Genomic DNA, 288,358 nt, shown 5'->3' with positions numbered 1-288,358 from the left:
TCTTGGCTGTAAACTTTTCTCTTAGGATTGCTTTCACTGTACATTACATGTTCTGGTATATTGTACTGACATTATCCTTTCATTATAGGAACTTTCTAATTTCTTCTTTGCTCTGTGACCCATTAATTATTTAAGAGTATATTGTTTAATCTCCATATGTTTGCATGATTTCTGTGGTTTCTTTTGCCATTGATTTCTAGTTTTATTGCACTTTGTGATCTGACAATATGCATGGAATGATTTAGATTCTTTTGTTTTAGTTAAGCATGCTTTATGAGCTAGTATGTTATCTATTTCAGAGAAAGTTCCATGTGCTACCAAGAAGAACATATATTTTGTTATTGTTGGGTAGGTATATATTAAGTCCATTTGCTTTAAGATGCAGTTCATTTTTTATATAGATGATCTGTTTGTGAGAGTAGGTACTGAGATCTCCTGCTATAATTGCACTGATATTTATCAGATTTTTTTTTTTTTGTCTTTTTCCTTTTTATCGGTACCGCGGATCGAACTCACGACCGCCTGCTTGCAAGGCAGGCGCTTATGCCGCTGAGCTAAACCCTCAGCCCCTGTATTTATCAGATCTTTTATGTCCATTAATATTTGTTTTATGAAGTTGGGTGCTCTGGTAACTGTAGCATATATATTCATAATTGTAATTTCTTCCTTTGAAATCATTCCCTCAACTAATACGTAGAAATTTTTCTTTGCCTCTTCTAATCAGTTTTGTTTTGAAGACCACTTTGTATGAAAATAAAAGACTACTTCTGCTTGCTTATTCATGTAATATGGTTTCCCATCCTCTGACTTTATAGGTTTCACTCTTATCTTGGCTTTTGAATCAGTACCTCTTCACTATCCTTTTCAATGCCTTCAAACAGATTTTTGAAAATATTTTATGTTTAACTTTTCTAGTTAGCCTCAGTAGAAAGACTGGCCCAAGATACCTAGCATATAATTATTGACAGTGGAAATTTCCTGATTTTTTTCAGATATGGTCTTGCTATGTTCCACATGGGCCTTAAACCCCTGTGTTCCAGGCTCGCTGGACTTGAACTTGTGATCCTCCTTCTTGCATTATCCCAGAGTACAGAAATTACATACATCTGCCACAACTCTTGGCTCCAAAATCATTTTTTGATGATTATTGTTTTGAGATTGTTCTCTTTCTAAATTTCTATGTACATTAAAGTGCTTTTTATTTTATGAAGTGACAAAAATGCATGAAAGTTTTGTTTCTATGTTTCTTTTGTTAATGTCTTATTGATCAAAAATACTACCATTTCTAGTCTTCAAAGTTCTTTTGAAATGTGAATGAGCTATAAAATTTATAGGTCCACAAAACCCTGCATTATTATAATAAAAGTGTATTATTATTCCCATTTTACAGATTATGAGACTTGTTTCTATAAAATAACTTCCTTGTGATTATACAAAAGTAAGGGCTGATTTCAATTTCAAACCCAGGCTTTATCTTTGGAAACTGAAGGTTAAATTTTTTATTTTTAATTCTTTAAAATTTCTACTTACTCATTTTTAGCACTGGGGATTGGATCTCATGCTTCATACATGCTAGCTAAGCATTGTATCATTAGAGTACCATTGTACCCTAATCCTTTTTATCTTATTTTGAGGCAAGACCTCACTCATTTTTCCCAAAAAGTTAGATCTAACTAGAGATTTTTTTAAAATGCCAGCCCAATCAGCTGATCCTTGATTACTTGCCTTTTCAGATTAGCCACTAAGCAAGAGAACAATGGATATAATCTTCTTATGACAGTGGCTATCACCATGGTAATGCTTACTTATTAACCACATCTGAAGTTTGTCTTCTGCTTAGATCTTATCTTGGGGAAAACAGCAAGTTGCTTAGCCTAGTCTTAAAATTTCAATCCTCTGCCTTAACCTCTGGAGTAGTTGGAATTATAGCCCTGTGCCATTTGTAATAGCCAAATCTTGGAAACAACCCAAATGCCCATCAACTGAGGAATGGATAAAACAGACATAGTATTTTTATACAATGTAATACTACTCAGCTATAAAGAAGGATAAACTAGAGGTTTTTATAGGTAAATGGATGCAATGAGACCATATTCTCAAGGGAAATAAATCAGATTTGCATGTGTAAACATCGTATTGTCTCCCTACTATAAGAAACTGAAAGAGTAAATAAGATCCAAAAATTACAATGGAGTTAGTGAAAGGGAAAGAAACTGCTCAAAGGGGAAGAACACTGTGATGGGGAAAAGAAGGAGAGGAAAAGGAAAAAAAAAAAAAAAATATATATATATATATATATATATATAAACACAAAATTAATCATATTGCTAACTTAGTTCTTGGAAAGGAACAGTTAGTGCTCATAATGTTTCATTGATTTTGCATGCCTTTATCTGGTAATTTGAGCAACTATTTCAAAGATAATTATATGCAGTATAACAACCATGTTAAATTCCTTTCATCTTGTTTTGAAATTTTATATTTCTATTGCTTTGTTATTGTTGCTGCTGCTGCTGTTGTTTTTATTTTGTTGTTGTTGTTGTTTGTTTTTATTTTTTTGTTTTTATCTCTCTAAAATAAATTTTAAAAAAATAAATAAACAACTCTGTGCCACCATACCAGTGATTATCTTTAATTATGGACAAATATATACCACAAACTTTACCTTTTCAGCTATTTTTAGGTATTTAGTTGTGTGGGCAACCATAACTTCTATCCCTCTCCAGAACTCTTTCTTCTTCTCCCCAAAAAACTCTGGGCCTGTATACCACCAATTCCCCATTCTCAGCTCTCTCCAGCTTATTGCAAATATTATTCAACTGTCTATCTCTGTGAATTTGACAACTCTAAGTGTTTCATATAGATGAAATTCTGTAATATTTGTCTCTTTGTGATCAGCTTGTTTCACCTATCATACTGGCTTTAAATGGATCCATTTCATAACACGTGTCAGTATTTCTTTCCTTTGGTTAATAATATCTCATTATATGTATAGTCTTTTGTTCTCCTCTAATCTACAATGGTCACCTGACTTCTTTAGTTCCTATTTACTTGCAAATTTTACTATACTTATTCAACCTTTCGTTTATCCATGCTTTCACCAGATGTTTGTGAATCTGAGGGGTTTATAAGCAGTTTATAGCTCTTACAACTCAAACAAGCTTTTTGCTCTCTCACAAGATATTAAACTGGTGGAAAAAACAAATGATTGACCAGCAAATGTATGAATTAGAAGATGGAAGAAGAAGAAGAAAAGGAGAACATCATGTAACTGTCTGCCTGAAGACAAAAGGTTCTGGGGTGAATGTACCTAAAAATCATTTTATCAAGGTACTGGTGGATAAATACCACCAGCAGTCCTGGATGAAGACAGGGAGTTGGCAGAGATGTACTTTGCCCTGTACTTGGTTGGGATAACTTACACATGGTCCTGCTGTGTCAGGATTCCTCAGCACTGAGCTCCAGTTGTAGCTCATAACTTAATACAACTTTTGTTTTCCAGGTCTTTCTTTTGTACTCCTATAAAAGTATTTCTGAAAATTCCTCTCAAAATAAACCATTTTCTCTAAAAATCTTTACCTCAAAAACTTTACTTCAAGTCAAGAAAGAGAAATACACTTTTAAAGAATCACTCAGGAATTTCTGGCTTCTAATAATGACAGAATCACTATATTGGTCAAACCTTCTTCTTAGTAATTATAAACGCTGGATAAAATTAAGTAGCAGTTCCAAATCACTAGAGATTAACCAAAGCTAGCATCAATTTGTAAAGGTAGGTTCTTAAAGAAGGAAGCTGGAATGAAAATGTACTTATATATAGATATTTATTTGAGGACATCCCTCCCCGTACGGTGCAGAACAGAAGAAGCAAAAATATAAGAAATCGTTTTATCAGGCTAAGGACTTGGAACTCAGTGATGTCATGATAGCTGAAAAATGAAGGGAAGAGTTTCAAAAACAGTGGATCACAGGAAAACCTCAAATCCTCTATATAAAGTCTCCTCAAATCCTTGACTGACCCCTGAGCCATGTGTACATGAGGAAGAATACAAGGAGCCAAGAGCAATAAACAGAAGATTGAAAAACTAAGGAGCTATCCATACAAGGGATCAGGAGTTTGGAGTTCAAGACCCAAAAGGCAACCTAAAGTTGATAAATCCTGCAAACTTCCCACTGAAACCCAGCATGGCCATATGTCAGGAAAAACTTCAATCCTTAGGAGTAAGGATCACATCGCCGAGCTAAAGACCTAGAACCAAAGGCAAATCTGAATGTGTCTGCTCTGGAAGAGCACAAGCCAAGCCTTCATCAGACTGAGATCTGCCTGCCAAAACCGAGCTCTATACTCTCCCCAGAAAGAAAGCAGAACCCAGGCTCTCCACATTATACCACTGCCAAGAAAAGTCATTTGATGTTTGAAAGAGCAGAAAAACATGATTAAGATATGAAGAGAGAAAAGCCATCCAGAGAAACATATTCAGGAGAAACACATCCAGGGGTAACTCACTTGGAATTTAAAAACGACTATAATATGTATGTTACAGAATTTATAGGGAAAGATGAGTATAATGAGTGAACAAATAGGTAATTTCACAAAAGACAGGTTCTCCTAAAAGATTGAAAAAGGACTTGCAGAACTGGAAAATAATATTTGAAATAAAAAGTTCATTGGTCATTCCTAACAGATTTGGCAACATAGCGAGAAAAGATCCATGAACTTGTTAATAGGTTAATGAAAATTATGCAAACAGAATAACAAAGAAAAGAATAGAGCCATAATGACCCATGGGAAAGTATCAGCTGGCTTAGCTTCCAGCAACACTAGGCTGGGCTCTGTAGGTTTTGGGCCTGCCTAGGCCATGCCCAGTGACCTTTCAATCCAGGAAACTCAGCTGCTGGCTGGGGTGAGTCCTGCGCACCATCCCAAGCCCCAGGAGACTTTCAGATCATCGTTCCCCGTGGTCAAGGACCCACCCTGCTTCCAGCCATACTAGACTAGCCTTGGGAGGTTTTGAAGCCTGAGTGGATCATGCCCTGTGACCTTTTTCAATCAGTGCAGTTGAGAGTATCTGAGGTGAGTTCCAGGGCATTGGTCCTTGCCCAAGGAGAGCTTTAGACCATCATGCACAGTGGTTAGGTGCCGCCCAGCTTCCTGAAACACTGGAGGTGGCACAGGAGGGCCTGAGGACCTGACTGTACCACACTCTGCAACCTCCATTCAGTCCCAGGAGCCCAGGGCAAAAGAGACGATTTCCAACACACCCAGGGGAAGCCTTGCAACAACACTTGGAACACCGAAATATAGGAAAATGACAAATTGAAAGACCGAAATGCAATCTCAAACTTCCAGCCCAAGAAAGCCTAGGAGCAATGTACATAGAAGAAAATATATGTCACACACCGGAAATACCTGAAATAATAGCAACTGAAATAAAGAAGTAACTCCAGGAAGCTATCAAGGAATTCAAACTAGAAATAATCCCCCAGGTAAAAGAAGAAATGATAAAAGTAAGGAAAGAGATGCTGAACACTTCTAAAGAAGACATAGTTAAAAAATTTGAGGAACAAAACAAAAAGATAGAATCCCTGGATGAACAATATAAGAAACAAACAGAATACATGAAGCAGATGCAAAGAGATATATAGGAAGTCAAAAATTCCTTTGAAAGTTGTCAAAACTGCCTCAGCAAAAGTGAAGATAGAATTTCAGACCTCAAAGACAAGATTGCAGCTAGTGAACAGGAAAGGAAAGATCTTTTAAAAATAACAAGAAATCAGGAAATAATTGAACAGCTGCAAGATGATGTAAAGAAAAATAACATACCATTTATAGGGATGAATGAAAAAGAAGGGGACAACACAAATGTATCAACAAGCTATTTACAGAAGTAATAGCTGAAAATTTCTCAAACATGAGAATGGAAACTGACATTAGGATTAGTGAAGCATATACAAATCCAAATAGCCATAACGAAAATAAAGCTACACCCAGACATTAAATAATCACCATCCCAGAAATCCAACATAAGAATAGAATATTAAAAGCTGTTAGAAACAAAAGACAGATCACCTGTACAGGAAAACCTCTCAGAATTACAGCAGATTTTTCAACACAAACAATGAAGTCAAGAGGAGCATGGAGAGAAGTATCTCAGATCCGAAAGGAAAATGATTTCCAACCTACACTGATGTACCCTGCAAAACTGTCCTTCAAAATGGATGGAGAAATAAGATACTTCCATGACAAAGAACAGCTGAAGAACTTCATGATCACCAAGCCAATCCTGCAAAGAATAGTGAAAGACAGTTTAGATACACTTAGGAAAAAACCACCAAGGAAAGCGGACAATTAACCAGAACGGGAAGATAAAGATGTAGCAGCAGAAAGATAATATGTCAACAATAAACCAACATATATAACAGTTATAATCATTAATGTAAATGGTCTCAATTCACTAGTTAAAAGAAACAGACTGGAAGAATAGATCAAGAAACAACATCCAACCATATGCTCTCTACAAGAAACCCGTCTAACCCAAAAGGAAACTCAAAGACTGAAAGTCAAAGGATGGAACACAATACGTCATGCTGAAAAAAAAAAAAAAAGCGGAATAGCTATTCTGTTTGCAGACAATGTGAACTTCAAACCAAGAATGATCCTAAGAGATAAAGAAGGTCACTATACACTGGTTAGGGGAAAACTTCAAGAGGAAGAGATAACTATCTTAAATATATATGCACCAAGTTCCAGAGCATCCAGTTATACAAAGCAAGTATTAATAGAAATGAAAAATCAAATAAGCAATAGCACAATTTATAACAGATCTTAACCCACTATTGACACCAAGGAAGAGATCAACCAGACAGAAAATCAGCAAAGAAATAACAGAACCGAATCACACCTGTGAACAAATGGACTTGGTAGACATATACAGAGTGTCCCACCCAACAACATCAGAATATACATTCTTCTCAGCAGCACATGGGACATTCCCTAAGACAGGCCACATACTAGCCCACAGAATATATTTAAATAAATGCAAAAGAATTGAAATTATCCCATGCATGTTATCAGATCATAGCACCATGAAACTAGAAATTAACGATAAAAGAAACTGCAAAAACCCCCAGAACACATGGAAATTGAATAGTACACTCTTGAACAAGCAATGGGTCACAGGAGAAATTAAAGAAGACATTAAACAACACCGACAAGCAAACAAAAATACAAATACAACTTACTGGAATCTGTGGAAAGCAATGAAAGCTTCCCTTAGAGGAAAATTTATTGCACTGAGTTCCCATATCAGGAAAACAGAACAAATACAAATATACAACCTGATGCTACACCTAAAACATCTAGAAAAAGAAGAGCAGGTCAACCCCAAAGCCAAAAGAAGGGAGGAAATTATAAAGATCAGAGCAGAAATTAATGCAATAGAGACTAAGAAAACAATCCAAAGAATCAATGAATCAAAGAGTTGGTTCTTTGAAAGAATAAATAGAATTGATAAGCCCCTAGCCAACTTTATTTTAAAAAAGAAATAAAAAGCTCAAATTCATGCAATAAGGAATGAAAAAGGCAAAATCACTACAGACTCTGTGAATATACAGAAGATCATTAATACCTATTGCAAAAACCTCTACTCTCATAGGTTCAATAACACAGAAGAAATGGACAGATTCTTAGAAACATATGAAGTACCAAAGCTGGGTCAAGAAGATGTAAAACTGTTGAATAACCCAATTTCTATTAACAAAATTGAAAATGTAGTTAAGTCTTAACCTACAAAGAAGAGCCCACGCCCAGATGGATTCACTGCGGAATTCTACAAGAAATACAAAGAAGACCTAATGCCAACACTCCTCAAACTATTCAATGAAATTGAAAGGGAAGCAATCCTTCCTAAGTCATTCCTGGAAGCAAATATTACTCTAGTACCAAAACCTGAGAAAGACCCAACTAAAAAAAGAAACAGGCCAATTTCCCTAATGAACACAGATGCAAAAATCCTCGATAAAATATTGGCAAATAGGATGCAGCAAATCATCAAGAAGGTTATATACCACGACCAAGTGGGATTCATCCCAGGGATATAGAGATGGTTCAACATACATAAATCAATAAATGTAATCCACCATAAATCCAAAATTAAGAATCACATGATCATTTCTATAGATGCAGAAATGGCTTTTGATAAGGACCAACACTGATTCATGTTAAGAACCTTACAGAAAATTGGAATAGATGGTCTTTACCTCAATATGATAAAGGCCATCTATGACAGACCAACAGCCAGCATCATATTGAGTGGCCAAAAACTGAAGGCCTTTACTTTGAAATCAGGCACAAGAGAAGGATGTCCCTTATCACTGCTCCTATTCAATATAGTACTGGAAATACTAGCCAGAGAAATTAGACAGGAGAGAAAAATAAAAGGGGTAAAGATAGGAAAAACGAAGTAAAATTATCATTATTTGCAGATGACATGATACTCTACATAGAAGACTTCCAAAACTCCATTGAAAGATTCCTAGATATAATAAATAAATTCAGCAATGTAGCTGGATACAAAATCAATACTCAAAAATCAATAGCAATTCTATACAATAACAACAAAATCACTGAGAGAGAAATAAGAGAAGCCACACCCTTCACAACAGCATCCAAAAAAATGAAGTATTTAGGAATTAATCTCACAAAAGAAGTAAAAGACCTATACAGGGAAAATTATAATACCCTGAAAAAGAAATTGAAGAAGATCTCAGAAAATGGAAACACAGCCCTTGTTCATGGATAGGAAAAATAAATATTATGAAAATGGCCATTCTCCCAAAACTGTTATATGGATTCAATGTAATCCCAATGAAAATACCATCAACATACCTCATAGATGTAGGGAAATCAATCCTAAAATTCATCTGGAACCAGAAGAGACCTAGAATAGCAAAGGCAATTCTAAGCAGCAAAGGCAAGGCAGGAGGCATCACAATCCCTGACTCAAAGTTATACTACAAAGCAACTGTAGTAAAATCAACATGGTACTGGAACCAAAACAGAGCTGAAGATCAGTGGAATAGATTAGAAGATAAAACCACAACTACAAACACACTCAACCAACTTCCAAACAGGTTCACTGGAAGAACGACAGTCTCTTTAATAAATGGTGCTCGAAAAAAATGGCTCTCCATATGCTGAAAACTAAAACTAGACCCATGCCTATCACCATATACTAAACTAAAATCTAAATGGATCAAAGATCTGAATATTAAAACAGAAACACTAATCTGTTGGAAGACAAATTAGGTAAAAATCTTGAAGATGTAGGAGTAGGTAGAGAATTCATGAACAGGAATCAAACTGCATGGGAAACACTTCCCAGAATCAATAACTGGGATCACATCTTATTAAAATGTTTCTGTATGTTAAAAGAAGTCTCCAGCATAGTGAAAAGAAAACCCACAAACTGGGAAAAAATCTTAGTGATCCGTCCCTCAGACAAAGGACGTCTGTCTAAAACTATAAAGAATTTTAAAAAATCAGATCCCCCGAATTCAAAGACCCAATCCAAAAATGAGCATCTGAGATGAATACACAGTTCTCAGATGAAGAAATACAAATGGCAAATAAATACATGAAAAAATGTTCACCATCGTTAATCATTAAAGAAATGCAAATTAAAATGACACTGAGATTCTATCTCACTCCTGAAAGAATGGCCAGGATCAAGAAAACCAACAACAACAAATGCTGGAGAGGCTGTGGGGAAAAAGGAACTCTCCTGCACTGTTGGTGGGAGTGTAGACTGGTGCAACCACTGTGCAGGTCAGTCTGGAGATTTCTCAAGAAGCTGGGATTGGAAGTCCCATTTGACCCAGCTATTCCACTTCTAGGCATATTCCCAGAAGAACTGAAAACATCATACCACAGTGATACATGTGCACCCATGTTTATAGCAGCACAATTTGTAATCGCCAGATCTTGGAAACAACCTAAGCGTGCAACAACTGAGGGATGGATAAAACAGTTGTGGTTTGTTTTTTGGTTTTGTTTTGTTTTTTGTCTTTTTGAGGCAGGGTTGCTATGCAGTTCAGGCTGGCCTTGAGCTCACTTTGTAGCCCAGGCTGGTCTCGAACTCGCAACGATCCCCTTGCCTCAGCCTCCCAAGTGCTGGGATTACAGGTGTGAGCAACCACACCTGGCTCCAGTTGTGGTATTTTTATACAATGGAGTACTACTCAGTTATAAAGAATGATCACATCGAGATTTTTATAAATAAATGGATGCAACTTGAGACCATACAAGCAAAATAAATCAAACTCACATGTGTAAATACCATATAGTCTCCTAGTATAAGAAATGGTAAGTGTACATAAAAGTTTATGGTAATCATGATTCCACCTTACCTTGTTTTGTAGCCTTACAATGTTTCCATTCATTAGTTGGAATGGTTTTATCCTGGGATATTTGATTTTATTATCTGTGAACAGCTATTTTGAAGGAAACATGACATTATGATAGCCAATGCTGATTTAATATCATCTTACTCTGAAGTCCTAATATGCTCATATTCTTCTGTTTCCTTTGGTTCTATCCTGTTATATCTTATTGGATTTTATTATGTGTGATAGTGTAAACAAATTTTCTATGAGAAATGAGATAATATAGTAGCCATTGTTCGTTCTCTGCTATTTGGTTCTGAAAGCCCTGTAATGCTGTCATTCTCTTGAATGGTTTTATACTGTTTTGTTATGTTTGATACTATTGTTATGAAGCTATGCTCAACTATTTCAAAGAAAGAGACATTATGGTAGTTACTGTTAATTGTGGGTTGTCATGTGGTGAAGTGCTGTGTTGCTTGCATTGTTCTGATCTGATCTGTTTTGTTATGTCCTCTCTTATCTTAATCTCTTTAAAATAAAAAAATTTTTAAAACATATCAGCTGGCCTAACCCACAGGTAATTGGAGCCCCAAAAATTGAGATAAGAAAGGACTGAATAAGAAAAAAATCTGAAAAAATATTAGTCAAATTCATTCTTATCTGATTAATTTACAGACCCAAGACACAAAGGAACCCCAGGAGAATAAAATTAAGGAAAACTGCACTGAGAAACATCACAGTAAAGCTGCTAAAAACCAAAGTGATGTTTTTGCAAAGTAATATTTGAAAAATGGGGGAAAAAACATGTCAGAGAGAGACTTCTACATGAATGACAGACAGCATCATGAAAATAACAGATTTCAGAGGTTGAAACAGGATACTCTTTTTAAAGTGCTGGGGAAAGTAAATAAGGGGGAAAACCTGTTAATCTAAAATTCTTTACCTAGAAAAAAATTCCCTTTAGAAATTAACATAAATCGGGATTTAGCTCAGTGGCATAAGAGTCTGACCAGCAAGCGCAAGGTCGTGAGTCTGATCTCCAGCACAAAACAACAAAAAAACATCAAGACATTTTCAGATAAAAGGAAATAGAAAATTCATAACAACAGAATTTCATTGTAAAAAATGCTACCAGAATTATTACTGAAGAAGCGAAATTATATAAAATAGAAATATAGATCTACAAGACAGGATGAAAGGCACTGGGAAAGTGGACAAATACAAAAGACTCTTTTCTTTCAGTTCTTTCTTTTTTTTTTTTTTTTTTTTGTCTTTTCCTATTTTATCAGTGCTGGGGAACTGCCTGCTTGCAAGGCAGGCGCTTATGCGCTGAGCTAAGTCCCAGCCCCTTCTGTCAGTTCTTAAACCCATGTATAGACAACTGATTCTTTAAACAAAAACAATAACTTACTGTATGTTTTACAACGTATGTAGAAAAACAGATGAATGCAGTTGTACAAAGAATGGGAAGTGGAAACAAATCAAATTCTATGACAAGTTTCTTGTATTACATGCCAACTGGTAGAATTTATTAATCTGAGATAGACATTTTAGGGTGGAGCTGCATCATACATGCCTCGGAACAATCCATGACACAAAAAGACACTGCAAAGGTAAGAAAGGGATGGAACATTAAATTACTTTTTTTAGTTTAACTCCAATGATGACAGAAAATTAGTAACAGAGAAAGAACAGAGGCAAAAAATGGAAATAGCAAGATGATAGATTTGAACAAAAGCATATCAATAATTCTATTAACTGTAAGTGTATAAATATTTCAAGTAAAGGTCACAGATTGTCAGATTCAGTAGGGTACTATTTACAGAAAATATGCATTAATTAAAGTCACAGAATGGTTGAAACAAGGATGAGAAAGATGCATTGTGCAAATCTAAGCAAGCTAGTATCATATAAAGAATACTTCAGGATTAAAAAAACTACCAAGGTAAAGAGGATAATTTTATAATAGCTAATGGAGAAAATTAAAAATCTAAACTTTACATAGATCTAGTAATGGAGCTTCAAAATACACAAGAAAACCTGCAAAGTTAAAGGGAGAAATAGATAAATCCAACATTGGGTTTAGAACAATAGCTCTCTTCTCTGTAGTCAACAGAACGAGAAGGCATGCTATCAATGTGAGAGACTTAAACAGCATCATTAAATAACTTAGCCTAGCTGACATTTATGGGGCACTGAACACTTGCAGTATGCACATTCTTTTTAAGGGTACACAAAACATTCACCAACACAGACCAAATATTAGTACTCTAAGTTAAATTGAATATTGGCGATTCCCTATTCTTAAAAAGTCTCCTGAAAGCCTACTCCATCGTTTCTCTCTATCACTCTGCAAATCCCAGGCTCTCTCTTTTGCATCCATCGATCTGTTCCTTGAAATTGATTACCATATTTGGGCGTCATGTTTGTTCAACTCTCACTTTACTAACTTGTGTTCTCAGGATCCAGTTCCCTGCCTAGAGAGGCTTACTGAGGTATCTTCCTAAGCAAAGAAAATTTCTTCCTGAAGAGAATTTTGTCCCTTACACTTATATTTTTTCACTCAACTTTCAGCTGAATTGGAATTTATGGGCAAATTGTTACTCCACAGCAAGCATCCTGATCAAATCTGTCTATTCCAAGGACTTCAAATTACATGAAGTCTTCTTACTCTACCTGTCCACCTATGGGTATCCACCATGGCAGCACCAGGGAGAAACATTTAATAGACTCACCAGCGAACCTTCAACTCACAGTTTGCTTTCTCATGTTGCTGCCTTGAAAGCTCCTGCCTTATTCCAGGCAGGAGTGAGTTTCCCAGAGGCTGTCATCCATACTGGGATGATACGCTTCTCCAGAGGAGAGAAGTGGCTGATTCCCAGGAATCAGCAGTAGCAGACAGGCTTGGCTAGTACAACAGACAGAGTGGCTCCTCACAGGCAGCATGGGAAACAGAGAGGCCAAGCCACAAATCGGAACAGCCTCTACAGACACTGGGCACACATGAACCCACGGCCAGGCCTCCACAGCCACACCATTTGTGGAAGCCTCCTCAGATTGCACAGCTCATGCGGGAAGCACAACACTAGGAACACCCCTGACAGACAGGAGGCAGCACAAGAACCATGACCCCCCATCGCAGGGAGCTCAGATTGGCCAAGGAACAGCATTTCCTGAGCGGACAATATGCCAATCTTACAGTCGAGAGACTTCAATACATCTTTCTCCCTTAAGAAAGCCAAAATTTTAAAATAAAACCTAAGAACAATGAATTTCTATATTACTTCCAGAAATGTTTACTGTTTCACATATCTATATTCCATTTCTCACAATAATCCTGCACATGGGTCACTATCCTCATTTGATAGATAAGGAAATTGAAAGCTGAAGAAATTATGAAACTTGACCAAAGAACACAGCTGAGTCACAGAGGAGAAAAGGTTAAAAACAAATATCATTTATTGAAACATCCACCTCACACTGTACCACATTGTTTTTCCAAGGATTCCCTTAGAAGCAACATAAATAACCTCATTCTGTAATCTTGAAAGAGACTTCTCTAGTTTCTTGTGGGACATCCTCATCTCACAGATACTCTTGCCTAGGTCCCGTCTCATCCAACTCTCCGCTGTCTCTTGGCCAGGTGGTTGTTGTATCTAACTTTGTCCTTCCGAATCCCTATTTGTCCAGCCCAATACTTCCCTCTGAAAACATGTCATCTATTTTTCTAGGCTCAAACTTCAGATTCCCCGCTAAGATCTTCTTTTTCACTAGTTTTCTGGTCAGAATAATATGCCTAGATGCAGCGTGATTTGCCAGAGCTATGAAAAGCAACAGTTAAAACGCCCAGCACAAAATTCAGCTTTTTCTACCTCTGGAACACAAAGAAAATGAACTTAAAAAGGCCACTCATTGGAAGCCCAGTATTGCTGGAATTAGGTATGATTCTTTAGAGCACTTGTAGGTTCATGATAAAATTGAAAAGGAGACACAGAAATCTCCCATTTACCCTGCTCACATGTGCATGGCCGCTCCCACAAGAGTAGCGCCTGTGTTGTGATTGAAGAGCTGACACTGACAAGTCACTGTCACTGGAGGTTCATAGTTTACAACAGAATTCTAGAGGTAACTTTTGTGTTTATGCGCTAAGGACTGAATCAGGCCTTGTGCATGCTGACTACACAATCTGCCTCTCAGCTACACTCCAACCCCTGAGGCGCCATTCTGAGAAGTAAGTCTTATTATATCCTTCTCTTGCTCAAAAACTGTTTGCCTCCATTTCTGTGGACACAGATCCTCAGAATCATACCATCTTCTCCATACTCATCTCCGTGTTCCTGTCACACTGAATCTCCCATACCTCTTCCAGGTAAACGTGATGCTTAGGCACTTCTTTCTCTCTCAAGAAAATCTTCTTGCTCTGCTTGGAGAACTCAAGGCCTGCTCCACATTTGCTTGGCACCTCCAGGGCTTTTCACAAAGATCTTCATAACAACGGTTTACTTCAGTGGGATCCAACAGATACTTTCTGGGCAGCAGGGTGCTGCCCAAAGAGCGAGGCTTCGGGCCTTGCCCCTCTTCCAAAAAAGCTCTCAGTCCAAGGGAAGCACCAACCCTAATGCCATCATCAAAACACATATATCTGAAGAGTAAAATGACAAAGAAGAGAAAAGTCGTCCCATCTGGGGACACTAGCGAAGCCCAGATAGAGGTAATAATGTGAGCATTATCTAGAAAAGCATGAACTTTTTGACAGTGGCAGTAAGGAAGAAATTGGTACAATACTCTACAAGCATGTTCTGGTGTAGTCAATAATGTAAAACTTACAGGCATTTCTTGAAGAGAAATGAGACTGGAATATCTTATCTACTATTATCCATTACAGACCTCAAGCCAGGTATACACTAGTTCATTGCATCAAATGTTTACCTACTATTTAAAATATGAGATGGGCCACAATACTCCTTTCCCAAAAGAAGTCATCACAATCTTCTCTCTTGTGACCACATATCACAATTGACATTTGGGCCAAAAGCATTGCAAGTGAATTCTACAGATCAGCACATAGCATTGCAGCAGACATAGAGTACAGAATTCAGTAAGCTACCTAGGGGGGTTGTTGGTGGGTACTTTACAAGCAGCACAGTTCAATTTGATAAAATAATTTGATCTATTAATAGAAGAACGTACCTGTTCCTCCTCCAAAACAATGAAAGAGAATATGCACATGGTAGGCAGTTTCCATTAGATCATATAGCAAGGCGAAAGGAAACCACTTTGGAAGTTATGCCTTGTCTCCAGCTGACTTTTGCTTGGGCTTTGCTTTTCTCATAACTCTGCAGCAACTGGGGGTTCATTACTGAGCCCAGAAAATAACTTGGAGCCAAAACCACAGAGTATGTCCTGACAGAGATGTTAAGGGCCCGTACTTAAACAAGTTGACTAAAATGATTCCTCAACGGAAGTGTGCCAAGGTTTCACTTTCCACCAAGACTAATTGGATGATAATTTTCTAGTATAAAGGGTGAACTGAGGACCTTTCTGAAGAGTATAATTTTTACTTTGATCACTTCATATAGTCATTTTGTGATGGTTAATAATAAAGCTGATAGAAAAAATAGTTCCAATTTACCACTGTCCGTAAAGCATTCCAGACAACACCACTGTGGATCAGTCACCACGCAGCTCATCAAAGGAGCAGCCGCACTCCGCCTCTGCTTCCTTCATCCTGCCCCCAGCAGCTCTGCTCTTTCCACTGAGGCCACAGGCTCAAAAGTCACCAACAGCCTGTACTAACAAAGCAACTGGCGTTTTCAGCGTTTGTTCTCTCCGGCCTCCCCATGGAAATTATGTGCCAGGCCCCCCCTTCTTCCTACGACTCTACACACTGGCGCCTTGGCTTCATGGTGCTGTGCTAGGCTGGTCTGCTCTGTCCACTCTGGTTCTACTTCTCCATCCTTCATCCTCCGCCAGACACACATAGAAAAGTTACTCAAAGTTAAGACTGACTTCCTTCAGTATCTCCTTTAGGCTTCATCTATGCTGAATGCTTTAAGTATCATCTTTACACGGAGGACCTTGAGAATTTCCAGGGTATTAAAGATGCAAAGGAATTTTCTATTTCTCATTATAGCACAAGTCTAGGACTTCTAGTCTGATGTTGGCAATCAGACCGATATGGGCAGCCTTGCTTGGTCCTGGTTGTGAGAGGGCTCCCGATGCTTTATCACTTAGGATTATTAGTACAGGTTTATAGTGGCTGTCCTAGGTGGTGAGGTTAGCATCTAATCCTACTTTACTCACTATGCATTGTATGTCTCTGTGTGTACATGTGTGCAAATGTGTAAAGTACACGTAACACAAATGGTGCCATTTTCCTCTATCCCCAGGCCCTGAAACCATTCATCTATCTTACATCTGCATTTTCATATTTTGGAAGTGGAATCATACAGTGTGCTTTCTTTTGTGTCTTGTTTCTTTCATTTAGTATAAAATGATTGAGATTCATCTATTTTGCAGTATGGATAATCACTATTCCTTTTATGATGAATAATATCCTACTATATAGATATAATGCATTTTGTTTATCATTTGTTGGTTGATGGATTCTTTTGTTTGCTTCTATCTCTTAGCTACTATCTTAGTGTTACTATGAAGATAAACATACAAGTTTTTCTCTAAATACCTTTTTCATTTCTTCCAGGTACATACCAGAAGTATAATTGCTAGATAATATAGTAATCCTACATATAACTTATTGGAACTACCAAACTATTTTATATACCATCTGTACCATTTTATATTGCCACTAACAATGTACAAGAGTTTTAATTTTTACATACTTGCCAAAACTTATCTTCGTTTGCTTACTTTGCAGTATTTTGTAGTTCAATTTTGGGAATTGAATCCAGGGCATCATGCCTGCTAGATAAGTACTGTAACATAGAGCTACAACCCCAGCCCTTTTTATTTTTCTCTAAGTTGCCCAGGATGGGCTCAAACTTGTGATCCTCCTGTCTCAGCTGCGTGAGTAACCAACATTTGCACCAGCACACCGCATTTGTGTTTCTCTTATTTTTAATCATAGCTATCCTAGTGGATGTGAGGTGATACACTGTGCTATTTTCTTAATGATGTTGAGCATCATTTTATGGTCATTTGTATATCTTTTTTGGATAAATGTCTATTCAGTCATTTGTCCATTCTTGTTTTGCTTTTGTTATTCTGTTATGAATGTCATTTATATATTCTGGATACTAGACTCTTATTAGATTTTAAAAATCTGCAAATGTTTCCTCCCTTGATGAGCTGTCTTTCACTCTCTTGTTAGTGTCTTTGGAGGTGCTTTTTAAAAAAATATTCATTTACTTCACTTTATTTTTTTTCTTTTGTTGTTTATGCTTTTGGTGTCATACTGAAAAATCCTTACTAAATCCAAGGCTATGAAATGTACTCCTAAATTTTATTTCAAGAGATTTATGGCTTAACTTATATATGGAATTTTGGATTAATTTGTGTAAGGATCCAACTTTATTCTTTTGCCAATAGATATCTTACCCTGGAATCATCTATTCAAGAGACTATTTTTTTTCTCCATTGAATGATCTTAGCACCTTTATAAAAATTAGATCCATATAAAACGTTAGGTTTGTTTCAGGATCTTATAATGGGTCAAATATCTGTGGCCCTCCAAAATTGGATGTTAAAGCCCCAATCCCTGGTATAATAGTATTTAGAGAGATAATTGAGTTACAGCAGTCCTGAGGGTCAGGCCCCCATAATGGAATTTGTGGACTTATGAGAAAAGGAAGAGCTCCCATCCCCACAGAACTGTGTGTTCATCTCAGATGCCCATTTTTGGAGAGGGTGTTTGAAAAAGAAAATCCACAGAATGGGAAAGAATTTTAGCCAACAACTCTTCAGACAAAAGACTTATATCCAGAACATAAAAAGAATTGAAAAACGTCAAGCCCCCAATTCAAAGACCCTTTCCAAAAATGGTCATCTGAGATGAACACACAATTCTCAGATGAAGATATACAAATGGCAAATAAATACATGAAGAAATGTTCACCATCACTGTCATTCGAGAAGTGCAACTTAAAACAGCTTTGAGATTTCATCTCACTCCGGAAAGAATAGCTGCCATCAAGAAATCAACTGATAACAAATGTTGGCGAGACTGGGGGCGGGGGGACATTTCTCCACTGTTGGTGGGAGTGTAGACTGGTGCAGTGACTATGGAAATCAGTATGGAAAATTCTCAGAAGACTAGGATTGGAAGGTCCATTCAATCCAGCTATTCCCCTCCTGGGTATTTTCCTAGAAAAACTGAAAATGTCATGTCACAGCAATATATGTGCACCTATGTTTATAGCAGCACAATTTGTAATAGCTAAACCTTGGAAACAACCAAAATGCCCATCAACTGCAGAATGGATGAAAAGATGTGGTATTTTTATAAAATGGAATATTACTTGGCTATAAAAGGATGATTTTGAGGCTTTTATAAGTAAATGGAGGCAACTTGAGACTATCCTCATAAGTGAAATAAATCAGACTCATATTTGTAAATATCACATTGTCTTTCTAGTGTAAAAAATGAAGGAGTAATAAGATCCAAAATGTTAATAGATATTGTAAAAGTGAAAGGGAAGGAAAGTGCTCTAAAGGGTATAACTGTATGTGTGTTTTTAAGTGAGTAAGATAGATAACCGTACTACTAAGATTTTGTTGGTGTATTGAACAGAATAGTTTGAGAAATAAACAAGTAGGACACGTATTTCTGGTTGAAATTTGTGGGTGAACAGTGGTGGCCCTCACATAGATATAAAACACAGAAGAAGTAGATTTGGGGGAAATAGTCTTTTGAGGATATATTGAGTTTGGATGTCTTGAGACAGGACAACACACTGAGAAAGCAAATGCAGAGGAGTGTAGAATATGGGCCCAAGGCTGGGCGAAATCATGTCTACAAACGCGATTAAAGATGGAGGGGAAAAGGAGTAGGTGGCACAAGACTGGCTGTGTAGCCAGTGCCCATTATCCTCTTTTTCCTAATGAAGCACTGGTTTTGATGGGAGAACTAAGGTTTTAAAAAAAGAAACCACAGAAGCAGCCATGGCTCAAGCGAGCGGTGGGCGACCCAGGGAGAGAACCAGGCAGCCAGTGTCTCTCAAGATCTGCACCATGTTGGAACTTAGAGAGCTGGGCAACAAAGCAACCCGCTCGCCTCCCTGGTAGGCAGCCGTGAGCCTGCCGGAGGTTCTGAGAATCAAACATCCCTTTCCACCCCGACCCCTACCTCTACCCCACTCCCATTAGCAAATGGGAGCCAGAGATCTGAGCATCTCTTCTTGGGAGGATGACCTATGCAATGTAGCAAATATGGGGGGTTTCCTTCTACCATCTCTTTGAAGGTATATGTTATTATCACTGTTTTGCTCTGCTTTGACTAATTGCATTGCTCTATTCAATACTCTGCTTGATAGGTTTTACGATGTTCTGTGTTTGGTTTGATTTTGCTATACCTGATTGAAAGAACAACTACTGTGAAGATGAGATATACTATCATACCTATTACTGTTATCCGGTATCCTGCTGTGACTTCTGTACCAATTTCACTGCATTGTTTTCACTGTCTTAATCTGTCTTGTTCTGTTGTATTTTACTATCTTCAAAATAATTTTAAGCAACACAGAAAAAAAAAAAGAAACCACAAACTTTTCTTATTCTTTTTCTGCAGCTCTGGGTGGGTAGTCATTCGATACAGCTCTGGCTAGATAGACAAAAGCAGCAGATCCTGGGCGGGGCTTCCAGGAAAGCAGTTGTTCTAAGAACCGATGTGGAGGGTCTAAGGCCCTCTCCTAGAAAGGCACAACAGAATTGAAATGAAACTGGTTTGTATAGTGACTCACTTTGGGGTGATGAAGATTGCTTTGCTGGCCAACACATCTGAAAGGGATTTGGGAGAAAGATTATATTTTCTACTAGCGTTTTTGGGTAGGAATCTAATACACTAGATTTTTAAACACACCATTGGAATCCAGAGTTCTGAAAAAAAAAAAAAGCCACTCACTTTCCAGGTCCACCTTTGTCAGTGCCATCAACTCTGAGGAGACCCTCTTTGTCTTACTGGAAGATACGGACCAACATGGGTAAGATTGTAGAGCAGGGTATTACAGACCCAGACAGACCAAGGTTGAGGTCTCAGCTCCAAAACCCTTGTATGTTATTTTAATCTCTCAGCTGCAGCTTCCCCAGAGTAAAAATGGTGGTGATGCTGATTCTCATCTTGTTGGATTGTTGAGAGATAAAGAATGAAGTGAAATAATGCTTATAAAATGGATGACACAGTACTCAAATATTAACTGTTATTACTATTATCCATTTATCAGTCTAGCAGACTAAAATCACGATTGCATTTTTAAAGCAATGAGGCATATTTGGTAGGTTCTTATGCATGTTACCTGAATGGACAGCAGTCTTTGTTAATACCCAAGGAAATGATTGTGGTGCTGATAACTATGGAGTCTCAGGATGAGGGAGCTAGAATCTTTAGGTGAAACTATCTACCTAGAATGCAGATGGGCTGTGGTCTGGCCTCCCTGGGAGACAAATACACATATCCATGACCCTCAGGCAGGGAAGTAATTTTTAGCAGAAGGTGGACATTTAAAAGAAAATAAGAACTTGTAGAGTTCTAAAAGGAAGTAGGCCTCTTTTAGGATTCCAAAACCTGGACAACCAAAGAAGAAGCATAGTATGATCTGAAGCCTACATTTCAGGATTTTTGCCCTTGGGAAGATCGCTTTCAGCAGAGGCCAGGTATTTTTGCAGCATCTTGACTGAGAGTGACATTAAGTAATCAGCTAGGGTGAGCATGATGAGGACCCATAAGAAAAGGAAATGCCTGAGCACAGGGTTTTCCCTGGTGTTGCAGAGGATGTCAGTGCTCTGCCGAGATCTGCTCAGATCTTGACCCCATTTTCCAGGCCACAGGCTACTGATAGCTTGTCATTCCCAACACAACCTGAACCTTTTAGTGGAAGGCTCACTTACAATTCCTTTCTCTGAGTACCCAGCAAAGCCAGAAGTTCCTGGGCATTTGTGTCTCCATGGAGACAATCCAATGATAGCTGCCCCTAAGCAGAACAGGCTGAGTTGTGACCTACATGTCTTGGACCTCCCTAGAGCACCAAGCCAAAATGAGCCTCCCTGGGACTGCACCTGTAATGAGTTCCTTCCCGCTTGACTCATCCATTCCCTGTTCTGGTTTTTCTTCGGAATCCTTGTGAATAAATCACTCCATAAGGATATTCCATATCTCAGAGTTTATATTTGAAAACTCTGCACCTCCCAGCTATGGTGCCTGTCATGTCTCTCACAGGTCCACAATAAATAATTGGAGAGTGAGAGACCAGGGCATTTTGGCATAAGCTGAGTCACACTTGTCCATACAGAAAAACCCAGGTCTGGCCAAGACAATTATGGCTAGAAGAAAGTGGTTCGTGCTAGAAAAGTCATTGTCACCTATGGGCAGATCAAGCCGACACTTTGTCTCATGGGTAAAATTTCCTCTTCCTTTCTTTTTGTGAAGCCCTCCAGAAAACACAATGGGCTGGTTATAAAATCTATTTAACTAAGACCTGAGGAAGTTCAAAGTCAGGTCAAAAAACAGAGGAAAGGAGGTGAGGAAACATGCCCAGAGAGCAGGTCAGGAGGAGGGGGTCACCGCGCACCACCCAGACACCAAAACAAGTGGCACTCAGACCATTTGGGACCATTGGCAAATGTCCTTTTCCTTCTCAGTCTTTTCTTTATATTTCTGCCAGGGTGATTTTTCTAGAATGGAGTCAGTAAAGGTATCACAGAGGAGGTTGCATTTTGCTAGGTCATTATAATAAGTAAAATAATGGCCTCTCAAAGATGTCCATGTTCTAATCTCTGGAACCTGTGAATGTTACCTTATAGGACACAAAGGCTTTGCAGATGTGATTAAATGAAGGGTATTAAAATGGAAACTTATTCTCTATGGTCCAGGTGGCTCGGTGCAATCACAAAGGTACCTTTCAGAGATAAGATGTGAATAAAGAGAGAGTAAACATGATAAAAAAAAAAAAAACACACAGGATTCAGGATGATGTGGCCATGAGCCAAGCAAAGCAGGCAGCTTCTAGAAGCTGGAAAGGACAGGAACCTCCAGAAGAAATGCAGCTCCACTAACACCCTGATTCAAGCCTACTCATTTAGATGCCTGACATCTGGATTATAAGATAATAAATTTGTGTTGTTTACTTTGTGATCATGTGTTAGAGAGGTAGTAGGAAATTAACAGTCATGAAGGATGAAGAGTTGTCCAAAGAAAAACAGGGCAGCAGGACCCTGTTGAGGACAAACATGAAGGCCCTGGTAGGTGTCGCAGAGCTGGCATGTTGGAGAAACAGCAGACTTCACGTGCCAGGAAACTTGATGGTAGACATTGTTGCTTACCTATCCAGCATCAGTTCCCGCTACCTCACTCCCTTCTTTATAGCACCTCAGTTTTTCTCAGGCCCCTCTTCTTACCCCATGAAACCATGTGCCCGGGAGAAGCTGACATAGTCCACACTGCAGGGTGGAAGAGGACACACTGACCGCCGGCAGATAATGCAGAAGTGCAGAGGAGCCCAGTGCGAGAGGGTGGAGGGAAGTGTGCAGGGGAGAAGCTCTGAGGAACATTTTCTCCTCTTCATCAGGACACTGTCCGGTCTGACCGGATTGCCTGTAAGCACTGCAGCTAGCTCACTACCCAGCTTGGGAAGAAAGCAGACTCCAAGGAGAGCGGGACACGGAGGGAGGAAGAACCAGCTCTTGGTGCCTAGCAGCGAGTCTTTGAAACAAGCAGCCTGCAGTATTGCCTGTGAGAACTGTGAGAGAACACAGTTTCCTGGTATCTGAATCACAGTTTTTATTTGCAGTCAAAAGCAGCTTAACGGATGTAGTTCTTTAAAAAGGTTGCAACCAGAGTAGAAAGACTCGGAAGGCTGCTATGGGGAAGAAATGCAGCCCCACAAGGAGATGGACCCTAATGTGAGTTTGGGCCAAATGACTATTAGTGCTCAGAAGACCGAGGCAGTCTGGACTGAGGATGGAGGACAGAGGGTTTCCAGCAGTCCACGTCCAAACAAGGGGCTTACCAAGGGGTGGGGTGGGGGGCAGAGAGGACCAGAGTTAAGTCCTTGGAGCGTGAGTGAAGGTAGAGGATGCAAAGGTAAAGATAATTATAAAATTTTTACAAATATATATTTATTACTGAAATCCCCCAAAATAAGTACTTTAAATGTTTCTGAATGTCTGTACTACGTATATTAAATGAAAAGCTCAAGTCTCTTCACTCTCCTCCACTTTCTGCTGGGTCACAGCCTGTATTTAGAGTGCGGCAAAAGAAATCGTGCTTGAGGTCAACACAGATGCTGGGGTAAGATTAATGCCTAGAAACCCTGCAGGCACGTAGTGTTCCACAGGGAAGGAGCCAGTGTGTTCTTGTTCTTCTTCTGTCTCTCAAACTTGCACGAAAGGGGCCCCAGGCGAAACATCAACTTTTTGTTGTTCCGTCAAGGAACAGCCCAGGAAGCATACTTGGCAGTGACATTAGCACTTCTCCAGTAGCCACAGCAACATCACTTTTCAATGAACAAAACATTATTTCGGATTTTTGCCCCAGGTCAGAGATTCCTTTTTCAAGTACACATGTCATCATAGGCTGAGTCAACACAAGGACAAGAAGGCCCGAGCTCACATATTCCAAATGGCACCTGACTTCTGGCTCCTCTTGGGAAGAAAACACCACAAGCTCTTGAGAAATGATGAATCGTCCGAGAGCTGTGAAGTGTGGAGTGATCAGCCACACCAGGCCTGGCAGGATGAGGAGTATCTGGACAAAGCACATGTTTAGCTTCGTAAAAGATGTATGATGGAAGATTTCTGCTTGAGAAGCAGCTGAGGGCTTGCCTGCCCTCCAGTCTGACTCCCATTCAGGTCCTGTATTTATATATGTTAATATATTGCAGTGTGAGATTTTCAGGTTATATTTCACACATGACATTTTTAATCTGCCTCAAAAATGTAAACATCGCAAGGGTGTTCTGCAGACACACTGCCTGGAGCAACTGTCAGATGGAAAATTCAGTGGAAAGTTTAGCCTGTCTCCAGTTTAACTAAATTGAGGAATGCTGCAAAAACAGGTGTTGTCTGACACAAGTAATAATTATCTTTCACCTTGATGGATGTTAGTTTAATCTGTTCCTTACACGGTAGCTTGGTCTCAGCTGACTGAATTTAGTGCCCCCAAAGCAGATGAGAGGGTGAGTGTGGCTGGTATGTGACACTATTGACAAGACAAGGCTTCGGGGCAGTTTAGATTGATTTTTGTAGGGAGGTTTAATAATTTCTCCTGTTTCTCAATAAGTATTTAAATTTAGATGGATATCATAGTACTCTTTTAAGGTACTAACATTTTCATTAATGGATTTTAAAAGTTTCGTTGACAGCATGATTCAATTCAATGACTTTAAGAGAAAAGAGGAAATGAATTACTAGAATATTTTCATAAGACATGAATACACCCTCCATATTAATGCTCCAGGATAAATTACTCAGCTAGAGGAACTGCAGTGTTAGCAGGGGAAGCAGAAGAAACATTTCCAAGTGCTAATCATAAGCAGCCTCTTCAAAATCTTGCAAAGCAGGGAGCTTATATCTTGAGGAGTTACTCCTGCATCTTGGAGTTCCCAAAGAGGCTTGTCTGTGCTAAGGACAGGGCAACAATGTCAATGTAAGATATTTTCTTTTTAATTTTCTGGAAACTTGAAAAAAAAAAAAAACAATGGCAGATCATTCAAAGAGATGCTGATTTGGACAGTCATTTGGACATAGTCTTGTCAGAGGGAAAATGGCCTATCATCTCCAAATGATGGGAATAGCTGTGTACAGTGATGCTCAGAACAAAACATGTAAACTTGACCGTATTCAATTCTTCAAATATTTAGGTTTCAAACAAGAAAATCAGCAGAGTATAGCAGGAAAGCCCATGACTCTGGATTGCTTGGATCTTGGTGCCATCACCTACCAGCCCTGTTCTTGTCTTGAGCAAGAAATTTACCTTTTCTAAGCCTCAGTTTCCTCATGTGCAAAATGGGCATGATTAGATAATCCATTTCACAAGACTGCATTTTAGGTTTAGTACACATTATACCACCCCAAGTAGACAAAATGATAAATGAGAGATATGGATGTATGTGTTTATTCTTTCAAGAAACATAACAGCACAAACAGAGAATCTAAGTCAGGTGAACTACTATAGGATGTGAATGGGATGATGACCAAATGTAATGTGTACGTAAAGAATCCTGGGAAATGTTATGGCGTATTCCAGCAAACCATGAAAACCCAGCGGGATTCAGTAGGAAAGGGTATTCAGCAGGGCCGGGTAGACGCCCTGCCGCACAGTAGACTCCAAGTGAGATCAGGGTGGAGGCAGCCAAGCAGGGTCTGTCCTACCACACACGCTTATGTCAAATGCAAGCCACAGGGAGTACTCGGGGCCTCTAGGACATTCTTCCACCTCCACTGCCCCAGGGCTGGCTGTTGTAACAAATCAGGACACTCATCAGTGTCATGTGGGCGTATGAGTCACGCATGGGTTCTGTATAAAACAACGGCTTCTCTGGGCCCCATCTCAGAACCACAGGCCTAAGGGACCAACACGTTGGCGTGAGAGCTGATACAGAGAGCAGATTCCGTGTCTCCTGTTTTCCCTTCAGTGGGCACAGCGGTCACGTTGATAGCCCAAGCCCGAACTGTCCAGTCTTTTCCCTGGATTTCACCTCCATCTCTTCTCACCAGGTGTTGTGTCTCCAAGAATGCTTTCAAACAGCAGTGCTAACATTTAATGGGTGCATACCATGCCCGGGGATTGTTCCAGGTGTGCAGCCATCTAGGACAGTACCACCCTCATCACTGTAGAGGTAGAGATTCACATCCGTAGTTTGTTCAGCCTGTCCCTAAACCATGCAGCTCAGTAGCCTCTTGCTCAGGGCTACACCGCCTCACTGCCCAGCAGCTGCAGAGGGTGGGGAACCTGATTGAGATGTAATACATGTATGGACCAATTTCCTAAAATGGATGTACCTACTGTGTACTATAAATGTACACTAATAAAAATTAATATAAAAAATCACCCACTCCAAGTTGCACAAGCAGCCTGCACAGCAAGTGAGACAGCCAGCCACTCTAACATCTGTCTGACAGACATGGAGTTTAACACCATGGTTTGTTAATGAGCTTCAGACCTTGTCTGTAAGTTATGGAGCATGAATCCCAGTGAAAGAACTAAATCTTACTTTTGTTTTTTTCCTGGAACATGCTTTCGAAGCCATCCTCCCCACATGAGTGGTGATGTGTGCACTTCTTGCCTGTTCTGCCCTCTCCCACGTCCATGGTTTCTAGTGATCCCCACCCTGCCCCACAAGCAACCTTCTCAGGCATACTTCCTTCCAAAGACACTTGGCACCACGGGGCAACCTAGAAGATTTATACTCCCGCGGCTCTCCTTGTCCTGTATGGAACAGTGAAGAGCTCCTAACTACTCTTCATGGTTTTGCTACTTAATAAGTCCAAGTTATTGTTATTATTTCAGTCCTATTTGCCTCTTTCCTTTCCTCTCCCACCCCTAGCTGGGCAGCTCCTCTTTGCCTGTTCCATTTCCAGGTTCATTCCTAAAACATTGAATCTTCTGTCTCCCAGAAGTTCCAAGCTGGAAAGCCAATAGCTAGCAGAGCTTCAATAAGGCCCAGGGCAGTGCAACTGCACAGCTCACAAATGAGAAAGAGACAGCCCAGGAAAGATGGTTCTGCCTTCCTTTGATGGAGCCAGGAGAAGTCCCTCTATGGGAAGGCAGCAGTCAGCAGAGCTGGAACAGAGAGAAGCTGCATTTCAGGAACTCTGAACCATGGCCAGTAGCCGGTTTACAGACCCAAAATCCAGATGTGAAAGTACAAAGGGCCTTGCTCATATCAGCTCAGCCAAACCCACAAACCAGAGGGATCTTCGTCTGTAGCTGGAGAAGAAAGATAGTTTTGGAGAATCAAAGGCACAGGCAGGAATGACCCAATCATATCCTTGGTGCAGTGCTGTCCTAAATCAAACAGTAGGGCTGTATCCCATCGCGTTGTGGCCGTAGTGCACTGTCTGAGACCTATAAATGCTTCTCCAGATACTGCCCTGCCCAACTTTCCAGCAATGATGACAGAAGAAGACTTGAAGGTCTATCCCTGCATTCCTTTATTTCCTCTCCAGTTTCTTTCCTCCTCCCACCTTCATCAATATCTGAACTTTTTCCATCACCCTTCTCCTTCTGTTTGAGTCTTGGTCCATTTGGAGGAACAGAGTAGATATCGAGGTCCTCCAGAGCCCTGGGTAACACCCCATCTCTCTCCCGTAAGCACCTAAAGACAGACAAAAGCTTATCTGGCCAATGGTGTTCACAGCTGTGATACCTTGTTCTTCTCCTCAGAGTATTTCTACACTGAGGAGAGTGGTGAGGGAAAGAGAAGGAGATGGGGGGAAGAAAAGCTAAACTTTCCATTCGCGCATCATTCTGAGTGTATAACTGTTACGCACCTCAGTCCTCCCAGAGATGTTCAGCATACAATAAACACTTGATAGCATTTGAATTGAATTAAAATTAGCACAGTAAATTTATATCTTTAAAGCTCCCAAAGTCTAAGAGTGTCGACAAAGCAAGCACTGAGTGCCCAGGTACACATTCACACCATATACAGCACGAACACATTATGACAGTCTAGGGTAATGACCCAGAGATGAATGAAGCCCACTTTTCTAGAAAATAACAAAGCACATCAGTAATCTGAATGCTCAGTGAGCTTCTCCTTTATGATCTGTTCCAACTCACAGTGAAACCTAGCTTCCTAAAGGTTTAACCCCAGAGCCAAAGTACCCAGAGTTCAGATATGGATAGCTGTCCTCCCAGGAAGGCCCTTCTGGAATGATTATAATCCAGAAATGAAACTATGGTTCCTGATTTGTTACAACAGCCACACATGCTCAAACCCAAAGAGTCTAGCATTTGGAAAAAAGAGAGAGGAACACACTCATTCCAATGAAGCTAGGCTAGAGGAACCAAGCTAGTTTAAAGGTTTTTGTGTGTTCATCAAACATACATCTACGAACACACAAATACACATAGACACACATATACACTTCTTAATGGAAATGAGTGAATGAATTCCTGAATATGGAAGTTTACTTGAGTACTATAAAAAAATGCACAAATAAGAACTGAAAATAGACTAGATATTATTGCCATGAAGATTTGGCAACTCAACATCTAGTTGACTTTCAGTAACAACAGGACTGAAAATATAAAGATGAAAAGTAACATTATCCATGCCCTTGAAAGACTTGCGATCCAGTCAGCTACAACTTCCAATTCTCTGAATTCCATTTTCAGAGAAAATGAGCTTCAGACTTTGTCTGTAAGTTATGGAGCATGAATCCCAGTGAAAGAACTAAATCTTTCTTTTGCTTTTTTCCTGGAACATGCTTTCGAAGCCATCCTCCCCACATCTTTTAACTAATGATACCCACGTCTTCAATGATACAGAGCCCTACAGTAAGAAATTAGATATCTCAGTAAATCTTCATGACTGATAAATGAGTCATAAAAAGTTAATGTAAGAATTAAAAGATAGGGCTGGGGACTTAGGTCGGTGGTGTAAGTGCCTGCCTGGCAAGTGCAAGGTCTTGAGTTTGGGGGGGGGGGGGAGATGGTAGTAATAATCTATTGGACAATTACTGGGTGCCACTGCAGCCATTCTGCTATGGGTTCTTTCATACATTACTCCTTAATTGCATGTCTTAGTTACTTTTCCTCATTGCTGACACAAAAATACCTGACAGCCAAAATTAAAGGAGAAAGGGCTTATTTGGTTCACAGTTTTACTGTAGAGGTTTCAGTCCATAGTTGGTTGGCACCAAGCCAGGGTGGCATGGCAGAGGGACATCACAGAGAAAAATAGTTCATGGCAAGCAACAAGCAGCTCCATCGACAGCCCTCTTTCTGTCTCTTATATTTTATTTATATTTATCCAGGCTACCCATCCTTAGAGTGGGTAGCACTCACACCCTTAATCTGTACTGTGGATCAATCCCAGCATCACATCCTTGATGCCAACATCACACACCCTAGATTCAGCCACTCTGAAAAACTTTTTGAACCCATGAGGCATTAGGGGAACCTCTAGATGGAAGCCATAACCTTGCACCAAAAACAACCAAGTAAAGTAGGCAATACTATTCCCCAGCTTTACAGACATGGGGATGGAAGGCAAGAAAGGCTAAAACACTGGCCAACATCATGCAATTAGTAAATAATACAGCTGAGATTTGAACCACGACCCATCTGATATCAGAGCAGTACAGTCTTAACTACTAAGCTATATGACTTCCAGGGTGACATTGCAGTTACTGGGGACATTTCCCAGCTGCGTCATACTTGATGCTGGTATGTAGTCCCAAGAATGGAATGAGAGAAGTGCACTTTGGAGGAACTATTAGAATGTCAGAAAGGATTGTAATGCCAATCAGCTTTTTAGAAGGAAAAAGCTGAGAAGGCCTCCTAGACAACATGGGAACCAAAGAAAGAGATCGGAAAGTGAACAGTGGAAGACTTTAGCTGAGGAGGGAATAACGGCAGGAGGAAAGGGACGCATGTGGCTGGGTCAGAGAAAGTGAGAAATTGGGTCAGAAAGGGAAGTTGGGGCAAACTGAGCTAGGGATTGCTCTTGCAACCCGGATAGAACATTTGAAGGTTGATGAGGAAAAAGTGTCATAAAGGAATCTGCAAAAGCAACTTCACGGAATCGGTGGCTGGGCCACTGGCAGGGTGAATGGGAGAGACTAATGCTAACTCCAAAGGAAGAGCAGGTCCTGCGTTTAAAATCAGGGGTGGGGAGAGAAGGCAGAGCAGCCCCACAGATTGTCTCGTGCCATCTGAGCTGCTGGCACTGAGAATGGCACAAGTGGGAAGAAGGAGAGGAGAGAGGCAAGGAAGGGTGGTGAAGCCAGCAGGCCAAGGGGAGGAAGACGGCTGATGTCAGCTCTGGCTGTCTTGCACAGCAAAAGCGTCACCAACAGAACAGAAATGAAAAGGGAAACCAAGTTTGTTGGCGTTGCAGCTTTGTGTGCATGTTGGGAGAGAGTGATAGAAGCAGAGGTGAATTTTATGTTTGGACACATTAAAAGAGAAAAACCCCATCTACACTAAAGCCTAGAAGATATATCAAGGTTAGAATGTAAATTTCAGAGCACCTGCTTCAAGAGAACCAAGAGGAAACCTAAATCCTTTATTCTGTGACTTTTTTTCAAAGTTGGGTGTACTTCAAGGGTGTAGGTGATTAGAATATACTCACTGTAGGTGATTAGAATATACTCACCTTGATGAATTTTTCACCTAGCACCTTTTATAAATCTCTCTTTAGTTTCTTCCATACATCTTTGTGAGTAAAGAGTTATTTTCCTATTTTTCAAGGCTAAGACAGGTTGATGAGATCTGGCAAGGTTACATAACTTATACACAGAAAACTAGAATTAGAAATCAAATGAAATTCCAAAATCCAGAGTTGATTTCTGTGGTAATGTCAGTGGCACTAGTTCAAAGGTCAAGGTTAGAATAGTACTTTAAATCATTAGCCACCAAGCACAGATCCTCTATGAGAACCTAGAATACGGTTGCCAGCCATCCAACTTGTGATGCTAGGTCTCTACCTGTCTTAAAATTCTTCTGTCATAGATATTTGGTCCTGGTAAGATGCTCATGGCCCAACTCAGTCCCTCAGATCTGATTACAGTGATGTGAAAAGAAATAATTATTTTTGACAAGTAACAGGATATTTTAAAATCCTAAGCAAGTTTAATAAGAAAGTTATTCAAAAGACAACTGCATTAGAAAAACCTATTTATGAAACCATACATTGGTAATTGCCCTTGGGACATCATCCAAGAGGATTCTCAGAGCAGCAGAGCAACCCTGAAGCCATTCTCTGACATATGTATAAAGAATTCTCCTTTTGTATACATGCACTCAGCAGGTAAGAGCTGAAATAATTTATGCTAATTAAATGTCACAGTGAGTTCTATAATATGCTCTCCTCAAAGACAATCATTCTGCAAAACAGAGCTGACAATAATTGGACCCTTCCATAGTCTGGCACTTATTTTTGCCCCTGTGAAGGGACTGTCTCCTAGACCTGCAGACAGCTCATCCCCAGACACAGGGTCATTACCAGTCTCTAATAACTGCTTCTCTTGCCAGGAAGATGGTCAAGCCAGGGCAAGCCCATGGCCTATAGCATCGGTGTCCGGTTCTCTCTCCTTAGTGAGAAACTTGCTTTCCTTTAGGGTGCAGCATAGCATGCAAAGGTTGGACCCCGCACTGGTCCTTTTAGAATGCCACCCTACATGCCTGGGCACAGTAGGTTTCCACTGCTGGATAATCTCCCACCCAGCCCACCCACACTTCCCATACCCCACTGCATCCAAATCCAGCCCCTACACACTCTTCCCAACCAGCCATCTCCCCACCACATCAGCTACTCCCTTTATCACAGACTATTTCAAATTGATCTGTCCAGGAATCCTGCTTCTATGGTGAGAACTGGAAGAGAGTGTGGGTCCTAACGTTGAAGTCATGAAAAATTACTTTTAACAGTTTTTAATGAGGGCAAGTTTTCTTTGGGAGCAGAATTGGATGCACTTTTTCATCAAACAATGAGCTATGGCACTTTCCTAAGGTACTAAGACGTTTGCTTTGTTTATTGTTATTTATTTATGTATTTATTTATTTGGCTACTATACTCAAAGCTGGCTTAGGTCTTTAAAAACCAGGTTCCCCACCGCCAAGATATTATAAGATTTCTACAATTTTAGACCTAACTGAAGTCGTCTATGAATTGGTCTGGCCTCCCAGCAGCTAGAGGATCAACATGACAGCAGCCTCCAATTGAGAATGAGAGCTAAAGAGAAAATTTGGCAGTCTTGAAAAAAGAAGCAGTGTGGGCTCAGAGGAATGACTGGTCAGCGTTTGTAGTGTAGCCGAGCTGTAGAAATGGCTGTCTTATGAAAATGGATCTGCACCATCTTTTGGCACTCTGAATTAAGCATGATTTTTTTTTATTACTTAAGACACCATGAAATCCCTTTTTTTCCTTTTTTTTTTTTCATGTGGGCTCTTTAAAAGCAAGCACAAGGATTCTTGAGTGTTTAACACTCACTAGTGGTCGCTCTCATTTTCCACAAGAGGAAACAGGCTCAGAACAAGTCTAACAGCTGGTACTTGGCAATGTTAGACTCAAATCTATGCCAGTGACCACTTCTCACTGATTCACTTCCCTTCTCAGGAAATGATCAGAAGCATGAAGGCTTGGGGCTGAGAATAGTGGCACACACTTGTAATCTCAGCACTGGGGAGGCTGAGGCGGGAAAACTTCTGTGAGTTTGAGGCCAGCCTAAGCTACATAGTGAGTTCAAGGCCAGTCTGAAGTACATAGCAAGACTCTGTCTCCAAAAATAAACAACAAAATTAAAGGTTTAGACATGCAATACAATCAATCTTAGTCCATATCCCAGAGCTCCAGAATGGCTTTCTCCTACCCTCAAGCCACAAACCCTCCCTCCCACCTACGTGGAAATTACACAGCACATGGTGGGGGGAAGGGGAACCTACATTCCTCATTTCCAAATATCTAGCACTAGATACTAGAGCATCCCAAGGACTAGCATAGAGAAGTGTTTAATAGATGCTGAGTGGATGAAAGTCTAAATGAATTTACAAATAACTTTTTAAACTAGTTTCTGCATTTATACCTTGGGAAAGTCCTGGGCACTGCCAACCAGCCTTGTGATTCTGAATGACTTGCTCCTTCTGGCCATCAAACCACTTACCTGCAATGAAAAAGGCAGTCTCAGGGAGCTTTCTGGCCCTTTCTGTCCAAGAATCACAAAAGTGTATAACGGTGGTTTGTCACATCTTATTAACAGGAGCACCGCCAGTGTCTGCTAGACAGTGCGGCCGCACCCTGGCTCAGGCAGAGGGAACATGATCAGTGTGTGTTGAGCGATGCCTCAACAGGAGTCACATTTCCTAGAAGTGGGTTTCATGCATTGAATTCTATATTTCTCCTGTTTCCTAGGATCAGAATTTAAGTGTGCTTGTGCTAGAAAGAAATGATAGCTACAAGACAAGGTTAAAACACATCTAGAACTTCAGCAGTGGTGGCCTCCATATTCTGAAACACCACAGCTCAAAGAGTTTAAAATGCTAGATAAAGTACAGAGAGTCTTCTTTAAAATAAATGGGCAAGCTTCCAAAACAAAAGAAATGTACAGTAGGTCCCTCGTATCTTCCAAGGTCTGCCTAAGACTGTGACTGGTATCCAGCCCCACAATATTTGCATTTTCATCCCCACTAAGCACCCCACACACACCCGAGCCGGAACCTCTGGATGTTCGAGGCATCATAACAAAAGTAGCATGCATTTCTTTTTCTCTCACAATCTAATGGATGGATTCATTCCTCTCATAGACTTCAGCAAGTTCACCATATAATTTTTTTCTTTCCTTTTAAAGAACTTTCACCATTTCACATAAAGGCAGCATTTTACAACTTCTCTGCGGCGGACGCACCTGCCAGTATCATTGCTCTTGTGCTTTGTGGACATTATTGAGTTAAATGAGGGTTATTCCAACACAAGCACTGTGGAGCTGTCCCAGCGCATCTGAAGACTGAGAGAGCTTCTACATGACGGATGTGCAGGCGGCACACACGGGGCAGATTCCATATCATATCACTTTGCCATCCATGTCGCTCTACATACAGAGTTGGTTAGGTTTGCAGTACCCCTGGATTTTCTTCTCTCCTGTTTTCTAGTGGGAGGGTTGTAGTTTTGTGTTTTGCTTTGTTTTGGCGTGTGTGTGTATGTGGTACTGGGATTAAACCCAAGGTCTTCACAGAGCTATATATCCCCAGCCATTTTTTTTGTTTTGTCTTTTTCCTTTTTATCGGTACCGGGGATCAAACTCACGACTGTCTGCTTGCAAGGCAGGTGCTTGTGCCGCTGAGCTAAATCCCCAGCCCTCCTAGCCCTTTTTTACGACAGGTCCTTGTTAAGTTGCAAAGTTTCCCGGAGTGGACTCAAACTTGCTATCCTCCTGCCCCAAACCCCGGAGTGCTGGGACGGTAGGACTGCACCTGGCTGCCTTCGATTTTCTAATTTTTCACCTTTCACATGCAACCTTAAGAGCTTACATACTTGGTAAAATGATTAGAAAGTGATGAATGTTGAGTATTTATAACCATTAATATATAATTTATTGTTTAATTATAAGTGCATGCAATTTAATGTTTAATAATAGCTATAGCAACCAGATGGCAAAATTCTTGAAACTTTAACAGTCTACTCTCCCAAACCAGTTTCATCACAACATTGTTACTCAAGACCTCATTTTTCTCCTCTACAAAGGAGAAAATAACAAAGGATTTATGTAGACAATAAACTTTTAAGGGTATATGTACATCATTTATAAAATCAATAAACTATAAGTGCAGTAAGTTTTGAACAATAAATTAATACTAATCATACTGTTCGCTGGACACTTACATGAATGGGAATACACATGCGAACACAGTAGTAGTCTCACCACGTTCAGTTCCTGACCTTGTGAGCTCGGTCCCCCGTTACTCCCTCGATTGTCTTCCTTTTGCACACTCACTGGTTGACTTTTGCTCACTCGTTCTGTAAAATATCCAGCCTGATGGGAGCCGATGCCCAGCCTGGCTGGCCTCACTTACTCACATGTCTGCTCCTTGTAAAAAAGGATGAAACTGTGCCCAAGTGTCAGAAAGTCAACACAAGACATGGGAGACATTGTAAACACAAAACAGTGTTGCATAAGGCTTCTTGTTTGCATGAGACAGACTTAAATTAAAAATTGTTATTTATTTGAATTTTTGTTTTCAACGCTTGGGATCAAGCTTACAATACTGTGTATATGCTAAGCACACACTCCACAACAGAGCTGTAACTTCACTCCTGAAATTTAGATATAACTGGGTATCCTAAAATACATCCAACAACAGCTCCACTGGTGATCCTTCTAGCTAGCATACTTCTCATCCAAAACTCATTCAATGCCAGCTTCACTCACAGGAAGGTGCTTTATCACTGTAATTTTTGTCAGCCAACATAGAAAAGCCTTCTCTAGGATATTTGCTAGGCTTACTGCTAGCCTCTGGTGAGGGGCTCCCTAAAATGCAGCCTGAGCAGCTGGTTCAGTGGGAGCCGGGGGTCGATATGAAGCCCATGAAGCTCCTGGCTGCAAACATTCAAGGCGCCCAAATGACACCCCTCGCCTACTGAACAGTCCTGCCCTGAGGTATCCAGGGCTGGGATTGTACCAGCATTTCCAATGGACTCCTCCGCACTGTCCTGAGCCATTTTATGAAGCAATCACCTTGTACTTCCAAATCCCTTTGAAATCCTCAAGCCTACAAAATAACCTGTCTTCAACTAAATAAAGTTACAAATACATCCTTCAAATGAGTCCAAGTCATCAAAAGGAAAGGGTCCTTCCCAGTCACTTCTCTAGGCCTACAGAGGGTGCAGTGCTGCAGGAAATCACCAGAGCACTGCGCTGCGTGTGTGTGAACCTTCCCCTCCTCATTCGGGCCATCTACATGGAGATGCATTTGACATGCCCATGAAAGGAGAGACTGGTGCTGCGGGTGAGGAAATTGCCTGTGATTAGGGGAAATGTGAAAGGCTGGGAGGGCCTCTTCAGAGCGCCTCACACGTGGTAACAGCTGTTGTGAAAATGACCCCAATTTTGCTTCTTCTTGCTGGGAAAGAAACAAGCGTTTAACATTCCGGCCTTTTGAAGGAATGTCTTTGGTGCTGGCTTTGGAGGTAGGGAATGTCTAACTTTCAGAAAAACCTATAGATTTCAGTAGATATGACATGGTGGGCCCCAGAAACTAGAAACCACATCAGTAATTTGGTGATTTGGAGTTTATTTAACAACGATGTTATTGTATAGTGGAAAAACTGGACACAGTCTGAATATCCATAATAGAAGACATTTGTGCTTAAATAAACGTACTCATGGATAGAATCCTCTGTTGCCATTAAATATGACACCAAAGATTACTTAATGATGTGATTTGTTATATACCTATGTGAAAAGTTTAAAAATGTGTAATAATTTACTAAAATGTGAACACAGTAATCTCTGAATGAGAATGCAAATTATTTTCTTATTTTTGTTCATAGTCATATACTTTTCTAAAAAATAAGCATAGGTTGCCATATAAAAGAAAAAGTTATTCTACACATATTTAAAATTCTTTAAATACCCCAGAACCATGAGAACCTAGAAATGTGCTTTTTTAGCCAAGGTGAAAACCAAAGAACCAAAATCTACTTAAAACAAAACCAGAGCAAAGAAACTCAGAGGGACTTCAAACTACTCTCTACATAATAAAAACGTTATTACTAGTTTTTAGTTGTGAAAATCTTTATAAACCCTCCGTGGCGGCAGGGAGGGCACACATGTGCTTTATAGAGCACAGCAGCACTGCAGTGCAGAGTTTAGAGCTCAGCACTCTTCCTCCCCCTGAGCCCGGCATCAGGCTTAGGTATTTTACATGGACTGCTTCATTTAAACCTTAACAACCCCTGTGTATTAGGAGTGTTGTCAGGTTTATCTATCAAAAGCAAGGTCTTTTTTCCTCCCTATTTTAATTACCAGGAAAGAAAAAGTTTAAAAGACAAGAAAAATCTGGGCACTTTTTTCAGTCATTATGCACAGAACTAATGCTGGCAAGCAGCAAAACAAATTTTTGAATTGAAAAAAAATGGAACTGGTTGTTTGTCAGAGAATCAGCTGGCCAACTAACTAACCAGATTGGTTTTTGTAATGTTAGAATGGGCTGTTTGACTTAAATTTCTCCCTTCTGCATCCTATGCACTCACCCTTTCCATGGAGCATAATAAATAACTTCTGCAAAAGGGTGGGAAGGTAGGCTAACAGCCAGGTGTCTCTCCACATGCCAAGCAACATCTTGATGTTTGTTTAGTTTGTTCCTTCTCCCTGGACCCATAGTCTGACTTGTTGAATTAAGTCAAGCCTAAATGGATATCTTATTCTTGAAAACAAAGGCAACATAGAAATAGATTGGCCATGACTGCAAGGGTTTGTGGGTCATCTTCCTCCAGCACCTAGGCAGAAGCAATGCAGTCTTGATCTCTAAATCTAAAGTTATTTGCTGCCAAGACTATGAAGTGTGCCACCTGTCAGAATTTCAACCGGTGAAACGATCCCAGCCCAGGTCTCACTAGTAATGTGGCAGGAAAGAACTTAAACCAGAGAGGTATGAGGAAGCTGGCACCTTCCCACATAGGTCTTGGGCAGAGGGTGTGTTTCAGGGCTGAGCTTAAAGGGAATAGAAAAACTCAAGGCTTCATTCTGGGCCAGGATATGTGTTTAACAGCTCTTTAATTCAAAGAGCTGTTATCTTTCCTTGACCTTATTTCCTGTCATTGGTGAGAATCAAGCTGCTTGGGTTCCCGGGACCTAATAGCCATGTAGTATAATCCTTGCTGAGAACAACTGCTGTGTGTATCTTCTTTTGTGGCAGCCCACAATTTGAAAAAGAGTGATTAACAGCCTGCTGTTTGACCTAAGGGACCCAGGAGCCCACCTTTCTTGGGCCTCATGCACTGTTCTTCCTTCCTGGGTTTTCTCTAGGTTTCACGCAGCACAGGTGGCAATGTGCTGCCAAACCAGGTGTCTGAGGCTAAAGATGCTCACTAAAATATTTGGTTCGTTTCTCTTTTGGATGTGGAAATTAGCCCTGCGAAATACTGAGCCCTGGGGATGGCAGGACTTGGTTTTCTTTTCTTGCGCTGTTTTACACTCTTTATGTGATTTCTTCTCCCTGGTGGTTTAACTCCCTAGACATGCTATATCACCCCCGCAGTTTACTTACCAATATTTTCCAACAGAGATGTTGCTGCACGCATAGACCCCTGCACAGGGACTGAATGAAGGGCGGGGCTGCAAACACCTGCGCCGGCTGGGCTCTGAGGAGCAAAACTTAAGCAGGTCTGCAGGTGGGGGCAGAGTGAATCATGATGCCAGTCACAGCTACAGTGATTCTCCTACCCACAGCAACTAAAGACCAGAGCGGAACAAAGGTTGGTGTGAAGGCAAGATAGACACTGTGTTCTATAGGAATGCTGGTAATAGGATTTTTGATAAAATCACATTTATTGAGAATTGACTGTGTTCCAGCTCTGCACTTACAAAATAAATGTCATTTTATTCTCACAATAATCTCCTGAAGGAGGTTCTATGGTTACTCCCTTTTATAGATTAAAAAACAAACTCAGAAATATGAAGTAATTTGTGCCAAGTCATACAGCTCATAAGGGACAGAGCTGGGACCCAACCAGAATGAGTCCAGGATCACACTCTTCACCCACCGACGTACACACACTACTTGGGGTTCATAAGTCTGTGCACCCCCAACAGATAATGCAAGTTATGTAAGCAAGTCACAGGTGGAAAGTTGTTCTAGATGCTCACTACTATGACCCTACAAATGAGTCCTCACTTGTTCAAATTTCACCAGAGTTTCTGCTTCTCAGGAGCATCTTCTCTACTCAATCTATCACCTCTTGATAGAGACAAAGCTACTTTAGAGACAAGTTTCTGGTACCTTGTCATGACACTGTTCTTTCACTCATTAGCTGAGAATCTTGGCAAAGTCATTTAGTTCTCTGAGAGATCCTATTAGGGTGACCATAGGTTCAGAATCATTTCTCATCTGTGGTTCCATTGCAAGCTGTAATGATATCTTGTTTCACTCTCTTAAATTTTCCAGTCCTGATTAAGTTACATGGTCATTCTAAGCTGTGTGCATCTTTAAAAATATTTCACTTTCTTTTGCCATTAACACCTCGATGTTCCTTGAAGTTTTCTGCCCCATATAGTTTAAGCAGCCCAAGATTACTACCCAATGTTCAGACTTGCCCTGGCCATGGAGACACGGTTAGAGATGAGCATGTGGCCCACATCCCTGGGCAAGTGAGCAAGCAGTCATTTTGGAGGGACTCTCTAGATAGAGGCCTCTCTGTCCAGTGGGATGCCGGCCAGCTTAGTGCTGAGGATGGCCATCTTGGTCATGACATAAGGAACATCTACTGGAGAAGATGCCAGCAGAGCAGAGAGTCAGAAGGACCTGCACCACAGCGACGTAAGAACTCCTGGCCTGAAGCCAGACACAGAAGCGATTTCCCACTCAGATGCGCCCGCTGGGTACTATCTCTTAGAACTAAAATAGTGCACTAAAAAGAGAGATTAGATTGGAGCATTTCCACCTAAGACATTTCATGCTTCCACTGATAAATGAACACACACATACACCAAATGACACACCTAAGCTCCAAGCCCACAGAAGGAACTGAGGCCTTACTCACCCAGGACTCTCAAGGCTGGACCGTGCTTAGCAGAGCATCAAGCACTACCTGATCCAGTGATATTCTGACTGTTTCATGTGGGCCAAGATCCAAGGATGTGCTTCAGCCAATGCCACAGGGATTAAAAAGGGCAGGCATCCCAGACAGGGACTGAGAATCAGGCTGGCCATCACCTGGGGGGCTTCCCTGTTTCTGGCTTTATATATTAAGGTTCAGCAGTAGAATGCCCAGAGGAGAAAGCAAGGATTCTGGCTATCTAAAAACATCAAAAAGACACTCATTTGCTCAACTTCTATCATTTTAAAGATGAAGATGTCAAAGTACAGCAAATGTAAGGGACACTCTCTTCCCTGGGGTCACACATAGTAAATGCGAGAGGTAAGACCCAAACCCTGTCCAGCTGTTTTTGATATCACCATGGCTTCTTTGATATAATAATATAAAAAAAGCCAATTTTTACTTCAGTGTTATTAAGACAAAACAGGATTATATTTGTATCATAAGCAATAAACATCTATAGCAGCATAAAATAAATGAAATTTCACATTTGTTTACTTGTCCGACGTTCACACGCCTGCTAAGCTATAAAACCCATGTAGCAGGTGCTTGGTAGATGGGAACATGCTACATCAAACATGGCACAAGCTCAACAAACATGTGTTTGAAAAATAAAAATAACCAATTCACAGAGGAAGATGTTAAACAACATCAAAGGCATGAAATTATTAAAGTCCATTTGCAGAAAACAGGAGATACAAGTTTCTTCAACAGATCTCATAGAGAAAAACAATAAAGAAGGAATCTACAGATGGGGTTGCTGAGGTTGTCTGGACCAAGCGTAACTTGGGGGTCTGAGTTAAATAAATCAATTGTCAACTGCTACCTATTACCTGAAACAATAAGGAAAATTCCATAGTGTGTGGATGATTACAGCTTTAGGGTTAATCATGATATTGTGGTCATGCTAAAAATGAAAGGGCACCCACTTTTTAGAAACATACACTGAAAATCTATGAAATAATGTGACCAGCAATTTTGCACCAATAACCTAGGAGTGGGAGGAGAGCTGGAGTACAGGTGAAAACACATCAGCCTCAAATTCGTCATCACTGAACTTAGGAGAGCACAGATGGGCTTTGTTATAGGACCATTTTGTATGTGTTTGAGCATTTTCATAATAAGAATATAGGAAAAAGGGAGAAGGAAGGAGAAGAGATAGAAAGAGAACCCTGGGCTTTGGAGTCGAACGTGGATTCAGAGCTTTCCCCGTCCAGTCACCAGAGAGAAGACCCAAGTCACTACAGAGCTTCCGCTTTCTTACCTTGGATGGCACACGTCTCCTACGAAGGTTATGAGAATCAAACGGAATCATGTCAAGAGCATCTGGTATATAATAAATGGTAACTGTCATTCTTATGACCGAATGTTAACCATGTCACCCTCATATTCAAATAAAATTTATGCTACAAAAATTAGACATGGAGCCGAATGTGATAGTGCATGCCCATACTTACAGCACTTGGGAGGCTGAAGCAGGAAGATCACTGAGAGTTCAGGCCAGTCTGAGACTGTTTTATATATATATATATATATATATATATATATATATATATATCTTTTGAGATAAATAAATATATATGTATATATATATACATATATATAAAGCAACTAAAATTCTGAAGGGCTCACTATATACTTATGATTGGGATGCATTACATGTAATAACTCATTTAATTTTCACATTCTAAGTCAAATCTCTCTCTCTCTTTTGCGGGGGCAGAAGGTGCCAGGGACTGAACTCCCAACCTCGCATTTGCCAAGCAGGTACTTCTATTGGTGAGCTAAACCCCCAGCTCAAGTCAAATCTGTTTAAACAAAATCTTAAACCGTAAAGCCAGGTCTGCTTGTAACCCCAGCAATCTAGAGGCTGAGATGGGAGGATTGTGAGCTCAGTTCCAGCCTGGGCAACTTAATAAGACCCTGTCTCAAAGTTTAAAAAATAAATAAAAATAAAAAATGGACTGAGGATGTAGCTCACTGCAAAGGGCCTATGCTCAATCCCCACCCCCCAAAAAATTGTAGTAAATACTGACATACTAAACAATGACAAAATGATACACTAATATCTCTTTTAAAAGGCAATTAAATAAAAATAAGTTTATCATATCTAATATCTAACAGAATTTGAAAACTAATAGTAAACATGCTCTGAGTCTTAAGTGATAAATGGGTTAGTTTCCGTGGCTTTCAGTGCAACTTTTCTGCCAACATTATATGATTGTACAATAGTAACTCTTTCATTTCACATTTTATTTTCAGTACAACTATAAAACAGTCATTCTCACAAAAATATTAAAGGAATTCATTCATTTTTGGATGGCTTTCTTAGTATCATCTTTAAATGATTTTTTCTTGAAGAATTTTGTCAATTTTTTCATCTTCAATTGTTAAGTGGACTAATTCAGCTATATGTACATTTGTTAACTAATAGCTTTATTTGAAACCAACATCACTCTTCAGCATCCTTCATGAAATGTTCTATCTTTGCAAGATTTCTCCCATATCCTATTAGCTTTGATAGACGCAGAAGTTAGGTTGAGTGGGAAGGGTTAGAAGTGTTCAAAGGTGTACGGATTTTAAAATTTTTAGTCAGAGAGTTTGCACGTGGAAATATGCAAACTGCCAGCTGTTGGTGCCAGAGAAGCGGAAACTGAGAGACCAGACACCACCACACACAAGCAGGGCCCGAGGGGAATCAGTAAAACGCAGAAAGTTGGCGGAGGTGCCTAAAGACACAGCACTGAGAGCTGAGCAAGGGCTGGCAGGCCGCTGTTAGGGGCACAGGAAGGCTGGTTCTGGGTGTTAAGAAAACCACAAACAAGGTTCAGCTTTTACTACTGAAGGAAACAGGTGTACCTCAGGGAGCCACAGCAGAAAGAAGGAACTGGATCCGCGTCGTCGAGCCTGCTGCCTCCCTCCAGCTCCCCTTCATGGGCACAGTCCCAGCCCCAGCATCACAAAGCAAACAGCAAAGAGTGGGCTTGAAGCTGAGAGACACTTTTGGGCTCTCTGCCTGGTCTCGTCACCTTCAGTCTGTTTGGTGGTAGCTTCTCCAGCTACAGCATTGAGGTGTATGAAGCCTAGACTGGGCTCAGTAAAAAAACAAAACAACAAAAAAAAAGCCCTATGATAAATTGGTGATCTGGCCATGGGTCCAAAAGAGAGAAATGGTGACAAGCAAATTAGTCACCACCACAAGCATGAGAACATGGGATGCTTTCCAACTTCTTAGGGCATGGACTGCTGTACGAAGAGCTGAGACAGTGTCCACAGAATGCCTCCCTCTCGCCACCCTCTCCAGCTCTTACTTCTCTAATGTCAGTAACTGGAGAGATCACACCACGGGCACTGTGGGGAGCACCTGCAGCTCAGCTGCCCCGAGGCTGTGCTTGAGGCCAGGAGTTCAAGTTCAGCCTAGGCAGTACAGCAGGACCTCATCTCAAGCTAAATACGAAAAGACAAAATTAGGTGGTTATGTCCAGAATACAAAAGGGAATTTTAGACAGTTAATTCAGTGATCTCCAGGAAATATACACTGAACCAAGGAGAATGAGGCATAAAAGATTGTATGTCCTCTGGCTACTGCCTACCCTCAGCCTAGGAGATTCTTCTGAGACCATGAAGGATGAGAGCGTGCAACAGGGTGACCGCAGACTGCAGCACAGACCTGGCACTCCCAGGACACGAGCCTAGAGAACAGTACGCAATTGGTGTACTTCAGAGTCGTGTAGCCATGGGTTCAAATCCCAGGTAAGCCACTGTCCACTGGCTGCTGTCTAGAATTAATTACTGTCCTCAAATTAGACAAAAAAGATAAATTAGTAAGTCCTTTACATTTCAACTTTGTTTTTACTTTGCTACTAAGACATAATAATTCTAGTCTTACCCAAAGGGGTTCAGGAGAATTTCAGTGTGCTGGAGTCAGTGTGTCCAGCGGCAGCAGCATTCTGAGCACCTTGTCGCCAATTCTGCATTTGTTTATCTCACACTGAGTCAGCCCTGGTGAAAGCAGTCAGCAAGCACTGTAAACGGGGGCCTCTGTTTTGTTGCTTTTGGGGGCCCAGATAACAGCACATCACTGAACCCCTTCTCCTCTCAGGGGTTGAATTAAGATGGAGAGGAAGAGGAAAGAGGGGTTGATTTAGTAATGGAAAAGTGTCTAGGCCAGTGTGGCAGCTCAGCTGGGTAACCCCACGCTATTCAAGAAACTTAAGCTGTAGGAGTGCAAGTTAGAGGCTAGTCTGGGCAACTTAATGAAACCCTCTCTCTCAAAACAAAAAATAAATTCAGTATGGTGGTTCATGCCTATAATCCCCGCTACTCCAGAGGGTGAGACATAAAGATTACACACTGGAAGCCAGCCTGGTCAACTTTATACAATTTTTGTACACTTTATGCAATTTTCAGTCTTTGCCTCCCTTATGTGGGCATGCACTAACATTTTACAGTTTGGTTGGGTATAATTTATATTACAGAGTTGCATCAGAACTACAGATACTGTGCAGAGGCTGATAGGGCTACATGGTAAAGTTCCCCCCCGGGCAAGTCAGGGGACCCTCCCACAGTGCCACCTTGGCAGCACGAACTCCCTGAGGCCGTCCTGGTGCCCTTTCACTGTAGCTGTACTGTCCTCCTCTCCTGCCTCAACACAGGGGTAATTTTTTTCCTAGTGTGAATGAAATCCTCTCTCCTCAAATACTATTATTATGCGTTTTATGTTTTTAAAAACGAAACTCCAGGAAATTATCTCGAATCTACCTCAAGTTCAGGAGCACAGGGCAATTGTGTTTGAAGGGAAGAAAGGGGGGAAAAACTAATATGGCAAAAACCAAATTCAAGCCACAAGCACATTCCAGCATTCTGAGCCTTTGGGTCTTTCTCCCGCAATACAGTGAGCTAGCAGCCTTCTCGCATTTCTCCTATTGAGGTCTAAAGGACAAATAATGACAGTGGTGGCCTGAACAGTACCTAACTCACTGCACAGGTCCTCAGTAGAGGATGGCTTCCTTCGCGGCTTCTGAGGTTCTGCCCACTAAGACAGACTCACGGAGACAAAAAGCCTGAAGTGGCATCAGCCTTCCTTCCCTTGCACAGTGGCAGAAGCTGCAGGCCATTGGTCTGGGTCACCTCTGAGCTTTATGAAGCAGATACTGTTTACGATCAAAATTCCCATATATTCAGTTAACATTCAGGGTCCTCCTGGGTGAAGCAGGAAGCCCACTGGACATTTAATAAGTGGGTAACGCCAGCAGCGCCCCTTGGCAGCACGGAAGCCTGGCAAGCCGCTGTCTGCTGGATGCTCCCCTCAGTGCCTTTCCAAACCTCCTTCTTGCCTATTATTCCAACTCCAGGGTTCAGACTTGTCAGTTTCATCCATAACCACAACCGCCACACCCACCCTCCTCCATCCTTTAAGGATCCCAATCCCATTCTTCTCTGTTTTGGACACAGAACTGTGTTTGGCAACGCTTTTTGAATATTCTCAGCTGAACTTTCTACAGACGTCCCACACGCATCATGTCCCACTAAACTCTTTATGCTGCTTTTTCTCGTGGCATTGACCGTGCTCCGCATCCTCTATCCAATGAATGTCACTCCCACCTTAGCCAGCCAGGCCTCTCTTCACTCACATTCTGCACATTCAGTTGATTGTGAGGTCCTATAGCTCAGGACATGAACAAAATGTAGACAAATTTCTGCCAAAGCGTAACACACACGGTCTGCATCCAGTTGCCAATGGAGTCCTTATCTCCAGCTGAAACCTCCCAAACCTGGTCTTCAGAGCCTGCATTTTCATCAGCATCGTGGTTTTCTGAGTTCTGACCAGGAATTCCCATTAAGCTCAGTTTAGGCATTCTAGGGCTTCTCTAGCTTCCATCTTCAAATAATCCCACACTCCTCCCACAAACCGTGGTTGGGTATAGTCTCAGCAATGGCCCCTCTCCTGGTACCAAAAATTTATCCTACTTTCTTAAACAAAGTACCCAAACCGACAACTTAAAGGAAATCTATTTTGGCTCGTATTTTCAGAAAATTCAGTCCTTAGTTTGCAGACTGAAACACAAATAAAACATAGTAGGAAGACTCATTTCAGAGAAAAGCCAATCATGTCATGACAGCAAGGAGGCAAAGAATAAAGGAAAAAGCCAGGAAGATGTACCCACCCAGGTCACGCCCCAGTGACCAGCCTCCAGGTAGACCTTACCTCTCGACAGCACATTTAGCCCATTCAGTACGGCACCCTGATGATCCAATCCCCTTCCAAACACATAACGTTTTGGGGCTACTTTAGATATCAGCTGTAACAGGCATATAGCAATAACTATAAGAATACAAATCATCTGACACCGAACAAGATATAATTCAAAATGTCTGACATCCAATAAAAATGACCAGGCATATAAGAAGCCAGAAAATATGATCAAAAATGAAGATTAAACTTACTGGTCCAAACCAACCTTGAACTAATAGAAATGCCAGAATTTTCAGAGACAGACAATAATATAGTCAGTGTAATCTATAACACATGTCTTCAAAAAATTAAATAAAAACAGAGAATCTCTGTATGTATATGTGGATGTCAGAGGAGGGAATAAAACAAACTTCAGATACAAACTAAAAATGTGACATCAAAAATACTGCAGATAGGATCAATATACTAGACAGAAGAAAATAGTGAATTTGAATTTCAAATACCAACAAAAGTGATATAAAAGGAAACAGAAAAATAATTTCAAAATGAAATAACCAAATGAGTCATGAAATTATTTCAAGAAGTTTCCAAAAAAGAGAGAGGGAAGAGAAAAAATACTTGAAGAAATAATGGATAAAATGTGTACAGATTTGATTTAAAAATATAAACCCACAAACTAAGATGATCAACAAATTTTAGGAAAGCTGGAAAAAACTACTTCATGATAAAATGGAACCAAATTATTGACAGCCAGTGATATAGAGAAAATCTTTAAAACACCCAGAAGAAAAAAATTAACTACAGAAAAACAGAAGAACAATATATTTCTTATCAGAAGCAATACCCAAAAAGCATAGTGAAGTAATATCTTTAGTATATCAAAAAATATATATATGTATATATATATATATAAATTTTTTAGCTAGCATAGCTATTTTTAGGAAAGAAGGTAAAAGCAAAACTTTAGCATATATAAAAGCTGAAAGAATTAATTACACTCCTACATGAAATGTTGAAGAGAGGCTATCAGGCAGGAGGCAAATGTTACCGGATAGGATATGCATCTGTTTTCTAAAATAGAATATATGTCCAGCTATGAAACAAGCCTCAATAAATTTGTAAGGATAAAAAGCTAAACAAAATATGTTTTCTGACCTCAGTGGGATTAACTTATAAATTAGTAACAGGAAGATATCTGAAAATTCCCTTAAGTGTTTAAAACTGTATAATGCATTTCTACATAGCCCGTGTTCAAAGCAGAACTCAAAAGAGAAATTGGCAAACATTTTTGAAGTGAAAGAAAACGAAAATACAGCATAACAAATGTTGTGGGACGCAGCGAAAGCCCTGTTAGAGAAAATTCATAGCAGTAAAATGCCTATTTAGAAAAATGGAAAAGCCCTAAGTTTATTACCTCAGTTTCCTCCTCAGGAACATAGGAAGAAAAATATATAAAAGCCAAAGAAAAAGAAGAAAATGAACAACAAAGAGCAGATCAGAAATCAAGCTATACAAAACAAAACAAAAACAGCAGAGAAAATAAATGAAAGCAGAAATGATTTTTTTAAGGATAGGAAATGGCTCATTGGCAGAACGCCTACCTAGCATCTGTAAGGTCTTGATTCAATCCCCAGCTTTTAAAAAAAAATGCTTGAAGAATCAATAAAATTGGTAAACCTCCAGGTTTTCCTTAGGAGAGAAGAAACAAATCACCATTATCATAGATGACATTCTTACAAATTGATAATAAGCAATTGTGAAATTTTCTTTCTTTCTTTCTTTTTTTTTTTTTTTTTTTTTTTTTTGTCTTTTTTTGAGACAGGGTCTCGCTATGCAGTTGAGGCTGGCCTTGAGCTCACTTTGTAGCCCAGGCAGGTCTCGAACTCACAACGATCCTCCCACCTCAGCCTCCCCAGTGCTGGGATTACAGGCGTGAGCCACCACGCCCGGCTCAAAAATTTTCTTATCAATAAATTTGAAAACTTAGACCAAGTGGACAGATTATTTGAAGGCAAAAACTACCAAAGCTCCTTTAAGAAGAAATACAACCTGAATAAGCCTATTTCTATTACAGGAATTTGTGAATATAAACCTTCCCCCCACCAAAATTTCCAGGCCAGACGGTTTCACATGTGAACTCTACCAAATATCAAAGAAAGAAAGTAAACCACTGCAGATGTAGCTCAGTGGTAGAACATGTGGCTAGTGTGCAACAGGCTCTGAGTTCAACCTATAGCGGCACCAAATAAATACACCAGAATGGTGCCACACACCTGCAATCCCAGTATCGGGGAGGCTGAGGCAGGAGAACCACAAATATAAGCCCCAGCTAGGCAAGTTAGTGATGTAGTGAGACTCTGTTTCAAAATTTGAAAATTTAAAAACTGGCTGGAGATGTAGCTCAGGGTAAAGGCTCTAAGTTCAGTCCTCAGTGCTGATAATATTACTAAGTAATAGTAAGAGTGAAAATACCACTTCACACACTTTCCAGAAGTAAAACGGGAAGAATGCGGCCAACTGATTCTCTAACGCCAGCAGAGTCGTGGTGCCAAGACCACACGAGCACTTTACAAGCATAAAACCACAAATAAATACTCCCAAAGAACATACACACAAAAAACTTTAGCAAAATGTTATCAAATAAAATATAAAAATATATTTTTAAAAGCAAGACGAAGGGGCTGGGGATATAGCTCAGTGGCACAGGCACCTGCCTGACAAGTGCAAGGTTGTGGGCTCGATTCTCAGTACCAAAATTAAAAAATAAAAATATAAAAAAGCAAGACCAAGTAAGCTTTATCCCACAAGTGCAAGGAGAGTTTGACAGTAATCAATATAATTCCCCATATTGACAGGCTAGAAAAGATAAATTGCATGAACATCTTTTTCTTATGTGAACATCTTGATGGAGTCAGAAAAGACATCTGATAAAATCTGACATCTATTCTTGATTTTACTAGTATTAGCCAGGCGTCATGCACATGCCTCTAAACTTGGTTACTCCAAAGGCTGTAACAAAAGAATCTTAAGTTTGAAGCCAACCTTGACAACTTAGTGAAATCCTGCCTCAAAATAAAACTTTAAAAAGCAGAATATTGCCAGGAATGTTGGTACATGCCTGTAATCCCAGCACTTGGGAGGATGAGTCAAGAGGGTTGCCACAATTTCGAGGCCAGCCTAGACTCCGTGGTGACTCCAAGCCAGCCAGAACTACATAAGGAGACCCTGTCTCAAAAAAACAAATAAGTAAAATCAAAAGCAGAGTGTGTAGCTCAGTGGGAAAACACCATGGGTGGAACCCTCAGTACTGCTAGTAATAATTTTTAAAATTAAAAATAAAGAGAAGCATTCTGTTTGATAAACAGCATTTATGTTAAACTTTCAGCACGTGTGTAGTACAGTAACATTGCCTGGGTTTTTAGCAATACATACATGCATATACATATATGGTTACATACGCATATACGTATGTGCAGTTGGACACATCTTGATTCCCTTTCTTCTTCCTCCATCTCCCCTCCCTCCACCTCGTGATTCTCCCTTCCTCTTTGAGAAAGATCTGCCTCCCAACCTCCTGCTAGCTTTTTTTCTGCTCTTTATTTATACTTTGAGTTTCTCATTTAAGAGAAGTCATGTGATATTTCGGCTTGTGTGCCTGATTTACTTCACTGTACAGTGTGGTAAATCACTTTAAAGCTCATCTATTTCCCCACAGGTGACTCCTTTAGTTTTCTGATGGCATCGCTGTGTGTAAACACCACGTTTTCTTTATCCAGTTACCTGCTGGTGGACACAGAAGCCACTGCCAAGATACAGCTATTATAAATTGTGCAAGACAACGTGATTATCAAGGAAAGAGTCAACACTCCCCCTCAACACACAAACTGGGCAAAGATGCTCTCTGTCCCCAGTTTTATTCAATAGAGGCTTAATAAGCTGAGAAAAAATAAAATGCATAATGATTGAAAAGAAAAAAGCAAAGTATCTTTATCCATAGAATAAAGTGTATTTACCCGACAAGCTGTAGGTCAGAATATAACATTCAGTACATCAAAAGGAGACTCTGTTTTCATACACTAGCAATGAACAATCAGAAACTAAAATTAGAATGATATCTTGCATAAAAATATGAAATACTTAGGGATTCATCTGATAAAAGATGCGAGACCAGTATGCAAGGACCGTGAAGCCTTCTAGGAGAAGCGACGCTGGGGGGGGGGGGGGTAAATGTCCTTCCCAGGGCTCTGGCTCTGCGGTGGTCAGGTGGCTCCTCACAGTTAATACAGTCTCAACCACAGTCACAGTGAGCCGTGTTAGAAGCTGAAAGGGGGTTCTAAAAGTCACGTGGAAACACAAAGAACCTAAAATAACCAAAGCAACTTTGAAAGAAATGTTTAAAAATTGGAGAAAATGACACTACTTAATGGCCAGACTTATAAAAATTATACTTATCTATAGTGTGGTATTTGTGTAAAAATAGCCAAACAGATCAGAAAAACAAAATAAGAAGGAGTCCAGAATTAGATCCACCCATATTTGGACAACGAATTTTTGACAAAGGTACAAAGGTAATTCAGTGGAGGAAGGACAGTCTTTTTCAAAGTGTTGCTGGAACAATTGTATATCCATCCGCGGAAAAACAATCTAATCCATGCTTCAAACCTTAATCAAACACAAAACTTCTAGGAGAAAACATTTGCTTTAGGCAAAGGTTTCAGGCCTGCAGATGTGGCTCTGAGGTAGATCATATGCTTAGCACGTTCACATTCCTAATTCCCAGTCCTCCTGTCCAGAGCAAAGGTTCCATAGAGAAGACACCAAAAGGACAGTCCACTAAAGAAAAAGCCGTAAGCTGAATGTCAGCCAAATTAAAAGTCAAACACAAAGGTAAGCCATGTAATGAAGTAAAATATTTTCAAGTCCTTTAAGTGATTTGTATCCCGGATATATAAAGGATTTTCAAAACTCAATAAACAAGAAAATGATTTCTCTCTCCTCCCAAAATGTGAAAATGATTTAAATATGCATCTTGCTAAAAATATATTCAAAAAACAAATAATATTTAATATCATTTTCTGCTGGAGAAAAGCATATTAAAACCACAATGAAATAATCTTGCACATGTATCAGAATATCTAAAATCAAAGAGTGACCATAGAGTAAAACTCTTGTGCACCACTGGCAGGAGTGTCGAGTATCGCACTTCCTCAGGAAGCAATTTGAAAGGTCTTTTTTAATAAGTCAAACTGAAAGGATTTTGCCCTAGATAGGCCACTGCAGCCCTGGGAGGCGGGGCCACGGTCCATCTACCTTGAGGTCATTTTCCCGCTCCTGGCAACTTACCTGTGGCATGAAAAGCTGCCATGAGCATCAGTCATGCCACCTTTGGGCACCACCCCAGACCAAAGCTATATGTATCCCCCACACCACGTGTCCCCGAGAAAGCCAGACCCTGGTGGTCATGGTGTTTCTCTCCGTGTTCTTAGAATAAAGGCCATTTTTGCTTTACATTCTCTCTTTAAAATCGTGCCGAAAATCCTATCACAAACATATGCCTGCTGTGTGACCTGTCCACTCCCCTCCTCAGTATTTACCCATGAGAAATGAAACATAGCTCCTCACAGACACTTGTACATAAATATTCATAACACTGTTATTTCTAATGGCCAAGACCTAGAAGTTAAACGTCCATCATAGATGAAGAGGCACACACATTTCAGTACTGTGTGTCCATGTTATCGAGTATTTACTACTCAGAAAGAATTATTATATATGCAATAACATAAGTAAATTTCAAGATCCACATAGTGAGTAAAAGACACTAATGATTACATGCTAATCTCAAAAATATAAGCCAGTCTATGATGACACAGTAAATCAACGGTCTCCTGTGGATAAAAAGGACAGGAAGACACCGAAGAGAGGAATTACAGCGGATAATGAGGAAAGCTTTGTGAGCAATAGATTCGTTCACTATCTTGCTTGTGGTGATCGTCTCACGGATTATACAAATATCAAAATTTATAAAATTGTATACTTTGGCAACCTGCCTTTTACTGTAGGTGAATTGTTCTTCATCATGGCAGAAAAAATAACAAACAGACACCCAGGAGGCCCCCTAAGCTGCCTGGCCGACTCCCTGCCTCGGTGCCCCCCGCTGCCTGCGGCTGCACACAAGGCCTGCCCGCACCAGCCCCGCAGCCGGCAGGAGGACAGTCTCCCCCGCGCTCGTCCTCTCCCAGCGTGGGGGCTTGTCAGTCGCCCCCACGCAGAAGCTGGAGAGTGTGCAGGGAGGCGCCCCTCTCCTGCTCCTGCTCCTGCTGCTGCTGCTGCCGCCGCCTCTGGCTGCAGCCCTGCTGTCCTTCCTGAGACCCTGAAACACTTGGTCCCACTTAACCTTTGTGTTCGCACGCAGGAGTCTGTCACACGTGCTAATGAGCAGCCGCGACCAGGCAGACCCAGGCCCGGGCTGGAGGGGCTCACCTGCCTCCTGGACTCTCCCGATGGGCCTGGTTCCTGGCCTGGGCTCCGGGGGACCCCTCGCTGGGGCTGGGGCTGGGGCTGGGGCCGGGAAGGAGGCCTTGCGGACAGCAGGGTGGCAGGACCCAGACTCAGGCACCTCCAGGTCCAGTCCGAGGAATAGCAGAGAAGCAAGTCTTAAAATTCCCGAAGGACTCGGCAATCCAAGACCATTTTCCGTGCCCCTTTATTCTCTTTAGTCTGGATGACTCCTTTTGTCCTTTTTACTGAAACAGCTCATACACGTAGAGAATTCTGGAAAGAAGAACGAAACAAAAACCTCACTAAACCACAAGCAATCCTGTCACTCAGAGATAAGTACTTTCATTTTGTTTTCATTTCTTCCTTATCTTTTTCTATGTGCATGTTTTCAGAACAAATGGGGGGTCATCATAATGCAATATTTATTTAATTAATGATTGCTCTAGAAATCGTCTGCTATAGGAATTTTAACATTCACAGCAGCTCTGAGTGACAGTGCAATTATTATGTCCATTTTACAGATGGGGAAATTGAGGCTTAAGTAAGTACTGTACCTTGAGACTGTCTAAATAATGCAGCATCTAAATAATGAGTGTGGGATTCCAACTCAGGAAATCTGATTCCAGAACAATTCTCATTCTTACTTTCTTAAAACTGACTAAATAGCCTATAAATATTTTTTCCGTTCTATATTCAGGATCATTTTTATTTATTTTGCTCTTTATTTTGTAAAAAATTTTCTTACCAGAATAAAAGAGAACATATGTTTTTGACTCCTTTGTCAATGATCAAGTAGCTTTATGTACCTGGGGTTGTTTCTTCCTCTTCTGTTCTGTCCCATTGATTCACAAGCCTGTTTTAATGCCAGTACCAAACTATTTTAATTAACAATAGTTAATACATGATGCACTTTTGTCTTCAACATAGTTTGTCAGAGTATAAAACATCAACAAAGAAAACTGTCTTACACAGAAGAAGCAAATAGGGATGGCACAAACATTTATTTTCAATGAACTGAGAAAAACTAGTAGTATAAATGAAACAAATTAGGCATTGAAAGAGTTGCTGGCCCAGACCGGAGAGGAAAAGCCACAGCCAAGTTAGGGGGCTCCTGCCTCCCCCGCCCCTATAGATTTACCTGTAACCCTATACCCCCATCCCTGTAACCCTGGCGCCGAACGTGTGCCAGTGAAATACCTGTGCATCCCTAATGCCCCTTGGGGTCCACCCCAGACAGAGGTTACTTATGGGCCTCACTCCACGAGGAAGAGGAGGAGGAGGAGGAGGAGGAGGAGGAGAGGGGAGGGGGAGGAGAAGGGGGAGGGGGAGGGGGAGGAGGAGAAGAGGAAGGGGGAGGGGGAGGAGGAGAAGGGGGAGGGGGAGGGGAGGGGGGGAGGAGAAAGAGAAAGAGAAAGAGGAAGAGAAAGAGAAAGGGAGAGTGTGTTCCAGAGAGAGACCATCAGCCCTGGGGTGGAGATGCTGTGCCCCGGGGCAGGGGCGGGGGGGGGGGGGGGGGTGTCTCTCCTCACATTCCCAAAATAAAGCCACCGCCGCCCACTCCTTTCACGGCCATCCACTGCACTCCTTCCACGGACCTCTTTCCCTCCCTTCCCCTCCTCTTCCTCTCCCTCTTCTCAGACCTGCCTGGCAAGTGCAAGGTCCTGAGTTCAATTCCTGGTACCAAAAAATAAAAAATAAATGAAACAAATTAATATATGTACTAAAATGTTTTTGAGAGAGCAGAATTTGGGGAATTATTTGAATTTCTCCATACTTCCTGTTATCTACCTAGTTTTTTCTTTTTTGAATATTTTGAGTTTCTCATATAAGAGAAACCATGCAATAATCTTGTGTGTCTGACTTACTTAACATTACGTTCTCAAGTTTCATCCATTTACCTATGAATGCCTCAAGTTTATCTTCCTTTATGGCAGAGCAGTATCTCTGTGTATAAATATCACATTTTTATCCCTTCGTCTGTTGATGGACATAAACACAGTTTCCAGGAACTTGCTGATATAAATGGTGCTGCTGTACACACGGGGATGCATTATATCCCTGTAATAAGATGATTTTAACTTTTTTGGGACGATACCTCAGTGTATGCTAGACACCTAAGTGAAATAAAAATGAATAGAATAGTCAGTCAAAAGGGACAGGACCTTGAGAGACTGTCAGTGCAAAAGATGCAAGCATACCAAAAACTGTGGCTGGAGGAATATTCATTGAAAGCCAGGCTTCAAGGTAACAACGCAGTGACCAGGCTTGTAAGCCTCCCTGAGGGATAAACAATCAATTGAGATTCTACTATGATCGGTGTCACTTGGTAAAGTTCAGACAGACATCAGTCAACCAGCCAGCGAGGTGACCAGAACATCCAGGCCTGTCCCTTCCCCAAAGGCCTTCATTCTTTCCATGTACCTTTGCTGTGTGACTCGCTTCCCTATTGGCTCAATGTTGGCTAAGCAACTATATTTTTATTCCTATAAAACTAGGAATGAGGGGCTGGGGGTTTAGCTCAACGGCATAAGCACCTGCCTTGCACGTGTGCGGTTGTGAGTTCGATCCCTGGTACCGATAAAAAAGGAAAAAGACAAAAAAAAAAAAAAAAAACTAGGAATGATTGTAGTTTGACACATGTTTACCCACATTGTGACTTTGCTGTACAAATTAGCCTAACAAAGGGCCCCAGTGGTAACCCACTTTTAGGATCCTTTCTGTCTCTTAGTGCAGTCTCCCAATAAAGCTTCCCTGTTCTTAATCTCCATTGTCCTTTTGAAGTCATTCTTTGACTTCAGGGGATGCAAACTTGGCACATCTAGCAGGTTGGGAGTTATATTTCTCCTATAACAGAAAGGGAATAGATGAAATTTATATATTTAGTATTTTGAGGAATCTCCACACTGATTGTCATGGAGGTTGAACTTCTTTACATTCCATCAGCAAAAGAAGAGTTCCTTTTTCCCCACATCCTCACCAGCATTTATTATGATAACCATTCTTCTTGGGGTCAGATGGTATCTCAGTGTAGTTTTACTTTACATTTCTCTAAGGGCCAGTAATGTTTAACAATATTTCGTGCATTTAATGGATATCTGTACTTCTGAGACGTATCCATTCATTTCTGTCGCCCACTTTTTGAGGATTTCATTGTGAGGAGTCTAATATTTTAGACATGCAGTCTAAGAATACCTGGCAAAATTTTTTCCCGCTTTGTAAGTTGCCTCTTTACTTTGTTGGTTAGTTCCTGTGCTGTACAGACATTTTTTATTTGACATGATCCCATTTGTGGATTCTTGAGATTATTTCTTGTGTTATTGGGATTTTATTCCAAAAGTCCTTGCCTACACCTATGTCTTTAAGAGTTGTACCTATTTTATCTTCCAGAAGATGAAATATTTCTATTTAACACTTAGATTTTTGATCCATTTTGACTTAGTTTATCACATGGTGCAATATATGAGTGTAGACACCATCTAATGCATGTGCATATTGGCTTCCCACCACCATTTATTAAAGAGCCTATCTTTCCTCCAACATATGTTTTTGACTCCTTTGTCAATGATCAAGTAGCTTTATGTACCTGGGGTTGTTTCTTCCTCTTCTATTGTCCCGTTGATTCACAAGCCTGTTTTAATGTCAGTACCGAACTATTTTAATTACTATAGCTTTATAGCATAACTTCAAGTCTGGGAACCTGCTTTGCTTCTGTTGCCCAGGACTGCTTTTCCTATTCTGGGTCTTTTCTGTTCCATATTAATTTTAAAATTGTTTTCTTTAGATCTGTAAGAAATACCATTGGTGTTTTGATTAGGGCTGCATTAAATCTGAATAATAATTGTGGATAAATATATTCATTTTGATGATATCAGTTTTGCCTATCCAGGAACAGGAGACATCTTTCCATTTTCTGATATCCTCAGTTTCCTTTTTCAGATTGAAGTAATTTTCATTATAGAGATCTTTCACTTCCTTGGTTAGATTAATTCCTAAATATTAAAAAAAAATGGGGCTGGGGATTTAGCTCAGTGGCATAAGTGCCTACCTTGCAAGCATGCAGTCGTGAGTTTGATCCCTGGTACCAATAAAAAAAAAAATTTGATGCTATTACGAATGGTATGGTTTTCTTAATTTCTTCTTCATTAAGTGCTTTATTAGTGCATAACAATGCCATTGGTTTGTGCATTTTTGTATTTTGCTATACTGCTGAATTTGGTTATTAATTCTAGAAGTCTTTTGGTGGAATATGTTGAATCTTGTAAGCAAAGGATCGTGTCATCTGCAAATAGTGATACTGTTGCAGGCAGCTGAGCTAGTTAGAAATATTATAGATGGGAGAGTTTAAGATCATTGCTGCCAGTGGTCAAGGACTCACGCAGCTTCCAGCCACAATAGACGGGGCTCTGCAGGTTTCCAGCCTGCCTGGCCACGCACAGTGACCTTTCAATCCAGGGAACTGAGCTGCCAGAGGAGGTCAGTACCTGCGCACCAGCGGGGTGCTGGAAGAGTTTAAAATCATCACTCCCAGTGGTCAAGGAACCGCTCAGCTTCCAGCTACACTAGACTAGGCTTGGGAAGTTTTGCAACCCAACTAGACCATGCCTAGTGACCGTCTTCAATCAGGGGAGCTGAGGGCACGTGAAATGAGTTCCAGCGCATTGGTCCTTGCCCAGGGAGAGCTTTGGACCGTCATCCACAGTGGTTAGGCACCCAACCAGCTTCCTGAAACACTGGAGGTGGCACAGGAGGGCCTCGGGGCCTGATTGGACCACGATCTGCAACCTCCAATCAGTCCCAGGAGCCGAGAGCATAGGAGACGATTTCTAACACACACAGGGGAAGCCGTACAACAATATTTGAAACATGGAAATGTACGAAAATGACAAAATGAAAGACCAAAATGCAATCTCAAACCTCCGTCCCATCCCAAGAAAGCCTAGGAGCCATGTACATAGAAGGAAATATATGCCATACACCTGAAATAATAGCAACTGAAATAAAGAAGCAACTCTGGGAAGTTTTAAAGGAATTCAAACTAGAAATAATCTGCCAGGTAAAAGAAGAAATGATAAAAGTAATGAAAGAGATACTGAACACTTCTAAAGAAGATACAGTTAAAAAATTAGAGGAAAAAAAGAAAAAAAAATTAGAGGAAAGATAGAATCCTGGATGAACAAACAGAAAACATGAAGCAGATTCAAAGAGACAGTCAAAAATTCTACCAAAACCAACTCAAAGAAAATAAAGATAGAATTTCAGACCTCAAAGACAAGATTGCAGCTAGTGAACAAGAAAGGAAAGATCTTTTAGAAATAACAAGGAATCAGGAAATAACAATTCAACAGCTAGAGATGATGCAAAGAAAAACAACATAAGATTGATAGGGATAAATGAAAAAGAAGGGGACAACACAAATGATATCAAGAGGTTATTTGCAGAAATAATAGCTGAAAATTTCCCAAACATGAGAATGGAAACTGCCATTAGGGTTAGTGAAGCATATAGAACTCCAAATAGCCATAACCAAAATAAAACTACACCCAGACATGTAATAATCACCATCCCAGAAATCCAACATAAGAATAGAACATTAAAAGCTGTTAGAAACAAAAGACAGATCACCTGTAAAGGAAAGCCTATCAGAATCACAGCAGACTTTTCAACACAAACAATGAAGTCAAGAGGAGCAGGGAGAGAAGTATTTCAGATCCTAAAGGAAAATGATTTTCAACCTACACTGATGTACCCTGAAAAACTGTCCTTCAAAATGGATGGAGAAATAGGATACTTCCATGAAAAGAAACAGCTGAAGGACTTTATGATCACCAAGCCAACCCTGCAAAGAATACTGAAAGACAGTCTAGATACACATAGGAAAAAACACTAAGCAAGGAAGACAATTAAACAGAATGGAAACATAAAGATGCAACAGCAGAAAGACAACATGTCAACAATAAACCAATATATAACAGCTATAATCATTAATGTAAATGGTCTCAATTCACCAATTAAAAGAAACAGACTGAAAGAATGGATCAAGAAACAACATCCAACCATATGATGTCTACAAGAAACCCATCTAATGCAAAAGGAAACTCACAGTCAAGGATGGAAAACAATACTTCATGCAACAGGAATTGAAAAAAAAAAAGCAGAATAGCTATTCTGTTTGCAGACAATGTGAACTTCAAACCAAGAATGATCCTAAGAGATAAAGAAGGTCACTACATATTGGTTAGGGGAAAACTTCAAGAGGAAGAGATAACTATCTTAAATATATATGCACCAAGTTCCAGAGCATCCAGTTATACAAAACAAGTAATAATAGAAATGAAAAATCAAATAAGCAATAACACAATTATAACAGGAGATCTTAACACACCATTGACACCAAGGGACAGATCAACCAGACAGAAAATCAGCAAAGAAATAACAGAACTGAATCACACCTGTGAACAAATGGACTTGATAGACAAATACAGAGTGTCCCACCCAACAACATCAGAATATACATTCTTCTCAGCAGCACATGGGACATTCTTTAAGACAGGCCACATACTAGCCCACAGAATATATTTAAATAAATGCAAAAGAATTGAAATTATCCCATGCATGTTATCAGATCATAGCACCATGAAACTAGAAATTAATGATAAAAGAAACTGCAAAAACCCCCAAAACACATGGAAATTGAATAGTACACTCTTGAACAAGCAATGGGTCACAGGAGAAATTAAAGAAGACATTAAACAACACCGACAAGCAAACAAAAATACAAATACAACTTACTGGAATTGTGGAAAGCAGTTGAAAGCAGCCCTCAGAGGAAAATTTATTGCACTGAGTTCCCACATCAGGAAAACAGAACAAATACAAATATACAACCTGATGCTACACCTAAAACATCTAGAAAAAGAAGAGCAGGTCAAACCCAAAGCCAAAAGAAAGGAGGAAATCATAAAGATCAGAGCAGAAATTAATGCAATAGAGACTAAGAAAACAATCCAAAGAATCAATGAATCAAAGAGTTGGTTCTTTGAAAGAATAAATAAAATTGATAAGCCTCTAGCCAACATTATTTTAAAAAGGAAAGAAAAAGCTCAAATTCATGCAATAAGGAATGAAAAAGGTGAAATCACTACACACTCTGTGGAAATACAGAAGATCATCCACACCTATTTGAGAAACCTCTACTCTCATAGGTTCAATAACACAGAAGAAATGGACAGATTCTTAGAAACATATGAAGTACCAAAGCTGGGTCAAGAAGATGTAAAACTGCTGAATAACCCAATTTCTATTAACAAAATTGAAAATGTAATTAAGTCTTAACTACAAAGAAGAGCCCAGGCCCAGATGGATTCACTGAGGAATTCTACAAGAAATACAAAGAAGACTTAATGCTGACACTCCTCAAACTCTTCAACGAAACTGAAAGGGAAGCAATCCTTCCTAAGTCATTCCTGGAAGCAAATATTACTCTAGTACCAAAACCTGAGAAAGACTCAACTAAAAAAAGAAACTACAGGCCAATCTCCCTAATGAACACAGATGCAAAAATCCTCAATAAAATATTGGCAAACAGAATGCAGCAAATCACCAAGAACATTATACACCACGACTAAGTGGGATTAATCTCAGGCATGTAGGGATGGTTCAACATACATAAGTCATCATATAATGCATGCTGTAATGAACAAATACTCTAAAGAAAAAGAGACACTGAGATACATAGTACTAATTCTGTAGCATTTAGATATAAAATCTAGCAATACTATTATTCACTGTTGAGAGTGATATTAGTCTAGATATCTACTCAAGTTTAATTTCAGCATACATAAAGATATGGACAGCTACTTCGAAGAGAATGAGAGTCATTATGGCAGTCATTGTTGACTTCCCCAATGTCAAGTCTTGAAGACCTAAAAATCCTTCATCATCCTGTTCTGATTAGATTAGTGCTATAATGTTCAGTATGTATGTATTCAATGTGTGTGAAGATGGGGACAACTAATGGAAGAAAAGAGACAGTATGATAGACAGTGAAGACCTCCAGTGGACTTGCTTTGAAATCCATGTTTCTTAAAATTGTTTCCTTATGATCTGTTTTGTTCTATTTTGTTATGTTTAATCTTACCCTTTTTAAAATAAAAAATTAAAAACAAAAATAAATCAATAAATGCAATCCACCATATCAATAAAGCCAAAAGTAAGAATCACATGATCATTTCCATAGATGCAGAAAAAGCTTTTGATAAGGTCCAACATTCATTCATGATAAGAACCTCACAGAAAATTGGAATAGAAGGTCTTTACCTCAATATGATAAAGGCCATCTATGACAGACCAATAGCAGCATCATATTAAATGGCCAAAAACTGAAGGCCTTTACCTTAATATCAGGCACAAGACAAGGATGTCCCTTATCACCACTCCTATTCAACATAGTAGTAGAAATATTAGCTGGAACAATTAGACAAGAGAGAAAAATAAAAGGGGTAAAGACAGGAAAAGAGTAAGGTAAATTATCATTATTTGTAGATCACATGATACTCTATATAGAAAACCCCCAAAACGCCATTGAAAGACTCCTAGATATAATAAATAAATTCAACAATGGAGCTGGATACAAAATCAATACTCAAAAATCAAAAGCATTTCTACACACTAACAACAAAATCACAGAGAGAGAAATAAGAGAAGCCACACCCTTTACACTAGCATCCAAAAAATGAAATATTTAGAAATTAATCTCACAAAAGAAGTAAAAGATCTATACAGGGAAAATTATAATACCCTGAAAAAAGAAATTGAAGAGGATCTCAGAAAATGGAAAGACATCCCTTGTCCATGGATAGGAAGAATAAATATTATGAAAACGACTATTCTTCCAAAACTGTTATACAGATTCAATGCAATCCCAATGAAAATACCATCAACATACCTCATAGATGTAGGCAAATCACTCCTAAATTTCATCTGGAATCAGAAGAGACCTACAATAGAAAAGACAATTCTAAGCAGCAAAGGCAAGGCAGTAGGCCTCACAATCCCTGACTTGAAGTTATACTACAAAGCTGCTATAATAAAATCAACATGGTACTGGAATAAAAACAAATCTGAAGATCAATGGAATAGATTAGAAGATATGACCACAACTGGAAACACACTCAACCACCTTATCTATAATAAAGGGGCCAAACAGTTTCACTTGAAGAACGACAGTCTCTTTAATAAATGGTGCTGGAAAAACTGGCTCTCCATATGCCAAAAACTAAAACTAGACCCATGCCTATCACCATGTACTAAAATAAATTTTAAATGGATCAAAGATCTGAATATTAAAATAGAAACACTAAATCTGTTGGAAGACAAACTGGGTAAAAATCTTGAAGACATAGGCATAGGTAGAGATTTCATGAATAGGACTCAAACTGCATGGGAAATGCTTTCCAGAGTCAATAACTGGGACCACCTCTTATTAAAAAGTTTCTTCATGTCCAAATAAATCTCCAGCATAGTGAATAGAAAACCCACAAACTGGGAAAAAATCTTAGTGAACTGTCCCTCAGACAAAGGACGTCTGTCTAAAACATATAAAGAATTAAAAAAAATCAGTCCCCTGAAATTCAAAGACCCAATTCAAAAATGGGCATTTGAGATGAATACACAGTTCTCAGATGAAGAAATGCAAATGGAAAATAAATACATGAAAAAATGTTCATCATCATTGGTCATTAGAGAAATGCAAATCAAAACCACACTGAGATTCCATCTCACTCCTGAAAGAATGGCCAGGATCAAGAAAACCAACAACAACAAATGCTGGAGAGGCTGTGGGGAAAAAGGAACTCTCCTGCACTGTTGGTGGGAGTGTAGACAGGTGCAACTATTGTGAAGGTCTGTCTGGAGATTTCTCAAAAAGCTGGGATTGGAAGTCCCATTTGTTCCAGGTATTCGACTTCTAGGCATATTCCCAGAAGAACTGAAAGCATCATACCACAGTGATATATGTGCACCCATGTTTATAGCAGCACAATTTGTAATAGCCAGATCTTGGAAACAACCTAAGTGTCCATCAACTGAGGAATGGATTAAAAAGATGTGGTATTTTTATACAATGGAGTACTACTCAGCTATAAAGAATGATCACATTGAGATATTTTATAAATAAATGGACACAACTTGAGACCACACTCATAAGCAAAATAAATCATACTCACATGTGTAAATACCAAATAGTCTCCCTAGTGTAAGAAATGGTAAGAGTACATAAAAGTTGGTGGTAATCATGATTCCCCATTACACTGCTTTAAAGCCTTACAATGTTTCCATTCATTATTTGGAATGGTTTTATCCTGGTTTATTTGATTTTATTATCTGTGATAGTATGGATGGTTATTTTGATGAAAACAAGACATTATAATAGCCAATGCTGATTTAATATCATCTTGTCTTGAAGTCCTACCATACTTTTGTTCTATCATGTTGTATCTTCTTGGATTTTATTATGTGTGGTAGTATAAACAAAGTTTTTATGGACAATGAGATAATATAGTAACTATTGTTCATTTTCTGTTATTTGGTTCTGAATGTCCTATAATATTTTCATTCTCTTTAATGGTTTTATATAATTTTGTTATGTTTGATACTATTGTGTATGAAGGTATGCTCAACTATTTCAAGGAAAGAGACATTATGGTAGCTACTGCTACATCGGGTTATCTTGTGGTGAAATACTGTGTTGCTTAAATTGTTCTGATTTGCTTTGTTATGTCCTCTTTTATCTTAATCTCTTTAAAGTAAAAAAAAAAATTTTAAAGAAATATTACAGGCAGTGAGATAGGGCTAGGTCCTCAATAGAATACTGTGTTGCTTAAATTGTTCTGATCTGCTTTGTTATGTCCTCTTTTATCTTAATCTCTTTAAAGTGAAAAAAAAATTTTTAAAAGAAATATTACAGGCAGTGAGATAGGGCTAGGTCCTCAATAGAGCCAGGGCAAACACCTGGCAGCTGCTGGGGAAGCTGATGCCTCCTGCTGTGGGTCAGGACTCAAGACAAAAGACCATACACATGCACCCAAATCCTGGGATTGATACCCTAAATAGTTCCCATCCCCCTAGGGAAGAGTCACAGCTCTGTAAGAATGCCCACTTTCTATGTGACTGGCTTCCCCATTTGTTCCTAATGTAATCAGTTTTACCTGAACTATTGACTTTATTGGCTAACTACACTTATTTCCCACCTTAGTCCCTTCTGCCTTGTGAGTTCCCAGTCTTCCCCCACCTTGAACCCATGGTTTTACTCTATAAAAGTCTCTGGAGGGCTGGGGATTTAGCTCAGTGGCATAAGAGCCTGCCTTGCAAGCAGGCGGTCGTGAGTTCGATCCCTGGTACCAATAAAAAGAAAACAGACGGGGAAAAAAAAGTCTCTGGAAAAGACGAGTCCTTGGTAACCCACTTGGGGCCCTTTCTGTCTCTCTTCTGATAGAAGCTGCCTTTCTCTCAATAAATATATTCCACTCTTACCTCTGCTGTTCCTAGAATTCCTTCTTTGGTTTTAGAGAACATGAACTTGCGGACATAGCAGGCTGGAATCTCCTTCTCCCGTATCAGTATTTTGACTGTGTCCTTTCCTATATGTACCCTTTTATTTGTGTTCCTCTCCTGATTGCTGTGGCTAGTGTTTCAAGGACTATGTTGAATAGGAGTGGTGACAATGAATATCCTCACCTTAGAGGAAAAGCTTTCAATTTTTATACCATTTAATATGATTTAGAAGTAGGCTGGTAATAAAATATTTTTATCAAATTGAGACAAGGTCCTTCTATATTTTCTTCAGTTTTTTTTTTTTTAACCATCAATAGATGTTGAATTTTGTCATTTTCTGCATCTATTGAGATGATTATGTGACTTTCGTCCTGGATTCTGTTTATCTGATGACTCACATTTATTGATTTCCGTATGCTGATCCATCCTTGCCTCCCTTGGGTGAAGCCTAATTGATCTTTTTGATGCTTTTTTGCATTCTTGTTTCCAGTATCTAAAATAATTACCAATATCTAAAATAAAAATGGATCAAATACCTAAATTTTGAAACAGAAATGTTTTATCTTCTGAAAAATAAAAGAGGTGCAACTCTTGAAGACATTGGTGTAGGCAAAGATTTTTTAATAGAACCCCAATGGCACAAGAAAGAATACAGAGGATCAGCACATGGAATCATGTCAAAAGAAATTCTTACTAAGGACTTTTGCAACTATGTTCATTACAGAGCTTGGCCTGCAGATCTCTTTTTAGTTAGTCTCCAAGAATGATCTGGGAAGTGCTCTTTACTTCTTGATTTCATTGAAGAGTTCAAGGAACATTGGTGTTAGATTTTCCCTGAAGTTCTTGTAGAATTTGACTGTGCATCCAACATGGCCTGGGCTTTTCTTAGTTGGGAGTTTTTTGTTTGTTAGTTTGTTTGTTTGTTTGTTTAATTCTTGCTTCAAATTCATTTCTTGTCTTTGTGCTTCTGTTTTGGTGATTCATGTATAGGTATCTAGGAATCTGCGTACTCTAACTTCTGAGTTCTCTAACTTTTTTGGGCACATATACTTATGAAATAGTTGGTAATAATTTTCTGAATTTTGGCAGTGTCTGTCATGATGTCACCTTTTTCACTTCTAATTGCTTTGGTTAGTGTCCCTTCTTATCTTTTTATTGGTCAGATTGGTTAAGAGTATTCTGTTTATTCTTTCAAAGAACCAGCTCTTTAACTGATTCTTTCTAGTTTTTGTTTTGTTTTGTTTTTGTCTCTATTTCATTGATTTCTGCTCCGATCTTTCTGATTTCCTTCCTTTTACAAGCTCTGGACTTGGATCATTCTTGTTTTCTAGAGCTTTTCATTATTTGTTTGTTTGTTTTAGAAATAGAGTCTCACTGTGTAGTTCAGGCTGACGTTGAACTCACATCAGTCCTCCTGCCTCACCTTTCAAGTCCTGGGGTGAAGGTGTCTGCCACCACATCCAGCTCTAGGACTTTAAAATGAGTCATTAGGTTATTTATTTGGGGTCATTCTGTTTTTCTGATGTGGGCATTCACAGCTATAAATTTCCCTCATAGAACTACTTTCATTGTATTCTATACATTCTGATATGTTGTACTAGCATTATCATTTAATTCTAGGAATTATCTTATTTGTTTCTTAATTTCCTGTCACCCACTGATTATTAAAGAGTATGCTGTTTGTTTTTGTTTTTGTTTTTTTCAGAGTATGCTGTTTAAGTTCCATAGTTTCTGTGGTTTCTTTTGCTATTGATTTGTAGTTTCATTGCATAGTGATCTGATATTATGCACGTTAAATTTTCATTTTTTGCATTTATTTAGGCATGCTTTACCAGCTAGTAAGTGGTCTTTTTTTGGAGGAAGTATCATGTGCTGCCCAAAGGAATGTTGATTCTTTTATTGTTAGGCAGAATATTCTGTATGTCCACTTTGTTCAAAGGTTGGGTTCAATTTGGATATTTCTTTGTTGATTTTTTGTTTAGTTGATCTATTTGTGATAGCAGGGTATTGGGATTCCCCATTATAATTACATTGGTGTGTATCTGCTTTTTTGTGTCTGTTTTATGTATTTGGGTGCACCATATTTTGATGTACATATGTTTATAATCTCTTCCTATTGAATAGTCCTGTTAACCGACAAGCACTGTCTATCTTTGCCTCTTGATCAGCTTTAACTAGAAATAAAATAGCACAGCCACGCCACTTATTTCAGGTTCCCATTTCATGGAATACTGTTTTCCATCCTTTGATCTTTAGTCTATAAATTTCTTGTCAGGTTAAATGTGTTTCTAGGGTATAGCATACTATTAAACTTTGTTTCTTGATTCATTCTTCTAATTTGTATACTTTGATTTATAAACTGAGCTCATTTACATTAACAGGAATTAAATATTCTCATCATTGAATTATTTACTTATTGTTGTCTGCTTTCATTTCCGTTAATCCCTAGCCCTTTTTTTTTTTTTTTTTTTTTTTCTTTTTATCAGTACCGGGAATCGAACTCACGACTGCCTGCTTGCAAGGCAGGTGCTTATGCCGCTGAGCTAAATCCCCAGCCCCTTTCCTAGCCCTTTCTGATGCATTCATTTTATTGACCCTTTTAGTATTGTTTGTTTGTTTGTTTGTTTTTGGTACCAGGAATTGAACTCAGGAACTTGCACTTGCCAGGCAGGCACTTAACGTTTCTGAGCTATATCCCTAGCCTCTGGTATTGTTAATTTAATGGTCTTCTTCAGGATATGCTTAAGAATTTTGGAGGGTGTTGGTTTAGTGATCATGAATTTCTTTAGATTCTCTTTATCATGAAACTATCTTATTTCTCCACCAATTTTGTAGGATATATCGGACTGGGTTGGGAAGTTTTTTTTGTTTTTGAGCTTGAAACTCTCCATTACAAACGCTCCTTGACTTTAAACTTAGTGTTGAGAATCTATTGTCATTCTTGTCAATTTCCCTGCATTAGATGATTTGTTGATTTTTCTCTAGCAAAATCACAGCTTTTATTCTTGTGTTGGATTTCTGATATTTTAATTATTGCGTGTCATGAAGTGGTGTTTTCTGACCATGATTATTTAGAGTTTTACACATGTCACTTAAATGTATTTTAAATTAGGGGCGGGGATGTAGCTCAGTGGCATAAGCACCTGCCTAGCAAGCTCAAGGTTGCACATTTGATCCCCGATACCAAAAAAAAAAAAGTATTTTAAATTATTCTTCCATGTCTGGGAAGTTTTCTGCTATTACCTCTATAAACAGCATTTTATCCTTTTGTGTTGTCTTCGGATTTTTCATTAATTCCAGTTACCCTTCTATTAGTCTTCTTTGAGTCACCCAGCAGCCCTGACCGGTGGACAGGACACTGTCTTCACACAGGTCACTCTCAGTGATGTTTTCAATGCCTTTGACTCTGTTTGGAACCTCTCTACCAACTCTCACTCTTCTGTGCTGGGCATTTGCGGGTTGCATCTCCTTTCCACCTCTGCTAGGATCTTCCTAGACTTGGTCAGCATTTGTTTTATTGGGGTGATTATCTGAATGGTTAAATCTTCTTTAAATTACCCAAGCACCTGACTGAACTGTTTGCCTTCACAGATATTCTTTCAGACCTTTCTGCAGTGTGTCCTATGAGTTCCCCCCTTGCCTGGTTTTAGGGAAGTTTGGAGGTTTTAGAGGCATTTTGTGGTGTCGTCCTTTCTTGTTTGTGTGTTTTGAGACATCTTTGGTCCCGTGCCCAGTTCTTCAGGAATGGACCGTAGCATTGCTGTGATCATCAGGCAGTCCAGATGTTGACACACAGAGAAAACCAACTGACAGAGACAACTGTGTCATCTTGGCTGTCAAACCAGTGACAATTATGGCATCAAATATTAACTGGATACTGACAAGCCCAGAGAATCACTCACAAACTTTCCTTAGTCAGACCAAAAGAAGTCTACAATTTTAGTGAAGATGCTTAGGACACTCACATTGAGCTACAGCAACTCAGACCACTAATTTCCACTGGATGTAGGATGCAGTGCAAGAACTCAAACACTGGACTAAATATGGTGTCTTTCAGGTCCACCTGCCTCCCACACAAATCATACAAAGCCTGGCATCAGCAGGGGCAGGTCATGCAGGTCCTCTCTGCTCCAGGCTCAGGTACTGGTCATGCAAGGCCTGGGGATAGCAGTGGCAGTGGCAAAGGTGAGACAGGTGAGTCCTCTACTGAGCATCATTTTTAATGACTACGTAGTACTCCGTTGTTCAGATGTTCCCCCTCTCCCTGTCACTGAACAATAAATTGCCTACAATGTTTTCTATATTTTCCAATAAACACTTTTCTCATTAAATATTTGCTCAGAAACTAAGATTGAAACATTTGTGCCAACATTTATGAGTAACTTTAAGGCTTCTGATATATAATGCCAAGATTGTCCTCCAAAAATAATGGACCAAATTATACTTCCTAAGTCATCATCCACACTAGAATATGAAATATTCTTCATCCAAATAAGTAGCAGCACCTCAAGTTCTGCCACCTGAATAAAAACTTAATTAGGGGTTTGGTGTAGCCCAACCTTTTCTAGTGGAAATTATACACCCCATAGCGAGGAAACTAGAGCCAGAGGCAGCTGAATGGAGTTCTCAGAAATGCCTTTGTTTCCATCACTATCTGTCAGTGAGAGAGAGAGAGAGAGAGAGAGAGAGAGAGAGAGAGAGAGAGAGAGAGAGCGCAGCACTGTAGAGAATGCCCATGCACCCCTTGGCTGCTGGGAGTTCCCATCTCAGCCCTGATTGCTTATGAGCAGGGCTGAGGCAGGCCCAGCCTCATTTCTCTCATCTGTTGATTCTGGGAGTAGAATAACAGCCTGGACCTATGACCCCAACTAGGACTTTGTCATGGTTTATGTCTGTGTCCCCAGGCCTCATGAGTTTGCATTGTGCATTTGTGATGGTTCATTGTCTAGTGCTTGGATTGATGGTGTCAGTGCTCCACCCACAAAGGGGTGGGACCAGGATGTGACGTAATGGCAGGAAGAAGGTGTGTCTTTCTCTTTGCTGGTTCCTGTTTGCTGTTTGCAGCCACCATGAAAGGCTGCCCAGCCATGCCCGCCTGCCTGGGAGCCAACTGAGTGTGGACTGAAACCTCCAAAAACTGTAAGAAATAAACCTTCCCTTTCCCAACTTGGGCATCAGGTATTTTGTCTCAGTGACGAGCATAAAGTAACTAAGACAGACTTTAATTAACACTAATTGATGTGCATTACATTCCTGTTCCACACTGGGCACAGACTGAGTCCATCACCCCTCACCTCATCCCACTTGACCCCTAAAGTCGCCACTTGGGTTCTTGTTTGGCAGATGAGAAGAACTGAGGCACACAAAGCTCAGAATATTTGTCCAACTCTGAATTAAAGGCAAAAAGACAGAGCCAGAACTCAAACCCAAGACAATCTGACCCACTGTTAGTCTATGTCACCTCTGAACACTGGGTTCTCATAAACCGTGAGTGTAAGGGCATGTCTGTCTGTCCTGCGCTCTGTCCCCAGCACCTGCTCCAATGCCACAGTATACAACACAGATTCGTGATTTAGTTGTATTATTACTGCATACAAATGACCAAAAACACAATAATTAACTGGGCATGGTGGCGTACCCCTGTAATCCCAGCACTCGGGAGACTAAGGCAGGCAGGAGCATTGCCATGAGTTTGAGGCCAGCCTGGGCTACAAAGTGCGTGCATAGTGAGACTCTGACTCGACCAAAAAAAAAAAAAAAAAAAAAAAAAAAAATCAGAAAACAACAACAAAACTATCGTGTCTTAAAACTGAAGCTCTGGGGCTGGGGATTTAGCTCAGCAGCATAAGCGCCTGCCTTGCAAGCCTGTGGTCGTGAGTTCGATCCCTGGTATTGGTAAAAATACAAAAAAAAAAAAAAAAAAAAAACAAAACCTGAAGCCCTATAGGTCAGAAGTCCAGGTGCTGTATACTTGGGGCATCTGCTCAGTGTCTCACAGACTGAAATCAAGATGTTGACAGAAGTGGGTTCTTTTTGGGGGGATTGAACTCACAACCTTGTGCCTACCAGACAAGCACTGGAGCCACTGAGCTAAACCCAGCCCTGAAGTAGATTCTTAATCAGAGTTCAAGATCCTCTTGTGGCATCAGCCAGCTTACCGGATTGTCCATTCTTCTCTGTAGGATAACAGGTCTCCAACTTCTCACTCACTGTCAGCCAAGGACCTCACTCAGCTCCCAAGGCCTGCCCTCACGTGGCCCCTGCTTGTGTCTCACACTTCCCTCAGGAAAGATCCGGTCCCTTTTAAAGGTTCACCTGATTGAGTCAGACCCACCAGGATTCTCTCTCTTTGGGTAACCCAATTTAATTGCTTAGGGACTTTAATTGCACCTGCAGAGTCCCTCCTGTCTTGTACCATATCTTTGCCACAAGAGCCCACCATGGTCATAAATCCCTCTGACACTCCAGGGACGGAAACCACGTAGGATACCTATAGCAGAGATGACACGCTCGACAGCTGCCTTAGAATTCTGTCTACATTAGTGACTGTATAGTGGAGAGGAAAAGGCATAAAAGAGTGAAGTGTTCATCTGTGCAGAAAGAGGGTGGATTAAATGTTCACTAACTTTGGAATATACTCTATACACCTGAGCTTGGCAGGCCCCAGAACCCCCTCACCGTGAGGTGCAGCCCATGCTCAGCTCACCGCCCTTCCAGCCAGCGTCTGAGCCGCGGATCTTATCCAGCAGCCACGAAGGTGACTGTTCTCTGAAGCTTAGAGCAGGAATAAGTGATAAAATTCCAGGCAGTGATGAAGATGCAAAAGCCGTGCTGACTGTGCTGGTTATCACTGCCAACGTGAGTGGATTAAGGGACTCCTGAAGAGGTCATAGCTGATTAGAAGAAGTGGTCCATGTGTCATAACCCTGGGAACCACGGCCCCTTCATCCCTGGCCTTTCACCTGATCTTGCCTTCCTAGATGCCATGAGTTGAGCCATTTTTCTCCACCAGGCCCCTCCACCATGATGTTCCTGCTTTGGAGTCAGCTAGCCGTGGACTGAGAACTCTGTCAGGCACATGGTCCCAGCTCTGGGAAAGCTGACCAACACACTTTACAGGACAACACAATGCTTCCCAATTCTACTCCCCCTTCTCTTTTCTTTTCTTTTCTTAAGCTACAGGTATGCACACCAACCCCTCTCAGAAGTGTCCACTCACAGATACTCTCAACCAACCGGAAGAACAAATACATTCACCTTGGCCACTAAAGTCAGCGTCCAGAGATCTGACACAGTCCACTCTACACAAGTTGCAGCCTTGAAAAAAGCATGAACTCAGCCCTGTCACCCAGCATCTCTTCTCTGTGACCTGTGGAATCACCCTAATCCATGACCTCATCTGTGAAAGATTTTTGCTCTACAGTAAACTACAGGACATTATGGTGGTAGTTCAACACAGTGGAAGACCAAATCTGGGATGCTGACCCTGACAGCCACGTCCTCCTTCTTCCCTGATTACAGCTTCCTTCTTCCTTTCCCGCACGTGAACAAAATTCTAATCAGCTCCTCGAGTTATCAATGCCCGTGGTAAGCACCACATCCACTCAAAAGTCACATATACCCCACATCCTCTTATCTGGGCAAAAGAAAAAGCCAAACCACTGTTGGTTGTAGGCTCCTCTCCACGTCCTTTAACTAAAAGGCCACTTTTATTCCTCCTTATATTCTGCTTCTTTACTGTGCCAGAAAACTCCAGCAATCTGTGACTCCTGAGTTTCACATGGGCCAGAGAGTTGGAGTAGGAATAGGAGCACCATACAGCTATTCCCAGAAGGAAAGAGATGGCTGATGAACCTTAGACCTAGAGGAGCCCCACGGCGACCCTCTCAGGTGCCGTGTTTAACTCAGGACGTGGTGTCCATGAGGGGCAAAGGGAGCCTTCCCAGCTCCTGCCCCAGCATCCAGCCTGCACTCAGCCTCACGCAGTGTCCTGCTCTTTCTGAGACGCCAAGATGCATGTGTATTCATCCCACTGCACTTTTGAAGACCTCTGAGGGCTTGGCACTTTGATCTAGGTGCTTGGGTGTCACAGTGTCTATCCTAAAGAACTTTAGATGTAGTGAAGAAGATCGCAAGCAAGATAAATAAGTGAATTAAACGGCATATGAGATGGTACTCTAAAGACCAGTAGGGTGAGGAGAGGGCAGAGGGGATGCCCAGGAAGAAGGGAAACAGCTTTAAGGAGAGTGGCTGGGACGTGGCCCCTGACAAGCTGACATCGGAGCCAAGTTCAGACTTACAGTTGTGCAGAAGCGGGGCAATAAGATATGTGAGGACTATGATTTGCGGGTTTGCAGAGCAGCCAATAATAGCTACCAGCTTCCCTAGAGGTGTGACAAAGAAGCTTCTTTGGAAACCCCCCAATTTGCCCAGCCCCCACTGTCAAGATCTGGGAGCCAACAAAACGCATGCCAGACGCTCGGGGAGAACATGGGCACCACTCCAGCCCCCACATTCCTGCTGTTTTCCGGTGGCAGAGGAAGCCACACTGGCAAATGTGAGCCTTTGATGCAGGAGGCACAGTTTGTCTGAACTGACTGGCCAGGGGAACTGGTCCCCACCCCAGCCCTTCCTGGCAGGCTTCCTGCTGGGGTGTGTGGTTGGTGCCAGACCCTCCCTGGGGAGTGTTGGGGGCTGGGTGACCCCAGGCTCCTCCCAGCCCAGGCTGCAATTGCACCAGTTTACCCAAGGCCCCCCTCCTCTCTCCCCTCATCTCAGCTGGCCCGCTGCCTCCACACAGCTCCAGATACTGGCTCAGTACATTGCATCTGCACTCACGCAGGAACCACTGTGTTCATTAAGACTGAAGACAGAAATGACAAAGCAGACCTTAGTTTTGTCTGTTTTAATAATGAAGACATGGTTCCTCAAAACCCAATTATGTGGGTTTTTTTCTCAAATTTCAATGTCCCTTTTATAGTTTCTTCCAGCACTCATCAAATTTCGTGCCTTTTGGAGTTACCTCCTAAAAAGCCTTAGGAAAAAGAAAACAAAGCAACAAAAGTTCCCCCTCCTCCCCTGTCTCCTGTGCTCCTGGCCCTCAGGCTTCCTGCCTGCACTCTGGTCAGCCCGCTCTGCCTCACTGCCTCTCTCCCGGGGCTTCCCTCCCTTCCACACTGCGCCTGCCCAGTGCTGTTCAGTCCATCCAATTTGAGTCTGAGAGTGAGCACCAGGAGAAGCAGACTTGCCTCTGACACTTTTTCTTGCTGCTCTGGGCGCACCCCACAGTCCAGGTGAAGCTCAGCCGCTCCCCCGCAGCAGCTGCTCTGTCCCCATCTCCAGGGACGACACCTATCTGAGAGCTCTAACCCCAGGGCCACTTCCCAGATGCTCCTGGCTGCCGTCTCCTCCCTCACACTCTTGGTGGTGTCCCCACTTCATCCTGACCGAATGTTTCCAAGTTTAACCTCACAACTACTTAAGCAGCGGAAGGTGGGGGCAGTTACTTTACCTTCTTGAGGCTCAGTTTCTCTCATCTAAAACCAAGCACAATGATGTGCACTGCAAAGGCTGTGTGAGGACAAAGCGTGTCCGCACACAGAAATCACAGTCACCCAGTGCCATGCTCAAGCTGTGCTGAAAAAGTGACTTTGTCTGCCCCGCCCAACTTCTCAGTCCTGCTCTCCACTATGTGGGTTACCCTCCAAGACAAGGCTGATGTTTAGAGTCACACTTTGCCAAACATACCCTGAAATTTTCTGCTTCCGAGTGTCTTTTATGCCATTCCAAACTGAGTTATTATTGTGTAAAATTACCTGGCTATTTTGACTTATCTAAAATATTCCAATCAGGAAAATACCTGAATTTTTAGAACAATTATGATTTTCTAAAGCTTATGACAAGAAGTTGTACAAAATAAGTTAGAACCCATTCCTGCCAGAATTATCCTTCCTTCCCACTCTGATTTTGGAAGGATTTGCAATTCAAATTGAGAATAGAGTCTATTTTCACTTAGAAAAGCACATTTCCTCCAGCAGTGAAACTTTTTAAATTGCATCCCCCGCACAAGAACCGTATCTCTATACTTTAAGTGTGCAACAACTTAACAGAACGATATTGATCTCTTTCCCTTTTTATTCTTCTCAATTGTCTCTGTAATAAAGGAAATTTAGGACTACACATTCACAATCACCAACACATGTGCACACACAAAGCACACACATGCACACCCTTTTGTCTCTTCAGATTTCTTCTCATGCAAACCCCACTAATGACAGATCAGATTTAATTTCAATTATTTTAACTGCTATCAGCTTAAATTGAGAGTTTCAAAATCAAAATGAAACTAAAATAAAACCATTAACTTCAGCTGAATTGTCTTGATAAGTACCTGGAATTTTGTTTGTTTGTTTGTTTGTTTTTGGTACCAGGAATCAGACTCAGAACCTTGCACTTACCAGGGAGGCGCTGTGTGGCTGAGCTACATCCCCACCTCCTTGGCTGAATTTCTGTATCTCCTAAGATAACAGCTTTCAAATCGGTACAGAAGAAAAAGCATATCGATATTAGAATAAGCAAAGAGAATAATGGCTCTGGGATGTGGTGCTGGATGTGTGAGATCTGGAGGCAGACAGGGCATGAACCCTGCCTGTGTCTCTTGGAGGAAACCTGGCTGAGCAGCTGGTATTGCTGAGGTTTTTAACTTGGCCTTATGGTGAGGACTAAATGAGTTCGTTCACAGAAAGCAGTAGGGACAGTCCCTAGAACATACTAAGTGCCCAGTGAAAATAGGAATTAGTAGCAGTAGTAGAGTAGTATTTGGTACCGGGGATGGAACTCATGACCTTGTACTTGTCAGGCAGGCGCTTGTGCCACTGAGCCAAATCCCCAGCCCAGGAATTATTCATTTCAGATAAAATCAGCACCCATCCTAAATACTACAGACCTGAAAGCAGTACAGTGTAATGATTAGAACCTTTTACTCGAATGACCAGAATTCAAGTCTTGGCTCCAGCACCCACTAGCTGTGTGATTCTGGGTAAGTTACCCAACTGTTGTGTGCTTTAGTGGCTCCATTTGTAAAACTGGCATTAAAAATTACATCCAACAGCCAGGAATGATGACAGATGCCTGGAATCCCAGCTATTCAGGAAGCTGAATCAGGAGAACTGAAATTTCAAGCCAAATTTGGACAATTAGGGCTAGGGATTTAGCTCGGTGGCATAAGTGCCTGCCTAGCAAGCATGAGGTCATGAGTTCAATCCCTTGTACCAAAAACAAAGCAAAGCAAAACAAAACAAAACAAACAAACAAACAAAAACCCTACCAAATTTGGACAATTTAGCAAGATCTTATCTCAAAATAACATAACTCAGGAGAGTGCCTGCCCAGCACACACAATACCCTGAGTTCAATCTCCAGTACCTTAACCAAACTGTATATAAACTGTGCTTGATGGCACCTGTGGGGGTCTCAGGTATGTAGGAGGCTAAAACAGGAAGAGCACTTAAACCTGCAGGTTCAAGTCCTGCCTGGGCAACCTATCAAGACACTGTCTAAAAAATATCAGCATCACAAATACCATCATGTATTCATGCATACACAATGAGGAACTGTGAAGTACTTAGCATTTATAGCAGGTGTCTAATAAATGTTGGCTATCTTAGCATGCTATAAAAATATTGTCAGTTAACTCAGATCTACCTTTCTGAACACATTGGAAGTTTCAAAAGAGTGGAGCTGTACGATTTTTCCACCTTACTTGTTGATTAAGGGCCTAATTAATAACATTACCAGACACTTCTTAATTAATGGTCCCCACAGAGATGGTCCACAGACCCCCTCTGACCAAAGCAGGTCAGACATCCTTCTCCCACAACCAGCCAGAACAGGATCTGGCCCCAGGCAATCAGGTGCTCACAATCAGCAACTGAGATATTGCCTTTGAATGTAGGGAGAAGGAACCATGGAGGTGGAGCAGGGACAAGAAGGCTCTCTGAAAGGGGAGACAAACAACGGATCTCTGTAGTCTTCTTCACATTAACCACAGCACCTCCATTTTTTTCTCTTGCTTCTAAAATTCTTAATTACAGGGTTGGGATTTAGCTCAGCAGCACAGCACCTGCCTGGCAAGCACAAGGTCATGAGTTTGATTCCTGGTACTAAATAATAATAATAATAGTAATCTTAATTACAAAGCTACCCATATTCTTTACAACCAGAACAAGCATCCATAAGTGTATTGAGGAAATACAAATAATCTTCTTGCAAATTATCCTCTCCATTCTCCTCTTATACTAAGTCCGTCTGCAACTTACATTCCCTGTCAAACAGGATGTCATAGCTATCCTTCAAGGTTAATGTATGTCTATGATTTTATTCTATCACAGCTCCATAAAATAAATGCACCGTAGGTTCTTTCAAACACACCTCTTTGCACAGATACCTTTTCAGATACCAGTACAATTTTATTGCAAATCTTCAAAATCACAGCAACCGCATTTCAGGAATCAAACCTACATAAATAAACCACCACTCTGTGTGTGAGTCTATACATACAAGGATACTTAGTGTACACTGCTTAGGGTATCACAGGCTGGAAAAAACCTCAATGCCCAGCAGTCTCCTCTTATCTGTATAGTTTATGGCACTTTGTTTGGGGATAGGAGAAATTTCAACTGTAAATAGTATTATGAAAACCATTACTCAAGTCCAGGTTTGAGTTGGGACTTTTAGGTTCCTTCCAACAGTGAAATTTTAGATGTCTTTACATTGGGAGGTGGGGAAGGCAGGGGAAAAAATAAGATATGTATGTCAAAATCAAATTACCAATTTACAAGCAGGTCATTGTGAAATCTGTTTTACCCACAGAGGCAAAAAAGCTGAATCCTCAGAAAGCCCAAGCTCAGGTGTCACTTATATTCAGAGATCTCAGATTTTAACATGCATCAGATTCTCCTGGGCTCTAGTGAAACAGTCAGTTGATTTATTAGGTCTTTGGTGGGGCCTGAGGTGTTACTGACAGGCTATCAGGAGATTCAGATACTCAGGATTTTGGAATGCACCTGTGGAAATAAATAGGTCAATTCACATATGCTCTCAACTGAGTCCTAAGATTGCCCAAGTTTTAGCCCTGAAAGTCCTAAATCCCAGGAAATTAGTGAGTCCCAGACAAACCAAAAGAACTGATCACTCTTGTGATTACTAAAAATTCAAACAACTCAAGTCCAAAAAATACTATAAATGAGTGAATTGGCTTGTTGGAAACTTTGGCAAACAAAAGTTTAAAAAGCCACTTGCTCTAGCTGTACCCAAAAGTCTCCAATCTGCAACCTCAATGACCTCAATGACCCATTAGGCTCTTCCTGCAAAGGAATGATACAATATGTTTTTCCTTGATTTCATCTGAAGTGCTCCTAAGTGACAGGTCACAATGACAATCTCAGAAACTGACAATAGTTCAGAAACAAGATAAAAATGAAGGCAGGAAAGTCTACACAGTCACTCAAACTCACTGTAGTAGGCAACCTCCAAATGTGCCCCTTGCATGGTGCCCTCCTACACTGGGGAGTGCTGACCTCTGTGATCAGTACGATACTGTGGACAGGTGATGTGTGACTTCAAGGCTGGTGTTATGGCGTAAGTGAAAAGTGTCTCCATAAGACTCACGTGTCAAGGCACTAGGTTCATCAGCTGGTGAGTCTGTTGTTGAGCACACAGCTGAACAGGCTGTTGGGCGATGGGGACTAGCTGGAGGACGTTGGTCCCTGGAGGTGACCCTTCTCTGGCTCTTTTCCAACTATCTCTTCTTCCCAGCTACCATGACGTGAGGAGCGCTCTTCCACCATGAAATTTCAGGCCTAAAAGTGCTGGAACCAGCTGACCATGAACTGAAACCTCTGAAAATGAACCAAAATAAATCCTTTCTCTTTTAATTCACATCAGGTATTTCTGTCCCAGCAATGGAAAGTAACTAATACAACTAGGTCATTAAAGACATTGATGTTCCCGTCATTCTCCGCGCTTTGAATCACTTGTTCTGGTGAAGCCAGTTGCTGTACCACAGGGTACCTGAAGTGGGCTCGTGAACAACAACATAGGAATCCAAGCAGCCAAATTGATAAATTTGAAATTTAATTAACTGAGCTCAGGACCACTCATATACAGACCCCCGTTTCAGTGTCCATACAAGTGGCCCCAAACTGGAAAGTTACAGAGTTTTTAAAAGAGAGAATCACAAAAGACATCCTGTTGGAAATAATTTAGCTAGACTCTTACATTAATTTTTGGTTGACACCTGTATCCTGCTTCTTTTGTTAGCAGGTTAATTTTTCTCCTGTGGGTGCAGCTCATTCTGCTCCTCTCATGGGACTTACACCCTGAGTAATTTCCCATCTTCCTGGGTCAAACACAGGGCACTAGTTAAATGCAGGGCTCAAGATGGCATCAGTTATGCCAAGCTACAATGTACTCAAACATCCCTGTGGAAGAAATCACACGACAAGGCCCTGGGGCTCCTGCCCATAGCCATGTGCCTGAGCCATCATGGAAGCAGAATTCCCGGTCCCAGTCAGAACTTCAAATGACTGTAATAAGGCCAACATCTTAACTGCAACCTTAGGACAGACTCTGAGACAGAACCACTCACCAAAACTACTCTTCACTGAACCCTCTAAAAATTTCCCCAGGATCAAAGAGCAAAGAAATTGCAAACTGGCAACAGTAGGGCCACAAACAAGTTTTACTTGGCTACGTGTTTTTTTAAAATATGAATTGACCACCAACATCTAAAAGCGATATTCCCATACAAATCTGATGCTCAGCACCTCCTGAAAGAATTGAAAGGGCTCCAAACCAAGTTATTCATCCCTCCAGCAAAAGAATACGCTGGGACTGAGCAGCCTGGCGCTATCCAGAGAGCAGCTGCCGCCCGTGTTACTACGCTGGCCTCCTGGCGCAGGGTACACAGTGTCACCTGCCAGGTTATCTGCCAGCCTCCTATGTCTGTGATCCTTAAACTAGACATCAGAAACTCTGCACAAGTGATTCTGAAAGTGTGGTCCTTGTGCCAACACAGTCACCTGAAGACTTGATAATGTTTCAGCAGGTCTTCTCGGTAATTCTAACGCACTCAGACTTCTGAGAACATCCTTTTCTCACAAGTCAGTATGCCAGACTTAGAAACTAGTTCTGCTGTTCAGTAGAAGAGGTGCAAAATGTCTGAGGGTCTAGCTTTACCAATGTACAAACTCAGCCACTGGCCTCATCCAAAATGCTGGCAATCTGTACTATCTGCTAGGCTTCGCTGTCAATTCCCTGTGGCCGTAAAACTCCAAGTTCTCATAGAGTCTTCAAGAGCTTCTCTTTCAGAGGCGAGAAGCAAAGATCTAGAAACAATTTGGTATCCAATAATTTGCTCCCTTGCTTTATTTCTTCCCTGATGCTTATATGAATGTAGCTTTTTCTTCTTTTCTGTTTTAAATTTTTTAATTGAGGGCCAACTGCTTCAATATGTTGGGCACGTTCTCTGTTGAAACAAGGTTTCTTTGAACCTCAGATTTCTCAGCTGTAACCTGAGGGGTTTGGGTGTTCTGTTCCCAGTCTTTGTTTCAACTCTAAAAGTCTTTGGCTGATTGATATTAAATGAACTATTTCAGGATACTGAATCCCCTCATCTATCATTATATTGTATGAAAAATGTTGTGATTAATAATCAATGAATTGATTTGACTATAATTAGTGAATATCATCAAATTATAAGTGAAATACTTTGGTCTCATTTAGTGCTTTAAGTGAACTTACTAGTGACCTTACACAGAAATCTTGAAGCAACTACTCTCCGAAATACATGCGCAGATATCCAACCCCTCACGGACAAGGGAGGGTTTGGCGGCATGAGGGGCAGATTTTGTACTGTGGAGATGTGGTTACAAATATTGTTGCAACATGATAACTCTCACCCAGAAAACCCACCACACAGTCCAGAGCTAAGTCCCCACCCCTGTCCCGGGGTTCTAACTTGAGTTGACTCTACTTCAAAGGAAGAAGGAAAGCTTGTTTGGCCAAAAACTCATGGAGCATCGGTTTCAGGAATGTGACATGCTGTTAAACCACAGCCGTGTAAGCTTGCGGCCTCTGAGATTTTCCAAGGATGAAAGTTTCACTTTTCAAAGAAAAACATGGCACCATGTAAACTGGAGAAACATAAGGTAAATAGTGTCAGTTGGCCCCAGGAAGCTTTCTCCCCCAAAGAACACCTACTATGTGCAAATATATTCTGGGAGAGTGTGAGAGGTGTGCGAGTATGGGCTAAATTTACAAGATTAGGATGATATGACACACTTTCTGGCCTTGAGTAGCTTTTCAGAAGGCAAAGAAGACAGTTGGGATGATCAGAATGCAGAGTCCACACATGGCACTGTGGGAGTATTGGAGAACACAGGATGTAGTATTTCATTTCAAACATGAAAAATTTTAAATACTCCAAACTAGGCTGGAGTATTCACTGCATTTCAAAGTAAGGATAGGTAGCTGAGGAACTGAATTAATACAGAGTTAGCTTCAGAGCTTCGCAATATTTTAACTTTGAAAGAGAAGCAAGAGTGCCATTTAATCCACCTTCACCCTTGGCGTCACAATCGTATGATGGCTTGCTTACTTACCCAGCCTCGGCTTAGACATCTCTGTTGACAGGGAGCTTGAGCTCTCACAAGGCGGCCTGTTTCACGACCGAAGGGCTCCCTACGTGGTGTTGACTCCTCCCTTCTTCTGCCTTGCCCACCTAAGTATGTGGTCTGTTCTTCAGAGCAGGACTGGACCTGTATTTACAGCCGCATTTGAATTGTTTGAAGAAGACATCACAACCATTCTAAACAGCTTTTGTTCCTCCCACAAGTGCTTTTGTAGGATGGCTCCAGGACTTTGCTAAGGCATTCTGAACACTGACGAGGTTGCCCATGTTCTCCAAAAGCTGAAATCACTGCCCCCTCAACACATAATGATTTTCTAGGTAGCGTGAGAGCAGTGATGGTAATCCTTGCAGAGCTTTCAATGTTAACCAACAGCCCACAGCAGCATGTGTGCGTAGGTTCCAGATCAGACCATGGGCAGCCTACGAACAAATGCTGCCCCTAGAGACCACACAAGACTGGTAGGTAGCTGGTTCCGGAACTGAAAGATGGTCTAGATCAACCCAGCCCCGAGCAACTCCTTCCAAAGGAGGCTGGCAGTCTTGGGAGGCCTTTGGTGGAGTACTTGCTAAACTGTGGGTGTTCTGCAGCCTCTTCCTGTCTGGGACCTAAGCTACTGGGGGCCAAAATATGTGGACACTGCATTTCATGGACACTGGTGGAAAAATCACTAGACCCTGAGGCTGGCATAGAAGGGGAAAGCCCGCCCCCTTGTGGACTACTGGGGCATGGCAAGGTACAAAAAGCAGTGAAACCACCCAGAAGGGTCTGAAAGGAGCAGCCATTTCGTCTCCACTCCCATTTCACTTCTGGTGGCCTGCAAAAAAATTGAGCTGCACGGGGCAGAGTTGAGGAGGAGTTGGGCAGGAGACATAAAGTGAGTTGCAGAACCCTGAGTTTGGTGTTCGGCTACAAAAGTTGGAAAAATGTCAGGCAAGTGATGTTAGCTGTTTTTAAAAAAGAAAGAAAGGGCTGGGTGTGACACATGCTACTCAGGGGGCTAGGGCAGCAGGGTGACAAAGGTAAGCCAAGCTTGGGCAATTTAGAGAGGCACTGGCTCAAAATTAAAATACAACTTAAAAATAAAACGGACTGGGAATGTAGCTCAGGGTGAAGGCCTTCAGTTCAGTCCCCAGTACCATCAAATGAATAAATATACAAATATATAAATACTACAGTTTTGTAAAAGAAAAAAAAAAACAAAAAAACAAGCATCAGGAGATCTTTTCTGGCTCCACCACCTGCTGTGTGGCTCCAGGCAAATCCCAGTCTACCTCTGGGCTCCCAAGGAATGCCGGAGCATGAGGCTTTGACATCTGTGTCTCAGGGTGGTCTGTCATGGGTGGTGCCACACCCCTGACTGCAGACAAGAGAGCAAGAGAGGAGACCAGAGCAAAGGGCACAGTGTGCACAGAGGTCCCACCTGCCAGGTCTGCCAGCTGTGACTCACAGCCTAGGCAGCACAGCCATCACTGTGCAGATGCCTGGGAACCCTAAAGGGTCATTTCCCTGAGCTGAGCCCCCATTCCTCGTTTTAGACAAGTCTACAACATTTGTCCGTCACATGGACACTGGCCCAGAGGTACCTATGTCATAAAATATGCTTGCCTGGGATGTGACCCAGATTAATTTTATTTTCAATCCAACAACCCCCAAATGTCCAGTTAGAGTCACACTCTTGAATTTCTAAACTGTCTTCATTCAGCCCTCAGCACATCATCAAAGACTGTGGTTGTAACATATTTTTTTTTCTTTTAGGTAAATTCTGTACAACTCTGTAACTGATCAGTATAATGAGCTAAAAGTAATCCTGTGAAAGGCAAACCAGAAGTACTTTCCTCAAAGTTTTCCAGATAAAAAATGAGGTATATTTTAAAAATCGAATTATATATTAAATCTATCAAATTTTTACTACATTAGGCTTATAATGTACAGGACCATGTAGTTACCAAAGATATTGTTGAAGGCAAACTATCCTCCAGTAAAATGAAAAATGTTGAAACATTTTTAAAATGATCTTGTAAAAATTGTCTGAAATAATGGCATCCTTAGGCTCGTGTGCTTCTAGCTGAAAGATTTGGGGTAAATGTGTGGGGCAGACGGGTCATCTTTGTCCACTACAGGATGCTAAAACCTCAGCTGGAACTGTGAATGCCTGCTTCACTGTTTAAATGCCTTATAAGGTTATAATAAGATATTAGAAGTTATTATGAAAACACTCAAAATCAGAGGGTTCCAACAATAAGTACAGCCCACGTTCCACCTACATACTAAACTCAGGTAAAGCATACAACCCTAATTGTAGACAGAACCCCATTTAAACACCCATTTAGACCACCCAGTTTCTGTGGCATTGCCAAATTCTAAAGTTGTAATGAAAATTTTAAAGTTCAAAACCTACAAGCCATCAGAGGTTCAGTAAGCAGACTGTGCCATTTCAAAATGGAAAATGTGCTTGCATAAGCAAGTCACCACAGCTAACCTTTCTGGAGTGAGTCTGGCCTTCAGTTCAGAACATGGTCATGTCAGGGTCAGAAATGTGACAAAACTGCTCTTTCCCGGAGGTTAGCCAAGGTTCACAGGGTCGCGACTGGGCCATTTTATCAGTCATGTCAGGCTCACACCCTATTGCCTGGGATAGATAAAAACTTTATCTGTCAGTTTGCTAAATCTGCATCTCCTGCCTCATTTTGAATAAAGAAACCGGGGCTCAGCTTATCTAAACCAGAGACTTGCCTTTCTCAGCACTGTTTTCACATGCAACTTCTAAGAAAGGGTGACATGTCAGTGATTTTTGGTCTCATTTTAGTCAAGAACTGTCCAGAAGTAGAATGACTGGCTTTGTCTTGTCGTGAAAGAATAGCCCTAACTCTGGAGAGCAATTCTGATTCTATTGGACCATATGGATTTTTAAAATTAAATATTAGATACACTGAAAGTGTTATATTAGAATGATAGTTCTCAGCCAGCATGTAACATTTTCAGAATGGTTTTTCTCTAAAATGAAACAAAACAAAAACACTAAAATGTCTCTAGTTTTGATCCTCAGAACCACCAAAGAATTTTAAGTTTAATTAAATCAATTTTAATTTTATTTATTTATTTATTTATTTTGGTACCAGGAACTGAACTCACAACCTGGCGCCTGCCAGGCAGGTGCTTATGGCGCTGAGCTAAATCCCATGTCCTTAATTTTAATTGCTTTAAAATTAAAACTACTCACATAGTACATGTGAGGCCCTGTACTTGCTACCAGATGTGAGCCCAGCACTACAAAAATAAAATTTAACTAAACTAACCTGGACAGATTTTTTTTACAGTTAGAGAATCTAAATTACCTTTAAAAAATTTACAGACACACTTTTGGACTAACAGGCACACATAATTATTGAAAGAAAAAAAATTGAAGTTTCTTCTTTAAGGAAAATAGGTCTGCACAGATGGCAAATAAACCCAGATAGACATTTGGCCATCTGGGTCCATATACTAAGTAGGAGCTTAAAACAGTGGATTTTCCCTAAAAGGAATCTTAAATGCAAGAAAAGAACTTTCAAATTTTACTTTATTTGCAATTATACAAATTAATTATTTTAACCTTTACTATAGTAGAGACACATAAATATAATATACATTTAGGAATTAAATATAATAAGTCAATATGACACTATATAAAAACTCATTCATGCCCATCAGATTTCTCCTTGGAAACGGATGAACCTTGTAGGGAGATTGTCCACAGGATACACAGTGGGGCTGGTTTTCATTGTAGGAGGTCCATTTAGAAGCTGCCAGTCACAATGCCTGGCCAGGTCTACTGTAAATATTTTGAGAAGAATTTTTGCGAACTCTTTGCCTACACAGCTCCTAAGGCCTCCTCCAAATGGAATGAAGCTGAACCTGGATGCATCCTCTGGGTGAGGTGGCATAAATCGATCAGGATTAAATTCCTCCTTGTTAGTGAAGATGTCTGCTACATCATGAGTATCACAAATACTGTAGATAACATTCCAGCCCTTGGGAATTTGGTATCCCTGTAAAAGATGAGGAAGTTCCAAGAGTTGACACACTGGAATTTAGCTTTCATCCACAAAAAGCTATCACAGGTATCCTTGGGAGGTACTATGAGTTAAAAAAGAGGAAGGGAGACAGGGATTCATTTAGGCTACTGAAATGACTCCACATAGTGCAGACAATGTCATCAAAACATGAGGAATTTAAATTAGGGCCCAAGGAAACAAGAATAGGTTTTAAACTATAAGAGCAGAATGAGAAGGCCAAGTTGGGAGAACTCTTAACTTACATTTAATTCAAAAGTCTTTAGAGCAACTCGAAACCCTCCTGGAACTGGGGGGTTCAGGCGGAGGGTCTCCTTAATAACACACCCAATGTATTTCAGTTGCTCCAAAATTTCCATGTCCAACTTGTTGTCCTGATTGCTCTTGCAAAGTAAGCCCTGTCAAAACAGTCATACAGAGGTGAATGATTATTTTCTGATCCAGTAAAATCAGTTCAGCAGACATAAACAGGATGAAATTCAAAGAGCCAAAAAAAAAAAAAAAAAAAAAAGAAAGAAAGAAATTCAAAGGGCCTCACAATGGGACAATGTGAGGGAGAAACAATAGCTAATGACCATTTGCACCCACATTCACTGTTTACAATTCCAAGAGAATGCTGCTTACCAGATAGAAGGGTCAAACTCTCCCACTCAAACACACTCACCACCACTCCCCACCTTAATCAGTTATTTGTACAGATCACACTATTCTTGCCCTTGAACACCCAAATCCAAGGAAATGGAATTTATCTGCAAAAGGTGGAAGATGGTCAAAAATACAAGGTCACACCTTGCCCAAGTAAGATCAAGCTCAAGATTCCACGCGTTTCAATTCACAAAGCTGATCTCTCCTCACTGGCCCATTCACCTTGACCCTGCACTTTAAAACTATTCAGCTTACATACTCGCTGGGCAGTTGGTGAGAGAGTAGCTGAATTTCTAAGCTAATAGGGAACCCCTACCTTACTCTTCAGCTCCGCTCGAACCTTCTGGAGAACATGTGGGTAGAGCCCCAGGTAAGTGATCAGAGATGTGGCTGCACTGGCTGTAGTTTCATGTCCTCCAAAAAGAAGTTCGGTTGAGGATTGCTTCAGCGCCTAAGAATGCAGTAACAACATTTCACAGCTCTGTGGGCCAGGGATGCAGCTCCGGAGCAGAGACTTGCTTGGCATATGCAAGGCCCCGGTTCAACCCCCCGCACTCCGGAGGGGGGGAAATCTGCATGCAGTTTTCACAGGGATTACTGAGAACCGAGCTGTGGATTACTGGAGGGAAGGCTAGAAAGGCTAAAGGTTTTGCTGATAGAAAACCAAGGAACTCAACATCATTAAACAAAGTGCACGGTCTAGTTCTGCTGGAGACAGAGGCTAGTAAGATCCCGCTCTTTGGAACCTCCTGAGGCAAAGCCTTGGCTTAAAAGATCGCCAGAGGTTCTTAGCTAACTTTTCGCAAATTCCGCCTTTCCCTTAGAAACCTGGAGAGACTAGGCAACATTCCTATTTCCACTACAGCCTCTTCTAAAGTTTTCCAGACTGAATGTCAACCTTTGGGATCACTAGCACAGGTTCTCACTGAGAAGCTGGACCCCAGGAAAAGCAGGGAGCCAACCAAGAGCGCTTCTGTTTGAGGCCACCACTCACCTGCATGTCCAGCCGCTCTCCTCTGTCCCAAGAGTGCTCAATCAACAGCTGCAGAGCGTCTTTGCAAATGCCTCCTGTCTCCCCAGCCCGCAACCTGCAGATCTTGGCGCGAATGTTCTCCTCGATGCGCGCGTGAATGAGATTCCGCGCCTTTACGCCCTGAGCGCAGAGCGTGGGCGACAGTAAGCCCGCACTGCCGGGCCCCAAGCCTTGCACCCTGAGCGGTGCATCCCTAGATCCTCACCCAGGCTGCCACTCTTACCCGGTATAGCCCACTGAAAGGCACGTCGATGGGCAGCGAGAAAAGATTGCGGGTCATCTCCTCAAAGGCCTCCACTAGCTGCTGCTCGTCCTCCTCGCCACCTGCGGGCCGAGGTTCACAGCCTAGCAGGATCCGCATGGCGATGCGGAACATGAGGCGCTTCACTTCAGGGTAGACCAGGAGGCCACGCTCGCCGCAACTCAGCCATTGCTCCAAGCAACTGTTCACTTCTTCAGTGATCACTGGCACGTAGCACTGGAGCGCCTCGCGGCTGAAGGCCCGCATAATCACCTGAAACCCGAGGAGCAGAGAGCTTTAAAGTTCTCTTTGCCCCTCTCCCCTTCCTGGGCACCTCTTTCAACCTCAGCCCCTCCAGTCCCAACGCACATCAGGGCTGGTAACGCTGGAGTCAGGAGAGGTTTCCGAGCCACATTTTACACTGCTAGTGCTGCCTAGCATCTATCTGCCCCCCAATGAATGGGGTTTCCCCTCCCTGCCCAGGCGTCGCCACCCCGCCCTCACCTTCTTGCGCTGCTTGTGTGACGAATCGTGTAGGTTGGAGAGGCAGCCAGAGCCCAGGATGGTTCGCACGGACGCAGGCCAGTGGACCGACACGAGCCGATGCTCTCCAAGTAAGATGCGACGTACATTGTCTGCACCCATCACCCTCACCGTGGGCCGCCCAAACAGATGTGTCTTGTAAATGAAGCCGTATTTCCTGCGCTTCATCAGCAGGAACTTCCTCCGCTGTGAGGAAGGTGGAGGAAAGAGGCGGGCGTGAGGGGGCGCCGAGGAGCGTTGCGCCTCCAGCTAGCCTTGCTTCTAGCCGCAGTCGCTCGCCCCACCAGGACGCCTACCTCAGTCATCAACAGAGGCGGAACCAGGCTCCGGAAAGGTGTCCTGTCCCGCCCCAGGCTCCCTTACCTGCAGCACCATCTGCAATGTTTCCCCAAAGAAAGGGAAACCCATAGTCCCGGGGGGTAAGGGAAGAGCGCAGCTGCGGTCGCGGCTGCTCGTACAGTATAAGTCCCACAGTTTGACTGCAGCCAGGAAAAGCAGCAGCGGCAGCACGAAAGTGCAGAGCGCACTGGCCAGCAGCGCTGGGAGCCCCATGGCACGCTGCGCCTGCCACGCCACCTGCTGCCGCCTCTGGCGCTCCAAACCCCGCCGCGCACCCCCTTTATAGGCCTACCAGGTTCCTGCCCACGTTACCTTGTTCAATTAGTTCACTCAAAGTTCATCTTTAATTGCGGATTGGGCCCCTGGCTCCTCCCCCCGCGAGGCGCTGCCCAAAATGTTTAACCGTTTGTTCCGCGCCCAGGCAGAGGCGGCGCAGCGGCAGCTTCCCTTGGAGCGCGCCTCCTGGGGTGCGGGGCAGGAGCACCGCCTCTCTCATCCAAGGTGAGCACGCCTCCCAGGGAGTAGAGAGATGGGGGCCTGGGGGTGGGGCGGGAACTCTGAGCCCTAGGCTTTCAGACTGTCCCTTTGAACTCCCTCCCGTCAGGTCCCACAGGCCACCCTGACCCAAAGCCGCCCTCGCCGCCTTCCCATCCGCTGGGGAGGCAAGGAAAGTGTTCAGGAATCATCATCCCGTGGAGCAAGCCGCAGGTTCCCGAGTCTTCCAAAAGACCCCAAGAGAGTCCTGGGCCATGATCCAAGCAAGAGATGGGGATTCCAGCTCACCACCACCTCCACTCACCGCAAGGAAACCACCACTCAAGTGTTTCAAGATCCCACATAAGGTGCAAGTAAACCTTCGGGTCCATCGGGACCGTGGGTGCCACTCTACAGAAACTTGATCCCCTATTCTGACGCCCCAGTGACAGACCCAATGGGCAATTTATCTGTGAGGAGAGATCTCAGGCTGTGTGATGTGGCCAAGTTCGGCGCTATTTCAGTGGCCCTGGGGCTCGCAGCCACCACCTAGGCAGCAGGAAATGGGTCCTTTGCCCTGGCAAAATAAGGAGTCGTCGGAGACAGAGGCAGGAAAGCCCGGAAGTCCTGGCTCCATATCTGTTTCCTGACCTTGAGCAAGTCATCACGACGCATCCTCCTGTCTGTTCACTCACCCCTCGGATAGAAGCGGTATGCTCAAAGTCTACACCTCCCAAAAGGAGGCCTCTTTCCAGCTCCCGGCTCCGTGCTTACCAGACTGCATTATGGGGTGGACGCCGGGCTTCCCCCTCTCCCAAGCTCGCCAGCATAAAGCCGACGTCCTCACCACGGTGAGAGCTTCTTAGCCTAAATCCAGGATTCTGCTAGCCGCTAACTGGAGGGAATTCGTACTGGGAAACGCGTTCTCGGACTTTGCCCAACTTCAATTAGCAGCTCCTCTGGCCAGTACCTGAGCTCGAACACTGCAGGGTGCGCACGTGAGCTCTGGACTTTCCATCTGGCCAGGCCACACTGCTTAGGACCAGTCAGGGACTCTGAGGTTTGGGCACTCAACGCAGCAGGGAGCCAGGAAACGAAACCGCACGGTACATCAGTTTAGAACTGTACGCTGGCTCCCGGAGAAGCACACGTCCATGCGCCTTGGAAAGCGTTCCCTTGATCCTGAGAAATGTTAAGGACGTAGCCCACCTGCGTGGCCCCCAAACTTGGAGGGTCCTAAGAACCTGCCGGTTCCAGCAATGCTCCGAGCGGGGTATTACCCTGGGTGTGTTTCCCTGTCTAGCGTTTCAGCTGTGAAGAGGCTCGCATTGCTGTTTCTTTTGTTTAGGGACTGTAAGCGGTGAGCCGGCTTCAGAGCCGCAGTAGCTGGAACCCCGGCAAACCGCGCTAGAGGTAATTCTCAGAAATCTGGTGCCCGCCCCTTCCTAGAGGACTTCTGCTGCGGTGCAAAGCTGGCGAGCGTGGGGCGTGACCTGAGGCCCATTTCCAAGCGCGGCCTGACCCGCCTGTGACCCCTGCAGGCCGGACCCTGACATCTGACTGAACCCTGCATGCCAAGTTCAGTGCGCGGCCGCAAGATGAGTGCCCTGGAAGTTGCCACAGAAGAAAAAAAATTTTAAATATAATCTATCTGCCCATCGCGACTCACGGGAGCGCCTGGCATGAAAAAAATTATATGAGAGTGCAAGATCATTAACGAACCTCTCAAAGAGGGGAGTAAGAATCAATAAATTACCAACCCAATAAGACTTTAATCTAGAAACCTAACCAGGAACTCCTGGTTAAGATGGGCTATGGTGGTGGGGTGGCTGGGAAACAAAATTTTTCCAAAATATTTATAGAACAGCCTTCCTATTTCAAAGCCCCCCCCACACACACACACTTAATGGGTCTGACATTTCATACCTGCTGTTTTATCTGCTTGGAGGCCTCACTCCAGACCCCCAGTGACTGTTACTTCCAAAATCACATGTTGCCTCCTCTGAGATCTTCCCACACACATACGGTGGAATTTAGTCCAGAGCACTCCCTACTAACAAGGCTGTTGTATTTTCTTTAAAGCATTCATTGCCACTGGACAGATTCTTGTTCCTTTTTGTTTTCTAATCTACTTATTGACTGTGTCCATGAGCATATCAAACCCAGGAGGGTAAATCAAGTCTAGAAAGCCAAAGAACCATGTCTACTCCTTCCGCTGACAACACAGAGCCGGTAAAACCCATGTAGTAGCAATGACTAATTAGACTAAAACTGTGGTGACCACAGACTTCCAGTTAGGCCAGACCCCAAAACAAGTAAACTAAGTCCTTTGGGACCATCTTAGCTATCCTAGCTTCTGACAGGCCCCTCTTCATATTTCTATTCTCTCTCTAAATCAGAATTTAGCCTCTTTTCCCAGACCCATACTTTTTAGACCAGGGTCAGTGTTTTCAAAAGCACCCTGAGGGTGGTCCTGCCTCTGTGTGGAGTTTAAGGCCTGGACCTGTGAGGGCTCTGGGTGATGAACTGCCCTGTGCTGGGGTTAAGGTGGTGTCAGCTTGGCTCAGAGAGTCCATGGTGCTCTTGAGCCTGCGGTGTGCCTTTTCCCTTTGTGCCCCTGGATCCACCTTAAGCATAAGGTCAGGAGGGCATTGGTTTCCTTATGGTTCACTAAGCTGGTCAGCTCAGGCCTGGGCTCTGGGTGGCAACTTTCTTGGCTCCATACCTGCCCAGGCCTGTAGGAAGATGGGTGTCAGGTTGAAGTAGGCTGTTGGGAATGATGGCATAGAGGCCCTTGACTTTGATTTAAAGTGGTGGGAACTCCTGGTTAAGATGGGGCAGACAGTAGTAGTTAGGTCAGGTTAGGGTTACCAATGAAAAAACCAAAGGGCTGCACCCTACATGAGCACCAGTCCAGAGGACAGAGCAGATAGGATAAATGATGGGGGGAGGGGGACGGGATGCTGTCCAGCAAGTCCACTGCTGGCTCTTCAAGCATCAGTCTCTCTGCTTCTCAGTTTTTCTGCATAGGATACTGAAACAATAAACTGGGAAGTTTCTGTAGCAAGCTCCCCCTGGATAATTCAAAGCTGAGTTTCTGGGACCACCTTTAGGAGGGAAGTCAGGACAGTTTGGATACAGGGATCCAAGCTTCTAGTCTCTCTTGATATGCACTAGGGTGGGTCCTTCAGGTAGATCCTTCCTGGGCCTCCCCTGCCCACCATCTGCACCTTCCCACCAGGGAACAGCTGCACAACTAAGCCCCAACCTCCTTGCTCAATCGCTGGCAAGAAACTTTATTTCTTGGCCTTCCTGTTTTTGGTACAAATATCCCAAACCTCTCTGATTATATCTCAACCTCTCATAAGGGATTATAGCACAACATCCCATGAACCAGCCTTAGAGACATCTCTGTGTATCTATTCTTTCCTGTATAAATGGGGAGATTAAATGCGTTCTTGAAGGAGGAATTTTTCTTTTAAGAAATCTCCAGCAGATCCGGTGATGTTGAGCCATTTAGAGTCCTGGCAGCCTATGCAGTTCTAAGTTTCCGCCAAGATGGGAGAATGGCCAAAGCTTAGCAAGCCAGAGGCCAGCTGCCTGGGGCTCTCTGTTGATCTCCCTCTTGGTTGTGTCTTCCTATTGTCCATTATCAGGCCAGGGACAGCTCCCAGTATCCCGCTTCCTCCAAAGGTTTGCTCTAGGTCTGGCACTAGCTACACACACCACTCCCATCCCACCACCGCCACCACCTGCCCGCCCAACCATGTGTCTAGGATCTATGAAACCTCTCCCCACCTTGCCCCACTGCTGCCAGAAGGTGAATTGGAGCAGTCGGTTCTCTCCATCTCTGCTTTGAGATCTCAGGATGGGTTTAAGAGGTTTGACCCACATCTTGCATTTCTCCTGGCTCAGGGTGCAAGCAGCACCTTCCCACTGACCAGAGAGCTTGTCTTGTTCCATGACTGTAGCTTGCTTGTCCTCCAGCATCAAACTGCTTTCGATTAAGGTTTATTGAAAAACTGAACCACCAAACGAGCGTGTCCCTTGCAGTCACTGGGCGAGTCTTGAAGTGCTGCACAGGTCAGAGCTGTACCCCATTTTCCATGGCTGCAGGTACAAGCGGGTGGAAAAAGAGCCGCAACCCGTCCACTGGGTGGACAATGGGCACTGTTTGCATGGCCGGGAAGGCGGGTGTAGCCAGCTCCCAGCGCGCGGTGCGTACCAGCTCCACAGCTAGCAGTTGCAGCACTGCTTGTGCCAGTTCCTGGCCAAGACAGCTACGCGCCCCGCCGCCAAACGGGATGTAATGGAAGCGACTGGAAGTGCCCGGTTCTTCACGCGCTGCGCCAAAGCGCTCCGGGTCAAAGCCTTTGGGCGGGCTACTGTACCAAGTGGCCATCTCATGAGTGTCCCGGATGCTATACATCACGCTCCAACCTTTGGGGATCTGGTAACCCTGCAAGGAAGCAAGGGAACCAGCCTATGAGACACCTGGAGACGACCCGAACTGACGGCCCACCACCCGGGATCCCCCAAACGGGCATGCAAAAGCCGGCAGGAACTCATGATCAACCCAAAAGCCAGGAGAACCATCCAGCATTCAAATGTCAGCGTCTTCACTGGTTAACCGTATGCCTTAGGCTTGATGATCAATTTTTCTGAGCCTCAGTTCTTAATTGATAAAATATTGAATCAGCTGTGGTGTCAAACACCTGTAGTTCAAGCTGAGAGTCCCAAATTCGAAGCCAGCTGGGTCAACTTTGTGCAACTCTGTCTCCAGTACCAAAAGAGGGAAAAATTCACTTTGTTGTGAGAATTGAAAAAAGTGTCTGGCACATATTAGTGTTCAGTAAACAGCATCTAATTTTTTAAATGTTTTTTCTTTTGACGTTAAGTCAAGAAACCTATATTCTATTTTGCACTTATCAGGTGCCTGAGATGACCAGGTGACCAGAACCCCCATTCCTCCAAGTCAATTCCTTTATAAATTTGTCTGTCCTTCTAATTCATCAGCCGAACAATAATGTTCAAACGTGGTGACCCACTAAGAAGACCATGAGATACTAGCAAGTCCTTAAGACTGCTGCCTGTGTTAATGTCCCTAAGTTGTAAGGCAGTGTCCAGCTTGCTTTTGCTCATCTCCAGCTTTTCCAAGCATTCTGCTCCATCCCACTCCCTTTAGTGCTAGGGCTTCACACACGCCAGGCGAGCGCTCTGCCACTGAGCTGCAGCCTCAGCCCACCCAACTCTGTGTGCATGCATTTGTGCACGCCTGTGTGCGTGTTCCAACCCTTTGATCATCCGGCTGCCCTCACCTCAGAAGCTTTCAGATTTCCAAAGCCTCTCTGGTGACTTCCTGATGGGTGGAGGTTCCTCCTCAGATTCTCACTGAGGGGACAGAGTACAGTGTCTTGGAATCCCCCAGGAGGTTTTCTCTGCTGTAGTCCTCAGTTTCTTGATCTGTACACTGGAGGACAGCTAAGACCTTTTCCTGTTCTATGTCTACCCTCCTTTCTAATCCTCCCTGGTCCTCTTTTCTCTCCCCTTGTTTCCCTAGGCCGGGTCTCAGTAGGGCATGCCCACACACGCACAATGAAATATGATTTCCAAGATTTGGCGTCGGAGATTCATCTAAACATCCACCTTTGTCTGGGCTGTTTCCTCTCTCTGGTGTGCTCTTCTCACTCTAATCCTTCACTGTTCCAGTTCAGATGCCAGTTCTGAAATTGTTTTGGTGTCACCCAGTACTAAAAATCACACTATTTGCTCCACCATTTTTGATGGGGATGTGGGTCCTGGTTTCCAGCTTCTCCTCAGGGTCCTGGGCAGAATTCCAGTCCCCCATCCCCATCGGGCAGCTCATGGCACTGTGTAAGGAGATGCCCACTCTTTGCCTGGAGCCACCAAGCTGAGAGGCTCAGTGCTCAGACGACTGCAGTGACACCCTTTCAGGCAATGCCCTCAGCTTGGCTGTGCTAAAACCCCAGTGCTGCCATTTCTCTGTATAGCCCCATGTGGTGTCTCAGAGCTGGAAAGCTTTTTCCAGAGAGGAACCTGAGGCCCAATGTGAAGATGGAACTCTCCAAAGTTGTTCAGGGATGGGGGATCAGATCTGGCCCTTTACTTTGCCCAGCCTGGGGCAGCCTGATGAAATCACTTAGATTTTACTTGTATTTTAAATGCCGTGCTTCCTTGGAAATCAGCTTTAGGTGATGAGGAGTGGGGTACAGCTTTTATACCCTACTCACTTACTGGCTGGGGGGGGTGCTGTTTAGCAAAAAGTATGTTTGTATTTTTAAAACTCATCTCTAATTGAGTTGTCCATAGAATGCCGCAAATCTGAAGTCTACAAAATTCCTAGCCTTGCCTGCTCACTGGGCGCCAGGTTTTGCACACGACTCCCAGAGATCCAGAAAGTGGGAAAGGAAGAGGGACACGCGCTTGTCTCCACGCCCTTCTCCCACCCAGCACCGCCGTGGGGCTGTGGGCAGCCGAGGGGGCGCGGTGCGCAGGAAGGCGCACTTACGTCGAGTTCGAAAGTTCGCAGCGCTGTGCGGTAGCCACCCGACACCGGCGGCAGGAGGCGCAGCACCTCTTTCACCACGCAGTCCACGTAGCGCAGACGGCCCAGGGAAGCTAGCGTGAGGTCGGGCTGGCAGCTGCATTCCAGCTGGGGCCCCGCTGCCCCAGGCCAGCAGCTACAAGCGCGCCCCAGCCCCTGCGCCGCCAGCTCCTGCTGGATCTTGGCAATGGCTGCAGGGTTCTGTAGTAGCAGCAGGATTAGGGACGTACTGGCACTGGCCAAGGTGAAGAAGGAGGCGAAGAGGAGCTCCACAGCTGACTCCTACAAGAGAGCCGGCTGAGTCTCAGTCACTGCCCCACCGCAGAGCGCAGTTACTACTGCCCTAAGGCGAGTGAGCGGGATATGCTATCGTGGCATCTATGAGTGTGGATTCTGGACTCATGGAACTAAATTCCAACGGTCACTTGAGAAAGTCACATAGAGCAACAGGCAATATTAAGATTTATCCACCTGCTTGGGGGGAATTTCTAGAGATAATGGTAGGAACTTACTCTGTGCATTATACTTAACGCTTTAAGTGTGATTTCTTATTAGAGCCTCAGCCTAATCCTTGAGGCACAATTATTCCCCCCTTTTTCTTACAGGGTTGGAAACCGAGGCTCGGAGAGGTGCTCAGGGTCTGGACAGCTAGAGTCCTAGCAGCCAGGTTCGGGTGTCTGGTGCTCCTAGTGGTGTTGCAGTGAAGAGACCAAACCAAACACCTGCAGCCACAGCGCCAGCCTCACATCAGTGCCCGCCTCTGCCTTTGTCATCTTGCTTACTGCAGTGGTCTCAGTACATCTGTAAAGCTTTTCCTGGTCTGCTGTGCCCAAGAAGGGACACTGTCCATTCTTTGTCCAAGAAGGACGTCCTCACTGCCTGCCTCTTGTCCAGTGTCTTCCTTCCTTCCAGCACTGGTGCTTGTGTTTATTCTCTAATTCCTGAGTTTCTGGGGTGAATATATATCTTCCCCTTCTGCACCTGGACAGCAGGGTCACTTGCTCATCACCCACTGCAGCATAGTATCTGATACTGAATAAGTACCTAATGAAACTTGTGGGGCTGGGGATTTAGCTCAGCGGCATAAGCACCTGCCTTACAAGCAGGAGGTCGTGAATTCGATCCCCGGTACTGATAAAAAGGAAAAAGAAAAAAAATGTAAAAAAAAAAAAAAAAAAAGAAACTTGTGGAAGAAACATAAAATCCTTATGGGAAGCAAACTGTCAGCCCTGCCTTGGCCAAGGGGGGAAACTGGGATGGGAACTTCAGAGCCCACATCCTCCCTGCCCAGCTTAGTCTCCCTCGATGTCCAGGCCATTATGGAAGATTTCTGACAAGTGAGTTTCTCCGTGAGAGTGCTGTTTCTCCCTATTGAGTCCTCTCAAGGCAGAGAAACTATCCACTTCTTTCAACATCACTTCCTAGAACTGCCTCCCTCCCCACTATCACAGAGATTCAACCCAGGGTCTTCACTTTGAGCTGTCTGTCTATCTATCTATCATTCTAAGACAGGGTTGTGAACATTGCTCAGGCTGGGCTCAAACGTTCATCCCTTCCCCAGGGCTCATAAGTCTATTGCTTATTTTCTCCAACCCCTTTGATGACTCCAGACTTCACGCCACCCAAGAGAGTCAGGATAGAGATTATTCATCTCATTCTCAGAAAAGAAACTAAAGTTGAGTTCTACCTTTCACTCACTGTCTTGTAGAAAGTGAAAAATTGAGGCCCAGAGAAAGGATGCAGCTGTATATGGAAGACTGAGGTCTTCCTATTTCTAACTTTCCACTGATTTCTATATTTCACTTCCTTTTGATTTCTCAAAAGGCACTGGGACATTCTAGAGCTTTTTCCTTCTGTATAAGAAGATCAGAGCATACTACCTGTGCTCTTATCTGTATGTAGGGAAGGAGTCTAATTTCCAGGAGATCCCGCAGTGGTGGCAAAACAGGCAGGTAGAGGTGCCAAGTGCCAGCGTGTCTCATGAAAAGTTGATTTTAAGGAAGAGGAAAGGAATTTTGAGGCTGTGGAGTTTAATCCTGAGCCTCTTAGATTTTATAGGAAAAGAGAAGGTGGCTTTATAAGGCAGGAGGACAGCAAAGCAAAAGCCATGGGTGAGAGACTGGCAGGATTGAAGGGGCAGGTGAGAGGCCAGAGCTTAATAAGGATAGGCTCAGAATTCATGGCATTAGTGCTCTTGGAAGGGTGCTTAGCAGCCAAGGGGTGTGGCTGAATTATAACCAGAATCCAGGACCCCCAGATGTACTTATGCCAAAGGAAAAGCAGTGGTTAGGGATGCAGCAAAGGTGTGGAGAACTGCTGGACACAAAAAGAGGGAGGAGGGGCCGCCCTCTGCCTACCTTTAGCTCCTGCACTGAGAGCTCCTGGCCCAGCTCCCTAGCGCTGTGCATGATGAGGCTGAGGGGGTCACCTGGCTCTGCTGCTTTGTCCTCACGAAGCTTCGCAGCAATGGCCTCCTCCAGGTGCTGATGCAACTGGTCCCTGGCCCGGATGCCCTGATGCACAAGAAGAGAAGGCAGATGGGGCAGACAGGCTCAGGGCCACGCTTGGTCACCTGCTTCAAAATTTTCTCAGGACCACACCCGTTCTGCTCCACTCAGTTAACTCCTGTTGTTCATCTCTTAGCTTAGTGGCATGCCTGGCACATAGTAACGCTCATTAAATGGTCAGGAATTTGTCCACTGTCAGAAAATATTTTGTCTAGCTTTTCATAGTCCCCTTTGAACAAGGCAGACAGTCACTGTCATCTTGGGGGAAGGAAACTGAAGCTCAGAGGGGTCAAGAGATTATTCAGAGTCACATAGCTGTCAGTGCCCAGCCTGGTACAGGGCTTCATCAGGGTAGAGTCACAAGGTAAGGCTGTGCTCTTTCTCTACACAGTCTTAGACTGGGACACCACACACCAGTGCAGAGAAGGGATATCCAGGAAAGCTCTGACTTAGAGGACATAGTTGGCTGCTCTAAGTATCAGCCTCTGTATGGGGTGAAGAGAGGGGATGAAAAAGGTTGGGATCCCCTTCCAGGATTCTAGCCACAAGCACATGAAAAACATTTTCCTGGGAAAATACTTAAATTGAGCAAGTGAGTTTTGTAGCCAGAAATATTCAGATCCTGTATTTCCCCCAACTGGCTGTGTGATCTTGGTTAAATCATTTATCCTCAGCCAAACCTCTTTTGTCAATAAAATGAGAGTAATAACATTTTGCAGGCTACAAAACACAAACTAGAAAGTGTATCCAAGGTGATAATATACATGACCCTCAACAATGTATCTATTATTTTTATTCAGGTGGCTAAAATCCAGGGAATCTATACAATGATAAGTCCCAGGGTATCAGGTGATGTGTATAATCCCTGCACTGGGTGCCTGAGGCAGGAGGACTACAATCTCAAACCCAGTTCAGGGAACTAAGTAATGTAGAAAGACTGTCTCAGAAAGAAAAAAAAGCTGAGGATGTAGCTCCTACAAAGACCTTGGGTTCAACTTCCACTGCAGGAAGAGGAAAGGAGCAAGTCTCAGGGATGGGAAGAGGGAAGGGGGGGGGGGGCTCCTGATGCTCACTGAGTTTGAAGTCTGTAGATTGATCCAGAAATTAAAGGGCCCAGGGCCCCAGCCAAACAGCCCCCCAACCATGACTGGCTTGGACTGACTGAGTTGTGGGGTGTGTCTGAGGCTGTTCTGAAAAAGGGGTTGAAGGACTGGGTACGGAGGTGTCGCTCTGGCAAGGACTGACCGACTAATGAGACATCCACCATTCAGACCTTCTTCACTCAGACAGAAAATGAGAACAAAGCGGCTCTGGCGCCCATCACCACACCACATCACCTTTCCACGCTGGTCCGTGCCTCCGTCTTCCGGCAGGCTGATGAGTGCACTGCTCCTAAGAGCACCTTATCTCAATTGGGAGACCCGCACTGCAAGGCAGAGCCACAAGCGTAAGTTCTGCGGCAGTACCTTGCGCAAGCCGCTGAAGGGTACATCCAAGGGCAGCGAGAAGAGATTCTCCACCAGTTGCTCGAAGGTCCGGGCCAGGTCGGCGCACCGTGCCTCATCCAGTCGCAAACCCAGTAGGATGCGCGCGGCCATGCGGAAGGTGAGCGCCTTAGCAGCCTCATAGACAGCTACTGGTCCTGCAGCAGCGCACCAGGAGCGAACCTCATGCCGCAGCGCCCCCTGCAGGCGCGGTATGTAACGCTCCAGTGCGGTGCGGTTGAACAGGCGCGCAAGGACCTGTGGGGAGCTTCCGGATCAGCGCTGGTGGCAGGGAGCCTGCCCTGCTTCGCGACTCCAGAGGAGCCATAAGGTCAATTCTGGGCCCTTCCTCTCCTTAGCGACATGCCTCTAAGTTTGCTGGCTTTTGCTCTCTCCTTCCTTCTAGTTCTACTATGATGTACACAATCCCTCCCAACCATCCAGGCTCCAGTTGCTACTTCCCCTACGAAGTCTTCCCTGACATGTCTAGATCTGCGTCTCCAGCGCTTCTGATGTCACAGTCATAGAAGACCAGAAATAAAAGGTGCTGACAGGCCAGTCTTGGCTTTGGAATTCAAACATGGAGGATATAAGGGACTGGCGCAAAGCCACCTGCTCTTAAGGGGGGGGGGACTCAGTTGGGATTTGCAATATATCTCAACATCTGGCTCCGCCCTTGCGCACAGCGAGTGCCTGGGACCGAGGACCCTGTTTTCCCAGGGCCCGCTCACCTTGCGCCGCTGCCGGTGTGGCTCACCAACCGCCCCCAGCAGTGTGTTGGAGCCTAGCAGGATGTGCGCGCTCTGGGGCCACTGACTGCGCACCAAGCGGTGTTCACCTAGCAGGATGATGCGAACGTTCTCAGCTCCGCTCACTCGGATCACCGGCCTGCCCAGTAGGTGCGTCTTGAAAACTGTGCCATAGCGCTCCCGGCGGGAACTGTGGAAGCGCGAACCCTGTAGGCGAGGTGGAGCTCGGAGCGCTGGAGTATCACCCAGGGGGAGGAGGGTGGGGCCTGGCGCAGGCCTCCTAATTGCCACTGGGTAACAATTACCTGCTTCAGGCTGGCGCATTACTTTTTACAGAATAAGGTGCTAAATAGGCCTTGCAAGCTTACAGAATGTAGATACTCTCCTTCTTGTAGGTAAACTGAGGAAATCGAAGTTCAGAATGGGGGCGGCAAGGATTCAAGGCTGATTCTAGGCTTGCAAGACACACTCCTGAAACCCTTCCCAGAGCTCAACTCAGTTTACTCCTGCGTGAAGGTCACGTCTAAATATCTGGGGAGAACTGCGGTGACATGAAGTAGTCTTTTTGGGATCAGAGTAGCTAGGCAAAGGCAAAGATTGTGAGTGGTCCCCAGAGTACCGGACAATTGGGAAGGGACTGGTTAGAAGCCCGGTAGTGTTTGGAATGAGGTTACAGCGAGAGCCACGCAAGAAGGGGCCGTGTCATATTGCTGGAAACGATGAACTGCTCACCTGAACCAACCAGTGCAGCGTTTCGCCGAAGAAGGGCCAACCCATGGAGCCCTTGGGCAGGGGCAAGGCAGAAGCCGGGTCCCGGCTCAGCGTCCAGCGGAGAGTCCAGAAGTGCTGAGCCAGGCCAAGCAGCAGGCCGGCACACAGCAGAGCGACGCCTGCCGCCCCCAGCAGCGACAGGCAGCTCAGCCCCCAGGAAAACATGATGAGTCTGCGGGGGAGGGGAGCCTAGGCCACTCAGAGGGCAGAGGTGCGAGTACTGGGATGCAAGCGACACGCAGACCTCACCTGTTCCCTGTGAAAGGACCCGCGGCTTGGGGGGCGAAATTCCGTTTCCAAAAGCAGACTGGCAATGGAAGGCGGCCATCCAGTGCGCCCTTGAGAGCATGCTTTTCACAAGCTCCACGCACTCAAGAGTATTTTCCAGGTTCCCAGTCCGTCTCACACCCAGCACCCGCAGGTTACTCCCACTCCTCCCTGATCAGGCCAGTGATCCAAGCTAGAAGCCCAGAGGAAAGGCAAAGCGAGGTGCAACTCACCAATGTTGCGCACTATGGCTGAGCTCGCAGGGCAGCAGACCTCCTCCACTCTTAACTGCGTTCTCGGCCTGCCCTGGACACATTTATATAGGTATCGCTCCCCCCTTATGGACTGATCCCGGTTCACACATCGTGACGCGCCTACGCATATTTAAAGCACTCCGTTCAGGGTAACGATTGGAGAGAGCGGGTAGCAGTCGTTCTGAGGGGCTGTGAGTAGGGAGTGGCCCCTGGGCAGGGGGCAGAGCCCCGCACGCATCCTCAGGCGGGGCTTGTAATTCTGAGCCACAACTTTCGGACTGTGTTAACTCCAGGAGTGAGTGAAGTCTGAGGTTTAAGCCCGCAGCTTGCGCCCTGCGACAGCGCTCCTAGTTCATCCTTAGCGTCAGGCTTTTCTGGGATCTCCACCCTCGAGCTTCTAGACGCCCTCCTCCTGGCCACTCCAAGATTAAAGGGCTAGAGTCGCTCCCCTTGGCTCCGTCTCTTTCGCAGAAACGGGATCATCCACTCCGCTGGCATGTCCAAAGCTCCTAAGTGATAGCTGGGGCCCTGGATCTCTGATCTGACACTTTAGGAATCCTTCGAGAGATTTCATTCCTGCCATAGCTTTTACAAAGAAGCCCAAAGCCTTTGTGAAGCACGTATGCCCGGGAGCCTCTCAGGTCGAAAGGACTAAATTCTTCTCCTTTTCCCTCCCTCTCCCAAAACCACCCTAAGATACTTAGTCTCTGTGAATGTGTTTAGGGCTTTGTGTCCCACTTTAAAGCTCAAATGCCCCAGGTCTCCTGCAGCGTCACAGTTCACGGAGTGTGGCTGGATCCCAAGTACCCTAGAAGGCTGGGTAAGTGAGGCACAGCCCCCTTCCAAGTCTTCAAAGACAGAGCTACCTGTCTCTCAAAGTCCAGATTTTATTGTGTCTGAAGAGTCACCAGGTTTTTGTGTGTAATGTTTTTTTAAAACTTTAGGATGAAGAACATGCTTTTTGTTCTGTTTGGCGCCACTCTCATTTCAATAATTAGGGAATAATATGCCTTTTCTGAAATTTTAAATCAGGAAACTTTGAGTAGACAAAATAATGGATTTCAACAACTTGCTCAATCTTTAATATTTCATCACAAAATCGAGATGTAAACATAGTTCTTGACACTTGCTTTACAGAGTCAGGTATAGTTTTCTTACAGGTATAAATCCTGGAGACGCAAAAGGAGTATTCAGCATAAATACAGCATGAGGAAATAAAGGTCAGATTTAAAGATTTACATTGCCATTTGGATCACCTCAACTTACACAAAGAAAAACATGTATTTCTTTTAGATTTTCCACTCTTCCAGCTGGTTTTGTCTGTTTCCACAGTGAGGCTAGAGTAGTGAGATCTACTGTTGGAAGAAAGTAACCTGAGTCCTGTGGTAGCTGATGTGTGCAGGAAGGGTTACCATGTACTCCAGTCCCAGCTGCACCTGCAGCAGTTAGCCCCCATTAACTTTTCTTTCCTAACTTGAACCAAACCAAACCAATCTAGACTGGGGTTAACTATAAGCAATAGAGAAGACACATCAACTCTGAAGAGCAGAAACAACACTGCACCCTTAGAAAATCCAAAACATTTCCTTCATATTCAGAACGTTTAAACTAAACCACCAAGTAGAATAAATAATTTACATTCTTACTGAGTTAGGTTTGATTTCAAGGAGTCTTAAAGATGTGTATATTTCCCCTTTAGAATGGGCAGAATTAAATTTTTTAGCCTAACTAAATCACACGGAGGTGAAAATAAAAGCTAAATCAGAAAATGACTGTGAAATACTGCTGTACCAGACATGATTGCATTCCAAAACTGTACTTAAAAAAACACACATCATTCAAGTTTAAACAGAAAAAAATATTTATAAGTTGAGGCTTAAGTTTTTCTAATGTATTTGCAATCAGTTTCATATACAATTTTTGACTTGATTTATGTATTACAGTTTTGCCTTATTTCCTCTAAAATTGAAAAGTCAATTTTTCCATATATAAAATAATATTCAATTATTTAAAAATCCATATAAATGATATTTATTATAATTTCTTGTTTAAGCCCTCATCAGTGTGTTCTCAGTGCTGCATTTTTAAATTCTGTAAACAAAGTACTGTATCATGACCCATGCTTGTTAGAGACCAGTGCTCAGTCATGGGCATCTGGAGTCACTGAGTGCAAACAATGTGAAGTCTACGTGTGCTGGGACATACCATTCACCAAACTTCTCAGCTGCTTTACGACCGTCTCTATCAGCTTCTGCTTGTCTCGGTCATTCTTTCTGAACTGAGCAAATATATTGTTCTTTTTGTTAGTATCCTTCATCCTAGAAACATGTGAATGAAGAAGCTTAGCAGAAGGAAATAAAAACCTATGGCTGTCACAAGTACAATATCTTGGCGTTTCTGAATTATCTCATACTAAATCCCACACTTGAAAAAATACACTTCAAAGGAAATAGGTCCTTATAAACTCACAGATACAGAAATCATGCAAAATTAGCATTTCATTTTGCATTTGACACAAAGTGGTAGTTTTGCATTGGTATATAAATCTAAAATACTTTATTTTCAAATATACTGTTTTCAAATATTATACTGTTCTAATATCATTCCATTAAATATATTAAAATATCCATATAGATTCTGTAAATCACATTCATATTAAGACAAAGTGAAAGAAAAAATAGCATTAGAAATTTAAAACAGCAATGTTTTTGCCTCAGTAGTGTTCTGTGACAAGGTAAAATAAAATTTATATTTCTTAAACAGTTCCTTAGTTTCTTCAAATCAAATATACCACAGGTACTTTGAAATGTGAAAATATATTTTAATTTAAAAATTAAAAATTTTAAGTGATGCTTAAAATATGATTGAATGAAGAGAAAATCTCAATCGGTTTAGCTGGGTAAAAATGCATTAGTAAACCCTGTGACCTCAATTTTCAAAATACTGTATTTTTAAATTTTTCTACTTGTCAAGAATCCATGATTTAAATATCACTATCAGTAAATAGTTCAATTCCTAGCCATATTTTACAAAGTATCTTCTTCCGTATAGTATAAGGGTGTTTTGTTTTGTTTTGCTTTGATAGCTCCAGGTTCCAGCTGTCACTTATATATTCAGTAAACATATTTTTCTTTTTCTTTTCTGGTACATGCCAATCAAGTGCTCTAACACTGAGGAGCCACATCCACAGCATTCCAGTAAACATCCTTCTCAGGCCAATTAAGCCTACAATGTAGGACATGACAGGGAAATGTTTTGTTTCATCAACATAAACAGTAACTGCATAGGTAACAATACCAATTTTAAAGGGCAAGAAAGGCTTATTTTTAAGTCTTAAAATAGGCTGAGCTATTAACCTCTATCTACACATTTCTTTTCATGGAAATTTCTAGTTTTTCATTTGTCACTCAATCAAAGCCTGTAAGATGCTATACAAAAATGTTTTCAAAATATACTCACTTCTCCAAAAGAGTAAGGGCTGTGTTTGGATTCACTCTAAGGTACTTAGAAGCAGGCTGTCCATAATCAGCTAGATAAGTAGACCAGTCCCAAACCATAAATAGATCAAGGAGCTGAGGAAGACGGAGGAAAATTTACATTAAATTTTGATCATTTACTCAAATGTAAGTCAAATATATGCTCTTCTTGGCCATTTTAATATGACTTGCTTCTTAGATCAAATGGAATAAGGAAAATTTAAGAACTCTATTAACTGTACTTTATAGCTAAAATAGCATACATTATGTCTTTAAAATAGTAAAATTATCAATAGCTGCTTTTCAATAAAATATTTTTTGGCATTTGAAATAATTATAAATAATGAAAACTCTGGTATTATATGAATTATGTAACTTTTACGGATGTTTGGAGATTTTTATCTTTATATACTATTCAGCTGTGCTATTAGTAAGAATTGGTGCTATTTAAAAGATCTTTTTTGCACTGTTTACCTTTCCAGGAAGCTGTTTACACCTAGACTTTTCTAAAGTAATTTAAACCAAAAGCTCAGATAATCTCCATTAGGTGCATTAAAAAAGTCCTGTTGGATTCTTCTGTTGGTGATAGACATTCAATATTATTATCTAACAAGGGCTTCAGGATTCAGCCTATTAACTCAAGGTAATCATTTTGTATAAACAAACAACAACAAAAAAGAAATGCTCATGTTTTCCATAGTGTCTTTAAATTGACTATCTGGTTTATAAACTCCAGTGAGAATCATTGTCAAATATGAAAGTAATCTTTTAAAAGCAATGCTGTGCCTAAACCAAAGCAAAAACACTTTATCCAACTTTAAAACCCTAATCCCCTTTTAAACCATTTAAAACTAACTTCCTATTCCCCTCTGAATTATCTCAAAAGACTAAATGCTTTACTTACTACTTCCTTTAGTTTTTATATTATTCTTGCTTTAACTCTTTATAAGTAAGGGGTGTACTTGGTTGCTTTAAATGAAGGAAGCATTTGTATTTACTTACAGGATATGTAAACGGATCCAGTGACTCTGTTAGGATGATTAAAGCCATCTAAAGGAACGGCTAGCTTTTTCTTAGGAAGGTAAGGGACTTGTTTGACTCTTTCCCCACCCAATTAACAACTACTGTATTAACAGCCTCTTGCAAAAAGTGGAAAACACTATCACAAAAATGTTAACTATTAAAAGCCACTCTATGTTTAGATAACATTTTAAGCCATACCAAAAGTTTAAACATTGGTACTGAAACTATCCTGAGATAATGCAAATGTCTGATAAATAAAAAGGAGTTGTTTTTTGGTAACAAGTACATTTTCCTCTTCTTTCACAAGGAAGGAAAGTACTTTCATTCATTCAAATGGTAAGAGAGTAGCTAATATAACTTCCCTGGAATGTAATTCTGCAATGTGTTTAAGAACCTTATAAAAACAGCCATTCTCTTTGACAGAGTAATCATACTTCTAGAACTTTTAACTTCAGGCAACAATAATAAAGGCAGAAAAAATATATATACAAAGCTAATAAACTTAAAAATGTTATTTGGTTACCAGCCAGCTGAAAACAGCCTAAACCTTACAGTAAGGTATAAATGTATGACAAATATCATGTGGCTATTAAAATTAATGTTTACATAGAATTTTAAATTAACTGAGATGTTTGTGATAATACTGCTATTTTCTTAGAAAAGACTACCCAAAAGGTTTAACAAATTTGAAAAATTTTAAGAATGGTCATTTGTATGGTGGGATTATGAGTAATTTATTTTCAAAATACTCTACCCAATGTATTAATGTGATGGCTACAAATAATTATATTTCAATAATGACTATCCCTCACACAGTGGTTAGCAAAGCCTCATTTTGAAGAATTTCTCTTTCAGATGTACGTATGTGTTTACACAAGTATATGTAGTCATGCACAGTCAGCAGAAAATAACCACTTAATTCACTGGCAGTAATCTCTCTTTCTTTTCAAATGGCATTTCCAAGGTGACCTCTGGAATACAGAAAAAGGAGCAGTAAATAAGGTCTTTTTCTCTTAGGCTGATTTACCCCCAGATGGGAAAGGAAGAGCCTTCTTAATGAATTAAAAACCCACACAAACTCCAATTGTGAATACTGAACTGATTTTTCTATAATGCAAAACAGACTTTCCTAAAGAAATACTGTGCTTAAAATTTTCACATATGGTCAGATATCACATGCAAGCCTCTCCTATGCAGATATTCACATGCAAATCACTAGAAATTATAGGAATCAGAAAATGTAATCTACTTGCTCACATGTACCCAAATCTAACTTATGTGTTCATATTTACACTAAAATTTCATAAAAATACATTTTATACATAGTTAATCTGTAGATATCTGTGAAAATCTAAATACTAAAGATTAAAGAATGTATTGTCAATGTGGATAAAAGCATCAAAGATCAAAAAAAATTCATTTGGTTACTCAACAAACAAATATTGAGGCACTCACAGGCCAGGCCAAATCCTTCCTGTGAGCCAGCAGCAGCCATGCATTCCAGAACGAGAACCAGGAAGAAGCTAACCCTTCCTGTGAGCCAGCTGATGGGCAGGCTGGGAGACAAGTGCCAAGCCCCACTCCCCTCAAGCAACTGGCTGATTCAGAGAAACACAGGCTGAAGTAAAAGAACTTAATACCTGTATCGTGTGATTGAGTTTTCAGGTGTAAAGCCAGTGGCTCTGGTAGTCTGAGCATCTATTTAGAGGATAACAATATGCAATATAGTAAATATTGGGGATTTTCTTCTGAAGGTGGTAGCCATTGTTAATTCCCTATCATCTTGTTTTAAAGTCCTGTATCATTCTCATTCTTTTCTTTGATGGGGTTTTATTCTGTTTTATCTTGATTTTGTAGTATCTGATAGCATGGGCAGCTAGTTTGAAGATAACAAGATCTATTATGGTAGCCATTGCTGATTTCCTACTATCTTGTTGAAGTCCTAAATCACTTTTATTGTTTTGAGTGGTTTTATTCTGTTCTGTTTTGTTTGATTTTATTATATCTGATGGCCTTGGCAGCTATTTGAAGATAACAAGAGGCATTATGGTAGCCATTGTTGACTTTCTATTACCTTGTTTTGAAGTCCTGTATCACTTTCATTGTTTTGTATTATTGGGTTTATTTGTTTTACTTTGCTTGGTCTTACTCTCTCTCTCTCTTTTTTTTTTCTTACTCTCTTTTTTAAAAAAAAACACAAATAAATATTGGTTGCCCAGTCACAATGTGCTAGATATGACACTAGATACTAAAGATACAACATTGAAACTAGGCAACCTCCCTTTTCTGAAGATTACATTTTAAGTGAAGAATAATAAGGAAACAATATTTTGATATTAACATAAATCACTTAAAAAGAAAAACTACTCATATAAAATGCTAGTAATTTAAGCTACAGTAGCACACAAGCAAGTTACTATTAGCTTAATATACAGTAAGGTACAAACTACCGATTTCTTCTTCATTACTCTCAGCTTTTGAATGTAATGGCTGATCACATTGCCACTGTGTCTATCTCTTTAAGGGTATACTGATGTGAACAAGAGGAAAGAAGAGATAAGCAAGTGTGCTGATTTCATGCTCTGATTTCTCATTTCCATGTGTATAAAGATTTTTCAACTGCACAATACTGCTGGAATCAGAAAACAGAAGAATAACTTCACAAATCTCATAGACAAACTCAAAGTGTGCTGAGCACAGTGAAACCAATCCATGGATATTCAAGAAATACCTGACTGATACCAGACCATTACTCCAATTCACTGAGGAGTTTTTTAAAGATCAACGAGAGCACAACACCTGAGCACACTAGAGACTACTCTGGCATATACTCTTTGAAAAAGACCTGCGTTGGCCAGCAGACAGACTGACAACTGACTACAGCCCACTAAGTTTCCTCCTTGTCTTCCAAGTTTTAATAGGGTTATTGATAAAGAGGGTAGAGCCCTGCATGATAATATTAAAGCCGTAGGTCTAACCACTAAGTTAAATGATCTTCCTAAAGAAAGCACAACCAATCCTTATGAAAGATTTACTGAAGCCCTTCATCCATAACAATTAGCAACTTTAATATTCTTATTTTTCACTTTTAAAATACACTTGAAATGAATTGTTTAACTAAAGCAAGTCTTCAGATGGTGCACACCTGTAATCCAAGCTGTTTAGGAGCCTAAGGAAGAAAGATTTCAAGTTTAAGGCTAGCCTGGGCAAACTAGTGAGTTCTTATCTCAAAATTTAAAAGAATTTAAAGGACAGAGTGGGATGGGGTGGTGTAGTTCAGTAGTACAGCATTTATCTAGTACATATAATGCCTTAGGTTCAACCTCCAGTACCCCAAAAAAAGAATACATGACTTTATTCCTTGGCCCCAGTTGATACCACACCAGGCTAGATTTTTTTTTTTTTTTTTTTTTGTGGTTTTCGTTTTTATGGATCCCAGGGATCGAACTCATGACTGCCTGCTTGCAAGGCAGGCGCTTATGCTGCTGAGCTAAATCCCCAGCCCACCAAGCTAGATTTTTAAGGACTGAACCCATTTTCACAGGTTGCTATTCATGCCTGTTTTGACCAAGAAGCACAATCCCTGGTCTTTATTTGGAATAGCCTAAAAAGAATGTGAATGCTCTAGCATAACAGTGTGATAGGAAGGGAAGAGAAAACTGGAGTACTACCAGGTACAACCACTGATGCTAAGCTTCACTCTGTACCACGATCATTACTTTGGGGATTGTCTCTCACAAGTGTTCAGGTTTCACAAGAAGCAATGTGTCTTTAATATTAGAATCTCAATTACAAAAAACCTTGCCCCTCTATTTCAAGTTTTGGTTTCTTCAGATGTGCATGCAAAAATAACATACTTGATACTAATCACACAAAAATCTCTATTAAGTCTTGTAAACTAACAGTAAGACATAGTCTCAACAGGTGAATGTAGGAGTTAACCCATATACCCAAAGTTCAAAGAGGTAGAGAAAATATGAACAGAACAAAAATCTCCTCCCATTATCCAAAAACAATTTTAGTTACTTAATAAAGGATAAAATCACAATGCATGGTAATGAAAATTGGTATTAAATTCCATAAATGAGTCCATTCCAACAGTTGAGTAAAACAATTCCATCTTACTTCCCAAAAATAACCATTTTGGAAAGTAAGCAAAGTATGGGGGTCATACAAAAAATGAACAGCAAAACAATGTGCCTCAGTTCAATGTGAAATTAGTCTGCTATCATAAAATGGAATTATGCCAGTATTTGTGAGTTGTAAGTTTGACTTCCTCAGTGCTCCTTGTGTGCAAACAAAAAGATTAGTTTAAGAAAAAAATAGTTGCATGAGTAGTCCCACTTACATGCTCAAAATAGTTGAATCACTGAGGAATTCATTTGTGTCAACCCATTTAGCATGCTGACAGTTTCCCATCCTACAGACTTGTTCCCAATCTACACCCAAGAAATTTGGGGTCTCAAGACTTGTTGAGATCACTTTGTGAAAATGACACAATGAATCTAGGCAGACTTAAAACCATTCTATGGAACTTTCTAAGTGGCTCTTTTCCTTTGTAAAAATGAACCGATGGTGCCAGGTCATTTTTTCCTTGAATCTGGTTTAGCTTTCATTGTTTTGGGTCTTTTGGATTTTGCTTTTGAAGCACCTCAAAAGCAGTGACCCAAGACAGAAGATAAATAAAGTTAAGCCAACCTCAAGAGAAAAGCAATTGGGGATACCAGGTCTGCTTTTGTAAATGTGAACAGTGACCTGGGGGCTCAGGGTCAACCTTAGTCACCCCCAAGTTCCCTTTTCCAAACACTAAATCCACCTGGGATCTCAGGGTTGCTTCGCAGATTCCAAAAGTAAACCAGGAGATCATTTTTCCTTTACCTCCAAAAAACAAAGCTGAAGTTAGAGTTCCTACAGTGCTTCAAAGATTTAGACAACAAACTCCTAAATCTAACACAGCTTTACGGAAGAAATACTTGTCCTTTAAGTAATTAGCCTGGGAGTTCAAGAAAAATGAGTCTTACTAAATTAGCCACACTGGAAGAAAATACAAATCTTTTTCCTAAATAAAATGTAAATCAAATGATGAGCTATTTATGACTTTTAAAACACTTACTTTTTCCTTCCTGTTCCCTGCTATATGAAAGTAACATATTTGAAAAAATCCTATATGCAGCATGGAAGAAAATTTTAAATAGAAGCTAGAAGGAGCTTGGTCAAAAACTATAAAAACAACACAGTTCCTTCAAACACTTCCCTTCCTTTACCAACTATTAATTGCCCTCAGGCTGCCTTCTGGCTCTCTGATACATGTTCAGCACCATGTCTGTCTTCGTCAAATGTCTCATTTGCCAAATCTGCTCTCAGCCAGTCTTCCCAGTCTCCCTCTGTGCAGATCAGGGGTGAGACTTAAGTACCTTATAAATGAGAAGCTAGTAAAAAGCATTGCAGCCCTCAAGTCATTTCAGGTAGGTGAACTGCACATAGCAGAAATAAAATATTTTTAAATTATTGTTGATGCTAAGCTATGTGGTAATTATATACATAAGTACAAGGTGGGTTTAGAATTTGGAAAAAAGGAAGCAAATAATGGAATTTATAAAATCAGATTATATACATTAACTCTTTTGGTCACTATCATGACTAAAATGGCATACAGGTATATTTGTATGACCTTTATATAGTTAATTTATTAAAATTAATTTTATCATAGTAGTACATCGTTAATAATCAATTGGGATATAACATGGAGCCAATATAGCTCACTGCCATACTCTTGCCATTCTTAGAAATAACTATGTTTAACTCCTCTTTTATTAATATTGAATTTATTATGTTATAGTTATTATGTCTGACAATTTGCCTTACATATACCACCTTTCTATTTTGATAGTTATTATTTTTTTGGTACTAGGGATTGAACTCATGACCTCACACTTGCCAGGCAGGAGCTTATGCTGCTGAGCCACATCCTGGGCCACTATCTTATAATTTTTCTCTATATTTTTCTTCATAACTTTTTTTTTCTTTTTGGTACCGGGGATCAAACTCATGACCTTGTGCTTGCCAGGCAGGCGCTTACACCACTGAGCTAAATCCTCAGCTCTTTCCTTCATAACTTTTATTAAAGATACATCACTTTTTTAATTTCGTAAAAGTTTGAGATGCACTATAAAATTCACCCACTTAAAAGATCTAAATCCATGGTTTTCAGTATATTCACAAAGTTCCATGACCATCTCCATTTAGAGGTCCCCCAACACACCCTATCATTAGCAGTCTCTCTCTAAATGAGAATCACTTAAGATGGTCTTCTGTTTCACTGAGCGTGTTTCCAAGTTTGCCACACTGTAGCACTTACCAGTACTTCATCCCTCTTTTGTTGCTGAGTATTGTCTACCATACACCAGATTCTGTTTATCCAGTATCAGCTGATAGACACTTGGGTTTTTGTTGTTTGTTTGGACTTTTGTCCAACAATTACTATGAGGAAACCTGCTATGATGATTTATGTAGAAGTTTCTTTGTGGACCTACATTTTCATTTATCTGGGATAGGAATAGACTTTACTACACAAGGTTTTTTAATGGGATCTTCTGACTTTCTGTTAGTAGTACAAGAATGTTATTCAAAGTTTGTATTTAATAGCTGAGTCTTAATTATTTTGGCAATTGAGCTTTAAAACCTCTATAATATATATTTAAACCCAAATGACATTTTTCATATATGTATACAGATTTCTAGAAAGTTCTTTATGATTGCAGAAAAATGTTAAATTCTCAAGGCTTTAAGATTTTCTATTTCTGAAACGCAAAGTAATACACCTCTAATTATCCAATGTAAAAATTTTCTTGTATAATTTCCTCAAGTAGATTCACTTCAAATAGTCAAATGTGACTGAGGTTTTTAATACACACACACTTTGTTCTTTAGTCAGAATACCTAATCAGCTTCCTGATATTGTAAGGCAGGTCACCTGTGGGTGGGTAGCACTTACTCACATCAGAAGTCTGGATTCACTCTGCTCTCAGTCATCTCTGTCACAATTCCTACATCTAACGTACGTCCAATTGTGCCAATTTAACTTTATGAATATTTATTAAATTCACTTCCTTCTTACTTTTCATCCCTATTACTGGTTCAAATATCACAGCCTTTCTTCTAAGACTTTTGGTCTTGCCTATTCTCTCTCTTCAGATACCCAGAGAGTCACCAAATTCATACTGAGCCAGAGACATTTAACCAATCAAAGATTTGATCATATTGCTCACTCCCTTAAAGTTATTGACAGCTGAACCCCAAGACCACAAAAAAAAAAAAAAAAAAACCAATAAGAGTCTTTGATGGCTTCTCAATCCCTACAAAATAAACTTCAACATACAAAGGTATTTTGCACCTTAACCAGACCGACCTTTAAGCTTTTCCTGTCTTATAATTCAAGCTTCTAAATAAATAACTACTCTTAAATTCTCATATAGGGTCAGAGGTTTAGCTCAGCAGCACAAATGCCTGCTTGGCAAGCACAAGGTTGAGTTCAATCCCCAGTACGGGGGAGGGGGGGAACACCTCATACAAGGCATAATTACTTGTAAGGCACAGCTCATTTTCTCTTCCTCCTTCTTACTTACTTTCTAAAACTCAAGCCTGAACCTCATTTCTTTTCAGGAAGACTGTTAAGAACACCTTATTCCTGTTAGCTGTTCCTCTCTGTCCCCATAATAACTTCTACATGTCTCTATCACAGTACTTTTCACAGTATACTCAATGTTTCATCGGTTAATTTCTCACCCCATTAAAGAAATAATAATTCCTCTTTTTCTGGGAATCAAAGGCAGGAGGATCAACAGCTTAAGTATAGCCTAAGCAACTTAGCAACTAAGTGAGACCCTATTTCAAAACAAATTTAAAATGTGTTGAAGATATGGCTCAGTGCAAAGACTCTCTCTGTGTTCAATCCCCAGCACTGAAAATTACTTAGTATTTCCCTTTTAGTTTAAAAATCAAGTAGCATTAATTCTTCTTAGTTTCAGTGATTCATGGCTATTCCAGCCCTTGTTTTTTTTTTTTTCAATATCTCAACAGTTGAAGAGCCTTTTCCTCCTCTCCTCTCATAAGTACCTCAAAACTGATGACTTATTTTGCTTCATATCTCGAGCTTCACATTTGGTCCAGTACCTGGTATATAGTAAGCACCAACTAAATGCTGAGATGACCTACATATGCTACCTTTTGACACACAATTTTATGTCTACATTGAACTCATTTCTTATATATGAACAATATGGCTTGCATTATACATGTAAATTATTAATAACTAAGACATCTCTGAATTTTTAGTAATCTTATATTACTCTTAAAGCTGAATTAGTATATTGGTTTAATTTGTGCTATACAATGTACTAAAATATTTCATAACCAAAGCACTGCTTGAGATTACTTTTTATAAACCAGTGATAATGCCATCAAACATGTTAAATAAACATTCCCTCATCATACATTTAACTTTCTGTTCAAATTCATTACATTATTGGTTACACTTACATAATAGTTGGTTATGTAATGATTTCTCCAATGAAGTTCAAAGCCTTCCAATATTAAGGATATAAAATCCTGAAACTTGTGACGAGAGGTATTTTACTAGACTTGATTCTCTCTGATGAGTCATTTTTGCTTCATTGAAGCTATGAAGAAATAGGATCTGCTTATATGAATTAACTTTGGAAGAACTCAAGAAACAAAGGAAGGCAGTAGGTACTAGTCAGTGAAAAACAATCCCAAACCAGGCGTGGTGGCTTATGCCTGTAATCCCAGCGCTCTGGAAGCCTGAGGCAAGAGTTCAAGCCCAGCCTTGGCAATTTAGTGACTTAGTGACCCTATTCCAAAATTAAAAAAAAAAAAAAAAAAAAAAAAAAAAACATGTATATGGGGCTAGGGTGTAGCTTAGTGCAAAAGCCCTAGTTCAATTCTTGGAACATTAAAACTAATCGTATTTGGGGCCAGAGATTTAGATCAGTGGCATAAGCACCTGCCTGGCAAGCATGAGGTTGTGAGTTGGATCCTTGGTACAGCAAAAAAAAAAAAAAACAAAAAAACAAAAAAAACCAACTAATTGTATTCCATGTCTATACTACAGCATATGGCGGGTGTTTGAATGAAAAGAGCTAGACAAGGCTGGGTTTTTTGTGTTCCTTTATAGTATAGATGTTACAGTTTTCTATCCCTCCTCAAGATAATGGCTATGATTTAAAATAAAGAAAATTACTATCTGGAGCTTCTAAAAAGTGGACGCATTTAATCTAAAGTTCTAGTAATTCAAATAATATTTATAATTTGCCACTAGTCATAAATGCTGGCTCTGGTTTTGGAAAAAAAACACACACACACAACAGAAACTTATACTTCAGACACAAGAGGCATCTGGCCTGTCCTTTATTTTGGGGGGGGGGCACCAAGCTATGGAAGTTGAGTCTCACAGTCTAGGTGAGTGTTATTTTGGCTCAGGAACAGGGAAGCATGTGGAAGGCCACATGCCTCCTGGCTATGGTAGAATGCTGATAATCCACCATTCGTGAAGCAAGACTGCATCTGCTGAGGTCAGATGTCAAAATACAGGCATTTGGATATAGGAAAAAACTGGTTCTTCATTAACTTATTCTTTGTCTACCTATTCCCTGTAAGTTCTGTTCCATGAAAGAGTATGCTACCCCTCCTCCTGAACCTCTTTCTGGCCAACAAAATTGGTTCAACCTTAAGAGGTCCTCAAGCCAGTCCACTGGAGACAGGTCTCCTCCCAGTCCGTTCTGTACCTTGAAAATTGTTTCTGTTTTTCTTTATTCCCTGTTGTTTTTCCCAACACATAGCTGAGGGTCTGATCCTTGGTATTCTTTAAAACAGAACATGGCTCATTTAGGGTAATGAAACTAACCAAAACCATTAAATTCCAACTGTTTCAGGAAGAAAAGGGGATAAATTTCTATGGCAATACCTTTGCACACAGCGGGGTAAAGTAGAAACTTCAGTTCTAGCTCTTGCAAGAAAGCTTTGGAAAAAAAAAAGGAAAGAAACCTTTGGCAGAGTGATGAACTGAATTTCAGACTAGCAACTCGGTTGTGCTTTACACATATTAAGATCTCATTTTTTAACTGAATTTCAGATTGGAATCTCATCTAGTTTGCTCTATAGAGATGAAGGTATAATAAGGTTTTGTATTCCTAGGGTATAAGCCATAAATCCTTAACACTTTGTATTGGATTCCAGAAGGAATACAAAGTTCACCAAACTACTTAGCATGATGATGATAAAGAAAATAAGGATCTTTATAGTCTCTGTCAAAGAGTTGGAATATTATAGTATTTTGGTGAATACTTGTAGTAAAGGGTTTTGCATCTCCAGTTTTCTTTCAAATCTTATAATAGATTTCATAATCTTAAACAATTTAAAAATACATAGTTTACTTTTCTTGAATGTAAAAGGCACTTATTTATTAACACCTAATTATTCATTTACTTCCAGACTTGATTGTGTATGTAATTACCTTTTGTCAGGTATAATGATTTGTTCTATAAACTTGTCAGAACACCTGCTGCTTCATCTGTGTCAACAGATAAATGCAGTCTTTCCACAGCCTGAAGGTATAACTAAATATGGGGGGGGCAGTTATCAAACTACACTGAAGCCAATTCACTAATTTAGGGGCTCACAACATGTAGGTAAGGCTTACTTTGGGGCTTGAATGCTTACTTTAATAACAGATTTCTGTGACAAGGTAACAGTAAACAACACTACAACATTCTGGTTAATGCACAATGAGCAACTGATAAACTTGAGCAGCTACAGGTCAACACATTGATACAGGTTAGGACAGTACAGTACCAAAGAGAAACTAAACAAAAATAGCAGAGGAAGGACTTATTTTCTTGGGAAGCTAAATGCAACCACTGGAATTAAATGGTTTGTGACCTAAAATCCTACAAAGCTTGTATGTGAATCTGCACTATGGAAGTGCAAAAAGAAATCCCTACCTGACCTTTGGATAACCTAAACAGGAAATTAGGATATTTCAAAGCAAAATAGGCTGTGTCATCCTGTTAAGATAATTGTTTCCACTAACACTTTACATAAACATCTTGCAGTAGGCCAGCAGCAAAACCTCAAACCATAGTGTGTCTTCTGCATAAAACAAAAACAGTACCTGGCCCAGTGTCCTCAACTCAGTTGAAGAAACAGAGTTTTTGTGATGACATTTAGGAGCAGAATAAATAGGAGAAAGATGAATAGGCAGTGAAGTGGGAAGTTATCTTGAAATATTTACAGAGTGGTAGAAAAACTCCATAAAAATATTAAAAGCAGAACTTAATCCTGGCAAGAATATGGGGAATGAAGAGAGTAATTGATATTTCTAAAGAAAGTAAATACTACAACTTAAAATTTCTTTCTTTTTTTTTCTTTTTTTTTTTTTTTTCATTTTTATCGGTACCGGGGATCGAACTCACGACCGCCTGCTTGCAAGGCAGGTGCTTATGCCGCTGAGCTAAATCCCAACCCCCAACTTAAAATTTCTTAACAAAATAATTTAAAAATACATTTGATTATGGTGTTTCAGAGTGCTAGAAATTTTCTCTGGAGAAAATCAAGTTCTTCATTGTTTTATAGATATTATTTGCTTATCTGATTATATATCACTTGAATAAAAAATGCACAAGAGCTAATGTTTCTTACTACATTGTCTTAGTCCCCAGCTCTGCTGCTTTAACAAAATCCAGATTATAATCAACAGAAATTTATTTTTGTTTGGAGACACACCACAGAAGATAGTGTATGTTTATGGATAAATACATTCCTTTCCAATGCAATTTTTAAGAAATGAAGCTTTCATTTTGAATTAATCATTTAAGGAAGTTATAATCTGGGTCTCAATTTCCTTTTTCGTAAAATGAAGGGACTGTGATCAGATGTAACAAGTAGTGCATGTGATACCCTGCTGAAGACCCAGTATTTGAATTCAAGATCGTAAGTATAAAGAGAAAGATATTCATTTAAACATAACTACAACTAATGTGCTAATTATATGGTCAGACCAATATGCAGGTTATTATTATTAATAATAACATTGGAAGGTGGGAAGACCCAAGGAACCATCTTAAGTTGTACCCAAATGTAAATCTTATAAAAGTGTTAATCAAGAATCGGTAGAGGTATTTTAAGCCAGGAATATGAGGAAAGGCACGAAAATGAAAAACAGTTGTGCTTATGAGGTGGTACCCAGTTTAGTGTTGCCCAACTGAAATATGTGTAAGAGAGTTCAAGACAAGCTGTAGGAGTACCTTACTTAAGAAGCTTGGATAGCCACTGACAAGTTCCTCCCATAGTTCTATAAAGAAAGGATCTGAGGGGAAAAAACTCTTAAAGACAAAAAAGAAAAAAATTAGGAAACTGGTGTGACAACTTTATAATACACTGAGACAACTAGGTAGTAGGGATAAAGAGGATGAATAAGTGGTAGGCATGTAGGTAAGATGGAGAGACAAGGACATGTTTGAAAAATTTTGGAAGGAAAAATCTCTCATGGTGACTGGACATGGTAATATCGGAGTGATTTCACCAACCAAAACAGAGAACACAGAAAGGACACAAGATCTGAAAATGAGAGAAGATGACACATTCACAGTTTTGGCCACACAGGATGTAGGATATACATTTAAGTGGAAATACATACTAAGTTAGTGAATGTGTATTTGAAGCACATACCAATTTCCATCAGAGATATGATGAGTGATCAACTCCCCCAGGTAAAGAGTACAGACAACATGTTTCTATAGGCAGAAATCTCAGAGACACTAACATTTAGGGAATAGGAAAAGAAGAGTAGAAAAGAGAAAGAGTATATTAAGAGTACAGTTTTTTTTTTTTTAATCGGTAATAGGGATCGGAACTCACGACCGCCTGCTTGCAAGGCAGGTTCTTATGCCGCTGAGCTAAATCCCCAGCCCCCAAGAGTACAGTTTTTGAAGAAGAAAGTTTCAAAGAGGAATGTAAAGCACATTATCCAGTGTGGCAGAAGAAACAGTCAGATAAAAGTTAAAAATATTTACTAGCCTTCTCTGGCAATCTGATGAACACTGTTATAGCATGTAGCAAAGTAAACAATAGTGTAATGAAGAATGAATAAGAGATGAGGAAATAAGCACAATCAATTCTAAACTCTTTCAAGGAATTTCAATGCAAAGAAGAGAGAAGGAGAATGAAACTAAAAGATTCTCATTCTTTTAGGAGCCATTTGATCACTTTTTAAAACTGTATCAGTTAGAAAAAGGCTAAAGCACAAGAAAGACTGATGAATATACAGAAATAAAGTCCCATAGGAAAGATGGAGTCAAGGGCAAAGGAGGGGGATTGCCTCATTAACATGGCTCCCTGTTGGGTGTGGAGGTACACACTTATAATCCTAGAATTTGGGAGGCCGAGGCATGCTGATAGCTGAGAGTTTGAGGCCACACTGAGCAACATAGCATGTTTAGCACAAGCCCAAACTACACAGTGAAACTCTGTCTCAAAAAAAAAAAAAAGCTTGATTTAGCCTGTAATCCTACCACTTGGGAGGCTAAGACAGTAGGACTGCCATGTAGTCCAAGGCCAGCCTGGACATAGTGAGTTCAAGGCCGGGTTGAACTATATAGTGAGACCCTGTTTCAAAAAACAAAAACAAAACAAACAAAAAAATCATCTGAAAATGACAGTCAATCTGTATGACTGCAAAATCAATAGTGAGCAAATGATACGACAAGAGACTCCAATGGACTGCTGATTTCCTGCAAGGGTAGAAGAACAAATGGCTCTGAATACTATGACTAGAAGTAAAAAACGGAAGGATCTTCATTCCCTCCACTGTGTAGCCAGGGAAAGAATGTGCAATTTCTTTTTTTTTTTTTTTTACTGGTACCGGGGATTGAACTCACAATCACCTGCTTGCAAGGCAGGTGCTTATGCTGCTGAGCTAAATCCCCAGCCAAGAATGTGCAATTTCTGAGTGTGTTACTTAGAAATGAGAAACTAGGCTAAGTATATGGTTCAGTGGCAGAGTGCTTACCTAGTGCAAAGGCCTGGATCTATCTCCAGTACGGAAAAAAATACATGGGTTTGGGGGAAGGCAGAGAGAGAGACAGGAAAGGGAGAGAGAATCTCAAAACAAAAACAATCAGCATTAACTTTATCATTACAGTATTTATTTGGGCTTTTTGTTTTTAAAAAATCATTTTAGAAGGTAATTTTCCAAACTACAAAACATCTCTGATTTTATTCTTAAAACATCAAAACCTAAATTTAAGTTTTGTATTAACAGGTACAGATATGAGTGCAAATCATCTATAAATGTAAGTAAATAAACTGTCAATTGTCAGAATTATGACACTAGACCATGAAGAAGAAAAAGACAAAAGCTATTTAGGTTCCAGCTAATACTTCATAATCCAATGTTTCCCAAAGGGCAACATACTTTCCTAATATCTGGACCTGAAGATAAACTTTTTGTGATGTCTAGTCTTGTTGTACTCAGGAATAAAGCCAAATATACCTTCTTTTAATTCTTTGGCACCTTAAATGAATTTATAATTGTCTGAAGATAAAATGTTTGCTGAAGAAGCTGTGTGAACAAGCTTGTTGTCCTGCTATCTAGTCAAGCATTCAGATACTACAACTTTGGCAAATCCCATTAATACTTTGAGAAGTCAAAGACTTTAAAACTTCTAAAGCAAGTTCCTGTGAAGTAGTCACATGGGCAAGTTTAAGCAAGCAGGGTGTGTATACAATATGATAACAATATAATGCAAACAAAAGAAGATTTGTTTAATTATAGTGGAAATAACTGTTATATAAGTGAATTTTTCTTTATCACAGAAGAATAAATAGCCTAGTGGCAAAAGAATTGTATGTTATGATGCCTTAAGACTAGAAACAGAAGACAAAATTTCAAAGTAAAGTCTTGGCAGACACCCAGTTTCCAGGGCAAAAATTTTGGCTGAACAATTCCTTCTTAACTTGTAAGGCTTGTTTTTATCCTTAGACAGAGAATCCAAAGTTGTTCATTTTAAGTCATTTACAATTTGCATCCTGCTTCTTCATTATTATTACACTAAACTTCTTCCCTAAAATTTATAACCACTTGGGGAGAGTACAGTAGAGAGGAATGATCACATTATGTACAAAAAGGTAGAGGAAAGTAGGTGAGGGAGAGAACAAGGAGGTATGTGCCCATGGTACTTTCTGTGTTAAGCAATGTTGCTGAAAGGAAATGTCAGCTCCTAATATTTCACTATGATATAAACCTGGCACACCAGCCTAGTTATGCCTTGATGAGGCATGGAGAGAGATGGAAACTGCTGACTGAATCAACAGACATTACCTGAGATTATAAGACCAGGGATCTTGCTTATTTTACCACAGAACTTCTCAGCACTTAAAACAGTGTCCAGAGCAAGTGCTCAAATCAAATACATGAAAATGGAGCAGCTCTTCGTGATTTTGCTTAATTTGAACACCCTTCAAGCTTCCGTACAGTGGTGGTGACTGCTTGCACTTTTGCACTATTGTGCTTGCTGCCTTTGAGATTAAAACATTAGATCTTCTTTTTAGAAAAACACACAAATTGTGCATGAACCTCCTAAAATCAACGTGTTTCCCAGGTTAAAACCCATGCTCAAGGCCTTTTTTGGGGGGGGGGCGGTCTTTTTGAGACAAGGTCTTGCTATGCAGTCCAGGCTGGCCTTGAGCTCACTTTGTAGCCCAGGCTGGTCTCAAACTCGCAACGATCCTCCTATGTCAGCCTCCCGAGTGCTGGGATTACAAGCATGAGCCACCACACATGGCATGGCCTTTTTTGTAATGTGATCTTTATACCCAAGTCCTATTCACGGATACAAAGACTACAGGAAAAAAAAAAATCAATAAAAGCCTGCAATTATTCCTAATAGATTTCTCTACAAAGTGGTAGTATATAGGAGTATTCAAATGGTGATGTCCATGGCTAATGTTTCCTTGGTCCTCATAATGCATTAAGAAGCACAGGCTTATAATTTATTATAAAAGAAATGGCATACATGTTGATAATACATGTAATAAAACAAATCTGTAACGTGAGTAGTAGTTTTATGGCTTTTTTTAAAAAATGACACTCTGTACACTCATCAGTTAAATTAAACCACACAAGACATGAATAAAAACATGTCAAGTTGTGGGAGTTGACAAAGTTAAAAAAAAAAATAAGGGAAATAAGGGTGTAGCCCAATGGTAGAGAGGCCTAGAGTTCAATCCCTAGCACCAAAAAGAAAACTACAAGGACTAACTTCAGAATAGTCTATGAACTCTCCTGAAGGCAAAGGATGTTTCCTGGGTTTCATTTAAAAAAAAAAGAGGCCAACAGCAGTACAACACCAGCCTGGCAAGTGCTAGGCCACGAATTCAAAACCTGGTATCAAAAAAGAAAAAAGAAAAAAATGTTAAAAAAAAAAGGGGGGGGATACCTGTGAGAATCACAAAATGACTTTTTAAAAAGTATTCTTTAAAAACAAACTATGTTAGATGAAAGAAGTACTGACAGGAAAAATAACATATTTAACATATAAATAACATATTAAACACCTCTCTTAGCTTGCAGGGAGGACTTGATGTCAGGTAAGAATAAAGTCACTTTCTCTTTTTTGCATCTGTAAGTGTCGATATCTAAAGTTAACATAAAAAATAAGCCAACTGGGCAAAGACATTTATATCAATTCTAAAGAGTTTTAAATTTTTTCATTATATTTTTAGTGTTACTAAATAGTAATACTTATTTTTTCTTTCTGGAAGTTTTGCCTTTAAGGATATTGTTTTGGCAAGAATTAAACAGTTTGTCTTCAGAAAACATGCAATTATCCTGAAAAAAATCGTTCAAACCGTATTTCCTTTTTAATACTGTAAGACTTTTTTTTAATAAGCAGAAAACTATAGAACTTACCTTAATCATTTCATCAAAACATCTGTCCTTCGAATGGCAATCATTAAGAACTTATGCAAGAACAAATGCTGGTATGGCTATGATAAATAAGGAACCCTCCTACATTGGTGGTGGGAATACAAACCAGTACAGTCATTATGAAAATTGGTGTGGAGATTTCTCAAAGAACTGAAATTAGAAATTCCATATGACCCAGCTATACCTCTGCTAGGTATCTTCCCCAAAGAGCTTAAGTCTCATCACACAATAGTAATACATGCATACCAATGTTTATAGCAGGACAATTCGTAACAGCTAAATCCTGCAAGCAACCTGCATACCCATCAACAGATGACTAAATAAAGAAAATGTGGTATCCGTATACAAAGAAATACCATTCGGTTATAAAGAATGACAAATTTGAGGCATGTAAGACAAAATGGATGCACCTGAAAAATATAATGCTGATTGAAATAAACCAGACACACAAGCCTAAATACCATATGAAATCTCTCATATGACGCAAAGTACAAACAAAGAAAATGGATAGAAAGGATGGACAGTAAGGGACGAAGGGATAGATCTCTTAAAATAGGGAAATAGTTCAAGGGAACAAGGGTGAGGGGTGAGGAAGAGGCGAAGAGGAAATAAAATAAAGATATACCATGTACAGAACCTAGTAACTCCAATTAATGTAAAAACTGGAGACTATAACATGACCTCAGACAAATAATACCTCAGGAATTAAAAATGGGATAGAAGAATTGGAGGAGGAGGGAGCAGAGAGAGGGAAAGGGAAGAAGACTTTAAAAAAAGGAACAGGCTGTACATGTAACCATTCCCCAAGAGGGCTGTAAGCTATATGAACTGCAAACATGTACAAATAAAATAAAAACCATTCTTCAATTTTTCTATCTCATTTAAAGATACATTAAGTACATCAACTGCAGAAAGACCTCAGTGATGAAAATATATTTTTTTATTTCTCTCCAAGTGTATAATGTGGTTCAGTAACAATAGCTTGATGATTCACTAAGGAATCTGACACCTGTCTTGATCTGAACTGTACATGAGATAGTATTTTAATTTCCCACTTAAATCTTCTTCACAAGCAATCCTATATTACCGCTTCATGCTTCTTAAAAACAAGTTGTTTTTTGATTGACTGGCTCACTGCACTTAAGAAGCATTAATCCACTAGTAATTATCATCCTGCATAAAGTTATCTGATCCTTTGAAAAGGAAATTCAACAAATCGTTTTTGAAAACTTATTACTTTTTATAGTTTTTGTATTATTTGCATTTTTATATTAAATTTCATCTATCTTTTTAAAAGCTTATCTATTGGCTATTATAATCTTCTTTTAATCAGATAGTTCTAGGGAACCCTAAATTAATTTAATAACGGTCCAGATAAATTTGTTTTCAAACTGATACTTCTCTCATAGAACACTGCTTTGCAGGACAGCAAGGAAGTTTTATTTTTGTAAAATACTCATATCCAAAAGAGATTTTTTTTGGGAAGTGAAACACGTATTTACTATAGGAATTTTCAAAGTCTTTAGAGTATCAATGAAATTGTGAATTTATGAGAAAGACACAATCTGCAGAATTTTCTACATTTCCTTGGCCATAGTTTACTTTCTTCAGGATTCATTGTTTCAAATAACAGTTTAGGAAATGCTGCTTTACTTTTGCTTTACACAGTATTTAGCCACTGCTGATCAGTTAACAAAATACATACTACCTTTGTGTAAATTCTTATCATTTATCTGTCCAAAATATTCTTTTATCCATAAAAAATAAGCAGTTGGCTGTGGAAAGATGACACCTTAAAACATAACTTACATTATTGTTTTAGTATCTCTAAAGCTAACCAAGATAAATCAAGAAAGATTTTTATTTGAGAAGGCAGATAAAGTGGTCAAAGATTCAGAAATACTCTCATCAAAAATAAAATACTGGTTTTAAATAATAATTGTGGAGAACATTAACTTAGGTGTGATACCTTAACTCCTAGGAATATGATACTGTACAGCAAAACGAAATTTGTTTTGCTTTTTGGTGCTGAAGATTGAATCCAGCATCTTGTGCACGCTAAGCACACACTCTACCACTGAGTCACACTCCCAGTTAAAAGGTTTGTATTCATTAATTTAATGTTTATGAATTATTTATTGTGTGGCAAGAATAATGGTAGGCCATGAATACACAGCAGTAAAAAAAACAGTCATGATTCCAGTCCTCAGGGGCTTGTAGTTTAATTTTTTCCTTTTCAAAATATATTGCTTATATGTTTTAAACATGCCAGAATTGCTTGCTTGCTTGCTTGATGGATGGATTGATTGTGGTACTGGGAACAAAACAGGAGTTCTCCACCACTGATCTACCACCCTAGCCCTTTTTGTTTTTTCTTTTGTGCAAGTGTCTCACTAAGCTGCCCAGGCTGACCTCAAATCTGAAATTCTTTTTTCTCAGTCTCTCGTTGCCTAAGTAGCTGGAAGTACAGGCATGCACCACCGCACCCATCTAGAATTGTTTTATTTTTCAAAATACTTTTGAAACACTAATGGGTTGGTATTAAAAATCCCCCAAACTGGCCAGACACAGTGGCATATATCTGTAATCCCAGCACTCTGTAAAGCTGAGACAGGAGAATCACAAATTCAAGGTCAGGCTGGTAAGTTTAGCAAAACCATGTCTCAAAATAGAATACAAAAAGAGCTGCAAATGTATCTCAGTGTAAAGGTCCTGGGTTCAATCCCTAGTGCTGAAAAAATTCCCCCAAATTATAATCATCTAATTATCTTATGAGGGATGGTAGGAACTAAAATATAAGCACACAGTTAACAAGACAACATAAAACTACTTATACAATAGATGTAGATACACATTACAGTTAGTTTACAGTTAGTTTACAGTTATTTTATATGAAAATGCTATTGGATCCAAATCTTTTTAATAAATGGTAAAGGGTCAACATGAAACCAATGATGAGCCTGATACCTAATAACATGCATACTGTGGTTTATGTTTGGGTGGCTCTCCCAAGCCTCATGCGGTCATGGAGGTGGCTAAGTTTTTTGTGATTTTTTTTTTGTGTGTGATTTTTTGTGATTGATTTGTTGTCTAGTGCTGTGATTGGTGGTGTGAATGCTGCACCTGCCCAGGGGTGGGCAGCTGGCACACAATATAAGGAAGAGGAGGAGGTGTGCTTTTGCTTTTTTGCCCTGTTTGCGCTTGTCACATAAGGCTACCATGAATGGCTGCCCCTTAGCCACACCATCCTACCCTGGAGCCAGCTGAGTATGTACTGAAACCTCCAAAAGCTATAAGCTAAATAAACCTTTCCTTCCTTCATTTTTAGCATCAAGTATTTCGTTCCACCAATGAGAGAAAAGTATCCAAGACAAAGCACAAAACTAAACTTCTGCCAGGCACACCTATTATCCCAGCTACTCAGTGGCTGAGAAAAAGGATCACAACTTTGAGGCTAGCCAGGCCAACTCAGTGAGATTTTGTCTCGAAAAAGAAAAAGAAACTAGGTGTGTTGAGGCACACCTGTAATCCCAGCACTCTCAAGGCCTAGACAGGAAGATCACAAGTTCAATCAACTCCAGCCTCCTTAACTCAGTCACACCTTGTCTCAAAATAAAAAATGTAAAAGGGTTGGGGAAGCAGCTCAGTGGTAAAGAGACCCTGGGCTTAATCCCCAGTGTTAACACCACCAAAAACCAAAACAAAAAATCAATTCCAGATGAACTGAAGACATAAATATAAATGTAAAACAATAGAACTTTTAGAAGAAAATGTAGAAAACTATCTTTATGATATTGAGGTAGGCAAAGATATCTTAAATAGGATGTTGAAAGGACTAACTCCATAGGGAAAAATGATAAACTTCATTTTTTAATTTTAATTTTAATTTTTTATTTTTTTATTTTTTTATCGGTACCGGGGATCGAACTCACGACTGCCTGCTTGCAAGGCAGGTGCTTATGCCGCTGAGCTAAACCTCCAGCCCCATAAACTTTATTTTTTACTAACATTACTTCATCAGGGGCTTAGAATACAGACCAGTGGCAAAGCGGCAAAGCACTTCCTATCATATAATATACAAAAATGTACAAATCAGTATGTAGATTATCCAATGGAAAACCAGTGGCCAAAAATCTGGATAGGCTATCTATAAAAAAAAAGGATATTTAAATGGCTAAAAACATAAAAAGGAGCTCAATTTTCTTAATCACTAAGAAATGGATACTGAAATGACAATGTAAAATACTATATAGCCACTGGAGTGACTAAAAAGGAAAAAACAGACCACACCAAATAATGACAAGGAGGTACAACAAGTAGAACTTTTCTACACTACTGTCTGAATGTAAAGTAATACAACTAACTCCTTTGAGAGACTGCTTCAGAGTATCTATTTAAACTGATCACATAGCCAGGTCTGGTAGCACACACTTGTAATCTCAATCATTTGGATAGCTGATACAACAAAATCACAAAGTTAGAGGCTAGCTTGGGCAACTCTGCAAGACCTGTCTCAGATAAAAATTTTAAAGTGTTGAAGATATAGCTAGTGGTAGAGTATTTGCATTTGCCTAACATGTATGAAGTCCTGGGTTAATTCTCAGTATCACCAAAACAACATCAACAAACAAACTGACAAGCAAACTTTAAATAATCTAAATATACATACCTATATCTCATGACTCAGTATACTCACTTACAGGTAAATGCCTCAATAGAAATGTTACAAATGACCACCAAAAACACACACAAAAGAACGTCCATATATATTAGCATTATTTATAATAGTAAATATGGAATCAATTCATGTCTACCAATAGAATTTATAAATTATAATATATCGTACAACAGCAAATTATATAGCAAACAGAATGAACCACAGATACAGATAGCAACATAATATATTCTGCAAACATAATACTCAGCAAAAAGGGCAGAACTAAAAAGCTATGCAGCATGATTTCATGTATACAGGGTTCAAAACTAGGCTAAATTTATGTGGTGTTAGACATCATGACAGTGGCCATCCACTTAGAAGGGGACAGTCATGAATAGGAAGAGACAGAACACAAGCTAGCAAGAGGCACCTGGAGTGTTGTGGGCTCAATTACTCAGGTTCTCGCCTCAACCAAAAACCAGGATGAGCTTGAATTTCAGTAGAGCTGAAAGCATAATCTTGCTGGGATTATCCACCACTCAACAATAGTTGTACTGCAGTCTTGCTGGGATCAACCATCATGGGTCTGGGCTCTATCTACTCCCTTTATCTAACAGTAACAACAGAGACATGGCCTTACGTGGACTTTTTTTTCCCTTTCTTCCTGTCTTTGCTTTTTCTTTTTCTTGAATGTTTGTTCTTTCTATGAGTATGAACACTGTTTCTAAGGGTTTTTGTTGTTGCTGTTTAGTTATGTTCTTCTGGTTTTCCCTCTGTCTTCTCTTCCTGTCTTCTTTATCAGTTTTATAAAGCTTGTGTAATCTTCCTTTGTCCTTCAACCTTGCTTCTAACCTCTTTTTCTGCTCCTATTTCTCCACTGTTTTCCTTTTATACTTTTTAAATTTTCTCTCCCGAGGGCAAAATCATTATATTCAGGAGATATTTACTCTATACAATTTTTTGTGTTGTTCTAGTTTTTGTTATATATGTACGAAGCTTGTTTATACTGTAAAAGGTGGCAAATTGATAGTTCCACATCTTCTAGGCTATACTTGATGCTATAGTTATTACTGATTGTGCTACTTCAGCCACGATAACATATTTTAAATTTTTTTTATTTTAAAGAGATTAAGACAAAAGATCACATCAGATTAGAACAATGCAAGTAACAGCATTTTACAAGACAACCCATAATTAACAATAACTACCACAGTGTCTCTTTCTTTGAAATAGTTGAGCACAGCTTCATATACAATAGTATCAAGCATAACAAAACAGTATAAAACCATTCAAGAGAATGAAAGCATTACAGGGCTTTCAAACCAAACAGCAGAGAACAAACAATGGCTACTATATTCTCTCATTCTCCATAGAAAATTTGTTTATACTATCACACATAATAATATCCAGTAAGATTTAACAGGATAGAACCAAAGGCAACAGAAAAATAAAAGCATAGTAGGACTTAAGAGTAAGATCATACTAAATCAGCTCTGGCTATTCTAACGTCTTCTTTTCTTTAAAATAGCTGTTTATACTATCACAGATAATAAAATCAAACAAACTAGGATAAAACCATTCCAACTAATGAATGCAGACATTATAAGGCTTCAGAACAATGTAATGGGGAATCATGATTACTATAAACTCTTATGTACCTTTACCATTTCTTACACTAGGGAGACTATTTGGTATTTATACATGTGAGTTTGATTTATTTTGCTAATGAATATGGTCTCAAGTTGTGTCCATTTATTTATAAATATCTCAATGTGATCATTCTTTATAGCTGAGTAGTACTCCATTGTATAAAAAAACCACAACTTTTGTATCCATTCCACAGTATGGACACTCAGGTTGTTTCCAAGTCTGGCTATTACAAATTGTGCTGCTATTAACATAGATGTTCTAACCAGTTGTTATTCTTTGTATGCCAAGATCAAGAACACTTGAGAGTCATGAACAATACCATAAGCCAGGCACAGTGGCACATGGCTGTAATCCTAACACTTGGGAGGCTGAGGCAGGAGGATCACTGCTAGTTTGAGACTAGTCTGGGTTACAAAGTGAGCTCAAGGCCAACCTGAACTGTACAGTGAGACCCTGCCTCAAAAAAACAAACAAACAAACAAACAAAAAAAATAGAAGGCCCATAAAACTCTACCAAAAAATATCTAGGCTTAATAATCACATTCGGCAGAATAACTGGATACAATGTCAACACTCAAAAATCGATAGCATTCTTATACCAAAATAAGAAATTCACTGAGAAAAATACTAAAGAAAAAACCCCTTTTACAATAGCATTTCAAAAAATGACATACCAGGGCCAGGGTTTTAGCTCAGTGGCATAAGCACCTGCCTGGCAAGCATGAGGCTGTGAGTTCAATCCCTAGTACAAAACAACAACAACAACAAAAAACCAACAAACAAGGAATCACTCTAACAAAGGAAGTAAAAGACCTCTAATGGAAAGCCATAGTACTCTGAAAAGGGAGATCAAATAGGGTATCAGAAAATGGAAAGACACCCCTTGTTCTTGAGTAAGAAGATCAATATAGTGAAAGTGGCAATACTTCCAATATTGTTACACAGATTTAATGCAATTACAGTCAAAATACCCATAGTATGTCTCACAGAATTAGCTAAATTGGCTAAAATTTTGTCCCATTCTGTGAGTTGTCTTTTCATTCTGTTTGTGATTTTTTTTGTTTTGCAAAAGCTTTTTAATAAGATGAGATCCCAGTTGTTGATTCTTTGTAGTATTTCCTATATGAAGTGGGTTTTGTTTATAAAGTCTCTGCCTCCATCTATGTCTTCAACATTTCTATCTTGTCTTCCAGTAGAGTTAGAGTTTCTGTTTTAGTATTTAGATCTTCGATTCATTTTTACTTTAGTTTAGTGTATGGTGATAGATATGGATCTAATTTTAGTGTCTGGCATGTGGAAAGCCAGTTTTTCCAGCACCATTTATTAAACAGGTTGACTTTCTTCTAGTGAACATGTTTGACCCGTTTATCAAAGATAAAGTGGCTAAATATGTTTGAAGTTGTGTCTGTATCCTCTATTTCACTGATCCTCAGGTCTGTTTTTTTTTCCTGCCATACCATGCTGATTCTATCATAGTAACTTTGTTGTACAATTTCAGATCACTGACTGTGATGTGCCTGACTTGCCTTTCTGCCCGGCACTGCTTTTGCTATTCTGAGTCTCTTCTGGTTCTGTGAGGTATGCTAATGGTATTTTGATTGGGATTGTATTGAATTTGTGTAACAATTTTGGAAGTATTGCCATTTTCACTATGTTTGTTCCTCCTGTCCATGAGCAAGAGCTTTCTTTCAATTTTCTGGTATCTTCTATGATCTCCTTTCTCAGAGCACTATAATTTTCAATGTATATCTAGATCTATCACTTCCTTTGTTAGATGGATTCTTAAGTATTTCATTTTGGGGAACGCTATGGTGAAGGGTGTGGTTTTCCTAATTTTTCTCTCAGTGAGTCTGCTGTTTGTGTACAGGAATGCTATTGATTAATGACTTTGTAACCAGTTATACTATTGAATTTGGCTATTAAATCTACAAGTCTTTTGGTGGAGTTTTAGGGGTCTTCTATGTCATGTACAAAAATGGTAATTTATCTTCTTCCTTTCCTATCCTTATTCCTAGAACATATAAAGAATGCTTTAAAATTGAACCTCCTCAAATTTAAAGACCCAATTTCATTACTTGGCCATTTCAGAACTTGGGCAGTGAAATGGTCAATTCATTAGAAAGAAACAGCTTGAAGCAACCTCTCCCCTCCCCCCCCACACACACACTGTGAGCAGCTGTGAGCATGGCAGGCTAAGGCAGCCCAGGACAAAAGCTACTGGAATTTACTGGGACCAATGCCATGCTAGGACCTGGATTGTCGGGAAACCAAGCACACACACACACACACACACACACACACACACACACACACACACACAAGAGTAGCTGTGAGCCTGGCAGACTCCAGTGGCCCAGGACAGGAGCCTCCGGCATTTACTGGGACCCGAGCCATGCTGGGACCTGGAGCGCTGGGAAACCAAGCAACACCTCCCCTCCCTGCCTGTTTTGTTTTGTTGAACTTCAATATACATGAAAGTATGGACAACTAATTTAAAGAGAACAAGAGATTCTATGATAGCCATTAGTGACTTCTCTATTGTCTGTTTTTGAAGATTTAAAACACCTTCCTCATTCTCTTTGGATCAGTTTTATGCTATGTTGTTTTGTATGAATTCTCTGTATGCAAAGATGTGGACAGCTATTTGGAAGAAAACAAAAGACAATATAATAGATAGTAAAGATCTCAGGTCATCTAGCTTTGAAATTTATATCTCTTACATTGCTTTCTTATGTCCTATTTTGTTCTGTTTTGTTGTGTTTAATTTTACCCCCTTTAAAATAAAAATAAAGTAAATGGGTATCTGAGATGAACTTCTCAGATAAAGAAATACAAACAGCAAATAAATACATGAAAAAATGCTCAACATCATTGATCATTTGAGAACTCCAAACTGAAACAACACTGAGATTCCATCTCACTCTAGAAAGAATAGCTATCATTAAGTAATCAGCCATGGCAAATAGGGAGATATGAGGAAAAAAGAATTCTCCTCCACTATTGGTGAGAATGCAGACTGGTTCAACCACTGTAAAAAAATTAGTCTAGAGATTCCTCAGAAAACTAGGACTAGAAGTCCCATTCAGCCCAGCTATTCTTCTTCTAGGTATATCTGCAGAAGAATTAAAAGCATCATACCCCAGTGATATATGTGCACCCATGTTTATAGTAACACAATTTGTAATAGCTAAATCTTGGAAATAACTTAAATGCCCATCCACTGAGGAATAGATAAAAAAGATGTGGTTTTTTAATACAATGGATTAGATTACTACTCAGTCACATAGAAGGATAAAGTTGAGACTTTTATAGGTAAATTGATGCAACTTGAGACCATACTCATAAGTGAAGTAAGTCAGACTCACATGTGTAATAAATATCATATGTCTCCCTGATATGAGATACTGAGAGAATAAATAGGCCCCAAAATAAAATAGATGTTGTAAAATGAAAAAATCTGTTGAAAAGGAAAGAGGGTGGGGAAAAGGGGAAAGGAAGGAAGGGAAAAGGAAAAAATATACAAGATAGTTACATGACAAATTTTACTTAGTTTACTGAAAAGTTAGTGCTAATACTGCTTGGAGAATTTTTTTATGCCCATATCTTATACTGTGAGTAATTACTTTGAAGATAATAATACTCACTGTATTAATTATTGCTATTGTTATTTTGTTCTGAAATTTTTTCCATAAGAATACAATAAAAACAGAAACACTAAATCTGCATAAAGATAGAATAGGTAGAACTCTTAAAGACATAGGTATAGGCAAAGACTTTATGAATAAAATCTTGACTTCACAGAAAATATTACAAGGCATCAACAACTGGGATCTCATGTTATTGAAAAGCTTTTGCACAGCAAAAGCAACTAACAACAGACTAAAAAGGCATTACAATGTGGAAAAAATTTTAACCAGTTGTCCCTCACACAAACACTAATATCTAGATATGTAAAGAGCTCAAAAAGTCATACCCCTCAAATTTAAAGACCCAATACAAAAATGTGCATCTCAGATAAAGAAGCACAAACAGCAAATAAATATATGACAAAATGTTCAACATGACTGGTCATTCAAGAGATGCAAATTAAACCGATGTTGAGATTTCATCTCATTCCATAAAGAATAGTTATTATCAAGAAAGCAATCAATAACAAATGCTGATGGGGCTCTGGGCAAGAAAGAATACTACTGTTGATGACAGTGCAAACTGCTACAGCCTTCATGGAAACCAGTGTGGAAATTCCTCAAAAGCTAAAGCTAGAGCTTCCATATGATCCAGCTAGTTCCCTTCTAGGTATCTTCCTGAAAGAAATACAAAGCATGATACCACAGCAATACAGTTGCACCCATGTTTATAAGTAGTACAATTCATACTACTTAAATGTTGGAAACAGCCAACATGCCTATCAGCTGATGAAAGGATAAAGATGTAGGTTTTTTATACAATAGCCATAAACTTGAGACATTTCTAGGTAAATGGATGCAGTTTGAGACCATATTCTTAAGTGAAGCAAATTGGACACACAAGTTTAAAAATAACATTGTTTCTCTGATGTGAGAAACTGAAAGTGTAAATAAGGACTAAAATGTATAACAGAAATTGGGCAATGAGGAAAATGTTCAAATGAAAAGGGGAAGAGTGAGAGGGAAAAGTATGAAGGGGAAAAAGAGAATAGAAGGAAGAAAATGGAAATAAAGCTTTTGTAAATAAGGAAGGAGAAATGGAGTTGAAGGGAGGAAAGGGGATTGAAGAAATAAGAATCAAGATGTATTATGTGCAAGTATGAATTCTCTATGATGAATGTGATTATGCATATCTAAAATGTACCAATAAAATTAATTAGAAATAAATAAATAGGGGCTGGGGATTTAGCTCAGTAGTTCAAGAGCCTGCCTGGTAAAGGTTGTGAGTTCAACCCCCAGTACCAAAATAAATAAATAAATACATAAAATTCTAATGGACATAGTCTCTATGACAGATTACAATATAAACTGCTTCTCCTATTTCCTCAGCTTAGCTTAGTTTAGACCATTTTCATGTTGTTTATTTTTTTTTTTTTTTTGTGGTATTGGGACAGAAATGGTGGGGCCTCACATATGCTACGCAAGTGCTATACAATGGAGCTATGCCTTCAGCCTACAAACCTTACTCTGAGAAACCTTTCTTTCCTTGAGAAATCAATTTTCCTAGGAAGACACTTCAAGAAACACTGGTCTGTGATGATAACACATAGTCAACGTTCTTTGGGGCAAGAAACTGTTTTATCAGCAACAAACCCATCTTTTTCCTTTGTAATCCCTACTTAGACTTCTGTGCATTAACCAAGAGATGATTGAGATACTGTGAAATGAAGTAATAGTTCATCAGCTAAGTAACTTAACATGAAGTAGGGTAAGTTAAATAGGGTTTAATACTAGTATTTTTGAAGCCATGTATGATCAATCCATTGTGAGAATTATGCTAGTAACAAGTGATGAGGATGAGTTATTTTTAAAAGTTTTTCATCAAAATGGCTACATTTAAAAAATTTTAGTGAATCAAAAAATAGTATTTAGTTACCTGGAAAATTCTGTTGTATGGGACACTTCATTTTCCAGTGATATTTAGTGAAATATTTTTATTATAGTAAGGAGTTACTAAAGTTATTACTGAATATTATATATTATATCATCTTAGAATAGTTTAAAACTTTTAAGTTTTCACATATTGTTAAAAGAATTTCACATATTCACCTGATGTCTACTTTTAAAGTTATTTAACAAAATAAATTTTATATAAAAAATATAAGTATATCAAAGTTTATCATTTAGTAGCTTAATTTTAGAACTAGGGGTAGAAAGATAATATGTTTTATTTGTAAAAAATTTTGGGCTGGGGATTTAGCTCAGCGGCATAAGCACCTGCCTTGCAAGCAGTGCAGTTGTGAGTTCGATCTCTGGTACCAAAAAAAAAATAGATTGAAAGAATAAAAAAAATTTTTTTACACATACATATACTGTTCAAATACCACATTTAAGTTGACTGAGACAGCACATTCACATAATGCAAAATCAGTACCTCTAATTCTCCACATTGTCTACTAGGGCAATAGGCCTTAAGATGTTGTTGAGATAACTGGCTTCCATTAGCACATGTGTGACTGGCAGGATGATAAGGTCTTTTCACTCACAGGGAAGCTATTTTTCCTTTTCTTTAGAAGAGGGCAATCCTGACGATCCATCTTTTAACTACAGGCTCTCGTTGAGTCCCAATTCTCTTGCCTTCAGCTTTGATATGGTTCTAACTTTCTTCTTGTATCACCTCATACTTGTCATCAACTCCTCTATTCAGTACAGCAATATCAAAAGTTTGACCTCAGGGCAAAGTCTGGGTGGGCAGGTAAAATCTGACCACTAGACCTACTTCCTAATCTTTCATAGCCAGCAATTCATGAAGCAGTATCAAATTCAAACTAAAAAACAGAAGCATGACCTCTTATAAGTACTATGAAAAGAGTTCTTTTGCCTTTCTAAGTATACTTGAAAAGAACTGTCAGCTGCCCTATTAGGACAGAAATGGATCACAGTCTAGAAAAAAAAAGAAGTACAGAAACTCAAATGAAATGTAAATAAAAGCGTTGACACCCCCTTTATATTTGGTGATGTATTACTTCATATAAGTGTGAAAATAGTATGCTATAAAAATATCTTTACAAAGTAAGAAACATAAAAGTACTAGCAAAACTTTAAGACATTTTCACTTAAATAATCACATCTAAATACCAAAAAGACTTGCATCACTTCTTATAAAGTTTTTGTTTTCAAGACTAATTTTTTGGCTCATATTTATCATTTAAATGTTTATAAATTTAAAAAACAAGTATAACTTTAAATTTATTAAGTCTTGGTTACTGAAATTATAAAATTTAATGCCCTAGTGATCTAGCACATATAGACAAAAATTAGTCATATCTTCTCATTTTAGAATGCAAAAGTATAGGAACAGAATATGATTATATGCTAACATTAATAATCAAAGGCTGTTATTTAAGCTTCCTTTAAAATTGGAAAAATTGGAATGTTAGCTCATCAAAATTTTCCATCCACTAGTGTCTTCCACTGTACATTTACTACCATACTTTAGAATTGTGTTGAATATTTATGTAGGTAGCATATAAAGTTATAGTCTAATAATTATATATATCAAAATAGATTTCATAATTACACATGTTTCAAGAATTTCCTTTTAATTCACTTAAAAGTTTCTTAAACAAATTACATTGTAAAGAAAACTCAACCAGGACTTAATGTCTTTTAAGTGTACATATTTGAAAAGTAAGTTCAATCAATGGGACTTGAGATTACTAGTATTATAAGTATGCCTCAATATAATTGACTATTGAGCTATATTTTGTTCTATGTTATCAAATGATGACTGTCTGAACAACAAAGTAAGTAGGATCAGAGTTTTAATCTATACTGTTGAAAGATTAAAACATAGGGTAGTGATAGCAAACCATGCGTTCCATGGCAGGCTGTTCGGATTATCAGAAGCCCTAAAAGGTTGCCATCACTGACCTAGGACCTCACGTGTGAGACATAAGCTCTACCACTAGCCTACATCTCTGACCTCTTTGAAACAGAATCTTTACAGTTTTATTATCTTTGTGGTCCCATTCACAATCCTGTAATGAGATTATACGTTAGTGTTTTGTTGTTACTTTTTCCAGTGCTGGGAACTGAACCCAGAGTTTCAAGCATGCCAGGTAATACCACTGAATATCTATTCCCTATGGTTAATACAAGAACTAGTTATAACCACCTGAATATAAAACAAAATATCACAATACTTTAACTTTTCTGTGAACAGTTTATTTGTACACAATAGGAATTTTATTGTACACAATAAAAGTTTATTTGTACACAATGGGAATTATCCTCAAATTCCCTCTTAAAGTTGTCCTTTGGATTAAGGAACATATTAACATTGTTGCAATGGGGAACTTCCTTCAGTAAGTGGCTATTATTTACTTGGAAAATGAATGTACAATGAAGTCTTTTTTTTTTTTTTTTTGTACCAGGAATCAAACTCGACCATGTGCTTACCAGGCAGGCACTTAAGCCACTGAGCTAAATCCCCAGCCCCAAAATCTATTTCTAACTCTCTAAAGGATCCATTTTCCTGTATTAGATCATCTTGGTCAAGGATGCAGCAACGAGAAGTCTAAGGAAAATGAATATACTGCCAAAAGAATTAACCTCTTCTAATAAACTGAAATGAAGTTGAGAATACATTTTCTTCAATTTCTACTAAGTTCTTCAACTCAGTAAAACTAATCTATAGGTCTATGTCATTCATAAGAATGTTCCTTGATTGGTAAAATCTGAGTAGTACGGTTTACAAACAAAAATAAGTATGTCTGGTGATTTACAGACATAACCTGGTGACAGAAATAACCTTCTTAATTTCCTTTTCAACCTGACTTGAAGATATAATAGTTAATTCCATGTAACTTGCTGTCTTAGAAGGATTCCTAACCAGTTCATGGGGCTTGAGCTTTTCTACAGGAATTTAATACCACATAAGGATGAAAATTCTATTACTCTTGTGTCTATTTCCACATTTCTTTTTTCCAAATAATAAACATATGTAAAAATGAGTATTAGCTTATTATTACTTACTAAACACTAGTTGGAAATGAGAGCAAGAATCACTTGTTTTAAAAATCTACTCAAATCAGAGTCTCTTAACTGCCTGAATTGTACCAGTGACAAACACTGTTGTGCAGAGGCTGCTCATATAGATGGTGGAAACTTACCTCCAGTCGTCTCCATCTCCCAAAGGGAATGTGTACCATTAGCAGACTGATATCACAGTGGCTTTATTTTACTTCCATACAGTTCTTCTTGCCAAGGGCAATAGTCACTCCTACTGTCAATTCTAGCACTCCTTGAGCCCACTAACTTGTATCATCTCCTTCCCCACAGCCTTGTGACTTCCTAGCTTTACCAAGCTCCTAAATCTTATGATTAAGAAAGATAAAGGATGTAGAGCTTCTCCTAAACAGTTTACAAGAATCGATTATATTATGCGTGATGAAATGAACAGCTACTTTGAAGACAAAGAGACATTATGGTATCCACTGCTGATTCCATATCGTCATGCTGTGAAATCCAGTAATACTTTTATTCTTTGTTCAGAGTGGTTTTAGTCTGTTTTGTACTGTTTAATTTCAACATACATGAAGGTATGGATGGCTATTTTGAAAAGAACAAGAGACATTATGGCAGCCATTGCTGATTTTCTTATTGACTGGTTCTGAAAGACTGTAATGCCTTCATTACTCTGTTCTGATCCGTTTTATACTATTTTGTTTTGTATGAACGCACTGTATGTGAAGATACAGACAACTATTTAGAAGAAAACAAGAGACATTATGGTAGCCACTGTAGATCTCCTGTTGTCTTGCTTTGAAGTCTGTGTCATTTACTTTCTTCTGACCTGCTTTGTTCTGTTTTGTGATGCTATTTTTACCCTCTTTCAAATAAAAAAAAAGAGAGAATGATAAAGGAGAAAAAAGAAAAAAGGGAGTATGATAAGTTTGGGGAAGATAGAAACTGGAAGAAAATAAAGAAAATGACCACAGAGTATAAAAGTCAAAAGAGTTTACAATGAATAGGAGAAAAAAATTCATGTTACTTGACCTAGATTATGACAAATAATTAGTAAACATCTAATTTTTTGTTTGTTTGTTTTTTGGTGCCAGGGATTGAACTCATGACCTTGTGTTTGCCAGGTAGACACTTATGCTGCTGAGCTAAACCTCCAGCCCTCTAATTGGTTGTTTTTTTTTTTCCTCTAATTGATTTTTAAAACTAGTTCTACCCTTCTTTCTGGAGACACATATAAATATTTTAAAAACAGCATTCCTTACCATCAACAAAACTTTGCTGTCTCTAGTTTTGAAAGCAACAGGTTACTTTCTAAGAAGTAAAAATTAACATTTAGCTTGGGTTCTGACATTAGTGTTACTACCACTAATTTTCAAATAATCTTAAAATTACTAAGAAATAACAAATGACAAGCATCATAAACCTAAGTAGAAAGTAATTAGTGACATGCTTTGTAAGTAATGACTAAATTAAATACTCATAGTAAGAATGTGCCATAAAATTGAGATACAAATAAATATGTTTAGAGAAATACTAAACACGTAAGTACCCCAAAAAGCTTTTTCTAAAAAGAAGTTGTTTCGAGGCAAATAAGCATTTTTATGGCATTAAAAATAAAAGGTAAGACACAGGCAGTAAATGAGAAGTACATTATTACATCTTACTTGTCTGAGGTCAATGAATGCAAGCTGCAGGGTATCCCCTTGGAATCCTGGCACAGGCTCAGAGCTGGCAAACACTTTGAAAAAATGAATTGGGGGAATTAAAACAAGGTTGCAAAGTATATGAGTTTAATAGCTAAATTTCTACTCACTATAAATGTACTATAATTCTTACACATAACCATTTCAAATGAAGGCTATTTATAAACTTCAACTATTAAGAGTGTTTCCCACACCCATACCACAAAAATTTTAATAATTTTGAACTTCTAATCTGCAATTTAATCCCTGTAATCTTTAATCACAAAAAATTTAGAAGGGTTATCCTAAATGAAGTTCAAATGAAATCAAGGTAAAGTTTCTGGCTCTTTTTAGCCTGAGGTGAATGGTTATAGAAGCATTTTGAAAGTATACTAATTCTATGGCTGTCAACATATTTCAAAACATCTGCTTTGTTACACAACATGCCCTATAAAAATCTCACTGCTAGTTAATAACAACAAAATGCAGATACCAAGGTAAGAAATCAAAAGCTTACATTTAGAAAATCAGTAAAAATGTTGTAAGCAATAAAATTAGAATGATTTAAGAAGATTCATGTCTTTTAATGTATTAGAATCCTGCTTCTTTAAAACTAGACATTTTAAGACAGAATTTTAAAAATTCAACAGACTTTCAATAATTTTTTGTTTTAAGAACTGTATTATTACATGAAGTATGACTGGAAAATAGGATGAATGTTTAGTTTTTTAAAATTTATTAGGTGAAAGATACATTGTCATTAATCCCCTTCCAAACACTCCCTCTCACTTTGAACGCAGTTATCCCATCATTCTCGCTACTTTTTAAAGTAGTTCTGGAAGTTCTCTTTTGTATTTTTGAGCTGTTATGGTTGCCTCAATGGCTTGAATTCAAAACATTTACCTTTCATGGTTATTTTGACTCTGGGGAAGAGCCAGAAGTTGTAGGGTACCAGATGCAGTAAATTAGGTAGATGAGGACATAGTAATGTTTTTACAAGACTGTCTTTCTCTTATTTAGTAACAATATTCACCATACTCTTGATCACACCATGTAAACACATTCTCATGGAAGAATAGTAATTTTTAAAAATTTACATATTTATTGTGTATTTTGATCATATCTTGTAGCTTGTTTAGATAAACTTCTGAAGATAATTTCAACAGTATTGGTTATTTTGAAGATAAAGACTTTGGGCTCAGTAAAAAGGACCCAATTATCTTTACAAGCAAGCTTCTCTCTGAAGGATGCATGTACTCACTCTCCCTTCCCCTTAATACCCTAATTTTCATAATTCTGTAGAGCACCATTAAGGATACCTATGTGTGTGTGCTACAGACTGAATGCAGGACCTTCTGCATAACAAAGCAGTGCTCTACAGAAAGAGACAGACACAGATAGAAAGAAGCAAGCAGACAGAGACAGAGACAGAAAAAAAAAGCAGGCAAGCAAAAAATCTGTCACTTTTTCTCTATTTAAACCATTATAAATTTCACTGGCTTGGCACTAAATCCAAGAATTTAGTGTCAAAATTATAATATAAAAATTTACATAGCATTTTGTAATTTATAAAATACTCTTCATATACTATCTCCTTTGATTGTCAAAATAACTTTTTTCAGTAAATAGACTGATCATAAAATTACCCAAATAAATAATTAATTTCTACTTATATGGCTAATGGCCCCATTAATTCTTGAGACAGATTGCTAGATTTTGAAGAATTGATGACCACTCCTGAAATTCCTTGAATTGTTCTTCAAATTCCTTTTGGGGTCATTCAGATTCTCATTTTGTTTATTATTTATTGTATTTTAGGGTTTCCTTATACTTCTCTCTTGGGCTATCATTTAATTAAAAACAATAATGCCTACTTCCTTAATAGAGTATTTTTAGTGAACAGTCATGTCTGTAAGGGTATTTTAAAAGAACACACATTGCTCCTGGACTTCTAATAAAATGTTTTTACACTATAAACTTTAAAATGTTTTTAAGCTATAAAAGAGACTGAGCTAAAGCTCAGGGGCATAAGTGCCTGCCTAGCAAGGGCGAGATCCTGAGTTTGATTCCTGGTATCACAAAAAAAAAGTTTTAAAAATACTTTCTAGCCTTTAAAAAATATGAAGATGGCTATTTGAAATCATTTGTTTTCTATTCTCTGGATTGTGCTTTCAATTTGAGCATTTTATTTTAAAAAACTATTTTGTTATTTTACTTTGTAAGTTCATTTCCTTTTATTTTCTGCTATAATATGGAACTCAGTGACAATAAATGATTCCAACTTTTAAAATACACTAGAAAAAGATCAAAAGAGGAGGCATCTAATCTTATTGGAAATATCTATGATAATAATAAAGTACCCCTCCTGGATATTTTTCCAGAAAACCTGAAAAGGTCTTGTCACAGTGATACATGTGCATCTATGTTCATATCAGCACAATTTGTAATAGCTAAATCTTGGAAACAACCAAGATTATGTATGAAAAAGATGTGGTATTTTTATGCAATGGAATATTACTCAGCTATAAAAAAGGATGATCTTGAGGCCTTTATAGGCAAATGGAGACAACTTGAGACTATCCTCATTAGTGAAATAAATAAGAATCATATTTATAAATATCACATTATATCTCTAGTGTAAAAATAAGAAATGTAGGAGTAATAAAACCCAAAATGTGTATTATAAAAAAAGAGAGGAAAAGAAATTCCTCTAAAGGATATAATTGCATGTATGTTTAAGTGTGTAGGATTGATAACCATATTACTAAGTTTTTGTTGGATCGTTGACAAGAACTCTTTGCAGTCTCACTGTTTAAATGTCCACTTTGTATGCTTTATTTTTGTAACTTCAACAACTATTTCTAAGAGAACAATATGTAATTCATAAACTAATGATTTCTTACTGTTTATTTTTTGAAATTATGTATTATTTCTACCCTTTTTTGTTTTTTAAAATAAAATTTTCTACTACATAAGCCTAACTAGTAAGAAAGAGTAGTCTAAATCAATGCAAATAAACTGAAGAATAAAAAGTAGTGCATTCTGTGTAAGCTCTGAGTACAACAAAAAAGTATTTTCCAAATTGGCAATCTATTATTTTTAAAATAACCATAAAGGATATCTGTAGGCAAAACCAGAAATAATTTGTATAGATAATAATAACACCAAAAAAAGTTTTTAGTATGAAAATGTATCTTTCCTGCCCTCATATCTATACATGATGAACTTGGTTTGGTATGGGGTAAGTAGGGAAAAGATTGCTAAGAAGTCAAACTCTAAGTATTTGTTCTGACACCAAAATATAAAATGTGAAATTACATGCAGAGGAAAAAGTCCTTGAAAAACCTGTCTTAGGCAGAAATTTTTCTTTATTATAAAGTACAGAATGTGGATTGCTTAAAATGTACATACAGAAAATATCTACACAGGATAGGCAGACTTTTCAGGAGATAAGGGAAGTGGTGCTCTTGAAATCAGAAGCAGGTACAGACCAAAAGCTACAACAGAATGAAAGCAAGGATAAGGAGGCTAGGCTAAAAATCTCAAGATGCTGCTTACAGATGAAAAAGGTAGGCACACATAAAATAGGCTAAGTGTGTGCCTAAGTAAGTGACTCTGAATACTAATAGTTTAGATACTGAACTTTCATATACTTCTATTTCTTCTTAGGTCTGAAGATTTGAAGTAGCTACCCTGGACCTTAAGTTATAACCAGCCTGGCCCATGAACAACAACTTAGATTATGACTGGAATTTTAATTTATGACCAAAGTCTTGAATTGTGACTCAAAAGCCAGCTGCTTGTGGTTTCAGACAGTCTCAGATACAGACTTAACCCTTACAACATCCTTTCCTGTATGGGTTAGAAATCCTGGGCCAATGTCTCTCTAAGGACACTGACATCTGCCTGCGGATAGGAGAGAGACTTAAAAGGCTGTGTAGGGGAGCCTGAGCCTTCACCTGACAACCTGAGTTACAACCAGCCCTGCAGGACAAATTGAGTTCACAAGTCAAGGGTCCACCTAGTGAGAACTCAAATTCTGCCTAGGCTAAGTACCTATTATTAGAAGTGATGAATAAGAGCACCATCTAGTGGTTTTAGTGATGGAGGAGAAAAGCTCAGGTAGGGGGAGTCTGGAGTCAAGAATTCTCAACTCTTAGGACAGCACCAGTAGGATGCAAGCTTTTATTTTAGGACATTCATTATTACATTTTTATATAATATAGTATCTAGTAGTCTCCCTTTCTTGGAATTAAAACTTTCAATGTATCCTGCAATAGCTTACATGGTACTAAAGGCAGGAAGAAATCCAGAAATCCAAATAGTGTAACAATAGTGTACAGTTTACTTTGAATATGACAGTAAAATATTTTAATACCATCTTTATGATCTTTCCCTTAATAGTCTTTGGGGGAGTGTAAGCCTTTTTTTAAGACTGTAATTGGAGGTCTTGGGGGCATAGCCACAAAGAAAAATAATGAAGAGATTTTACTTTTTATTTTATGTGGGTCAACCCTTTATCCAAAATGAAGAAAAACCATCACACCTGGAGATCTACCTGTTAGTATTTCTTGGCAATGTACCATTAAAATAGGTGCCAGCACCCTTCAAGCTAACGCTTCTCTAATATCTATGGATTTAAGATGTTCCACTCTTAGGAGATGATAAGCTCACTAGCTTACTTGTGCAGAATACATGAATGAGCACCTTCTATATAATATTTCAAGTATGGAATTTGCCTAATGCTTTGGAAATGTTCTGTACTTTGTCAGCACATACTATATGCAATATTTTCAATCTATATAATCTGTACCTACGAATTTGTGGGCTGCAGATGTAGCTCACTGGTGGAGCACTTCCTAGTATGAGTGAGGACCTGGATTTGATCTCCAACACACACAAAAAAGTGTTTGTTATAATTATTTAACATGGTTTTTTTCTCCAACTAGACTATAAAGTTTCTGAAGTCTGATTCACCTTTGATTTTCCAGTCTGTATAATGTAACTGGTTCTCACTTAACATTTAAATAAAAGAACTCTCCCATAAGTCAACTAATACAGAAAAAAAAACTCTTTTTCATAATTACAGACTAAAATTCAACTCAAGTGAATTTAACTCCCAAGTGTGTGTGTTACAAAGAATATCAGGGATAAAAGCACCAACATGCTGTCTGAAAAAAAGTAAGTGAATAGGTAGATGTATTAGTGCTATTTTCTCATCATTAGAAAAGTAAAAACTGAAGAATCATAAATGAAGGCAAATGAACTATTTCTAACTTTCTATCTCCCCTATTTCATCTAGATGTGCTATTCATTTTTACCTGTGAGCTGACAATTTAAAGTTTAAGACACATATGTATAAATGTTTTCACAAATTAACAATGATAGAAAAATAAACATTTTGCTTTATGATTAAACGAAAAAGCAAAGCCATGTGTGGTGGCACATGTCTGTAATCCCAGCATTCAAGAGGCAGAGGCAGAAGGATCACCAAGAGTTTGAGGCTGAACTACATAGTGAGATACTATCTCAAAATAAATGAATAAATAAAAAAGTAATTTTAACTCTGAATAAAAGGCCATTCTTGATACTTACATTTCATACCTGGTACTGAACTCACCTCCTATTGCTTAAATTCTTCAAGTGCCTTTCCTGAGTTGTCCAGGATCTTTAGTGACTATGGTCTCCAATCTAAGATCCTGATCCTGTTATCTTGTAATGCTTGGATTTTGGATCTCTTGATAGCATCCCACAAACAGGTAGGATTTTATAATCTCAACAACCAATCATGGACTACTACATAATGGTTGCTAAGAGTGGCAAGGATTTATAAGCAATTAAAGAAGTGCAATTTCTTCTTTGAATGAGTAATCTGACTGACAAATGAGGAAAATTCAATGATTATTGTTACTCTGTCAGATGCTATTAAGGCATCTGACAAAGACGCTCATATCTCTGAGTAAAAACTAAACCATGAATTAGATTCTAGTAACTGGTTAAGAAATCATGGTAAAGAAACAGTTAAAATATTCTGAATAATGGATCTAAGTTAATACAATATAGAAGTCCATGCCACACAATGGTGCTCAAATTTTATCATGCATCTGAATGGCGTGGAAAGGCTATTCAAAGAAAGTGCTGAGTCTTCCCCCCAGAGTTTCCAATTCACAAGGTGGGGACCTAAAAATGTGCATTTTTAACCAATTCCTAGGTGATACTATTTTTGATCATCTGGCACCCATGTTTTGAAGATGATTAATGTATTGTATCTCAGGAAATTAAAATGGATTTTGTTTAACACTTTGCCAGTGGCCTTGTTAAATATACAGAAAGCATGACTACAAATTATAGATGATACAAACCTGGGTCACAAAAAGATCTACAGAAGCTTATTTTGGATCAAATCTTAACACATATTACTGATAATCCTAAAATCCTAAATAAAAGCCAATGATATAAATATAGGATTAGAAAAATAGTAAGCACAAAAAATAAGAAAGAGAACAAATTTAGAACACTATAGCCTCAATGTTTTGAGCACATTCTCTGGCCATGAAAAAAGGTCACAACAGTTTGTGCTTTGCTAATAAAGAGCAAAGTAGGACCAATGTATTTGATAGCCCAACTACATATTATATGACTTCCTTATATGTGGTATCAGATATTAAAATTAAACAGAAAATAAGTTCAAAAAGCCACTTCCTTATACATGGTATCAGATATTGAAATTAAACAGAAAATAAGTTCAAAAAGCCACCAATCTAAAATATCATATGAGAATGGGAACAGTAACAGGAATCTTCTTGCCTTCAGAATAATCAGAGATATAAGTGCAGTTTTATAGAACTGTATTTTTTTTCTGTATGGTCCTGAAAAATAATGCCACATATAGTTGTAAGGCTGCTTCATATACACAAGGGCTCAGTCAAGAAGAAAAGAGAGGAAAGCTGAAATCCAGTTTAAATTTCACCTGGTAAGTCATGTGCCTTCACAAGGGTTGAGACCAGGTGGAAAAAGGGTAAACTTTCTCTCTAATTACATAAAGGCGATGGCTCCAGGGGGCTTTTTCTTTATGGTGAGGATACCTTTTCTAATTTATACACATACATACACACAGACAAACAATAGACTAATGTTAACTCTAGCACTGAAGTAGAACTAGGTCTGTAGAGAGAATTTTTTTTGTGTACCAGAGATTGAACTCAGGACCTTGCCAGGCTGGTGCTTTGCTGCTGAGCTAAGGATCCTGTAGAGAGAATTTTATAGAGAAAATGGTTTCACCTTAATGCAATTTATTAATAGAGAAATGCATCATAAGAAAATATACTTTGTGAAGAACTGTTTTTCTTTTTGTTTGTTTGGTTTTTTTTGTTTTGTTTTTTTTTGTCTTTTTCCTTTTTATTGGTACCAGGGATTGAACTCACGACTGCCTGCTTGCAAGGCAGGCGCTTATGTCGCTGAGCTAAACCTCCAGCCCCGTTTGTGAAGAATTGTTAATCCACCAATTGGTTGGTGAAGGAACCACTAGACAACTACATGAGAGTTACTTTAGGGAGGATTCAAGGAAGGGTTGTTTGCACAGGCATGTTTGTGTTCACGATGGAGTGTGTTTGTATGTTTACTGGGTGGAGGTGAAATTCAGTATTTATCTTTCAACTCCTAGGATTCCTCACTTGAACAAGAATATCTTCTCCGTGTCTTAGTTGACTCCCAGTATCCAAACGTCTGCTTATCACAAATTTATCATACATTCTAGCCTGTCTTCCACCCAAATTTCTCTTCCCAACCCTTTCTTCTCCACGCTCTGCATCAGTAAGAAAAAAGCAAATATACCACATTATTACTGAAAATAAACTTTGTATTTTAAACCTTTCTTCCTGATACTAAAAAAAATCCAAAATTACTTAAACTTATTTTTTAAATTCTCAACATATTCATTACAGTAACCTAAAAAAAAAAAATTTTTTTTTTTTTGTCTTTTTGTCTTTTTGAGACGGGGTCTTGTTATGCTGTTCAGGCTGACCTTGGACTCACTTTGTAGCCCAGGCTGGTCTCAAATTTGCAAGGATCCTCCTGCCTCGGCCTCCCAAGTGCTGGGATTACAGGCATGTGCCACCATGCCCAGCTCCTAAATTTCATTCTTAAATAGTTTTATCTATCAGTCATTTGGGGGAGGGGTGTGCACCAAAAAGAATATGGAAGTCTCTTTAAGGAAGTTCTTCATATTTATACTACATTTGTTTGAAATAACAGGATGTTTTTTGGAAAAAAATATTTAACATTAGAAGTTGTGAAATAAACATTGAGGCAAAGATTTTGGGGAATGTGTGACTTCCCTTCAGTATAGCAAGGGTACCCCTTTATGGATAGATAAATGACAGAGATTTAGACCTTGACGTTGGCTAACCAAACAGCCATTTCTATCATTGGGCAATAAGTCTAAACGAGAAGACACAACCAAATGCCAGGAAAAAGTTCAACCACCTAAATATTTCGAAACCACAATAAAGATACAATAATACAAAATGCCTCAAATGATGTTTGTTTAAAACATTTGTGTAAGGAATGTCAAAATGTAATGACCACGTAAGATAACTTTTTAAAAATTTTAAGAAATCTGTTTCAGCCTGGGGGTAGATTAGTGGTAGAATGTGTGTTTAATATAAACCAAGGAGAAGAGAAGGCAGAAGAGAAGAGGGGAGAGGAGAAAAGGGGAGGAGAAGGGAAAGGAGGGGGGAATTAGTTTCCACATTATTTTCAAAATGAAAATAACAATTTGAGATTAGAAACTTGTAAAAGGAAAGTGGGACCAGGCATGGTGGCACACACTTGCAATCCCAACACTCAGGAGCCTGAGACAGGGGATCATCGTGAGTTTGAGGTTAGCCTGAACTATATAGTATATTCAAAACCAGCCTGAATTACATAGAGAGATCCTGTCTCAAAAGAGGGTTGGGGGCACAGAGACAGACAGAAACAGAGACAGTCAAGACACAGACAGAGACAAGAGACAGAGACAGACACAGGCAGGCTCTCTGATAACTTTTTCCATAAATAGAAAATACTTTGCACATGATATTTTTATTTTAAGAAATGAAAATTTTCTAATTACAGAAAATTTAAAACACTTTCCAGGAAAAGAAAATTATGTTTTTCCTAGCAGAACAAATATACAATGGACACACAGATACTTTATATTTGTTAGGGGGAAAATTATCATTCTTGCTTTGTAGGTTGCTCATATTTATTAATGTCTTTCACAAAGAATATATTGTTGCAAGTTTTTATGCCTTCAAATACGATTTTTCTGTGCCACTAATTTTCAATTTGCCAGTGGAAGTGTCTCATTCAATAGTCCATCAGAGATTTTCATCCTTTAATTGAGGTACCATTCATTTGAAAGCACTGCTTCAAAATTGCTCCTGGCTACTCATGTCCTACACTTACAAAGTTACAATTTAAGTGGTGATGAAACTCAGATATAGAAGCACATATTACAAGGCCAACAGCATACAAATAACAAAGTGACACATTCTGTTTTGAAGCTGATTAGCTAATGTCAACATTACATTATGGAATATCCAAACCTTGTTATCTAAAGAAAATAAAGTAAAAAATAAAGGCAAATATAAAGATTTAAGAAACCTTTGGAATAGGGGAACAAAATTCAGAAACTTCATTTGCTATGCAAGATTTTAAGGTTATTTTTCTACCAACTATCTAAAAATTTACCTATAGAAAAAATGACAATTTTAGAATCATTTCACTCACTTATAACAAATATTCAGAGTCCTAGCAAGAAGGTACAAGTGTCCTTAGAAACAAATGAGGGAAAATAAACAATCTGATTAATTATCTCAATCTGGATTAACACTTCAGTGCCTCTCTTTTGAGGCCTTGAATGTAAAGCTTTCTTTTCCTTCCCATAAAGAAGTTATCCTTACTACTAAGGCTGCCAAAAGTTTAGATAAATGGTTTCTCTCCTTTTCAAACTAACCCACTATATACAATTTTCTCCTATATAATTTAAATACAGATCCCTAGAAATGCCTGGAGTCCTAGAGAGTTAACCAATATGGTACTTACATTCGCACTGTATGACGTCTAAGTTAAACTGCTGAACGGCTCCCATGCTTATTTGCTTTAACTCACTGTCCAGTAGCATCTGCATTAAGGATGTTGACAGATGCTGGCAGGCCGACATGCAAGCTGTTTGAGCAACTTTACCCTGTTTAAAACAATCAAACAAACCAAAAAACAAATAACCAAACACAAATACATAAAATACTGCAAAAATTATTTACCTAGCATTTTTTTTGTTGGTATAGTAGTTACTACTGGCTTTTGTTTATGTATTCTGAAACACTAGGCCTTTGTATTACAGACACTAAAATAGTGTCACTTCTCTCATTCTCCTCAGGATATATTAAAAATCTAACTGCAAAAAGCAAAATTAAAATACAAGTTCATAAACTACTACTTTCAGATCTTTTGAGATATTTCAGATTTTTTTCTCTTTTTGGTCTTTTTGAGACAGGGCTTCACTATGCAGTTTAGGCTGTGAACTCATTTGGTAGTCCAGGTTGGCTCTGAACTCACAGTGATCCTCTTGCCTCAGCCTCCTGAGTGCTGGGATTATAGGCATGCACCACCACATTCAGCTTATTTCAGATATTTTTAATTACATATTAAAATATGACATTTATAATATAAAATCACTGTCATACTGCAAAACATTTAATCCATATAATTCTCTTTAAGCTGTCTTTTATACATCAAAGCAAGCCAGAATAAAGGAAAGTAATGGTGTAATTCATTATTACTAAACTATAGTTGAAATTCAAAATACAGTTTGAGTCATAAGTCCTTCTAGTCCAAGCGATCAGTTTGCCGCACAACTTCAACAGAAGGCTTGATACTAGCAAGACTTCAATTCCAGCTATAGATCTGTAGTTAAGTTTTAGAAATTAAATTTTAAATTCACCTGGTAATTTAGAAATATATAGTCATATACACTACAAATTATTGTGGTTTTCTTTCACTGCAGTGATATACAACACATTTTAAAAGGTTTCCTACTAATAAGCACCTAAAACTCTACATGAAATTTCACCCTTTCACTGTTATTGTTAATTGAATTGGCCTCTTAAAATTTCTTAAAAGTTTAGGGTATATATAGGGGCTGGGGATTTAGCTCAGCGGCATAAGCGCCTGCCTTGCAAGCAGGCAGTCGTGAGTTCAATCCCTGGTACTGATAAAAACGAAAAAGACAAAAAAAAAAAAAAAAAAAAGTTTAGGGTATATGGCTATATCACAATACATTACTTTTAGCACAAACTTTTTACTTACTTATTCATTTCTTAATTTTTTGGTATTACTGAAGATTGAACCAAGGGTCTTTTTACTTTTCAGAGAGAGTCTAAGTTGTTAAGATGCCCAGGCTGGGTTAAAACTTGGGATTCTCTACCTCAGCCTCCCGAGGAGCAGGGATTATAGGTATATGCCATTCTACAAGGCTTCCTTTTTTTTTTTTTTTTTTTTCAGAACTAGCGATTAAACCCAGTGGTTCACAGATGCCAGGCAAGTACTCTACCACTCAGCTACAATCAAAATATTTTTTATTTTGAACATGGTTTCCTAAGTTGTCCGTGCTGGCCTCAAACTTGGAACCCTTGTGTATCAGCCTCTGATAGAATTGCAAAAATGATTAATACTATCACATCTACAGATGTGCATCACTGTGTTGGTACACTCTATCTTTAAACAGGCTTTGCATTTCAAGTAGAACTTTAAAATATTATAAAGTCTCTTCTAGGTAAATTTTCCAGCAAAATACTGCTTCTAAGACAGCTATCTTCAACTGACAATTATGTGACTGGGTGATGACTGACGTCCAGACAAATCTATGAATGTTTTGGAAATAACAACTCTTGAAGAAAGTATTGTTTGCAACATTTCCATGAACAAATATTTATCCAATGATACTTGATATTTTTTGCACTCATCACAAAGGCCACTAAAGCTACAAAACCATGAAAAATATCTTTCAAACATAGCACTACAATATACCAGTTACAAAAATGTTTATGCAGTGTTGATGTGAAAGGTACTAAGAAAACAAACATTTTCAAACATTTGTTCTTTAAATTACACATTAAAAATTGATTATAAATGAACAACTTTTATGAATTAATCTTTTAACATTTAGATACTATGCACAGTGCAAAACTCAAAATCTGACATGAAATGTCAATTTCTCCATCAAAAACTTTATAGAGACAAAAGCTGATGTAAACAATAAATTTGACAGATACAGATGAACTGCCAAGAAAGAATGTAACAAACAATGAAAAACCCAGCATGCTTCAAGATCCCCAAGTGCTATAGGAATTAGTTTAGGAGACATGCAGCTCCATTCCTGAGCATAATATCACTATGAATGGAACTGGAGGGGGGGCAGTGAGGTGAGTAAAGCAGAAAAAGGAGAAATCAATGGCACCTTATTTAATTACAGGTAATAGGCTTCAGACTATCTGAAATGTCATTTTGGAATTGTCATCTTGATTTAATGAAACAACTAGTGCATTTTAGTTTAATGTTATTTCTCCATTAAATCAGCTCCATGTCCTATTTATGTTGTTACTATAATGTAATGATTGCAAAAAAGATTAATACTACCACAAATTATTATTAAATTCATTTAATAAGGAAACACACTGTATAACATAAGTGGTATTGTTTTAAGGAAACCTTTAAAATTTAACATGAGTTCAAAGACTATAAACAATTATATAACAATAGTACCAAAGGCAAAAACAATAGTAACAGTACATATAGAGGCTATGCAATAAACCCAGTGGAAATAGGTAATGAAGACACATATATAAATTTAGTTTTTTACTTAAAAAAACATTAAATAAAATTCTAATATTAAATTTTTTTGAGTAGGCATACTAAATAGTTTTATTGTTCTCAAAGATAGATGTTCAAAAATTTAGAAAACATTTTATACATTTTTCATGTCAAATTCTTTTTTATAGATCAAAATTTCACTTAATGTTCAAAGTTAAGATTCTTTAAATTTTAAAAAGATTATATTCTGTAAAATTACACACCATTTTTAAATGTCTACTTTCTAACAACAGAATGTTACAAATACTCTTTTAATTTTAAAGCGGATAAAATAAAACCAATCAAAACAAACCAGTGTAAGAGTTATAGGACTTCAAAACATTATGATACAAATATTCTTAAATTTCATCTATTAATTTAAAAATAATTAATTTAATTAGAAAAATTTAATGTCTCTAAGATTTATACACCCCAAAAATTAACTTGTGTGTATTCTTCAAAATTATTTCTGATGCCTGTGGCCCTTAGCACATTTAGTATAACCAAACAACTCCTTTTGAACACTTCTTGTCATTGTTGATGTTATTATCATTTTCTAAGACAGAATCTAAGTATTTACACAATTATCTTTAAAAATTAGCCCTTTTCATCAAAGCAGCTCTGGGTTTATAACAGGATAACAAAGCCAAAATAATTAATGGAGAAAACCATGTACATACAAAACATTTTAAGTACATTGTGCCTAGAATTTACTCCTGCTCTCATCTCAAAAATTAATTGCAACTAATAAAAATTTTTAACACTTTTATTTCTCTTTAACAAGATTCAATAAATAAGTAAAAACACCTGCTAAACTTTTAAAGGTAACTACTTTTTTTAACCTTACTTTAACATTTTGTTGAAAAACAACTTGCAAAGAGAGAAAACCCTTAGACAAACTTCTTATATTTCAAAGGAACTTGTAAAAGAGAATCTGCTGACATATTAGATCCCTTTTGCATTACCGAAAAGCTTTTCTTCTAAGAACAATTGTGGCAAAGAGACATTTGGCTCCTAGGAAATTCCCAAAGGGTCAACCATATGCATCCTTCCATGGCACCTTCAGAGTGCTGCTTTCTGGATTCATGTCTCAAAAGCAGCTTTCATCATTTACTTGTGTGTCAGTCAATATGATTTATGGACTGCATTCAACAAACTCAAAGCATACAGAATGAGAAATATGACTACAATCTGTTAATTTGTTTTGTATTGAGCCATTTAAGAGTCAAAGACCTGATGTCAGACTGAAACCAGTAACACAATTAACTGGCCGGTGACAGATTCATCCATCCTCCCTGCCAGGCTGTGCCAATCAAAGACAGCATGAGGTGACATTTGGTGAAATCAGTAAGAAAACTCATTCTCTAAATAACCTATGTGAGGTCTTGATTGATACTTTCTGAATTTAGTTTATGGAACACGGCTATGCTTTATCCAATAGTACCACAGTGCAAAACTGTGAAGTAAGACTTTTAACTCCAGTCTCAGGAACAATAACCATCAACCTCATTCTGAAAGGAATCAAGAAAATGCTTGTAACTGTGTATCAAGCCAAATTTTCAAAATAACTTGCTATTATAGATTAAGCTACAGATATTCTGTTTCCTTTGAAAATTCATAAAACAACATGTAACAAAAATATTTTATTAGATTACGGTTGAAACTGTTTTGGTTTCAAAGTAATGTTTTCATAGATTTTATAGAACAGAAAAATTTTGAATACTTACAATTAATTTGGTATGTTAAATTTTTATTTGAAGTTTTCATTTGTCTCACCATTCTCTTATTTCAAAGATCTAATAAAGGTCTGATTTCAACAGTAATTCTTTGAAAGCATTTTTTGGTGTTGCTTTCATTCTCTTGAGTACAAGTGATATAAAAACGTGTTCTTGAAATCACACCCATTCTTTCTGTATAGGTCTATTCTTCCTTAATGATCCCGAGGGAGGCCATTTTCCTTCATGTATATCTCCACATAAAAAAACCTGTGTTGCACAATTAAACTACTTTTTTATTACTTAAGTTAAAAAGAAAAATACAGATGCAAATATAGAGTACACTGCATTATTCTTTAAATGGATAATAGGTTTTGCTTTTGAAGGTTATGTAACTACTGTAAAAAATGCAAACTACATAAAATCATGGTCTATTCAAATATAAAACCCATCACTGGTTAAGTAAACTTATTAATTCTGGCTCAGTTTTTAAAACTTAAAGCAGTAAAATATCATTTTCTACAAATGCACTGCTTCTTAGTTTGCTACATAAATTTGTACGAGTCTAAGATACTCTTTTCAGAGGTCAAAGAGGAAAGGGAACATTTTGATGAATTCGTCATTTCCTAAAGAGCCACAATGCAGTACCTTCTAAAATATACAGACTGAAGGAAGGAGGCTTTTCATCAAATGTGGAGTTAAATACTAGAATTAGAAATAAACTTTTAATCAAAAAATAAAATGCCGGGGCTGGGGATTTAGCTCAGCGGCATAAGCACCTGCCTTGAAAGCAGGCAGTTGTGAGTTCGATCCCCAGGACCAGTAAAAAGGAAAAAGACAAAAAAATAAAATAAAATAAAATAAAATGCCTAGTTGAAGTATAGACATTATTTTTAATTTTATTTTAGAGAATAAAACCAAGCAAAATAAAAGAATAAAGCCACTCAAAACAAGACAATGTAAGTGACACAGGATTTCAAATCAAGGTAATAGGAAATCAACAACGGTTATCATGACTCTTGTTGCCTTCAAAATAGTTGCTCATACCTTCAGACACAGTAAAATCAAACAAAACAGAACAGAATAGAACCAATAAAAACAAACAATGAATGCAATACAGGACTTCAAAACAAGATAATGTATCCCCCATATAAGTATAGGTATTTTAAAAGAAAAATACATTATTATTTCTTTTGGTTTACACATATGAACCACTAAAACTTTATTATATGAAATTACATCTTGTTCAAATATAAAAATGCTATTAAATCAGAAAAAATAAAATGGCATAGAAAGGTTGAGGATTTAGCTCAGTGGTCTAAGTGCCTGCTTGGCAAGCACAAGGTTGTAAATTTAATCCCCAGTACCCCTCAAAAAAAAAAAAACCAACATAGAATATGAACATTTCCTGGGCTGAGGATTCAGCTCAGTGGCTTAAGCGCCTGTCTGGCAAGCGCGAGGTCATGAGTTCGATTCCCAGCACCAAAAAAAAAAGAGAGTATGAACATTTCCCCAGGATCATTTCACAAGTGTATCAGGATTCCTTTATTTAGAAGGTATACTTTAATCCATCTTCAGAGTGAACATTCTATAACATGGAATGTCTCAAATTCCCAATAATATGGAATGGGTGAATTACAAAGGTTTAAATACCAAGATGAATTCCCCTCATGAGTTTTAGTAATAGCTTTCATTTACTTTGAAGACAGACTGTTGAGCTCAAGCCAACTAATGCATCAGTCTCTCAAAATAAACTCACTAAAACATCCTCAAACTTCTCCAAAATGTGTATATATTTTTTGAGACAAGGTCTTGCTATGCAGTTTAAGCTGGCCTTGAACTCACTTTGTAATTCAGGCCGGTCTCGAGCTCACAACAATCCTGTTTCAGCCTCCCAAATGCGAGGATTACAGTCTGCCAGCCTTTTCTATTTTTATATTTCCTATATTCACTTTCTGTCCTGATGTTAGCATATCAGTGAACCACAGTCCTCAGTTAAGTATGAATTCCCATTTTTCCCTTTTATGCTTTTTTCCCTCCTCCTAACAATGCTCACTTGTAAGAATATGAAACAGTAACACAAATACTTGCTCTTGAAACACACATGGTGGGAGGCCTATTGGACAGAATATAAAGTTAAAGCAAAAGTTTTTCCCAAAGTGAGAAAACTTCAGGACTACTTATAGTATATGGCACATTTCTGGTTCTTTCAAAATGTATTCCTTTTGGTTCAGATGTAAATGGCCCCCAAAAGTATCAAGTATTCAGAGGTGGGCTTTTTGGAAGGTGAGTGAATTATAGATGTGGTATAGTTGGCTTGCTGACAAGGTGTAGTTGAAGGTACATCATTGGGTGCATGACCTGGAAGACTTTATTCTATTTTTTAAATGAAAAAAAGTAAAACTTTCATAACAAAATGACAGAATAACAATAGTTAATATACTGAATATTGTTATCTTTAAAACAGCTTCTCAGAGAACAAGATATGGGTATTAAAAAATTCTCCAGGGCTAGAGATTGAGCTCACCAGCACATCTCCTGCCTGGCAAGCATGAGGTCTTGAGTTTAATTCTTGGTACTACAAAAAAAAAAAAATTTGTGTTATTAGCACAAATCTTGCTTTTTAGTGAACTAAGAGCAACTGCTAGTATAACTATCTTGTATTTTTTTCCTTTCCCCTTCCTTCCTTTCCCTTTTCCCCTGCACTAGTTATTTTTTCCTTTTGAAAAACTTCTTCCCACTTCATAGACCTATTATACATTTTGAACCTTATTACTATTTTAGTTTCTCACAGCAGAGACAATATGATATTTACACAAGTCAGTCTGATTTATTTCACTTATGAGTATGGTCTCAAGTTCATCTATTTACTTATAAAAGTCTCAGCTTTATCCTTCTTCACGGCTAAGTAGCTCTCCATTGCAATAAAAGACCACATCCTTTTTTATCCATTCCTCAGTCAATGGGCTTGTTTCCAAGATTTAGCTATTGCAAATTGTTCTGTTATGAACATGGGTGCACATATATTGCTATGGTATGATATTTTAAACTCTTCCAGGAAGATACCCAAATGGAAATAGCTGGGTTAAGTGGGATCTCTAGTCCTAGTTCTCTGAGGAATCTCTGGACTGATTTCCACAGTGGATGCACCAGTCTGCACTCCCACCAACAGTTGATGGGAGAAGGGTTCCCATAGCCTCTCCCGCATTTGTTAGCTGATTTCTTGATAGCCACTCTTCTGGAGACAGAATCTTAGTATTATTTTAATTTGCATCTCTCAAATGACCAATGATATTGTACATTTTTTCATATGTTTATTTGTTGTGTTTCTTCACCTAAGATGTTTGTATTCATCTCAGATGTCCATTTTTGGGTTGGATCTTTAAATTTGGGGGGCCTAATTTTTTAAAAATTCTTAATATTTTAGATATAAGTCCTTTCTCTGTGGGATAACTGGCTAAATTTTTCCCCCATTCCATAGGTTGTCTTTTCACTCTGTTAGTGATTTCTTTTGATGTACAAAAGCTTTTTAATGAGATCCCAGTTGTTGATTCTTTGAAGTATTTTTCCATGCAGTCTGTGTTTTGTTCATGAATTCTCTACCTACACCTATGACCTCAATATTTCTACCTACTTTCTCTCCCAATAGTCTGACTTTAGTTAATGCATGGTGAGAGATATGGGTCTAGTTTTAGTCTTCAGCATGTAGAAAGTCAGTTTTTCCAGCACCATTTATTAAATAGGTCATCTTTTAGAAGAGTTTATTCTTGTCCCTGGCTTCACTTCTCTGTCTGTCTCTGTCACTGTCTCTCTGTCTCTGTGTGTCTGTCTCTCTTTCTGTTTCTCTCTGCTCTCTGGCTACTGTGACAGGTTAAGCACCTTTTCCTATACCATATCCATCCAATTTTGCTTCCAGCTGAAAGGATATCCATCTGCGTTGGAGCCAGCTGACTACAGATTGAAACTGTGAGCCAAATAAATCTCTCCCTCTTTAGCATGCTGTTCAGATTGTGTCTCTGTGGCAAGAAAGTGACTATGACATTTCTTATCCCAATCACAGAGCTCATCAAACTTTGGCAGCCTTTTTTAAAAACACTTTTGAACATGGATTTAGATGGCATGTAGTATCTACACTTTTAGTTTTCTGGAATCACTGCTGCTGTTCTGGCAGTCCCACAATATCTTCAAATTCTAATTTTAAAAGGCAAAAAGAGAATGCAAGGACAAACAGAGCTGTAAAAGTCCAGTGAGGTCAACATTGTAAAATGTCTCATTTCCATGTTATTGATTATATAGGTATGTTTAAATAGGTAAGTGATTAAGTATTAAGCCCCTATAACTCTTCTTGCTTGGCAAATTAAGGAGCTTAAGATGAACATCACTGTCCTTATGACTGACTCTGGGGGCACAGATGATTCATAGAACTCAAGTAAAAATAAAACTGCTGCATACCAAAAGTTATTATTAAAGTAACCATTCTATAATAGCAAAGCCATATGCTTATTTCTTTATTAAGTACCCAGCATAGTGTCTGGGCCATAAAAAATTAAAATTTGTATTTTATGCCCTTGGTATAATTTACAATTTCCTAAGATCCTGCCAGAACTACTAATAAATTAGACAATAGAGGTAGTTTCCACATGATAATTAAGTTGTACAAAAGTCACCCAAGCCAAGTGGCTCTTATTAATTTATGCTTAGCTGACGTATTACAAACATAGACACAAGTAAAACATTATTAAAAACATAGTACAGAGTAGATCATAATTCATTTAAGGATTTATATTTACAAGTTAAGCTTCATTTGTTGAGGCTCACATCTGAAAAATACATTCTAGAAAATGAGTACACTGGAGTAAGAGTACACTGAAAGATGGGTTTTGTCAAAGTCCAACTTCCTCAACTTGATGTGGCTTTGCTGTTTTCTGTTAGTTGACATGGATGAAGTAACTCTTATTAAGGTCTATGGTTTTTAATTTTACTACATAACTTTTTCTGAAATTATTTAACAGTAGTATCTTCAAGTTTGAGGGTTGTAAGTTTTGGTATACAGTCATCCTGAATAACAAGGTGCTTCTGAATAAGTAATTGCATGGATCTAACACCTAGATCATAAGAATGGCGTTGATATGGATACTATTAGCATTACTTCCAGCTGAAGGGATATCTGGGATAGAATTTTAAAAGAATAATGAAAATACACCAAGAGAAAGAAGGGGACATATTTTTAAAAAAGAGTGGGAAGGGGATGATGGACATAAGCTATTATTTTTTTAAGAAATAAACTTGAAAATAACAGTCAATATTCTGAGTAAAGAATAAATTCTTGTAACATCTATTACAGATATTTGTCAATTCTGCTTCCAAAGTTTTTAATTTCAAGGGTCCATCTAATACACTGATTTCCATACAAGATAGGATGATAGCTTTCACACAAAGGCTACATTTTCCCAGATTAAAGAAAAAGAAGTGAAAGATCACATTATCAACTTCTGGGAGAACATGGAGGACAGACAACAGCAGCCACAGAGGCTCTCTGAGACAGCCAGCTTAGAATCCAGGAATGATGCGGTGTGAGGAGTCCTAAGCAAGGGGAGATATACCCTGCCGACCCAGGAACGAACTACGCTGAGAGAAACCAACTGGAAATGTAATCCTGATGCTATAACAGGAACAGATAAAAGCACACCATGGAAGCTGGAACCCGCACCTCTGGAAGCCGCAATTTGAATTTCCTGCTGCCGCTGCTGCGTCCCAATCAGCACAGCAGGGAGAGAGACATGAAACCTCTGAGAGCGGTAATCAGCAAACCAAACGGAGTTGAGAGCAGGACTGGCAGGGAGCCCTGCATCAACCTGCAGTGAGTGAGAGGAACGGGAACCCTTTCATAGACTAGGAGACTCCAACAGAGGACATTCTGGGACTGGGCAGACTAGCTGGAACAGGATGCTGCAGCGACTTTAGTCACATATTCCTCTCTCAAGCGGGATTGGTGGGGAGCACTAGGCCTGGTGACGCCACAAACTAAGACCCAGTAGGCTAGGCCAAACCAGGTCCCAGCGTCTGGCGGTGCACCCTAGCGGTGAAGCCTTCAGTAGGTTGACTGACCTGGAGGGGCGTGCCCAGCAGAGGCTGCCCAAGTCTGTGTCTCCCTAGTACACTGCAGTGGGTGGGAACACCTAGCTGATGGATTCAAACAAACTGTAACAGACAAAGAGAAAAAAAAACTGGGCTTCCTAGATACACTTGTATGGAAGGAACAAAAAGTATGGGAAGAGGGAGCAATAAGAAAGGGTCCTTAGTCCCCAATTCTGAGAACACTGATCCAGGAAAGGTAAATGCAAAGAAGAATGAGGACAGAAAACATGCAATATCAGACACGGCACCAATAGACATAAAGCGATATCTCCGGAGCCTCATAGACAAGTTCAAAAATGAAGTATTTAATGAAATAAAGCAACAAATAAGTAGAATAGTTAGAGAAATGCTAAGCACCGCCCAAGAAAAAACAGATGGTGGAATGGAAGAACAGAAAAAGAAGGGAGAATTGTTTGATGGAGAAAACAGAGAAAACATAGAATACGTGAAGCAGGCTCAAAGAGATTACCAGAAAACTAAAAACTCTATTGAAAGCTGGCATTACAGCTTGAAAGAAACTAAGTATAGATTATCTGAAGTGGAGGGCAGATTTGTAAGGTGGGAGCATGAAATGAAAAACTTCTTAAAAATAACAAGAAAACAAACAGCAATAATACAAAGACTAGAAGATGATAAGAGGATCTATAACTTAAGAATTAAGAACATAAAAGAAGAAGTAGGGACACAAGTGAACTACAAAAGCTATTCAGAGAAATAATCCAGGAGAATTTCCCTAATTTAGCAAAAGGTAAAGATACTCAGATGTATGAGGCATACAGGACCCCAGCCACCTACAACCCAAAGCTACACCCAGGCATATAATAATTAAAATTCCAGAAATCCAATACAAGAACAGAATATTAAAAGCCGTCAGAGACAAGAAACAGATCACTTACGAGGGAACACCCATCAGAATTACAGCAGACTTCTCAGCACAAACCATCAAATCACGAAGAGTGTGGGGGGAAATAATTCAAGCTTTGAAAGATAATAACCTCCAGCCAAGATTGATATATCCTGCACAACTGTCCCTAGAAATTGCTAGAAAAACAAGGTTCTTCCAGGATAAAGAGGAACCAGGGGAATTTGCAACCATCAATTCAACTCTACAGAGAATACTGCAGGATATTCTAAAAAAGAAAAATACCAAGATTCCAGAAACAGTGGCAGAGAGGCCACAATGAATGGAGCAGAAAGCGAAATGAAGAAGACAAACTGACAACTAATGACTAATCAAAAGCTTTCTTTCAAGCTTTTGATTTGATTGACTCTGTTCTGTTATGTCACATTTGATTTTACTCTCTTCAACAGAAATGAGGCAGAGAAGGTTGGATGGTAGGAACAGCTATTTTGGAGAAAACAAGACATCATAATAGCTAGTGCTGATTTAATATCACTTTGTTTTGAAGTCCCATCAAGCTTTCATTCTTCTGTCTCCATCAGTCTTAACATGTTGCATCTTATTGGATTTTATTATATGTGATAATATAAACAAAAACTTTTATAGACAAGGAGATTATACAGAAACCATTGTTCATTTTCTGTTAGTGGAGTCTAAATACCCTGTAATGCTGTCATTCTCTTGAATGGTTTTACATTGTCTGGATATGTTTGATGCTACAGTACACGAAGTTACACTCAAAAATTTCAAGGAAAGAGACACTATGGTAACTACTTTTATATTGGGATTATCTTGTGGTGAAACACTATTTTACTTAAATGGTTATGTTTTGACCTGTGCTGTTTTGTTGTTATGCCCTCTTTTATCTCAATCTCCTTTTTTTTATTATTTACTTTTTCATTTTTATCCTTTTAATTAAGGGGAAAATAAATAAAAAATAGCAGGATGTATTATAGTAACCCACTTTGATTTCCTATTAACTTGATTTGAAACCCTGTATTGCTCTCACCATCTTGTTTTGACTGATTTTCCTCTATTCTGTTTTGCTTGATAGTACCAAGTTTGAAAGTATAGGCAACAACTGTGAAGACAATAAGATTCATTATGATGCCCATTCTGGTTGACTATTATCTTCTTTTGAAGACTTGTAATGTCTCCAGTGTTTTAGTTTTATTGGTTTTGTTCTTTACTGTTTTGTTCAATTTTATTATAACTAATGATATAGGCAATTATTTTTAAGATAGCAAGAGGCATTTTGGTAACCATTGTTGATCACCTTGTATTTTGTTTTTACATTATGTATTATGTCCATTCTTTTGATTTGACTGACTCTGTTCTGTTATGTCACATTTGATTTTACTCTCTTCAAAAAAAAGTAATAAGAACAGTTGGAATAATAAAACCCAAAATGTGTAATTGTCACTGTACAAAAGAGAGGAAAAGAAAGTGCTCTAAAGGAGATAACTGCATGTATATTTAAGTGTATAAGACAGGTAACCATATTACTGAGTTTTAGTGGATCATTGGACAGAACTGTTTGCAGTCCACTGTTTGAATATCCACTCTATATGCTTTAATTTTATAACTTGAACAACTATTTCTAAGATGACAATATGTAATTTATTGACTAGTGATTTCCTACTGTTTATTTTTTTCTGAAATTCTGTATAATTTGTACCCTTTTTCTGTTTTTTTTTTTCTTTTTTCTCCTTAAATAAAATTAAGAAAAACAAAAGAAAAAGAAGTGATTAAAAAGTAGTTTGCCAGGTGGGGTTGGGGGCATATATGTAATCCTGGCACTCAGGAGACTGAGGCAAGAGGATCTCCATGAGTTCAAAACTGCCCTAGACTATACAGTGAAACCCTGTCTCAGCTGCCATGATGACCCTTCTCATCTAGATATATTACAAGTATGAACATGCTCCTTTGGTGGCACTGTCCTCTGCAAAGACTGATCTCTTAATTTTTTGAATTATAGTACCATGTCCAAATTTTGTGTATTTATCAGCATTTCGGCCTGTTCCATTTTCTGATATAACTACTGACCTCCAAACACCCTGTAAATATGAATGCACCAAAGTTATTCCCCCTTTTATTAGTTCTACCATCACCTCTCTCCAAAATCACTCTCTCCTTAAACAGGTAAACAAAAGAAAAAAAAAGACGTTCGTTAGCATCACCAAATTTTGTCTTGCACAGGAAAGTCCTCTAACGTCTTTCTCTACCACCTCCTTTAGACTCAGGGATTTGACCTCCTTTTTGTCTTTTTCTACTCATAATAAAAGGCAATTAATTGTAACTTAATCTTTTATCCATATATTTCAGTACCTTTTCTTTTTCCTTTATTTCACCTTTTGTTCACTTACTTCAGGGGAAAAGTATCTGCTACATTTTTCTTCCTATTAAAAAATGCAGACTAACAGCAAAAGATATCATTTAAATTCCTAAGTCTTTACTATTCCTACCTGCAAAAACTCAGGTAAATTTCTAAACCTGAATTCTCTGTTGCCCTCTGATAGTAAAACTGCCAAATCTACACCTTCACTTGTTCTTAGTATTGAATCTTCCTATTCAAGATGGTACTTTGCTAAGGAAGTCTGGACCAATGATCTATCATCTAGTCTGTTTCAACTCTATCTTTGCTAAAGAGTAAGATATACAACTGTGCATATGCCTGTATGTACACTAATATAACACATATAGATACATGTAGACCACAGACTGAGAAAATTCCATTTTAGTTACTTCCATTTATATCTCTCTGATTTGTTGCTTATGGGTCAGGTTTTAAATTCTCTCACTCAATCCTCTATAACTTCGTTCTAAAAACTGCTTTCTTCTGAAAGCCCTTCTGTTACTGTTTCTTCCAAGCAGGTCCTCAGAGCAACTCAGAATATTTTCTACAATGTTTACTAGCAGAAGTATCTAAGTATGCTATGGTATAAATATGTAGTTGTCAGAAGACAACTTACAAAGTAAATTTCTCTTCAAGACTGATCAGAATTTAGGCTTTTTTTTTTTTTTTGTCTTTTTGAGATAGAGTTCCACTGTAGTTGGGGCTGGTTTTGAACTCCAGTGATTTCCTGCCTTAGCCTCCCAAGTGCTGGGATTACAGGCACATAGCACCCTGCCCATCTCAAGAATTTAGGTAACTGAGATACCAATTTAATAAGTGCCTAAAAGGACTGAAATTACAAAATAAAAGTATATTCATTTTCAGTTAAGTTAATTTTTGCAATTTACTTCTTACAACAGAAAATTACTATTTTATAGTATTAATGAAATGCTTAAGAAAATAAATATAAAAAGTGTTGACATTTAAAATTAAAATAGAAATCAGATTTGCCTACAAATGTAATGCCTCTGGAGTAAACAGAGAAGCTTACTTAATAGTTAAAGGTAATAATGGAGAGTTTCTAAAAAAAATTTTTAAAGGACATATTTATCATGTAAAATCCCCTATTTACTTTTATAGAATGTGATCATTTTTCAGTATAAACATTTAGATAAATTGGGTTGCTTCTGTGGATAAATACATGTGAAGAAATTAAAAACTCACTGTCATTTACTTATAGTTCTTAGTGGTTATAACTCAAGAGATTTTTTTTTTTTTGTACTGGGGATCAAACTCATGACCTTGTGCTTGCCAGGCAGGTGCTTGTGCTGCTGAGCTAAGTCCCCAGTACAAATAATTATAAATCAGTAAAATACCTTTATTGAGGTAAACACATGATAAGTGTTTATGACAGAACTAAATCTTAGCTTTGTTTTCCAGAAACAGATTAATGCTGGAGTCTTTGGGTAATAAGTTCACAGTAAAATGTTAACTCAGTTCCAATGGCAGTCATGGAGAATGACCAGATGTACAAGCTTCTCAAATATTTATTTGTTTCTATTCATACAGATGGAAAATGAGTGTTTTTTAAAAATTCTCCTGGTTTTAAATTTTCTGGTTTGTATAAAATCTCACCTCCAAAGCAAAACTTGCTTGCAAGTCAGGCTTCAATTTCATGTCATAAATGCACAGAAAAAAATAGCTTGTAAAATACTACCAAAATATTTTGTACAGTTATTACCCTTTAACACAATAATTTTTGTTTTATTCTCTATACTTAGCTATATTATTATTAAGAAGAAGGGTTACTTATACATTTGAAATAGTAGTGAAACAGCCAATTTCCAAGGGTAGTAACTTGGGAATAAAACAAGCTATACTTCACACAATCAGATTTCACAACCATTTACTGTAAATACTAATGTCTTTCATAATTAATATAAAACTTTTAAATGGCTATATTATGTAAATAAAATTTAAAATGGAAGCAATCTACAAACATAAGCATAAATATAACAAGAAAAAAAGGTGAAAAGCCACTAACAGGGCCCTAATATTCTAGTAGAGGAAGAAGACAAAGCTAATGTTTATTAATAGCGTCAATTTTGGGTCAGGGATATAGCTCAGTGGCACAGTGCCTGAATGGCAAGTGCAAGGTCCTGAGTTTGATTCCCTGTATCAAAACAACAACAAAAATAGTGCCAACTTTATGCCAAGCATCCTACCAGGTAGCTTTTCTACATACCATTTTAATTCATCCTGTGATAATCCTATGGGAAAAATTGATTATGCTTATTTTGTGGAAGGAAAGACGCTGAGAGGTTAAGCAAGATCTCATAATTAGTAAATCACAAATCTAAGACTCAAACATAAATCTTTCTAAATCTAGAACCAACCCTATGACCTCCTCTCTTCAGTACCCACACTCTTAGGAGCAATAAAAGATTAATAAGCTCTAAATGAGTCATAAAAAGGCAAGTTCCCTCGAGACAGATAACACATTGAAAGGCCAGTTTAATATTTTGGGTAACGAAGAAATAATTGTAATTACTATAAACTTTGACTATTTAGCTTAACTATTTAGCGTGGCTTTCCAGATAGAGCACAAGGAAGTGCAGATGAATAGGTAAGCTTTTCCAGCTTTCAATGATATGAACAGTCAACTGTGGCTTATGCCATAGGTTTGACACTACTGATTTAGAGATAAGAAAGTTCTTTACTCTTCCATGCCCACTGGCTAACTCTTAAAGAGAAACAAGGGAAGGATAAATATACCAACATGCTCACTTATCTAACCCTGGAATAAGATGTGAAGTGGATATTACTGGTATTCTCCAAATCTTACAGCTCTCTACTACTACCACAATCTTTGAATATGACAGATTTCTTTACCTGAGCTCCATAAAAATTATAATGCTATTAGTTCCTACCATCCTGATATCTTGTAAATAGAGAAAATGTCCTATTAAGCAGATTGTAACATTTCTGGGCCCACTCAAACTTGTACTGGGCAAAGTGATCAACAACTGTACACCATGACAATCTTTGATTTGGAAAACATTTCTTTCCAGCAGTGATAGGGATGACAAAAACTACTCAGCAAAGTGAAGGGTAGAAGTTTTAATTTAAAAACGTTCAAACATGGGTTGTTATAGAGTAGGGGAGGTAAGACAGCCATCTTTGTCCCAAAAAATCTACTTTCTGTCCAATTTTTGCACTATTGGCCAACATTTGCATTGTTTGTAAGAGTGGCCCTTAGTTTCACAACTTCCATGGACCCTTAACTCCTCCCACTATTTCTAAACACTGCCAAAATGTAACACAGGGAGAGGGGCCAAAACTAGACCTATTACTTAGCCTCTCATATCTGTAAGCAGGATAGTGAGTTCTGCTTCAGGTGACTGACATGGAACTGAATATGATATAAAAATATCTCCCAAAAACTCTTTGAGGATTGAAAGAGTCCAGAATTGACCCCTCTCTACCTGAGTTGAACAGTACACTCAAAAAGTAATCAGTTCCAGCTTAAAATATATAAAATAAAATGATGATTTACAAAATGCCATGTTTTGTTTAGAAAACAAATGCATTTAGTAACTTCTGTTCTTTGAAAGAAAATGGTCAAGTTGAGTATATTTTACAGTTTCAGAGTTTCAGAGTATTAATATGCTAAGGCATAATACAAATATTCTACCAACTGCGATTAACTTTCATTATGGTCAATAACAATATTATTGCTTGGAAATTTTGCTTTTAGCTCATTCTTGAACAAGAACCTAATGTTGTGGGGACATTTCCCCTGTATTTATTATTGAATTTGTTGAGCTACACTGAACAAACTTCTGTATCTTTTTTGGAAAAACCTATTTCAGATGATATAAAAGCATAGCATAGAAGGACTCATTTAATACCATAGAAAATATTATCACAGACAAGATGAGTGACCTGGTTAGACCAAGAAATCTGTTTCGCAATGTCTTCAGAGTATAACAAAGTAGGCTTTCCCTCCAGGACGTTAGCCTTCTGAGATGCAGCATTTACCCCCAACATTTCTAACATATAGTCTCCCTTAATCTTCTCCCATTTATGTACAACATTTCTACCTATCACTTCACACCAATTTATGCAAGTTTACAACATAAAAACAAAGTGTGTCTGCCTTAATGTGCATTTGTTTATTCTTGAGGACTGCTTTGGGTTGGAAGCATGGAGATTGATACTTACAAAATGAATTCAAATGCATTTTACAATTATTTAGTGCATACTACATAAAAACACTTTAGAAACCAACTGATAAAAAATTAATTATATTTACAAGTTCCCTTTTCCAATTCAAGGACAGCAGTTAAAAAATACATCATTATCTGTGGGTAAATTTCTAAAAATTCTTTGGTTCAGGTTCATGATTAAAATCTTTTCAAGCTATTTTTCTTACTGTTTTTTAGAAACATCTTCCCTGAACTATTACAATGAAGCCTTTGAGCAACTCCTGATAGGGAAAATGTAAAGCATGAGGAATGTAACTTTTTTTTTTCATTTCAAACAAGGGAGACGGTTTGGATTCCAAGGCAGTTGTTTGCATTTTAGGTTAAATATTTTATCTTTATGTTCAGTTATAACTCATACCGTGGAATAAAATTTCTTCAAATTTTATTTGTATAAAACTACTCTGTTCCTGTTTTAACAGTAGTTCTACTATATCTAGATATACTAATACAGGAATGTTCATCCAATCCTTTTGTCTCTACAGTCTTCACCTGAAGAATACAATGTTTCAGCCAATTTACATTCAAATGTCCGTTCTATCATTTTTATTGTTTTATGAACAGAAGTTCAAAATGCAGATGTACTATGAGTATGTACCAAGATGCTCCTATTTTACATTTCATTTCTTGACTTAAAAAATCCAATAATCTCTTGGCTTTACCTAATTAGAAAAACCACTGATTATATTTACTTTTATGAAAACATCTATTAGAGTTTATTTAAATCAAACAGTGCTTTGTTTTTAGGGGAAAGAGAACTGTAGTTATTTTGGTTAAAAAGTAAAATAAATTAAAATCTCTAACAAATTGCAAATTATGATTCCTTACAAGTTGATTTTATACAGTAGAAATTTTTAAAATGCAGCCTTCATGGTACACACTTGTAATTCCAGCACTCTGGAAGCTCAAACAGGTAGATCACCATAAATTCAAGAGCTACACAGTGAGTTCAAGACCACCTTGAACTACACAGCCAAATCCTGTCTCAAAGGGGGAAAAAACGGGATATGCAATCTTGGAAATTGATTTAAACAAGATAATCTCAGATCGAAATTAAATTTTAAAATATGCTTTGGTAAGCACACATACAATTTTTTGAAATTATACTTACAGGTAAATGAGTGAACACCTGAAAGATACTTCTCAAAAAGTTAATTAGATCCATTAAATAACCACTTGCTCTTCCATCTGGCTCAGACAATGTCCAGTCATAATCAGCAAGCTGAACAAATTCATCAATTTTTTGGTTAAGTTTGGTATATATTTCTCCTTCTGCTGCATGTCGAGCATCCTGATGGGACAAAACAGCAAAGACATTACAAAGCGTATTATAAATATATATAGATGCAAAGCAGATAATATTGCAAGTTTCTCAAAATTCTAAATTTTACTTTTTTTTGTCTAATATTTTAATCATTTATTCAAAGTCCATGAAAACTGGGGAGGGGGTTGCTGGGACTACTCTGTTTATGTAGCTATATATTACATTTTTTCTTCTTTCTTTCTCAACCTTACTGTCATCTTTTTTAGCTTTATGTGCTTGAACAGTTTAAGAGGTATTAATTCCCAACTTGTTCTCACAACTTAATAAGGCCCTTAAGAAAAACAGAGATGAGAAAACAAAAGTTATTAAGAACAATTCACACTACATCTGCCCACTAACTTACTAAGTGAAACTAAGCTGGACCACCACACTGAAAATGAAACAGGTTAGTGCCGCCATCTTGTGGGAGTGAAACCAATGCCTGGCTCGGAAACCAATGCCTGGAGAACCCCACTGAGGTTTCTGGCCAGGGTCACTTCCACGTATCCACAGCACGGGGAATATCTTCAGGAACCCCAAGAGGCTTTTTGGCAAAAAAGAAATATAATTCTTATGGTGGACCAGGATGCTGCTGGAAAGATGATTCTGTAGAAACTGAAGCCTAATGAAACTGCAACCACCGTTCTTACCACAAGTTTCAATGTGAAGATCTGAATACAAGAACTTCGGCTTAACCTCATGGGATGTGAGTGGCCAGGACAAGATCTGCCCACTCTGTGATCCAGAACACTTAAGGCTTAATCTTTGTGGTGGACAGCATCGACAGAGAGCATGTGAACAAGGCCTGTGAGGAGCTCTAAGGATGCCAACCAAAGAAAGCTCTGGGATGCTGTCTTCCTTATATCCGCCAACAAGCAGGACCTCCCCAAATGCAACGAATGCAGCTGAAATCACAGAGAAGCAGGGGCTACACTTTATGCCACCAGTGGAGATGGACTCTACAAAGGACTGGACTGGCTGTCCACTCGACTCTGGAACAGGAAGTGAACCAGAACTCTCCTCCCCCCATCCACTTTCTCCTCTTCACCCTCTGCTTTCCTCTCATGTGGCAAACTGCATGACTCTGTGGTCCTGAGTGCCAGAGCTGTCTCCATGGGTTGGTCAAAGTGTGGACACACCATCCAGCCAGGTTTTATTTAATATAAATAGTTTCTGTCTTGACTGCATGGACACTGGGCCTCCAGGAGCGACTGGGCTACGATTGGTGTCAGGATCCATTTGGTGGTGGGTTTTAACCCAAACTCAGTGAATTTTTAAAATTAGTTAAAAATTACAAGGAAACCTGTAATGGGGCCAACTATTGATAAGTACGCAGCTGAAGTGACACCCTCTATTTCTAGTCCCCACTTGAATATGTTGGGCAAAGTCTGGGTCTCCCCAGCAGGAAAGCATGCAAGCTGGACCACAGTCCCAGAGCACCCCTATCTCCATCTGTGAAATGGCTTTCTCTCTCAGCTTGAAAGGGTCCTATTTGCCGTCAGAAAGGATGACTTCTTATTTTTTTCCTTTGTTTTGTGATAACAACCTACAGCTGTTAAATTTATCATGGGGAAACTGCAGAACTGGTTTATTTGACATCGGCATAGTGCACACTGGGGATGTAATCCCAGCACTGGGGATGCTGAGGCAGGAGAATTCAAGGACAGCCAGGGCTCCATAATGAGCAATAGGCCAGCCTGAAATACACAGTGAAAACCTGCCTGAAAAAAAAATGAAAAAGCAAAACAAAACAAAAACATACAAATGAGTGAAGTGTGAAGTCAGCAAAAGCAGTAGAATAAAGGTCTTCAAGTATTTTCTCCTCCATAAAAGCAACAAGAAAACCTGAAAAAAATAATCAACTTTTTCAGAACTCTGAAAATTAATTCAAAATTTCAACAATCCAAGGAGCATTTATTCAAGAAAAATAGCTGAATCTTGGTAAAAACATAAGCTAGACAGCATTTTACTCTGACCTATCTCTATTTCTTATCCCCCATTCCATCTGCATGTCATTTTTTAAAATCAGTACCTTAACAACTGTGGCAAAAATCAGCAGCCTATCAATTGCCAAAAGGGACAGAATAGGATTGGTGCTTCTTCAGAGATACATTATTATTACTTGACCTATCTGGTGGTTTCCTAAAAGATTCCATCCCTCTTTGCAAAGTGTCTTTATTTAGTCTTTATTAGGTCTTTATTTGACCTAAATCAGGGCCTGTCCAATGCAAGATGCCTTTTCCCATGGGTAATGATCAAAAACAAGAGCCAAATTTCACTCTTACAAGTAAGGTAGTAGTTAAATGAAAGAGTTAAAAATTATATTGGGAAATGAGCTGTCCCTAGAGGACTTTTAAAAACTGGCATATTCCTAGGAACCTAAAAGGTTATGTGAAAGAAAGGGCTGTATACATGATCAGAAAAGACTTGGGAAGGCTCTAAACACTCACTTATGGCTGATTTTTAAATTCTATGCAATCAGGAAGTATAAATATAAGCGGTTGTTAACTTAGCACCTAAGTGCTTAAAGCACGCATCAATGTGCACATAGAATCCCTTGGCAAAAGTGGGAGATTCCATGGTCTTAAGCTTTTAAGAAAATCTGTATCTAATCATTAGCTGAATATTAAGATAACCAAGCAGAGACTTCAGTGCCACACAAGACCAAAAATACAGATTTTAAGATTTAGTTCAGAAAAGTCACAAAACAACAAACCCTAGTGAAAGGAAACAATCTGATTCAAAGGTTGCCCCATTATAGTAATCAATTTATTTATTAGTTTTTGAGACAGGGTCTCACTTTTATAGTTCGGGCTGGCTTTAAACTTACTATGTAGCCCAGGCTGGTCTGGAACTCAAGGCATCCCACCACAGTCTCCTGAGTGCTGGGATTAAATGAATGTGGCACTCCACATCTGGCAATGTTTAATTATTTTAAATGTAGCTGTTATGCAAGTAAGTAAGAACATAAGACCTTTGCACAGGAAAAAATAGTAATGAAGAGAAATGGTTCATGACGAAGTCCAGAAGCTGGACTTGTAGTAAGCTAAAACTTCAAGTAAGCTTCAAGTAAAATATGTTCAAAAAACAAAAGCGACTTCCGGGAGAACATGGCGGACAGATAGCAGCAGCTATGGAGGCTCTCTGAAAGACCCAGCTTAGGATCCAGGAATGGTGCGGAGTAAGGAATCATAACCAAGTGGAGATATGCCCTGCTGACCCAAGAACAAACTGGGCTGAGGGAAACCAACTGGGAATGCAATCCTGGTGTTATAACAGGAACAGAAAAACCTCAGTGTGGAAGCTGGAGGCCATGCCATTGGAAGCCGTGATTTGGGTTTCCCGCCACTGCTGCTGTGTCTACATCGGCTCGGCAGGGAGAGAGACAAGCGAAAGCTCTGAGAACGGGAATCAGTGAACGGAGTTGAAAGCAGGACGGGCGGGGAGCTGTACACTGACCTGCGGTGAGTGAGAGAAACTGGGACTCTTCCATGGTCTAGGAGACTCCAACAGAGGACATTCTGGGACCCGGCAGACTTGCGAGAACAGGGCGCTGCAGTGACTTCAGTCACGTATCCCCCTCTCAAGCGGGATTGGTGAGCAGTGCCTAACCTACGTGACGCTGCTGGCTGAGACTCAGTAGGCTAGCACAACCCAGATGCCAGCACCTGAAGGTGACCTGGAGGGGCAGGCCCGCATAGGCTGCCTGCTCTGCAACTTCCTGGTGAGCTGTGGTAGGCAGGAACACCTAGCCAGCACAATGCAATCAGACTGTGGCCAACAGGGAAGGAAGCTGGGCCGTCTATATACGCTTGCATATATAAAGAATAAAGAGTATGGGAAGAGGCAGCAACAAGAAAGGGTCCTCAGCCCCGAATCCTGAGAAACAGGCAATAGCAGACACGGCACCAATAGATATAAAGCGCTATCTCCAGAGCCTCATAGACAATTTCAGGAATGAAGTTATTAATGACCTGAAGCTAGACATAAGCAAAATAGTTAGAGAAATGCTAAGCACCACCCAAGAAAAAATAGATGGTGGAATGGAAGAACAGAAAAAGAGGGGAGAATTGTTTGATGGAGAAAATAGAGAAAGCATAGAATATGTGAAGCAGGTTCAAAGAGATGACCAGGAAACTAAAAACTCTATTGAAAACTGGCATAACAGCCTGAAAGAAACTAAGGACAGATTATCTGAACTGGAGGGCAGATTTGTAATATGGGAGCATGAAATGAAAAACTTCTTAAAAATAACAAAGAAACAAACAGCAATAATACAAAGACTAGAAGATGATAAGAGGATCTATAACTTAAGAATTAAGAACATAAAAGAAGTAGGGACACAAACAAATGAACTACAAAAGCTACTCCCAGAAATAATCCAGGAGAATTTTCCTAATTTAGCAAAAGGTAAAGATACTCAGTTGTATGAAGCATACAGGACCCCACCCACCTACAACCCAAACAGAACAACACCCAGGCATATAATAATTAAAATTCCAGAAATCCAATACAAGAACAGAATATTAAAAGCCATCAGAGACAAGAAACAGATCACTTACAAGGGAACACCCATCAGAATTACAGCAGACTTCTTGGCACAAACCATCAAATCACGAAGAGTGTGGGGGGAAATAATTCAAGCTTTGAAAGATAGTAATCTCCAGCCAAGATTGATATATCCTGCACAACTATCCCTGGAAATTGATGGAAAAACAAGGTGCTTCCAGGATAAAGAGGAACTAGGAGAATATGCGACCACCAATTCAACTCTACAGAGAATATTGCAGGATATTCTAAAAAAGAAAAATACGAAGAATCCACAAATAGTGGCAGAGAGGCCACAATGAATGGAGTAGAAAACAAAATGAAGAAGACAAACTGACAACTAATGACAGAAAAGAGCTCAGCAGAAATGAGGCAGAGAAGATTGGATGATAGGAACAGCTATTTTGGAGAAAATGACGTCTTAATAGGTAACACTGATTTAGTATCATCTTGTTTTGAAATCTCATCAAGCTTTTGTTCTTCTGTCTCCATTGGTCTAAACAGGTTGTATCTTATTGGATTTTATTATGTATGATAGTATAAGCAAAAACTTTTATAGACAAGGAGATTATACAGAAACCATTGTTCATTTTCTGTTAGTTGATTCTAAATACCTTGTAATACTGTCATTCTCTTAAATGGTTTTACATTGTTTTGATATATTTGATGCTATAGTATACGAAGTTATACTCAAAGATTTCAAGGAAAGAGACAATATGGTAACTACTTTTATGTCGGGATTATCTTGTGGTGAAACACTATTTTGCTTAAATGGTTATGTTTTGATCTGCACTGTTTTGCTGTTATGCCCTCTTTTATCTCAATCTCCATTTTATTATTTACTTTTTTATTTTTATCCTTTTAACTAAGGGAAAAATAAATAAAAAAAAAATAGCAGGATATATTATAGTAACCCACTTTGACTTTCCATTATCTTGATTTAAAGCCCTGTATTGCTCTCACCATCTTGTTTTAACTGATGTCCCTCTATTCTGTTTTGCTTGATAGTATCAGGTTCGAAAGTTTAGGCAATAGCTGTGAAGATAGTGGGATTCATTATGATGCCCATTCTGGTTGACTATTATCTACTTTTGAAGACTTGTAATGTCTCCAATGTTTTAGTTTTATTGGTTTTGTTCTTTACTGTTTTGTTCAATTTTATTATAACTAATGATATAGGCAATTCTTTTTAAGATAGCAAGAGGCATTTTGGTAACCATTGTTGATCACCTTGTATTTTGTTTTTACATTATGTATTATGTCCATTCTTTTGATTTGACTGACTCTGTTCTGTTATGTCACATTTGGTTCTAGTCTCTTCCAAAAAAGTAATAAGAACTGTGGGAGCAACAAAACCCAAAATGTGTAATTGTCATTGTACAAAAGAGAGGAAAAGAAAGTGCTCTAAACGATATAACTGCAGGTATATTTAAGTGTATAAGATAGATAATGATATTACTGAGTTTTGTTGGATCATTGAACAGAACTGTTTGCAGGCTCACTGTTGTAATGTCCACTTTATAAGCTTTAATTTTGTAACTTGAACAACTATTTCTAAGTTGACAATATATAATTCATTAACTAGTGATTTCCTGTTTACTTTTTTCTGTAAATCTGTATAACTTGTACCCTTTCTCTGCTTTTTTTCTTTTTCTCCTTAAATAAAATTTTAAAAAAAACAAAAAAACAAAAGTAATTCACATCTAAAGGACCAAAACCAAAATTATGAAAACACAAAGAACATACACAGAAATTATCAAAATGTACAATAAGTGAAATAAATAGGTGAAAGAAACAGAAGACCTAATCAACAATATAAATCAGGGGGCTGTGGATTTAGCTCAGAGGTATAAGCGCCTGCCTTGCAAGCAGGCAGTCGTGAGTTTGATCCCTGGTACCGATAAAGAAGAAAAAGGCAAAAAAAGAAAAAATTTAAAAAACAATATAAATCAGTACAACTACAGAATGTTCAACAACAGTAAACTACACATTATTCTTAAATAGGACGTACTCCAAAAAAGAGCATATGTTTCGATACTAAATGGCTTAAAAGGACTAAAAACTTAACAAGCACTTTTTCTGACCACAACGGAATCAAATCAAAAATCAAATTTGCAACTATATGAAAATTAAACAAGACTATTAAATAAAAAAATAAATCAAAGAAGAAATCAGAATTAAAATTAATAAGTATCATGAAATAAATACAAAAGCACAGTAACCGATTTATAAGATATAACTACAGAAATGTTTTGATGTATATTCATAGTTACATGTTATCTATATTTTAACAAAAGAAAGTCTTAAAATTATTTACCTAAACTTCCACATCAAGAATCTCAAAAAAGAAATGGTAGTGGTAGGTTCTAACTCACTCAGCTCTCAAAAAGAATGACATTAGGGATGTGGGAGAAGTGACAACAAGGCACTGTGAACTCTGTAAACAACGTAATAGAATCATATGTACTGGGACAGGGAGCATCTAGCAAGTGAAAATAAGAAAGATTTCCACTCTTCCCTTAGGTTGTTCTGGGCTGAATAGATTCTCACAATTCTTTGTACTCCTTCAATGAAGGTGAACAACTTGCTTGAGAGAGATTTAATTTGATTTGAGTAACAAGTGTGGAAGAATGAATAGCTATTTATACTATTACTGTAAGAGAGCCTTATTATCACTCACAATTATTACTTACACATTAGACCCAAGTACAACTTAATTCAATGCAGAATTTCTATGAATAGGAGCACTAAAAGGATACTGGATAACTAAGACAGTTCCTAAATTAAAGAATGTCACAATTCAAAGAGAGAGGAAATGTAACAAAACACAACTGGTATTATATTAGAAGTTTTACATAGCATCCCAAGTAAACAAACAAGGAAATAATTAGAAGTTTTATTTGATATCTTAGACAGAGCTTTCTGAAAGTGATATAATTTGAGATGGGGCTTCAAAAAATGTAAGAACCCTCACCAGGTATTTTGGTTTCTATGTCTTTAAAGCTTTTTCAAAAGATGATGATACAATGGGAAAGAGAAACTTAGGCAAGAGGAAGGTGGCAACACTTCACTAAAGACCCAAGACACCCCAGGTCTTTAAATATATTTAGTGGCTATAGAGAATTAATACACCTGGGGCTGGGGATTTAGCTCAGCGGCATAAGCACCTGCCTTGCAAGCGCATGATCGTGAGTTCGATCCCCGATACTGATAAAAAAAATTAATACATGTTAGAATGAGGCCAGCAGCAAAATATGGCTTCTTGGGAATGTGGAATCAAAACACTAGTAAACACCACCTTGGTGAAGAAAAAAAGAATTAGATCTCTGAAAACTGGAAGGGTGCTGAAAGAAAACTACAAACTACACAGAAGCTGGAGAAATAGAGTACAACACAGAGAAACAGTCTGAAAAGCTAACTCTGGCACTTGGATAGGGGGACCTGTGTCCACTAACACAAGCTAAATCTGGAGATGAGAAGGGAGGTGTCAACAGCTCCAGGAGGTCCAACAGCTCCAACTCCAAAAATAAAAGATCAAACTGGCAACGCCAGCCCTCCAAAACCTCATGATATTGTAAGCTGCTAAAATAGCATGGGATTTTACACTTAAAGTGACTCCATTCATATGGCAGGTTATAGATGGAGAAGAAATAACAGTGTGAGACCTGGTATATTTGAGTGTGCTCAATCAGAAGGCATTTTGTGAAGAGGTTAAAACTGAACTACAAAACAACTATACTTCATGGCTTCTGAGGTCACTCTACCAACAAAGACTGGTGAGAGATGGCCACCATAAGAGAGTCACAAAGAAGCCATAGACCAGACATACACCCCCTGACAACTTTAAACTCAGTCCAAGAAGAACACAGGGGTCCCTCTTTCCAAGCTGAGAAGCCTGATTTGTCGTAAGTGGCTTTTGGAAGAGGCTGGATCTGAAAGAGCTCGCATTAAATTGACTGGACTGCTTGTCCCCACCCATAACCTGAGCTACCTATATTCAACACAATCTCAGAGATCTGATTATTTTTCTCCTCTAGCAGTGTGATCAGAGATATGCCCAATCATGGATGTTTTCATCAACCTGAGGTATATGGACACAGGTATATCTGGAGTGGAGTTGTGGGAGGACAGCTCCTAAATATACAGGCCACAAAGTGAGGTGGAGAAATCCACATCTTGTGGGACATAGATGGGTATGAAAACTGGGAGTGGCTGGATAACAGCCATTCTTACTGGGCTAAGATAAGCTGAGACTCATAGGACACCCCTCTTTCATTTCTCACTATCTTTACTGAAAGCAAATTAAGATAAGTCACTAAAGAAATGAAGTTAGCGGGCAATTCAAGAAGGCAACTGGAGAATAGAGGCATGAGTATTGTTTATTTATTTTAAAGAGAATAAACCAAACAAAATAAGCAAATCAAAATAAAACAATGAAAACAACACAGGACTTCAAAACAAGATAATAGGAAATCAACAATGGCTATCATTATGCCTCTTGTTATTTTCAAAAGCATGTAAAATTAACCAAACAACACCAGAACTAAGTTCTTTACTTCAGTTGCTATCTTGTCAGAAATTTCAGGTATTTGAATTCTAATTTCTACTATGTCTGTGTCTCGTGAACTTGTTCTATGTAGGCTAGAGGTCTCAGATTGTATTTTGCTCCTGTCTTGAGGACCCTGTGTTCCTCTGAATCAGCCCATTGCTGCATTCCAGGTACCTCCTGCATTGGCTGCCAGGCCTCAGTGTAGTGGACTGAACAAGGCACCGGAGTTCTTCCAATCTGGGGTTCCTGGAATGGAAGAGAGGCACCAATACTTCCCTGATGGTGACAGGGCCACTGGGCACTGGGTTCACCAGATCTCTCTGGGCCACTGGTGTGGGGCCTCAGGGTATGGTTTCTTCCTATTAAGTCCATTTGTTCAAAGGTTTGGTTCAGTGCTAATATTTCTTTGCTGATTTTCTGTATCACTGATCTGTCTCTCTGTGACAATGGGAGATTGAAGCCTCTCATTACAACTGTGTTACTGCTCCTTTGGTTTTCCATGTCTATCACTGTCTTATATTCTGGGGTGCACCTACATTAAGCTTATGATTTTTATGATTATGGCATTGTGCCATCTCCAGCTTTCTCATTGACCTCAATCAACTTTGTGTTGTTGTTATTCTTTGCTTTGTCTTGTAGCTGTTGGACTGATTTCTCAAGGTCTCTTGCTATTATAAGGTATCTTTCTTTTCATGATCACTAGCTGCAATTCTGTCTTCAAAATCTGAAATGCTATCCTTTCCTTGGTTTGATCTATTGCATATACTTTTTTTTTGGGTTTTTTTTTGGTGGCACTGGGGATTGAACTCATGACCTCGTGCTTGCCAGGCAGGCACTTATGCCACTGAGCTAAATCCCCAGTCCTATTGCATATACTTTCAATGGCGATTTTAATTTTCTGGATCTCTACTTGGATCTGTTTCATGGGTTCCACTTCTCTCCTATGTTGAGCATTTTTGTTCTCATCTTTTTCAAAGTTCATCTATTCTTTTGTGCCTTCTCTAATATCTTTAAGAATCATTTTTTTAACCTGAGAGATCATTTTCTCTATGACCTTTCCACTTGTTTTTTCTACTTCTGTTGTTATCATTTCAGAAAGTCCCAGTGTTTGACTTCCAATTTCATCCATTTCATTGAGATCAATGCCTGCCTTGAGTGAGCTGGGGGTATGGGGCCATACTTCACCTCTACATCTTGCCATCCTCCACATTCTTTTTTTCTTTTATTTTGTCTTCTATGTTGATGCCCACCAACCTCCCATGATATATAGCTCTAACACTAGCTATATATATATAGCTAGTGGTAGCAGTGATATATATGCTATATATACAAAGCAGTGAGGTCTCTCTCAATGAGAAAAGGAGGTATCCATTCCTCAGGATTGGCCTCCAGATTTAGTTGGTTCTATATAGCTATCCCAAGTACCTACTTTCTTTTGGTGTTTACATGTTTACAGTTCTTTGATAATGTCCATATTATGTACTAGAGATGTGCGAAGTATAAAGCCAATCTTGGCATCTGGATGTGGAGGCTGGTACCGATATTCTGTTGGTGGAGTTCTCCAGAGTCCAACTACTGTCCCCGCACTGCTGCTTCAGATGCTTCCGTATTACTGGCCTTGCTAATTAACTTTGACCTCCAAAGGTGTGTGTGTGTGTGTATCTGTGCACCAGCCTGTTATCCTGAGTGTTGGGATACACTCTTCCAATTGGCCCTACTGTCTAGAGTGGGGATGGGGATAATGGAAGAGGTCAGGAGCGTGAACTCACTATTTTCCAGCCAGCCCTCCCATCTGGGATGTAATGGAGTTGGTCCAGACAGTGAACTCACTGTCTTCCAGCCAGCCTATGCTCTAGGATGCAATGGAGGGGCACATACTGCAAACTCACTGTCTTCCAACCAGCCCCACCATCTGGGATATAATGGAGGGGCACAGAGCATGAACTCATTGTCTTCTAGCCAGCCCTACCATCAGAAATGTCTAAATTTATTGTTTTCTACAGACTTTAATAGCAAGCAAATAAACCTAAAATCTAATTCAAGAAGTTAGTGGCAAATGATATTATAAAAAGGATTTTAAGATTTCCAGGGTAAAATGGTAGAATATAAGTATTCTTTGTATAAATCTGTTAGTGAAAAGAGTTAAAGTTATAAAAGAAAATTTATTTTGTTCTTTGTAGGTGTTTGTGTGCATAGTGAGAAACCATGTGATATTTGAGCTCGTGTATATCTGATTTATTTCACATAATGTTCTGAAGTTGCATCCACTTACCTGTAAATGCCTCAGGTTTAGCTTTCCTTATAGCAATGTAGTACTTCACTGGGCATAAATATCACATTTTCCTTAACCACTCATCTGTTGATGACGATATGTATGACATGCTGCTATAAACATAGTTATGCATATACCCCTATAACACGCTGATCTTAATTCCTTAGGGAAGCTACCTAGGAAGGGGGATAGCTGAGTCAGACAGGATTTCTTATTTTTAGGTTTTTGAGGAATTTCCACACCAATTTCCATAAAGAACAAAATAGAAGTAGGAAGTAGAAATAAATTCAAAAATATACCCAAATTATATACTTTTGTTCTAAAAATATTTCAATATATATGCTAATTTGCTTCATTTATACTACTGATTTATCTTAGTTCACTGAAAAGTTTTGTTTTACTATGTTTATAATAATCTTTGAGATATATATATATCTTTTCTTTTTGAGACAGGGTCCACCATATGGTTCAGGCTGGCCTCAGGCTCACTTTGTATCCCAGGCTGGTCTTGAACTTGCAATGATCTGCCTGCCTCAGCCTCCCACATGCTGGGATTATAGGAGTGTGCCACCACATCTGGCTCTTTGGTTTATAGCCTATACTCTGAGTAACTTCTTTGAAGATAACAATATACAGTGTATTAACTATTGTTATTCTCTTGTTATTTGATTATAAAATTTTGTTTTACTTTTTCATATAAAAATTTGAACAAAAATTAAAAACTATATTCTGAAGAAAGGGAGAGAAGAGCTCTAATAAACAAGAAAAAGATAAAAGGAAAGGTAAAAGCATGATGAAATAGGCAACATCAAAAGTATGAGACAATCTACCATACCAAAACTTGGACTAGGAGGCTTACTTCAGGAAACACAGAGTAAGTCTGGAGAGGGCTGGCAGCCAGATAAATAACAGACTTACACTACTAGCCACAAGAGAAACTCACAGTTATTGCAAGTTATGTATTTAGTGTGAGCATTTACTCCAAAAATTATTCTTCGCCCATGGCAGTCTAGCTTTGGAGAAGAAATCCAAAGCAGCACTACCCCATCTATCTCGTAGTGGCGAAACCAAGAGTCATTTTGAGAAGAGGCTTACTGTGTGAGACTGAGCTACTCAGAGTCTCAGAGTGCATGTACCTTCTACACTCTAGGGTCCCTGGGACACACCCCACTGCAGTGACTGAGTGGAAGATGATCACAGAGGCAGTCATGGAAAGGATAAGGATTAGTCACAGAGCCCCTGGAGAAGTTTAATCACTGGGAGCTTAGGTGGTGGAGGAGCAGCACCATCCACTGTGGTAAGGAGTCAGACCTGTTGCTCTGTAGTTATCTGAGTAGACTTGGGTCTGAGGGAATCAGCATCAAGCCTAGCAGGGTACTTGGACCCCTCTGCAGCTCCCACCACATATACACATCCACTGCCTCCTTCCGGCACAGCACGTAGTGGTCTGCTAGCTTTCCACACTTTCCAAGGATATTCCAGTGTTTCCAAGCACACAGATAGGAGGGCCTCTGGAGCAAGCACAGTGCCTCACCAAGCCACTCACTGCAGAACTACATGGGGACAGCACTAGTACCAAGTACACAGAAAGGAAATAAATAAATAAATACAGATAGCCAGACCTAAACCCCCTGGAGTGGACAGAGTACTGGGGCAGACATTATACCTCTGACTGACTTCATCAGAAAGGCAGAAAGGACTCAGCACTCACAGAGCCTCAGCTGGTTCATTAAGTGGAATAGAGAGAAAATGTAAAAAGCCCCAGGTATGACTCTCTCTCTCTCCCTACCCCACAGAAAGTGATTTCAATGCTAAAAGTTCTAGAAAAAACACTACTGATCCAAACAACTTAGCATGGAGGATTCTTTTGATCTCATTATTCTTTTTCCTTTTTCTCTTAAAATTCTTATTTTTGTTTTTCCTGTATGTTTATCTAACTTTATTTATCATTTTTATTCCTTGATTGGGTGTTTTCTTTTTTCCTGTTACTCTCATCTAACTGTAATTACTCTTTTTATTCTTTAGATTTTATCTTCACTTTCTCCTCTTTTAATTTTATTTAAAGAAAAACTAAACAAAACAGAAAATAGGTAAAAAAATAATACATACGTTCAGAGAAAAAAATAAACAGTAAGAAATCACTAGTTGATGTTTACATATTGTCGTTTTTTACCAACTGTAGGGAGCGGCTTCGAATAGCTGCTGCTGCCCTGCCCCTCCCGCCTGAGGGCATTTTGTGTGTCAGCCTACATTTCCCATGATCCTCATGTCTGCCTACATTACCCATAATCCTCTCCTGCTTACGTCATATATCCGGATGTGATGATGACCTATCAGATAACACTCTGTGCCCTCTTCCTGCCCCATTGGCCCGCCTCCACCCTATATAAGTTGTAGCCATTTTGAAAATAAACGAGACTAGGGGCTGGGGATTTAGCTCAGTGGCATAAGCGCCTGCCTTGCAAGCAGGCAGTCGTGAGTTCGATCCCTGGTACCGGTAAAAAAAAAAAAAAAAAAAAAAAAAAAGAAAATAAACGAGACTCGATTGTAATCGCATCCTGTCTCCATCTCTCTTTTCTCTTGCCCTGCCCCCATCCCCGATCCCCTCTCCAGGTGAGACCCACAAACTGGTCCGCAGGCCGGATCAACCAACAGTTGTTCAAGATACAAAAATGAAACATGTAAAGTGGGGATTCAAACAGTGAGACTGAAAACAATTCTGTTCAACTGTCCAACAAAAACCTAGTAACATAGTTGTCAATCCTATACACTTAAACATACATGCAGTTATTCATATCTTTATGTTTACATTAAACAAACTAAAGCAGGTTAAAATCATTCTGAACAAAGAATAATAGTATTGTTGGATTTCACATCATGACACTCTGGGATCAGCACTGGGTACTGTAGTGTCTTTTTTAAAAATTTAATTTAAAGAAAGACTAAACAAAACAGAAAATGCACAGAAATAATACATAATTTCAAAGAAAAAAATAAATAGTAAGAAATGACTAGTTGATAATTACAGATTGTCTTCTTACAAATAGTTATTCAAGATACTAAAGTGGAGCATATAAAGTGGGGATTTAAACAGTGAGATTGCAACCAGTTCTGTTCAACTATCCAGCAAACACTTAGAAATACGGATATCAATCCTATACATTTAAACATACATGCAGTTATCCATACCTTCAATTATGTTGAAATTGAATAACCCCAAGCAGGCTAATATCACTCTGAAGAAAGAATAACACTACTGCTGGGTTTTACATTATGACACTCCAGGATCAGCACTGAGTATTTTAGTGCCTCTTTTTTCTTCAAAGTATCTGTTCATTTCATCATGTGTCATAAGATCAGTTCTCATAAACTGTATATAGATTCTACACATGCATGAGGTTTTTTTTTTTGTTTGTTTTTTTTTTTTTTTTTTATCGGTACCAGGGATCGAACTCACAACTGCCTGCTTGCAAGGCAGGTGCTTATGCCGCTGAGCTAAATCCCCAGCCCCAGCATGCATGAGTCTTAACATGTATTTCTATCCTTTCTATATTAGAGGGAGAAACAAAACAAAGCAAGGCAAAACAAAACATATTCCTATAAACACATGAAACAAAACAAACATATAAGACTGTAGTACAAAGAGTTCTGCCATGGTTCCTGTGTTGTCTCTTGTTATCTCCAATAGAATTGGCTATATCATCAGACATAGCATAACTGAATATATCAGTACATAACAGTATTAATAAAAACACAACTTTGTATATAGTATAGAACTTCAAAAACTGGCAATTATCAAACCAGAATGTGTATCGTAGAGTCTTTTCATCTTCAGTGTAGTTGCCTATACTCTCAGACTTGATACTATCAATCATATCATTTTTAATAAAATCTTCTCTGCCTCATTTCTGTTATACTCTTTTTCTGCCATCAGTTGTCTGCTTATCTTCTTTGTTCTGTTTTCTGCTCCATTCATTGAGGCTTCTCTGCCACTATTCCTGGAATCCTAGTACCTTTCTCTCTCTCTAGAATGCCCTGCAATACTCTCTGCAGAGTTGGATTGGTGGTTGGGAATTTCCCAAGTTCCTCTTTGTTTTGGAAATATCTTGTTTCTCCATTAATTTCCAGAGACAGTTTAGCAGGGTAGATCAATCTAGGATGGAGGTTATTTTCTTTCAAGGCTTGGAATACTTTGCTCCAGGCTCTTCTTGACTTGATGGTTTGTGTTGAGAAGTCTGCTGTTATTCTGATGGGCCTTCCTCTGTAGATTATCTGTTTCTGGTCTCTAACAGCTTATAATATTCTGTTCTTATACTGAATTTCTGGGATCTTGATTATTATATGCCTGGTTGTAGGTCTGTTTTGGTTGTAGGTGTAGGTGGTGTAGAGTTCTGTATGCCTCATGTATCAGAATATCATTTCCTTTTCCTATGTTTGGGAAGTTTTCTTTAATTATTTCTGCGAATAACTTTTGTAGTTCTGTTGTTTGTACCCCAGTTTCTTGATTCACATTCTTTATTCTCAAATTATAGATCTTTTTGTCATCTTCTAGCCTTTATATTGTTACTGCTTATTTCCTTGTTATTTTTAAAAAGGTTTCTTTTTCATACTCCCACATTGCAAAATTGTTCTCCAGTTTGGATAATCTATCCTTAGTTTCTTTCAAGCTGATTTGCCATCTTTCCATAGAGTTTTTAATTTCCTGGTGATCTCTTTGAATCTGCTTCATGTATTCTGTATTTTTTTTTTCTTTTCTTTTTTTTTTTTTTTTTTGGTCTTTTTCCTTTTTATCGATACTGGGGATCAAACTCACGACTGCCTGCTTACAAGGCAGGTGCTTATGCCGCTAAGCTAAATCCCCAGCCCCTATTTTTTTTTTAATATTCTTCACCAAATGGTTCTCTCCTGTGTTTGAGTTCCTCCCTTCTTTCGTCTATGTCTGCTTGAGGGGTGCTTAGCATCTCTTTTATTAATCTTCTTATATCTTGCTTTATTTGGCTAAATATTTCACTTTTGAACTCGTCTATGTGGTCCTGAATATATCTCTTTATGTCCACTGGTGCTGTGTCTGATATTGCATGTTTGCTGTTCTCATTCTCCTTTGTATTTACCTGTCCTGGGTCAATGTCCTCAGGGTTGTGGCCTGGGGATTTTTTGTTATTGCTTCCTCTTTCCATCTTTTTTGCTTCTTCCAGGAGGCCCCAATTTTTTTCTTTGTTGGTTACAATTCTTCTGAAGCACACTGGCTAGATGACCCTTCACACTGCCATGTGCTAGTGGCTGGCCCCTCCCCTCCAGATCAGTCAAGCTGCTGTGGCCTACACTGTATCACTTTGCTCGGCCTCTCCTCCAGACCAGCCAAACCTCCGAGGCCCCACTGGGCCAGTGTGGTTAGTGTGTGCCACCACTGCAGGGACTTCACTTCGGATAACCTATTGGGTCTCAGCCAGGTCACGTGACCCAGGCCTCACTCCACCAATGCCGTTCAGGAAGGGAACAACTGACTGAAGTCACTGCTGCCCCTTGTACTTGCCAGTCCTGCCCAATCCCAGAATGTGGTCCACCAGAGCCCCTCTATTTATGGAATGGCTCCACTCCTATCACTCACCACAGGTCAATGCAGGCACCCTGCCAACTCATCCCTCCGTTCAGCTCACTGACCCCTGAACTCAATGTAACCGCACCTCCAGTGAGTCGAAGTGGCGGGACTTCCTACGGCTCGGCAAGTCGTGGCGGGACCTCAGATGGTCAGCAAGTCACCTTAATTTCTTCTTGGGATGAGAGAATTCATCTCCCTATGTTTGGGGCTCCCCACTCTGCATTATGATGATTTCTAAGTTGACTATCTCAGGGAGCCTCTGTAGCCAGTTGTTATCTATCCACCATCTTTGCTCCTCCCCCCCCCACACACACTCTTTTTTCCTCTTATCTAAGCTTCATTTTCTTTTTTAAAAAGTGTTTCTTCAGGCCAGAAATGGTGGCATATGCCAATCCCACCACTAAAGGAACCTTGAAAGAACTACCATGAGTTTGAGATCACCCTGGGTTACACAGAGAGTTCAAGGCTAGCAAGCTGAACTAGTAGCAACAATGTATCTCAAAAATCCAAACAGAAAAAAAAAGACTCTAACTCTTAATGTTCCTTTTATTATTCTCCTTATTTATCCCTCTAATTTATTAATTTTTACCCTTTTAATTTACTGTATATGATTATTACTGCTTTCTTTTCTATTGTTAATGATGGTATAGCTTTGGCTTTTAAACTTGCTTTCACTGTATTTTGGTATCTGTTTGTCTTTGTGTCATCATCAAAACTTCAGGCAGTTTCCTCTCAGTCCTCAAAGTCTGGTCACTAAAAAGTCCCTTACATAAAAGTAGAAAATCTCAAAGTGAAAACAGTATGTTTGAAAAAACAAGGCAGTATGATTCTTCCAAAACTCCAAAACTTATCAGTAACTCAATATGAAGATATCATAAACAGAATAAAAGATTTATTTTACATATCAGAATAGATAACATTTCACAGAAAGAATTTAAAGCACTGGTTTTTAAAATAATGACTTCAAAGACAATACAAATAAGCTGAATGGATTAAGAAAGATAACTCAGGATATAAAAGAACAATTCAAGAAAGGGATAGAGACTCTGAAGAAGAATCAAATAGAAATCTTGGAAATAAAGACCTCCACAAGTCAAATTAAAAATTCAGGAAAGCATTACCAGACTAGATCAAACAGGAAACAGAATTTTAGGGCTTAAAGACAATGTTGACAAATTATCACACTCATAAATAATAGAAAACATAAAGTATAAACAAAATATCCAAAACTCTGGGATAAAGTTAAAGGACCAAACTCACAAATGTTTGGTATAGAGGAGATCATGTAACTAAAAACAGAGAAAATCTAATTTGGTAAAACAATAGCAAAACACTTCTGGCAAAGATATGGATATTCAAGTACAGGAGGAATTTAGAACACCAAACAGGTATGACCAGAAAAAAACTCTACATCACAATATCACTAAAATGCCAACTAAAAACAAGGAAAAAATACAAAACATTGCAAGAGAGAAATTCCAAGTTACTTTTAAAGGCAAACCCATTATAATATTGCAGATTTCTCTGCAAAAATATTGACATCCAGAAAGGCATGAAATGATAACAGTTCAAACCCTGAAAAAAAACACTACTAATCTAGATTACAATATCCAGTGAAGTTATCTTTAAGACTTGAAAGAGAAACAAAGACCTTCCAAGGTAAGAACAAACTAAAAGAATTCATGACCACTAAACCAGCACTTCAGAATATACTTAAAGCAATCCCACAGAGGGAAGAATATGTAAATAATACAAATTATGAAAGAAACATTAAAAAACAGCAAAATAAGGATTCAGTACATACCCTTCTATAATAACTCAGAATGTATATGGTCTTAATTCTCCAGTTAAAAGGCATAGATTGGCAGATTGGATTTAAAAATGAGACCTGGGGCTGGGGATTTAGCTCAGCAACATAAGCGCCTGCCTTGCAAGGACGTGGTCTTGAGTTCGATCCCCAGAACCGATTAAAAAAAAAAAAAGAAAATGAGACCCAATCTTTTGCTACCTGCAAAAAACACACTTCACCAGTAGACATGCAAACTGAAAGTGAAAGGATGGAAAAGAATATTCCATGCAAATGAAAGTAAGCAGAAGTAGCTAAATATTTACATCCTACAAAGCAGACTTCAATACAAAATTAGATGAGACAAGGAAAGCTACTACATACTGGTAAAAGGAACAATTATCATGATGATATAATATGGGCTGGGGATTTAGCTCAGTAGCATAAGCACCTGCTTTGCAAGCACACGGTCGTGAGTTCGATCCCCAGTACCGATAAAGAAAAAAAAAAAGTATAGATGATATAATACCTATAAATGCATATGCACCAAACAGCGGTTTGCCCAACTTTATAAAACAAACACTGCTTATCATAAAGGGATACAAAGACCCCAATACAATAATGTTATTGTGACTTCAATATTCCCACTCTCACCAACAGATAAGTCATCCAGTTTGTTTTTTGTGTTTTTTTTTTTAAATCAACAAACATCAGAGTTATATAGTGGTCTCACTTCAAAAAAAATTCATCCCACGATTCTGGAAAGGATGGTCACATTCATGTTAGTGCAGGAAAGATGGCCATGGTTGGATGGAGGCAGAGTTTATGAACAAAAAATTTTGTCAAACACTTCTGAGGCCAAAGTGATCATAAACCAAGGTACCACTCACTGTATTATCGTATAGATCAAATAAATTTAATAGACATTTATAGACATTTTGTCTAACAACTGCAGAATATACTTTCAGCTCAAAGAACATTCCCAAAATAGATCATAAAGGCCATAAAGTCTTAACAAATATAAAAAACTGAAGTAATTTTTTGTATCTTATCAAATCATAATGGAATTAATCTATAAATGAACCACAAAAGAAACAACAGAAAGTATACAAACATGTGGAAACCTAATAATTCACTTTTGAATGATTCAGTGTGTCATTTAAGAAATTAAGAGGGAAATTTAATATGCCTAAGGAAGATCCTGGGCATTTTTAAATTTCTCTCTTGCACTGAATTGTGAAACTATGGGGCTTTGCTATGATCATTCTGTATTTACTGTTATTATTTTCTGTCAACTGCATTATGTACACACAATTCCTACCAAGGCAGAAATAACTTCTTTAAATTTTCTAAATTTCAAATTCACTGTATTTTCCAATCACATATCATAAATGCTACACACCGCAATCAAGACACCTAGGATACCAAAAAAAAAAAAAAAAAAAACCAAAAAACAGAGAAAAAGAAAGAAAACATGGCTTTGCTGAATTAAAAAGCATTTATTTTTAACATATTCCTGCCATTTTGGACCACCAGTAGTACATGTGTGACTGTTCCAGTGGACAGCTTGTACCACCCAAATGAACTCTCCTATGGTGCCCAATGAGACAATCATAATGTATCACTGGTGGTTCAGAGATACCTAACCGTAAGACATAGAAATTATGCCCCCATCATGAATGTGCTACAACAACTCATTTAAACTAGACTTAGTTCACTTGCTTTCCTGGATTTCACACTTTCAAATTCTGGATAAGTGATAATATTAAATTAGTTCAGTAATGAACTATGGAATATTAGTAGAAATTCAGCTTCACCGAGCTGTCTCTACCATTTGTTGTCAAAACATGAACAAAACAGTATGTTGGGCTAGGGATATAGCTCAACAGCACAGAGCCTGCCTACCAAGCACAAGATCATGAGTTCAATTCCCAGTACCAAAAACCCCCCCAAAATAATAATAACAAAACGTTGTAGAAAATTAGTATTTTTTATCTTAATTTTTCTATTCTCTATTTACAATACTGAAAAAGAACAAACTTTTACCTGCTCATTATGGATAGCGGTTATCTCTAATTCTCAATGATTAAGAATGAGTAGAATCATGCACATACTAAAAATTATCTATAATTTTTAAAAGTTTGCTTATAGTAAACAAAATGAAAAACTTTGGTCAGATCTTTACGTACCTTAAAAGTAGAAAGCCCGTAAAGTCTCGTAGTATGAACAGTTTCTTGAGAAATATTCGTAATATTAGTAATAAAGTCTTCAAGGTATTTACAAGCTTGCTCCAGATGTGTTGTGTTTATGATAATTTGCACTAGCTAGAAAATACAAAATATATCCAGTAAAATAAAAGTTACACATATGTGACACTTCTTGATTTTTAAAAACAGTATTACTACTTTTAGCAACTATACCACTTCTTCATAATTACATCAAGACAGTATGTAAATGATTATCTGATTTCAAAAGTCTGCTGCAAATACTGTTCATGAATGATAACATTATTAAAAATACATATAAAGACACAAAGTCTAACTGCCAATTATTTTAGTATAACTTTTCATATTACTTTTCATGTCTTACATATTTAACAAGTAAAAAATGTAGATTCTTGCTCCCAAGTAAAGTATATCAATGAGAATTTTAAATATTTATTTTCATATCTTCAATTATCTACTTTTCATGTTAAATTCTTTCTCACTACACTTCTTGAATTTGTACCAGTGATTAAAACTCTACTTATAGTAAAAAGTTAGTTTCATAGGAGTTTATAGTTTTATTCAGCAATAATTTTGTAATTTTTCACACAATAAAACATAAGGATATTACAAAGATAGTTTTATAGAATGATGTTCAGCAATAACTCACAGTAACATTTTCATATATTAAAATAATTGGTTCTGTGTCATATCCTACCTCAGTCAAACCTATATGTGGTTTTTTAATAAGGTTCAGTAAACAGCTACTTAAAGTCCTGGTCAGCAGCAGATTTGTTGATTTTCTAAGCATATCATCTATTTCTGTTGAACTAAAAACAAAAATTTATATTATTAAATTTCTCAAGGATACAGTTAATATCCTAGATAATTTAATATAATTAAAATAATTTGTTCTATATCATTTTATATCTTTAAAATAAAATTAGCTCATATTAAATCATAAACTTCAATTAATTTCAAAAGAGGTATATTTTCAATAAAGTAGAATGTTGATTTGCGGAATAATTTAAACAGCATTCAATCACTATAGAAAAACCTCATGAGGTAATTAGTACAGCGAAATAAAACTATTCTTTTTGTTTGTTTGTTTTGGTACTGGGGATTGAACTTAAAGACCTCACACTAGCCAGGCAGGTGCTTATACTACTGAGCTAAATCCCTAGCAATAAAACTATTCTTAAGTTGTTGACTCCATTGTAGGAAGTCACTTAGCATATACACTTAGTTCATATACAATTAAAGCTAAAAATTACTTTTAAAATATAAATTGATATGATTTTTTTTTCCGTCTTTTTGAGATAGGGGTTTCACTAGGTGTTCAGGCTGGCCTTGAACTCACAACAGTCCTCCTTCTTCAGTCTTCCAAGTGTTGGGATTACAGGTGTGCACCTGGCTGACATGATCTTTTGATACCTATAATTATCAGATTTAATTTTTAATATAACTAAACTATCCATTTCCATTAAGATTTTTTTTTTTTTTTTTTGTACTGGGAACGGAACTCAAACCTTGTGCTTGCCAGGCAGGCATTGATGCCATTGAGCTAGATCCCCGGCACTCCATTAAGACTTTTAAAAGACACATAAAAATAAATTAACTTTGATTTGGTGCACAAAGCTCCATGTACTTCTTAACACCTAAAGATTGCTAAATTAGCAATAAATAGCTAACCCTTCTTGTTAGCACCAGGCCTCCAACTTAAATGAACAATGATTTCTTGAACAGAGCCATTATTTAAACAGTTAATCTGTCCTTAGATTATACCTTCTCAAATTCAGCAGTACTCACACTTTAGGTTGGGTAATTCTTTGCTATGAAGGCTATTCTGTAAAATCTAGGATGCTAAGCAGCATTGCTGGACCTTACTAACACCAAGCAGCAGCTCTCCCATTCCAACCCCCAGTTGTGACAGACAAAATGTCTTTGGACACTGCCAAATGGAGGATGGGGACAGTGCTAACAAGAAAAACCAAATTATCCTAATTTAGAACTACTGCCTTAGACATAGGTTAAAAACTCAGCACCCACTTACTTTTCATTTTATTACAATACTGCTCTTAAAAATCTATGAAGCACAAATATTTACTATATTGTATTTTTTTTTTTTTTTTTTTTTTTTTTGGCTTTTACAATCAATTTTATTTTTCTGGTACTGGGGATTGAATTCACAACCTCACGTTTGCCAGGCAGGCACTTATGCTGCTAAGCTAAATCCCCACCAGCCCACTACACTGCATTTTTAAAAATGCAAATCAAGCAAGATTTGACAAACAGGAATACTAGTGATTACGCTAATGTTTTCCATATGTATGCAGCTATCCTTTCTCTGGTTTTTATTTGTTTTGTATGGTGTTTTGGGGAGGGGGGAGTCAGACCAGAGTTTGTACATGCTAAACAGCTTCTAACACCAAGCTATATCCCCAACACCAGTGCAGGCATTCTACTATTTCTGTTTATTCTAATTCCAGCAGGCCCAAGGAAAACACTTCTTTCTGATTTTGTGTATCTAGATTCAAGACATTCCAAGAACTGAGCTCCACCAGTAGCGTTTCAGGGTTACTTGGCCTCAAATACTCAGAAAATTCTTTCTAATGCATTGATGGTGTCCTTAGAACATGCACCTTGCACACTTGGATAAAATGCAAGTGATTGTCAACTCCTCTGGTTCTTTTCTGACACATTAGTATTGTGTATACAATACTCTGTATAGAATCTTTCTCAGATGAAAAGTTACTTAGATGTCTTTTGTTTGATTTCCCTGCACTTCAATGCACACTGTTTCTTCATAAGTAAAAGTAGAGAAAGAAAATCCGTCAGTAGCTGTGTCCTATTTGTACCAGTGAGATTACCCTGACAATGGCAGTAATATTCCTATGACCTTTAACTCTAATCTTCCCCCAACACCTTCAAAATCCAGTAAAAAAATGCTTCTGTCTCACAATATAGCATCCCTTCTTCTCCTAAGCCCTATGAGCCTACCACATGCCAGGAACTATACTAACAGCTTTCCTATATTACTGCATTTTATTCTTAAAACAACCACCGTACACACTATTTTCTTCACTTTATAGATGAGGAAACTGCAGTTTAAGGGCAATTAATTGAATTGTACAAGGTTCTATTTCAATTAGTGAGCACCAGAATTAAGAAACAAAGTCAGTCAGTCTAAAGCTTATGTTCCTGTTGTAGTTAGGGATTCCATAGATACATAATTTATAGAACATATAATTTACAGTTATTTAATAATAGTCACCAAGAGTCAAACACGAAAAGTGCTAGAAATCTATCCCAAACTAAAGACCCCAAAGAATTCAGCTGAGGGCCTAGATACCACAGCAACATCCTGCTGAAAGGAAGAAGGGAAAGGAGGAGAGAAAAATATTATCACATGACTATAATGCAAGATTCATGCAGGCAGCTGAAACAAGTTGTAGCAAAAAAATTTAATGTTCTGCTATCATTAAATACATGGCAGACACTGTGCAAAGTATTTTCACTAACACAAGAGTCCTAAGAGTCCTGCTCTTCAACCCAGTTTTCAACCTAATCAGCTGAGTCATTCTAAGTAAATAATTTTGCCTTTCTGAACCTTATGAACAAATAGAGAAGCTATTGCATTTTCTATCTCCATGAACATATGGTATTACCATCAAATCAAATAAATGAAATTTTCTTGTGTATAAAATTAAGTTGGATATAATTACCAAGAGTTGTGCTCTACTCTATTACTGAGTATGATACCAACTTGTTACAACATTTTCTATTTATTCTATTGATTTTGTCTGAATCTTTATTTGAAGTCTATTCAAAAAACAAAACAATGGTATCTGGTTTTCGACAAATCAATGACACAGATTGAAAGGGACATAGGTAAAATAGAGTTAACAATAAATGCAAGGTGTGGACTTTGGATCCTGATTAAAGCTATCAACTATAAAAAGATACTCTGAAGATGATCAAAAAACACTGGTGTGTACTACAGCAATGGTAGTATTTTTAGATACAGTTAAGTAATGGAAAGTTCTCATTGTTTTTGGAAGTACATAGGATAAAATGTCATTTTCTAGGGTATTTGCTTTCAAATATTTCAACAAAAAGTAAAAATATGGCATAATACTTATTACACTTAAATCTAGATGCTGAGAAAACAAGTTTTCTATCAAACTGTCTCTATGTTTACATATGCTGAGATTTACATAATAAAAAGTTTTAAAATACAGTATTAGATTGGGCCAGTGAGATGAAATATATCACATATAATCTCACTACTTGGGAAGCTGAGTCAGAAGGACTGTTGTAAGTTTGAAGTCATCCTGATCTACATAGTGAGACCCTGTGTCCAAATAACAAACAAACCAACCCAAAGAAAAAAGACAGTATTTGATTTATAGAAATTTAACCATAATTATATATAACACAGAGAAGCTTTTTCAATAAGATGATAATCCATTAAAGAATCATGATATGAAAATAAAGTGCTACTATTTCACAAAACTCATTAAAAGACGTATTTCTTAATAAGCTTACCTCCGATGTAGTGACTCTGAAAATTTAAGGTTGGCATAAATAAATTCTTTGACCTGAATGTAAATATGAGGTACTGACTGAGACATAGGAAACTTCTTTGGGAAAGATTGCTGTAGAAAGAGAAAGTTAATATTGTTTTTGAAATTTTAAGAGAGAAATTCTAATCACTTCAAATGTAAAAAAAAAAGTAACATTTCACATTTCAGTTAACAGTTAACAAAATTCTATTGCTATATTTCTTTTGATATTTTAAGGAAATCAAAAATATTCATGAAAATTATGTAGCAATTTAACTGTTTAAATCATATCATTGAACTACACAACAAGCAGAGACAGCATGTAACAATACCTCTTTGTATTGTGATGATGAACAAACCTTACAGGAGATGCCTAATATCTATAATATGATGAGTCAAGGTGACCATGACTCTTGGCTAAATGTCTTGGCTCAGAATTACTGAATACTTTTAAGATCCCTTCACTTAACTTCATTGGAGGCTTGATGCTAGTACAAGAAGATAAGAAGATACTCAGTTCTTCCATAACTTTTTTTTTTTTTTTTTTTTTTTTTTTGGTACCGGGAACTGAACTCACAACCTTACATTTGCCAGGCAGGTGCCATGTCGCTGGGCTATATCTCCAGCAGCTTTCCAAACACGATACCATCATATACCACTATGGAGCCAAGTTTACAGTGCACTTCTTGGCTAGACGTTAGTAAATACCTACCCACTTGAAAACTGTCTCTAAAAGATTAAAATTTCTCTAAGATTTTAATCCAAAAGTCCTTTGTCTATACTTTATGAAATCCAATTTACTCTATAGTCACATTCATAACAACCTTGTTACACTAGTGAAGATACTCTCAACAAGGTCACCAATGACCTTAGTTAGTAAATCTAATGGAGTTTTGCAGCTTTTTATGCTCACCTGACTTCTCTGAAGTATCTGACTCAATTAGCACCTCTATTTATTTCCAATTCTTTTTCTATTACACTTCCCAGTACAGTGAATGATACGACTACTACTGAAGGCAGAAATTTACTTATTATATCTGATATGCAAATCTGTATAGTCCTTATTCCTGATACGCAAATAATCAAAATTCCTATTGTGCCACTATTCTCAATATCTCCTAAATCATGTTCCATGACTGTATCCATTAGAGTTAACTGCAAAAATATCCTAGCTGATCCCCTCAACACCAGTTTTATTCTTTTTCAATCTATTCTACCTGTATCAGCCAGTGATATTCCTGAAGCACAAATATCATTATGTTCTTTCTTGCTATTTTAAAATTTTTTGGTGGCCTGTCACAGCCTTCAAGATAAAGACTAAACTCTCCAGCAATTTACCACCTCTAATTATGTACAAGGGTCATTATGGCCTGGTGCTTTCAACTTCTCTAATTATATTTTTTATCTTTGTCTTCTAAACTTCATTAATGTTGTACTTTATACTGCAGGATTATAGACTTTCTGCATGCAGAAATATTGACTGATGAATATAATTTCTAAATTAAGAGTTTAATCTGGGGCTGGGGATTTAGCTCAGCGGCATAAGCGCCTGCCTTGCAAGCAGGCAGTCGTGAGTTCGATCCCTGGTACTGATAAAAAGGGAAAAAGACCAAAAAAAAAAGAAAAGAGTTTAATCCTAACGGGGTATTGCATGTACCGTAAGCTTCTACAAGCAAAGCTAAACTTCCTTTAAATTATAAACGTATTTAGAATAATTTAGCATAACTAGAAGGGACACTAAAGATTAGTTCACACTCCTCTTTTAACAGATGTACAAATGCTCAAACAAGGTAAGTCACCTGGCCATCTTAAACCACAAACAGACCCAGCATGAATACAGTCTGGTCCCATGCTGTTGAAACAGATGCTATAGACCAAACAAACTCCTTATTAGCAACTAGAACAACAAACAAACATACCAACTGTAAGATGGAAAATATTCTGATAACATTTTTTAACAGAGACAACTCTGATTGGGATTTCAAAAATGTTAGAATTAGAATAGTTACTCTAGCTGGGTATGGTGGCATATGCCTGTAATCCCAGCACTCAGGAGACTAAGACTTGAGTTCTAGGCCAGCCTGGGCCTCATACTGAGTTCAAAGCTAGCCTACACTATATACCCTGTCTCAAAAAACAACAACCAACAACAAAGAATAATTATTCTGCTCTCTTTTGGACATGAAAACACAAATATATATATGGCAGTATTAGCTAAAATCCAAAAGCTATACTGTTTTCTTTATATTTAATAATTATTATATATAATATGGCTATTCATACATAAAAAATGACAAAAATTTAGTCACAAGTCACACAATTCAGTATTCAGTCATTTTCATTCTAAAGGAAAATGTAGAAAAAAACTTAAATTTATAAAGTTTGAAAAGTAAGAAAAAGGAAGGAAAATGTAATAGTTGTAGGAAATGTAATTCTTTTCCAAGAATATCTGATTCTTCCTGGAAATACTAGATAAGTGAAATTGTGCATGTTTGTATATATGTATGTAAATATATGTGCACTCATGGGCATCCTAGAATATCCACACGCTGGTACACATTCGTTCTCTATCAGGTCTTTTGTTCAGATGTACTGACTCCAAAAATATACATTCCAATTTCCAGAAGAAGTCTTCAGGTATCTATTGCCTTCATATATCTCTTATTTAATCAACTAAGAAAAATAAAAAACAGACTTACATATTTTTATAGAAATATACTACTTTTTAAAAGTCACAAAAATCTTCCACAGTAATGGATATTTCAAAGAAACTTTTTCTTTCCCAAAAACTATACTTTTGTTACTATAATCCACTCAACGTTTAATATATTTAATTTGGAACTCATCTATCATTAGTAACACTTGCCCTAGGAATCCACCTAAGATTTAGAACAAATACTTCTAATATCCCCAGGTAAGCCCCTTCTTAATTCCATCAAAACAGTAGCAGTAAAAATAGCATTAATCATTACAAGTAAACAAAATATAATTATTTTCTCAAATAAGACAACAAAAATTATCCAAAAAAGTCATTATAACTTACAGTATCAGGTTAACTTTATGTAGTAATGAAGATAATGAAATTTTCTTAAGAAAATTTTTGAAACCCTGCTTGTACCTTTTCAAGATGTGGATCTTGAAAGGGAAATTTGCTGATGACAATTTTATATTCTTCTTCACTGACAACAGGGATGGGGCTATAATTATCTTCTTCAAAAATGTCCCTGTTAAGAAAGGAGAACTGAAAACTTATTATTACAAAACATATTATGAGTGTTATAAAATAATACTTTTAAAAATCCCAATTCCCACAAAAGACACTTTGTCAATTAATGGTCCAAGTAGATAAACACTCTTTAATACTCTAGAATTCTAAAATTCAGTATCAATTAACTCTTACCTGTCAAAGTTCATGTACAATCTCATCTTTCCACTGTTTATTTTATAATCTCTAAGTACTTAAATTTTACTGTTGTGGTTTATGCTCAAGATGATAAATTTTGAACAAGCTCATTAACTAAAAATAAATCTATAATATGGGGAGTATTCCATTAAGAGTTCTTGATAGGGACAATTTACAAATTATTTTTAAGACTATAAGCTCTTGAAGAGTGAAAAAAGTATGTTACATTTATTTAATCTCTTATAATGTTGAGAAAATGACCTTTTACAGTTAACGAGGCAGAGCCATTTATTTATCACATACTCAAGTACTCTCCTACATAGCTCCCTCATAGGCAACCAGAAGACTAGTTTTGGCCATTGAGCTATGAATGGAAGTAAATTATATGGCTCTGATTATAAAAGCATTTGCATATGCCTGAGATGGAGCATAACAAATGCAAACAGCTTGGTTCTCTGACTACTAGACCCATTTGTAGACTTCTCTATGAGTGAGAAAACAACTAACTCACTGAAATTTTGGGGATTTGTTGTTGCTGTTGCTGCTACTGCTGCTGCTGCTGCTGCTGCATAACTTGTCTCTGCTAAAATATCTGATGTTTATTCATTAATTTATTGTAACCTATAATTCTGTTTAAAATGACACCAATTATGAACTAGGCTCTGAACTGTGATGAAAATTCTCTATCTCATGAAAATAAAAGCATGATCCACAGTTTTGAACCAAACAGGACAGTGAGATATGCAAACAAACCATAATGTTTATAATATAACATGAAAGGTGTGCATTCCAAAAGCAGGACAAAGAAAGAAGTAATTATCAGAGTAGGTGAAGGAATTCTAATACAAAGTGTTACAGAGAAGCTATGGACTCTGCAAAGTCTTGAAAGATGAATAAAATGACTTCCAGTGTTCATAACAGAAAGAACATATGTCCAAAGACAGAGCAGAAAAATACTTTGTGCTTTCCTTTGAGGGAGCAGTGTCACTATTAGAAGTATTAAAGTAGGTAAGATGGTATAATTAACAATTATAAAAACTTAAGCATCATTTTGCAGAAGCCAATTATAAGATTTCATAAGTATAAAGATATCATATCATATTATACTATGTCACAGATTACTGCCTCGATCAATACATACTATCTTTATTTTAGAAGTACTTAATATAAACAACTGATAGTAGTTATCTAGGACTCATCTGTATTATCAATTATCCATTTGGGAAAGCACCTTGAAAATATCCAAAGAATGCTTATATAATAAACTCAAATAAGAATTTGTTTAGTTGATTTTAAAATAAATTTATCACCTTGTAAGTCACTGAGGCATTGACAAAATATTTCTATTACAAAATTCAGAAAGCCAGTCATCAAAGTTTTGGAAGCTATTGCAGTTATATGCCAAAAATCAACATATTTTTATTTTAACATCATCAAATATTATGGACCTACTTGTATCGTAATTTTAGTAACCTAGATCTAAGATATCAAAGTTGACTTTTTTTCTGAAAAAGAGGGAGAAAAGGTCAAGAGAGAGGGATGGAGGGAAGTTGAAAGGGAGGGACACGGTAGAAGAGAAGGGATAGAAAGTAAAGTAGAAAGAATGGAAGACAGAAAGTTTTTAGTAATTAAAAGAGAAGGAAGATTTCCCTTTTCATAACAGAGTAAAGTCTCACAAACACTAAAATACTTTAGCCTATGTCCTTCAGGCAAGTGGTTAATCATGAAAATGATTTTCCTATTTGCAGTTTTTACAATAGCTAGGTTATTTGTAAAATAGCACTTTCCTCAAACCAAATTTAAAGCTGTAAATCTGCCTCTAATGTAAAATATCTTTGAATATTTAGTCTTATTTATAAGTATCTAATCATTTACTGGAAAAACAATTACATATATAATTAAAAGCTGGGGGGCTGGGGATTTAGCTCAGCGGCATAAGCACCTGCCTTGAAAGCAGGCAGTCGTGAGTTCGATCCCTGGTACTGATAAAAATGAAAAAGCAAAAAAAAAAAAAAAAAAAGCTGACTGCTAATGGCACAGGCACTTTAGAAAACACCATGGTGGGGCTGGGGATTTAGCTCAGCGGCATAAAGTGCCTGCCTTGCAAGCAGGCAGTCGTGAGTTCGATCCCCGGTACCGGTAAAAACGAAAAGGACAAAAAAAAAAAAAGAAAGAAAGAAAGAAAGAAAGAAAGAAAGAAAGAAAGAAAGAAAACAACATGGCAATTCCTCAAAAAAAAGAAAGAAAATAAATGATGTATTTATCACATGACCCAGCACTTCACTGCCACATATAAACCCCAAAAGACTTGAAAGCAGTAACCCAAACAAACAAATGTACACTTATGTTTATAACAGTATTACAATACCCAAAACATGGACACAATCTAAGTGTCCATCAATGAACGCAGAAACAAAATGTAGTATATACATACAGTAGAAGATTATTCAGCCTTGAAAAGAAATTCTGACATGCTGCAACATAAATGAATCTTGATGACATGACCCAGACACAAAAGGATAAATACTGTACAATTCCACTCACAGAAAGTACTTAGAATAGTCACATTTTAGAGACAACATAAGATGATGCTTGCCAGGGGCTAGAGGAAGGAGGAAATAGGGAGTTATTGTTAAATGAGTATAGAATCTCTGTTGGAAAGATTGAAAAGTTCCAAGTCACGTTAGTAATGGATGCAACAATGTGAATGCACTTAACACTGAACTGACCATTTAAAAATGGTTAAAATAGAAAATTGCATGTGTTCACCATAATAAAATTTGATTATAAACATTTTATTGCCATATAAAAAATCAATTAGTTGAGCATTTCACAAAAGTAATTATATTAAGACATGGCTTAGACTAACCTGAAAACTCCAGCCCATTTCTTAAGCAGTATTTCATTGTATTGATCTCTTATTTCAAACAAAAGGTCAAAAAGTCGGTTCACTGGAAAACCGTAACTCTAAAATACAAAAAAAAGGATATCTGTGTAAAAAGTATTCATAAAATGTCAGGAATGCTACACAATCATTTGAAAAAAATCACTAGATCACACTATAGGTTATGCCAAAAGCATAGGAAAAATACCCTTTGACTTCCTACTAGACTGTAAAAAACAGGTCTAAGAAAGAGTTTGATGGTACCAAAATAATTTTTTCTCTCTCTTCTCAGCAATATTACCTGAATTAGCTTCAAAAATTATTTCCTATGATAATAGTTATACAATTTAGTTTATTAATACACTTAAAAATCATCTAAACTCCCTCATACACATTTAATCAATTACCAAATACTTTTCATTTCATCTCGTTTATAAACTTCCTTCAAATTTATCATTCTTTTCCATTATCTACCTTTCTCGGTATATTTATTTTATTTCAGGTCCTCATCTCTTTTCTAGACCTACACTGAAACCCCACTACCTGTTTATTTCAACTGAATAAGTTGCCCAGACTCTCAAAATACCACACTCAAAAGTATAAACCTGATCATGTCATTCTCCTGGTTACAGACACTGAATTTTTTACTAAAGTCTCACAAGACTTGACATAATCCAGGTCAAACTACCTTACCATTTTCCTCACTACTATTTGTTCTCCTTGCTGACACCCTTATATTTCACTTTCTAATACTATCAAACGGCTCAACCAGTCTTACATTCACCATGTCAAACCTCTATTGACAGTTTACACACTCTCTTTCATTAATGCCCTTTCCTCCTCAAACCTGCTGAACTCATTCTTCAGAATGAGTCTGAAGTTTCCATTTTAATTTTCCCTATGGACTTCTCCAACTCTTACCTAAATTATTTTACCTTCTGTGAGCCCAGTACTCTTTTAACATATTGCTATATTATATACCTAACCAAATAACTTGTATTTGTTTACAACTACACTGTGAATTTCTTGAAGGTAAGGATTTTTATGTATATTGTGTCACTAATCTTTACCAGCTGTTAGCAAGTAATGAATACTCAAAAAGTGTTAGTGAATAAATCAACAAATGTTTACTTTTGATTTACTCACTGGGAAGTAAACAGAACTATAAATGTACTAGTGTTACCTTTTACTTTATTATTTGGTCAGCTTTGTCTTAAATGATAAAACACATTTAAAAAGTAAAATTTTTAATAAATTTAAAAACTATAAATTATGTAACATTCTTTAGTTTTTTTATGAAAAGATACCTCCATTCATTAGTAAGTATAAATTCAAAAATCAACATTGATTAATTTATTGTAAGATCTAACTAATAAGCCTGTAAATTTCTAGTAAAATGAAAATATTGTAGAATTTCCAATTAAGTAAAAAAACTGGTATCTTTTTTAATCTTTTTTCAAACTGATGAATTAGAAAAGTATCCTTGAAAGGTTTACAAAACCATCACAGTTGCCCTTCCAATGCCTGTATTACCTGAATACTGCCATAACTTTTCTGAGGAAATCAGTATGTATAGCTTTTAAACTATGTGTTTTTCATATACAGTATCATAGCATTTTCAAGGATAAGAACCTAAGACCTGCAGAACTTGCAGGTATACAATTTGTCAACAGCACAAGTAAAACAGAAACACAAGGTTTGTGTCATTTCAGAGTTCCTGCTTAGTGCTTTAAGACAGAACTTAAATTTTCTAATTTCCAGCTCAGGGTTTTTTCTCTTATATCATGTAGTTTTTTAAATTACAAAAATACTTTAACTGAACAATATTTAAAAAGACAGTAATATTTTTTGACAGTAATATTTCTTGAGTTCTTCCCAAGCTTCATAATTGGGAAGAAAATGGCATGAGTAATCTTGCATCATAGAGAAATACATAAGTAAACATTTATTGCTACTCATTTGCTATCCATGAATCCACAACAAAATAAGCACTTCTAAGTGCTCAAAATAGCTGTTAATTGAATACTAAGTTAGCACTCACCTGCAAAGTATCTGCAAAAATTACAATGAGATTCTTCAGCTCTAAAACAAGATCAGGGTCAGTGCAATAAGACTGATACAGGATGGGTAGGGGTGGAAACACAAAACAACAAAAACGTAAGAATTATTTAGTTAAAGATTAAGAACCTAAAGTTTTTTAATCCACCAGACTTACAATAAAATTAAAAATTTTGATTAGTCAGATACACTATTGCTCTATTTAGTAGAAGTTTTCAGGCAGAGATGAAAACATGACATATAAAAATGAAACTGTAGGGGCTGGGGATTTAGCTCAGCGGCATAAGCACCTGTCTTGCAAGCACGTGGTCATGAGTTCGATCCCCGGCACCGATAAAAAAAAAAAAATGAAACTGTATTATATGAAAAAAATCTTTCTAAAATATGCACACACAAAAAAATTGGTCAAAACAATGATATTTATATTTCTAAAAGTCTTTAGATTTTAAGAAACCTGTTACTTTAAACTGAAACAAGGATTTTCATATTGACCACATATTTTTATTTTATATTAACTGATTCTCCATCTCACAGAAGAACCACATATATTACTTTTTCCAAATAAGAGTGACAATTTAAATAATTCTTAATAATTAACTAAAGAAAATTACTGAAGTCAAAGGGGTAATAAAATTTACTGTCCCTTTAACAGCATTTAGTAAGAATTTAATTTTGAATGTGATATATTAAATACTATCACTTTATACTTAATGTCACAAAATGAGTAGATAATATATAAAATTTTATATACTTAGAGCTGGCATGACTACAAACTATGATAAAATGTATTATTCTTGGGCTCAAGATCGAACTCAGCACTTGCCAAGCATATACAAGACCCTGGAGTCAATCTCCAGCCTCTCCCCTAAAAAGAAAGATCTTTTTAAATTAGTATGAATCTTTTTTAAATTAATTTTTAAAAAGCTGTAGTTCATTAGACAGTGTATCAAGAATCTAAATTCTTGATAAATAAAAATATAATTTAAATATCATATAAACTAACAATCTCAAAAAATTTTAAATCTCGTCAATTATAAAAATATCATAATTTGTAAAGAGGATGTAAGTTTAAATATGGGGACATACGCTAAAGGTTAACCTTTAAAGCTGTCTTAAGGAAAAGTCTTTATTGACCAATTATTAATTCCAATAATCTTTATAATACTAACATGTCCATTAGTTCTACAAAAGGCATTAGGAAATTTTGATCATTTAAGTTTAACCCATTATTACATAACAGTTCATCTTATTACATAATGGCTCACCATTTCAAATGAGTTCTAAATCAGAAAACTGAAAATTCTTAAGAAATTCATAACTGTAGTATTATTGCAATGAAATACTGAAGAACAAGTCCTACTGAATTTTAATGGTGTAGTTTATTTCAGAAACAAAGAATTTGAAATGATAATTAAAAAATCTTTCTTCATGGTCCTTTTCAGTGATCTAATGAAGAGGTCAGTTGAGACTAATGAGATCAGCTTAGCTCTTCATTTTCTATAATGCTGGAATAAAAGTGTCCTGGCAAGCCCCAACCATTGCAAAAATCAGCTTCATATTACCAAACAAAAGCCTGACATTATTACTTCCAAGTTTGAGCAATTTCCAAAAACCACCAAATGATGGAGGCACAGTTTTCCTTTGATATTACGCAACTCAGAGTTTCTTGAAGTAACTGAATTAAAATTTTAGTAACATAAATTATCTGACTTACTGAATGAGCTCTAAGGACAGCAATTATCTTTGAAAGGGCCATGTTCCAAAGTTCATCAGTGTATGCTCTGGTTACCAATCCTTGTGTCACATGTAAAATGTGATCTTCTACCACAAAGAACCTAAAACAGTAATTACCAACTTAGCATGTGATTTTTTAAAATTCAAACAGAAAATAATTATTTCTGACATTCAGCATAACATAAAATTAATAATTTATTTCCATATTAGATACATACCCTACAATTTGAGTGAAATATCTTCTATAGCCATCAACTGTTTCATGCTTTAAACGAAAAATAAAAATCAAATTTAAAGCAATAAATACCAGTAACATAAAAGTTCCAAATCATTAAAAATTCATTAGCAAATATTTATTGAGAGCCTACTCGGATCTCTATACATTGTTAGGTGCCAGGGACACGCTCACAAGTAACAAAAAATTCTTACCCTAACAGAATGTACATTTGAAAGGAGATAAGACAATAAAAAAGCTTAAAAGTAAATGAGATTTCAGGGCCCTCTTCTCAGCATTCTAGCTGAACCCACCATCATTTCTCTCTTGGGCTAACATGTCATCTTCTCATCCAGTCTCCTCAGCTTCCAAGCTTGCCCTCAGTAATCTACCCCCACATACAGTAATTGTCAGAATACTTGTCAAACAGTAATCAGAACATTATATCCTCTACCAAAAACCTTTTAGTGTCTTTTCATATGATACAAAACAAAAGCCAAACTCCTTTAAAAGACTACAATTGCCTATTGTTTCTAATTTTAACTAAAGGCATAAAGTAAAATATTTAATCATCTGACTTTCATTCATTTATATAAAATATTTCATAGTTCAATTAAGTTCAAAAGGTATGTTTTCATGTTTCATAAATCTGATCAAATTTTCAAGTATTTGTGGGTTTTTCTGTTTGGGAGGAGGAAAATTATTAGCCCTTTTTAACATAAAAATACAATCAGAAAACATAATCTAAATGACACCAAACACTTCAAGTTTTCTAACACTTATGACATACTGTATTATCAAAAATTTTATAACATTTCATGTATGCTTGAAATGAGTATGTTTCTACAGTTAGTCAAGCAAGATGCTTTATACTCTATTACAACATGCCTCTTAAACATTTTCTGTATCCTTACTGACAGTCTATTTGGTAAACATGACACACTGGGACTGGTATGCTTGTGGATTTCTAATTCTTGATGTTATAGCAATTTTGCTTTAAATATTTTGAATTACTGCTGTTAAGTCCTTATAGGTTCAGAATTATCATCTTTATTACAATTTTTTCCCTATTATATGAAAATACATACTAGGTTTTTATTTTTTAATAGTTACTCTAAAATCACATTATACATCCTTACATAAACTGAAACAGTTTATTTTTATTGGTCTTCTGGACAACTCAGACACTGAAGAATGGCTCACTTTCATTAACTTCATTTCATTCCAATATTTATTACTGTATATTTTAATTCTATCTTATGTTAAAATGCATTTCCTACAATCAATACAGATTTATCTACATATTTCTTTGCTATTGTATAAAATTGGCCAGGGGTTTAGCAAGTGCCTGCTTGGCAAATGCAAAGTCCCAAGTCTGATTCCCGACACCAGAAAAAAAAAAATGTTGCATATAACCTATATTATCTTTGAATTTATTCAGTTATAGTGATGCTTTTGAAACACCTAAATGTACCTACATATTATTAATACCTTTTTGTTGCTTAGTGGTATTTCATTATATGAATGTATAATTTGTTTATTCATGAGTATACTACAATTTATCTAGTTTTACTACACAGAAAATCATGGTAGTTTCTAATGTGGGGCAGTTATTAATAAAGCTACTTATAAATATTCATTTTAGGCCATTTTATAAAACAATATTTTTATTTTTCATGAGTAAGAGCAGGACTATGAGACTACATAATTCATCATTATAAATAACCAAAAAGATTTCCAAAGTGGCAGTGTAATTTTGATACTCATAAGAAATGAAAGAGAGTTGTAGTTGCTCCACATCCTTACTAGCTGTTGGTAATGTTTCTTTTAAGTAAATATGTAGTGGTAATTCACTGAGGTTCTAACTTACATTTGTTTGATGAAAAATTATACTGAGTATCTTTTCATGTGTTTATTTAAAAACTATAGTTTTCATAAATTGTCACTTCAAATCATTTTTTGTCCATTTTAAAAACTGGTTTGTCTTTAATTGCTGAGCTATAGATTTTTTTTTATATATTCTGGAAACGAACTCTTTATTTGACATGAGTTTTACAAGTATTTTCTTCAAGCTTTATCTCACCTTCTCATTTTCTTCACAGCACCTTTTGAAGAGACGTTGTTTTAATGCTAGTATTTAGAACTCTTAGGAAGTGACTACTTCTCAGAAATGTCTTCCAGATACAGCTGGCTTTTGGTTTTGTGTCTGTTGCGAGAGCCCACCTCTTCAATGTATTGGGAATGAGAAGTTGCTGCCTACTTGGCTCAGTTCCTGCTTCTTTGACACTGGCCTATAGCATTTTTAAGATCCTTATGCATTCTCACTCTTGTTTACCAGGAAGGACTGGTTAGAAAAATTATGCTACTTTGGCTGAAGTGATACAATCAGCAATGAGAACAGCATCAAATACAACCTAGAAAATGACAAACTGAGGTAACTATTAATTTGTCACCTTTAACTGTATGAATTAGATTTGTGGTTATATAACAAAATCTAAAAACCTCAGAAAATTATATGCAGTAAATAAGCCCTCAATATGGCAATTTTACCCTCATGAGAAAAAAATGTAAAAGTGGCTAAGAGGGAAAAAAAGTGAAACAGAAGAAGAGGAAGGGATTAGAAGCAAAACTGGAGGACAAAGGAAGATCATACAAAATCTGGGAAACTGGTAAAGAAGACAGAAGGGAAAGAAAAAAGAAAAACAACAGAACACAACAACAACAGAAAAACTAGAAATCATGATGACACATATATGAAAACAAGAAAAAACAAAAACAAAGCAAAAAAGACAAAGAAAAAACATTTTAAAATGTCCACTTCAAGGTATGTCTCTACTGTCACTGACAGACAACGTGGACAGAGTACATCTCTGAGTTGATTAATCTCAGCAACCCAGCTGTAGCTTTACAGCGGGATAGTGAATAACCTCCGTGAGTCTGCACCTCTAATCCCACGGAAGTTCAGGCTGGTTTCTGGTCATGCGGTTGGAACCAGATTCGTTCAGCCTGTAGCAGTCTGAGTGCCTCCTGCTCACTTGAACTCACCTCCCTGCTAGCATGAAATTGGCTCTCTTGCAGACTTGAACTCAGATCCTTAACTGCAACAGTGAGAGCTGCTAGATGGGGTCAGTAGTTGCACTGAGTTTCAAGACTCTCTCCCAGACAATTACTCTCTCCTGGGGGATGTCTGAACCTGAATAACTCATCAGCCCCTGCAATCCGTTGTGTCCATCACTTTGGTCCACTGGTGTGCTCACAATGGAGGTCTCTGGGGTGACCAGTAGTCACTGCACATCTGCAGGTTCAAGCAGCCCCTCCCACACAGTGAGTCTGGCTTGAGGGAGAAGTGCCACCTGCCATCTCCTCCTTTGTTGAAATATCTCTCTTCATTCTCCCTGTGGGCTTCAATTCGGGCTTCAGATCTTTCCTGCGTCCCAGGGACCCATCTCCCTCCTCTTCTCCTCCTCTAGTTACTAGATTCCAGTATCTGGACACCAAATCTCAGAAAGGCTCTTTCTCTGCTGTTTATACTCTGCCATCTTCCCAGAACAGACTGAAGAGAAGTCAATTTCACTATTCATCTTTTTCTTCTTTATGGCTTCTGCCTACCTAAGATCACAAAGATCTTTGTTTTCCTCCAAAAGTTTTACAATTTTAGCTCTTTCATTTAGGTTTATGACCTATTTTTTTTTTTTTTGGTCTTTTTCCTTTTTATCAGTACCGGGGATCGAACTCATGACTGCCTGCTTGCAAGGCAGGCGCTTATGCCGCTGAGCTAAACCTCCAGCTCCCATGACCTATTTCTTGAATTGCTGAAGCAATATTCTTTTTTCTTTTGCATATAGATCATCTCTTATCTTACTGTTACAGTACTGACTTTGTATGAATTCAAATTGTTATTTATTTCATGGATATGATCTGGAATATGATCTGAGTAAATCTTCATGTGCACTTGTAAAGCATGTGCATTTCACTGTTTTTGATTATTTAATAATCATCAATTAGATCAAAATAGTTGATAAATGTCTTTCAGGTATTGTATTTTCTGTTTATTGTTAGTGATCTGTAGTTTATAGTGTTTCTGACAGTGTGTTTTGTTTTATCTAAGCTGATTAGGGATTCCTTAGGGTTGGCTCTGAATTTCACCATTTCAGAAAATTCTCAGCCATCTATTATGAAATAGTCCTCTGTCCCATGTACTCTGCCCTCTTTCTGAAATTCCAATTAGATATATATTAGATTTCTTTGTATTTCCTATATCTTTTTTGTTGTTTTTTCTTTTATCTCTCTGTGATACTATCTAGATAATCTCTTTAGGTCAACAAAAATTCACTGATCCATTCATAATAACTTCAAGTAACACTTTTAATTTCTGGATATTCTATTTGATTTTTCTTCACATCTGTTTGGTCATTTCTTATAGTTTCTGTTCCTTATAGCAGCAAGCTTGCCTTCCATTTTATTAAATATATTAGCATTATTTTACACTTTGTGGCTAACAATTCACATATCAATTCTTTTAGGATTCAGTTATAATATCAATACTTTTACTGGTTCCCACTTGTTTAATAATTAGTTTTTGACTCACTGATTTTCCTTGAAACTTTATGAATATTCTTTAATTCTGGGGTAAAAGTGTAGAGATCAAATTTGTTTCTTCCGGGTACTTGACAGCAATTATCAGCATGGAATCACTTTAAACTAAATTTTTTTTCTTTTTTTTTGTATTTTTGTATTTTTACCGGTACCAGGGATAGAACTCATGACCACACACTTGCAAGGCAGGCGCTTATGTCACTGAGCTAAATCCCTAGCCCCCACTTTAAACTAAATTTTTTTGGGGGGGTCTTTTTCATTTTTATCGGTACCAGGGATCGAACTCATGACTGCCTGCTTGCAAGGCAGGCGCTTATGCTGCTGAGCTAAATTCCCAGCCCCTAAACTAAATTTTCTATATGACTTTTTTGTTGTTGTTATTCAAGTACAATCAACTTAGGTTGCAAACACTAGATTGCTTGTTATGAATCCTTACAGAGGCTTTTTCTTTCTATTCACTCAGACCAAGACTTGAGAAAGATAATTTTCTTTCTAGTATTTCCAAGAGAACAGAACAATTTTAGATGGTTTTATCTCTAGGTCATCCTAAGTACTGATGTCTCAGCTCTAAAAGTGAGACAATCTTACTAGATATCTACTCTGAATAGGCTCTTAGCTTAGCCACTGGCACTACAAGTCTTCAAAACTCATGCTTTATCATTTTACTAGTTGCTCCTGGGCTAAAAACTACATGAAACCTATCTGGGTTTCTGCCTCATTTAGGTTTATATGTTTTGCTCAACTGTTTTATAGTCAAATGCATTGAAGTTAAATTTACACACAATAAAATTTACTTTTTTCCAGCTCAATTTCTGAGTTTTCACCAACATATCTAGTCACATAATTATCACCACAACTAACATATAAAATAGTTCTCTATTATTCTGATTTTTGGTCTAATTATATTTTTCTGTTGGATCTTTAGTATATTAAAAAATTTTTTTTCTTTCTTAAGAAAGAATTTCTAAATGTCTATCCAGAATCTTTATTTTTTTCCAAGTTGGGCAATATGTTAACTCCCTAACATTTTATATATTTATTCATCCTTTTTTAAATTCACTGTCTACCTTACCTAACAAAATGTAAATTGATGAGAGAAGTGACTATCAGTTTTGTTCACTATTGTAACTTTGGCATCTAAATCAATTATTAGAAATGGTAAGTGCTCAATAAATATTTGTCACTGAATGAACAGGGATACATGCTCTGAAGAAATTAAAAGCAAGACAAGTGGATAAAAAGTAACAATATTACTAATTCAAATACTTCACATATTTACCATATTTGACTGAGGCTGCAAAACCAGTCTTGCTTGTTTCTTTCTTTGTTTTCGGTAATAATTTTCAAATGTTTCTTCATCACCCTAAAAACAGCAGAATAATGAAAATGCACACATATACATAGTGCACACATATGCTAAAACAGATACTTATTTATCCCTAAAAGTCATTTTAAATTTTCTAATTGCAATATAAGTGCTGAATGCCATTTCATAATTGAACATCAAGAAAACATTATTGGCATTATAGTTCAAAAACAGCAATTTGAAGGGCTGGGTGTGATGCTGGTAATCCCAGAACTAGGGCAGGAGGATCATCATGAATTAGAGGCTGGCCTGGGTTATATAGTGAGTTCAAAGCCAGCTTGAACTACAAAGGCAAAACTCTGTCACACACACACACACACAAAAAAAAAAAAAAAAAAACAAAACCCAGAAGCAACTTTATCAGTATTATGACCATTAGGAAAAATAAAAGTTCAAGTAATTTGACATTTGCCCAACTTATCAATTAAGGCTTACAGGTTTTTGACTGACCAAACCAAAATGTGGCTATCAATAAGGGAAAACAAATAGGTAAGCTGTCAAAACTAAACTTCTAAACATGTTGTACCAAGCCCTATATGATCTGATATCGTATTCCATCTCTGGCCTCACCTCTTGTCATACCCTAACTCTCAGTATATCCAATAAACTATTCTATTTTTCACTTGCATGCTTTTGTGCAGGTTAGTCCCAAAATACATTTTCCAGTTTGCTTTCTCCATATGATGTCTACTCATCCTTCAAAACTTGCCTTAGATTTTACTTCCTCAGAAAGCTCTCCCTAATTTCTAAAGGCTTATTTTGTTATCGCATAGCAAACTGTACTTCTCTATCGTAGCACTGACCCAACACTGCAATTTCTTGACTATTAGTCTCAGTGCTATCTACTGGAACTTTCTATGATGATGGAAGTTTTCTATGTCTGGATTGTCAAACATGATAACCACTAGAACTTTTGAAATGTTGCTACCTGGACAGAGACAATGACTTTTTAATTTTGTTTAATTTTAAATAAGTTAGTTTTAAATGGCCACATATAGCTAGAAGATATATGACAAAGATCTCTTTCACAATTGACTCTTAGAACATGGTCCATGTCCATCTTAGTCACATATCCACCTCATCATTAGCAGAATTCTCGGCATGCAGAAGACATTATATTTGCTGAATGAATGACTTAGAAAATAAATTAGTATCTATCCACTTTCTCTACTTAAAAAAGCAGCTACTCAGATTCAGAAGAAAAGGCTGGTACTATGATCCCCTATCCATTTAGGGCTCTAAAAAGAAGCCAAAAGAAAAAATTAATAGCAAAACATATCAAAACCATATAAAAAAGTCTAATTTTATTTGTTTTATACTTAAGTAGCTACCGAAACAACATGACTTCTCTTAATGATGTTTAAAATAGACTCAAAAAATACTTTTACATAGGAAAGTTCATGTGTGTGTATATTCTGTGTGTTTCAAAGTAACTATGGTCTTTCTCATACAATATTAATAGTAACTAGTTTCACGACAAGTGCTCATAAATGCAAAAGGTCTAAAAACAAATATATTTTAAACATTGGAATTTTGAAATAAAACTGTTATAATCTCAAACATACCCAAACCATCATTTACTTCTAAAATATATGAATATAATCTTTCTTATCATTTAGACTATTTACTTCTATCCTTTTTCTTTTTGAACTCACACTTCCATTGCACTGCCCTTACAAAATCGTTTTGTATTTTAATGTATGTATCAGTCAGCTGTCTTGTCACTGATACAAAACATCCAATACCTACAAATTAAAGGAAGAGATTATTATGGTTCACAGCTTCAGCAGGTTCAGTCCATAATCTGCTAGCTCAAAGGCAGAAATGGCATAGTAACAGGACATGGCAAATGAAAACTGCTCATAGCCTGGTAGCCAAGAAGCAGAGAGAGAAGGAAGGAGTCAAGAAAAGAATACAGCCTTTCAGTCATGCCCACAATGGCCTGCTTCTTCTGACCAGGCCTCACCTCTGAATGCTATAAACTCATCAGGGAATTAATCTATTGGTGAGTGTTAGTGCCCCATGATCCAATCATCTTCCAGAAACCTCACCTCTGAACATGAGACTTCTGAGAAGCACTTTAGATCGAAACCAGAACAGTGTGGGTTTTTTCCCAAATGCTGTATTTTCTAATGTAGTTTTTTAATGCTGATTTTATTTCAGATAGCATAAGGCTTTAAGTATTAAAGTGTTTTCTTGCTTCTGCACTGAATTACTGTGATTAGTATCTGATCCAAACAACATAAATATTTAGTATATTTTGTTAATGAGTAAATTAAAAAGGAAATTTGTACTGGAAATGAGCACTTTTGTTTTAAATTTTTTTCAAAAACAAGTAACTTAATAAAGCATCCTTATACAACTTCACTAGCAACCTTTTTTTTTTCATTGAAAAACTTTAGCTGCACATTCAGGGCATTAACTCATTAAAAAACCCCACCCTGAATCCTTAATTGCAAAACTACTCAATCAAATTCTATTTAGTATCTTCCAGAAAAGGTTTAACTTCTGTGTTAAACTGGAAATGAATATGTTTTTATGTGTCTTGAGGACTATTACTATAACTAGGAAAAGTAAATTATAAGATTCAAAAAGCACTCAAGATTATGATTATTTATACCTAATTTCATTATTTAATTCATGTATGTACTTTTAGAGCAAGAAATTAAATTGATTTCTTCTACTTAATTTATAGTAATACAATAGAATATGTAACTAACATTTTAAATTGCTAACGAAACAAGAAATATGATAAGTGATGTGTTCTTTCAGTAAGAATGTGGACACATATAAAACTATAACTCAATTTCTCGAAATAATATAATCAAGTACAAAAATTAGGTATAACTCCTACCTTCTTTGTTTTTGAGACAGGATTTCACTATATACATAGCTCAGGATGGCCCTGAACTTAGGGATTCTCCTGCTTCAACATCCCAAGTACACAACTCTATTAATTTGGTAAAACAGAATGATAAAGTCTTTTTCCAAGTATTTATTGAAAGAGGATGGCACATACTGCTAAAACAGCCAAATTTTATGTCTTAAAATTATAAAGTAGAAAATATAACACATCATTGGACTTAAAATTATGATACAATTCTGTAAAACAGATTTAACTACTTTATTGAATCTCAATGTTCATGAATATGAAAGAATATGGTTACAGAGACAGCCAATATGGAAAGCTCCTGGGACACCACAACCAACTTGTTGGGAAGGAAACAGGACAAAGTGAAGACGAAGGAGCAAAAGTCAACTGCAGACCTCCAGCCCACACCACCTGAGAGATTTAGTCATGGAAGAATATGGAAGTCACATACCTGAAATCTCCAAGAGGATAGCAACTGAAGTAAAGAAACAGCTTCATGAGATTGTAAAAGAAACCAGATCAGAAAAAGTATCTCAGGTAAAAGAAGAAATGACAAACATAATAAAAGGGTTGCTGAGCATATCCTAAAGAAGACATAGATTTTTAAAAAGGAACATAGGCGAATGAGGGAAACCTTGAATGAACAATATAGAGAAGAATTGGAATGTATGAAACATGTCAACATAGATATCCAGGAAATTAAAAACTCCATTGAAAGCTGGCAAAACCACTTGAAAGAGACTGAAGGTAAACCTTCAGACCTTGAAGACAACGGTAGCTAGAGATCGTGAAAGGAAATATCTCCTAAAAATAACAAGGAACCAGGAAATAATAACCCAACAGCTGCAAGACAACACAAAGAAAAATAATTTAAGACTGATAGGTGTTAGTAAAAAATCAGGAGTCCACACAAGTGATATAAAGAGACTCTTTAGATTTAATAGCATAAAACTTCCCAAACATGGGAAAAGGACCTGACATACAGATAAGTGAGGCATATAGAACTCCAACTAGCCATAACCAAAGTATCTTTTCATTTTTAAAAAATTTGGAATGAAACAACTTCATTAAACCAAAAATCTGCATGTTACACAATTTATGAACTTAAAATGTAAAATTCAACAGACCCCAGCACATTGACAGAATCATACAAGCACAATCACAAACAAATTTAGGTCATTTTTGCCATAGCAAATCAAAACACTCTGCCTATTAGTCCCCCAACCCCTCACCCCTAAATCTAGGTAACGACTGAGATACTCTCTATTTTCATAGATTTTTCTATTCTGGGAACTTTTTTTCCTTTTAGAACAGCTCATGCTTATAATGATAAAGACCCTAACATATCCAAAGAAATATAAATCCTGTGAAGTGATCTCTCATGTCATATTAGGGTGAAACCAAACACTAACAACAGAAAAATACTTAGAATACAATCACTGTTTTTTTCTTTTTCTTTTCTCTCTCTCTCTGTTGTTTCCTATTAAATTTTTCATATAAGGAAAACCATGTAATGTACAACTTTATATGCCTGATTTACTTTATTTAACACTGTACCTCAAATTGCATACATTTTCCTACAAATACCTCAAGCTCATCTTTCTTAATGACAGAGGACTCCGTTGTGTATATGTACTACATTTTCTCTATCCATTCATCTGTTGATAAGCACATAGGCTGATTCCAAATTTTAGCTATTATGAATTGTGCTGCTATAAACATTGGCTTATATACATCGCTATAATAAGATGTTTTTAACATTCTTGAGAAAGGGAATAGTTAAGTCAAATGGAACTTCTATTTTTAGTTTTTGAGGAATCTCCATACTCATTTCCACAGTGGGTATACCATTTGACAATTCCATCAACAATAAAGAAGGTTTCCTTTCTCCCCACAGACTCATCAGCATTTGTTATTGGTTGATTTCTTGATGGCAGCCATTCTGGTTTTAGAATGAGATAGAATCTTTTATTTTTATTTTTATTTTTTTGAGGCAGGGTCTCACTATGCAGTACAGACTGGCCTTGAGCTCACAGTGATCCTCCTACCTCTGCTTCCCAAATGCTGGGATTACAGGTATGCACCACCTATATCCAGCACAATAGAATCTTAATGTTGTTTTAATTTACATTTCTCAAATAGCAAGTCCATGTATGCTATAGCCTATTTTTAATTTGTTCTAATTTTTTATTAAAAACTAAGATGACACACATATTAGGTTAGAACTACACAATCAGAATCATCAGTATCACCAACATCTTCTTCCATATCTTTTATCACTGGAAGGTCTTCAGGGGCAGTAACATACAGGGGGCTATCATCTCCTGTAATAACAATGCCTTCTTAAGAAATATCTCATGAAGGACCTACCTCAGGCTGCTTTACAGTTGATTTTTTTTATTTAAGCAGAAGGTCTACATATTAAGATAACAATAAAAAGTATAGTAAATATTTAAACCAGTAACATGTATTTATCATCATTATAGTATTTTGTCTAATTATATGTTATATGCTTTTATAATGACTGACAGATTAGTAGATTTGTTTACACAGTATTAACCAAAAATAGAAGTAATACATTATAGTAAGACACTATGATGGGTATGGTGTCACCAGGCAATAGAAATTTTTCAACAACATAATCTTTTGAGACCACTGCTATATAGACAAAGTATTATTAATCAAAACACGTGTACATGACTTACATACACATTATATAAGTACTATAGAGTTCTTATAATACACACACAGTGATGTATTACTTGAAATTAGACCAAGATTAAATTAAAATAAACATGCAAGTTCCTTATACAACTATTTCACAAATATTTACTGTATGAGGATTTATAGCTATTTAAGCTTTGGTCAACCTTTAAGCTTAACATGCATACATGACTTCTAATAAATATATACATAAATATAAAATACACTTACCAAAACAGAATAAATATGCAAACACTGGTAAACAGGAGAAAAATCAACAAGATCCTGAACGCTTAAGACCTGAAAAATAAAGCCATTTTTAAAAATTATGTATCAAACTATTAGTCTTCAACTGGATAACATAGAATTAAAAGACAGACAAGGAGACTCAGAGTGATATTGTATTATCACATTTCTTAAGTCTTATCATAGGAAGTATACAATGTAAATATAACACCTATTTTATTTCACTTTGGCATTTTTTTCTTCATATGTTTTCACCATTATAGACCATTTTAGATGATAAATTTATCTTCATTATGCCTGGCAGATTGCCAAAAAACTAGCAGATCAGACACTTTATGACTGATCTTGTGAAAACTACGCCAGATCTGGTAAAGACAAGGTCCTTCTGCTAAGCAGCTATTCATATGATTCACCACTACTGCTTCAAGTTAAAGACACCATAACTTATTATTTGAAACACAAAGAAAGAAAAAAACCACAGCTGCTCAAAAGGATCACACCACCAATTTTAACATTATACTGATTTTTACTATGTTAAAAAGTGAAAAAATACAGCTTAGAATAGTTAAAATACAGTTAATGGCATGACATTTTAGAAATACATAAACTTTTTAAAAATACATTTCTAAAAATAACACACTTCTATTCTCATTAATCCCCAGAGTGGACCTAGATCATTTTTATTATAATGTTACTTATTAGAAAAATTGACAGTGCCTAGGGATATAGCTTAGTGGTAGAAGCGCGTGCCTGGGCAAATACAAAATCCTGAGTTCAATTCCTGGTACCCCCCCCACCCACAAAAAAAAGACTAGGAAAAACATTTTTCCCTAGAACAATAACAGAAACAAAATGCAGTAATAGTAAAAGAAATCCTAGAAAACAGGAAAACAACTGAATTATTCCAACAGCGCTGGATTTCAGTTAATCCAAGAGCCTGGATTTGGCATTATGGCATGATAGTAACACTCTCAGCAGTTAAAGATAAGAAAAACAGACTGGGGAAAATTTTGGTGAGACTAGATGGTCTATTTTTACTAGGTATAGCTATCTCAGAAGAGAACACAGAGATTCTCTGAATATTTTAACAGAATACAGTTATAAAACAGCAATTTTAAGGAACTATTCAAGACACTATTTCCACAATAGAAATTCATTTAATTAGCTGGGCATGGTGGCATATATCTATAATCCCGGCACTCGGGAGGGTGGAGCAGGAGGATCCCCATGTGTTTGAGGCCATCCTGTGCTACACAGTGAGTTCAAGGTCACTCTAAACTACACAGCAAAACCCTGTCTCAAAAAAGAAAAGAAAAGAAAATTTCACTTAACTGTTTTAGGTTCTTCTCCAATCTTAGGATTGGAATTATGTAGGACTGAAATTATACTGTAGTAAATATCAACTGAAACAAACAGATGTAAGCTAATCAAAAATAGGCCAAACAGCAGGGTTAGAACATTTTGAAATAAAACATGTGCCACAGATAAATATGGGTGACTACTACCAAAAAAATCATTAGATTTATACTTTCCTGCTAACATGGCAGAACACCTAGGTTCAACCATCAATGATCTACAAATATAACCTACATTATAACCTACTTGCCAGTCAATTATATAGCCTAACAAGTTGGATGACTCCATGGTACATTATAATCTGATTGACATAAGTCCAGTTTGTACACAGTAAGACTAAGAATCACAAAGATATACATTATAATCCAAAAGAAAGAAATTCTATTACCTCCTCTTCATTCTCATCCTCTTCCTCAACGACACGTTTCAGTACAATTTCATCTCTTTCCTCTGGAATTCTGTCATGATTTATATACATATTCTTCCCAAATTTCACATTATTTTGCTTCTGTAGAGCAACACTGAAAGTTTTCTGCTGTTGTGCCTATTTTGGAGACAGCAAAAATCACAATATTTCAAAATTTATTCTGGGTAAAATTGATTCTAAAATTTGTTTTTAATAATTTCTAATTTCTTCTCTTTTTAAAGTAGATGTAGTATGTATAGCAACAGCATCTTTTAAATCCATGGTTTATGCCTTCTTTCCTTTCAAAAAGTCTTCCAGGCAATTAGCAATTTAATTTTGTTTTGTTTTGTTTTTGTTTGTTGTTTGAGACAGAGTCTCACTATGTAGTTCAGACTGGTCCTGAACTTGCTATGTAGCCCAGTATGGTCTTGAACTCATGGCAATTCTCTTGCCTCAGTACCAACTTTTCTTTTATTCATCTATTTTATTTTGTTTTTATGTTTTTAGTTTGTTATGTTGATTTCTGCTCTTATTTTGATTATCTCTTTTCTTCTCTGAATTTAATTTTTGTTTCTTTAATGCCTTGGAATGATTACTTAGATCATTTAAACATTTCTTAACTTGTGAATTTAAGGCTGTAAATTTTCTTGTAAATATGGTGCTTTCCTAACCCACAAAAGTTCTCTAATCCGTTTCTGGATTTAGAACCTCTGATTTCTCTTCTTAAACTAACTGTGCCTTTGAATCGTACTCTCTTAAATCTTCTTCGTCTGTATTTGTTTCAGGTTACTAATCTGATGTTAGAAATCTCACCCACTGGCCTGCCATTTCTGTTTCTATACTTATGACACATACATAAACATATTCTCATAATCATAATGTAGGGAAAATGACCTCAGGCTTGGCTTCCATAGAAAAGAGAGATATAAGTTTGATTTAAGGTAGCTTCTTTCCATTTATACCAAAGAAAGTTATTTTTTCTTTGCCAATCAAGGATTTAACACTAAGTTGAACAAAACACACTATCAAAAATACTTTGAAAACTGAATCTTCTATAGACCACCTACCAATAAACAAGAGATAACTATACTGAAAAAAATAAGCAATTTAAAAACTATTATTGGCCAGGTTTGGTGGCACACTCCTGTAATTTCAGCACTCAGGAAGTTGAAGTAGATGAGACCAGCCTAGGATACACTGAACTGCAGAGTGAAATCATGACCCAAACAAAAAAGATAAAAAGATTTTTAAAAATTACTGTAAATTAAAAAAATAAAACTGAAAAATCTCACTGACAAGGCCAAACTTATGAACGACCAGGAATGATTCCATATTGTATGTACAGTCCTAATTTTAAGACAGTAAACTGATCCTGTGAAAGAATTCTCAAAATCAATACATCCTCAAAGTAAACAATCTGTTAAACAAAGAAAATCAATATAGAGTGGCCAGACACAAAAAGTCACAAGTGTTTTGAAACTAGATAGTAAGGCTGGTTTGAACTAGTTGCAGCTGAAAATGTTTACTTTAAAAGAGCTAATTTTCTTATTTGAATGTTATCTCAATTAAAAAGAAAAACAGCATAGAGTATAGCACTGTGTAATGTTGAAACAATGAGAAGTATAATGGAGATTATCCAATTTATAGATACTTTTTATAAGGCTAGGATGGAGAATTTGTACTGAATTTTAATTTCTTCTGATTTAATCATGGTCTGTTACACATTAACTTCTTTTACTAGAAAAATGCAGTAAATTTTCTCTAAAGTACTTGATAAGAGTACTTTGGGAAATATCAGGCATTAGAAGTCATGCTGAGAATTGTTCAATTGCCATAATAAAATTACTTGGAGTTTTAATAGCTGATTCTTGAAATTTTTAATTGTATTCATTTTTAAACTTTTAATCATTGAAAATTTCAAACATAAACAAAGTAAACACATTAATATAATAAACTCCCAGGTACCGATCAGTTATCTTCAACAAGTATTTTTATGTTCTTATTTCTACTACACATTTACCTATCATGGTTTTTTACATTTTCTCTTAGGGTAAGATTTATACACATTGCAATATAAACATTACAACTATACAACTTTGACAGGTACACTTTTATCATGGTATAAAACATTTCCATTTCCCCTTATTTCTTTTCCTAGGCAATTTCCCTACCCAAACCTCTGGCTACCTGTCACTATGCTGATTTTTTAAAAAATTCTGTTTTGTCTAATTTAGAATGATAGACCTAATTACTCAGTCTGTACTTTTTTGTTGTTGTTATTCAACTTCTGTGGCTTAATGTATCTGTGGAATCCATGTGTTGCTGCATTACCATTAATCCACTCCTTTTTATTGCTAAGTAGTATTCCACTACATGAATACACCACACTTTAGTGTTCCGTTCTCCTTTTAATAGCCACTTAGGTTGTTCCCAGTATTTTGGCTAATTGTGAATAACGGTCTAAGATCATCTCTCACTGATAAACAAAATAGAACTGCTGGCTCAAAAATAATATTAACCTTATAACTTCCAAATACGTTCCCATTGTTTTTCTTTTATTACTGAATTGTAGTTTTTAAATGCAAAGTTTAAAACTTTGAATTTGTCTTTTAAAAGGAACAATTTAGAACCCTCGCATAAAAAAGCTTTCACTTGACTCTATAGCTGCCACTTTTAGCTTGTTTTATAGTAGATTTGCTGCCAGGAAAAAATATAACACCCAGATGGGTACAGAAGACTGTGGGAGGTCAGATAGTGAATAAGTAAAGAATTCAAGTTAGACTGAATTTATTTAATATACAAAGAAAACACTGACAATATCTATTATAAACAAGAACTAGGAAAGATAAGGGTATAACTAACAAAAGTAAGCAATTTTTGTAACTTAAAGAAGTAAACCTTTAACTATTATATTGAATACTGAATATTATATTTAATACTGAATAGTATTAAATTCAAATTCATTTTAATCTCACCTGTTTCATGGCTGTTTCGCCTATTTTGTCAGAATGTTTTCGAATGCTTTCCAAAAAGTCTTTGAGATCAGACATGGAGATTTCTTTAATATCTTCACGGAGTTTAGGAAGATTTTCTATCATTAACTGACAAAATCGGTATTGACTAACCCGGGGAAAATACACCTTCTCTAATTGTTCCATAGTTTTTAGGGCAGAATAATACCTGTGAGAAGTTAAAAGGAAAACTCTATAACAAGTTCTTATTATTTGAATTTTAAAATTTGAGTAAATTTAAATAATCAGTTAAGCCTCCTGCAAGAAATTCACAGAAGCTGAGAACATAGCTCATTAGTACAGTGCCTTTTAGCATTTGGAAGGCCCTATGTTAAACCCTAGCACTACAATCAATATAATAGTTGAAATCAACAGTTACTTGTATTTACTAAGCACAAATTACATACAATATACAAATCACAGGATCAAGGACACTATTAATCATGGTATCGTAAATGCACATGCAATTTTGGAATTATAATACTTAGTTACTTAATATGTAATTTCATACTATCTCACCATAATATACATCCATATACTATTACCATAAAAAGTATATAGCACAGATTTAATTCTAACTAAAGAAAAATTTATTTATCTAGTTTTGGAAATTTTCATGCTACTATTTAAGGAATATTACCAAGTGTCACAAAAACTAGGTGAAAAACCACTGATAGAATGGCTTCAATTCAATAAATATTTATACAATGCCTACTATCTATAATGTACTGTTATGATATGCTGGCTACATAGCACCTAGGACAGTCTGTGCCTTAGAGAACAGGTGTATACTTTCATATACATAATTTAATTTTCTTTAGGTTTCTATGAGGTATACAGATACTCCTATTATGATTTAGGCCTAAAATGTCCTCCTAAAGTCTAGTATATTCAGATGTGGGACTTTTAGAAGGTAATTGAATCATACAAACACTGTGTTCTTCATTGTAAGTTCATGGCTAGCCTCTATTATGTGGGGCCTGGTTTGAGGTGGGTCATTGGGCTGTGATCAGAAGGATGCATCGTTACCACAGCTCCTCCCCTGCTCTCTACTTCCTGGCTACCATGACATGAACAGTTTCCCTCTGCCATATCAGTCTATCATGCCATTTTTGGGGGCGTTTTTTTGTTTTTTTTGTCTTTTGGTACCAGGGATTGAACTCATGACCTCACACTTGGCAGGCAGGTGCTTATGCCACTAAGCTAAATCCCTAGCCCTATCATGCCGTTTTTACCTTAGAGCCAGCCAACCATGGACTAATTCCACTGAAACTACGAGCCAGAATAAGCCTTTCCTCCTTTAAACTACAGGTATAAAAAGACTTCTAGAGTTAGTAATCAAATTCAGTAGCATAATTGGATACAAAGTCAACACTCAAAAATCAATAGCATTTTTGTACACAAATAAGAAACCCACTGAGAAATTGTAGAAACCATACACGAATCAATCTAACAAAGGAAGTAAATGATTTATATACTGAAAATTACAGTACTTTGAAAAAGAAAATATCAGAAAATGGAAAGATATTCCTTGCTCATGGATAGGAAGAACTAATATGGGAAAAATGGCCATTCTCCCAAAATTGTTATACAGATTTAATGTAATCCAAATCAAAATACCATTAACATATCTCACAGAACTGTAGAAAACATTCCTAAAATTCATCTGGAAACAGAAGAGACCTAGAATAACAAAGGCAAGGTAGGAGGCATCACAACTCCTGACCTGAAATTATAATACAAAACTACTGTGATAAAATCAGCAAGGTACTAAAAATCTAAAAAATAAATAAATTTTTAACTCCCTCCCCCACACACACCCCTAAGGAACAGTGGACCAGACTAGAAGATGCAGGCACAACTACAAAAACACTCAGCCACCCTATCTTTGACAAAGGGGCCAAACGTGTTCACTGGGAGAAAGATAGTCTCTTTGATAAATGGTGCTGTGAAAACTGGCTCTCTACATGCCAAAGACTAAACCTAGACCCATGTCTATCACCATGCACTAAACTAAAGTCAAAATGGATCAAAGGGCTCCAGGCATCAGGGTACATGACTATAACTTCAAAACTGGGGAGGAGGCCAGAGGATCATCATAAGTTCAAGATCAGCCTGGGTTATTAAGTGCATAGCAAGCCAGCCTGAACTGCATAGTGAGATCCTGTCTCAAAAAGACACACACACACACACACACACACACACACACACACACACAAAAGGTGGATCAAAGATCTAAATATGTATCAACTAGTGATTTCTATTTTTTTTGAAATTCTGTATTATTTCTACCCTTTTTTGTTTTGCTTTCTTTCTCTAAATAAAAAGATCTAAATATTAAAACAGAAACATTACATCTACTGTAAGAGAAAGTAGGTAAAAATCTTGATGATACAGAGGTAGATAGAGACTTCATGAACAAAACCCAAGCAGCATAGGAAACACTTCAAAGAATCAATAAGTGATCTCCTTTTATGAAAAAGCTTTTGCACATCAAAAGAAATTACCAACAGATTGAAAAGACAACCTGCAGAATGTGAAAAAAAATTTAGCCAACTGTCCCTCAGACAAAGGGCATCTATTTAGATCATATAAAGATTGAAAACAATCAAACCCCCCCAAATTCAAAAACTCAATCCAAAAATGAGCAGCTGAGATGAATACACACTTTTCAGCTGAAGAAATATGAATGGTAAATAAATACATAAAAAGTGTTCAATACCACTGGTCATCCAACAGATGTAAATTAAAACAACACTGAGATTCCATCTCACCCCCGTAAGAATGGCTATTATTCAGAAATCAACAAATTACAAATGCTGGAGGGGTGTAGGGAAAAATGAACCCTACTCCTCTGTTGGTGGGAGTGTAGGCTGGTACAATCACTATAGAAATAGTGTGGAGATTCTTCAAAAAACTAGGACTAGAGGTCCCATTCGACCCAGCTTTTCCACTTCTAGGTATTTTCCCAGAAGAATGAAGAATATCATAACACAGGGATATAGGTTTATAGCAGCAAAATTTGTAATAGCTAAATCTTGCAAATAACCCAAATGCTCATTAACTGAGGAATGGATTAAAAATGATATAGTATTTTTATACAATGGAGTACTTACTCGGTTATAAAGGATAGACCTGAGACACCAGGGAAATGGATGCAATTTGAGACCGAAGTCATAAGTGAAACAAATCAGACTTGCATGTGTAAACATCACACCACCTCCCTAGTGTAAGAAGCTTAAAAGGTAAATAGGATCCAGAATATACAATAGATATTGTGAAGTGCAAGAAAGCCTGTTCAATGGGAAAGAGAAATTGGCAGGGAAAGGAGAAAAGAAAGAAGGGAAAAGGAAAATATAACTATATATATGTAGTATATATAAAACTGTATATATTTAACTGCATATATATAGTTAAGGTAGTTACACTACTAATTCATGAATCCATTAAAAAGAAAAGTGTGTCCTATATTGTTTGATCAATTTTTCATGCCTATAGCTTATAATAAGAGCAACTACTTTGAAAATAACAATACATAATGTACTAAATATTGTTATTCTCCTACAATCTTATTTTGAAATTTTGTACCATTGTGGGTTTTTTTCTTTAAAGCAAAATTTTAGGGGCTGGGGATTTAGCTCAGCAGCATAAGTACTTGCCTGCCAAGTGCAAGGTCATGAGTTCAACCCCTAGTACCAAAAAAGATAAAATATTTTTTAAATTGCAGGTGTCACATATTTTGTCCCAGTAGAAAAACTAACACAACTTCAGTGACAAATACTGCTATTAACATTCTACAAGGTAAGAAAACTGAAACAATATATAATTTGGAAAAGATATTATAATCAACTAGAATCAGAACTGAGACTTTTCAGTTCCCCACAACATTATCGCCAATATCCATTTGAGAATAGGTAGATGAATTTTTAAAACTTGATCAAAGAGTAGTCTGCATCTTCTTATTGGGTAAAAAAATATTAAATATGGGAAAGGCACTATCTAATGAACTTAAAGATTAAATTGAAAGGACAGTGAGTTCAAAGTCATTTAAATATACTTTATATTTTTAACATATATTCTTTTTCTAGTGTATACTCACAATAACAGCACATATTGCAAAGTATCACAAAATACTAGCACCAATTTAAAAAGTAAGATATCTAAATTTTATCTTGGTTATTTAAAAACCCCATTATAATTGGTCAGAAATTAAGATACTTAGTTGATAGTAGAGGTAGGACAGATGCCCTTATTTAGACGAAGTAAAATAATGAACTACTTGAGTTCATAAAATTTTAGATGCAATAGATCAGTTGATAGACTGTACCATGTCATCCTACCCTACCTTCCTGATTTTATTTGATTTAGGTATATTCCAAAAGCATTCTCTACCACAGGTAAAAATGTTGAAAATTCATGGAAACATCTATAATGTATCAACTCTTAAATAATGGTTGCTAAATGAAAAGTACTACATTAGTTTTACAAAATAACTACTGACACATCTAACTCAATAGCACAACTGTGGCTCCCTTCAAACTGCTCATCTCTCACTTCCTATTCTAGGACTTCCAGGAGTCACTGAGACATCAAAAGACCCACTTAGTTCCCACACATGTCACAACCAAGAAATGTGAGGAGTTAATGCTGCACATTAGAGTCAAATCTTAACCAATGAGAAAAGAATTTGAAAGATAAATTCTCCTTTCCTCTTCCAGGATGAAATGCTCTAATTTATAATAATTCAGACAAACTCTTAAAAGACTTTTGAAATTCATCAATATAAAGCAGTTAGTAATAACTCACTTTCCCATTTGCTCTCCTAAATTCCCTGTCTGATTACCATTTCTCTCAACCCAGCTAAGATAACACTCCCTAAAATCAGCAGTATGTAAAATGTAAGACTATTCTTCAGATTCTACTTTTTTTTTTTTTTAGAAGTCCAGGGTAAGTATACAAAAAGTTAATCATCTCAAAGAACAAAAGTAAGAGATCAGGTCGCTGGCTCCTTCCTTCCTTCCTTCCTGCTTTGCCTGCGCGTGTGGTGCTATGGGATGGAGCCTCTGTTCTGCCCGCACCACCGCCCTGAGATGGAAGAGGATCAGGAGCTGGAAAGAAGAGTATCTGAATAAAGACCTCAATGGCTGAAGGTGAGAGGAAGACAACCTTGGAAATGGTCCAGGCAGCTGGAACGATGGACACTGTATGACGTTTGTATTGTACGATGAGGCCCATACCCTAGGAAATTCTCTACATTACATGATATGAAGAACTCAGAAGTGGAATTTTGTGGTTACACTATGACCCATCCTTCAGAGAGCAAAATTAATTTGCGCATTCTGAGTCAAGGAGCCCTTCTAGCTGTTGAGCCCTTTCAGAGAGGCCTGAGTGAACTCATGAATGTCTGTCAGCATGTGCTTGACAAGTTTGAGGTCAGCATAAAGGACTATAAGGAACAAAAAAGCAACCAGAAATGAATCCATATTCTAGTCCCTTATGCAGGATATGAGGAGGATCCTTTAAGATACTCTGTTCATGATTGTGCAGACCTCAGAATTAGAAATTTGTGATTACATGCTCTATCCTTTAGCAAGGTGTGGTTCTCACTGTTGATCCATTATAGCTGTTTGAATCCCAGAAAGACCTTGTATATTCACCGAATAAATTTCCTATTTTGTTTTAACTTCAAAAAAAAAAAAGTAAGAGATCAGATCCTGCATCTTCTCTAAATATAATCATAAATCTCTAAAACTTTTATCTATTTCTGCTTGGAAGCAAAACCTGCATCATAATAGATTATCATTTCTTTTTTGGTACACATGATGCTGTTGTTTAAAATTATAACAGTAATATATAACTCCTAGAAATATAAGGAAAAAATATGCACAATTGATGCTACCATATAGCAATTATTTCATTAATTTGGGACACATTGTCTTCTATTTACTCATATACTCATCAATAATATAGAACAGAATTTACCTTATAAGTTATGCAAAAATAGGGTACTATAACTGTATTCCTTCATGAAGAATTCACCCAATAGACTTAACAATAGACTAGATACAAGAAAAAAATGATTGATGGATGTGAAGACAGGTCAACAAATATTATACAAGATGAAACATATTTAAAGAATGGGTAAAAGTGGTAGTAATATAGATCATTAGAAACAGATTCAGTAAACCCAAAGGTAAGTTCAAAAAAATAAAATTGAAACACAGAAAGAAAGAGTATTAAGGAAAATTTATTCCTGAAATATCAGATAACATTAAACAATGTGCATATAATTGAAAGTTTCACAATGAAGGAAATGAAAAAATGGGGCAGCAAAAAATACTACAAGAGATGAAAGCTGAAAATTTTCCATAAACTGATGGAAGACATAAGACCATAGATACAATAAACTAAACAGATCCCAAGCAATATAACTACAAAGAAACACTGACATGTATGTAGTCAAAATTAAAAGTGTTTGAAAGCAAAAAATTCATTTTTCAATACACAAAAGCAGGAAAAATATCTCCAGACATTACTATAATACTGTTTAGTTCACCGTACTCAAGGCAATTAAACCAAAGAGAAGTCTTAATCTACAGAAAGGAAAAATGAACAGAAATGATAAATTGCTAAATACAAAAGAATCTACTTAATTATCATTCATATGTGTGTGTCTATATATACATATATAGTTTATATAAAGTATTTTTACAAGTACAACTATAGAACCAGAGCTCAACTGACAGGGTGACAATAAATATAAGAAATGTTTAATAACAAAGAATATAAAGTCATAAATTTATATGTATCTAATAAGACTTTGAAATATATGAAGAAAAACTTAAAAAAGTAAAGAGAAAACTCGTATGATAGCTAAAAATTTAATATTACATTTTCATTAGTAAAATTAACAGACAGAAAAATTAAAAATACATACAATTTTATAACTAACATGATCCAATATTTCTAGAACACTAACTCAACTGCAGAATACACAGGCTCTTCAAGAACACATGAAATATTCACCAAGATACATCTTATGGATATTAAACATGTCTCAATAAATGCCAAAAGAGTGAAACCACATAGAGTACGCTCACTGACCCAACAAAAGTCAATGATAAAGATTTTGATACTTCTGGAAAACTTCCCTAAACATACTCTCATACTTGTAACTTATAACTCAGCAAACTTGAATAAAACAAATACTAAGCCAATAGTTGAGAAGCTAAGAATAATTCATTTTTCAGAGCCTTGAAAAGCTCAAGAGTTGACAGAAATACCACGAAGAAGTGGAAAATAAAGGAGAAATAAAATAAAGAATGTTGAATGGTTCTGTCACAAAGAAATCACAATGACTGGAAGCAATAAATATATTTACCATAATTTAAACATCATTCAATGATACATGTACCCAAATACTACATACTGGTCTGCAAGTATGTATAATTTTTACTTATTTGCTTTAAGAAGTTAAAAGTAACCCAAAATAAAGAACATGGTTGAAAAAAATGTTTAAAAAGCAGACTCCACATTTTCTTCTCCATTCCAGGCATCTAAACAACTGTCATTCACCCATGATAGCAAAAAGCTAAAGAAACTAAATCAATCTGTAACTGGGGACACCAGCCAAGAGTGAAGATAACAGTACTGGTGTAAAAACAAGATTATTTGAACCAATATACACAAGATGCCCTGTTCCCCAACTGAGATCCCAGAATGCCAACAGTGAGAACTTTACTCTCCACACAAAAGAGGGGAAATTTCCTCCAAAACATGTCTAGATAAGCCCTCAAGATATTAACATTAGATGCTTCCAAGCTAATGAGCCCAGCCAAGAGAAGTGAAAAAGATTGTTATCTTACAGTTACAGAATAAGATTGTTTCCTTACAGTGAAACAATCAAGCCCCACCATCCCAAGGATACAGAGCTTTCAAGCAAATTATGTTCACCACACTTAAATACAACTAATCAACCAAGAAATTACCAGAACTCTGTGAAATACTTTTTACAAGAAAGAGACAAAAATAAACAAAAAGAAATTTAGAGGAAACATTTCACAAGAAAAACACCTAAACCTCAGAGACCTAAAAGAAAACACTTTTAACAATAAAGATCAAGCAGCCTGAAAAATAAGAAAATTGTTTTGGAGTTCAAAAACAATTCTTAGAAATTAAAAGTTGATAAAGATATCATTGTCTTTGGCAGTTAAGATGAAACAACCTCACAGGAAGAATAAGGAGAAACATGCTTTTGAATCAAAGAAGAAAAGAGAAAATCAAAGAAGAAACCTACTTAAACATTTATACCTATCCAGGAGAGAAAGAATCAAGAAAACAGAAGAAATAACTCAAGAAAATTTTCTACCATTTAAAGACGGTATCAGATTAAAAGTTTCCAGGCTGAAACTTGAACCCCTGCCCCCAAGTAATCAGCACAATGAAAAGAAACAGACTTACACCAAAGCACATAAAAAGGAAATTACAGACTACACAGGACAAAGAGAAGATTTTAAAGAAAAATAAGGTAGGCCACCAATGAAAGATGAGAAATTCAAATAACTTTAGATTTCAAACTTCTCAGCAGCAACCATGGAAGCTACAGGACATGAAAAATATACGGAGAGGGAAAGAAACAAGAGAGACAAGAGATGAAGAGACATCAAAGCAGGGAAAGAGATGGGGGAGCAAGAAAAGTACAATGAACTTGGAAAACTTTACGGTATGATAAGCAATACAGTACACAAAGACAAATGAAGACACACAATTTGCTTGCAGGATTTCCCCAGCCAAATTTAGAACAATCTATGTATCAATAAATTACCATACATTTCTTTTTTTAAAGTCCATGAGTTTATACTAATAATTGAGGCAAAAAGAAACAAAGCAAAGGGAGATTAAAAGAAGATCTAACCAGATATTATGGCACACACACGAAATGCTAGCACTCAAGAGGCTGAAACAGGAGGATCTCCATAAAATGGAGGCCAATCTGGGTCATACAGTGAGTTCAAGGCCACTATATGATAATATATAGCAAAAGAAAAAAGGGAATATCTTAATAGTACATGCTCAAAAGAAAATAAAACTATCTTCTAGGTTATTAGTAAACACAAAAATCATTCCTCAATTAGTACCAATTGGTATGGACCAATCAAATGCAATAGTTAGCACTACAGAGCAGGACACAACAAATCTTTGACTACAGATCTGCATACATAATTTGTTCTTTCCAGGCTGGGCAAAATGCCTGACTGGCAAGTGTAAGGTCGTGAGTTTGATTCCCAGTACAAAAAAAAAAAAAAAAAAAAAAGAATTGGTTCTTTCCCAAACTTATCTACTCTCATTTTTCTATGTTACAACTCTTCATTTTAAAATATTTTTAACATTATAATATTTAATGCTCTTATGATAACCAATAAACCACTTTTATTATTGCTCATTTATCATGCATTTATTTATGTTATAAAACAGAATATGAACTACAAAAGCCTAGAGATCAATATATAACTGCCTACACTTTGTTTTCACTCCACATTAAATACTCAGCCATTGACCATATGCAATGTCAGAATGTTGATAAGTTAATAAAAAATTTTTTCACTCCTGTAGTTTTCCACCTATCCTTTACCAATATTACCAATCTTTTTTTTTTTTTTTTTTTTTTTTTGGTACCAGGGATCGAACTCACAACCTCATGCTTGCCAGGCAGGCACTTACGCAGCTCAGCTAAATCCCCGACCCCAGCCAATCTTTGATATTACTTATAAATGATAGGCACTCGTAAGTACATGTAAATTTTGCTTTATTGGATAATCCTGATTTAGTGTAAGTAGAAATCCAAATTCACATGATTTTACTAATTTACTATTAAGTTTACATGTGCTTTTAGTGATAAACAATAGGAAAGAAACCTACTCACCTTTTTGCACTCATTTGTTCTCTTAGCTTACTATACATTTCCAGGACTGCATTAAAGAAATATAACATTTTAGTTTTTAAAATGAAATAAAGAATTTTGAGAAATTAAAATAATTAAAGTAGGCAAAAATATACTAAAAAATTCATCAATCTTCTTTATACTTTGAATCAGGCTGATATTTTGAAATAAAATGTTGTATAATTCAAGTTAATGAAAACATTTTAATTTTCAAATATGTTGACCATTTTATATATATATATATTGAACCTAGAACGCTTGTATATGTTGATACCTATAATTGAGTCATTAATCTAGTAAAAATTTTTTTCTATTCAGAAATTACTAATATTTCTTCCCTGAAATGGAATTATAAATTTAGACTTTAGCAGAGGGAGAAAACTGAGTGACAGTGAGATTCATTAACTTTGGCCCAATATACCAAATAAAATAACATAACTGTGTTATAATTTACTATACCCCAAAATGTATATCAAATCTATAAAGAAAGAAAAACATCAAGTGTTTACAGCACATAGTGAACTACCTAGTAGTGGCAAAAAATAAATTAGCAAAGCATATTTATTCATTTCACTCTTTACACAGAAGCCCAGTAATGCAGTTATTCAATAAAATTGTCATAAGCTTCAGCAAAATGACGTACTATCATCAAAAGGATTTAATACAACTATGTAGATTACTGTTTAAGCATAGTAGAATTTCAAAGTATAAACTGAGTAATTTATTATTAGCTCTTCAAACTAACTTTCATTTTCTTAAACTAGAAAGATAGGCAACATTTTTCCCCCAGATTTTCTCGTTATAGGTTACTCCCAAAGGTTTTCAAGATTACAAATGATACTGTTTATTTTGAAAATTTTCAAACCTGCAATGGTAGTAATGGGCCAACTCAAACTCAGTGACCTCACAGGACCCTCCACATACCCTCTACCACAGCACTATACTGTAAAGTAATATTTCTCACAATCAAAAGCATTAAACTTATAATCTAGAACAGATTCTGCTGTTACAAGCATAAACTTTTTTAAAAGTCCCATACTTTATCTCAATAATTCATGTAAATTTCACATCTACTTCACTACTCCCCTATAAAAAATTATGGTTTCCTCAAAAACATTCAAGTAAAACTAAAACACCAGGAAAGTGTATTCTTTATGCTGTGAATTTTTATGTACTCTCACTCTCCTCTGAATCCAAAACTGAGTTAGACAATTATATAATAATCAATGACTTCCTTGTCCTTATTTACATTAGATAGTAGAATCCTTCAAAAGCTGGGACTGTCATTTTTAACTTTATTGTTCCAATACCTACACATAATGCCTGACACACACAAAATACTATGAGTAGATTAGATTGATGAACAAAATAAAGGAGGCAGTTCTAGACATGACTATTAGAAATATAAGATTTACATGAACTATGAGTTGCTGTCCAAACATGAAAGCAAAAACAGTAGCAAAAAAAAACTTAACCTGTACTTCTCTTTATTTCTCTATTTCAAATAGCCCCCTAGGCGGAATTCGGGTCTTAATCATTCTATTAATATCAAATTTTTAGGCTTGTTATCTAAAATAATAAGAGACAAAGCATTCAAATTCAGAAACTGTCTTGCTGACTATTAAAATGTGATAATGTCAAAGATAGTATTAAGCATCTTTAAGAAAGTAGGTTCGTTGAAAGTATAAATAAGGACCAAATTGGGCATTAGGTACTGTGAAATAGGATGAAAATGTTCAAATGGGGAGAGGAACAAGAGAGGAGGGAGGGTGAAAGGAAAAAAGAGAAAAGTAAAAACAAGAGAGAAAAGGAAAAAATGGTAACAAAGCTTTTTGTAAATGGGGATGGGAGGAGAGGTTGCAGAGCGGAGGAGCTGAAGGGAGGGTGAATGGGAAAAAATCAAGTTATATCATGCACAGGTACAAATTCTCTATGATGAATGTGATCATTATGTATATCCAAAATGTTTTTGTTTATGTATATCCAAAATAAAATCTGACTAAAGAAAAGTAGAGTCCTCTGGGGCCAGGAATTAGCTCAGCGGCATGAGCACCTGCCTGACAAGCATGAGGTCGTGAGTTCAATCCCTGGTACCGGAAAAAAAAAAAGAAAGAAAAGTAGAGTCCTCAACACTGAAGCTTAATATAATAAAAAGGCATTTTATTTACTTAAAATTAATGTGTAGGGGCTGGAGGTTTAGCTCAGCGGCATAAGCGCTTGCCTTGCAAGCAGGCAGTCGTGAGTTCGCTTCCCCGGTACTGATAAACAGGAAAAAGACAAAAAAAAAAAAAAAAAAATTTAATGTGTAAATATCTGTGGTCCATCAGAGATTGAATTGAGTAGACTTTCAGTAATTCTTAAAAAACAAGAAAGCTATTTCATAAGTGAGAAAATAACATAACAATATAATTGCAAAATAATGTATTATATATATATTATATAATAGTTATATAAGTAATATATAGACTTCTAATGTTTTAGCCAATAAAATCTGCTGGCAGATTTATGTATATAACAGAGTATTATAACATGTTATTATATAAATATTTTAGTTTTATATATTTAAAGTATATAAGTATATAATATATAAATATATGTTATATAAATAAAACGTATTGGCTCAAATAACATTATGAGTTAAATTTACATCATATAATTGTTATACAAAACATTCTATTCTCCTGAATGTGGAGATTTAGGTTCCTTCTTAAAAAACAAACATAAGAATATGAGATGAATTTAGCTTGTAATATTTTTTAAAAGTAACATATACCTGCTTTATTTTGCCTGAACAGGACATTTCCAACTTAAAAGTACTTTGAATAGTCCAGAAAAAGAAAATACTTGTTAGTTTCTTCAGTACATCTGCACCATAACAGAACAGAAACTAGGGGCTGGGTATTTAGCTCAGCGGCATAAGCACCTGCCTTGCAAGCAGGTGGTCGTGAGTTCGACCCCCGGTACTGATAAAAATGAAAAGACAAAAAAAAAAAAAAAAAAAACAGAAACTAAGTCTTTCCAAAATACAGGAGGAAAAGCAAGAAGACTTAGCACTTTGCTATTTTCTTACCTTTGTAGCAAAATGAGATTGTGAGCAAAGCAAAATCTGTTAAGTGATAAACAAACAATGGAAAACTAGAGATAAAAAATTAGGCAAATGGTAAAGACAAGAAACTTAATCAAAAGACACTCTCCCCATGAGAAAGTATTCTAAGGGAAAAAAGGGAGAAGGCAAAAGGGGCAGGAAAGCTCACATGGCATACTAGGCAAAGAGGAAATGGAAAGGCAGAGGTTTTGCTAAAGACTGATGAGATAACCAAAGGCTTTATAAAAAAAGAAAACCACGGAAATGTAGGGGATACAATAAACAGGAAAGGTAGTGACAGGTTTTGTTAGGTAACAATCACCAAGTAATCCAAATCCTATAACAAGGAATGAGTAAATGCTATCATTAAATTATAACTTTGCCAAACCATACATTATGTATATGATAGACAAGTCTAACTTACCTGGAAGACATAACTGCAATTTTTCTATTACAGTTGTAATGTTCCTCTGCTGAATTCTACATCGAATAATATCTTCTGTTTGTATTATCACCTTAGAAAAGAAGAAATGTTCATATTTTTAAACAGTTAAATAGTGTTCACACATTGACTCCACAAAAAAATGCATCATTTTCTTACCTCTTTCCCAGCATCTTGAAACCTTCGGTTTGTATCAGTAACTTGCACCTTAAAAATAATTTCACCTTAGTTAGACAAATATGCATAAAACTGTCCTGATGTAACTGTTCACCCTTGTAATCAGATCATGCTTCATGAGAAACTTAGAACAAAGAAATGCAAATTCAAATTAACTCTACAGCTTGAACTTGAACTTTTGATTGAAAAAGGCTTTTGTTAACTTCAATTACTTATGACAGTTCTTTTTAACAGATTCTGTGGCAAACTTCTCAAATTTACTCAGGATTTTTGAACTTTACTTGCTTCTCTAAGTCTGTCAAACAATTCAAATCACTGACCCAATTGACCACTGGTCCCTTTTTGATAACTTCAATGAGGTCTATGTGCCATTCATTGTCTGTAGGAAATGGTGATTGCATTTTATGGTAATTAAACATTCATACTTTGCTGAATGCAAACACTGGGTGGTTGATTAACATCAAACACGGAACTTTCAATCCACAGCAACATTTTAATGCTGCAGCTGCAGGCAAAGCTCAACCCCAAATTTTCCCACATATTAAGTGATTCATTAGGTCATCATAGTAAGGAAGCACATTCTGGTTTATTAAAAATCTCATTAATTCCTGAACAAAGATGTTCAGTGACCTCATTGATGCTGTGTTTGGTCTCTTGTTATCTGAATATCCTTTATATAATAGTTTTCTAATCATAACCTTTGAATTCTGTGTGCTAAACACTCTAAATATAAAAAAAAAAGATAAATAGGACAATTCTAACAACTAAATATTTTACATCTTGAGTGAACAAAATTCACAACGCTTAATGAAGGATGTTTTTACAGATCAACTTTAAATTATACATTGCTATTAAAATTTAAAATTTCAATGTAAGTAACTTTGAGAACAAAATCATTTATAGTGTTTAAATGATTTTGAAAGACTGCACTTTATCAAGATCATACTATCATTTAAAAAATTCTAAAACTGCAAATAGCATCTTTTATTTTATTTTGAGTTCACTTCCCTGCATGGAAAGAAATCCTATTAAGTCAACAAATTACTTGCTTTAGAAATAAAGATTACTCCTATCATTAGCATGACAACTATGTTAACAGAGCATAAAGGGCATTCCCAAATATATACACTAATTTGCTTTTTGAAAGCACATTTAATAATGACTGATATATGTAATACTATAATGATTGAGTGATTTAATGAGAACAAAAGCAAACAGAATTTCAACATATTTCCTACCTTCAGTTTTTCTGCATCTGTCCTTACTTTAAGGAGTTCTGTAATCGCATCTACAAAACCCTGATGATGAAAATTACACATCTTTTCAATTTCCTTGTCATGATTACGAATACAAGCATCTAACTTCTCCATAAACTTCTTGTGCGCATTTGGCTGGTCATCATACACAGACCTGCATGTATGTAAGAAAACTAAAATTAACTTCCCAGTTCACCAAAATTATTCTCTTTTAAGCCCATCTCCGCAGCAACTAAAATTTCTAAACAAATGAATTAGACAGTTATCGCCTTTAGTAGAAATAATTTGGATAAAAATATTTCTTTTTGGACCTGTTTCTACTAAAAGAGAAGCTCTCTAAAATAAATTACTATAAATCCAGAAATAAGGTCTAAAGCTAAAAGGATGTGGTTATGTCTTTAACATAATAAGGCTCAAAAGAGTCACTAAGTGAATGAGTAAGGAATGAATAAACTCAGAACTTCTATAGCATTTACTACTTATCAGGCCATGTTTTAAGTATTTTATTAATATAATAATCTAATCCTCACAATCAGCCAATAAAGTATCATCATTATCCTTGTTTTTAAAGATGTGCTACAGATTATCTAATTGCCATAAATTATACAGGTCAAGAGTGATACCTGGGTCAATAATCCTGGCTGAATGGCTCCTGAGTTCATATTCTCAAATACAGTGTTGCACTGTAGTCATACAATGTTATATAAATACGGCATAGACATGTGTACTATATCTCAGATTTATACTGCCTCCATAAACGGGGCACCCCACACTTGTTTACAACACAACAAAGCAATAACCTTTTTCCTGGCTCCTGGGATAGAAGCTTTTACAATGCTCTGCCTAATAATTCTCTTGGTTTATTTAGAGGACTCTATCAGTTTATTTAGAGGACTCTAACTGATACAGGACTGTATCAGTTACAGTGGGGGGCTTTGAGCTATTAGCTTTTAAGGAGCTGAAGACTAAGGTCAACAATGTCAACAAGGTCAACAATCAGTCATACCTACAAAGGCAGTTAGTCATGTCCACACAACCATAACCAAGTAAAGACCCCAGATATCATGGCCTGAGGGAACTTCCCTGATTAGCAGTTCTGAATGCGCTATACATCGCTGCTGGAAAAAGTATAGTCCATAAAATTCCACTGGGGAAAAAAACTGAAAGCAAATAGACTGTAAGTATGACAACACTGCTACATTCTCTGAGTCATTCACACAAATTTTTAACCTGAGCGTGATTCTATGGAAGTCCCAAAGTACACCTCCTCATCTGTTATTGCTTATTATCTGATTTTCAGTGAAAGTTCCATTTTCTTCGATAGGCCTTTGCCAATCATTGCTATGCCAAGTAATCTCATCTGCAGGACAGGTAAACTAATAGTCCTTACATTTACTCTAACATATAACCATACCATACTTTGTAATGTAGTTTTCATGGTGTGTGTGTGTGTGAGAGAGAGAGAGACAGACAGACAGACAGACATTGACTTTTGTTCCCCCAAATAGACTATAAATTTGTTGAGGGCAATCTCCACATCTGGGGTTTTAGTACTTACTATAATACTAAAGATAGCAATGTAGAATAGTAATTACTAAGAACATAGCCTCTTTATGAGCTAGAATGAGACTCTAAACTTGGACATCTCTTTTTCACTTACTGAGTACTACTTTCTCCATCTCCGATATGTTCAAAATAAATTCCCATACTCTTTCCCCAAAACCTGTTCTTCCCATAGTCTTCCATATCTAAGCAAACTGAATTCTTCTAAGTTCTTCTAAGTTGATCAGGCAAAAAAAAAAAAAGCCCACCTTGAAATCACACCTGACTATTCTTTCTCTCACCTGCTACCCCTATCTAGCACATCTAACCATGTGGCACTACCTCCATAGTTACCACACTTGACTCTGCAAACACGTCTTGCCTAGATCATTGCCATTGACTTTATACTTGGTGTCCCTGGTTTTACTCTTCCTCCCCTCCCCTTCAGTATGTCCTCAACATAGGAGCCAGATGTCCAATAGGGATTAATTCTATTAAAACATTATCCTATATCTTCTTTGCTCAAAACTGTTTTTCCTCTCATAATAGACAATAAGGCTACACATGCATTTCTGCATGTTACCTGTCTGGCCTCACTTCCAACTAGTCTCCATTTTCTTACCATATGCCAGCAATAGTAGTTTTCCTATGGTTTCTTAAATCTTGTCCTAAGGCAATCTTGTCCTAAGATTTGCAAATGCTGTTTTTTCTCCATCAATCACACAGGCCCTTTCTGGCACACACACACACACATACACACACACACATCATCATCATCATCATCATCTGTTTTTTTATCTTAATTTTATTTTCTAAACTAAAAGAACTACCGTAATGTAAACTGCATAAAGATATAAAGCTTTGTTCCCTGTTGAATCTTCAGCCTGTAAAGATAGATTCATGTGTTTTATTTCCTCTTGTATGCCTACCTCTATCAGAGTGTCTATAATATTAACTTTCTCAACTACAGCAATGAATAAATAAAATTTGACGTTTAAAACACAGTATCATTGTTAGAGAGGTAGCTCAGTGGTAGAGCACTTGCCTAGCATGCAGAAGACCGCAGATTCAATCCCCTGCACCACAAAAACAAAAATAAAACAAAACAAAAAGTCAGGCATGGTTGCACACACCTATAGTCACAGCACTAAGGAGGCTGAAGGAGAAGAAGATCAAGGCCCAGGCTGGGCTACACAATAAGACTGCACCTCAAAAAAAAAAAAAAAACACAAAAATAAACAAACAAATATTTACATTAGTTACCCCTAAAAAATGCTTAGGTATGAATCTTTTTAAATGCTTAAGAGCTGCATGAGGAAAATTACAAAACTCTAATAAAAAAATCACAACACTAAAAAGAGTTTAATGTTTTTATTAAGATTGGAAAGGCAATATCAGTATGATGTTAGTCCTTCCCAACTTGATTTACAGATTGAATGCAATGCCAACCAAATTTCCTGCAAATTACTTTGCAATATCAGTAAACATATTCTTTAAATTTCTATTCTATAAGACACTAACAAAGAATAAAAAGAGACACAAAGAGAAAGTATTTTCAAAACATCTGATAAAAAATTGTATTGTAAAATATACAAAGGACTCTTAAAACTGAAACATAAAATAACTAATCAAAATGCCTCATAGTTTCTCTTATATGAAACTCAAAGTATAAATAAAGAGCAAAATAAAAGACAATCGGAAACAGAGAGACAGATATTTTATAAATGAGATGGGAACCAGGTGATGGGGTGGGGAATTTAAAGAATTAAGATATGCAATGCAGATGTACCAACTCCCCATAATAAATGTAATTATTATGTACTATAAATGTATACTCATAAAATTTTTTAAAATAAAAATAACAACATACAAATAAACAAGAAGAGGAATAACAGATCTTGCCCAGAAATCTATTTTTAAAAAGTTCTCAAAATCCATCCATTGCTATATCTTTTTAAATTTATTCTCCAAAGTTTAAAAAACAAAACTATTTTATAATAATTCAGGAAATTGCCAATGTAGCATCACAAGTGAACTCCTTTTCTACTGATGTTTACGTGATGAAAAATTTTTTAAACATATGCAACATCCACCCTCCATTAATAGAAACCAAAGCCTGAAATGGATTATCTATTTACATCCCACGCTTTCTGCTGTTAAAATAGAACCGTAAATTCCAACAAAAATAACATTAAGGAATTAATTAATACAGCACGATGATCTCTCATTTGAAAGTTTAAAATCTTAAATGCCTCAAAAATCTTGTGAGAACTGCTAGGTTTTTCCTCATGTAAGAACTCCCTTTGGCGCTGGACAGCGCCCCCCTGTATTCTTTTCGTAAGGCAAAAAGCCACTGTCCACTTTTCGCGCATGCGCAAAGTCTCCCCCATCAGCTATCAATAAGTCATTCTGTCTGTCCCTTTGGCTCCGCCCTGTTAAATTCTAAATAAAAAGCTCGTGGTTTTTCCAGAAGATTCTAAAGGGTGCCTGCCTCTCTTCAGCATCCCTCCTAGGCCCTCAATAAAGGCCTGTTTTCCTTCCTCCTGTTTTCTCTCATTTCTCTCACCACCAGGAAACCAAACAAGAACCAAGTAGAAAATTCCACAATATAAAACTTTGTTTTCTGCACAAAATTATTTTAGAATACCAAATAAGGTCAGCACAGTGATGCACATCTGTAATCCCAGCACCTAGGGAGGCTAAGGCAAAGAGGATCATACGTTTGAGACCAGTCTGAGCAATTCATTGAAACCCTGTCTCAAATAAAAATAAAAATGATGGCAGATGTAACCCAGGGGCAGAGCAGTCCTAGAGTTTATCCCCAGTACTACACATACACACATAATATACATAATATAAAATTACCATCAGGTAAGGTGTGTAGGAAACATAAACGAACTTGTGGTTCACACTTGGGTTTCATCCCCAAGATACCTCATTACATATATGTAAGTCTTCCAAAATTTGTTCTAAAACCTGAGGTCAGAAGCACACTGGTTTCAAAGACTTCAAAAAGGAATTTTCAACCTGTACTGTGAGTGTGAGAAGAGTGGGTCTTAATCTATTTATTATATATTCTCATTCCTGACACTTTCCTGACTCTTGATAACCATTTCCTATTCCAGACATGAAAACAAACTACACACTCTAAAAGTTGATAAAAATCACCTGTCTCCTATAATACATATTTATGAGCAACATATACAGAAATTAAATCATCAAAATAAACAAAAGTTTTAAGCCACAAAATAGACTTCACGTAAAGTAATGAAATATCAGGCAAGGATTAAAATGCAAAATTTATCAAGTAACAGAACATTGGCTCCCAGTAAGGGCCTCAAAAGTTTCTAGATCTGACTTCTCATTTTAATAGCGGTAGCACAAATATAAAGGCCAGCAAGCAAGTATGAAAAATGAAATTAATCACTGCCTATAGTTGATTTAATCTTCTACTCACACCAATGAAAGTAACATTTAAATAACTAATTTAGAAATAGACTAATAAAGCCAACACTAGGAAGGAGAAAAAAAAGCAAAAGCAACTTTTATTCCAAGAATGTCTTAACACAGTATGTAATACAGAAACTATCCGTCTCATTTCTGATAGAATCTACATTTAAACAGAGAAATAATCTGGTGAGATAAGGGAAACAATATGCAGAAAAGCACAGATGTGCACTTCTCGTGAAATCCCACAGAGATTTAACTGGCCATAAAGAGGAGCTCTTTTGACTGTGGCTTCCAGCTTAATGACGGTCATGATAAAACTAACGATAACAATTAATCAGCGGTTTACATGAATTATTTCATTAAATATTCAGTACAGCTTTATGACATAAACTATGTTAGCATCCTCATTTACAAACATAGCTTAGGAAGAAAGATTAAGACATTAAGTTCAAAGTCAACACCAAAACCAAGCCAAGATTTAACTCCAAGTCCACCTGAATTCAAATAAAGCCAGTGCTCTCAATCATGTTACATAGACTCTCCCATCAGCAATGGTGAAAAGTGGCATGGAATGCAGAAAGGAAGTACCAGCATAGCAACCAAAGAGATCACCTTTGAAGATCAACAATTGAGAATGACTCACTAGGAAATCCCTGATGTGCACTGTTGCACCCATCAGGTAAAATCAACCAATGAACAGAAAAAAAGGAGATGAGAACTGAGGCATAGCTAATTGTTAGACAATATTAAATTACAAATGTAACAAATAAGAAGAACAAACTATGAAGTTTTGAAAACTAAGGACTCCTTGTCTGACTCCAGATAAAGAAACTCTGAAAAACCTATTTGTATTTTGCCAGTGAATGACCACATATTCCTTGAAATTTTGATTTGTAGAACAAGAAAGAAAATATCATTTGGTACTATTCCCTCTTTAAACTCTAAGCTGGTTAATATTTATATCTATCTAATATATTGTGCATGTGCCAGATATAACCATTCTAAATTTTTTAGCAATACACAATTTCAATAAAAATAAGCTTTCTTCTTTCAAAATGTACTCCCAGATTTTATCTACTGGCAAATCTAATCAACTTTTCAGAAATACACACTCATGGTTTGTTTCTCTTATATAACAGAACTAGCTATAAATTTAGGCTGTACCTTAGAGTTTCACACAAAGACCAAGATTTCAATATAAAAATATTCATCCTTTCCAAAAGCTTAGCACAGTAGAAGTTTACTTCTGGCAAAATTAATGTGAACTTTTACACACACAAAAATACAGATGCAAAATTAATTTTAAAAGAGACATTTTAAAGCTTCTTGTGAATGAAAAAGATAATTTATGACACACTAAAGCTTTTACTTATTTTAATTTAAGCCACTACAAATGCATAAAAACATGGAACAAAAGCATAAGTGAAAATCTTTTATAAAGTACTGAAACAATTTCTGTGTTTTATCAAATTTTCACCAAATCACTGAAATATGAGTTGTTGCACACCAGTTGATAATCCAGTAAATCAGACATTTGGAATTAAAACAATTAGCTTTCAAATATGCCTTTTTAAATTGTGTATCCAGGACTCCACCTAGTGGTAATAAAATAAACATAAAAATTTTTAAAGATAAAAATGTTTAAATTGGCTCATAAAAAATTAATAGTTAACATCAAATGTCTTAACTGAATCTACTGTGATTTTTTTTGAGAGATACTGTATCTGTAAATAAGATAAATGCTTTAGTAATATTGTACAGTTTCAATTTTGGAAAGAAAATATTTCTGATGAAAAATAACATTTACAAGGTATTATGAGAAAAGAACTAATATTACTGAAACTATATTAGGACAATTTTCATTTAAAAAAGCACAAATGTTATTTACTATTTTTGGTATATTTGTCTTTCACTATATTTTCATTACAAAGGATAATTCAATCACAATATCTGAGAAGAAAATAAAATGCTTCCTGAGAAATAAATTTTTTACTAATGTCTACATTTTGAAACAAACTGATATAATCTCAAAGTATCAAATCTTATCTTCCCCAAATTATCATTTTACTGGAATACTATAATTTCTTACCAAGACTAAAGAAAATGGCTTTGTTCTGTCTGAGAATGTGCTGCCATGTAACTAGATGGAAGTACTGACTGCATTACTATGTAAAAGCATGGTCAAGGACAACTTCTGAATAGTGTGCAATGTGAAAAGCTTCTCAGCTAAAGTGGCTGTCACTTAAATGTTAGGTACTGACACTGGTAGATCTCTCTATAAACTTTGTTATGTCAATCAACTTCTTTTAAGAAAAACACTGAAAAGAAAATGGACATTCAAATATTTGAAAAATACATGAAGAAATACTTTTCAGAAATCTCTGGGCACAAATGACACTGCTTTTACCTTTTGGAATTTCCACAAACCTTTACCAGAAAACTAAATTTCACGCTTATCTATGAGAAAATTTTATCAGTTACACTTGATTTCCTTTGCACATTTTCTGATTTCATTTTCCACACTTTCAAACATTAGCCATATTTTTTTGTCAATTCCTCAAATGACATGGCAGTCTTAACTTTATATTTCTAACAATAAAAAAAGATTTTGTGCTCTTTTAAGCATTCTTTTTTCTTCTAGTCTTTAGGTATTTTCATCAATACTTCAAATGCATATCAAGTTCAATTTCTAGTACATCAATCTTAGTATTACTGTATATTTCTAATATAAATTTATTTCATATTAATGAAATTACTTCTTTAGCAATTTCATACACACAAAGACACTACTGTGGATCAAAGCTAGGGTCTTATACATGCAAGGCAAGAACATATATATATATATATATACTTTTTTCAAATTATTTTCAGATTCTGGTATCAATCTTACTGGTTAATACTAAATGTTTGTTACCAATTTTAACGTATATGTTCCTGAATATTAAAATACAAGACCACTCTGATTGTCAGCTTTTGACATACCAAACTTTTGCTTGCTTGCTTGCTTGCTTGCTTTGTGTTACTAGGGACTGAACCGAAGGCTTTCACATGAGCTATATCCCTAGCCCTTTTTTTTTTTTTTTTTGTAAAGATAATAAAACCCAACAAAATAAAACAATAAATCAAATCAAAACAAAAGCAGTGAAACTGGTACAGAACTTCAAAGTAGAATAATAGCAAAACAACAATGGCTATCAATAGTATATCTTTTTATTTCCATAATAGTTGTCCATTTCATCGGATATAGCAAAATCAAAACAAAATGAAATAGAATAAGACCAATCAAAACAGATTATTGAATAAAGCAAAACAATCAGAACAGAAGAGTGAGAACAATATTGGATTTCAAAAACAAGATGAAGAAAATCCCCTTTAATTGTTACATCGCATAATGTTATCCTCCCTACAGACACTCAGACCGGAGGTCCCAGGACTACAAAGCCAGATGAACAATATAAACATTCAGTTGCTTTTTGTACCTCAGTTGCTATCAACTCAACTTGTCCTTCGAACCACCTGGTTGCTGGGAAATTGGGAGGGGGTGACTCTCAGTTCGCGCTGGTAGGATCATGGGAGGCACACTATCTGACTTTTCTCTTCCTGGACCCAGCATGGCCTACACAGTTCACCAGAAAAGCTGGCTGGTTGGTTTGTTGGTCTGGTCCTCCAAGCCCCAGCATAGCCGATTCTCCTGAGGCGCTGTATGACTTTTCTCTTCTTGGACCCCACATGGTCTACACGGCTTACAAGAAAGGCTAGCTAGTTAGTTTGCTGGTTGGCTATTTCTACCCTAGCCCTTTTTATTTCATATTTTGAGACACAAGGTCTCACCAAATCACTAAGTTGCCCAGGCTGGGCTTGAACTTACTGTCCACCTGCCTCAGCCCAAAATTTCAATAACAACCACATAAGCAACAATAGGCTAAAATAGTATTCAAAGTGGCACATAAGTTATTTGGGAGAATCACTTTTTTCATAAAATGATATAATGTGAAATTTTTAAACAAATACTAAATACTATCTAAAATGCACAAAAGATTCCCTCAAAGAAGCTACTCAAAAAATAAAAACTAAAAGAAGCCATTCAACCTTGGAAAAAATATTTCTATTATCCTACTCAGCAATATTAACTAGCAAGAAAAAAGATTATCAATCCCAAAGCATTATCCAGTACTCCTGACACTTTTCCAACTATTTTATCAACTACAGCAAGCACAACTAGCAACTTGCCCACAATTTTCCTCAATACTCTTGTAACAAGAAATACATAGTTCCAAGGCAGAAGTAGCCAAAGATAAAAAAAGATTCTTTCCAACAACATACACAATAGAAACTGGAAATCAAGTACAGAAAATAGGTATGTACATAAGCAACTTTAACACAGAGGATAACTGTTCCCTTAAATCATTAAAATTTATTCTAACAGTAATTTTTATGGAAGCAGAAGTAAATGAAATAGTTTTATAACATAGATGTAAAATTCTTTGACGCATCTTACATTGAAAGGTGAGGTCTATCACTTCTTGTTTGAATTTGAGCAAGCTCAGGACTACTTTGACCAATGGAGTATGCCCAAAGTAATAAATACTTACATGACTTCTGAAGCTAAAAAGAGCAACACAACATCTAACTAGACCACACTAGACATTTTGGGGAAAGTCACCTACCATGTAAGAAATCTGACTATTGTAAAAATATAGAGAGGCCATAGATAAGCACACAGGAACATCCAAAAATGCCTGAAATGTAAATGAGCCATTGTATCTAGTCAAACTTCAGATGGCTTAACACCCAGAAAATACCCGACAATATCTGCCTATAACCATGCTATAGTTTATATCTTAACTGACTCCAAAAATGAGTATGTTGGAGGTTTGATCCATAGGGAGGTACTATTTGGAGATGACAGAATCTTTCAATTGATTTTTTTCTGAATTCCTGATAAAGATTTCTGAATACAAAACAAATTATATACACATTTGCATAAAATATTTAAAATAGTACTAAACAGTACTAAATTAAAATCTTGTCAAGGATATTTCCTTTTTCTTCTTACTTGTCAAGGATATTTCTCTTTTTCATTGCAAGGACATATTTTTCCTACCACGCATGTATGTCAATACTAATCTTAAACTTCCTTCAAACTTCAGCGTTAAGATAATTTCATCAACAGGCATACTAAATAACTTTTCCATTATTTTGAATTTTCCCAGTTCTTTTACATAAAGTCTGTGCTATACTTTTAATGCACAAATGCTGTGAAAACATATGCAAAGAACTAAAAATCTTAATATCAGGAATCAGTTCACTAGAGGGCATCCTTCACCAAAAGGTAACCTTTAAAACTAAATTTGGTACTATACCAGAACATGATGTAAACCTCTTTATCAATCTAGTTAACACCTATGTATCAAAATCAACACCTATGTGCCTATAAAATTAAAATAAAAATCAGATTTCTACCTCTTTTTAAGCTGTTTTATCTTGTTACCTATTACTTTAATATAGTGATTTAAAGTAGCTGAACAGAACCACAAAAATTCTACAATTTCAGGCTCTTATAAGTAGTATGGACAATATGGCAATGTACAAATTTTATATATTACATACTTCCTAATACATAGTAGGTATTCACATACTGAAAGAACACACATAAAAATAATTTTACTAAAGAACACTTTAGTGTTTGAATTTAAAATAAATATATAAAAAGTATACACATCTGAAAACTGATGGGAAATTAGCACTGATGAATTAACTAAAATCTAAAAGGAACTGAACATCAATCAAATATAAACAAAAAACACCTTTCATCTTCAAAAGCATTAGAATACCTAAAATAGATGATGATTTTTATGATTTGTTCACGGTCAATGATATGGAGCATGGTACTAAAATTGCTGAATGAAAAATAACCTAAAATTTCTAACTGATGTGTCAGATTTTTTTAACCTTTTTCTCAACTGTATAATAACATCTTTTTTTTTTTTTTTTTTTGGTACAGGGATTGAACTCACCACCTTGCGCTTGCCAGGCAGTGGCTAAAGCTAAATCTGAAGCTAAATCTCTGGCCAATAACATCATTTTACAGGGGAAATAAGTTAAAATTTAAAAATTAATTTATGAAGGTTCTAGAAAAAAGCATCCTTGTATAAACTATATCCTAAAGTGAAAACAAGAAGCATTCTAAGTTATAGAAAATATTAAAATTGAAAGCCTGGGATGGATATGTAGTTCAGTTGGCAGAGTTCACAGCTTCACTAGAATGCATAAGACCCTAGATTCAGGTTTCAGAATTGCTCCTCACAAAAGAAAACACCAGAGGAAGAGGTTTTTAATTCTAATTTTGGATGAAAGAATCCCCCTATCCTGAAAAATACGATACCTATTAATATATCATATATAAATTATATAAATACATATGCATATTTAAAGGTATTAATAGGTATTTACAGACTTTTTAAAAAAACATCAAGTTATAAACTTTTATTACAGATTTAAAATGAAATTCTTATAAATCTCACTTCGTTCAAGAATAAAACCATTTTAAGACCTTCAAAGGTGTATTCAGAAAAAGCAACATTTGTTCCAAAAACATTTTAACACTATCAAAAAGATATCCAGGGGCCCTCCCTGCCAATGACATCCTAGATTGTAGCAAAGAGGATAAAGAAAATTGAAGAGATGAGACCCAAGGTCAGCAGTCATTTCAGAGATTCACTCACCACCTCCAACCTAAACCCTAAAATGGCAGAGCCAAAAGTAGCCAATCCACCAGCTAAGCACCTGTCCACTCCAGAGCAAGGCAGACGCTGGTAAACGCTGGCTCACCTTCTCATCCTCTCTGCCACCATCCAATTAATCATTTAATAGGAAGAAATGAGTAGCAATCAGAAATAAAAGACTGGTACTGAAGACCTTAGGTGCCTGTTTTATGCATCCACCAACCAAATAACTAAACCATTTGTACTAGCTATATGGCACTGAATTTTTAATATATTATACATAAATTATATAATTATATATAAATATGATATATAAAAGTATTTATTTTGACAAAATATATAATTTTTAAATTAATATATAATTTTAAAAGACAAAGAATTTACCAAATAAGTATATTCAAAACTACTAAGAAGAATAACAGAAACATGAGTTACCCTGATAAAACTCTGATCACTGGCCAGGCATACAGCTCAGTGGCACAGCGCCTGCCTGGCAAGCGTGAGGTCCTGAGTTTGATAACCGATCCCAACTTTAGTACCGATCTGCTGATCATTTCACAGCTTTGTAGAATAGTACAAAAAACAATAGAGACAAGTAATTCTGTGCCCACTCAAAAGCAGAATATAAATAACAAAAAGAAAAAATAATCTTTATATCTGTACTAGTCCTTTGTAATCTATAAAACAATTCTATGTATATCATTGTGTTTAATCCCAAGAACTGTAAGGAAGTTTATAGGTCAACTGATTTTATATCCACTTCACCAATGAAGGAAATGAAGATGTCAAAGGATTTGTTTAACACCATGTAGCTACTAAAATGCCAGAACCAGGTATACAACACAATTCATGGACTCTCTTATTAAAGAGAACTAAAAAATACTGCAGAAAAAAAAAAAAAAAAACTAAAAGAGGCGCACTGCAAAATTCACCAAACATTCAGTTGCTGAAATTATTTTCCTTAAATATACCAGCAATATGTTCACTGTTCACTTACATGTCATCCTTCTTACTACTAAGATAATGACCAATTAATGAAATCTCTCTAAATTAAGCTTGTAAATGGCAAATTGGACACAAAGCTAGCAAAGAAAGGGGAAAGTAAGGAGTTGTGTTGTGGTAGTTTTTTTCTATCATTTGGAAATTTAAAAAAATATTGAAGGCTTAAAAATTCAGTGGTTAAGTTGTGGTATTTTTATACAATGGAGTACTACTCAGCTATAAAGAATGATCACATTGAGATATTTACTAATAAATGGGTGCAACTTTTTTTTTTTTTTTTGTCTCTTTCCTTTTTTATCGGTACCGGGGATCAAACTCACGACTGCCTGCTTACAAGGCAGGCGCTTATGCCGCTGAGCTAAATCCCCAGCCCTAATGGGTGCAACTTTAGACCTTACTCATAAGCGAAATAAATCAAACTCACATGTATAAATACCATATAGTCTCACTAGTACAAGAAATAGTAAGAGTACATAAGAGTTTATGGTAATCATGATTCCCCATTACATTGTTTTGAAACCTTATAATGATCGCATTGGTTAGTTGTAATGGGTTTGTCCTTGTTTGTTTGATTTTATTAACTGTGATGGTATGAACAGCTAATTTGAGGGAAACAAGTCATTATAGTAGCCAGTACTGGTATATCATCTTACTCTGAAGTCCTACCGTGCTTTTGCTCTTCTGTTTCCATTGGCTCTATCATGTTGTACCTTATTGGACTGTATTACGTGTGAAGGTATAAACAAATTTTCTATGGAAAATGAGATAATACAGTAGCCATTGTTTGTTTTCTGTTATTTGGTTCTGTAATACTCTCATTCTCTTGAATGTTTTTATACTATTTTGTTATGTTTGATACTATTATATATGAAGTTATACTCAACTATTTCAAAGAAAGAGACATTGTGGTAGTTACTGTTAGTTACGGGTTGTCTTCTAGAGAAATTCTGTGTTGCTTACGTTGTTCTGTTCTGATCTGCTTTGTTATGTCCTGTTTTGTCTTAATCTCTTTAAAAAAAAAAACTCAGTGATTTTTCTTGCACCAAACAGCCTCCTCTCCAAAAAACAATAAACCAGAGGATGGCCTTACTAAGCACCTATGGAAGAACTACAGAGGAAGAAGAAACCTACACCACTGTATTCTGAGTTTATTTCAAGAGCTGAACCTTTTCTTACTGGCATAGACTTCACATACAGGATGCTGCCTCCATAAGCATAGCTCTACCCGGCCCAGGGATCCGACTTTCATCGGAGTAACTCATGTTTCTGTTTTTCTTCTTAATAGTTCTGAATATACTTATTTAAGTAATCCTTGCTGCTCTCAACCCCAAGTAGACAAATCTCTTATTTTTTAAGTTAAATTTTAATGTTTCTGACATTGCAGTTTTAGCTATCTGACACTCTAGAAAGCAAAGCATGTGGATCAGGAGTGTGTAGGGTGCAGGGTTAAATGGCTGACATCCATTAGACATCCATTCTACCTGTTATACAATGCCTGCAGCAAATGACCTAAATGATCCCTACATCAATTTCCTCATCTGCAAATGGATATACTAATAATCCCTCATTTGCTTCTTGTGGAGATTTAGTGAAATAATACATTTAAGTATTTAAAACAATAATACATACAAAATATTCAGTAGATATTAATTATTCCAATTATTACCTAGGCAATCACTTTTATCTCATTAGCAAAGATCTTAACTATTTAGTTTTATATACTTATTCCTAGAGTTAAAAAAAGAACCACCTGAATTTCAACATGAGAAAGTAATTAAACTCAGATAAATACTGTCATGTTACTCAGCCATCAAAAATAAGCCTTACAGAATGCTTTGAGTGCTCATAAAAATAGTATATAGGTATTATACCACATTAAATTTTAAAAAGATAAACATGCACACACACACACACACACACACACACACACACACACACATACTCCCAGGAAAACCTAGACATATGCCCACTAAATATTAATCCAGTATTTTTAAGAATATTGTTTTTTGCAGTTAGTAGGAGAAAACCCAGAACCTCACATAAACAAGGCAAGCACTCTATCACTGAGCTACATTCCCAGTCCCTGCATATGAGTTTTAAATGATATACATAAGTATGAATTTTTAACCATTTATATTCTAATCATTTAAGATGGTCCAAAATTGCATTTAATTAATTTTTATAATATAATAAAATTATCAAATTCAGTAATTTTTCTGTGTATGGCATATCTCAAAACAGTCAATATACAACACAACTTTATAATCCAAACAGTAGTATCTACTGTCTTTCCAAATTCTTTTTGCATTACTGTCTTTCTCTGAACAACACACTTTAAGCTGTCATGTTTGCTTTTCCTTTTTTTCTGTGGGTGCTATAATCTCAACAAAATATCTACCCACTAAACATAATGATGAAGATGTCATGATGGATATCCTGGTTGGCATTTCATTACGCTATATTTTTCAATTATTTGGCCTACTTAACCTAATCTAAACTGTAAATGACTTTTTCACCTTGTTTTGAATAAACAACAAACAAGTTCCATACTGTTTGATCCACAATATACATAAATATTTTATTGTAATATTTTTTCCTCATTTTTTGATTACAGGATAACCTGTTAGATGTTGGTCACCTCCATCAACAACACTTATAGAATTTTTGATCACTACTGAAATTTTGTAATCATTGACCACTACTGAAATTTTTTTAGTTTCATTTCTTCTTTCAAGTTCTATCATTTTTGTATTATGAATACCTGACAATAAGGAGCCATCTTGTTGTCTTTTAAAAACAGACTTTTCCTCTCTGATATGCTAACATTTTTCCTTTTTCAGTTTTTTTTCTTTTGCAGATTTTTTGGCACTTCCTTCCTATTCAGTCTCAGTGTCCCAAATGTATCTTTTGTATAGTAAAAGAATATCACTCAGTTATACAGAAGTATAAAAATTATATCTAATATACTTATGAGTTTTTATAAATTGTAGTGCAAAATTATAGGTTTATTGGGGCTGGGGATTTAGCTCAGCGGCATAAGCGCCTGCCTGGCAAGTGCAAGGTCCTGAGTTCAATCCCTAGCACAAAAAAAAAAAAGAGAGAGAGAGAGACTAGAGCCAGCAAAAGTGAATCTACTTTTGAGGCAGGGGATTTAGCTCAGCTGCACAAGCACTTGCCCAACAAGTGTGAGGTTGCAGGTTTGATCCTCAAACCAAAAAAATAATAATAATTACAAGTTATTTTTACAAATATGAAGTAGTAAAATAACCAGAAATAACTTTCACTAGAAACAAACATCAAAGGCAAATACAACATTCTAAATGAAAAAGCATGCTAAAATTGGTTTATATAAAATAGACACGTGAGTGTAACAAGAATCGACTGGTTGAAATGACACCTGCCCAAGCAACACTGGGAACATTACATAAACACAGTGCCCAAGTGATGCTCAGGGTAAACTGTTAAGGGGCTAAATGAAAACGTTATATTGAGAAAAAAAAAAAAAGGTACACTATTTTGGTGGAGAAAACAAATGAAAATTATATGTAATGTAGCTGTAACTTCAACAATTTTGGGCCAGTAACAGACAATAGTAGGAACCGAACAAAGAAACCTTTTCACTGAGCTCACATCTCAACCCCTTTTTAAATTTATGTTTGAGACAGGGCCTTCCAATGTTGCCCAGCCTAGGCTCAAACTTTCAATTGCCTCAGATTTCCAGCATACTGGCATTACAGGTATGTACCAGCATTTTGGGCTTCCTTCATCAAATACTCAACAATTGTCTGTTCCAGTCTTTTGCAAAGTTTTGGCTGCTCCATTGATTCTTTGAGATACCCCCAGCAAGAGTCTACCATTTTTTAAAATTTATCCTTAAGTAGGGGCTGGGGATTTAGCTCAGCGGCATAAGCTCCTGCCTTGCAAGCAGGCAGTTGTGAGTTCGATCCCGGTACCGATAAAAAAGAAAAAATTTATCCTTAAGTCAATTGGTTTGGTTTACATACTATAAAACAAATTCTTAGCCAAGAAACACACTCATACTCATATATACATTTCTAACAGCTAAAAGAGCCTCACAAACTTCTTTGCCTGACCAATATATTACAACATGTTTTCTCAAATGAATAGACTATAAGCATACCACAATAATGATCATCTCAGCCTCCAACCTAATTTCCAGTTTGTATCATGACATAAAAAATGCTGGGAAGAAATACCACATAATAATCCAGAAATAAGGCATATTTGAAGTCTCCTGAAAAATAGCGTATCAAAGAGGTCTTCAATACAATGCTATTATGAGATGATGGTAATATGCCACCTACACATTCCGTATCTTTTTTCAAAACATCTATAATATTGTAATGCTAAGTAAAGCATTCAGAGTAAGGTATGTATCCCAAAATACCTGAACTGCTATCGAGTATCCAAACCAATTAGATATTCTGTAGAATATAGTAATCGAGAGTTTTGAACAACAATGGGCAAAGAGTATATAAACAAAATCCAATTTCATCACAGAATACTAAAAAAGTTTCATACAAAAAATATTCATCTTCTGCATATTTTTCCACAAAATATTTCATCTAACTTGCTATGTACGCTCTTAAAATTGTTTGTAAAATAATGGCAAGGTGCTTCAGTTGGAGATACTTGGTCGAACAGATAATGACATAGTTGACATACCCCAATTTGTTTTAAAAAGAGGGAAGAGGTGCAGAACCATAAAAATCTTGCACTTACAACGTATCATAACCATAAAAAAGTGGTCTACAAAATAAAAGTACCATTAATTAAAAAAATTTAAAGGGTATGATCACATCTTAAAGAATCATGACCTAGAAAAGCATCAATAACAAAGGCAAAAAAATGAAACATTATTTTCCCTATATTTCTCATGTTAAATTTTATTTGCCTTATTTTCCTCTATCTACAATTTCTATCTTATTTTTTGCTAACAGTATCCTATTCCCATGCATAAGAAAGAACCTACTGCAGTTTGTTAGTTAACATTACATCATATAACTGAAGTCAACGTTTCATATTTACATTACAGACATTAAAATTCACTCACTATAATTCTGGATTACAGCACACAGCATAATCACTAATGAACATCCTCTATGGTGAAACTTGAATTTGTAATCAGCCAACACAGATTTGCAATAGACTTCCTTCTTCCTGTTTTTACATTTCTGACCAAAGAGATGTCTCTTCCTGTTGACTTTTATACTACTTGGTAAAATGCAAAGACAAGAAATGGAAACACCCAATACACATTAACTGTATTTGTTCTCTAGAATAAACAATTGCTGAAGTAACTCTTACTTCCTAATGCTCAAATAATTAAACAGATTAATAAATACAGATACAGACTGCTTCCCTAGAACACTTTAGAAAAATCAACTGAAAGTATCAATCTGAAAAAAGCTCTAATGTGCATTCTGCCAAACAGCTAAAGAGATAAACTATATGCTCTACCAAAGTCTTTTATAAGAATATTAATCTACAATCAAGGAAAAATTTGCTCAAGGATTGACTTTTAGTAAAACAATAAAAAAGAGATAATATTTGTTAATGGAAAACAAATACTGAGCTTTACATTTATTATCCAAGTACCTACAATGTTAAAAATTATGAATGTAATAGTCTACAATTATCTATATTTCCCAAAGCAAAGATGTTTATATGCCCCCCAAAAATCAGCAACAAACTTGCATGAAACAAACATGACACTATATTTAAGAGAGAAAAACAAATTAATGAAAGAGGACTTCAACATACCTGTCAATCCAAAAAGAGCAGGTAAAAAATAACATAAAGCTTTAGATATAAATAACATAAAGCTATATTAATAACTTAATTGCTATGTATGTTTATAAAATTGTGACTCCTTAATAAAAAAGAATATGCTTTCATTTCAAGAGCATACAGAACACTCACAAAAACTAACCATACATTAAGACACAAATAAAACCTCACTGAATTTGAAAAAATAGAAATAATACAGATTGATCTAGATATATTAATAACATTAGAATTTCTTAAAGATGTTGAATATTTAAACTAAACATCTAATCAAAGAGAAAATACAAAAATAAAACAGCATAATTTCCTTTAAAAAGCAGTAAGAAAAATGTAACAGATCAGAATATACGAAATGTTCATAGTGCAATATTAGATATTAGATATAAAGCAAAATCATTGAAAACTTAACAGCATTAATTGAATCAATAAAATAAACAGGTACAAAATACAAAAAAACTAGAAAAAGAATAAAAGACACAATGGAATCATTAAAGATACATGCAGAAAATAATGAGCTGGAAAATTAAGGAAATAAGTCCAAAACAGGTTGTCAAAAAAACACAGACAAACTACTACTAACCTAATGGGAATGGAGAGGTTCCCTAAAGCTGAAAATACTCAAAAACTAGAACTGACAAGAGGGGTTTAATCATCAAAAAGAGTGCCAGGCTGTAATCCCAGCACTCAGGAGGCTGAGGCAGGAGGATTGCTGCAAGTTCTAAGCCAACCTAGGCTACAAAATGTGTTCAAAGCCAGCCCAATCTATTTACATTGTAATACTTTACCAAATGTCTTTGGGAAATTTTTTAAAATGGGTAATTTTTCAAAAGAATGCAACTCATTGACCATATAGAGATACAAATCTCTTAAACAGAAAAAATTATCACAGAAGAAACACAGAAATTAGAAGACATCTCCACACAAGACATCAAAACAGCTGATTCTTACACAGGTAATTCTAAGAAATCCTTAAAGATCAGATACTATCAATGTTAACCCTATTATGAAAAAACACAGAAAAGGACAGAAAGTTTCCAATTTTGTTTAATGAAATCAACATAACATTGATTCGAAGATCAGAAAATGACTATGCCAAAGAACAAAACTGCAGACTAACTTCATTTACGAATAACAATATAAAATAAAGTTTCAAAAGCATACTAGAGTTTCTGGTGCAGATTCCTCAGACATCTATCACAGACCCATTAGCCTCTTGGTACAGACTTGCACAGGTCATTGCAGTGAGCTTCAGACATTCAACGGGATCTTTTGGCACTCCAAAGTGCAGACAGATCTGCAGACAGACACTCTTCCACATCTGACTCTGGGTGGCCATTCTGGCCTTCTAACATCTTCAGAAAATTATCAAGGTACTCCCCAGACCTTCAGCATCAGACTTCTGGGAAGGGCAGAGTGGTAAGCAACAGAGAAACACCCTCTCTGAGATCTGATATAGGCACTGGCATAAAGCAACATGAGGAAGGGAAGAAGGAGCTAAGTGGTTCCCTGGGATCCTATGAGGATCTTAAGTGAGAAATGAAACCCACAGGAAGAGCAAACAAGGAAAAAGTGGCAAGCAACATTTTCTCCCTGAGTCAGGACTCACTGCATGAGAGGTGAGGCTCAAACCTGCAGACACACAGTGATTACTGGCCACCCCAAAAGTCTCCACAGAGAAACATCTTCCAGTGGACTAGAGCAATGAACGCAGCAGACTGCAGTGGCTAGTGATTTACTCAGGTTCAGGCATCCTGAGAAGTAGATTGGCCAGTAGCCACTTTTGAGAGAGGCCAACTGGGCTGGGACTTAGAGCAGTTGCAGGCTGGCTCCATCTTGCCACTTCAGGTGTCAAGGTGAAGTGAAAAAAAAAGTTCAAGCTAGCAGGAGGTCAAAGAACCAAGTTCAAGCCAACACAGTGTGTTGCAGGCTGAATAAATTAAGTTCTAGACTCACAACCAGAAACCAGCCTGAACTTAAGCAGAACTAAGGTACAGGCTTGCTGGAACGATACACTACCTCACTGCAAATCTATACCTGGCTTGCTGGGATTAAACAACACAGATCTGGGCTCTGTCTGCCCACCTGTCTACCAGTGATAGCAGAGACACAACCTGAAGTGAACACTTTTTTTTCTTTTTCTTGTTTTCTTCTTTTTGTTGTTTTTGGTTCTGCTATTTTCTGCATTGTTTCTTCTTGCTTTTATGAGTGAGAACACTGTCTCTAGTTTTGTTGTTGTTCAGTTCTGTTCTTGTTTTTTTTTTTTATTTTGTTGTGTTTTGTTTTTGTTTTAAGAAAAGGTCTCACTTTGTAGCTCAGGCTGGCCTTGAACTTACTATGTAGCCCAGGTTCACAGCAAACCTCTTGCCTCAGCCTCCCAAGTGCTGATATTATATGTGTGCACCACCACATTAGGCTTGTTTTTATTTTTTCCTTCTCTCTTTCACTCCTGTCTTCACCAGTTTCCCAAAGTTCATGTAATCTTCCTTTATTTCTGATCTCTTCCTCTTCTATTTTTCTATTTTACCCCCACCCAGGTCCCTTTTAAATTTTCTCCCCTGTGAATAAAAATCACCATATTGAGGGCATATTTACTATATAAAATTTTCTGGTTTGTTTTAGAAATCCAGTTCATATGGTTAAAGGTAGCACATTAATAGTTACCAGGTTTTCATTTTCTATATTGTGTTTGATGCTATTGCTGACTGTACTACTTCAGCCAAGGTACGTAACTGTTCTAATCAGTACTAATCAGTTGTTCTTCCTGGTAACCAAGACTGAAATTGCCAATACACATAAAGGAAAGCCCATCAACATCACCAGCAGACTTCTCAATTAAAAATCTTCAAGTCAGTTCAATCCCCGGTATCGCAAAAAAAAAAATCTTCAAGTCAATGAGAATTTGGAATGAAGTATTTCAAGCCCTAAAAAAAAATAACTTCCAACCCAAATTGATGTATCCTACAAAACTATCTTTCCAAATTAATGAAGTAAGACATTTCCATGATAACACTTAAAATTCATGACCACCAAAATAGCAGTCCAAAATATTCTGAAGGTCATTGTAGAAAGAGCTAATAAGGACTACAATGCCATGAACCCCAAAGAATAAATCTGCCAGACAAGCAAGTAACTAAACAGAAAAGAAGAATAGGGACCGAACAACACAAAATAATATGACAAGAATCAGTCGATTTATACCACTGACAACCATCAATGTAAATGATCTCAATTCAGCAATCAAAAGAAACAAATTGGCAGAATGTATCAAAAAAAAAAAAAGATCCACAATATGCTCCATACAAGAAACCCATTTAACTCACCAATAAATTCACAGACTGAATGGATGGCAAATAATACACCATACAGCAGGAACCCAGAAAAAAGCAAGGGTAGCAATTCTATTTGGAGACAGATTGGATTTCAAGCCAAAATTGATTAAGAGAGAAAAAGGTCACTACTTATTTATAAACAATCCTAGAAGAAGAGATAAAAATACTACACATACCCCAAATACTAGTGTACCCCACTATATAAAGTAAATATTAATGGACCTGAAAAATAAAATAAGCACTAATACAATTGTAATGAGGGGCATCAATATCCCACTGTCACAAATAGATCAACCAGACCCCCCAAAAAAATCAACAAAAAAAAAGAACTGAACCTAATTTGTGAACAAATGGACTTAGTAGATGTCTACAACATTCCACGCCACAATATCATTAATATGTTCTTCTCAGCTGCACATTCCCCAAAACAGATCACATGGTAGCTCATAGAACATCATTAAGAAAATGCAAAGGACCTGAAATCCCATGTGTATTATCAGACCATAGTGCAGTGAAGTTGGAAATTAATGGCAAAAGAAACTACAAAAACTTCACTAATACAAGGAAATCAAATAACATGCTCCTGAACAACCAATGGATCACAAATGAAATTAAAGAACAAATTAGACAGTCTCTACAATTAAACAATAATACCAATACAACATACCCAAACTTATGGGACACAATGAAAACAGTCCCACAAAGGAAATTTATAGCGGTAAATTCTCCTACCAGGAAAACAGAGCAAGCTCAAATAAACAACCTAATGTAGAACCTCAAGCTTCTAGGAAAAAATAGAGCAAGTCATACCCAAAGCTCATATAAGGGAGGAAATTATAAACATGAGAACAGAAATTAATGCAATGGAGACTAAGAAAACAATATAAAGAATCAATGAATTGAAGAGTTGGTTCTGTGAAAGATCAAATACAACTGACAAACCTATAGCCAATCTTATTTTTAAAAAAAGAAAAACAAAGGGCTGGGGATTTAGCTCAGCAGCATAAGCACCTGCCTTGCAAGCATGCAGTCGTGAGTTTGATCCCCAGTACTGGAAAAAACGAAAATTAAAAAAAAAGAAAAAGAAAACTTGAATCTATACAATTAGGAATGAAAAGGGTAAAATCACAAGAAATACTACAAAAAATTAATAAAAATACAGGTTCTTGAGTAGGTTTTGATGACCTTCAGAAGAAATCAACAGATTCCTAGGTACATATGAATTACCAAAGTTTCATCAAGAAGATATAAGAATTCTAAATAAACCAATATCAGTCAATGAAATTAAAGATGTAATTAAAAACTCACCAACAAAGCCGGGCATGGCAGCTCATGCCTGTAATCCCAGCACTAGGGAAGCTGAGGCAAAAGGATCGTTGCAAGTTCGAGACCAGCCTGGGCTACAAAGTGAGCTCAAGGCCAGCCTGAACTGGATAGCGAGAGACCCTGTCTCAAAAAAAAAAAAAAAAAGACTAAAAATATATATATTAAAAAAAAAAAAAAAAAAAAACCTCACCAACAAAGAAAAGCCCAGGCCCTAACAGATTCATTGTTGAATTCCACAATTTTAGAAAATGCAGGGAATGCTGGCCGGTGCATGTGTGTAATCTCAGCACTCAGGAGACTGAGGAAGGAGAATCACTGCAAGTTTGAGGCCAGCCTGGTGTACACAGTGTCATGGTTTATGTTTGTGTTCCCCAGGCCTCATGAGTTTACATTGGTTCATATGTGATGGTTCATTGTCTAGTGCTTGGATTGATGGTGTCAGCGCTCCACCCACATAGAGGTGGAGCCAGGATGTGATGTAATGGCAGGAAAAAGGTGTGTCTTTCTCTTTGCTGGTTCCAGCTCTCTGTGGGCGGCCACCATGAACTGCGGTCCAGCCATGCCCGCCTGCCTGGGAGCCAACTGAGTGTGGACTGAAACCTCCAAAAACTGTAAGAAATAAACCTTTCCTTTCCCCAGTTTGGACTTCAGGTATTTTGTCTCAGCGACGAGTAAAAAGTAACTAAGACACACAGTGAGTTCAAAGCTAATGTGAATTATATAATAACCAAACCCTGTCTCAAAAAAAAAAAAAAAAAAAAACAAGATCTAATGCCACTATTTCTCAAACTCTTTAATGAAATTGAAAGGGAAGCAATACTCCCAAATGCATTCCTGGAAGCAAGCATTACCCTGATACCACAAACAAAAAGGTTCCAACCAAAAGAGGGTACTACAGGGCAATCTCCAAATGAACACAGATATAAAAATCCTCAATAAGATAATGTCAAAAAGAATATAGCAAATCAAGACTACATATCACAACCAAGTAGGATTGATCCCAGGGAAGCAGGGATGGTTCAACATATCTAAATCAATAAATGCAATATACCACATTAATAGAGCCCAGGACAAAACCATATAATCATCTCAATAGATGAAGAAAAAGCATCTGAAAAAATCCAACACTCATTCATGATTTTAAAAAAAAAAACTACAGAAAACTGGAATAAATGGTCTTTATCTACATCTGATAAAAACTATTTATGATAAACCAACAACCAACATCATGATAAATACACAAAAATTCAAAGCTTTCACACTCAGGGATACCCACTGTCACCACTCTTATTCAATATACTTCTGGAAACATTAGCCAGAACAATTAGACAAGAGAAAGAAATAAAAGAGAAAAAGGATAAGAAAAGAAGAAGTTAAATGTCATTATGTGTGGATGACATGATACTTTATACAGAAAACCCCCAAAACTCCACCAAAATGCTTTGAGATTTAATAACCACATTCAGTAGGGTAGCTGAATACAAAGTCAACACTCAAAAATCAATAGCAATTCCTGTACCCAAATAACAAACTCACTGAGAGAGAAATTAGGGAAAAAACACCTTTCACAATAGCATCCAAAAAATTAAAAACCTGAGAATCAATCTAACAAAGGAAGTAAAAGACCTTAACTGAAAACTACAGTACTCTGAAAAGGGAGATTAAGGCATTTTATAGATACCCCTTGTTCTTGAGCAGGAAGAACCAACACACTAAAAATGGCAGTACTTCCCAAACTGTCACACAGATATAATGCAAGTCTGCTCAAAATAACATTAGCATATCTCACAGAATTCGAGAAAAAATCTTAAAATTCATTTGGAGCCAGAAGAGACCTAGAATAACAAAATCAATCCTGAGCAACAATGGCAAGACAGGTAGCATCACAATCCCTCACTACAAATTATACTACAAAGCTACTGTGATTTTAAAAAAAAAACAGCATGGTACTAGCAGTAAAAAAAAGATACAAAGATCAATGGAATAGACCAGAAAATGCCAAAACAACTCCAAACACACTTGGCCACCTTATCTTTGGCAAAGGAGCTAAACATGTTCACTGAAAGAAAGCCTCTTTAATAAATGGTGTTGGAAAAATGGTTCCAAAAATTAAAACTAAACACCTCTCTCTCACCATGCAATAAACTAAAATTGAAATAGATGGAAGATTTAAATATTAAAGGAGAAATACTAAATCTGCTGGAAGATAGAACAGGTAAAACTATTAAAGACATAAGTTTAGGCAAAGACTTTATGAACAAAACCCTGATCAAACAGAAACTATTACGAAGAAGTAAAAACTGGGGTATCATCTTATTAAAAGCTTTGACATAGCAAAATAAAACACCAATAGATAACCCACAGAGTGGGAAAAAATGTTTGCCAGATAAAGCTCAGACAAAGGACTAATATCTAGAATATATAAAGGACTCAAAAAAAATCAGATACCCCAAATTTAAAGGCCTAATCCAAAAATGGACCTCTGAAATGAATAGATACCTAAGTACAAATGACAATACATGAAAAAATATTCAACATCACTGGTTTTTCAAGAGATACAAATTAAAATGATACTGAAATTCCACCCCAGAAGAATGGCTATTATCAAGAAATCAACCATTAACAAATGCTGGACAGCTATGGGGGGAAAGGAATCCTTCTCCACTGTTGGTGGAAATATTGACTGGTGCAACCACTGTGGAAATCAGTGTGGAGATTCCTCAAAAAAACTAAAAACTAGAGGTTCCATTTGACCCAGCTATTCCTCATGTAGATATCTTCCCAAAAGAATTAAAAGCACTTACCACAGCAATATAGTTATACCCATGTCTACAGCAACACAATTTGTAGTAACTAAATCTTGGAAACAGCCCAAATACTCGTCAACCAATGAATGGATAAAGATGTGGCTTCTATACAATGGAATACCACTGTGCCATAAAGAAGGATAAGCTCAAGACATTTTTAGCTGAGTGGATGCACCTTGTGGTCATAATCTTAAGTGAAATAAAACAAACATGTATGTTTAAATATGATGTTATTTTTCTGATGTGAGAAACCAAAAGTGTAAATAAGGACTAAAATGTTCACTAGATATTGGGAAACAGCAAGAATTGTTCAAATGAGAAGGGAAAAAAGGAAACGAGAGGGGGAAAGAAAGGAAAAGACTAGAAAAAAAGGAAAAATGGACAGAAATCCTTTGTAAATAAGGAGGGTAGAGGACTGGAAGGGGAGGAGAAAGGAATGAGGCAAAAAGAAGCGCAAGATATATCATATACAAGTACAATTTCCCTTGGCAAATGTTATTATGTGTATCTAAAATATGCCAATAAAAAACAGAAAAAGAATTCCTTATGCAAGAAAAAAAGCATACCAAATCCAACAGTAGTTAGAAGACCAAATCATCATGCCTAAGTGCTATTCTATGAAGACATGAATATTTCAATAGCAAATTCTTTAATAAATTCATTTATATTAATGGAGCAAAGGAGAAAAATCATATACAAAGATGCAGAAAAGATTTGACACAACAGCCTTCCTTGTTAAAAACATAAAGTAAAATGGGTATTGATAGATATTTCCTTAACGTAACAGAACATGAATACTTGAGTCAAAAAGCCAGTTATCCTAATGAGGAAACACCTGAAGCTTTCTTGCTAAAGTCAAAAAAAGATATGGTATCAACTATTTTACCTATAGATTAAGTATCTCTATGTCAAAATGCTTGGGGCCAGAAGTGTGTCGGATTTCATCTCCCTACCAAGCAGATTTTGGGAAATTTGCATATGAATAAACATAGGGACAGAAATCAAATACAAACAAGAAATAATTGGGGGGGAGGGTTTCAAGGTGCTTACAGTAAGGCTCTTCAAACACCCACTTCCTAGCAGAACAATCATAAATTATGAAAATTATTTTTAAAAATATCACATTAAGTCTTTGTATATTGTTCTAAGAGTATACAACAGCCTGACATGGTGGCTCACACCTGTAATCCCAGCACTCAGGAGGCTGAGGCAGGAGGATCGTTGTGAGTTCAAGAACAGCCTACGCTACAAAGTGAGTTCAAGACCAGCCTGAACTGCACAGAGAGACCCTGTCTCAAACAGACAAAAAAAAAAAAAAAAAGGAAAGGGGGTAAAAAAAATTTAAAGGGCGTAAAATTAAACACAACAAAACAGAACAAAATAGGACATAAGAAAGCAATGTAAGAGATGTAAATTTCAAAGCTAAACGACCTGAGATCTTCATTGTCTATCATACTGTCTCTTATTTTCTTCCAAATAGTTATCCATGTCTTCACATACAGAAAATTCATACAAAACAACATAGTATAAAACTGATCCGAACAGAATGAGGAAGGCGTTTTAGGTTTTCAAAACCAGACAATAGGGAAGTCTCTAATGGCTGTCGTAGAGTCTCTCATTCTCTTCAAAATAGCTGTCCATACTTTCTTGTATATTGAAGTTCAACAAAACAAAATAGGCAGGGAGGGGAGGGGTTGCTTGGTTTCCCAGCACTCCAGGTCCCAGCATGGCAGGGTTCCCGTAAATGCTGGTGGCTCTCCTTCTGGGCCGATAATTGGCAGCCCTTAAACTTTAATACACCCTCTTTCTACCAACACCCCAACCCCCTCACCTACTCCACCCCCACCAACTCAGCATGCTAAAACTTCCACCTTGGGAAATTATGACTAAGAATACCCCGTGTGGAAGTTAAGGACCAAAGAAACAGCATTTCTCACTCCTATCCCAACTCTGTTACAAGGCTAAAATTAAGACCCTCTTCATCCATGTAGACTCAAAAAGATATCACAGAATAGAGGATTTACTATAGATGTGAGAGCCATACACTGGTGTCCCAATTGCCCTCACTTTTGTTTGTTCCTCACTGTGTGAAACAAAAGATTAAGCCCAAGATTATGACCAAACCCAACACAATGCCCTAATGCAAGGGTGCCTCTCCAAAAGGAAGCCACTGGTTACACACCACCTCTAGAGCAATGGCTCAGAGCTTATACACAGAGAAAAGCAGATGCACAAAAACCTCCAAGCTATTCCCAAACATGGGAAAGTTGAAACACAAGGGTAGTCTTGAGAACAAAAGATTTTGGTGGTAAGCAACTGACTATAAACCAGCAACTCCATAAGAACAAGAAACTAAACCACAAGTCACCTAGCAGATAAACAGAGAACTAGGGAAAGAAAATGTGAAATAGAGCCTTCCTGTGATCAAAACAAACCTAAACTGGCCAAAAAACTACCACTGCACTTAAACAGGTATTTGTACACCCATGCTCAAAGAAACATTATTCCCAATATTCAAAAGATGGAAACATTACCAATGCCCACTTATGAATAATGCATAAGCAAAATGTATTATATACACACAGTGCCATTATTCAGCCTTTAAAAGGAACAAAGTGGACATATGCTACAACTTTAAGGACATTACACAAGAGAGAAACAAGAGAGAAACAAGTTACAAAACGACAAGTATATGACCATTCTTACATGTAGTATATATAGTATTCATATTCATAGAGACAGAAAGTAGAAAGTGGCTGACAAAAAAACGATGGTTGACAAAAGTCAGTGAGAAAACAGATGTTCATGTTCAATGAGTAGAGTTTCAGTTGGGGAAGATTAAGTGCTGGAGACAGATGTGATGACTGCAGAACAACGTGAATGTACCTAACACTTTATATTTTACAACTTTATATTTTAAAACTATTGTTTTACAACTTTATATTGTGAAACTATTTTTATTATATATGCATAAACTTATAATATATGTGAATGTACCTAATACTTTATATTTTAAAACTGTTATTTTACAACTTTATATTTTAAAACTATTTTTATGATATATGCATAAACATAATAAAGCAGCTATCATATCCACATTCACAGAACCAAAAAGAACCATGTTTTTAAAAAGCAAATGAAATTCTGATGACAGTGTGTCATCAAGTAGAGTATTAATAAAGAGATGGGAATATATATGTACACACACACACACACACACATACACACACCACCACCACCACCACCACCACCACCAAATGCAAGCTATGGAGATGCAATATAAGTAACAAATGAAAATCCATTTGAGGGTCTCAAAAATAATGTCAATTGGCAGAAAAATCAGTGAACTTTAAAAAAATTTTTGATATATCCAATCTAAAGGGAAAAAAAAGAAATAACAGAGCCTCAGGAGAAAATGGACACCGTTAAATCAATATTCATGTGATGGGAACACCAAAGTAGAGAAGAAAAACAAGCAGAAAAACTATTTGAATAATGATTAAAATTATCCTAGACTTGATGAGAGACATTAACTTATATATCTAAGATCAAAGAACTCTGAGTAATAAAAGCACAATATCTAGGTACATGGGTAGTGAGGGAAAGACAAAATCTTTAAAACAACAAAGGAAAAATTATTTACCAACCAAGGGAACACTGATAAGATCATCAGCTGACATCTGGGTGTGGGGTAATCCCAGTGTTCAGGAGTGTGAGGTAAGAGGATCACAAGTTTGAGGCAATTCTGGGCTATATAACAAGTCTAAGACCAGCCTGGGCTACACAGTAAGTAAAAATAAGCAAGCAAGCAAACAGGATGTCAACTAAATACCCAACTACAAATGAAGAAAATGGAAAATAATAAATAGGGGCTGGAGATTTAGCTCAGCAGCATTAGCACCTGCCTTGCAAGCAGGTGGTCGTGAGTTTGATCCCCGGTACAAATAAAAAATAATAATAATAATAATAAATAAGGTTAGTACAACAAACTATAGACATATACCTACTCTACTTTCCATTTTTAGCTTCAGACCAAAAGCTGTAATACTTCTACACTTACAGTACATTATAGATGGAAAATATGTAACAGCAGCACAAAAAGGAAAAAGATGGACTAGAGCGAGGAGGCGTGACTGAAAGATAAATCAGTAATTTTTTTTAAATTTTACTATAAAATACACAGTGCTCCCTCTCAAGTTACTCCCCCTCACTTCAAACACGCTTATCCTATCATCTTGCCACTTTATGAAGCGATTCTAGAAGTTCTCTTTCATGTCTTTAGTTTCACTCCCATGATTATCTCAATGTTCTGAATCAACTCAAAACATTTACTTGTCATGCTTATTTTTATTTGGGGGAAAGAGCCAGAAGTCATATAGTGACAGATCTAGTGAATAAAGTAAATGAGGACATACTGCAAAGTTTTTTACAAGACTGCACTTGTTGGATGGCATGTAACAATAGTACTAACCAATTTTTATCACACTTCATAAAAACACAAAAGGACTTCCAAACTGCTTCAGAAAGTAGCAAGAATGATGAAGTGTGTGAAGCCAAGAAAAGCCTTGTGAAGAGGATTAAAGGCAATTTTACTGTAATACAACTTTTATTTTAAGCATTCACCATATATTTTGATCACCACTTGTATATAGGGTAATAATCTTCTCTCACTTGAATCTGCATATTGATCTAGTATCCTACAATTCTGCTAAAACTCATTTACCTGTTCTAATAGCTTTTCTGTATAGGATTTTTTATATAAATGGTCACATTGTCTGCAAATAAAAATGGTTTCCCGAAGTAGGTCCTGTTTTTTAATGGTCTCATTGTGCTAGATAGGATCTCCAGTACAGTGGTGAATAAAAGAGAAGAGGTAAAAAGAAAAATATCCTTAGGTTATTGCTAATTTTAGAGGGAAAATATTCAACTTATTACCATTAAGTACAACATTAGCTATAGATTTTCATAGGTGCTCTTTTTCAAGCTGAGGAATTTCAATTCTAGCTTTCTAGGGTTTTTTAAAAATCAAGACTAAATGTTAGATTTTGTTCCTGCTTTCTCTGCCTCTATTGAAATCACACAGGGTTTTTGTTTTTTTTTAGTTTATTATAGTGAAAATGTTCATTGATTTTTCAAATACTAAGCCCACATTCTTCATTGAAAGAAATCCTACCTGATAATGATGTGTATGCTCCATGTGTGTGTATTACTGTACATAAATACACACACACACATATCCTTTTTGGTAAAACTCTTTTTAAAGTGTTTAGATCAATGTTTATGAAGAATATTGGGTACTGATTAGTTATCTGGTTAATGTTGGCCTCAAAATGAGGCCTCCTCTTCAATTTACTAAAAAAGCTTTTGCAAAATTAGTACTGTTTTCTCCTCAAATTTGGTAGAATTCATCAGTAAAGCTACATAGGCCTAAAGTTTCCTTTTAGGGATGTTTTTAACAGAAAATTCACTTTTTAAAATTGATACAGGGGTACTCAGTTACTTTGTTCCTAAGTGAGCTTAAATTCTTTTTACCTTTCAACAAATTTGAACATTTCTCTTAAACTATCAAAACTTGCATAAAGTTTTTCATATTTACTATCTTTTTAAACATTTATAGTTTGTAATCACGTTACCTCTCTTCTATTTTTTTCCTTTCTCCCCACCCTAGATATCTGCCATTTTACCAACCACAAAGAACCAGCTAGTTCTCTTGGTTTCATTTGAACGATTTTCTGTTTTTCTAGTTCCTTTCCTGTGACATTCCACCCTAACTTTTATCATTTTCTTTCTTCCCTCTTTTGGGCTTCACCTGGTCGTCTTTTTCTAGTTCTCTCATTCAGAAGTTTCATTAATTAGCTTTCTGTTGCTAGGACAAAATTACACATGTGCAATTTAAAGGAGTACTAAGTTTTTTGGCTCACAGTTTTAGAGGTTTTAGTTTATGGTTAGCTGCTTCAAGGCAGAAATATCATGGCAGGGAAAGCTACTCAATTTATGGCATCAGGAAAGCAGAGAGCCTGGAAAAGTCAGAGAAAAGGCGGGTAGGGGTCAGATATAGTTCCAAAGATCGTGCCTTACTGAACTACTGACATGCACTCAAGACCTATTTTAGTAATCTCCCAGTATCTCTTAATCCAGTCAAACTGACAATCAAGTTTAACTGTCAAAATCCACCCCTTGTCAATGACAACCAAGAATATCTCCTTAAATACTTAATCTCCAATAGACAGTAACAATTATAAAATTATAATTCCACCTAACAAGATGCAACTATCCTTTCCACAACCAAAAATGCACTAATTCCTTCCTCAAAGTCTCAACAGTTCCAGCATTGTTCAGAAGTCCAAGTTCAAAGCCTCCCTTTGAGACTCAAGGCAAATTCTCAGCTCTGAACCTTGTAAAACTCAAAAAGCAGATTTTATATGCGCTAAAATACAATGGCCTCAGGTAAACTTTTCAATTCCAAACAGTATTCTATTCGTGAGCATTCAAAAGTCTGTGAATATATTCAAACTTTTATTCAGTTTATTTCATTTTTTTTCATGGCCACTGCCTATCACATTTTCCCAAGATGCAATATCTCCTTCATAATCAATACTAACTTGAAAAATTTACTAGTCTAATAATCAATACCATATACTGCAGTTTCAAGCTGCAATGAGAAAAACATAGCTTCCTCTTAATATAATTCTATTTTTATCGAATGTTTAAGCTTTTAGTACAAGAAAAATTTATGTTTGTAAACTAAAGAAGGTAACTAATTATGCTCTATCATATCAAAGCAGGAACTTTATGTTCCAAATAGTTATAATATGGCTAACTACAGGCTTTGTGTCAATGGCACAGGAGCAAATAAGCATGGAAGGTTCCCAAAATTCTTAAAGAGAATACCTAAGAATGTAAAGGTTCGGTACACTCGCCAAAATTCTGTTAAGGGGGACAGGGACTGGGTGAGTGGCGATCCTTTTTAAAACCAGCAGGAAAGATAATACAAAATTAATGAAATGTTTGTCAATAAGTAGAAGTTCTTCAGTCTCCAGAGAAAGCCGCCTCACGGGCCACAGGCACACCAGCGCGGCCCAGGGCGCCGGCTCCGCCCTCCAGCCCACGCGCCCGGGCGTCTCGCCCACTCCGGCAGCGCGCGCGATGGGACGGTGCCGGTGTCTCCCGCTCAGGCCAGCGTCGGCACCAGGTTCCCCACCTGCGCGCCGCGGGTAGCCCTCGACACCTGCCGGCAGTGAGCTTCCCCCAGGCTCCCGCGTCCAGGCCGCCTGCCGCTCCGCTGGGGGCAGACGCGCTCAGGCAGAGTCCACTGCAGCCGGGCTGAGGCCCCGCAGCGAAGCGGGCGACGCCACAACCACACCCACCGGGGCGCGGTGACAGCTGGCGAGGCCGGGGCGGCCCGCGCCGGGGTGACAGGTGCAGCCGCCTCCTCCGCCCCACCCGGGTCGCAGCGCCGGTCCCACAGCCGCTGCGCGCGCGCACCACCTGTCCGGCCGGTGAGCGCGCGGCCGGCGGTGGCCGCCCTGCCTGTTTCCAGAGGAGCAGTTAGCGCGGTGGCCCAGACTCCCAGAAATAGGACACTTTACCGGAGAGTGGGTCCCACGCAGGCGGTGTCAGTGCTTTCAATCTCCTGCAGAATCCGCTCGTGCTCCGGGACGGTGCCCAGACCCTCGCCGCTTTCCGCCATTTTGGCTGGAAGCTGAGGAGCCAGCGAGGCGCGGCGCCGCGCGAACGGCGGGGGCGAGCGGCAGGTGGCGCGAGCGCGAAGGGGCGGGGCTCGGGGGCGGGGCCCGGCGGGCGGGAGGGGCGAGAGGGTGAGGTGGAGCGGCCGCCGCCGCCGACGGAGGTCCCTCCCTCTGTGCCCTGCGAGGTGCCCTGGCGTCCCGAGACCGGCTAACAGGTACGCCCGTCGGGTTCTGTGTGCCACGCCCTTGTCACGCGCTGGGGGTAGCCTAGTAGTGGAGGAAGTGGGCCATCAGTCACCCTCGGACCGTGTTAAAAACTGCGGGAAGCTTGTAATCCTAGCACTGCGACGCCCAGGCTGCTAGGAGCGCAAGTTCGAGCCCAGCCTGGGCAATTTAACAACTCCTGTCACAAAAGGGCAAGGAGTGACTACAGGAATGTTTAGTAAGAGGGCTTGCTGTACTTCGAGCTCAGGGGCTCCAGAAAAGAAAAAACGGGAACTTACGAAAAGCGCAATGTAAGATTTACTTTAGGAATGAACGAAAATTAGAGTTAAGGACCCCTCCGAGACAATTCATGACCCCTGCCTGAAGCAAGTTCACAGACGCCAGTCGCTTGAAAATGGATTTTAACCACCAGAAAAATTAAGTGAGAACTTAAGATATTTGCTGACAAAACTACAAGAGACCCAAAGCAATGTATGATTTCATGCTGAAGTTCGTGAACGCGGGTGCCCCAGGTAGCAGTCATGGGATAGGGAGGAGTGAACAGCAGGAAGGGGACAAGTACTGTACTGCACTGGCTGGTACTGGCTTGAGCACAGTTACAAGTGTGGGGAAAAGCTGCTTAACAACAAGGTTACAGTACGCTGATTAAACCAGTTTGTCATGATCAAAGCAGCAACCAAAGAACATTAATCAGGAACAGAGTATGAACCCAGCATGAGGACAGTTGTTTTTTGGCTTCTACTAATCCAGGTCACTGAGACTTTCTATAGACACATCTCTCTCTGACTCTGATGTATGCCTGAAAAGTTTCCCTTGACCCATGTACTTGGATTCGACCCAACTATAGTACCAGAATAATCTCTCTCAAAGTCCATAACTTAATCACATTTGCCACATTCTTTTTGTCAGGCTCCATTCACAGGTTCCAGGGGTTAGAATGTGTCTTTGGGGTGACTCAAAATTTATTTCCTTCATAAAGATTCCTCAAGCCAATCACACTCTTCCTCAGAAATGACTACTACTAATTCAAGTTAACACATTTACCTACTCCCCCAAACACTTCAATAGTTTGCACTTGTTCTGGTTAGTTTATTAGTTTCTTTTTGTAAGTTTTGTTCTGTACATTTGATCCCAAGGGAACCTCAGCACATGCTGGCTTGGAAGATGAAACATTGCTATATCCAATTAGCTATTCCACCAGAAAACTCCATTTGCATGACAGTAAAAGTATCAAAGCCTCATCCCTTTCCATTCTTTCATAGTGCAGGAGAATCCAGACCTCCTCTGAGAAATGCCCACTTCCTTGTGCTTCAACAATATATAGCACTAGAAAATCACTTCCCAAATCCACCTTGTTAAGGTCCTTGAGTCCAGATGACTTTGTTTTTAATTTGCAATTGCCTGTGGTTCCTCACATGCTACAGGCCACTGAGAGAAAGCTGGAGGGGTTTTGAAACCAGTTCTGAAGCCACTGGAAAGAGTTCCAGATGTTAGTGAGCAACACTCTAAACACAGGTTTCAGCAGAAGGTAGGGGTTTAATCTGTGACTGATAATAATTAGGAACTTAAAAATTACTTTCTGTAAACTCAGCTTTTATATAGTATTGACAGTAAGTGCTACATCTTAAAATGTGATATTAGTCGCTTTCATGGAAACCTACATTGCTAATAAAATGTTACCTGAAATTCCCTGATGCCCACCTTTTTCTCACCTCCAGTGTGAGAAAAAAATTTACAGACTTACATCAAAGGATATAAACTTTATCCATTTCTCTGATTGTCTAAAAATGTATCTTTGGATCAAGCCAAATCTCTATACATAGATATTGGGCTATTAATACACTTGTGCTTTTATTAAAGTTTCGTTTGTTTTTTGAGATAGGGTCTCACTATGTAGTGAAAGCTGGCCTTGAACTTAGTATGTAGTCCAAGCTGGCCTCAAACTTATGACAATCCTCCTGCCTCAGCCTCCCAAGTGCTGGAATTACAGGCCTGGACCACCACACCTAGTTTAAATAATTTCTTTTAACTTAGTTTTTCCTTAGTGAGTTCCTCTCTAATTAGTGAGGCATAACTACCTGGTATTAGCACAACCTAACTGCAGAGTCTACTCTCAAGACAGGAAAATAAACCTTTTGAAAATTGAATCTGAAACAATAATAAAAAAATGAGGACAGATTTTATTTCCTCCTAAAGATAGAATAAAAAGCTGTTTCTCTCTGCAGGAAATAAATTAGCTTAGAAAACAAACGGACTACAGTTCAGAACTCTCAAGAATAAAACAAGGTAAGGTTGAGGAGAGCAGGCTAGGGAACACAGGCCAGCTTCCTATTTGGCACCTGTCTCCTGCTGGGGCATTCCTTTCCTCAGTATTCATAATCCAGACCTTTCCCGCTTCTCTGCAGTCATGATGCCACCTATCCAAGATCCAGGTGTCCTGCTGTGGAAAGCCAGGCCTGCTTAGGCAACTCCTCTCACCATTATTTCAATACCTGCTACCTCAGCAGGAGCAGCAATAGCTTCCCCACAATTTAAGATGGATTAAAGTCCAATACCACTTCTTCTGAAACAGCTTCTGCTGTTTCCTTTCTGTGACTTCTCATAGTTCCATTAATATCTGAAGGTTTTTGCTAAGCACTTAAAACTAAATATCCTAAATAACTATTTATAGATTCATTCACTCATTTTTGCAGGGCTAATGATCAAATATAAGACTTTGAGCATGCTATGTAAGCACTGTATCACCAACTTACATCACCAGCCTACTCTCAGTAGATTTTATTCATGGGCATGGATATAGCAAAGACAGTGGACCCTTGACTTATGAACTCAATTTGTTCTGCAGGGCTGGTTGTAGTCAAGATGTCAGTTGGAGGCTCAGGCTCTATTGGGAGCCGCGGCCGAGCCCGGTCGCCTTACTTGGCGGACGTGAGGCCTGTAGGAAAGAGCAAAGCCTGAGCTAGATTACCCCTCCCATCGAGTGTGCTAAGATGGCGCTTATCTCCTGCTTGGTAAACAACCCGCCCTGTAAGATCTCCTGCTTCCTGCTTGGTAAACAACCCGCCCTGTAAGATCTCCTGCTTCCTGCTTGGTAAACAACCCGCCCTGTAAGATCTCCTGCTTCACAACCCGCCCTGTAAGATAGTCTGCCTAGCAACAACTGATGTTAGCCAATCAGCCCGCATCGCGCGCTTTGAACTGATTGGCCACTGTAACCCTATAAAAGTGAGTGCCTCTCCCGCCACGAAAGAAGAAGCAAAAGAAGCAGAAGAAGCACGCAAGGAGCCGCGGAGAGCGGACCTGTAGAGGCTTCGGGACAGACTGTAAAGAAGAAGCACGCAAGGAGCCGCGGGGAGCGGACCAACAGAGGCTTCGGCCGGGAGGATTCCCGGGGCAGGCTGTACGGAGAAGGAAAATAAAAGAAAAGGTTGTCCACTGCCAGACTTTGTTGTGTGTCCTTCCTGCCGGCCGGGAGTGACACCGACAAGGCTCCTCTACACAGCCTTCTAAGTCCCTCTCCTGTACACAGGCAGATGTCAGTGTCCTTAAAGAGACATTGGCCCAGGATTTCTTAATCAACCCATACAAGAGAGGATGTTGTAATGCTCCTTCCAGAACTCCTTAAGGGTTAAATCTGTATCTGAGACCATCTGGTAGCACATGTGGCCAGCATTCAGGTCATAACTAAAGACTTTGGTCTTAAGTTAAAACAAAAATTATGGCCCTAACCTAAGTTGTTCATATGTCAGGCCAGTTGTGACTTGACAGTCAACTGTACATAAATGTGAAAGGAAGAAAAGCCTATCCAAGAGAGAGATGATCAGGCTGGCCTGAAGAGGTCGAGGGCAGTAGAGTAGACAGGCAGATTCCACATGTTTGTTGACTTATTTTGGAGCAATAAATATTGACTTCCAAGGATTCATCCATTATCTCTCTTCACGACTCCTGGGAAAAGAAAAATATACCAGGAAGACTGGCCAGATAGGATTTGCATTCAGTGTCCAGTATGAAAGCAACTAGCAAAGTAAGAATTTGGCCTGTGAAAAACTGTTACTCATTGACAACTGTTACTCATTAACACCACAGTGAAAGCTTCTTGTCTACAGACTAAGCAACACATCTTAGAAAACTCCCTCAAAAAGAAGCTACAAAATGCAGCTATTAGTCAGGTATTTAACTATTTGGGGTCAAATTTCAGGTGTCTCTTACTAGATGTGAGGCCTCAGGGTTGTCTCAACTTCGATTTCTTCAAGTGTGAATTAGGGACTTTAAGGGTCCTTAGCTCTGCAAACTGTGGTGAAATTAAAGGAGGATATATAAACCAGGTATGGTGGCACATGCCTGTAATCCCAGCAGTTGGAAGGCTGACAGAGGAGCATCACTATGAGTTTGAGACCAGCCTGGGATACAAAGTGAGCTCAAGGCCAGCCTGAACTGCATAGGGAAACTCTGTCTCAAAAAGACATACATATATATATATATATATATATATATATATATGTAAGATTATATACATGTAAGATTGTATATATATATGTAAGATTATATGTATGTATGTAAGATTTTATATATATATATATATATATATATACATATATATATATGAGCTTAGAGACCAATTATCATTGGAGTCTAGGTTACCAGGCATTTGTCAGTAAGCCACATAGCCCAGCATTTAGCTTCTTTGATAAAAACCAGATATATATTAACAAAATAATATAATTATGTATCAGTGGGCATTGCACCCAAACCTCATTATTTCTGAATGTTCCATGGATGAAAAATGCCTGAAATTTGTTTCCTGCTATTACAGAGGAAGAAAGAAGAACATGTGTTCAGGTTAGACTCGTGAGAAGAAAGTGGCTTTTTGCTGTTCCTGAGGCAATACCTTCTTCTGAGGCATATACTGTGCGAGTGACCACAGAGCTGAGTCTGCCTCCACTTCCAGGAAGTGCTACTAGGTGGTCAGGCAAGGGACAAGGTGTGCCCTGTTCACTGCTCAGCTTAGGAACTTGCATATAGCAAGTGCTCAGTGAGTATTTGTTAAACAAATGAGCTCCGTACAAATATGTATCATGTCAAGCTTAATGTTCTAAAAGTATGTCTTGTGAGGTGGGGTACCTTTCTCTAAAACACTTCTTTCTAAACACCTCTTTCTAAAAACATTCTCTAAAAATGCCCTGGAAACCCTGTGGCAAATTTCTGATCTTTATCACCTCAAGACAGTTACCATCATTGAGATGTTTCTTTAAAAGTTTTAGAGTCCTTCATATATAATTATAGGAGGTAACGAGCTGTAAAGTGCAAGCAACCTTTATACACTGACTGCAGTAAATTAACCCTTACAAGTAAATTCTAGTTACTCGGTCTAGACATCCGGTCAGGAGGGGCGGACCAGCTTCCAATTTTTTGGTGCAGTGACACTAAGTGGTCACATTTTGTAAATGCAAGAGAACAAAAAAAAAAAACAGCCTAGGCTGGCTGGATTCCTGCTGCAAAAGCCTGTCCAGGAATGTGCTGTTCCATAAAGATCTGGACACCACAGTGGAGAACAATAGAAGGAAATTTGAAATCAAAACCAAATGAATCAGTCTTTCATGAAATATGGGCCAGTCATCAGAGAAGTTCAAAAGTAACCCCTGGTTTTATTCATTCAACAATGATTTTTATTGAATAGTTGCTGTTAGCACAGGTTTTGTGCTAAGTTCACAGAAAGGCTTGGGTCATGGGTACATGACATGCCGTGGCCTTGTTTCGGGCTTTGCCATTACATGCCCGTTGTTCAATCCACTGAACAATTAAAATATATTGCTGGAGATGTAGCTCAGTGCACAAGCACTTGCCTAGTGTGCACAAGGCCCTGAGTTCAGTCTCTGGCACCACACACAAACAGAAGGCTCTTTCCTGAGTTTCCGTTCTGTCTTGTCTTCATACTTTCCCTCGCAGTGTGTCACATGGATTGGTTTCCTTCTCCTCTTCACTTCCTGTCGCCTTGCTGCTGATGTTTGGCTTCTCACGCTGTTCAGTGCACTCTCTGTTCCTCATGCCTCCTCCTCTTGGGTTTAATTCCCTTGGCCCTTTGCTCCCGCTCCTCTCATTTGTTCTACTTTTCTTTCTCTCTTCTTGGCAAAAACTGGTTTAGAAATGTAACTAAACGTAATGAAATAAAATAATTATATCAAGCATTTATTCCAAGGCTACCCTGTAAAATACCATCCCTTGGACCAGTAACCTGACTCCATTTTGCTATTCTTCATAGCACTCACTGGCACTTTTCTGTGTGTATGTTTTCGCCCCTGCCACTAAATTACAAGTTCCCTGTGAGCAAGCAGTTTCTAGGTCGTGGTCTTGCTATATCAGCACTACCTATGTCATTGCCTGCCACATTTTAGTGGGCCATTATTAATTTACTTAATGAATGAATGAGCATTTGCTATGAATTAAGCACTGTATCAAATACATTTCAGGTTTAATTCAAGTAATCCTTTCACTAGCTCTTATAGTAGTTGTAAAAGCAAGATTCAAACCCACGTCCTCTCATTCCATTCACTTAACCACTAAATAAGCGAAATTGTCTCCCTATGTCTTAGTTACTTATCTTGTTACTAAGACAAAATACCTAGCACCCAAAGTTAAGGGAAAAAAGTTTATTTTGTCTCACATTTTGTAGAGGTTTCAGTGCATAGTCAGCCAGCTCCAAAACAGAGTGTCATGGCAGAGGGTCATCACAGAGGAGAAACAGTCCATGTCAGAACAGGGCATGCAAAGGTCAGCAAAGCAGCGAAGTAGTAAAATAGTGAAGCACAAGTCAACCACAATAGCTCTTTCTGTCCTTATATTCTATCCTGGCTACCTACACTTAAGGTGAGCCTTCATATCATCCACACCAAAGCTATGCCAACCAGTAGACTAATTTAGTGATCATGAACGCTTAATTCCAGCGTCATACAGTCTAGATCCAGCCACCTCTGAAGAGCCCCACCTTTGACCACATGACGCTTTGGGCACACAGACACAAGCCATAACACTTCTTGGTTCCCAAAGTTTCTGTCTAATGTTGCAATGAGCAGCTAATCATATCAGTCAAATATACAGCAATAATTGGGCAACTATACAACCCATTCTTCTCAGTGACCCCAGGCTTCCCTCAGCGCTCCAGGTGTAGCAGGTGTCACTCATAGTTGGGCCTACATTTATTTCAAAGCAGTTTCCCTGGTCTCCATCTTATACCTGCAATGTTTAGAATACTATACACTCTCATTGGAGGATAAATGAGGTCATGGTATTATATTGCTATAAAACATTCGTGATTTTTTTTGAAATAAGGTCTCACTGTATAGTTCAAGTTGACCTTGAGTTCACCACGTAGCCGAGGTTGGCCTCAAAATCACAGTGGTGCTCCTGCCTCAGCTTCCCAAGTGCTTTTATGACAGGTGTGCATCACCATACCCAGCCATGAATATGATTTTTAAAGGGAGCACCTCACTTCTTTGAATGTTGTATAACCAAAATAAAATTCACAGGCAAAAACCACATGATCTCAAATATATGTGGAATGTAAACATATTGAACTCAGTGAATTAGATAGTAAAGTGGTAGGTAGAGGCTGGAGAAGTTTGAGGAGATGGAGAGAGATACTGATCAAACACTACAAGGTTTCAGTGAGGCAAGGGAGACAAGCATTAGCAATCTGCACAAAATGGTGACTATGATTAATAATCCATTTTATATTTCAGAATTGCTAAAAGTAGGTTTTAAATGTTCTTGTTGCAAAATACAAGTATATAAGGTGACTGATATGTTAATTCATTTAATTTACTATTCTATGATATAAGCATATCTCAAAATATTACATTATTTTTTGTTTGGGTTGTTTGTTTGTTTTGTTGGGACAGGGTTTCCCTATGTAGTCCAGGCTGGTCTTGAACTCATTATGTAGCCCAGGCTGGCCTCAAATTCAAGGCAGTTCTCCGGCCTCTGCTTCCCAAGTGCTCAGATTATAGGTATAAGTCACCATGCCCACTAAAACACCACATTATTCAATAAATAAATTTTTTATTTATTAGTTTAAATTTTTAAAACATTTTAGAAGATTTTGAGTGTCTCTAACACAAGTATGTCTGAGGTGATAAATATACCAATTACCCCATCAGATCATTTGCATAATATACATGTACTTCATAAATATATACAGTTACTATGTGTCAATAAGAAATACAAAATACATTTTTGAAAAAAAAATCTAAGTGATTGCCCTAAATATATAATAGACAATCCCAGAACTCGGGAGGCAGAGGCAGGAAGAGTGCCACAAATTCGGGGCCAGTCTGGAATACATAGTAAGACCCTGTCCCAAAAAACTTAAAAAAAAAAAAAAAAAAAAGACAAATATTTGTCCCTGAAAAACTCCTCCTTAGTGAAAACTTAAGTATTTCTCTCTTCCTGAAGGTGTGAATTTATTCCTTGTCATATCTGAGAAGCTATTCTTTTTAAAAATACAAACTTCAGGGGGGACTAATTCTTGGGGCAGGGAGGAAGCCAAATATGTTTGCTGTCTGTCTGACTCTGATAATGAGCTACTCAAAAGGATTTTGTATGGCCATTGGTCAATCAGTTTAATTAGAAGCTGATAGTCAAGTTCTAGTGTAACTATCTCTGAGGCCTTTACTTTTGTTTTGTATTCAACTGTATAAGTTAGTGAGTTTTTGTACCTGTTTCATGACTAAAATTTTAAAGTGAAAACTATAAAATTCTTTTTAGAAATTCATATGACTTCATATTTCCCATCTGTTTAGAATTTAACCATGTTGTAAATGTTCATTTACTTTAAAACTCTAAAGTATATGTTAAAAATAAGACAATTGCAATGGTATGCATCTGTATTCTCAGCTCCTTGGGAAGCTGAGACAGGAGAACTGCAAGTTGAAGGTCAGCCCAGGTAACTCAGCACAACACTATCTCAAAACAACAGGGTAAAGAATGCTCAGTGGCTGAGCATTGACTGAACACGTGTGAGTCCCTGGGTTCAATACCTAGTACCAAAAATAAGTAAAGAATATGCACATATTATGTTGGAATATGTACCCCAGATGTAAATTAGATGTAATAGTAACAGTTAACATTTATTAACCACTTATTATGTGCTAAGCAAGCATTGTGCTAAGCATTTCATATATTCTACCCATTCAAAATAGGTTTTATTATACTCTCCATTTTAGAATTTCAGAAACAACCCCAAAATCACATACCTGATAAGTGTCTGGTCTAGATTACAATTTAAATCTTTACTATCGGTGTACTTAAAAGAGAAGATACAATACACCATTTTGGAACATCAACAGGTGACTTTAATTAAACTTTAATTAATTAAATAAAACTTTAATTAATTAAACTTTAATTAATTAAAAACTGAGTATGCCATCACAAGAGTTTATAGTATACAGAGTTCTGTTTTGTTTTCAATGTTTTCTGTCCTTTTCTAAAAGCCTGTTATTGTCACTCCTAAAAACATTAAAGTTAAAGAAACGCAATATCCTGTTTGCTCTTAAATGGGTAAAGCCTCATGGTCAGTTTTTGGAAAAGAGCCCGAGAGAGTCTGTGAATACAAGTGTGAAACAATTATGTTATCATAAAACAATTACAAAAATTTCTTCTGGTACGTCATCTTATACAATTCCCTTTTCCTCCTATTTTTTCCCAGCCCTCTTCAGGCCCTCTTCTGGACACACCACCCCTGTTTACCTCCCCCTAACTTTGCAGTGCCCTACAATGTGTCTATAATTTTCTTATCAGCTAGATCAGCTCCAGCAACAAAGCACACAGGATCTCCAGACCAAAGCAATCCAGAACTATTTTGTGGTCCTGTTCTAAGGAGCTGACAACACACCTGCAGGACCTGGAGAGGCAACACTGAGCCCAGGCTACCTTCCCTTCTGAATCAGTATCATGGGTAAGACCTGGAAGTGGAAAGTTCCAGTGTCAGTGTGATAAATGAATGTTTTAAATGCTGCTACTGTCTCACTCTAAGACCGTAGCTGCCATCACTGATTTATCAGAATTACCCTCACTGTGAAGATTTGGAAAACTATTCTTAGTGCATTAGAATTTATATGCTAGTTTAAATCTATTGAGCTTCCTTGTTCATGGCAGTTCATAATGCTGAGTAAAACTGATAGTACTTGTAACAAGCACATTCCCTGTGGTGGGGAGGTATGAGGAAGGAATCAGCCAAATAAAGCAGAATGAAAATCAAAACACGTGAACAGAATGAAAATATGTAGTGGAAATTAGTATATAGTTACCTCACATTGACAACTGTGATGCCCAGCGCAAAAGGATTAGGGCAGCAAAACTAATTCCAGATCCCACTGGGTGGGGAGTTTCGGCCTCCTGATTTCTACCAGCTGGATGATTTTGATTTTGAGTGTCCAAAGCTAATCCATGCTCAGAAAGACCTGGCAGCAGGTCTTTCTTTACACATCTCTCTTTTCTCTTATAGCCAGTCATCTATATAAATGGCTGAAACCCAATTTCACTTTTCTACCCTGAAATGTTATCCCCCAAGTCAGTTTGTATAGCTGTCTGAGAAGGTTTTAATGAATATTTTGCTAGCAACACACATAAACCATGAGAAAAACATAGTCTCAGCTCAGCTTTTCCTTGAAAAGTTTTCAAACTTAATACTATAATCAATTGTACCATATTTCACACAGGGAATGAAAACCAGCACAAAATCTCAGAATCGTCTGATCCTTGTCTGCTGTTTTAAAATGGAGGCCTTTTGCCTGTTGGCCCAGGAGGAGAGTCAGACAGAAGATAGGCTGGACCAGTGGCAGTGAACTCTGTGGCACCCATGCTGCAGCAGGCACACTGAGCTCTCTCTGTCAGCATGCAAGCCAAGTTCTCCCAGCAAACTAGAGTTCAACTGCAGTGTTGGCTCTTTGCAATAAATAGGTGAGCTTCGCATTGAAGTTTGGGTAGTCTGTCTCTAAAAGTTTGCCATCACTGGGCTAGATCAACTGGGGAGCCTGCTCTAGGAACAGCCAGATGTGAAATTAGGAGGTGGAAGGAATATAGCCTGGGTGGGGTGAAAGAGACTATACATCATTGGTAAACCCCTCAATTAGGGGGACCCATTCTCCCTGATGATGGTGGGGAGGGGTTAGGGTTATACAGAGTGTACTAGGGAGATTTGCATACTCTAAAAAAAACCAGTTGAGTCCTCATTAGGTGACACTGGAAAAACTGCCGGTGTCACTGAGCTCTGAGTTCGGCTTGTTAAAGATACAAATCCCACCTGGCCATGATCTGAACACTCACCATGAACAGGGCACCTCTGGTCCTACCTGAAGAAAAAGGCATCGGGGAGAAGATGCTAATGAGTTTAGGGTTTTACAGTGGAACATGTTTGCTGAAGCGCTGCCTTTCTCCTTGGACAGTGCAAAATGAGTAGAAAAGTCCCAGATAGTTTCTCTGCCTTAATTCCCAGAGGCAAGGTTTCCCTAGGAATGGATTTCTCTTTCATTCTCAGCTCACTGTCTCAGGGCCCTAACTTTCCCTCAATGTCATTCTAGAGCCTGGTAGTATGACCTTAGCACTTCATAAGGAATCTGCCCCCAGCCAAATCCCTTCTCCACACTCTCTGCCTTTACAGTTTGTAGTTTTAAAATACCTTCACTTCCTCTTCTTTGCTGATGACAGCACTCTCTCTTCCTCCTTTCCTTTGCCTCACAAGATCCTCATTAATTCATAAACTCATACAAATTAGTTCAACAAGGATTTGTCTTGCTTTTTTGTGCCAGGTACTGTGGAAACTTTGGCAGAGGATACTAAAATAAAACCCTCAGGAATCTAACCTGGAAATGGTTATAATACACATGCATGGATGATTAGGGGCTTCAACGGATGGAATATTCACATCTGGTGGAGAGGGTCAGGTGAGGTCTTGTAGAAGAAAAGTATTTGAGCTGGGCTTGCAAAGTGGGTTAGATTTTGACCAGCAAATAATAAAGCAAAAGATCCTCGACCACCAGAATTTTAAAAAAAACATATTGTCAAATAGTAAATAGTCCAGTTAAGTGGTGGGGAACCTGTGGCACACTGGTTGTAGCTGTTTGTATCACTGAAAGCTCTAAAAGGTCATTATCATTCATCTAGTTTAACTTAAATACAGAGGTCCCGTCTTTCTTTTCCAACCCCAAATTTGGCGACACAATGGGCTCTATAACAACAAATACATTGTAAACTCAATGCCATGCACAGCTGTGTGTAGAAAGGGATCAAACGCCAGTATAAATCTTCATCTAATCAAATTATTAAAGCAATGGCTTAGGAAAACTATTGTCCAATATTGTTCCAAAGAAAAGTTTGTTAGTTCTGTGGCTTCACTCTACTCCCCAAAATAACACTGACATGTTTTAATAGTAGCCTTTAGAAAAGAGGGCTTTCATAGATGCCCCCTTCCCAGGTGCCAGCAGTAACTGTGGGTAGTAACTGTGGGCCAGGAGGAGAAACAGGAAATGCCCTTCCCATGAGCCAGCTCTTGGACTGGGAGACAAGACGAGCAAGCCCCACCACCCCCAAATCCCGGTAAGCAGCCAGATAACTCAAAGGAACACAGACTCAGTTGATAACAACGAAGGTACAAAAACAACTTAATGCTTATGTTGTTAGATTGACTTTGCAGGCCTAACGCTATTAGTTTGAGCATCTATTTAGAGGATAGCAATATGCAATATAGTGACTATGGGAAATTTTATTGTGTCTTATTTTTGAAATCCATTAATATTCTCACTGTCTCATTTTGCTCCATTTTACTGTTTTGTTTTATTCAGTGTTTTGTTTTGATTGGTTTTATTCTGTTCTGTTTTGTTTGATTTTATTACATGTGATGATATGGATAGCAATTTTCAAGATAACGGGAGACACTATGGTAACAGTGGTTGGTTTCCTATTATCCTGTTGTGAAGTTCTGTATCACTTTCACTGTTTTGTTTTGATTGGCTTTATTCTGTTTTATTTTGTTTGGTTTTATTCTCTTTAAAATAAAAAAGTCTAATTCAAAAAATAAAAAAGAAAAAGAGGAAGAGAAAAAAGATGAAGAAGAAAAGAGGGCTCTCACCCATGCTGAACACCCAGACATGAAGCCATCAGTGGACATTTTAAGATCACTGGGTGTTGACTAGGCAGCACCTGAAGGAAACTTCTGCACAGTCTCCATCTTGAGGATGATGCTGGAAAATTACTGAGGCTGTCTGAGGGGAAAGATATTTTCTTAAGGACCTCTCTGATTGGTGCTGGGATATTTGTTCTAAGAATACAATGTAGAAAAGATCCAACAAGCAAGGTAGGAATTCAGGGCTAGCACCAGAACAAAACTAACTGAGGGGCTAGTTTTAGAATGGATGAAGTACATTTGGGCCAGGTTGTGAGACCAAGGAAAAAGTGGAGAGAGGCAGGGGTCAAAGGCCAGTAGCTCTGAACAGCAATGGCCACAGAGGCCACAGTAACTGAAACATCTAGGATGTGCCCACTCTTGTTTTTCAGATTGCTGACCTCGCCAGCAGGTAAATGCACAAGTTCCAGAAGATGCTCCACAAGGAGAAGACCGTTGAGTTTCCCATGTCTAAATATGCAGTGGTTTATTCTACCTATTAAATAGGATAAAAAGTGCTTGCAGTCTTCACTAAATGTTTGTGATGCTCATTCAGGATGAAGGCTTTAGCATAGAACAGTTCTGACAGAATCGTAATTATTTTACAACAGCAACTTCATATTGATAATACAAGAATCAATCAATAAAAATAGTTTTCTATGGCCCCAACACTATTCAAACTATGTTTAGTGCAAAATAAACTTCAAAAATATATGAAAAAATTATTCAGGTTTGAACTGGTATCAATTTCAAAGAACTTCACCCCAGGACATTTTTGACAGTGAAGACACAACACTAAAAAAACAAATAAACAAACAAACCATAGAAAAACTTCCACTTAATCTATAAATATTAGTCAACGAATATTTATTGACTGTTGCTATTATCTGTCATGACTGACATCTTGTTCCCACACTGATAAGTGTTAGATACAAGTGCAAAATTGAGAAGACATAAATTTTTAAAGCTGCCCTTTAAACACAAAGACACATAGTCTTTCCCTTTGATTGTTATTGAACTGTGCAAAATAATTCTCATATTACCAAAGAAGCTATTTTAAAATCTTTTATGGAAATAAACATATCTAAGATACATCATCTATCTAAGTCAGCAACAATGGAGTCATTTTCAGTCATTTGAAAGGCATTTATAAACTTGTAATTAATCAGGAAACAAGCTTAATATCAACAAGTAAATTATTTCTTGTAATTTCTCTAAAGATCAGCAAATTTTGAGACAAAGTATACACAGAACTATAACTGATTTTCAAATTTTTGTTGTTATAGAGAAAACTATAAAAGGAAGATAAAAATTACTATAGAGCCACTAAACCAAAAAATGAAATATAAAGGTATCCTACCTTAAAGTTGCCTCAGTGGGCAACTCGAAAGACTGGATCTCAGCCAACACATTCTCATAGGTTTGATCGGTGTCTTCTTCCAACGTTGCTCCCCATACCTCTAACTTCTCACCTGCAGACATTTGATTTTAAATGCAAATGACTGTAATTTATAAAATAAATGTAGTTTTCCTTCTAACAAGTCTTTGTTCATGTAATGAAGAAACAAAGCAAGCTCACTGACTTCCTGCTATCAAAGTCTTGCTTCCAAGAATGTTGCACAGCTGTTGTTGCCCTGTCTCTACTTACAACATTTTACTTATTACTAACCTTGACACAGTTCAGAAAGTTCCTCGCTAATGCCTGCTATATTTATTCACTTGCCTTTCAAGTACAGCAACTATAAGAATTAGAACCATCGCACTATAAAATTTTATTAAACACACTTTAAAAACACTTATTGGTACATGTTTGCAATATGTAATGATGACCTTTTCATGGGTGGTGGCTACATGTGTTTAACACATCTTAATTCTGTTTTTCACCCCTTCCCCTCCTCTGTCTTCCCTCCCCACTTCATCTCTTGGTTCTCTTCCTTTTTCAAACTACCCATGTCCCTATTTCTTATTATCTGTATTTCATTGTTTACATTTTGAGTTTCTAGTATAAGAGAAACCATGCAGCATGTAAGCTTGTGTGTCTAACTTATTTCACTTAACATTATGACCTCAAGGTATATCCATTTCCTTGCAAATGGCTCCTTTACCCTTATTTATGGCAGAGAGTAGTACTCATTGTGTATAAATATTTTATCTTTTCATCTGTTGATGGCCATACAAGCCACTTCTAAGACTGAGCTATTATGAACTGTGCAGGTTTAACACAGGTATGCATGTGTCATTTTAATTTATGTCTTTAACTCTTTCAGGAAGATACCCACACAATGAAAACCTGAGTTTGGTGGAATTTCTAGTTTTAGTTTTTTGAAGAATCTCCATACTGATTTTCATAGCGGTTGTACTAGCTTACATTTCTATCAACAGTGAAGAAGAGTTCCTTTTTCCCCAAAGCCTCACTAGCATTTATTATTTGATTTCTGGATTAGAACCATTCTTGCCAGAGTAAGATGAAATCTCAGTGTCATTTTCATTTGCGTTTCCCTAATGGGCAGAGATGTTGAACATATTTAAGGTATTTCTTAACCACTTTGCATCCTTTCCTGAAACATGTCAATTCATTTCAGTTGGCCATTATTTTGATTGGGTCTTTTATTTGGGGGGATTCTAAATTTTTTGAGTTTTTATTTTATTCTACATGTTAGTCCTCTGCCCAAAGAGAGGCAGGCAAAATTTTTCCATTTTGTAGGCTGCTTCTTCACTCCATTGGTTGTTTCCTTTCCTGTGCAGTAGCTTTTCAGTTTGCTATGACTGCATTTCTTGATTCTTGGTATTATTTCTTGTGTAATTGTGCAGTTGGGTTCTGTTCATAGAGTCCTTGTTTAGATCTATGTTTTTAAGAGTTTTATCTATTTTATCTTCCAGTAAAGTGTCTCTGTTTTTTTATCGTTTTGTTTGTTTGTTTGTTTTTTGGGGGATATTGGGGATCGAACCCATGACCTTGCACTTGCCAGACAGGTGCTTATGCCCATCAGTTAAATCCACAGCCCAAGTGTCTCTGTTTTAACGTTTAGATATTTGATCCATTTTGATTTTAGTTTAGTACATGATGAAAGCTGTGAGTCTAGATCTAATCTTCTGTATGTGTATGGTCAGTTTTCCCAGCACCATTTGTTAAAGATACTATCTTTCTTCTCGCATATGTTATTGACCCTTTTTTCAAAGATCAGATAGGGGAATGTGGCTAGGGTTATTTCTGCATTCTCTGTTCTGTTCCAGAGATCCACATGTCTGTTTTTGTGCCCACTCCATGTTATTTTTAATCACTATAGTACAAGTTGAATTCTAGGATTGTGATAATGCTTGTTTTGCTCTTGTTGCCCATAATTGCTTTTGCCAGCCCGAGTCTCCAGGTTCTACATGAATTTTAGGATTGTTTTCTCTGATGAATGCTGATGGTATTTTGATTGGGATTGTGTGAACTGTATATAAGTTTTGAAAGTATGGTCATTTTGATCATATTGGTTCTGCCTATCCAGGAACAGGGGATATCTTCCCTTTTTTTTTTGTTATGTCCTCTTTGAGATCCTTTTTCATGGCACTACAGTTTACATTATAGAAGTCTTTCATGCCCTTGGTTAAGTTAATACTTAAGTATTTAAATTTTTCTTAATACTGTTGTGAATGGTATTATTTTCCTAATTTCTTTTTCAATGAATATTTTTTGGTGGGAGGTACCAGGGATTGAACTCATAACCTTGCACTTGCCAGACAGGTACTTTTGCTCTTGTGATGCTGTTTGTCTCTCTGCACGTTAACTTCAAGTGTAGCCATGTGACTTTGACCAGTGGCATACAGCAGAAGCAACAGCCTGTGAGTTTCCAGCCAAGGCTTTATCAGGCTTTGCATGTCTCTTTGTCCTCCTGCACCTGTGCCATCACCTGAGCAAACACTCCCGGAAGATCCACGAAGTACAGTCACACTTACCATGTCTGAAATGATGCTGCCCACCCAGGCCCAGGCTAGACAGCCATGCCCTGGAGACCACAGATACAGAAATGGTGATAGCATTCCAGCCCTTACTTCCCCCACTATAGGATGGAGCACATTCAAGAGAAATACTAATATCATCTGTCCCCCAGCATGAAATAGAAGTCTCCTCCTTAAAGACTTAACAATAAAGTAATTTTCAAAGAATGGCGCTGCATTCCTATAATCCTTGCTATATAGGAGACCAAGGCAGGAAGATCACAAGTTTGAGGCCAGCCTAAGCAATTTAGCAAAACCTTGTTCTCTATCTTAAAATTAAAAATAAAAGAGAGCTGGGAACGTAGAGCAGTAGAGCATTTGCTTAGCGTACTCGAGGCCCTCAGGCCAGTCTACAGTACTTAAAAATAAACAAAAACCCCAAAGAATTTTTTTTTTTTGAGACAGGGTTTTGTGTGCAGTTCAGGCTGGCCTTGAACTCACTATGTAGCCCTGCCGACCTTGAACTCATGGTGATCTTCCTGCCTAAGCCTCCTGAGTCCTGGGATTACAGGCATGTACCAGCATGCCCAACCCCCACAATAATTCTTATGTTGAAGTTTTATGAGAAAGGTTTTTAACTTATACAAAACTATAAGAATAGTAATAAAGGGCTAAGGATTTAGCTTAACACCCTAAGCGCCTGCCTGGCAAGCATGAGGTCATGAGTTTAATCCTGGGTACCAAAAAAAAAGATTAAAAAACAACACCAATATATAGAAGATGTGTATTAACTTAAATAGAGCAGTTTTAGAGGAAGATACCACTGTATCATAAAGCAGTTAGGCAACAAGCACTACAGCTTTGACTGACTGCTGCTCCACTTACAAGCCACCATCCTCTTCAGCTGCAGTGGCTCCACCAGGAGCTGGGGGTACCTGCCTCTCTCTGCTGCTGAGTTCTCCTCACACTCCTTTTTCTCCCACTCACTCTCTCCTGACCCTCACACTTTTTCTCTCTGCCTCTCACTTCCCTCCACTCTGTAAGACACAGGCAACAACTTCCTGTTTCCACTGGCCCAGCCCGCATCTTCCTTTCATTCAGAACTTTCCCTGAGTGCTACTTCCTGCCGGAAGTCCTCACCGACTGATCAAACAGAAGAGGCTATCCTTCCAAAAATCAGTCAAAAAAACAACCTCCCCTGCCCCGCAGTGCTGGTGGCAAATTTGCCAAATAAGGAAAAGAAAAGGAGGAAATGGAAAAGTTTTAAACAACCATATTTCAAGATGCCCATTAAAAAGAATGCAGTGTAAGTCTGGAATGCTTCCAGCTGCAGCTGCCAGCTTCTAGGAGCCAGGCTGCGATGCTGGGAGAAGCTGCAGTGGCCCTGTGATTTCGGGTTTATGTGGTCAGGCCTTGCAGGGTGTTGGTCTGTTCTTATTCCTGGTGCCCTTTCCTGGGCCTTTATCTTCCTTATCTGTAACTGAACCTCTGGCTTATCAGTCTGCTAGAAACCCCAGTC

General features: G+C 37.6%; 3 protein-coding genes, 2 long non-coding RNA genes and 1 pseudogene across 13 annotated transcripts; 3 read left to right on the top strand and 3 right to left on the bottom strand.

Annotated features, from left to right (window-relative positions):
* Positions 1–84,513: 84,513 nt before the first annotated feature.
* LOC100720480 (cytochrome P450 26A1) lies at positions 84,514–92,313 on the bottom strand. 5 transcript variants are annotated; one of them, XM_013143831.3, is made up of 7 exons: positions 92,098–92,302; positions 87,448–87,672; positions 86,926–87,216; positions 86,664–86,822; positions 85,986–86,120; positions 85,270–85,422; positions 84,514–85,000 (listed from the first exon to the last, which is right to left on the bottom strand). In XM_013143831.3, the coding sequence occupies exons 1-7, from the start codon at positions 92,287–92,289 to the stop codon at positions 84,659–84,661; spliced, it is 1,497 nt and encodes a 498-aa protein (XP_012999285.1). In that variant the 5' UTR covers positions 92,290–92,302; the 3' UTR covers positions 84,514–84,658. The 5 variants fall into 5 exon arrangements, with proteins under 5 accessions (XP_012999285.1, XP_005000239.1, XP_003462439.1 ...); XM_005000182.4 differs by lacking the exon at positions 92,098–92,302 and adding an exon at positions 88,138–88,274; XM_003462391.5 differs by lacking the exon at positions 92,098–92,302 and adding an exon at positions 87,850–88,088.
* Positions 88,192–90,400, top strand: LOC134473794 (uncharacterized). Its single transcript, XR_010044220.1, has 2 exons — positions 88,192–88,326; positions 88,430–90,400. It is a non-coding gene; the product is annotated as an uncharacterized LOC134473794 (long non-coding RNA).
* On the bottom strand, positions 92,298–99,928 carry LOC100724891 (cytochrome P450 26C1). The gene is made up of 5 exons (XM_023561589.2): positions 99,587–99,928; positions 98,838–99,113; positions 97,222–97,377; positions 94,829–95,146; positions 92,298–92,758 (listed from the first exon to the last, which is right to left on the bottom strand). The coding sequence occupies exons 1-5, from the start codon at positions 99,926–99,928 to the stop codon at positions 92,384–92,386; spliced, it is 1,467 nt and encodes a 488-aa protein (XP_023417357.2). The 3' UTR covers positions 92,298–92,383.
* Positions 99,929–101,951: 2,023 nt separating this feature from the next.
* On the bottom strand, positions 101,952–284,397 carry Exoc6 (exocyst complex component 6). Of its 4 annotated transcripts, none has more exons than XM_063239365.1 (23): positions 284,276–284,397; positions 235,843–236,014; positions 234,587–234,634; positions 234,410–234,500; positions 230,883–230,928; positions 220,925–221,129; positions 217,932–218,087; positions 216,173–216,241; positions 213,690–213,713; positions 210,280–210,363; positions 204,409–204,455; positions 204,171–204,291; positions 202,440–202,511; positions 200,384–200,481; positions 197,230–197,335; positions 194,095–194,204; positions 190,265–190,376; positions 189,532–189,666; positions 168,397–168,576; positions 149,127–149,268; positions 139,023–139,096; positions 104,356–104,468; positions 101,952–103,214 (listed from the first exon to the last, which is right to left on the bottom strand). In XM_063239365.1, the coding sequence occupies exons 1-23, from the start codon at positions 284,395–284,397 to the stop codon at positions 103,082–103,084; spliced, it is 2,460 nt and encodes an 819-aa protein (XP_063095435.1). In that variant the 3' UTR covers positions 101,952–103,081. The 4 variants fall into 4 exon arrangements, with proteins under 4 accessions (XP_063095435.1, XP_063095436.1, XP_012999267.1 ...); XM_063239366.1 differs by lacking the exon at positions 284,276–284,397 and adding an exon at positions 269,439–269,643; XM_013143813.2 differs by lacking the exon at positions 213,690–213,713.
* LOC100720201 (DNA-directed RNA polymerases I and III subunit RPAC2-like) lies at positions 226,051–226,437 on the top strand (annotated as a pseudogene).
* LOC134473793 (uncharacterized) lies at positions 269,647–273,203 on the top strand. 2 transcript variants are annotated; one of them, XR_010044218.1, is made up of 2 exons: positions 269,647–269,752; positions 272,608–273,203. It is a non-coding gene; the product is annotated as an uncharacterized LOC134473793 (long non-coding RNA). The 2 variants fall into 2 exon arrangements; XR_010044219.1 differs by having other exon boundaries at positions 271,988–273,203.
* Positions 284,398–288,358: the final 3,961 nt, after the last annotated feature.

The sequence above is a fragment of the Cavia porcellus genome, unplaced genomic scaffold, assembly GCF_034190915.1.
Source record: "Cavia porcellus strain 051 isolate PalLab524CR breed Dunkin Hartley unplaced genomic scaffold, mCavPor4.1 scaffold_28, whole genome shotgun sequence".
Taxonomy (NCBI): Eukaryota; Metazoa; Chordata; class Mammalia; order Rodentia; family Caviidae; genus Cavia; species Cavia porcellus.
The sequence above is the reverse complement of the archived record's forward strand: the minus strand, read 5'-3'. Positions and strand labels throughout refer to the sequence as shown.

What these genes read in the sequence shown, in the direction of transcription:
- LOC100724891 (XM_023561589.2), bottom strand. Translation starts at nt 99,928, where the DNA reads ATGCGCCAGCCTGAAGCAGGTAATTGTTACCCAGTGGCAATTAGGAGG. An exon ending in CCTTCAGCGGCTTGCGCAAG is followed by an intron (nt 97,378 to 98,837) that starts GTACTGCCGCAG and finishes CTTGTGCATCAG; the next exon opens with GGCATCCGGGCCAGGGACCA. An exon ending in TCTCAGTGCAGGAGCTAAAG is followed by an intron (nt 95,147 to 97,221) that starts GTAGGCAGAGGG and finishes GCTCTCTTGTAG; the next exon opens with GAGTCAGCTGTGGAGCTCCT.
- Exoc6 (XM_063239365.1), bottom strand. Translation starts at nt 284,397, where the DNA reads ATGTCTGCAGGTGAGAAGTTAGAGGTATGGGGAGCAACGTTGGAAGAA. An exon ending in TTCAAGATGCTGGGAAAGAG is followed by an intron (nt 234,501 to 234,586) that starts GTAAGAAAATGA and finishes TTCTTTTCTAAG; the next exon opens with GTGATAATACAAACAGAAGA. An exon ending in TGCAGCCTCAGTCAAATATG is followed by an intron (nt 204,456 to 210,279) that starts GTAAATATGTGA and finishes TTTCGTTTAAAG; the next exon opens with CATGAAACAGTTGATGGCTA.
- LOC100720480 (XM_013143831.3), bottom strand. Translation starts at nt 92,289, where the DNA reads ATGCTGGAGGACAAGCAAGCTACAGTCATGGAACAAGACAAGCTCTCT. An exon ending in CACACAAGCAGCGCAAGAAG is followed by an intron (nt 87,217 to 87,447) that starts GTGAGGGCGGGG and finishes CTCGGGTTTCAG; the next exon opens with GTGATTATGCGGGCCTTCAG. An exon ending in CTTTCAGTGGGCTATACCGG is followed by an intron (nt 86,823 to 86,925) that starts GTAAGAGTGGCA and finishes CTCTGCGCTCAG; the next exon opens with GGCGTAAAGGCGCGGAATCT.